The 288358-nt window shown below is 41.3% G+C and overlaps 1 protein-coding gene across 5 annotated transcripts; it reads left to right on the top strand.

Moving 5' to 3' along the window:
* The first annotated feature begins 69485 nt into the window (after positions 1–69485).
* On the top strand, positions 69486–224091 carry LOC126273423 (lipid storage droplets surface-binding protein 1). Of its 5 annotated transcripts, none has more exons than XM_049976978.1 (8): positions 69486–69670; positions 142276–142416; positions 143096–143281; positions 167244–167466; positions 172271–172437; positions 181340–181597; positions 185299–185409; positions 202405–202826. In XM_049976978.1, exons 2-8 carry the CDS (start codon positions 142276–142278, stop codon positions 202759–202761), a joined length of 1443 nt encoding a protein of 480 aa, XP_049832935.1. In that variant the 5' UTR covers positions 69486–69670; the 3' UTR covers positions 202762–202826. The 5 variants fall into 5 exon arrangements, with proteins under 5 accessions (XP_049832935.1, XP_049832965.1, XP_049832958.1 ...); XM_049977008.1 differs by lacking the exon at positions 202405–202826 and adding an exon at positions 222791–224091 and having other exon boundaries at positions 69566–69670; positions 172289–172437; XM_049977001.1 differs by lacking the exon at positions 202405–202826 and adding an exon at positions 222791–224091 and having other exon boundaries at positions 69566–69670.
* The last annotated feature ends 64267 nt before the right edge of the window (positions 224092–288358 follow it).

Here is a 288358-nt window from a genome sequence, read left to right as displayed (position 1 = left end):
GAGAAGTCGGACATCATATTACTTCCCCCCACATACATCTCGCGTATTGACCACTAGGAGAAATTTCGAGAAATTAGAGCCAATACAGAGTCTTACCGACAATCATTCTTCTTACGCACTACTCGCGAGTGGAACAGGGTTGGAGGGATCAGATTGTGGCACCGAAAGTACCCTCAGTCACACACCATTAGGTCGCTTGCGGAGTATGTCGTAGATGTATATGTAGATAAAACGCAATGTGACACCTCTTATCAAGCATTTAGTCGACCCAAAAGAGGTTCTTCTTCCAAACCTTCATATAAAGCTGCGTTTGATGAAAAACATTGTCAAAAATATGTGGGGACTTTGCTTTCCGAACGACTACTTATTGTGTACAATATACGTGTGTAATTACACTCCTGGAAATGGAAAAAAGAACACATTGACACCGGTGTGTCAGACCCACCATACTTGCTCCGGACACTGCGAGAGGGCTGTACAAGCAATGATCACACGCACGGCACAGCGGACACACCACGAACCGCGGTGTCGGCCGTCGAATGGCGCTAGCTGCGCAGCATTTGTGCACCGCCGCCGTCAGTGTCAGCCAGTTTGCCGTGGCATACGGAGCTCCATCGCAGTCTTTAACACTGGTAGCATGCCGCGACAGCGTGGACGTGAACCGTATGTGCAGTTGACGGACTTTCAGCGAGGGCGTATAGTGGGCATACGGGAGGCCGGGTGGACATACCGCCGAATTGCTCAACACGTGGAGCGTGAAGTCTCCACAGTACATCGATGTTGACGCCAGTGGTCGGCGGAAGGTGCACGTGCCCGTCGACCTGGGACCGGACCGCAGCGACGCATGGATGCACGCCAAGACCGTAGGACCCTACGCAGTGCCGTAGGGGACCGCACCGCCACTTCCCAGCAAATAAGGGACACTGTTGCTCCTGGGGTATCGGCGAGGACCATTCGCAACCGTCTCCATGAAGCTGGGCTACGGTCCCGCACACCGTTAGGCCGTCTTCCGCTCACGCCCCAACATCGTGCAGCCCGCCTCCAGTGGTGTCGCGACAGGCGTGAATGGAGGGACGAATGGAGACGTGTCGTCTTCAGCGATGAGAGTCGCTTCTGCGTTGGTGCCAATGATGGTCGTATGCGTGTTTGGCGCCGTGCAGGTGAGCGCCACAATCAGGACTGCATACGACCGAGGCACACAGGGCCAACACCCGGCATCATGGTGTGGGGAGCGATCTCCTACACTGGCCGTACACCTCTGGTGATCGTCGAGGGGACACTGAATAGTGCACGGTACATACAAACCGTCATCGAACCCATCGTTGTACCATTCCTAGACCGGCAAGGGAACTTGCTGTTCCAACAGGACAATGCACGTCCGCATGTATCCCGTGCCACCCATCGTGCTCTAGAAGGTGTAAGTCAACTACCCTGGCCAGCAAGATCTCCGGATCTGTCCCCCATTGAGCATATTTGGGACTGTATGAAGCGTCGTCTCACGCGGTCTGCACGTCCAGCACGAACGCTGGTCCAACTGAGGCGCCAGCTGGAAATGGCATGGCAAGCCGTTCCACAGGACTACATCCAGCATCTCTACGATCGTCTCCATGGGAGAATAGCAGCCTGCATTGCTGCGTAAGTTGGATATACACTGTACTAGTGCCGACATTGTGCATGCTCTGTTGCCTGTGTCTATGTGCCTGTGGTTCTGTCAGTGTGATCATGTGATGTATCTGACGCCAGGAATGTGTCAATAAAGTTTCCCCTTCCTGGGACAATGAATTCACGGTGTTCTTATTTCAATTTCTAGGAGTGTAGTTTTGTCAGACGTATTTTGAGCTTAATGATATCTCTGGAGTATTGCATGAGAATTTAATGTGTTCTTCGCTGTTTGAAAGTTCTCCGCAGTTCTAAGAATAAATATTGTTAATCTTTATCTGCAGCCACAGCGATTATCATTGTTGCCACCCCCTTACCTGGAATACACAAATGTGAATCGTGAAGCTCAGACTTTTTAAACAAATTAAGTCACAAATTTCCTACATTAACTAATCCAAAAGTTAGGGAAGGTATTTTTATTGGGTCATAAATTCCTGCACTTGAACAAATTTTGTAGAGGAAAGAAAAGGAAGCATGGGAAGCCTTTAAGGATTTTTAGGCAACGAAAGATATTAAAACTACACTGAGTGGTGACTATTTCTGCAAAATACCATCACCTCGGACACAACATACAACTTAATACGCATTTTCTCCGCTTGTACTTGCACTTTTTCCTTTTTATCTATGTAGTTGTCAAGGTTGTACACGAAAATATATCCCATCAGGTTTTTCAGTGATGGAACATTTTTTTAACAAGTAAAAATCGTCGATCATGAAGTGGAAGTCGGCAAGAATGTCAAGAGGTGGGTAATAGGTTGGGCTAAAGCCGTTATACGTTTCATTTTGCACTGAGGAGCCAAAGAAACGGGTACACCTGCCTAACATCGTGTACGGCCCCAGCGAGCACGCAGAAGTTCCACAACACGATGTGGCATGGAATTGACTAATTTCTGAAGTAGTGCTAGAGGGAACTGACACCATTAATCCTTCAGGGCTGTCCGTAAATCCGTAAGAATACGAGTGGGTGGAGATCACTTCTAAACAGCACGTTGCAAGGCATCCCAGATATGCTCAACAGTGTTCATGTCTGGAGAGTTTGGTAGCCAGTGGAGGTGTTTAAAATCAGAAGAGAGTTCCTGGAGCCACTCTGTAGCAATTCTGGACGTGTGGGGTGTCATCTGTCGGAATGCACAATGGACATGAACGGATGTAGGTGATCAGACAGGATGCTTACTTACGTGTCACCTGTCAGACTCGTATCTAGACTTTCATAGGTCTCATATCACTTCAGCTGCACACGTCCCACACCATTACAGACCCTCCACCAGCTTGAACAGTCCCCTGCTGACGTGCTTGGTCCATAGATTCGTGAGGTGGTCTCCATACACGTACACGTCCATCCGTTCGATACAATCTGAAACGAGAGTCGGCCGACCAGGCGACAAGTTTCCAGTCATCAACAGTCCAATGTCGGTGTTGACGGTCACAAGCGTGGTTCAAAGAATGGCTCTGAGCACTATGGGACTTAACTTCTGAGGTCATGAGTTTCCTAGAACTTAGAATTACTTAAACCTAACTAACCTAAGGACGTCACACACATCCTTGCCTGAGGCAGGATGCGAACCTGCCACCGTAGCGGTCGCGCAGTTCGATGCTGTAGCACCTAGAACCGCACGGCCACCCGGCCGGCAACAGGCGTGGCGTAAAGCTCTGTGTCGTGCAGTCATCAAGGGTAGAGCACGAGTGGGCCTTCGGCTCCGAAAGCCCAAGTCGATGACGTTTCGTGGAATGGTTCGCACGCTGACACTTGTGGATGGCCCAGCACTGAAATCTGCAGCAATATGCGGAAGCGTTGCACTTCTGCCATGTTGAACGATTCTCTTCAGTCGTCGTTGGTCCCGTTCTTGCAGGATCTTTTTCAGGCCGAAGCGATGCCAAGGATTTGATGTTTTACCGGGTTCCTGTTGTTCACGGTATACAGGGTGTTACAAAAAGCAACGCCCAAACTTTCAGGAAACATTCCTCACACACAAAGAAAGAAAATATGTTATGTGGACATGTATCCGGAAACGCTTACTTTCCATGTTAGAGCTCATTTTATTACTTCCCTTCAAATCACATTAATCATGGAATGGAAACACACAGCAACAGAACGTACCAGTGTGACTTCAAACACTTTGTTACTGGAAATGTTCAAAATGTCCTCCGTCGCATGGAATCCATGATGCGCTGATGCAGCCCTGGAGAATGGCGTATTGTATCACAGCCGTTCACAATACGAGCACGAAGTGTCTCTACATTTGGTACGGGGGTTGCGTAGACAAGAGCTTTCAAATGCCCAAAATGCCATAAATGAAAATCAAGAGGGTTGAGGTCAGGAGAGCGTGGATGCCATGGAATTGGCCCGCCTCTACCAATCCATCGGTCACCGAATCTGTTGTTGAGAAGCGTACGAACACTTCGACTGAAATGTGCAGGAGCTCCATCGTGCATGAACCACATGTTGCGTCGTACTTGTAAAGGCACATGATCTGGCAGCACAGGTAGAGTATCCCGTATGAAATCATGATAACGTGCTCCATTGAGCGTAGGTGGAACAACATGGAGCCCAATCAAGACACACCAACAATGCCTGCCCAAACGTTCACATAAAATCTGTGTTGATGACGTGATTGCACAATTGCGTGCGGATTCTCGTCAGCCCACACATGTTGATTGTGAAAATTTACAATTTGATCACGTTGGAATGAAGCCTCATCCGTAAAGAGAACATTTGCACTGAAATGAGGATTGACACATTGTTGGATGAACCATTCGCAGCAGTGTACCCGTGGAGGCCAATCAGCTGCTGATAGTGCATGGTACGGAAACAACTGGTTCTCCCGTAGCACTCTCCATACAGTGACGTGGTCAATGTTACCTTGTACAGCAGCAACTTCTCTGACGCTGACATTAGGGTTATCGTCAACTGCACGAAGAATTGCCTCGTCCATTGCAGGTGTCCTCGTCGTTCTAGGTCTTCCCCAGTCGCGAGTCATAGGCTGGAATGTTCCTTGCTCCCTAAGACGCCGATCAATTACTTCAAACGTCTTCCTGTCGGGACACATTCGTTCTGGAAATCTGTCTCGATACAAACGTACCGCGCCACGGCTATTGCCGCGTGCTAATCCATACATCAAATGGGCATCTGCCAACTCCGCATTTGTAAACATTGCACTGACTGCAAAACCACGTTCGTGATTAACACTAACCTGTTGATGCTACCTACTGATGTGCTTGATGCTAGTACTGTAGAGCAATGAGTCGCATGTCAACACAAGCACCGAAGTCAACATTACGTTCCTTCAATTGGGCCAACTGGCGGTGAATCGAGGAAGTACAGTACATACTGACGAAACTAAAATGAGCTCTAACATGGAAATTAAGCGTTTCCGGACACATGTCCACATAACATATTTTCTTTATTTGTGTGTGAGGAATGTTTCCTGAAAGTTTGGCCGTACGTTTTGTAACACCCTGTATATGGGAAAATGCCCACTTCATCGCTAACTCGGAGATGCTGGGTCCCATCGCTCGTGCGCCGACTATAGCACCACGTTCAAACTCACTTAAACCTTGATAACTTACCAGTGTAGTAGCAGAAACCGATCTAACAACAGCGCCAGACACTCGTTGCCTTATGTAGCCGTTGCCGACTGCAGCACCGTATTCAGACTATTTACGTATTTCTGTATTTGAATACGCATCCCTTTCTTTGGCGCTTCAGTGTATAATATGTAAAGAATCAGCGAGTGGATCCTATTAGCAGCTCAGAATCCCTACATCAACGAATGACATACATTGTCCGGTCACATTAACGGACCACCGTAAAAAATCTGAATAAACATCTATTGTAGGACAGATCGCTGCGAAACGTGCAGGAAGAGAGTCAGTGAGGTTCTGGAAGGTACCGACAGGAATGTAGTGCAATGCCCTCTCCAGTGTCGCGGGCAGCTGCGCTAAGTTTCTCGGTAGAGGATCCAAGGCGCGAGCAGCCCGTCGACATGTTTCCACAGCCTCTCGATTGCTCTAAATCCGGGGAATTGGATGACCAGGGGAATAAGGTAAGTTGATCCTTGTGCTCTTCGAACCACGCACGCTGTGAGCTGTATGATGTGTTGCATTGTCATCCTGGTAGATGCCATTGTGCCTAGCAAAAACAAACTGTAGGTGGCGGGGGGGGGGGGGGGGGGGGTCATGATTCCCGAGGATAGATGCATACTTGTGTTGATCCATTATGCCTTCCAGAATAACGAGATTATCCAGGTAATGCCAAGAAAACATCCCCCAGACCATAACGCTCCCTCCTTGTTTGCTTTCAGCCTTTTCACTCCTTACACGACAGCAGCCATTAGTCCGATGGTGCATAAAACGTGTTTCACCTGGAAAGTCCACCTGTAGCCACTAAGTAGACGTCCAGTTATGGTATTGGCGTGCAAATCCCAGCCTTCGTCGCGGATGAATGGTAGTCAGCGTGGGTACATAAACAAGGCGCCTGCTGCAGAGGCGTAAGAGCAGTAATGTTCGTTGAACTGTCGTTGAGAAGACACTGTTTGCAGCGCCTTGGTTGATCTGCGCGGCCAGTTGTTCAACAGTTGCACATTCGCCCACACACATATCCGCAGTCGTCTTTCACCCCTGACATCTATGGCCCATGGTGCACCACTGTTGCCTTGACGTTAGTTTTGACTATGCACGGTATGCGAAGGGCACCCAAAAACAAACTGGAATAACACTGCTGTGGGCGAAACTTGTGTAGTATGCCTTTCTGCTACTAAGGCCGGTATTACACTATCGAGTTTCTTTGACAAAGGAATATGATCAAATATTCGTAAAATTTCCTTGAGAGAGATATCTGAGGTGGCGCTTAAATGGGTATTACACCGTCGTTATATATTTCGCCAAATTTCAAGTGGCGGACAGCAACTCATTAGCCGCTGCAGTTGCTAGTACAAAAACTGCATTGTGTGTGTATTTGGAAGAAAAGCGGCGAGAAAAAAGAAAACATACTTGGATGAAGCCATAGCTATTACGTCGAGATAATAAAAACATTCCGCAAAATTTATTACGAGAGCTGCAAGTGGAGGAGGTCAAATCTTATATATGTATTACATACGAATGGATGAGAGTGTATTGCAGTATTTTCTCAGTAAAGTGCCTTCTCATATTACAAAACGGAATACTCTCTTCAGAAATGCTATATGTGCAAAAGACAGGCAAACTGTGACACTGTGATTTCTTGATACAGGAGAGCGCCACTCTAGTTTACAACACAACTCTCGTATATCACATTGCACATTAACCTAAATAACTACAGAAACTGTGAAGCGATTTATAAAGCACTGAAGAGGGAATATGTGAAGGTAAACAAATGTTTCGTGCACTATAATGGCAATAAGAGCTACTTTTAATTTTTGAATACTTAAATTAATGGAATTAGTGTTCCAACAACAACAAAATTAATAACAAGTACGAAACAGATGAAGCGCTTCTTAACTTGTGGCATCCAGAGTTCTAAAATAGGCAAAGTAGAATGGAAAACCAAGAAAGAATTTTTATTTTAGAGTGTGATCACATCGCCTATTCTGGCTTGCTGAAAAGCTGTCTGGATGTTTCCAGATGTTAAAGTGGATGGCTATAGGGATGATTGGTTACATGAAGTCGCCTGCAGCATATTCCACATGCTCATCACCACACAGTTAATATCATGCAATGTCTCCCTTGCTCAACCCCCACCCTAGTCGAGACAAGTTAATATTTTTTTTAAAGAAAAGGGTCGAAGGAACGCATCAACTATGAAGCCATATTTACAAACGCACTACAGAGATGTCAAATAGCTGTAGCGGCGCCAGCGCTCCTGGACGTTAAATTTCACATTACAGTGAACAGAAGACGAACGACTATTATGATAAAATCTATGGCGAGGCTCCAGGTTTGATCGTATTTATTTGACGACAGGCGAGATTTGACAAAGTTCTTTATTATACCATCAAGTTTCATTGCCGTAAATATTTGACATATCAGCTTTCACAAAGAAATAAGATAGTGTAATACCGGCCTAAGTGTATATAGCGCAACTCATTGCCAGTTCAGCGCCGCCTGGCTTGTTCTGCGGTGACTGTTTTTGCTAGCGCCGTTTTGATCTTGTTTCATTTTTTGTGATGGCAAGTTCAAGTGAAGAACGTACAGCTGTGAAATTTTGTTTTCTGCTAGGTAAAAATGCTGTTGAAACTGTTTTAATGTTGAAAACAGCTTACCAAGATTACGCTATGCGAAAAACTCAAATGTACGAGTGGTTTGCTAGATTTGAAAACGGCGACATGTCGATTGATGACAAACCTCGTTATCGACGTCCATCAAATGCACAAATTGACGAAAATATTGAAAAACTTCGAGAGAGGTTGTGCTCACAGACAATTAATCAACTGTCAGAGATTGTGCAACAGTGTTCGTCAAAAGAGACCCAATTTGTGGCAGAGAGGAGACAGGTTCTTCCACCACCTGCACACACAGCCATCTCAGACAGTTTTTGCCTAAAATTGGATGGTTCCGCTGCCACACGCACCTTACTCGCCGGACCTGGCTCCGTGCGAGTCAACAAAAAAACGAGGGAGGAGTTGTCAGCCATTTCTAAAGATGACTACAAGAAATGTTTCGAACGGTGGAAGCACAGGTGGGACAAACGTGTTAGATTTAATGGAGAGTACTTTGAAGGGGACAGTGTTGTTTTGTAAACAATTTGAAAATATATAGCTTTTCAAAAATAATTCCAGTTTTCATTTGACTACCTCCTTGTACTTTAACCACGGCGGCACGCGAACATTTACAGATTTAGTCGCTTCGGAGATGCTTTCATCCAATGATCATGTCTTTTGGATGTCAGATAAATTGCTCCATTTCCACATTACGATAGCGACTGTACTGTTGACTGCGTCCCCATAAAACGCTTTACACTCAGGTGACAAAACTCATAGGATACATCCTAATGTCGTAACGGACCTACTTCTGCCCACCGTAGTGCAGCAACTCGACGTTGCATGGACTCGACAAATCATTGGAAGTCCTCTGCTGAAATTGCCGGTGCAGCATTTTGCGCACGAACTGATCTCTCGATTATGTTCCATAAATGTTCAATGGGATACAAGTCGGGCAATCTGGGTGGCCAAATCATTAGCTCGAACAGCCCAGAATGTTCTTCAAACCGACTGCGAATGAATGTAGCCCGGTGGTGCGGCGCATTATCATCCATAAAAATTCCATCGTTCTTTGGGAACATGAAGTCCTTGAATGGCTGCAAATGGTTTTGCAAGTTGGCGAACATAACCATTTCCAGTTCAATGATCGATTCAGTTGGACCAGAGTACGCCGTCCATTCCATGTAAACATAGCCCACGCCATAACGTTGCCACCAACAGCTTGCACAGTGCCTTATTGACAACTTCGGTCCGCCGGCCGGAGTGGCTCAGAAGTTCTAGGCGCTACAGTCTGGAACCGCGCGACCGCTACGGTCGCAGGTTCGAATCCTGTCTCGGGTATGGATGTGTGTGATGTCCTCAGGATAGTTACGTTTAAGTAGTTCTAAGTTCCAGGGGACTGATGACCACAGAAGGTAAACCCATATTGGTCAGAGCCATTTGAACCATTTTTGAAGAACTTGAATCCACGGTTTCGTGGGGCCTAAGCCACACTCGCGCCCTACCATCAGCTGTTACCAACTGCAATCGGGACTCATTAGATTAGGCCACGGTTTGCCATCGTCTAGGGTCCAACCGATTTGGTCACAAGCCCAGGAGAGGCGCTGCAGGCAATTTCGTATTGTTAACAACGGCACTCACGTTGGTCGTGTGGTGCCATAGTCTATGAACGCCAAAGTTCGCCGCATTGCCCTTACGGATACGTCGGTCGTATGTCACAAATTGATTTCTGGTGTTATTTAACTCAGTGCTGGTTGTGTTTTGCCACTGAGAACTCTACGCAAACGCCGCTGCTCATTGTCGTTAGGTGTATATCGGTGGCAACGGCGTTGGCTATGGTGAGAGTTAATGCATGAAATTTGATATTGTCGGCAAACTCTTGATATTGCGGATCTCGGAATACTGAATTACCTAACGATTTCCGAAATGGTACGTCTCATGTCTGTAGCTCAACTGCTATTCCGCGTTCAAATCTATTAATTCCCGTGGTGCGGACATAATCATGTCGAAAAGCTTTTCACACGAATAACATGAGTACAAATGACAGCTCCGTCAATACCTGTTGTTTTATAAATTGAGTGAGCCATCTGTATATCTGCATATTGCTGTCCCAAGACGTTTGTCACCTCATTGTGTATACCCTCCATGCCTAGTGGTGTCAGCTGCCGTCTGTGTGGTATTGCACTTTGACGTGGTAGTCACATTAGTTTAACTGGACCACGTAACTTCTCCGGAATGCAATCGCTTGAAGCAAAGATATCGCACTCGTACATACACTCCTGGAAATTGAAATAAGAACACCGTGAATTCATTGTCCCAGGAAGGGAAAACTTTATTGACACATTCCTGGGGTCAGATACATCAGATGATCACACTGACAGAACCACAGGCACATAGACACAGGCAACAGAGCATGCACAATGTCGGCACTAGTACAGTGTATATCCACCTTTCGCAGCAATGCAGGCTGCTATCCTCCCATGGAGACGATCATAGAGATGCTGGATGTAGTCCTGTGGAACGGCTTGCCATGCCATTTCCACCTGGCGCCTCAGTTGGACCAGCGTTCGTGCTGGACGTGCAGACCGCGTGAGACGACGCTTCATCCAGTCCCAAACATGCTCAATGGGGGACAGATCCGGAGATCTTGCTGGCCAGGGTAGTTGACTTACACCTTGTAGAGCACGTTGGGTGGCACGGGATACATGCGGACGTGCATTGTCCTGTTGGAACAGCAAGTTCCCTTGCCGGTCTAGGAATGGTAGAACGATGGGTTCGATGACGGTTTGGATGTACCGTGCACTATTCAGTGTCCCCTTGACGATCATCAGAGGTGTACGGCTAGTGTAGGAGATCGCTCCCCACACCATGATGCCGGGTGTTGGCCCTGTGTGCCTCGGTCGTATGCAGTCCTGATTGTGGCGCTCACCTGCACGGCGCCAAACACGCATACGACCATCATTGGCACCAACGCAGAAGCGACTCTCATCGCTGAAGACGACACGTCTCCATTCGTCCCTCCATTCACGCCTGTCGCGACACCACTGGAGGCGGGCTGCACGATGTTGGGGCGTGAGCGGAAGACGGCCTAACGGTGTGCTGGACCGTAGCCCAGCTTCATGGAGACGGTTGCGAATGGTCCTCTCCGATACCCCAGGAGCAACAGTGTCCCTAATTTGCTGGGAAATGGAAGTGCGGTCCCCTACGGCACTGGGTAGGATCCTACGGTCTTGGCGTGCATCCATGCGTCGCTGCGGTCCGGTCCCAGTCGACGGGCACGTGCACCTTCCGCCGACCACTGGCGACAACATCGATGTACTGTGGAGACCTCACGCCCCACGTGTTGAGCAATTCGGCGGTACGTCCACCCGGCCTCCCGCATGCCCACTATACGCCCTCGCTCAAAGTGCGTCAACTGTACATACGGTTCACGTGCACGCTGTCGCGGCATGCTACCAGTGTTAAAGACTGCGATGGAGCTCCGTATGCCACGGCAAACTGACTGACACTGACGGCGGCGGTGCACAAATGCTGCGCAGCTAGCGCCATTCGACGGCCAACACCGCGGTTCCTGGTGTGTCCGCTGTGCCGTGTGTGTGATCATTGCTTGTACAGCCCTCTCGCAGTGTCCGGAGCAAGTATGGTGGGTCTGACACACCGGTGTCAATGTGTTCTTTTTTCCATTTCCAGGAGTGTATTTTAAATACATTTTAAAACAGACAGAACATGACATATTACACGACAACAGATGGAGAAACACAAGAGTGTTAGCACGGCGACTACAGTCCGGCATCCTTTTACAAGTGCGCCAACACTGGTGCGCTCGACAACGTTGATCACACTACCAGCGCCACGTAGTCTTGTCCGACGACTCCTGGTTCTTCGTACGGCATCACAATGCGTATCTATGTGTGGAGGCTCTGAGAAGATGTACGTTTAAAGAACGCATTCGTCACTGTCATACATGTTCAATCCTGACCTAAAGGTATTGGCTGACGTTCGATACACGCAACTGGTTCGCAAAGCCGGTAATTTCGCTGGCATCCGTTAGTTTATGACGTGTTAAGGTCTGTGGTTGTGGTCTATCTTCGATATTTCCGTAGCCTTCAGCAAGATACTGCAGAACTATGTTGGCCGTGTTGACCTGACCTATCTCCATGCAGAGAGTATTCGAGTGCCGCCCTGCCAGAATGTCCTCGAACTCTGTCACCCACGGAAAATACCTGGCAATGGGTTGTCTAGACACTGGCACGCCACCACACCTGACGGACACTCACACTGAACTGAAACAGCATGGAGCCGTACATGTCACCAGGCTTAGTTCGATGTGACGCCCAACCGTGTTAGTGCCATCGCTGCTTCCAGAGGCGGCGGGTCTATGTACTGAATTTCGCAGCCTGTATAGCTCCAAACCACCTACAAATTTATATTAGGTTGGTTTATATCAGATTGTCGTTTTGTAGGTCACTATTACCGTTTCAGTTTACATATTGTCATTTTTTCATTTGGAGATAGTGAGTCGAGCTGTGGACGCTATAAAATGGAGTGCCAAGTGGAGAAATCGGAACATTTCCGACATATTCTTCTGTTTGAATTCAATAGAGTGGTGACAGCAGCGGAAGCAGCGAAAAACATTTGCACTGTGAATGGAGATAAAACTACTGGACAGGGCAGGGTAGGAAAATGTTTTTCTTGTTTTAAGGAAGATTGTTCTGAAATTAGTGACTCTTCACGTTCAGGAAGACCTTTGGGGTTTCATGAAGATCGTTGAAACGTATTAATCCACAATGATCCACATCAGCATACTAGAGAACTGACAAATGTCGTGAACCATTGTGCTACATCTGCATGCAGTGGGGAAGGTTCAAAAATCGGGTGTACGTAAACCGCACGCTCTAAGCCACTATCAGAAATACCAGTGGGTGGCCATATGTGCATCTCTGATTGCTCCTTATGAACTGGTCCGTGACCATTCCTATCCTGTGTCGTTACTGGTGACGAGAAATCGTGTCTTTATGCTAACATAAGGGAAAGAAAGGAATGGTTGAGCTCAAATAAAGCAGCAACTCCCAGCAGAAAGACCTGCGCGCATCCACAAAAGATACTGTTATGCATCTGGTGGAATAGCGACAGTGGGGTGTACTACGAATTGCGTCCCCGATGTCTAACCGTCACAGCTGACATTTATTGTCAACAACTGAGACGTCTTGCGGACGCAATCCAGGGACAACGATCAGGAAGACTGCGTGAAGTGATGCTGGTCCACGATAACATCCGCCCGTGTTCTGATAAAAAACACTACATAGGAGTTGGGTTGGGAAGTCATTCCGCACCCACCTTACTCACCTGCCCTCGCGCCCTCGGATTTTCACCTTTTCCGCTCTCTGTCGAACAACCTTCGAGCAACATCCTTCCGGATGAAAATGCACTCGGAACATGACTCGATCAATTCTTCGCCTCAAAACCATGTGATTTCTAGAGTCGCTGAATCGAAAAGTTGCCCCAGCGATTTGAGACAGTTGTAAATAGTGTAGGAAATATGTTATTGGTGACTAAACTCTCCGTTGTGTGTATCTGTTGTGTATGTATAACTTGTGGAAAAATCTATAACATATTCATCAACCCAATACATGTATTCTCCATACTACACAACACAATAACTAAAATTCGATATTTTCTCTTCAGAGATTAAAAACCTGTAATGCCATCATAATCGAAACACGAGGTCACTCTTATTTGGTATCCTAACTGTGCCCACTCACAAAACAAAAACTTTTGCAAACTCCTTCTCAGTTGCCGCTGTCCGCCTCTGGAACAAACTGCCCCTTACCTTGAGGAAAATTCAATCTCCTGTTGCTTTTAAGGAGAAGTTGAAGCATTTCCTACTATCATCCGCATAAAATTCTCCACAAAATTAATGTGCAAGGCCAATCCTCTCATCTGTCAAATAGCAAAGCTAGCGTCTCCTATCTTGCTGCTGAGATGCCTTCCTCTTCATCTATCTCTATTAGCCACGCAGTCTCCTTTTCCTTTATATTTTCCTTAATTATGTTTCATCATGTCTCTCTATTCTTCTCCTCCCTTCACCATGAGTCTCCCTCATACTCCCTGCTGCCAGCACTCCTATCTTAAATCTTTCTCTTCAATAATGTATTTTTCGAGGTGTACCTTTCTAATTGTTTATCTCACTTTTTGTATTAGATGTAGTTTAACATGCCTACTGAAACATATGACTGTAAAATAAGTAGAATGCCTGGTTAGATGTAAGAGAGGGCCTGATGGCCCTAATCTTGCCAGGTTAAATAAATAAATAAATAAATAAATAAATAAATAATAAATAAATTTTCTCTTCTTCCTAGTGTTGCAATTTTAATGGCAAGTCGTGAATAGTTACGTCCATCTGAGAATGAAGAATGCGTATGAGGGAGCACATCCCTCGAAAAATACCGTTGTGCGACAAGGGATGCTACCGCTTCATGATAAATCACGTTCCAATATCGCAAATGTCGTAACGAAGAAGTTACGGCAGCTCAAGCGGGATACACTAGAGCACCCGTCCTATACTACTGATCTCTCGCCATGCGATTGTCACGCCTTTGGTCCCTTAAAAAGGCCTTGAACGGTCGACGAGTCCTTTCGGACGAGACTGTACAGCAGGTACTTACGGACCTCATCACGCATCAGGACAAAGTGTTTTACCAAACGGGTATCTTCAACCCGGTACGTCGGTGGGATAATTGTTTCAATGCACACGGCGATTTTGTCTGATTGGCCTACCTATTCTGGACTGTACGGCTTTCGAACGGGAAATTTTTGATGACCCCTTATTTACACTACATCTACATCTACATGACTACTCTGCAATTCACATTTAAGTGCTTGGCAGAGAGTTCATCGAACCACAATCATACTATCTCTTTACCATTCCACTCCCGAACAGCGCGCGGGAAAAACGATCACCTAAACCTTTCTGTTCGAGCTCTGATTTCTCTTATTTTATTTTGATGATCATTCCTACCTATGTAGCTTGTGCTCAACAAAATATTTTCGAATTCGGAAGATAAAGTTGATGACTGACATTTCGTAAATAGATCTCTCCGCGACGAAAAACGTCTTTGCTGTAATGACTTCCATCCCAATTCGCGTATCATATCTGCCACACTCTCTCCCCTATTAGGTGATAATACAAAACGAGCTGCCCTTTTGCACCCTTTCGATGTCCTCCGTCAATCCCACCTGGTAAGGATCCCATACCGCGCAGCAATATTCTAACAGAGGACGAACGAGTGTAGTGTAAGCTGTCTCTTTAGTGGACTTGCATCTTCTAACTGTCCTGCCAATGAAACGCAACCTTTGGCTCGCCTTCCCCACAATATTATCTATGTGGTCCTTCCAACTGAAGTTGTTCGTAATTTTACACACAGGTACTTAGTTGAATTGACAGCCTTGAGAATTGTACTATTTATCGAGTAATCGAATTCCAACGGATTTCTTTTGGAACTCATGTGGATCACCTCACACTTTTCGTTATTTAGCGTCAAATGCCACCTACCACACCATACAGCAATCTTTTCAAAATCGCTTTGCAACTGATACTGGTCTTCGGATGACCTTACTAGACGGTAAATTACAGCATCATCTACGAACAACCTAGGAGAACTGCTCAGATTGTCACCCAGGTCATTTATATAGATCAGGAACAGCAGAGGTCCCAGGACGCTTCCCTGGCCATTAAAATTGCTACACCAAGAAGAAATGCAGATGAGAAACGGGTATTCATTGGACAAATATATTATACTAGAACTGACATGTGATTACATTTTCACGCAATTTGGGTGCATAGATTCTGAGAAATCAATACCTAGAACAACCACCTCTGGCCGTAATAACGGCCTTGATAGCCTGGACACTGAGTCGAACAGAGCTTGGATGGCGTGTACAGGTACAACTGCCCATGCAGCTCCAACACGATACCACAGTTCATCAAGAGTAGTGAATGGCGTATTGTGACGAGCCAGTTGCTCGGCCACCATTGACCAGACGTTTTCAATTGGTGAGAGATCTGGAGAATGTGGTGGCCAGGGCAGCAGTCGAACCTTTTCTATATCCAGAAAGGCCAGTACAGGATCTGCAACATGTGGTCGTACATTATCCTGCTGAAATGTAGGGTTCCGCAGGGATCGAATGGAGGGTAGAGCCACGGGTCCTAACACATCTGAAATGTAACGTCCACTGTTCAAAGTGCCGTCAATGCGAACAAGAGGTGACCGAGACATGTAACCAATGGCAGCACCCCATACCATCAAGCCGGGTGATACGCTAGTATGGCGATGACGAATACACAGTTCCAATGTGCTTTCACCGCGATGTTGCCAAACACGGATACGACCATCATGATGCTGTAAACAGAACCTGGATTCATCCGAAAAAATGACGTGTTGCCATTCGTGCACCCAGGTTCGTCGTTGAGTACACCATCGCAGGCTCCCCTGTCTGTGATGCAGCGTCAAGGGTAACCGGAGCCATGGTCTCCGAGGTGATAGTCCATGCTGCTGCAAACGTCGTCGAACTGTTCGTGCAGATGGTTGCTGTCTTGTAAACGTCCCCATCTGCTGACTCAGGGATCGAGACGTGGCTGTACGATCCGTTACAGCCATGCGGATAAGATGCCTGTCATCTCGACTGCTAGTGATACGAGGCCGTTGGGATCCAGCACGGCGTTCCGCATTACCCTCCTGAACCCACCGATTCCATATTCTGCTAACAGTCATTGGATCTCGACCAACGCGAGCAGAAATGTCGCGATACGATAAACCGCAATCGTGATAGGCTACAATCCTATCTTTATCAACGTTGGAAACGTGATGGTATGCATTTCTGCTCCTTACACGTGGCATCATAACAACGTTTCACCAGGCAACGCCGGTCAACTGCTGTTTGTGTATGAGAAATCGGTTGGAAACTTTCCTCATGTCAGCACTTTGTAGGTGTCGCCACCGTCGCGAACCTTGTGTGAATGCTCTGAAAAGCTGATCATTTGAACATCTCAGCGTCTTCTTCCTGTCCGTTAAATTTCGCGTCTTTAGCCCGTCATCTCCGTGGTGTAGCAATTTTAATGGCCAGTAGTGTATTTCCCTTGTATTGAAAATATCGCATATCAATAGATGCTTACTTTTGAGCAATGTTAAAAGACCTGAAACTGTCACCTCAGTAAGAATACTCCTGTCCGTCTTTGTAGCTAATTTGGTAGAGCGTCTTGCAAGCAAGGCTGTACATCTGGAACACTTATTTGCGTCCGCTTTGAGATGAAGGAAATTTCCTTCAGAGTGGGGTATCGGCTAGCGGAATGTAACCTCCTGTCCTGAGTCACCTCAGACTTTGACTGTTTGGGGTCAGCGACAGCTGCGTAACGTGACTGCCCTCTTCTGCCGGACTCCTCTGTTTACTAACACGCTGCTTCGCTGGCGGCAGAAAATAACTGCTTACACCGCTACTTGCCATCATTCATTCCCGGCAACAAAATCAACACAACTGTAAAAGAGGGTTAGCGAAGCTTCTTCCTAGGTTAAAGGCTTACCTTATTGTACATCCATTGTTGTCATTACACAGCCCTACGAAATCTTCGTATTAAAACGGAGAAGCTTATACGGGTGCATACCAAAAAGCAATGGCTTCGACTCTTTTATAAGAAAAAAACGTTATTAACATCCTGCATCTTTATTCTTCATGTCTACATATTAATTTCTCAACATAGTCTCCCTGGCAACGAGCACATTTTTCTCAATGAGAGACCAGTTTATTGATAGCGACACTGTAGACTTTGTTGACGGAACCACAGCCTTACCTCTGCTTGCACCACTTCATCACTATCAAAGTGAAGTCTTCGAAGGTGTTCTTTATGTTTTTGGAACAGACGAAAGTCTGATGAAGCCAAGTCAGGACTGCAAGGAGGATGACCAGTGACAGCGAAGACAAGGCGTCAGGCCGTGGCAGATGTCGCAGCACTCGTGTGTGTGGTCTGCCAGTGTCGCGCTGAAGGAGAGGGTGCACTACGTGTGGAGGAACTATTCGAATTCGAAGCTCGATTACAACACTGTTACTCACACACCGTCGTTACACGCCGCCATGTTACACGTTATTATTCGGATCTCTGTAGCGGCAGATGGCTGCGAATATGTAGTCATGACTAAGAAAGGTGTAGAATGTTACTAACGTTTGTATTCCGAGTCATCACTTTTCAGCACGTCCTGGTAGCATTTAACTGTAAATTTTTTTTCAGTCAGTGCTCACTCAAATACCATATCAAAAACAGTGAGGAACTTGGGTGTAAGATTGGATGAGCATCCCAACTGGGTAGGAAATACTGTCACCTCATGTAGAATGAATTCGGCTTACCTCGCTGCCCTTAAAAGTTTCGGAATATATTTCCACAGGATGTGAAAAGGCCAGCCGGAGTGGCCGAGCGGTTGTAGGCGCTACAGTCTGGAACAGCGCGACAGCTACGGTCGCAGGTTCGAATCCTGCCTCGGGCATAGATGTGTGTGTTGTCCTTAGGTTAGTTAGGTTTAAGTAGGTCTAAGTTTTAGGGGACTTATGACCTCAGTAGTTGAGCCGTTTGAACCATTTTTTTAATGTGAAAAGTAAACTTGTGCAATCGCGCGTTCTACCGAACATCCATTATCGCGATGTAATCGAATACGGCACGGGTAGTGAGAACAATGCATGGATACAACTAACCACGAATTCTTGTATGCGTTACATTTACAACATTCGTATATGTGAGCTTGAGAGTCCTTCATGCGCCCAATTAGGTCGTCGTTATGCGACATTATTTTCGGTACTGACGGAAGCCATTCACACTGATGAAAAGTTGTTCGAATGGTTCAAATGGCTCTGACCACTATGGGACTTAACTTCTGAGGTCATCAGTCCCCTAGAACTTAGAACTACTTAAACCTAACTAACTTAAGGACATCACACATACCCATGCCCGGGGCAGGATTCGAACCTGCGACCGTAGCGGTCGCGCGGTTCCAGACTGTAGCGACTAGAACCGCTCGGCCACCCCGGCCGGCTGAAAAGTTGTGTGAGTATTTGATGGCTGTTGGGTGTGTCTAACTTGCTAGTATTTTTCAGGTGGGGATCACAACATAGAATAGCAGGCGGACGTGCACGGTCAGATTATTGCCATGTTTCGAACTTTGAGAAGGGTCCAATAATCAGCATGAGGGACTTGGAAACATCACACAGATATGAGCTCAGGGCAACACAGCAGCAAGAAGAATAGGTACGTGTCCTTCCAGAAAGACTACACCACGAGGAGTTTGTAGGGTTATCCGAGTGATTCTGATGAACAGATAGATCACTACAACTGAAATCAGGAGAGAGTTTACAGGGAGAGTGTCACAATGGACCGTCAGAAACATATCACTGGAAGCTTGCTTGAGATCGCAATTTGCTACATGTCGTCTCCGGTTGGCAGCACACAGTGTCACAATGGACCTTCAGAAACATATCACTGGAAGCTTGCTTGAGATCTCAATCTGCTACATGTCGTCTCCGGTTGGCAGCACACCACATACAACCGACTCTAGCATGGTGTAGAGACAGGGCCAACTGGCACATTAAGTAGCATCCTGCGGTGTTCAGCGATGAGTTCCGCGTCTGTTCGCAACTGTCAGATCGGTGCCAAATTGCCCGTAGACGGTCTGGTCGTAGCTCAAAGGAAATAGTGATTCTAGAGAATATTCGTCAGAATGTGGAAAGAATTGTAAACTCTGTTGTCATACTCTTCTTGGCCGAAGTATCAAACCGCATATTCCAGCAGGATAACTGCAAGACCCAACTGTGCGGTTGAGACCGTAAACTTCTTAATGAATGCCACAGATTCTCACAGTTTTATCCAATTCTGTGATCTGTAGATCAGTAGATATCCTCGGTGTAACAAAGCAGCTTAAATCACTTAGTAAAGGCAAGGCCTCCGGTCCAGATTGTATACCTGTCAGGTTCCTCTCAGAGTATGCTGATAAAATAGTTCCACATTTAGCAATTATATACAACCACTCGCTCACAGAAAGATCCGTACCTAAAGATGGGAAAATTGCTCAAGTCACACTAATACTCAAAAAGGGAAGTAGGATTAATGTAATGCGCTGAATGACAGCCCCATATCACTAATGTCGATTTGGAATAGGGTTTTAGAACATATACTGTACTCGAACATTATGAAGTACCTCGAAGAAAACGATTCATTGACACATAGTCAGCACGGATTCAGAAAATATCGTTCTTGCGAAACACAACTAGCTCTTTATACTCATGAAGTAGTGAGTGCTATCAAAAGGTGATGTAAAATTGATTCCGCAGTTTTAGATTTCCAGAAGGCTTTTGACACCGTTCCTCACAAGCGTCTTCTATCCAAACTGCGAGCCTACGGAGTATCGCCTCAGTTGTGCGATTGAATTCGTGATTTCCTGTCAGAAAAGTCACAGTTCGTAGTAATAGACGGAAAGTCATTGAGTAAAACAGAAGTAATATCCGGCGTTCCCCAAGGAAGTTCATGATCTATATTAACGACATAGAAGACAATGTGAGTAGCCGTCCTAGATTGTTTGCAGATGATGCTGTCATTTACCGTCTTGTAAAGTCATCAGATGATCAAAACGACTTGCAAAATGATTTAGATAAGATATCTGTATGGTGCGAAAAGTGGCAGTTGACCCTGAATAAAGAAAAGTATGTATTCACATGAGTACTAAAAGAAATCCGCTAAATTTTGAGGTGTGAGGTGCGGGATCCACATCAGGTGGGACTGACGGATGACATCGAAAAAGCACAAAGAAGGGCAGCTCGTTTTGTATTACCACGAAATAAGGGAGATAGTGTCACAGACATGATACGTGAATTGGAGTGGCAATCATTAAAACAAAGGTGTTTTTCGTTGCGACGGGATCTTCCCATGGCATTTCAATCACCAGTTTCTCCTCCGATTGCTAAACCATTCTGTTGGCACCCACCTACATAGGGAGAAATGATCATCACGATAAAATAAAAGAAATCGGGGCTCGCACAGAAAAATTTAAGTTCTCGTTTTTCCCGCGTGTCGTTCTAGAGTGGAACTGTGGAGAGACAGCATGAAGATGGTTCATTGAACCCTCTGCCACGCACTTTATTGTGAATAGCCGAGTAATCACGTAGATGTAGATCTGTTACTTGTAACCGACAGAGCACATCTGCTATGTGACGGGAAAAAGTATACGGACAGGTGCCTTACACCAAAATAAGAAAAAATGTCTAGTAAACATGGGCTCTAAAATGCGTATCATAACAGCTATTAGAATTTGTTTTGTCTTCGAGGCTATGAAATACAACTCTTCTACTGCAAGCTCTGTGCTTTACATCTTTAGAAGGTATGGACCAAACCAAGAAAATAATGTCGCGTAAACTTGGGTATAAAATGCTTACCGTAAGAGCTAAGAGCACTTGCTTGCTAGTGTGAAACACGTCTGTTCTACTGAACAAGTGCTGGTAGCTCTTAAGGTGTACAATTTAGAGCCCATATTTACTGACCACTTTTTTCTTGCTTTGGTCCATACTACCTCCTCCCAAAATATGGGGAGCAAAGAGCTTGCACCGCAGCTCGTGGTCGTGCGGTAGCGTTCTCGCTTCCCGCGCCCGGGTTCCCGGGTTCGATTCCCGGCGGGGTCAGGGATTTTCTCTGCCTCGTGATGGCTTGGTGTTGTGTGCTGTCCTTAGGTTAGTTAGGTTTAAATAGTTCTAAGTTCTAGGGGACTGATGACCATAGATGTTAAGTCCCATAGTGCTTAGAGCCATTTGCAAACAAAGAGCTTGCAATAGAAGAGATGTATTTTACAGTATTGGACATGACCAAGTGTTCACAGCTCTTAAGGTATGCATTTTAGAGCTCATGTTTACCAGACTTTTTTTTGTTTTTGGATAAGAAACCTCTTCCTAAAGCTTATCGATGTTTTTTGGGACACACAGTACTTTTATTTCAGCCTCCAGCCAGCAGTCTTTATGAAGTGACATTCCACGTTTTTCAGGCTATGAAATTTATTGCAAAATGAGACACTCTGAAGCTCTTTTTTACCATGCCATTGCGAATACCAAAGTGTATTCGTTCTAGTGGAGGCCAAACCTCGTACTGATATTGATGAGGGACAGCAGTTCAAAATGGAATGAAAGTTTAATCAATTAATACTAGTTATGTGGTGAACAACTCCACAAAGTTTGATAAATGCCTGACTGGTGTTTCATGGTCTAATACTTTCAGTTTCTGTCAGTGCAGTTTTTATGGTTAATTGGTTATCTGTTGTCTACTCTGTAAGTTCCACGTCGATTATTTTGTCTGTGTTATTTGTGTCCAAGGGAAACAATACGCATCCACCACAACTGAATCTACTTCGTCGATAACACGTTTTGCGTGTTGACAAGTGCCTAGCGCTTGAGAGGACAAGTGAGGGAAGTTGCGATTTGGTTAGCACACTGGACTCGTATTCGGGAGGACGACGGTTCAAATCACCGTCTGGCCATCCAGATTTAGGTCTCCTATCATTTCCCTAAACCGCTTAAACCAAATTTCGGAACAGTTACAGTGAAAGGACAGGCCAAGTACCATCACCACCCTTCCCTAATCCGAGCTTGTGCTCCATCCGTAGTGAACTCGCTGTCGACGGTATGTTAAACGCTAATCTTCTTTCCTTCCGAGAGGACAGACTTAGTGTTCTCTCGGCTGTGGGAGATCGTAGAGTAGCGTGATGTACCTTAAGTCAGTGCGACGACGTCTGAACACCACCGATTGTCAGAATGGCGACAACTGTTGCAGCTTCCCCTGACGCGTCAGCAGGGAGAGGTGCGCCGACTCTTAGCCGGCCAAGGTCAACGCTAGACACAATAGTGGCGCCACGTCGTCTTGTTAGACTAGTCCTGTTTGTGTGTGTAGCATCACAACGGACGTATACATGTGTGATTGTCGCTGTCATACAGACACAGCAGCTGGAGTTACAGTACCGGACGCTTTGTGGACTTTGTTCGAGGTTTCTTTCAACTGCCTTCTTACTTTGGAAATACAGGTTGTCCCGACTAGAGATACACACAGACAAACGCACAACTCATTTTATGTTGGTGGGCAAATACCAAGCGATAGAGATTCTCGTCATTTCATGAACAGCGGTGAATCGTGCGGTGCTTGCGCACAAATGTTTATTGTGCAGCAGGCAGACGTACGCCTGACAGTCAACATGTGGACGCCACAAAGAAAGGTGCAGTGTATGCTGTGGTTAGCATTACACGTGTTCGGAGGGGTGCAGTAAGAGAATGGAACGTGGATCCTCCCACAAGCAAATCCATTTATCAGTGGAACAGAACTCTTCGAGAAACGGGATATTTGATTTCAAGAGTTGCAAAACATCCTAAAACGCAAGTGAAAGAAGAGACCGTGGAACGATTGCGCGAAGCATTCGGTAGAAGCCCAGATAAAACCACTAGAAAAGACAGTAGGGAACTAACCGTCCCCCGTTCGACGGCGCACGAAAGTGTACACAAACGCCTCTGGTTGCGTGCTTACAGACTACCCATTTTGCAGCACATTAAGCCTCAGGATCACGGCAGACGACGTGATTTTGCTTTCGAAATGTTGCATCGTGTAGACGAAAACAACGACTACGTCAGTGGAGTGCTGTTCAGTGATGACTCTACCTTTACGTCTGTGTCAAAACAAACCGACGTAACAGTCGAATTTGGACCGACGCAACTGTCGGATATGGCGACATGAGATTTCAAGAGAACTGACTCAGTACGAAAATGACACACCAATATCTGGTTGGGATTATATAAAAATGGTGTGACTGGTCCACTTTGTATCTTTTATTTATTTTACTTTTTAATGTGGAGTGTACAGTGACAGAGCACACCTATCTCGACACGTTGGCGAACTATGCAGTTCCACAGGTGCCTCCCGACGTCATTTTCCGGCAGAATGGTGCCTCACCCATCATCAGGAAGTTACGACATTCCTGCATGAGACGTTTCCACAGTGTTGGATCGGAAGGTCGGATGACGTCCGACTGTCTGGCTCCCTCGGTCCCCCGATCTGACTCTGATGGTTTTCAATCAATGGAAGCTTATCAAGAACACTGTTTGCAGAACAGAGGTTCGAGATCTGGCAGATTTGGGATATGCTTATGAACATGTGGCAAGAAGTGGAGTATCGTTTCGATATCCGTCGAGCTTCAAACAGTACCCACACTGAGCTATACCAACACATTTAAATTTTTTTGATCTCGTGAGCGTTGGATCGGAGCGGGGGAGGGCATCCAGTTGCCTGGTCCCCTCAGTTTCCCGATCCGACTCTCCTGGATTACATGGTGACTTATCAAGAACATTGTTTACAGAACAAAGGTTCGGAGATCTGGTAGATTTGGGAGAACGGATCTACGCCGCAGTAAACGGATCTACACCATAGTAGAGGCCATAACGCCTCTGATGCTTATCAACATGTGGCAAGAAGTGGAGTATCGTTTCGATATCCGTCGAGCTTCAAACGGTACCCACACTGTACTCTACCAACACACATAAAAATTGTTGATCTCCTGAGCGTTGAATCGGAGCGGAGAAGGGCGTCCAATTGTCTGGTCCCCTGAGTTTCCCGATCCGACTGCTGGATTTCATTACATGGTGACTTATCAAGAACATTGTTTACATAACAAACGTTTGGAGATCTGGTAGATTTGGGAGAACGGATCTACGCCGTAGTAGTGACCATAATACCTCTAATACTTGTGAACATGTGGCGAGCCGGCCGCGGTGGTCTCGCGGTTCTAGGAGCGCAGTCTGGAACCGTGCGACTGCTACGGTCGCAGGTTCGAATCCTGCCTCGGCCATGGGTGTGTGTGATGTCCTTAGGTTAGTTAGGTTTAAGTAGTTCTAAGTTCTAGGGGACTGATGACCACAGCAGTTGAGACCCACAGTGCTCAGAGCCAATTGAACATGTGGCGAGAAGTGGAGTGCCGTTTCGATATCTGTCGAGCATCAAACGGTGTTCACGTTGAACTGTGCTAACATGCATATTAATGTTTGCTCTCCTATGTACAATGTTGGACAATGAAGGTATAAACTTTAATAGGTACTAAAATATAAACAAATGTTTTTGTATACCTGTTGCCTGGTCATCCCGTTCTGTTCTTAACTAACGTTGGGCCTGGTTAATGCATAGTGACCGACTGGCTTGGCTCATGGTCGCGCACGTCGCCGACGTGGCGCCCAAATGAAATACTTGTACCAGGCCTTTGTCATGCGGCATTATTGTTATTAACAAGATAACGCACGACCGTATATTGTCCGTGCTGTCATGATCGACGTCGACATAGCAAATGTTCGACTGTTGCCCTGACCAGCTCTCTCCCCCATTGAAAACATGTGGTCTTAGGTGGCCGAGCGACTGCCGTGCCACCGCTCGCCAGCTACTACGATTGATGAAATCTGATACAGAGCACAAACAGCATGTAATGACGAATCCGCAGCTGTCGCTCAACCTCTCTTCGACTCGATAACCAATCGGGATAAATCCATTGTTGCTGCCTGAGGTGGCGGCTTTCTGTACTGAATTTCACACTTTGCATGGTCCCAAGTCACCACCAAATTAAATCATGTATTTTTCCAACTACACTGAATATCCACAATAAGTAAAATTCCGTTATTCTCTGTTCTTCCTGGTGTTGCAGTTTCAATCGCCATATTTGTAGTTTTTGAATTATTTTAATTTACAAGTCCTCTAATCGGTTGGCATGTATAAATCAGAAGCGGTTAACGTGGCAGTCCTTGCTCATTCCAACGCCGCACGAAAAACACACTTTGCTCAGTTATGGAATGTGCCATTTGTTGCACTTGGGCCCAGCGCGCGATAACCTAGCAGGTTGCACCCTGCAGCTCACACAAATACGGATCCATTGCCATTAAACGTTAAACAACTTTCCTATCGCCGCTTATGTTGATTAAGTAAAAAAACTTAAAAAGCCACATATCTCGCTAGCCTCGTAACTTCCTTAAGCACACGTGACTATTTGGGAGATACTGCAATAAAGAAAGCAGTCCGGGGTTCCTTAGTTTTCTTGTGGGTTAATTAAGCACTTGGATAATCATGTGGAGGTCTTGAGACCAGTCCTCTATCGCTGGTGGGACTTTTTTTCTTTCTGTAAATTACCATGACTCTTCTGTCTGAAAAGTGCAATGTCTCACAGAGGTTCGGCATCCACATTTAATTTCATGCCCAGCACGTAACAGCTCTCGTTATCTGACAAACAGGTTAGTAGAAAGGAAGGGCAGATCATAGCCGAAAGGGTCATGCATAACATGGCACTACATTGTTCAGTCAAACTTTCGGTTCATGACTACTTCGTTTGAAACAAGTTTTATGATACCGACATTACAACGCCGCATTTACACCCATTAAATGAAATAAGCGTTTAGAGCAAGTACGCCGTTAGATTCAGTACTTCTTGGAAACGGGAACTCAGAATACCTTTGTCAGAAGCCAAAGTATCAGGAGGGCCTTCATAAAGGAAGTGTTATAGTACCGTTATTCTCCGTGTTATATATAAATTATCTGGTTAGAGACAGTCCGAATGTTCCCTTTCCGGCTTCAGTTGATCGCATATTTGGACAGAATCCAGAAAAAGTGGTCATAAATAACAAAGAAGTTCGGAGCTACGAATTTTCGTTTAATAGGTTGGCTACAGTAATGTTGGAAAGCTGAATTTCGTTCGATGAAATATTTTTGTTCAGCGAAAGACGAGAGGTAATTTTTTTTAAATGGAGGCTTTTTCTGAAGGCATGACCTAGTTACAAACACTTGTTTCATTATTTAATCAATAATAACAAGTAATTTTTGTTAATAAACTTGTTGCCCGAATACAAGTAATAAAATTGTAAAACTGGAACGAAAAAAGAGATAAGTTTTAGAGCTGATGACATTCCGCCTTATTTCTCTTTCCATCCTTAAGTATGTACTTTTAGTCCAGATATTAGCCGCAACTCCAGCTTTGGGCCATTTTTTTAAAGCGACAGTTGCAAAATGCCATTATTTACACCGAGAAGATAGAACTGAAACTTTTACTAAAATACGGGTATTACACTTAATCATACAATTGTTATTTCTTTAACATTGCTAATAAGCTATTAGAAAATGAAAATATAATTACTAAATATAAAAAAATATTTAAAATATAAAAATTACTATTTAAAATAATTACGTTGTTTCACATCCATCAGCTTTGCCGATACAAATTTAGTTTCGAAAATTATATTTTGCCATTATATATTTCTTATTTGCGAAAACCATCTCTGAAATTTCGTCGTCGGAAGCTGTTGCCCTGTTGGTATTTGCTGCAGAGGATTACTAGGAAACAGATGCTGAGGATCATGAAGAGGATACAGTTGTCGGTGAGGAAGAAAGTAAAGAAGGAAATGAAGAAAAAGAAGCACAAGAGAGAGAAATTTAAGAAGACCTATAAAACTTTCAATTTTTGTTACTAAGATATGCTTTCTGTGATAAAGACGGTAGTGGAAGCAGTTTTGTAGTTACGTTTACCATTAAAATTATACATTTTCACCGAAAACATTTTTTGTCCACTTCATGAATTTTTCCGGATTGTTTTCGCCATATGGGATTCGCTATTTTGAATTTTTCAGTTGTGATGTGAACGTCGTCATCAGAACGGCCAGAAATCCCGTTATCCAATTTTTGCCGAATTGGAGGAGAATTTCGCAATTTGGAACAGGTTTTCAGGGTTCTTGCCCACTGTGAATCGGTAGGTTTATTGCCCATTTTAAGGCTCTTGTAGCGTCTCAAAATATACTTTTATCTAGGTTTACAAAAGGCTAGTCCCAAGCAGCTATCGGACTATCACAAGCATGGCTATTATCAGTAACCAGATGCTGAAATTCATGTAATGTTTCAAAAAAAAGGATTACACAAAAATAATAGCACAAAGAACCCTCTGTGCAGAGGGCAGCCTGCCAGTGAGTTCTTTTATGCCTCACGTTATCTACGCGTTAACATGCCAAGCGTTTCATAAAGACAGCGAAGACGAAAGCTGTTTACGTTCCTGGAGTTGATATGGCACGTCATGTACATTGTGTGAGCTTCTTGGTTACAGCTTTCGCTGTCGTTTTAACAAGGCAATCGTGATAACGTAAATGAATAGCATGTGATATTAAATATCTCCAGCTCTGTCTTATGGTGAGTCATATGTCACATGATGCGTGGACGCCTAGAGTTTCATTTATTGATCTAATCTTCTTATTCATTTATTTTCTACACATGTAGTGTCTGCACTTTCTGACATACGAGTGTAAATACTTAAGGCGAAACGGCCAGTGATCCCTTGAGTGCAGCTTCACACCAGGTTCGATTTCTTACGGGAATCGGCGAAATGCCGCTAGTACTGAGGATAATCGACAGGGGCACTGCATTAGTGGCGTGTGGGTAAGTTGAAAATTCGGCTGTTATGGGAGGCGTGGTAGGATAGACCGTGCGGTTGCGATGACCGCTGTCTCCGGGTGGCTTAGTGGTGCCGGCAGAATATTCCAGAGTGTTCGGTCAAATGGCTGACAACGATGAGCTTGTGCAGATATTATGTGACGTTCGCCCAGGCCAAATGATACGAACAGTAGCGAATAAAATGATAAAAAAGAAAAACCAAAAGTAGTCAGAGCATCTACCTAGTAAGTAGGCACAAATTTGTAACTTACCCCATTCATTTCAATCAATGCCCGCTTGCAGTCAACGTCTGCAAGTCCTTTGTATCTTCATTTATTTTCGCTGCAGTTTAAATGGCTCCGATTCTAGAGATGCTACATCACCTTCAACTTCAAGCTTCGAAAGCAATCTGATAGTTTCACTCACATTCTGCGTAAGTACTTGTTTTTGCCGTTTCCTGACACTGTCACGTATTGTTTGCAAGTTCTATACATTCATTTTAGCCGGCCGGAGTGGCCGTGCGGTTCTAGGCGCTACAGTCTGGAACCGAGAGACCGCTACGGTCGTAGGTTCGAATCCTGCCTCGGGCATGGATGTGTGTGATGTCCTTAGGTTAGTTAAGTTTAATTAGTTCTAAGTTCTAGCCAACTGATGACCTCAGAAGTTAAGTCGCATAGTGCTCAGAGCCATTTGAACATTCATTTTATCTAGCCTCATCTGTAGATGAGGCCGTAAAATTCCGAACTGTAAGTAGCCATGTGAATCCTAGTGGTAAATATTTTTTATCACTAGAATTAGGTCGTTAGAAAGAGCAAAAGTGGAGGATTAGAGTTATGATCGTTATTACACATCGGGCGTCATGAAACTGGGTGGCAAATTATTAAAAAATAAAAGAGTATACGATGAGTCCTGCACACAAATGTGAACAAGTAAAATAAGCAGCCCAAATACAGCATTTTGAGCCATGATGGTAGTATTAAGTACAGCATGAACGAAACTGTGCGTGAACGGAATTTCTTCGTTTCATGAGGCTACAGAAATGTACCGTCACTATGTGTCCTTTACAAGTTATTATCCCAGCGAACTGGGCTGTTCCCACGGGCATCACTATCATTCTTCAGTACCGCCTTACTTTGATTCCTCTTTCTCTGTCTAGCTGTGGTCCAAAGAAGTTCCCGTGACTGTAGTTGTAGTGATTGGGTTTCAGTATGATCTGTTATGTGGACATTTTTAACATCCTTTTTCATAGTGCGCTCAGTATCAATTCAGTCGCTAGAAAGCGACTAGAAGAGAGTAACACGTATATTAGCAGAAGACACTGAAACCAGATATAATTTTTTTAGTAATACATGGGGAGCTACAGAAATCTAAAAGCGACAGTTATTGCTAAGAATGATTATGACTTGTGAGATTTAAATTTTCCCGGCGTACATATTGTTCCACAAAATTTCGGGAGAACTGCCGGATGTTTGTAACTTCGTGCCACCATATTTCGGCGCAGTGTCTTCTGGCCATCTTCAGGTGATACTGGCGAAAACTGCCATTACTCTCAACTGTGAGTAATATTGGAGCAGCAACCTACGACTTAGCAAAGTACTTCGCATTTTTGCTCAAACCAATGGTAGGAAAATGTCCACATCACATAAATAATTCTATTGATTTCATCAGCAGACTTTAGTTATTGCAGCTGCGAAGTAATGACTTGTTGATCACTTTTGATGTGGTTTTACTTTTTACAAATGTACCTCTTGTGGACTCACTACATCCCATTGGCAATAGGTTTGGAGCTGTATGAGTATATCCCCTCCCCTACATATTTTTTATTTAACAACGAGTTTTATGATCAATCAGACGGTGTCGCCATGGGGAGTCCTTTGTCTCCCCTGGTGGCCAATCTTTTCATGGAAGATGTTGATGAACGAGCGCTTATTTCAGTTACTTATAAACCAACCGTTTGTTGGCAATATGTTGATGATACTTTTATAGTTTGGCCTCATGGTTTGGATCGTCTATCAGAGTTCCTACAACATCTGAACTCCATACAAGAAAACATAAAATTTGCTACGGAGTTCGAGAGGAGGATTGTTTGCGGTTTTTAGACGTCTTTGAACGACGTAAGAGCGAAGGCACAAGTGGTCATTCAGTATATAGAAAGCCCCCTCATACAGATCTTTACTAGCAAGCCGCTAGTTGCCACCGCCCGGTAAACGATGGGTGTTCTGAAGACCTTGATTCACCGAGGCCACGTCATCTCTGACGCCGATGGTTTGCAAACAGAACTGGAGCACCTACAGACTGTATTTCTGAAGAATGGATATTCGTCCCAGCAAGTGGAGAGAGCGCTGCAGACCTATAAGCGATAGAGCAAAGAAGAGGAAGAGGCCTTTAAAACGACTGCCTATTTGCCATATATTGGTAATATTTCAGCGCAAATAGGCAGAATATTAAGAAAACATAAAGTAAAAGCAATCTTTCGCCCTCCTGCAAAGATTTCGTCGCTGTTGGACTCTGTCAACAGTGACACAAAAATTGGTGCTCATTTTGGAGTTCTATTGTTAATGAATCCGTGGAAATACGACTCTCTGACAGTGAGTCTCTTATTTATCGAGACGGTGGTTTTAATTGAATTCGGTATGGAATCCAATCGTTGAAAAACTTCGTGTCTTCAGTACCCGGTGTGGTTATGTGATGTAACCGTGGGAAGACAGTCGAATTGATATCGATGTGGCGAGATTTCACCACGGAGGGTGCGCGGCGCAGCAGAATCGAAAGCGCTCAAGGAGCTCACGCGCAACGCCAAGTGAATCCACAACGAATGTGCCGGCGGGGCCTTAAATACCAGAGCTCAGTTCGTTTTCGTCAGTATTACCTGAAGATGGCCAGCAGTCTCTGCATCGAAATACTGTGGCAGGAAGCTACAAACATCCGGCAGTTCTCCCGAAATTTTCAAATGGCTGTACGCACTACGGGACTTAACATCTGAGTTCATCAGTCCCCTAGACTTAGAACTAAACTAAGGACATCACACACATCCATGCCCGAGGTAGGATTCGAACCTGCGACCGTAGAAGCAGTGCGGGTCCAGGCTGAAACGCCAGACATTTTGTGGAACATGGTTGTGACTTGCATTTTGGATATCTAGTGCAGATTAAAAGCATTCGAATAATTTCTATCCCATTCACATTCAGTCTTGCTCACTTTTGATTTAATCTTGAACTAAGTGAAGCTTTTTTCTTTTTGCAGCAATGATAACAAGGGTTCAAGATATGCGTAAAGATGAATAGAATCACACAGAATGTCACAAGAATCGCGGTTTTGAAATATCTCAGTGACTATGTCGAAATAAGGAAAGATTATTCTGAAATCGTTTACTTCGAAGGAATAAGCCGAAGAAAAACGCTGTACAAAGAAATTATCTGGTCGATTCTACAGAGCAGGAATTACTTAACTGCTTGATTCACAAGTTATTCGGATACGTCCGTTTGTACATTCCTTGTTATGCTTATTGTTCTAAATGTTGGATTCGAAATACTTAGTCCAAAAGCTTTACGTGACTCTAAGGTGCGTCATAATTAAACGTGGATTTCCCAATAGATGACCAGAATTTATAGGAACAACAACTGTTAAATTTCAGTTCTTTCTATAGTTTCCTATGTAGTGCAATCCGTCATTCAATGAGGACGTTGAATTCGACGACCACTTAACGCTTAAATCCCTGACTGCGAAAATTCTCTAGACTTAATCATTCGAGGAACGCATTTATGGATATTTTCATTATTAACTGCACTACTGTCTTCGTTCTTGGTTGCTGAAATTCCTCAGTAGCTTCCGTATCACAGATTTTAAAAAATACACAAGTTACGGTGCCATGACGGGCTCAGGGGTCTACTGTCTAGTATCCAAAGAAATTGTCGAAAATATTGCTTGCTTTAAGTTATTTAACACGCAATGAAATCTTGGAATGACAAAATGTCGTACTTGTAGTATTGTTCCAGTTAGTGAGTTATAGTAATTAGTTATTTGGATGTTTCGTGCATTTTGCTACAACTGGAGAGATGTGGTAACTTTCGGAAGTTTCATATCAGCTCACACTCCGCTGCAGAGTGAAAATCTCATTCCGGAAACATCCCCCAGGCTGTGGCTAAGCCATGTCTCCGCAATATCCTTTCTTTCAGGAGTGCTAGTTCTGCAAGGTTCGCAGGAGAGCTTCTGTATAGTTTGGAAGGTAGGAGACGAGGTACTGGCAGAAGTAAAGCTGTGAGTACCGGGCGTGAGTCGTGCTTGTAGCTCAGTTGGTAGAGTACTTGACCGCGAAAGGCAAAGGTCCCGAGTTCGAGTCTCGCTCGGGCACATAGTTTTAATCTGCCAGGAAGTTTCATATCAGCGCACACTCCGCTGCAGAGTGAAAATCTCATTCTGGGAACTTTAGGAAGTTTTACGAATGAGATATATTTTTTTGAGTGTAAACGTGCTGGCAATTTACATAACTGGGTTTTTACTTTAGAATAAAGTTTAATGTGTGTAACCCAACCACATATAGAAATAAAAATATATATATAAAGCTGTGAGTACCGGGCGTGAGTCGTGCTTCGGTAGCTCAGTTGGTAGAGTACTTGCCCGAGAAAGGCAAAGGTCCCGAGTTCGAGTCTCGCTCGGGCACATAGTTTTAATCTGCCAGGAAGTTTCATATCAGCGCACACTCCACTGCAGAGTGAAAATCTCATTCTGGGAACTTTAGGAAGTTTTACGAATGAGATATATTTTTTGAGTGTAAACGTGCTGGCAATTTACATAACTGGGTTTTTACTTTAGAATAAAGTTTAATGTGTGTAACCCAACCACATATAGAAATACTCAATTAATAATTTCCGTATGGAGTAGAAGGTGGTGTCAAACAGCAAATATTTCAGTTTGTTTTTAATACTTTATTATCTGCCACCACTTTTAATTCGTGTGGGAGATGTATATACTGGTATACAAACCTTAAGGACGAAAGTAACTTTCTCATGACATGTCACTGCCAAGTAACTTGGATGACACATAGAAAGAACTGCTGCAGTATAGTACTGAGGGTAATCGAAAGAAATATGCAATGAAACGAACATAAATGACACTTTTATTCAAAGACAATAATTACACTGGGGGGCTCGCCGTGATTCTGCGGACATTACAAGATCTGGGACGATGTTCCTAATGGGTGTGTGATCACCACGGACGGCAGTGCATGCTCTGCAAAAGTGATCCCGTGCTGACCACAAGTTTGGTAAGAAATTATTGTGGTAAGACTTCCTATTCATCCACCAGCGCATTTGAGAACTCTGGATAGCTGTTGGTGCATGTGGATGTGCTGCAGTATGTTTTCTCAACGTTTCCCACACGTGCTCGATGGATTTAAGTTGGAAGAAGTCCGCCTCGTTAGCTGAGTGGTCAGCGCGACGGAATGCCAAGCAACGGGGCCCGGGTTCGATTCCCCGATGGGTTGGAGATTTTCTCCGCTCAGGGAATGGGTGTTGTCTTCATCATCATCGTATTATCTCCATCGACACGTAAGTCACCGAAGTGGCATCAACTCAAAAGACTTGCACCAGGCGACAGGTCTACCCGACGGGAGGCCCTAGCCACACGGCATTTCATTTCAGTTGGGGGAACGCACAGGTCAGTCCATTCACCGAATATCCTCCAGTTCCAAGAACTGCTCCATCTTCACTGTTCGATACTGTCGCGCATTGTCATCCATAAAAATGAAATCAGAGCCGAATGCACCCCAGAAAAGACCCACATGGGGACTAACATGCTTAAAACATTGACCAGTGAGTGTACAGTGTTCAAAGACTTGGAGATCAAAACGTCCTTTCAAAATTGTGCCTGGACAACGAACACGATCACGTAGACAATGCTCTTGTACGAATTACGTGTTCCCACTTCTCGTCATGTGAAGGTACTTCCAGAACCACTACTCAGGCTGAATCTGCTCTCACCGAATGAGGTGGCGCAGTGGTTACCACAATGGACCCGCATTCGGGAGGACAATAGTTTGAATCCGCGTCCGGCCATCTAGATTTAGCTTTTCCGTCATGTCCCTAAACAGATGAAGGAAAATGTCGGGATGGTACCTCTGAAATGACACGGCCGATTGTTTCTCCCATCCTTGACACAATCCGAGCTTGTGCTCCATCTCTAATGACATCGATGTCGACGGGAAGTTAGACCCAACCTTCCTTCCCCCTTCCTTCCTGAATCTGCTCTCCTCTGAGCAGAGCACGCGACACCATTCCTCGGCGGTCCAGTCCTTATGTACTTGGCACCATCGTAAATCTTTGAACACCGCACACTCACTGGTTAGCGTTATTCCGTCTCTGCACTCCTTCCCTATGTGCGTCTGTCCAGGAGTGCATCCAGCCCTGTTGTCACTGTTATGGATGATAATACCCGACCACACAGAACAGCGCAGGTGGAGGCGCTCTTGGAACGAGAGGATTTTCGACGAATGGACTGGACTGCCCGTTCACCCGACTTAAAATCCCATCCAGCGCGTGTGTTATGCTTTGGGGAGACGCCTTGCATCATGTCCACAAGCACCGATGACCATAGAGTAGTTGTCAACCCCGCTGGCGGAGAAACGAAACTCCCTATCACAATAATTTCCTGCCATTGTTCCCAAGCTTCCGCCATAAATCGTTATTTTTATTTCAATGCGTGATGAATCTCGAGCCCTCGGATCTCGACTTCACGTTCTTGATCAGTCTACATCATTTTTTGAAACAGATTACTACCGGTCCTGATGGGAGTGTATAGGTATGTTACGATACTGCACTCCATGACAACAAAATTAAAACAAAAACAAAAATGTTGTTTCCAGTAGAGGTTACGCAGTTTTTAGGTATGGTATTTGTAGCCCTACTCCCACACTCAAACATGCCTTTTTTTTACAGTATATTCTCAACAAAATTCGAACATCATATCATAATGTCGAGATGCTACATTTCCACATATACACAGATGCTGCTATTTCTAAAATGATATATTTATTTGGCCTCCGGCAGCTAATTTCCATTTAGTCAGCTAAGCGATAAATAAGAGACATGTAGAACGATCCATAAACTGATGACATGATAATGATACAAATATGACAATACTAACGATTAACACAAGTTAATATGTAAAACTAAAAAATAGGTCCACTAGAAACACAACTGTTCAGAGGATAAATTAAAATAACTATACATATAAAACACATAATAACATAATTGTTAACATAGTCCCCAGTGATGGGTTACTATTACAAAAATATCTTGGCAGCTTGTAAAAATTTGGAAAGCTATTTGTTATATGCAGGATTATTCAAAGAAAGTAGAATGGCAGCACTCGTAGAAAACTCTGCTTGCAGACGACGTAATTGTTGTAAAAATGATTGTCGTTGTCCCTCCCATTTTACACATGCAAAGGGGATGTGATTGTTGTCACCTTCTATAGTATTAGGGGGTGGAGTGACTCCAGTGTGGTGGAAGTGCATCGGCAAGCTTCTGTGGTTGATTCAAATGGTTCAAATGGCTCTGAGGACTATGAGACTCAACATCTTAGGTCATAAGTCCCCTAGAACTTAGAACTACTTAAACCTAACTAACCTAAGGACATCACACATACCCATGCCCGAGGCAGGATTCGAACCTGTGACCGTAGCAGTCCCGCGGTTCCGGACTGCAGCGCCAGAACCGCACAGCTACCGCGGCCGGCTTCTGTGGTTGAATCTCATACGGTAGACAGTAGATTTCAGTCATCTAGGTAAGTGAACATCGCGAAATCAGGATATACCTGGGATAACAGACTGAACACAGGCGTAATATCTTCCCCTCAATAGTTGAGATACGTTCCAGTCCTCATGACATTGTTGAAAGGTCTTCTTTGTTGCCTGACGGTACAGTCCAGAGGGCAAGAGTTTGAGAGCGATGAAAGTTCCAGAGTTTTTGGGTTCTTTAGTAACATTATCGACTTCTTCATTATGACTTATGCTGCAATGAGATTGGATCCACAGGAATTCTAACGTCAGCCTGTAGATTTCACACTTCAGACATTGCCAAATGATTGAAATCGGGACTTTTGCCTTTCGCGGCCAAGTGCTCTACTAACTGAGCTACCCAAGCACGACTCATTCTACAGCGAAGTGTGCGCTGATATGAAACTTCCCGGCAGATTAAAACTGTGTGCCGGATCGAGACTCGAACTCGGTACCTTTGCCTTTCGGGGGCAAGTGCTCTGCCAACTGAACTATCCCAGCACGACTCACGCCCCGTCCTCAGAGCTTTAATTCCGCCAGTATCTCGTCTCCTACCTACAAGGTTCGCAGGAGAGCTTCTGCGAAGTTTGGAAGGATTATTCAATTCCCTAACGATTTCCGAAATGGAATGTCCCATGCGTCTAGCTCGAACTAGCATTCTGCGTTCAGTCTGTTAATCACCGTCGTGCGGCCATAATCACGTCGGAAACCTTTTCACATGAACCATCTGAGTACAAATGACAGCTCCGCCAACGCACTGCCCTTTTATACCTTGTGTATGCGATACTACCACCATCTGCAAATGTGCATATTACTATCCCATCTTTTGCCACCACACTATATTGATGCGAGGCTCCAACTAAAACGTTCCAGATACGCACCTGAATAATTCTTTCCTAAACACTCAACAGTCTAGTAAGGTTATCAAATAGCTAATCTCATCGTATTAACCACTTCCTCGTATTATGGCGGGTCACACCAGTAAATAACTCGCGTACTGAGCTGTGGCGTTAGGAGTCTGCAAGTTGGAACAAGAATGGGACTTGACTTGCCACTCTCCTGTTTGGAATCTGTGGAAGAGGCTTCTTACTAATTCCAGAAGTCTCACGCTTTTCTAGGTATTATGTAAACGATAGTTTGCTACTCACTTCAGTCGCAGACAGGCTCAACAAAATGCATACTGTACATTTGAGATTCCGGTCAAAAAGCTTTCTTGTAAAGGAGGAAGCAATACTCGCTCACGCAAGCAAAACACACGCACGCACGCACGCACACACAAACACACACACACACACACACACACACACACACATAAGCGAGCGCGCACGCGCACATTACATCTACCTCTGGCCACTGAGGCCAGACTGCGGGCAACTTCTGTAGAAAGCTCAAATTTATAGCAGTCTTTTTGTTGTGCCTGTCTGTCTATCCTTTTGATAATACTGTCGTTATACCATCTTGAATTTCCCATTGTTTGCTTTTCTAGATACGATTGCCCAACGCTCTATAAACTTCCCCACGGAAGCTAGACGGATGCGTTATTGATCGCTACGCTCTTTCTGTGCTCCATGGTCTGATGTTACTTTTAATTAACGTTTACGCCCGTTCTTCTGGACGACAGCACATAGTAAGAACTAAATCGGAGTTTGGGTTGATACTCTATCGACATACAAGTTTGGTACCGATCTGAGTGCTGACATCTGGAGGTTTGGGGGTAAGCTGCAGATTTTGCATAGCCGAATGTATTGGGAAACACTATGGCCTTAGCAAGCACTACTTGAGTTGTTGTTTGGTTGGCAGGCTGTTTACAGTGAACTATACCGTTTCCTTGGAGCGACAACTGTATTGGCGCCATTTTGCGGTCTTGGTGGATGTGAATCTTTACAGAACAGAATATCTTCCTTTTACGTGTTACTTCTTCGCACAGACCTTATCGAAATGTAGAAAGAGACCGTTCCAACACTGAGCACAAAGTAAACATGGCTGCAGCATGCTTGCCCGACATCCGGCATCAATTCCCAAAAAGACACTTCCTTCCTCTGCAACACAACTTAATCACAGCAGCTGTGTGACGTTTGTTTATAGACGAAGAACTCATCTCAAGGCTCACTGAGGCTTTATTTAGTTTTACAGCGGGAGATTGTAATAGACTCTCATGAACACGCATGAGCCACAGTGAAAATGTGTTCGTCTATGGAGCTAAATACGAGGGTTGGAACATAAATAGAGGCAACTATTTACTCAAAACCGATATAAAAGAGTTACAATATTGCACCTGTTAGTGTCCTTCAAAGTAGTCACCAGCATCGTGTAAAACCCGTTGCTAGCGATGTGGAAGGCGTAGTATACCGTTAGCAGGGTCTGTTCTGTTGATGGTGCGAATGGAGCGGTCTAAAGTTATGGTGGTTCTCGTGTACGACTGTGATGGCGTTAACCTAATGCATTACGGTTCTCCACGGCTGACTGTCAATGCATAGTATTACTGTTCGTTCTTGGAGCAACACCTGCAACCAGATTTGCGAAAGAAGCGGCGATACTTTCTGCACAACCCACCAATCATTTTGCACGACATTCCGCAGGCGCATACAGCGCAAGCTGTGGCTGCTCCGTTCTGTCGATGGGACTGGGAAGTACTTGATTTGATTCCGAAGATGACGGAATCACTTCGTGGCATTCGTTTCAGAACTGTTCCAGGGATTCGACAGGCAGTAGACCGCTCCATTCGCACCATCAACAGATCAGGCTCTGCTAACGGTATACTACGCCTTCCACACCGCTAGCAACGGGTTCTACACAACGCTGTGAACTACTTTGAAGGACAGTAACTGGAGCCAACATATAACTCGTTTGTATCGGTTGTCAATAAATAGTTGCCACTATTTAAGTTCCAACCCTCATACATCGATCAGAAAGAACAAATACTATTTTCAGCGCTGGAAAAAGAGGGAAACAAAAATGAAATGTCAAGATCGAAATTATTTCCTCTCCAGAAGCAAGAAACTTTCTTAAACAGCATGGAGTGCAACACATGTCAGGAGTTACGAAATCTGTAGTCTAGTTGGCACGTCTGCGCAGTGTGTTGTCAGAGTGGGGAGCGAAGGTCACACTGGTTCAGCCCTGGGCTGCTAAGAGTTGCTTCTGCCGGTGAGTTTGAGAACTGATGTACATTTCTCGAATTCATCACATCGAATCTGGCTGTGTGCTACACTTTGTCTTACAAACTAAAAAGTGCAACTATCAAGACACGTTTTGTCCGTCTTTCACCATGACAATCACCATAAAGAAAACAGAACACATAAAACGCTATAAATCCATTATCGTGATAAGATGTGAAGCAAAAAGGTGTTGCATAAGGGTTTTTTTAAGTTCACTTCTTGTTTCTCATCTTTGAAAGGAATTAATCATTGGCATTTTTTGCTGCCTAATTTTTTTTTAATTTTCAACATTGTACCTTAGGTGGATCAATTATTTATTATTCTCTTGATTCCTAAGTACAGCCTGACGAAGTGGCCGTGCGGCTCTAGGCGCTGCAGTCTGGAACCGCGAGACCGCTACGGTCGAAGATTCGAATCCTGCCTCGCGCATGGATGTGTGTGAAGTCCTTAGGTTAGTTAGGTTTAACTAGTTCTAAGTTCTAGGGGACTAATGACCTCAGAAGTTGAGTCCCATAGTGCTCAGAGCCATTTGAACCATCCTAAGTACATATTAAAAGTACAAGTGGGCTATATTTGTTCTAACTGCTTTGTGTTAATACTAGTTAACAAGTGACCCTCAAACAAATTTTTGAAATCATAGTTGATTTTTTGTACATGGTATCATATACGATATCTCGGGGCAGTTATAGACACAACTATACATTTTCACGTTATTTTATCACCTAAAAAGGAATCATAAATAATACACATATTGTTCATATTTGCTGTACATTTCATGATACGTCAAACTACAAACTTGGCACCAATACTTTCAAGAACTGTAAGTCGTCAACTAGTTTTAGATAACTTCTCACGAGGTAAAACCTTGAAAAATTGTTTGCAGTTATTGGATACCAAATTTTCCTCTCCCAGCACGTTCTTAGTCGTGGTACACAAAAAAGTGTTGCAACATCATTCATTCTCCAAAACTTGTGCATTTCTTCTACAGCAGAATGAAGTGATTTTCCTATTTTCCAAACAGGCCCAAAAATGTACCAAGAAAGTATTTGGAAAAATATTCAAACGGTTTCTTGAGTTCATCTGTGATCTGTGGTAGCTGAGTTGCTGGCAGCACTGTTAGATTTTAGGTTACTTGAAGTGCTACCCATCTGAAAGCTAAAAAAGGCAAACAAGTTTTGTAAGTAAATTATCTGGTGAAAGACGGTAATTCTTTTAATAACAAACCTATTCTTCCTCATTCGTACGCCTTCAGAACTCGTCTCTTTCTCGAATTTGAGCACGAGGCACAGTTTCTTCTTCTGACGCACTTTCTTCTCTTTCATCTCTTCATCATCAGATTCATGAAACTCTACGTCAGATTAATCTGGATTAGTTCTGTTGACCAACTCAATGATCTCTTGACCGGTCAAGTCTCGCAACCAAGTGTAAAAATATAACCACACTTCAGCTGCTGTAGACAAAGTCGGCATTGAGTTCCGAAGTGGCATATGTGATACCCTAGATTAGATTAGAGATTAGATTAGTTTTTCGCTCCATAGATCCGTGTTGAGGAGATCCTCGTGAATGTGTAACATGTTTAGTTTAAAACTAATAAAACCATTACAACGTTAATTTATAGTTCTCTATTAACTTAGGGACGTCTGTACAGTTTTATTGCAATATTAAAGCATGTGAAAAATACAAGTAATTAAGAGAGATATGTCTTTACCTTTGTTTTGTCGAGACATGTTTTGCAGTTGCACAATCCGAAATTTCCAGTCAGTGCTGCCACCTCATTGCGCCCGGCAGAAGAACGAACAAGTGAGCTGCCGGAAATGCGACGTCCGTCGCATATGACAGCACAGTTTAGAAAAAGATTGGCTGCCTACGCATCTGATAAAAAAAAATAAAACCTAGGTTTATCACGTCTGATAGGTACCTCGGGACTGAATAGAATATTTCAGATTTTAAGCCTCAGTATCGATCTAACATGATGACAACCGAATAAAAATATATTTTGCAAATATATACCAGCTTTATATACGATACATTAGATTTGGTCATATGATGACGTTATTTCGTAGCTTTAATTAAAAAAGGATGCTATCCATACTCGTATTAGTAGTAGAAAAAGATGTACTTTGCATATACAAATGGAACATGCTTATCTTTTAGGTATCAAACAGGTCCTGTCTCAAAATGACGTCATAACTGCGAAACATTTGAGGTGCAGTAAGTTTAATACCCATCCTATCAAATTAAGTTTTTTGAGACTGACACGTTCTCAAGCTTTCCGAATCAGATGCACATAAATGGCAATTCTAGAATCTTCACCTTGTTTGAATAAATTTCTGTGGACGCCCATGGTTGTAAAAATTTGATAATTTTGTCTCTGGTGCCGTTAAATATTTTTCGAATAATTATATAGGAAGGAACATTCATTAATCGGAAAACCGTCTCTGTAGAGAATGGCAAAATGTTTCTACATGATTGGTTTCAGTTATGTCTAGTTCGCTAAAAAGACTATCATTACTACTATCTCCCTATGAACAAAAAGACTATCATTACTACTATCTCCCTATGAACCATGGACCTTGCCGAACTGGAGGTGATTTGCGGGCCTGAGCGATACAGAAAGCCACACCTTCGGTGCAACCACAACGGAGAGGTATCTGTGGAGAAACCAGACTAACCAATGGTTCCTGAAGATGAGCAGCAGCAGCCTTTACAACAGTTGCAGGGCAACCGTCTGTTTAAATGACTGACTGATCAGACCTTGTAAAACTGGCCAACAAGGTCTGCTGTGATGGTGTTCTTAACGACAGAAAGCAATGAAAAACTAGAGCCGTCATTTTTTCTCGCCGAGGTCATGCAGCGGTACTGTATGGCTTAATGTTGTTGGTATCCTCTTGGCTAAAATACTCCAAAGGCAGAATAGTACAGCATTCGGATCTCAGGGCGGGGACTACTCAGGAAGATGGTGTCAACAGGAAAAACAAGAATGTCATTCTTCGAGACGGAGCGTGGCATGTTGGATCCCTTATTCGAGTAGGCAGGTTCTAAAACTGAAAAAGGAAAGTAGATAGGTTGAAGTTAGATATAGTGGAAATTAGTGAAATGTGTTGGCAAGGAGAACAGGACATTTGGTCAGGTCACTACAGGGTCATCAACACAAAGCCAAATAGGCACACAGCAAGAGTAGCCCTAATAATGAATAAGAAAACAGGAATGCGCGTAAATTACAATGGACAGCTTAGTGAACGCATTGTCGTAGTCAAGATAGACACGAAGCCAACACCCACCACCGTAGTACAAGTTTATATGCCAATTGTCTCCGCAGATGCTGAAGAGATGGTGCGATTAGATAGAGGATATTATTCTGATGGTTGAGGGAGACGCAATTTTAATTTTGATGGGTGACTGGAATTTGACTGTAGGAAAAAGCAGAGAGGAAAAAATAACTGGGGAACGTGCAATATGGAAAGGAGCGAAAGAGGTATCCTTCTGTCAGAAGATGCCCAAAGCATAATTCAGTCATCGCTAAAACTGGAAGGTTTCAGATTGATTACATAATAGTAAGACAGAAACGTCAAAAATGAAATCAAATGTGTGTGAAATCTTATGTGACTTAACTGCTAAATTAGCCTAAGGACAAACACACACACACACACACACACACACACACACACACAGACACCATGCCCAAGGGAGGACTGGAACCTCCGCCGGGACCAGCCGCACAGTCTATGACTGCAGCGCCTTTAGACCACTCGGCTAATCCCGCACGGCACAGAAACTTCGAAACCAGGTTTTAAACTATAAAGCATTTCCAAGAGCATATGTGGACTCTGACCATAATTTATTGGTTATTAAATGCATATTAAAACTGAATAAATTGCAAAAACTCAGGAAGTAAGGCGATGAGAACTGGATAAATTGAAGGACCTAGAGGCTGCCGACAAGGGAGACTTAGGTAACGTTTGACCGAAACAGGGGAAAAGGATACAGTAGAAGGCGGTTGGGTGGGTTTGAGAGATGAAATATCGAAGGCAACAGAGAGAACTTCACTAACGAAATGAGAAACTATAAAAATGCTGCAGACGAATGGGAATATAAACGTCTAAATATGAGACTGACAAATAGTGCAAAACTGCTAAGCAGGAATGGCCAATTACATCATGGTAATCGCGTCGATGTGAATGAAAGACTCCTCTGCGTCAGCCACGCGCACGTACGTCACAGGCAAACGCAAGTTTATTTCATCTCACACACACATAATTCGCCACAGTCGCAGAAATTCAGGGATAACTCAGGAGCTAGTGAACTTAACTGACGAAATGAGAAAACATAAAAATGCTGCAGACGAATGGGAATATAAACGTGTAAACATGAGACTGACAGATAGTGCAAAACTGCTAAGCAGGAATGGCTAATTACATCATGGGAATCGCGTCGACGCGAATGACAGACTCCTCTGCGTCAGCCATGCGCACGAGCGTCACAGCCAAACGCAACTTTATTTCATCTCACACACACATATTTCGCCACAGTCCCGCCATCATGCGCGGTTTCACTTTTTTCATTCTGAAGATAATGTTGTTTGTTAAAGATTGTTGCAGAGCTGCTTTTTATGGTTTCATGTTATCTGCTTAGCTCTAATTATATGTTAGCATCATTTTTAATGTACTGTCTGTCCGGTTTCTAATTTATACACGGCGAAGAAAATTTCGCGGACTCGGACTTCCCAGCGCAATTCCTCACATACTGGCAATACAAAAATTTCTCTCACAAAATTTCGTCCTGCGTATATTCGGGTAGTGAATGGGCGTTAAAGAACGGCTGTCTGGCAACACTGTAATCACGTGTACGGAAGTACTCAGGAGATAGCATTTTGGATTGGCATGCACGATGTGGAGGGTTCGTTTCTGGGTTGAAGCATATTTGATTTTATTTGCTAAAAGTAGTCTGCGTGTTACGGTATATGGTGTCTGAATCGTCGTACAGCGATTACAGTGGTCTTCTACAAAACATTTGCGATTACGTACTGAGAACGCAGAAACGTAAGTACAATCGTTTTCATTGATCAGTTTTTAAAGAGGCCTTTTGCGAATTGTTTCGCACCACTGTATCTACCAAATTCCAAACCAGTTTTCTGTGTATCCTCCCCCAATGGTCCCATCGAAATTATTTGCAAAGCAAGTTGCTAGCCCCATTGGTGATGTAAGGCCCTAATTGACCCTCAACGTAGCGGGAATAATAGTTGGTGTTAACCGATGGGACTAGCCTATTGGGGGACGGTACACAGAAACAGGTTTAGAATCTAGTAGCTGCAGTGATGCGAAACAATTCGCGTCCACGACAAGAAAAAGGGTTCTTTAAAAGCTGACCAATGAAAACGATTGTATTTCCATTTCTGTGCTCATAGTACGTAACTGCAAATGTTTTGTCGAAGACCCATTGTAAGCGCTGTAGGGCGATTAAGCCGCCAGATACCGTACCACGCAAACTACGATTAGCAAATAAAACCAAATATGCCCCAACCCAGAATCGAACCTCCTGCATGCTAACCCACAACGCTATCCACAGCACCAACTGCACAGCACTACTGCTATACCCTTACAAGAGGTAGTTACCCATACACGTGATTACAATGCTGCCTGACTGGCGTTCTTTAACGTCCATTTACTGCCCGAATTTCATGAGGGACATTTTTGTATTTCCAGTATGTGCGCTTTGAAATCTGAGTGCACGAATTTTTCGTAACAATTTATAGACAGACCTTCAGCACATTACTTGTAATCGAGTATCACACTTAATGAGATATGCTGTTTCCACAGAAACTGTTATTAAGAAAGCAATTATCACACCGTGTACGACGAGGATGTAATATTTAGGTAGTCCCCTCTCTTGCTGACTCTAGAGAAAATTAGTTTAGCAGTTTTTTGCGTCTACAGATGCGGAACTGCAAAATGTACTACTCACAATCAGCAGTTTTGAAGTTTTATTTTATTGTGATTTATATAGACTATGGACTATTTCCGTCTTTCTCTCAAGAGCGATTCGTTTCTTAAGGACATTGTGTAGGTCTAAAATTCAGCCTCCTACGCGAGGGGAAACGGATTCGAAACCCTCTGCCGTAAACTGTCATTCCGTAAAAGGTCTTTCATTATTGTTCCTACAATTCTTCCAAGCTTCTTTAAGTGAAGTAAGTTGACGTGTCCACAGCAATGATTAGCTGCTGATAACACTTTAATCACTTGCAGGGTGATATAGACTTGACAATTATAGTCTCAAAAACAATTAATTATACCACATGACTTACTTTAAACATAAGTGGTTCAAAGCACTTAATAGTCACGTTCATTTTTCTTAGCACCTTGCTGCAATTTCAAGTATAAGATTTGCTAAATCTTTTGCATCTGATGCTGGTGGTAGCATCATTATACTCAAGAGCACTGTAAATAATAACATAAGCTATCAGGATGATAGGCAGCTTCTCAGATTTCTTTTTAGCGATTCTCTTGAAGTCAAACTTAGCATCCCGAATTCCAGATTCTGTTGTAGCCCCATGAGGAATCATCATAATGTGATATCTTAAACTGTTTCTGTATCCTGTAATAGATTAACTAGTTATCTCCCCCCCCCCCCCTCCCTCACCAAACCATGTCTGTACAGACTCGAATTCTAGTGTATAAAACAGCTTCAAATGTCTGATCACTTCACAAATGAGCTGATGTATTAAATGTTTGACATTAAGAATGTAAACGATAAAAAATTTAGAAGAAGTTCGATGTTATGTTTAAAGTTTGTTGGAAGTCGCTGAGCGCTCTCATTGTCAAACACTGAATGAGTGTAGTCTGGGTAATTTGTGCTCCTTTTTAAGCAAAAGCTAGTTTTTGACGCATCACGAAGTTTATGATGTCATATCTCCTGAGATATGTGTTGTACAATGATATAATTTCGCAGGTACATTAATTACTCTACGTGGATATTGTCTGCAAAATGTGTTGCGATTGGAGTCAGTAGAAAAGAAATAATAAATTAAAACGTCATGCACGAAGCTCAGATGTTACTGTATGGACTGCGAAAATGTAGTAAGCTGTAAACTTTTCTTGCCATCATTTTGTAAGGGGCGTCAGCGAGGGAAGATGTTTCGTAGAATTTTGAAGTTACTTGTATACGTAAAGTTTGCTGGACGGTGAAAAGTGCCCTTATTCTGAAATACCGAATGAATTTAATGTGTGTAATTTGCGCGCCGTGAATTACGCTGCCTCGACATATTTACTCAGTTTCTAACTGTAACAATTTTCTTATTTTAGAATACATATCAATGACCTAGTAGATAGATGCTGTTATATACAAAGAAGTCGCGACGCTAGAAAACTGTAGTGAAATGCAGGGAGACCTGCAGTGGATCGACATTTGGTACGGGGAGTAGCAACTGACTCTCAACTTAAACAAATTTAATTTAATGTCAATTCATGAACAGAAAGACCCTGATTGTATAATTACACAATTGCAGAACAGTCACTGGAAGCATTTACTTCCATTAAATGTCTTGGAGCACGCATACTGATCGATTTGAAGTGGAACGACACATGAAATTAATCGTGAGTAGGGCAGATGCTAGATAGATTCATTTTAAGAAACCCCAGGAAACGTAGTCTATCAACAAAGGAAGTAGCGAAAATCAGACAATGGGAAATCCAGGATGTAATGTAACAATATAGCTGCTACTCACCATAAAGCGGAGATTCTGAGTCGCAGATAGGCCATTAAGGCCTTCGTCAGCAATAGGCGACAGACACACAAAAAACCCCACCCACCCACCCACACGCACGACTGCAGCCTCAGGCAACTGAAACCCCCTAACTGAGATTGCAGTCGTGTGTGTGTGTGTGTGTGTGTGTGTGTGGTATTATATGAAATATTGGAAAAGACATTTTTGTGGCCCCCCGAAACTGTTAGATAGTCAACCTGTGACTGGAATCCTGACCGTGTACCGTGCATCGCATTAGCCAATTAGCAATATACAGGGTGGTCAGAAACAGTATGAAAAGCTTGTAACGGTATTGCAGGGTATATTGCGTAGAGATATAATTATTAAAAAAGAAATTCGACACGTTGTGCCCTTTACGAGTCAATTAGCATTGGAGTTAGCCAAGCAGGTCGTTGCGCCACATACAGTTACTGTCAGTTGTTCTCATAGCGTAGACTGCTCATCTTTTGGCACGGGTTCGATCCTTACTCAGCTCCCATGTTCAGTTTTTGTTTCGCTTTCTTGTTCGCTTTCAGGATTTCAAACGAAGCACAGTTTTGGTGACGCCGTCTCTGGCAGACCGCTTGAATTTGCTCGCGCTGCCGGCTGATTAGGTAACTTCAATTCTAATCAGTCCTGATACAGCGCAAAAAATGTTTCGAATTTCTTTCTTAATATTTATTTATCAGAACAGCCTACCGTGCAACACACTTACAAGCTTTTCACAGAGTTTCTGATCACCCTGCGGATTGACATTGGCCGGAGATAGGGCTGTCGTACGTAAGAGAATCTATAGTGGCATGTAATTTAACACATGGACAAGACACTGGATTTTCAAACTGTTACTATCCAAGCTAATATCTGTTTCACTTTCAAAATTTGGAAGCAAGACTCTAAGAATACAACAGGCATATGTGGCTTCAGTTTAATCTCGTACTCTGACATATTACTATGTGCAAAGAAGGGCTGCTCGTTTCATGTTATCGCGCAATAGGGGTGAGAGTGTCACTGATATGATACGCGAGTTGGGGTGGAGGTCACTGAAACAAAGGCGGTTTTCTTTGCGGCGAGATCTATTTACGAAATTTCAATCACCAACTTTCTCTTCCGAATGCGAAAATATTTTGTTAACACCCACCTACGTAGGGAGAAATGATCATCATAATAAAATAAGAGAGCTCGAACGGAAATATTTAGATGTTCCTTTATCCCACGCGCCATTCGAGAGTGGACTAGTAGAGAAGTAGTATGAAAATGGTTAGATGAACCGTCTTTCATGCACTTAAGTGTGAATTGCAGAGTAACCATTTAGATGTAGATGCCATCGTCTTTCGTTACCCCTCACAGCAAGATAAAGGCCTTTTCGAGATTTCTCCATACGTTACAGTCTTCAGCGATGGGGACCCTGTTTGCTAATGCCATCTAGCCAGTTACGTTTAGGTACTCGTATCAGCCCATTCTTATCTCTAGAAATCAAATAAAGAATTTCATTGTTTCATTTACTATCCATTCTCTTGTCTACATAACCTGCTTACCTTCGTTTCATTACTATTACAGCCACTAGTATGTATTCAGCTGTATTTTCTTGGTTCTAGGCGCTACAGTCTGGAACCGCGCGACCGCTACAGTTGCAGGTTCGAGTCCTGCCTCGGGCATGCATGTGTGTGATGTCTTTAGGTTAGTTAGGTTTAAGTAGTTTTAAGTTATAGGGGACTGATGACATCAGAAGTTAAGTCCCATAGTGCTCAGTGCAATTTTTTTTTTTTGTAGTTTGTTTTTTGACCGACTTACTCATTTTCCTCTTTCTCATTAATTCTGTAATCGTCACTTGGCGGCAACGCTTTTGACCTGCTAGTAACAGATCCGAACATTTAGAATCAGTTAACGTCGAGAAGGGAATTAGTGATCATAAGACTGTGATACTATCGGCGAGTACGAGTGAAAAAAAGGAATACTAAAAAGGTATGAAAATATTTTTTGTTCGCAAGAGTGACAGGAGACAAATTGCAGAGTAGCTAAGTAGTCAATATCAAATATTCAGCTCTGAGGACGACGACGTGGAGCACAAATAGATAAAAACATTGTACAATGTGCCTTAGACAACAATGTGCCGAGAAAGGTTGTGGGGTATGGAATAAAACCACCGTAGTTCAATAGTGCTGTTAAGAGATTGTTGCGAAAGCAAAGAGACTTTCATCCAGGATTTAAAGCGATGTCGAAGCCAAAATCAACATGAAAAGAACTATGTGTGAAGAATTTAGTGAACTTCAAAATAAAATTTTGCCAAGCGATATGATTAAACAACCTAAGAAGGTCTGAACCTAATGTAAAATCTGTATGCAGATCGAAATCTATCAGTCACACAGTGACCATACTGGTACGGAAACAGACGATGAGGCGGACTTAATTCGGTCTTCTGAAATTGTTTCACCGGGGAAGATCGTACAACGGTTCCTCCTTCTAATTACCGCACGAATGCCGAACAGCAGATTTTGAGGTAATTGATTGCGGAATAGAAAATCAGTCAAAGCTGCTGAAAAGAAGAAAGGCAACTGGATTGAATGAGATGTTAGTGTGGATCTACAGACATTATGCTAAGGAAATTGACCTCCTACTAGCAGTAATATATCGTAGAACACTGGGGCAACGAAGGGTACCTAGCAGTTGGGAAGGAGCGCATGTCACTCCCGTTTTTTTAGAAAGGCCGTCGTTCAGATATGTCCATTTATAGGCGTACTAGTTGAGTACCCAGCGTAGCCCGGGTATGTATTTATTCCAGTCCGCTAGTCAGTCTCCTCTTTCCCCTCTCCCTGTTCATTTCCTCGTCTTTCCTTTTCTCTCCATCTCCTCCTCTTCCCTCTTTCTGTTCATCTCCTACCCCCCCCCCCCCTACCCCCAGCCTCTGCCTATCTCTTCCTCTTCCTGTATCTGTCCATCTCCTCCTTTTTCCTTTCTCTGTCCGTTTCCTCCTCTCCCCCCTCTCTGTCCGTTTCCCCCTCCTCACAGCCTCCATCTCGTCTTCCCCCTTCTCTGCAACTGTCTCTTCCTTCCCCCCCCCCCCCCCCCCATTGTCTGTCCGTTCCCTCCGATTTGTCTTTCCACGTTATCACACTCGCCACAACAGGAGGTCGATGGTTCTTGCCCCTACAGTATTTCTTACGAGATTGTACCTAATTGTGCACCGAATCTGGTTGAAATCGTTCCTGGGGTTTAGGATGAGCCTTTTACTCTTGGCATTGCCTACGTATGTACATGTCAAACATATTTAGCATATTTTTAACATATTTCGCAAATGTCTGTGCACATATTTCGTCTTAATGTCTAGCTGATTTGGCTTTACAGTTTTATTTTCACTCTACTCAATGTTTATGACGTTATATCTCATGAACTACGTGTCGTACAATTGAAATAATTTTGCTGGTATACTCAGTGGTATATGTGAACACAGTAGTAAATAAGTAATAAATTTAAACGTCATGCTTCATACGGCAGTTGTACTGCGTGAATAGCGAAAATGTAGTAAACGATATACTTTTTTCCTTTCACTAGTTTGTAGGGATCGAAAGCGAGAAAAAGTTTCATAGAGGCTTGAAATTATTTGTAAAGTTTGTTGTAAGTCTTTACGTCCTCTCATTCTCAAATACCGAAAGACTAAAGTATGGGTATTCGCGCCTCGTGGGTTACACTGCTTTTTCACCTGCACCGCTTTGATAGATAAGCGGTCCTTAACCCCACAGCGATGATTTCCAGGCGTTAAGTGATATGATACAAATTTTGGTGGACATCGATCCAGTGGTTCAGGAGGAGGTGTGGAACATACATACGTACATTCAGTTTTAGGTTTCCATACTTCACTCGATAAAAACGGAACCTTATAGGATTACTTTGTCGTCAGTCTATCTGTCTGTCCGGCTATTAAGAATCCTTTTTCTCAGGAACGGGTAGATGCACAAAGTTTCAATTTATGTCTCATACTAAGGTCTATGTTTCCCTGAGGCTGATGTCAAAAAATTAAGCTTCTTTGTCAACGCAGTCAAAAGATACGGGCATTTATGTCACGTACACTCCTGGAAATGGAAAAAAGAACACATTGACACCGGTGTGTCAGACCCACCATACTTGCTCCGGACACTGCGAGAGGGCTGTACAAGCAATGATCACACGCACGGCACAGCGGACACACCAGGAACCGCGGTGTTGGCCGTCGAATGGCGCTAGCTGCGCAGCATTTGTGCACCGCCGCCGTCAGTGTCAGTCAGTTTGCCGTGGCATACGGAACTCCATCGCAGTCTTTAACACTGGTAGCATGCCGCGACAGCGTGGACGTGAACCGTATGTGCAGTTGACGGACTTTGAGCGAGGGCGTATAGTGGGCATGCGGGAGGCCGGGTGGACGTACCACCGAATTGCTCAACACGTGGGGCGTGAGGTCTCCACAGTACATCGATGTTGTCGCCAGAGGTCGGCGGAAGGTGCACGTGCCCGTCGACCTGGGACCGGACCGCAGCGACGCACGGATGCACGCCAAGACCGTAGGACCCTACGCAGTGCCGTAGAGGACCGCACCGCCACTTCCCAGCAAATTAGGGACACTGTTGCTCCTGGGGTATCGGCGAGGACCATTCGCAACCGTCTCCATGAAGCTGGGCTACGGTCCCGCACACCGTTAGGCCGTCTTCTGCTCACGCCCCAACATCGTGCAGCCCGCCTCCAGTGGTGTCGCGACAGGCGTGAATGGAGGGACGAATGGAGACGTGTCGTCTTCAGCGATGAGAGTCGCTTCTGCCTTGGTGCCAATGATGGTCGTATGCGTGTTTGGCGCCGTGCAGGTGAGCGCCACAATCAGGACTGCATACGACCGAGGCACACAGGGCCAACACCCGGCATCATGGTGTGGGGAGCGATCTCCTACACTGGCCGTACACCTCTGGTGATCGTCGAGGGGACACTGAATAGTGCACGGTACATCCAAACCGTCATCGAACCCATCGTTCTACCATTCCTAGACCGGCAAGGGAACTTGCTGTTCCAACAGGACAATGCACGTCCGCATGTATCCCGTACCACCCAACGTGCTCTAGAAGGTGTAAGTCAACTACCCTGGCCAGCAAGATCTCTGGATCTGTCACCCATTGAACATGTTTGGGACTGGATGAAGCGTCGTCTCACGCGGTCTGCACGTCCAGCACGAACGCTGGTCCAACTGAGGCGCCAGGTGGAAATGGCATGGCAAGCCGTTCCACAGGACTACATCCAGCATCTCTACGATCGTCTCCATGGGAGAATAGCAGCCTGCATTGCTGCGAAAGGTGGATATACACTGTACTAGTGCCGACATTGTGCATGCTCTGTTGCCTGTGTCTATGTGCCTGTGGTTCTGTCAGTGTGATCATGTGATGTATCTGACCCCAGGAATGTGTCAATAAAGTTTCCCCTTCCTGGGACAATGAATTCACGGTGTTCTTATTTCAATTTCCAGGAGTGTATTTTGATTCTTACAAATTCGCTCATCAAGACCTGTAGGGTCCTCCTACTTGACCTAGAATCACAAAATTTGGCAACAAGTAAGTTTTCACAATAAAAGCAAAGGGAAAAAACCGAAAACTGTTAATTTGTAATTATATAAAAAGAAAAAAATTGTCATTTTTTATCGGTCTGCCTGTTCGTCTGTTACCAACCCCCTACTTTTCTGAGAAACTGGTAGAAGTATCAAGTAGAAATTTATGTCACATACCATATGTGCATGGCATCTTGGCGGTGTAAAAGTATTAAGCTTCCAAGTCTATGCAATCAAAAGATACGAAAATTTATGTCACATATTTTGATACTCACAAACTCACTCGTCAAAACCTCTAGAGTGCTTCTCGTTGATCTAGACTTATGAAACTTGGCAAGAAGCTAGGATTTACACTGCAAGTAGGGGGGAAAATCTCAAAATTGTTAATTTGTGGCAAGGACTATAGGACCAAATGGCTGAGGTCATCGGTCCATAGGCTTACGCACTACTTAATCTAATTTAAACTAACTTATTCTAAGAACAACACACACACACACACCCATGCCCGAGGGAGGACTCGAACCTCCGACGGTGAGTAGCCGCGCGATCCGTGACAAGACGCCCTAGACCGCACGGCTACTCCAAGAGGCTTTTTGCTCATCTACAAAAATCAACATGGATTTTACCAACAGAGATCTTGAGAAACTCCATCTTTTCTGTTCGTCCATGATATCCAGAGCAACGTAGGCAAATGCGCTCATTTTGACGCCATGTTACCTGAATTCTGGAAGACATACCATTCAATTTCGCACAATCGTTTAGTGAACAAAATATGGGCTTACCATGTATCGGACCAGATGAACTGAACAAAATAGACAAAGGTAAAGCTTGTTCTTGGAGTACCGCAAGGAAGTGCTGTAGGACCCCTAGTATTTACAACGATCTAGTGGATAAGTTTGGAAACTCCATGAGGCTATTCGCGGACGATACTGTTGTCTAAAGGAAGGTTGTAAAACGAGAAGACTATAGGTGAAGTGCTGGAAGATTTCCGGTAGATAGACGACTGGAGCAGTGACTGCCAAGTGACTTTGGACGTCAACAAATCAAACGGACTGTGCATAAGTAGAGGAAGAGATCCACCAGTTCCAGATTACAATAGAGGCTACACTGGAAACAGAAACTACCGAAAGGTACGCTAAGAGTGACCATCCGGAGCAACATAAAATGGACTCTCTCTTTCCAAGCGGGGTCTGCTGTTATGGTTAACCGGATTTGGCGTGTTAATTTTAAGGGATGGCCGGCTGCCCTTCCTGTTGCCACCCCATACCCCACCCTCCTCAGGACGGAATGTGTGTACACCAACTGTCTGTGTCTAGTGTAATCCATGGAAAAGTGCGAACGTGTTTCAGATGTCTGCGAGCCGTGTAAATGAGGCGGAACATGGGAACCGGCTCGGTATTCACCTAATGGGATGTGGAAAGCCTTCTAAAAACCACATCCAGGCTGCCAGCACAGCGGCCCTCATCGTTAGTCCGCCAGGCAGATTCGATCCGAGGCCGGCGTGCCTACCTGAGTCCAGAAAGCACTGTTTTAGCCCTCTCAGTTACCCTGGCGGATAGCGACATAAAGTTAAATGACAACATAAAACAAATTGTAGGTAAAGTAGAGCCCATATTGAGATTCATTAAGAGAAGGTTAAGGAAATGCAATTCGTCCACGAAAGAAGTGGTTTACAAAACACTTGTTTGACCAATTCTTGAGTTCTGTTCATCAGTCTGAAACTCTTATCAAGCGGAATAGAGAGGAAACAGAGACGGTAGAGCGGGAGAGCGATACGTACATGTTCAACACACTCCAGTGGCACACGCTAAGGATATCTCGCTAAAAGATCACAACGATTAAATTTGAGCTAATACAGAGGCTAATCGACAATCATTCTACCAACGCGCCATTCGCGAATGGAACATGGAAGGGGGGATTAGTCGTACCTGAAGTACTCTCCGCCACACAGTGCAAGGTAGCTTCCGGAGTGCATGGGTAGATGTAATTCTCAACATGCATCTGTCCGTTGATCGCTGAGCAACCATCAGAGTTTAAACACTTTTTTCATCATGAGGGATGCATAAAAAAAGAGCCGGAGGCCTGTAAACAGAAACTTGTACCACTATTTCAGAACTACTGCCCAACACTGTTAAGGCATTTGTCGCGCTGCGACGCAAGGCGGTGAATGGCGGTCTCGCAAAATTACTGGGGTAGCGCTGTGAAGCAGTTCTGAACGTACTGTTTAGCGTCCTCGTACGAGGCGAATCATTTGCCTCTCATTCTTTCTCGCTTCAAACATTGCATATTCATGGGGAGACAGGGCTGTTTGTAAAGTATGGAGTATAGCTGAGGACCTCACGTTTGAATGTTCTTAAGAGGTCATTGACTGCGTTTGCTATTTGGGGCCTTGCATTGTCGCAGCGCAAATTAAACCAGCGGGTGAGTTGCTCTAGTTGTTTGGATTTGTTCGCTTTGTGAAGGGGTGGTCAAGGTATGTGAGGATCACGTTCAAGGTTGTCTCATGCTGCAGTAAGTCGATAAGAAGTGGGCCCTTTTCGTCAGCGTAATCTTTCTCACTCTTCTATGGACGGCCTTGGATTTTTTGAGTGGAGGCGACGATTAACATTTTCACTGGGGACTTTCTCATTTTGTCTGGAATTTGAAGTGATGGCACCATGTCTCGTCTCCTGCGAGCACTCGTGGCAGGAACTTTTATCTTTCTTGGCAGAGCGCTGCAGACGTTCAATAGTGTCCTATTCGACATGCTTCCTGTGGCGGTTGAGGACTCTGAGGCACTCATTGACTGCGCGCTTTACAAAATTCCAGTCTGTCGTTGATGATGGCGTGGACACTTCGGACGCTCAATATGACCACTGCGACAATGGCTGCTATCGTAGCCCGCCTGTCTTAAACAATGAGGGCATCCACCTGCGGGACGCGGCAGCCGTAACGCAGGTTGGCGTTTCAGACCGTGCGTCATGGGCTCTGAGCACTATGGGACTCAACTGCTGTGGTCATTAGTTCCCTAGAACTTAGAACTACTTAAACCTAACTAACCTAAGGACATCACACACATCAATGCCCGAGGCAGGATTCGAACCTGCGACCGTAGCAGTCGCACGGTTCCGGACTGCGCGCCGAGAACCGCGAGACCACCGCGGCCGGCCGTGCGTCATCGGACATCGACATCCGTTCTTCCATAAACCGCTTGTGCCTCGCCTTGACCCTTGCAATGGACATCCAGTGCTCTCCGTACACTTGCGCCATTCTTCGATGAATTGCCATTCCTCGCGTTTCTACTCCCCTTTGCTCTTGTTTTGGACCCAGTATTTCACGGTTTTCAGCACGACTGACAGTCCCGTGTGTCAATGTTGCAAAATAAGTTTCAATTTTTCAAAATTAATTAATGATGATTGTTTGCAAAATTTCAGATTATTACGAAATTCGATTATACGGTTTTCAAGAGCGTTAATTACAAAAAAATGTTCAAATGTGTGTGAAATCTTATGAGACTTAACTGCTAAGGCCATCAGTCCCTAAGCATACACACTACTTAACCTAAATTATCCTAAGGACAAACACACACACCCTTGCCCTAGGGCGGACTCGAACCTTCGCTGGGACCAGCCGTGCAGTCGTTAATTACATATAAACTTTAAAATGAGAAATATTTTTAATATATCATTCTTTTGAAGACATTCCCTTCAAACCTAATAAGCAAAATTACCTTTAGGGGTATGTTTTACCTCTTAAGAATGAAATAGGCGCAAAAAAAAGTATTGATTATTTTCTCCCTTTACCCATCCACCAAGTTTAATGTAGATCGTCTATTGAGACTGCGGAAAGTTCCCTTGTGAGTGCAGTGAACGGTCGCCGTGTGCGCGTGCTCTCTCTGTAGTCATTTAGGTTTGCGCCCGTATCCCTCTAGCGGCGATTGTGGAACCTCTGAGCTCGTAATAGACCTTCGCCTTCTTCCGTAGACAATGACATTTCGATGCTTTCACTAGCCTCTGCTTCTGCTTTACCCCTGTCTTTTTAAAAATGTTTTACATGCCACTTTCAGACTCATCCGTTCATTGTTCAAGCTTACCTGTACTAGAGATGAACAGTATGATGTCATCACAAAACCGAAGGTGATACGCATGTGTTTCATTCATCCTTTTTCCCAGTTGAGAAAACGAAAACTTCATCTACGCTTGTTGACAACAGATGTACTGATATGGAATCTCCTTCTTTGACTGCTCTTGTGATTTGCTCAGTTTCTCATAGACTGTCGACAAAGATTTAATAAAAACCAAGTCAAAAAAGGTTTTTTAACATCTATGAATCTGAGACAAAGTTCTAAATCTTACTCCGTCCGATATCTTCGTTCTCGAGTTTTAAACGGAATGTTTGTAGAATTTTTCTTCTGACGTTAGTAACTTAGCCATCTATCATCTTAACTAAACTAAACAAGTGTGGTGTCTAACCGACATAAGTTGATGTTTTGTTTCCTTCTTATTACTGCTGTATCCTTTTCTAAAGACAGTCTGTTGCTTTCTCTGATTAAAATCTAATGCTTCTTGCGTTTAGCTAGTGATAATTCTATTGTGTACATTACGCACAGGAGTCTGACTGATTTACAGTTCTTTTTTGTGTCTCCTCTGTCTCCTTTCTTGTAAAATGTAGTAATACATTCTGCATATGTTGGGAAATTGTCTCCTTTCACGAACATTCTATAATAAAAATTAGAAATTCCATTTGTATATTGCTCCTCCAACTTAAAGAATTTAAACTGGAACACTCTCCCGAAGCTTTTCTTTTTTTTCATACCTCATACGGCTCAATACACCTCCGATGGCATTACTCTTGGAATGTCATTGCTTTTAATAACCATCTACATTTCTCATTACCCTTTGAACTGTACAATCTATTTTGTTAAAAATTGGTATGTTTGTAGAATTTTCCTTCTGTCGTTAGTGTGACATCTATCATCTTAACTGATAAAATGTGGTGTCTGCCAAACATAAGTTTATGTTTTGTTTTCTTCATATTACTACTGTTTTCAGTTGTTTATCATATAAAATTTTCGCTGTAGCTACTAACATTCTCTCAAAAGCAATTGCGAACAGTTTTGTTTAATTACCCATATTTTAAGGCTATCGCGAAAATGTGGAAGTATGATGATGACAGCCTATGTATAAAGAAAGCATTTGCCGAATTATCCGATGTTGCGCAGGAATCAGTCAAATTGCACTTTCATAAAAACATAAATTGAAAACCGTTTAGGTTGACGTGTATAGGAGAAAATATGTAATTCCGCACTTTTAACATTTTTTTATTCCAGATCTACGTCTGAGAAATGATACTGATCCGTCTCTTCATTGGTTTCATAAGGATAAAGGATGCGTGAAACAGAAATTTGTGTTACTGATAGTCACTTCGAAGTTTCTGAGGGATTTTTCAAGTAAAAAAAAATGTGGTGTTTCGTAAGAAGACTCCTATGTTTACTCCTTACCCTAACTTAGTCGCAGGTTAATTTTCAGCTACTAGTCACAGTATAGTCGAAGAAATTCTGCCTTAGAAGCTTCTGTGTTGTGACAACACAGATTATGTCACCCGGTGTTATCTTTGTAGCCTTCTGCACCAGAGTCCGCAGCTGCTTACTCATACACATTTCTGGCCTTAGCTTATCCTCGTACTCTGATCCAGGACCCTCCATAGCTGCATGTTGTAAATTGTGGAAGAAGAGAATAATTTCCTCTTCAAAAACGTGCGAAATGAATTCCACAGCGCATCACGGGTGCTCCACATTGATTTACATTTTATTCTTTCCCATCAGTTATGGAGCGCCCTTTGAATCATCATCATAGTTGTAAGAATGTACTTTGGTCTAATAGTAGGTTACAGGCCATTTTCCCACATCCTGTCATTACCTGGGCAAGCAGGACGTTTAGCTGACGTACACACTCCCCACAATATGCCATAATTGCGTATGAATAACTGCAGTGTTTGGAGCCTCCTTCCTCAGAAACCACGCTGCCCAACGCTGTGCTTGATGATCACACCCATGTTGTCCGCCGACGTAGTGACAGTATTTAGGAACATTGGGGTGTACTATGCAGGGATTACAGTTCTAGTGATTTCCTGCCACCCACATTTAGGCCGAAGTGCTACTACTTGCAACTGTAATGATGAGTCGAATGGCGCACCATGACTGATTGGAAAATGATAAAGTGTAAATCAGTGTGAACGCCCTCGTATCACATTCACGACTGACAAAAAGGGACACGAATACACTTACTGTCATCGAAAGTACGTGATTTTGCGAAAGAATTATTTATCTGCAGAACCCAGTACGTTAACCCTAGCTGCAAAATGTCCAATTTTTTAGACAATAGCAAATCTGCCTCCCCCCATGAACCATGGACCTTGCCGTTGATGGGGAGGCTTGCGCGCCTCAGCGATACAGATAGCCGTACCGTAGGTGCAACCACAACGGAGGGGTATCTGTTGAGAGGCCAGACAAACGTGTGGTTCCTGAAGAGGGGCAGGAGCCTGTTCAGTAGTTGCAAGGGCAACAGTCTGGATGATTGACTGATCTGGCCTTGTAACAATAACCAAAATGGCCTTGCTGTGCTGGTACTGCGAACGGCTGAAAGCAAGGGGAAACTACGACCGTAATCTTGTCCTACCTTCCAAACTTTACAGAAGCTCTCCTGCGAACCTTGCAGAAATAGCACTCATGAAAGTAAGGACACTGCGGAGACATGGCTTAGCCACAGTCTTGGGGGTTGTTTCCAGAATGAGATTTTCACTCTGCGGCAGGCGAGTTTCTGTAAAGTTTGGAAGGTAGGAGACGAGATACTGGCAGAAGTAAAGCTGTGAGGAGCTGGGCGTGAGTCGTGCTTCGGCAGCTCAGATGGTAGAGCACTTGCCCGCGAAAGGCAAAGGTACCGAGTTCGAGTCTCCGTCGGGCACACAGTTTTAATCTTCCAGGAAGTTTCATACCAGCGCACGCCCCGCTGCAGAGTGAAAATCTCATTCTGGAAACATCCCCCAGGCTGTGGCTAAGCCATGTCTCCGCAGTATCCTTTCTTTCAGGAGTGCTAGTTCTGCAAGGTTCGCAGGAGAGCTTCTGTAAAGTTTGGAAGGTAGGAGGCGAGGTACCGGCAGGAGTGCAGCTGTGAGGACGGGGCGTGAGTCGTGCTTGGCTAGCTCAGTTGGTAGAACACTTGCCCGCGAGAGGCAAAGGTCCCGAGTTCGAGTCTTGGTCGGGCACTGAGTGTTAATTTAAACAAAATAATTTATTTGTTCACCGCATATAACAGACAGATATAATCAAAATAACACAGAACAAATTTGTACATATATATTACATGTACGTGTAACTTACGAGGGGGGACCCAAAAGTTACGGGAATTGGGCTGCAGTGGGGAGGGAGAGTGGGAGAAGCCATTATTCGACCAGGCGTCTGTTACGGTCATGCCACCTGAGTCAGTATACGGAGTTGTGTCGCTGAGAGTGCATCGGTTCGCCGTGAGAGTTTTTTTTAGTAAATCAACTATTACCATTTCGGCGAAAACGTGAGGGCAGACTGTCGAGAGCAACGCGCGGGTGGAAATTTTGTTTCCTGTATGGGAAATCGGCAGCGTAAACTATTGTAATGCTTAAGACTGCTTATGGGGGTGTGCTGCTCTAAGTGAAAGCAGAGCCTACGAGTGGTTTTCACGTTTTAAATGGCTCTGAGCACGATGGGACTCAACATCTTAGGTCATCAGTCCCCTAGAACTTAGAACTACTTAAACCTAACTAACCTAAGGACATCACACACGTACATGCCCGATGCAGGATTCGAACCAGCGACCGTAGCAGTCCCGCGGTTCCGGACTGCAGCGCGTAGAACCGCACGGCCACCGCGGCCCGCGTTCACGTTTTAAAAAAGGAGAAATGTGAATTAAACCCCGTTCAGGATGCCCCTCAACGTCAAGAAGTGACAAAAACGTCGACAAAGTCAATGCCCTCGCTCGTGAAGACCGTCGCCGAACCATTGATCAACTCTGTGCGATGTCTGGAATATCATGGAGTTCAGTTCGGAGGATTTCATCCGAAGATTTGCACATGAGAAGGGTTGGAGCCAAATCACAGACGAGCAAACGAAGCGTCGACATCAGGTACGTTTTGAGCCTCAGAGTCAGCTCAAAAAGGATCCTGATTTTTTTTCCAAGGTGATTACTGGTGATAATCACGGTGCTATGGATACGACCTCGAAACAAAGCAGCAATCAAGCCAGTGGAAGACGAATGGCTCTCCTCGTCCCAAAAAGGCTCGCCAAGTGAAGTCAACCTTCAAGACAATGCTCATTTGTTTCTTCGATTGAAGAGGTGTTGCGCACGTGGAGCTCGTTCCCCCAGATCAAACTGTCAACCAGGAATTTTACTTGGAGGTTTTGAAAAGATTGGGGGAGAGTATCCGGAAGGAAAGGGCAGATCTTTAGCGCACAGACGACTGGTTCTTTCATCATGACAACGCGCCGGCCCACACTGCACTCTCCGTAAAGCAGTTTCGATCAAAAACGACACGACACTGATTGTCTACCTCCCCTCCCCCCCCTCCCTACTCACCGGATCTAGCCCCCTGTGATTTCTCTTTGTTCCCCAGACTCAAAAGGCCACTGTAGAGGACGTGAAACAAAAATCGCGGGAAGGCATAAAGAACATCGCTATAAGTGAATTTAAAAACTGCTTTGAACAATGGAAGGATCGTTTGAAGAACTGCGTTGTGGTCAATGAAGAATACTTTGAACGAAATGAAAATTTGGTGTAAAAATATTAAGAAATGAAGAGGTTATGACGATATGACGAATTTCCGTTTTTTTTAGTCTTCTCTCGTTCAAGAAATTAATTATAAAAGTTGCATAACTCTGAAATTTTTTATCTTTCTGTACAAATTAAAAAAAAACTATTTGCAACTATAATCAAAATTGATTTCAATCAGTTAATCAGTTCTGAGGTGCTGCTGTTTCTCTGATCAGTACATTTAGTGTTTATAACGGAAAAACCACTTTCGAAGCATTGTGAACTGCTATTGAGTTGTGTGAGTCAATTTAGAAATAAATGACGTAACGAGCGTGTTTAAACATCAACGTGTCTATAATCCTCTTACGCGAGTCCTTGTTACTTCCGTGTATTATTCGTACCACAGTTGATTGGTATGAGGCGACCACATACGTGGCTTGTCAGTAGTGACCGACAAACAAGCAAATATCCTCCCTTTCTCGACCCATCTCGCATTTTCTTCAGCCAGAACGTCTTAAGCGCGAACAGAAAACAGACTATACATCGACAATAGAATCGATCATCATACGAAAACTTTTCGAGTTCTATCGTTTATGGAACTTCAATGAACTGCCGATAGTACTTCGCGGTACTAATATTTGCAACAGTGATCACTGACGAAATATACGGGAGAACAGGCGGTCAGTAAGGGAGCTGGGAGAATTGAAAAAATGCTATAATACGAGAGGCCCCGGGAAATACGGGAGAGTCGTTCACCCTAACCGTAACATATCGTACGTGGTTAGTGTCTGCGCGTGTACCACTGGAAAGAACTGGTTATTAAAAAAGTCTGCCAATAAATTTACACGATTGGAACGCAGCGACGTAGGCGGAAATGCTGTTGTTCCCTAACAAATGTCGAACGTGTACCCCCAGAAACATGAGCCTTGCTGCGATACCAACTAACTGCTCTGTGGCGAGAAGTCGACGTGTTGTGCGGCTGGTGGAGGGTGTGATGGAAATAGAGAGGGAGGCGGACACAGGGTGGTGGGAAGCCCCTGGCAGCAACTGAGGCTTACCCATCCCATCAACAGTACAAAACTGCAGCCAGCGTTAAAAGTCCTATACAACACTGACGCGATCAAAACACGAAATATCTGTTTTTCAGATACATTGGTAACAAGCGGAAGAGGGAATATTACAACAAAAATTAGGCGAAACCGTTTCTGCCACTATCCTAGACTAATTGCAAGCAGTCTCTGGTAATTCATGGAGGTCAGTGGGACAGCAGTCGCATATGAAGTACTTTAACAATGAAAATTGAAAACGGCGGCCATATTGTAATTTAAACGTCGTTTATTCAAAACATGCTACCAGTTTCGACGCAAAAAAGCGCCGTTTTCAAGTCGCTGTGCATCGAAACATACTTAGCATCATAGTGAAGTACAATGAGAATACTGACAACGTAAATCACATCATAAAATTATATCATAAAAGTATACTATCGGTACCCATACATATATTGTTATGGTCTGCAGTCCTGAGGCTGGTTTGATGCACCTCTCCATGCTACTCTATTCAGTGCAAGGTTCTTCATCTCCCAGTTCTTACTGCAACCTACATCCTCCTGAATCTGTTTAGTGTATTCATCTCTCGGCGTCCCTCTACGATTTTTACCCTTCACGCTGTCTTCCAATACTAATTGGTGGTCCCTTGATGCCTCAGTTTATGCCCTACCAACCGATCCCTTCTTTTAGTCAGGTAGTGCCACAAATTTCTCGCCGGCCGCGGTAGTCTAGCGGTTCTAGGCGCTCAGTCCGAAACCGCGCGACTGCTACGGTCGCAGGTTCGAATCCTGTCTCGGGCATGGATGTGTGTGATGTCCTTAGGTTAGTTAGCTTTAAGTAGTTCTAAGTTCTAGGGGACTGATGACCACAGATGTTAAGTCCCATACTGCTCAGAGCCATTTGAACCATTTGAACAAATTTCTCTTCTCTCCAATTCTGTTCAATACCTTCTCATTAGTTATGTGATCTACCCATCTAATCTTCAGCATTCTGTAGCACCACATTTCGAAAGTCTCTTCTTGTGTAAACTATATGACGTAATTTACCAACGGGAGTCCACAACCAGAATACCTACGGGGATGTACCAATAACAAAACGAAACAACCTAATAACATAAAACCAAACGGCTGGCGTATACAAATGCAACAAAAATCAAATGAACAAACGTTCACTCGATAACGTAAATTCATGATTTACATTGTTTAAGTACTGGAAATCATTAGAGTGCATGTGATATTATTGGGTTTACATTATCCAATGAACATTTGTTGGTCCGGTTAGGGATATACACGATTTCGGTTGCTTTGCTGATGTGGTTCGTTGTACGTGTGGGCTCCCTTCGGGTACATTACGTCATTGGAGTATATATTAGAAAACAGTTAAGCAATATGAATTAGACGTTGAAGTTTGTGTGGTATGAGTACCGATATTATATTTTTATTATATAATTTTATGATGTGATTTATCCCCGTTTTAGTCACAAAACTGTGATTTTTGTTGTCAGTACTTTCATTATACTTTACTATCATGCTACTTATTTTTCCATGTACAGGGGCCTGAAGATGACGCTTTTTCGCGTCGAAACTGGTAGCACGTTTTGAATAAATGATGTCTGAATTACAATACAGTGCCGGTTTCACTTTTCATTATTCAAGTATTTATTGCAAGCAGATACAAGTACCTTTTTGGAAATGGTGTAAGTTGTTACTGTGTTTCGTTACAATCCGTACTACACTGGCGGAAACAGAAAGGGTTACACTATGAACTTTTGACCGATCATGACCACATTTATACTTCAGTTTTATCACGCCTGTGGTATCGAATAAAATTTCATCCTTGAGAGAGCTTATTCCCAGTATTTACATTATAAAAAAAAAGAGCCGTCTCTACAGATGAAGAATGGTGTGAGCACCTGATGCTGTCTGAGTTTCTAATGTAAATGGAACGTTTCACATGGAGATCACAACAACATAGCATGCTAAGAGGATATGCATAGTCATCTTATCGTAATCGAATGGATTTCGATATAGATCGAATCATTGGCCTGAGCAATAGGAGGGAAATACTGACATACCGCACGGACCGTTGGCTGTAGGGCAATGACTGCAGAACGAGTGGTGACGAGATGGTCTCAGGACGACAGAGTGACAAAAAGAGCAGGCGCGAATCCTCACGGAAGGACTAGACCACCAGGAATCGTAGGGTTGTTCGACTGGCTCTACAGAATAGACTGACAACAGTAGCTGAAATCTGACAAGATGTTACAGGCAGAGTATTAACACAAACCGTCGGGAACTGGAAGATTGGTTGAGGTCTCGAGTTGCCGTCCGTCATCTATCGCTGGCATCATTCCTCAGACAACAATGAATTGTGTGCTATAGAGCCAGTCAACTGGGATATGAGGTGTATTCTGTGGTGTTCAGAGGTAAGTCTCTCTTCTGTTTGTGGCGGTCGGGTAGACACCACTGTGTCCATAAACGTGATTAAACGTTGCAGGAAGCTGCGATTTTAGACTCCAGCCGCTGCCGTCGTCGTGTTAGGAGCTGTGGATATGACGACTGGACTGATCCCGTAATTGTTGAGGGGAAGCAGAATGCTCGCCGGTATGTGTCAAGATGGGAAACACTGTTGTCATATCCTCCATCACCAAGCTACCAAATGGCATGTTCCAGCAGGATAATGCATGACACCATACAGCAGTTAATACTATAGACGCGTTGAGGAATATACACATTCTTGACTGGGCTGCTTGGTTCTCTGACCTGTTATCCATAGATCATGTTTGGAACACCATTGGAAGACGGAAACAGGGTTATTCGCGAGCACTTCTGGGATTCCAGAAGACGATTGTGCAAATACTTGAAGATATATAGACAAATTACACCCATCAGTGGATAGAACAATAGCGCATCTCTACAAATTTCGATTAATTGTAAAGGCTGTGCCGTAGTTGCACTAGGGGACAGGCGTGACATGTAGACAAATCATCTGGTCGTACTGTCGCATTGAATTTGTACGCTCCAACAGACAGACAACCCTATTAACAGATTTCCAAATCCGGTTGCTGCTAAATCTCCTTGGACAATTCGTGTCCACGACTTCAGTGAATTTAATGGACCTAATGACATTTATCACGTCGTACTGAGAAACTGTAATGTGAGTTGTAAACTTGGGGAGGTACTCTGTCGACTGAAATGTGTCTGCTTCCTGCATGTCTTGTACTTTCAGGCAGTAGCCTTTTGACTCCACGGAGGTACTTTGGAAAACCTTGTAGTTGCATTCTATCCTTCAGTCAGCAAGCTTCATAAATTGACACAGAATATGTTTCAGATACGGCAACAAATTTCTCAATATGAGATTCGGTGGCTAACTGCTTCTATCCCACGACGTGTACGAAAGTGTATTCATACTTTTGGGTGTCCCACCTCGTACTGATATTGACGATGGACATCAGTTTAGAATGGAATGAAAGTTTCACCACTTAACACCGTCTTGTGACGGACACCTTCACAAAGTTTAGTGAATATTGGACTGGTTTATTTATAAATCGCGTGACTTACAGAATTTATTTTAAACATACATACAATTAAGTTGATGTAAGGTAAAATGATATGAATCAAAACAAGCAGGTACGTCTGTATCTACGTATGTATAGGTAATAAATAAAGCTGCAGGAGCGGCAGTAGATAAAATAAGCTGAGAGATCCATTTTCCACTATAGCTGGATATCCGAAGACTCAAACCAGTTAACTGCTGTAGGTGTTGGGTCTGGAAGGTCTTTCGTCCCGATGTTCCGCAGCCACATTGGCCGTGATCAGTAATTCCCACCTTGTATAGCGTTGTTTTGGTCACAACATGGCCAATTCTGATACGATTGAGGAAGCTCCATATGTTTCTTGGTTGACTCACACCCGGGACTGGATGGTTGGATCTATGACGCCCAACTTCTGATGACGATGGAGGACGTCCACCGTTTCTTCGTTCATCTCTTAGACTACAGCTTTCTGCGGCTTGTTGGCCAGTGTTCACCCAGATTAGGTCTCTAGATTTTAATCGAGTGTTTGATAAGTTGTTCAGTGTATCACGAATAGGTAAGTCTGTTGATCTATTAAGTTTCATTCATTCATGTGTAACTAATTGTTGTCGTCGGAGGTTTGGAGGGGCAATATTGGCCAGTACAGACAGCCATGGTGTTGGTGTGGTTTTAACAGTTATTGTCACGATCCTCGTCACATCATTTAGACGAATATCCACTTTGCTGGCATGTCTATTTCTCTTCCAGACGACAAAAAAAAAAAAAAAAAAAAAAAAAAAAAAAAAAAAAAAAAAAAAACACCGTCCGAACAGTCCTTGAAGACTCAAAGGTGCTGACCGGCCGCCATGTCATCCTCCCTCAGCCCTTAGGCGTCACCAGATGCGGATACGGAATGGCATGTAGTCAGAACACTGCTCTTCTAGCCGTTGTCTGTTTTCGTGCCCGGTGTCGCTAGTCAAGTAGCTCCTCAATCGCCCTCACAAGGGCTGAATGCATCCCGTTTGCCAACAGCGCTCGGCAGACGGTGACCCGTCCAAGTACTAGCCAAGTCCGATAGCGCTTAACGTCTGTGATCTGACGGGAACCGTTGTTACCACTGCGGCAAGCCGTTGCCTCTGCTCCAAAGAGGAGGAGAGTTTTCGGCGACACGGTATAGAAATGCTTGTGCTGTAGTTCTCAAGGTGTTTGTATTAGATCTCCATCTAGCACCAGCCAGTTTCTTTAGTATGTTATTTCTCGATTTTAGCTTGTGTCCTGTTAGGTGTTTCCTAAATGTCAGAAATCTGTCGAAAGTCACACCCAAACATTTGAGTCGTCGACTATGTCGTAATTTTTTGTTGCGGAAGAATACCTCCAGTTCTCTGTACGCCATTCTATTGGTCTAGTGGAATGAGCTCTATTTTATTAGGATTCGGGCAAAATTTCCACTTTTGATAACGCTAGTCGACCTTTTCTAGTTCAGTAGTAAGTGTTTGTTCACCTTCTTCAAAAGGGATTGCTTTGAGTTGCAATCGCTAGGTCACTGGCGTAGCTAAACTGTACAGAATGAGTAGTGACTACGTCGCTGCTGTACAAGTTAAATAAAATTGGGGCTAGAAAGACCCCTGTGGAAGAGCGTTCTTTGTGGTACTTTGTGGTATATTGGACTGATGTATAGTTCAGGAGATACAGCGTCATAAACGCTGAGCTGCGTGAAAATGAAACTGCAGGGCGAAATTTGCTTGTGATTCCGATAAAAAAATTGTGTTAAGTTCTTACGGGACCAAATTGCTGAAATCGTCGGTCCCTAGGCTTACACACTACTTATTGCAACTTAAACTAACTTACGCTAAGGACAGACAACACACATATCCATGCCCGAGGAATCTAACCTCCGACGGAGGGAGCCGCGCGAACAGTGGCAAGGCGCCTCAAACCACGCAGCGAGATTCCGATTAAAACACGTGTACAAATACGTTTGAAATATGTTAAACACATGTGAAATATATGTGAGTTGCGCGTAAGTGGGCAGCTCCTTAACCCCTGGATAGATTTCATGCAAACTTTGTACACATGTTACTTATTATTTGGAAGGAAGTACTGTTGGAGCGAAAACGTGCAGAGCGAAGGAAAGAGAAGGAGATGGATAGACAGAGGAGGGGAAGGAAGACATGGACACAGATATGAGAGAAGAAGAGAGAAAGCGAGAGAGGCGGGAGGAAAATGTACAGAGAAAGGAAGAGGCGATGGATAGAAGAGAGGGGTGAAGGAGATGGACATAGAGAGAGAGAGAGAGAGAGAGAGAGAGAGAGAGAGAGAGAGTGGGCAGGACGAGATAGACAGAGAGAGTGGGAAGGGTGAAAAAAAATGTTTCAAATGGCTCTGAGCACTATGCGACTTAACTTCTAAGGTCATAAGTCGCCTAGAACTTAGAACTAATTAAACCTAACTAACCTAAGGACATCACACACATCCATGCCCGAGGCAGGATTCGAACCTGCGACCGTAGGACACGCAGTAGGAAATAGATGGAGGGAGGAGGAAGAGGAGATGGACTAATAGTATTGGAATAAATACATACCCAGTTAATGCTGGGTACTTAGATAGTATTCTTATAATATTTGCTATCACGTTAAACATTATCTTGCACGTAGCGGCAATGTTGTACTGCATACTCTGACAATCTAATGCGGAAAATTATGTCTGCAACCGCACCACTTGATCCATGATAGCCACTGACACTGCACAGTTCAAAGATAGCTGCAAATTTGTGAAAGTTTATTTTGAAGAAAATTTTCGTCTGCGAGTCTTATTTTGTTATGATACTCATCACTCAGCTACATGTCACATTGCGAGTCTGTTAGTTCTAACTGTAGCTAAGCATCCTGCACTGATGTATTATAAATTGATACTGTGATGTCTGACCTTTAAAGAGAAAGTCCTAACCCAGCCATAATGCTACTTTTCATCGATTTTAAAGGAGGAACTTTAAGCTTTGCACCATTAAGTACATACTGGTGAGTTTAAAACTACGTTCGATGTAACATGTTGTCACTCCTCTGAAGACAGTTAACACTTCCCCTGCGGTGAATAATGGCGTCTGGCAGCCACATTTTAACGCGAGCGCTCACTGTTCAGGAACTCGTGCTATTCTAGCCGCCTATTGAACATGCCTTCTCTAGACACTCCTGTCTTACAGGAATTGAAGATCTATGTTCACAAGACTGCATGTATGCCTTCCTGTTTATACGAATAGTCAAGGTATCCTATCGCACCTTGACTGGTTTGTTAAATCACACGAACTTATTCCCATAGAAAATCTCTTTGAATATTTGGATCAGCGGATGAAACGTAGCAATGAACATCCCCGCAATATCAACGAGTGGTCTCACCTGAAAATGTGAAGAAACTTGTCGACTCCCTTCCTGTCCGAATTGCATCAAGGCCAGAGGTAGTGTGATGTGTACTAGGCGTGATTTATTGTTGTCCCGTTTCAGAACGTAACCTGACCAGTCATTGAAAGTTAAGTGTTTTGTAGTTAGCCTGATATACCGTTGCGAAAACGTCGATCTGTCAAGTGAGCTTCCGAGTGCGTTGTTCTGGAAGCATGAGGTTAGTGACGCCGCGCTCCTCAGAAGGCACGTCACGTCAAGCAGTGGGCACCACGTGACGTGTGTGTGTGTGTGTGTGTGTGTGTGTGAGTGAGTGTGTGATGGGACGCGCAGCACCGTTCCTTCAGTTCGGCTGTGGCTGCGCCGAGCTGAGGACGTGGTGTGCGCGACTGCTCTCTGCTGGCCGGTAAGCAAAGCTCACCTATCCGCGCTGCGCTTCAAAACTTGCATGCGACCACTCCAACTAATCCGTGGAGCGTTCCACATCTGCATACACAGTGTGCAAACCACAACGGTGTGCACAGCAGAGGGCACTAAGCATTGTGCTACTCGCGGAAACCAAGTTGACACCCGGCGCAGCAGCTGAGAGAAGTCACCCTTAATGGCTTTCTGCATTTACGGCCCCTCCCATCAGTCACCACATTGATTGTCAATTTATTTCGCGCAATCAGCGGTTTCTTCCCATCTAATCGTGATGGAACGTGTGAAGAATCACCGCTTATATGAGAGTACTCGCGCTGTAATTAGTCTGACCTTGTCCTTCGGTCGCTACGGGAGTGATAGCGATGGGCTGAAATGTATTTCTAGATTCTTCACTTAATGCTGGTTAATGAAACTTTCGAAGTAGGGTTTCTCAGGATAACTTTGTGCTTCTTCAGGCGATGCCAATTTAGATTTTCCGGAACTTCTGTGACCTTTTTACGTGAGTCAAACAATCGTTTGACCATTCGTGCTGCCCTAGTTTTAAATACGTTCATTATTCGCTATTGGCCTTGCTTGATACGAGTCCCACACACCTGAGCACCACTCTAGGATGGGATACGCAAGTTTTTTGTATGCATTTTTCCATTATTCTGTTAATGAAATGACGTCTGCTCTCTACTTTACCTGTGACTGAACCCACGTGATCATTCCACTTCACATCCATACCCTACCATCCCTGTATATACACATTCCATCATGAAATTTGTCAGAAAAAAACTGCAAAACTCTTTTAATGAAAACTAGACGGAGGAACGATATGCACTTAGGAGTAATTGAGAAGTTTTTCTCTGTACTATGCACTTATTCATAAACGCTCTCACCATTTTATTGTGTTTTTTACTTCAGTTCTTTTGTCTATAAATTTTGTAATTAGCATTCTGTAAGCTATGTACCTACAAGTTCCACAACAAAATAGCTCTGCCTCGCTCGGTCCCACGGAACCTGTGGATAGATAAACAAACAAATATTTGTATGAGTTGACTGATTCCAACCGCGACTCGTCGATATTGTTCAAATGGTTCAAATGGCTCTGAGCACTATGGGACTCAACGTCTTAGGTCATAAGTCCACTAGAACTTAGAACTACTTAAACCTAACTAACCTAAGGACATCACACACACACATGCCCGAGGCAGGAGTCGAACCGGAGACCGTAGCAGTCCCGCGGTTCCGGACTGCAGCGCCAGAATCGCACGGTCACCGCGGCCGGCTCGTCGATATTGTAGTGACATTACTTTTTGTGTTCTGTGAAGTGCATAAATTTTTCATTTTTGTACGCTTACATAAAGTTGCATCACTTTGAAATCTTGTATGGATCTAAGTGGATATTTCTTTTTTTATAGTTCTTTAGTTTAGATACCTGCATCATGTGGAAAACGTCATTAAGTAACATTCATTGCGACGCTTTCTCTTTCACAAACGTTGTCCAGTCCTAAGGAGGGAGTAGCCTGTAAACGTAAAGAAACAACAGTGCGCAAGCATTACCGGCAGTAACTGTTGACAGCTTGTTCTTTTTTTGATGAAGCTAATACTAACTACACCATACATTTCTATTCATATTTAATGTGTGTTTCAACGCTAAATTGGTTAGCGGATAAATGAATTCAGAGGTTCGGTATTCGAACCCTGGTTGGGCATATGATTTTTCCTGGCCTTTGACATGACGTTTACCTCTAGCACAGTTCTTCCCGTATGAAAAATGTCAAGTTGCTTCTTGGTTCTGATTCCTCCTAAAACTGTAGCTCCTTCTGTTATTGGCTGGTAAGTCTCTTCGTAGGTTAGAGGAATCCTCCAATCCTCCAATAAAACCATTTCTAGTAAAGCACTGTGACACGCAGAGTTGGAAAACTGCTTTACTTTATTTAATAAGTCACAACATTTTTCAAGCAGTAGCTTAGCTCGTCATCAGATGAACATTCTGACATCAACACTTAATTACATTCTGTCAGTAGCCCACATTTCCTGCCATTAACGATGTACAGCGGGCTGCATCTTGTCAGCGATAATGTTGTGCTCTTGGAGCATGTGAGATTTTCTCTACGTCATATTATATCACATAACTTAGTTTGTAAGTATAATGTAGTTCATTCTTGGGTGGCTATCCGACGAGAAACTCATAATGCAAACGAGCTGAAAATGTACATAGTGTAACATAGCACATGTGTTACTGATTGAACCATCACAATCGCATAGTGAATAACCAGTATCAAACGGATTTTTTTTTAAAGGTGATTCATATCCACCTGTTGCCTTCCGCAGACAATTTTTACCAAAGGTGGCATTCTCACTTCGTCATACTACGGATTTTACACTGAAAAACAGATTTTTAAAGTAGCCCTCTTACCGAACTGTAGGAAATTCTGCATTCTGCAGAAGACAGCTGTAGACTGTCTATTTCTTGTCAAATCAGACGACGACTTGTTTATCATTGACATTCTACAGGAATAAAATACATTTACTGAAGCGTGATTCGAAGTATCATTATTCCTTCTCCTATTTAATGATCATCGTGCATCGCAACACATATCACCAGGAATTTTTGTGAGAACTGATGTAATTATATCTACTTTATTTCAAGTACAAGATTCATAAACAGGAGGTGAAATAAAGTTGTGGCAACTTTATACATAGGAAATGAACGTAGCGAAATTCTTAAAAGTAACATTTGAACACTATGTTTTGAAGAATATAAAGACTCTGCAAGTTGATGCGGTCGCGCATTGTCAATCCATAAGGATGGACCGAATGCAGCTTTGAAGGAAAGGGAAGGAGTACAGTGTCACAAAAATTTGACTGGTGAGCGTAATGTGTTCAAACATTCGGTGCTCTATACATTTGTGCAGTATTATGCCTCCTCCCCCTTCCCCCCAAACATAACACCTGGTCCTTCAAAACTATCATGTTCGACAATGTTCCTGGGTGAATTACGTGCTTTACCTCCTGCCGTTCGAGGGTGCATCCAGCACTGTCGAACATGATAGTTTTGGTGATCTAGGTGCTATTATGTTAGGAGGCATAATGATGCATGCGTTTACAGACCTACAGATCTTTGAAGAAGTTGCACTCACTAGTCAACGTTATTGCGGCACTGTACTTCCCTACGTGCATCTTCCCTAGGGTGGATTCGGCCCTGGCTACATTTTCATGGATGACAATGCGCGACCGCATCGAAGAACGCAGGTGGAGCAGTTCCTGGAACTAGAGAATATTCGGTGAATGGACTGGCTTACACGTCCCCCCAACTTAAATCCCATCGAGCACTTATGGGATGCGTTGAGGAGAGGTATAGCACCGCGTCCGAATGCACCAACGACCATCCACAGTTGTCAACGGCGCTGGCGGAAGAATGGAACGCACTGCCACAAGAAATCTTCCACAAATTTGTGGGCAGCATGGAAACACGTTGCGAGCATACATTGCCGTGCGTATTAATCACGTATTCTATTAAGAACCATGTCCCACTGTTTGTAATGCCCTTGGGCCATCATGAGCCGCGGTGACTTCAGTGTAATTATTATTGGAATAAACGTCTCATTTTCGTTCGTCCCATTGCGTCTTCCTTTCAATTACTTTTGTACTATACTGTCGCAGTTCTTTTTATGTTGCTCAAAGTTTCATCGAGCTGTCACTTGGTAGTTATACATGTGAAATTTACTGTCGTCCTTAAGTCTTGCGCACCAGTGTATTAAAGCGCAGCAGAAACGAATGAAGAATCATTCTAGCACCGATACGGCTCGCAAATGGGGAATTCACTGACATAAGCGACTTTGACAAGGGACAGACTGTTATGGCCCCATAGCAGGGGACTAGAATCTCAGAAACAGCGAAGCTGTAACTGTTCGTGAGTACTGTTATGAGCATCTATGGAAAATGATTACAGGACGGCGAATCCACAAGTAGGCGACTAGATGGTGGATGTCCACGCCTCATCACAGAACGTTCAGAACGAAGGCTTACTCGTTCTGTAAAGTAGAATAGACGGCGATCCTTGGGAGATGGGGCGACAGACTACAAAGCTTGTGCAGGCACAAATGTTTCGGAGCACTTCATTCAGCTCACGTTGTTCAACGAGGGGGAACGTAGCAGATGAGCTTTCCGTGTTCCCATGCTTATCCAAAGACACCGGCACTAATGATTGCACTGGGTATTGGATCATGGAGCCTGAACCGCGGATCAGTCGAAACGCATACCCTGATCGAATTAATCACGAATCTTGTCACATCAGGTCAGTGATCGAGTCTGCATACGCCGTCATGCAGTCGAACAGCTGCCCGAACTTGCACCGCGCTACGGACGCTGTTGGTGGTTACAGTATTGTGCTATGCAGGACATTCACCTGGGTCTCCAAGGTACGTGTGAGAGTAATCGAAGCCACCATGGCAGATGTGGACTACGTGAATATTACTGAGGGTCACCTTCTACCTTTTCGTGCATAATGTCTTCTCCGACGCTGACTGTCTCTTCCAAATGGATAACTGGCCGTGTCACGTGGTCAAAATCTTGATACAGTGATTTGTTGAACGCTGTAGTGGACTCAAGTTGTTGTTTTGGCCACCAATGGAACGCATCCGGGATCCTTTTGGCTGCATGCTTCGCGCCCACAAGCAACCGGTCCAGTAATTGTAGGCAATACATGACCTGTGCGTAGATTTCTGTGCAAAAAACTCCCGAAACCTATCAATGACTTGTCGAATCCATGCCACACAGAATAGTTGCTGTATTGCGTTCCAAAGATGGACAAACAAAACGTTAAGTATGTTGCCACAACATTTGGGCTGATTAGTTTATGGTTTGATAATTCAGAGAACTTGAACTGAGCGATTTGAAGAGTCATCAACAGTTTTGAGTTCCTTGTAGTGTTTTATCCTTTTCTTTTTTATATCTGATACACTTGGATGTAAAATGCATGATGTCATCTTTAGATACACTTTCATTAACTTTAACAGGGGTATCGTTTTGTTGGTAACCAGGTAGACAATTTTTAATCTGTTAATGGAGATTATTTCCTTCCGCTTAAAACCTGAACTAAGAAATCATGGGGTATGAGGTGCAGAATGTGTAGCTGGATAGCCCAGACCTACGTTCCTATAAAGTTAGTGACCTCATTACGTATCGACGACCATTCTTCTTTCGCAATAACTGCAAGCTGTCGACAGTAATCACAATGCGAGTCTTTGCACGCGTTTGGTAAGCTGGTCCCCGGATTCTTACGCCGATGTGTATCTGTACCCACTGAAAAAGGGGTTCATTAATGAAAATTTTTGGAACTCTTAAAATGTCTTAAATGTCCTGTGATAGATAGTTCGTAATTTTCCCGTGAGCTGCTCCTTTTAATGGAAAAGCTGAGGGCTGAACAACGAGCGACGGAGCTACGCTGGTTGGGAAATACTAGGAGAGACAGACAGACAGACAGACAAATGACTAATTGTATAGTGGAACTGACTAGAATGGAAGACTTAAAATTAAATGAAGATAGGCAGGAGATGTGTAACCAGGCGAACTGATGCTAGATGGGCTGAGGTTGTTCTTTCCTGCATTTCAAGATTAGGCCCGACATGACGATCTGATGGCAGCTGGTTGCCTGACAAGAAAACGTACAGGGGCAAAGCTGATGGATAAGTCGAAAGGCCCGAATGTACGAAGTAGTGTGGAAGAGAGCAACTGATGTAAAATGGTTCATGACGACAAACCCGGCTTGCCAGGTATTCATTTTGCCAATTCGGTATTAGATACAGGAGGAAATAAATACGATACACAAAAAATGAATTGTGTTTGTAGAGAAATATAGTAAAACTTAGGCGGTGCGGTTCTAGGCGCTCCAGTCTGGAACCGAGCGACCGCTACGGTCGCATGTTCGAATCATGCCTCGGGCATGGATGTGTGTGATGTCCTTAGGTTAGTTAGGTTTAATTAGTTCTAAGTTCTAGGCGACTGATGACCTCAGAAGTTAAGTCGCCTAGTGCTCAGAGCCAATTAACCAACCATAGTAAAACTTACATTTCCATGTGTGTGTGAAAACACCTTTGAAATTTAAACTTCCTGCCAGATTAAAACTGTGTGCCCGACCGAGACTCGAACTCGGGACCTCTGCCCGCGAAAGGCAAAGGTCCCGAGTTCGAGTCTCGGTCGGGCACACAGTTTTAATCTGCCAAGAAGTTTCATATCAGCGCACACTCCGCTGCAGAGTGAAAATCTCATTCTGGACCTTTGAAATTATTAAAATCATATAAAGAAATGTGCATAATCTACAAATGTGTAAGTACAGTATCCCGGAAAGTTTCTCTACGCTGAGCGTAGCTGTTTCGCGTGTCTGCAACGTGTTTTTGTAAACATCTCTATATCAAGGCCTCTTCGTAACTCTATGGACTACTGTTGGTTTCGGCATACGGCCGTTTGCCCTTTGCAACTGAAAGCCGCCAAAAGCGCTGCCAGGTGTCTGGGATTACTTGGTTGTATGATATGGAGGTCGGGACTAAACAGTGGGGTCATCTGTCCCTGTCAGGCGTTTCTGTAAATTGACTCGACTGTAGGTATTAAGACTTCGTGCATGATGCGGCATTTTTTCACTCATTTAATTGTTTGACGTCATATCCCCTGAACTATGGTTTGTGGGTGGTTCTTACTCCCACAGCAATGGTTACCTGACAGTTTGGTTGAAACTGGTCAAGTGATTTAGGAGGAGATGTGCAACATACATTCATACGTGCCGTAAATATATTTATAATATGTATCGATATTGTTCCGTTGATTCCATCGAAAAAGAGGTCCTGCAGCGCAAGGCGTGAGTCCAATAAAGCAACTAAAATTCTAGTACTCATCCACAATGTCACAATACAAAGAAGCAGTCGTTTTTCAGAGGAAATATTTTACTATCTTATCCTAACCTGCCTCTGTTTCTTTTATATACTTAAAAATAAGGAATAAATCGATTTCATGTATTTTCCAAGGCTTACGTTCATGAGCGGTCGCATTAACGTTACCGCTACATTTTATAATATCAGAGAGCAAGCTGGCTTCTATTAGCATGAAAGGGCCAACACCGAGAGAATAGCACTACATTATCTGATGGAATCTAAGCTATGATTATGGAAGAGATAACTGTTTTTTTCTTTAGAATTTACTGTTATAGCCTACTTTTAATGCCATTTCATATTACTGTTAAATAACCTAGTCTTTCACATATCTACTTCACTATATTTAATTAAGGCAACGGTAGAATATATGGTTGACAGAAGAGTTGGAGGTGGTATGTTAGTCTTGATAACTGAACACACTTCTAAAAACACACACACACACACACACACACACACACACACACACACACACACACACACAAGGCACAAAGCGGGCTCTGTTCCTGCTGATATCTGGGCGTTGGCTGTTAGCATTTGAAACGTTTTTCTTTTTCTTTTTTTTAGATGCTGCGTCGAATACTACAGCAATTTGTCTCGACCTTGAAAGTTTTGTACACTTGAAATGATTGACTACTGAACAGAATCGTCAGCTCCTTATCTGTGACTGTAGCTAATTCTTGTCGTTTTGTAAAGTGGTATTTGTTTTCACTGGTGTAGGTAGAGGAAGAGGGCTGGTGTTCGTTCAATTATCAAAAACATCAAAGGCGGAGCAGGAGTTCGTTTCGACAAAGTTGCAAGAAAAAAATAAGCCGTGTGTTTGTTAAATAAACCATCCCGATATCAGCCTGAATTACTCCACGGAATGTAGGGGTACATGAAAGAGGAGGCTGTAGAAGGTACTGAGCCACCAACCCACTTCTGTTCATAACCGGTGCGCTTTTTCGCTTAGCAGAAGCTACTAATTACAGTGGCAGTATTTTAGACTTATCTCAGTCTCTATTACATCTAATAACCATGCTTGTAATAAGTCCTGGTACATCTTCTACGTTCTTCTGTTACATAGTTTATTTCGGTGGCTATTACAATTTTACGAGCAGGTCTTATTACCTATCAGATGCCGGATGCACCAATATAAATTCCGCTGTGTCGTAGGAAATTTACACGACTTTGACCTCTAGAAATGTATATGTGGGGACTGACGACCAGAGCTTAGCTTTAGGATTATTTGTAAAAAGGAATTTCATCTCACGGTACCCAATAATATAATCTGCACAAAAAAAGGGAATAAGTGAGCTGAGGAAGTTGTTGAGACACTGGACTCTTGTAAGTGGCGATCAAAAACTTTCTATTCGAAGGCCGTACAATCCAGAATCGGTATGCCAATCAGGCAAAATCTCCGTGAACATGTGACAAGTTCGCGTTCCTTATTTCTTCGTTTGTTGCCCTCGGTGTCGACTTACTGCGTTGCTACACTGACTGAAAAATGTGTTGTGGAAGTACAACACCGACTACTTTAAATGATGTAGAAAACAGGTGAACATTTGCGTTTCACAGTACTTTACTTTCACTGTTCACAACCCCCCAATAATACAGTTATATATGACCAGGGCACTATTGTTTAAACTTTCCACAAGCCTCATTAATAGTTTGCCGGCAAACCTCTGCATACTGCTACAATAGTTGACTACTTAACATCTGCGAGCAGTAAAAAACATAACAGCAAAGTTCACAGTTCTTGAAGAACAGAAAGGTACGTATGGAGGAGACACTTTCATTTTTTTAACGTATGGCCTAATTGTGTTACACTTATTTCACAGTTAAGTTGAAGCATTGTTGTTGTTCCAACCAACACAGATTTCTCGTCTGAAACTCGGTCATGGATTGACTGTCTCGGGATCAAAAATCGGGCCCTTGTTTATCCTCACAATAATAGGTAATGAAGCTACACATTGTTCAGAGTTAAATTTACAGAAATTACAATTAAAACTTAACTCATTAAATTAACTGAATACATCGATAAATTCCGTCTTTTTAACAGTTTCTTCTACTACAAGAGTTAGGCCGAATTATTTGTTTAAATCATGAACTTAACAAATATAGTTACGCTAACAATACTTTTGACAAAACCGTTGATTATTTGGAATTAATTAAGGGCTGGTTTTGCTAACATGTTTTCGAATAGAGACAAATAAATACTTAGAGTGCTAGTGTTTCGTCTTCCAAACGTTTATAAATATTATAGACTTATATTTGTTTATAAATCAACAATAGAATTTAAGTTACGAAATAATCACTGATTTCACCCCATAATGAAAGTATTAACTAGGAATAGTCGAAATAAATTAGAAATCAATTACATCCATAAAACTAAGGAAAAAAATTACATCTGGTGTTATGTTCTTTAAAACGGAGGGCTAAACTTTCTCTTTTATGGAAATACAAGACTATATTCACGTATGTTAATGGTAATTAGTTAAAAGTGAAGAAACGACTTTAAGGAGGCAGATGGCAAAGCAAGAGGGGAAGTAAAAATGCCCCAGCTTGCTTCGCCACAAACACTGAGGCAATAATCCTACTGACGGACTAGGTTGAAGATACCCGTTTGGCAGGACACCTTATCCTGCTGGGTGAATAAGTCCGCAAATGCCTGCTGCTCATCCTCGTCCGACAGGAACCTTCAGCTCTTCAAGGCTTTTATTAAGTGACCGAAGGCGTGATAATCCGATGGGGAGAGATCAGGGCGACAGGGCACGTGCTCGAGTGTCTCCCGCTTGAGATGGAGTAACTTCTGCGTTTCGGCAGTATGGGGACGTGCGGTATCATGAAACAACACACATTGTTGCAGTTTCCCGGGACGTTTCAAATTAATTGCACGCCTAATTTCTCCAGCGTTGCGCAATACGGTTCCCCAGTAATGGAGACACCTGGTTCCTTGAAATCGGTAAGCAGTAGGCCACGGCAATCAGAGAACAGGGTGAAGATCATCTTTTCAGCACATGGCTGGTTCTTGATCTTCTTGATGGTTTTTGACAGACAAGCTGCTCCACACACATTCTTCATTCTCTGGTGGATGTCTACTGGTATTTGTTTTTCTGGAGCCGAGAAACGGATAACAGGACTTTGGTCATGTTTGGACATTTCCGCATCTACCGCATGCACGTCGGAAAGACACGAATACCACACTGATCCTTTGCCTACATGTCGATGCTTATCTACCCGCATCGGCGGCTCGCTACGTTGCATATACGCTGCATCAACGCTCTCAAACGCATCCTTGTTGATCGCCCTTTATATTAGGAGGGACCAGCGCTAATATCCCTGTCCGCTCTTACTGGTTTAGGAATCCTATAGTTCTGAATATCTTGAAGCGAATGAAGGGATGGCCCATTAAATACGACAGTTGGTAATTTTCTTATCCATCTCTGTTCAATCAACGTTGCACGACCCCAGTCTTCCTTCCGTTTAAACAAAAGCTTACGATATATGTCAATAGGATGTTTCAGACTAACCGGTGCAAGTCAAACCATCCTGAGAAAAAAGTTCACCTATCTCTTACCTTAGCACTTCGAATTAATTTGACTGGCCTAGAACGGCCAGATCTATAAACTTCTGTCCTTTTTCAGAAAGTCTAGTGGCTTTTCAACATCGTACTTATTAACATCCAGAATATCCTTGAAGCCTACTACGAACAGCGAAAATGTTACAAACTATCTGCTGTCGAAGCTATTTATAATCTGAATGCATTCATTCTCAAACGAATAGTTCAGGATTATGATTTGTGTTCAAATGGCTCTGAGCACTATGGGACTTCACATCTGTGGTCATCAGTCCCCTAGAACATAGAACTACTTAAACCTAACTAACCTAAGGACATCACGCACATCCATGCCCGAGGCAGGATTCGAACCTGCGACCGTAGCAGTCGCGCGGTTCCGGACTGAGCGCCTGAACCGCTAGACCACCGCGGCCGGCTATGATTTGTGTGCAAGTTATTAGAATTTCTCGGTAAATTAATTTCATTTCCCTTTTTAAAGACGGTACGTCATAGAAAAACGTGACTGAAATAATCAAGCAAATCAGCCGTCACGCAGAATATAATCATGAAATTGTCCGCCCGGTTAGCCGAGCGGTCTAACGCACGGCTTCCCGGACTGGGAAGGATCGCCTGGTCCCCGGCACGAATCCACCCGGCGGACTTGTTGAGGTCCAGTGAGCCGGCCAGGCTATCGATGGTTTTTAAGCGGTTTTCCACCTGTCTCGGCGGACGCGGGCTGGTTCCCCTTGTTTCGCCTTAGCTACACAATGTAGGCGATTGCTGCGCAAACAAGTTCTCCACGTATGCGTACACCACCATTACTCTACCACGCAAATATAGGGGCTACACTCGTCTGGTGTGAGACGTTCCCTGGGAGGGTCCACCGGGGGCCGAAAGGCACAATAACCCTGAAAGAGTGGTTCAGTGTGGGCCGGCGGAGGGGTGAAGTGGACTGCGGTAGTCGTCGTACCGTTGTGGAGCACTGCTGCTGCTGCTGCGGCGGGGACGGAGCCTCTCCGTCGTTGCTAGGCCCCCAGTTAACATGCAATACAATACAATCATGAAATTGCTAGTGTATACGTTGTTTTTTGACTGGCGGTAAGTGAAGTGGTCCTGCTACTGTGACATAGCCGGCCGCGGTGGAAGAGCGGTTCTAGGCGCTTCAGTTCGGGGCCGCGCGACTGCTACGTCGCAGGTTCGAATCCTGCCTCTGGCATGGATGTGTGTGATGTCCTTAGGTTAGTTAGGTTTAAGTAGTTCTAAGTTCTAGGGACTAATGACCTCAGATGTTAAGTCCCATAGTGCTCAGAGCCATTTTTGAACGTTTGCACGTGTGGCTGGAGTTGAAAGCATATTGATCGTATAGTCTTCAGAACGGAACTTTTGCAGTTACTAAAACTCAGTAAAAATGAATCTGACTGTCCCTACGACTCTTAACGTCGTGGCTAATCGCACCATGTTACTGCAGGTGGAGACTCATATGGCTGTGAAATCAGTCATAGGTTACATCTGCGACTAAGTTCAACTCAGCTGAAAAATTTTGTTAAGTCCCCAACTCATCTGCTTAGAGGCGCCTGACTGCTCAGCTGACGATGTGCAGGGAAGAAGGCTGGCATTGGGGAACCGCGGAGGTGGGGAGCCCCGGGGATGAAGTGATTCTTATGTCTTCTTCCAGAAAGGAATACTCGTATTTTCGTCGTGTTATCTCGAGTGGCTAACCAAGCGTCGACCGGTAAAATGCTTTAAAAGAAGCTGATCCCCTCCCTGACTATGATTTCAGGCAGAGCCAGCAACATGCTCCCTAACACTTGGCGCTGAACATCTCTCTCTCTCTCTCTCTCTCTCTCTCTCTCTCTCTCTCTCTCTCTAACTTCTAATTTATTTGTGTTAGCCAGTCCTTGCAGCTCTTACATTGCGTTAAACGTTCGGTTTTTGTAGGCTCTGAGTTCAGCGGCATCCCGCACCCTCAAAGGTGACTAAACTAAGAATTCTCACTCCACTTTTTTTATATGATCTATGGTGGGCAGTGCATTTCATAGAAAGCCCTGTTTTCTACTTTCTGGTCTTGACAGCTCCCTTCCAGACCTCCGATTCACTAAGGGAAATCATATATGTATAGAACTTCAGTGACCGGTGTCCAACAACGGTTCCTCAAAGAAAGGCCGATTGATTGAGTGGCAGCGATCTGTGCCTTCTGGGGATTCTTCAGGTTTTAGCCTCCCCTGCCTGACAAATGTGAACTGCTGTGAGCCCCTGCGCTTGCAGCTCCCCATAATTTGCTTCCAGAGTGGCCTCTCATTTAAGTGAATCGTGTAATTACGTACAGAAATAGAAACTACGTTAATAGAGCATTGGCAATCACTGGTACTAATGCACACCTCGTTGATCAGTGGGGATTAATTATTCTGATTTAATTAGTCTTTTTAACTCTGATTTATATCAGTTACTGGATAGTTTTTGCAAAAATGTTCACTTAAAAAACGAAATACGATTTTCTGGGACAGCACAATTAAAGCGCTTGCCAAAATAAAAATATCAAAATACCTAATAAACTGGGACAACGACTTAAATTTAAGCAAGGCTTCTTATCCGGCGCTCAGTTTGTCAAGTTCGCGTCGGCCACCTCTCTCATACTGGAAAATGCTTAGATAATGTGTAAATCAAGGAATTACGCAGTGGGATCTGAAAACTAAATAAACAACAAATGAGCATTAAAAGAAGTAGCTGGAGCAGAGGATCGAACACAGCTGTAAATAGCCTCACAGTACCAACAATACGTCACAGGTAGGATGGAATCCAAGAACCGAGTACAGACAGCATAACAACACAGTTCGCACCACCTGAAGAAAATGGTTATCGAAATATCGTCCAGAAAAATGAAATTAACATCGGACACTGAAAAGCATACCGCTAATTAATTATTTCCTTTCCATTGTGCTCAATTACAGCTAATGTCTCAAGTTTTATAAATTACCACTAGCGAAAGAACGATTTTACATGTTATTTTAGATAACTGACAGGAACTTTTTGTGTAATACTGTTTTTGTAAATTGTGATGACTACATTTTATATATTTAAATTGTTATTATCTCAGCCTGCAACGCATTGTTGTAGAACAGTACTATGTCATTCGTATTAATGAGAAAAATTTTACAAATTATGCAAATGCACGTCGTCATGGTTGCTTCGTGGTTACTTCTACAGTCGTGACTTCGCTAAGTGCAAACTTACAGAATAACATGCTTCGGGATTTTGGGACTTGGCTAAAGATCTACAAAGGTCGTAATACTAAGCTATGAATAGTTGTTTTCCAGGTGGAAAAATAATAATTATTATTATTATTTGACCTGTACAATCTGCATAGTTTACAGCAACAGTGAAATGTGAAACCGTTCATCAGAACACCTTCATTGTTTGAACAATTCGTTGTCGTAACTATTAGCCGTGAGTAAAAACTTCGTTGCACGTTTGCTTAACGCTCTAAGACTTCGAAATAGACGTCACTGAACTTATTCTCCTTTGTACAACGTGAATTACGCATGTTTCTCTTTATAGAATACTTGTTGAGAAAAGAAAATATGTTGATATAGCTTGAAATGTTCATGTATGCCACAGAATTAAGTTCTTAATAGGTAGGCCTATGGAGGCACGATATCTTTCATCTGAGAATGAACTTTTGATTGAAATTACAATCGTCAAAAAGAAACAAGGTTCTTTCATCATACTGCATGGGTGAAATAAGGGACTGCTATGCTTCCCTTAACGTGGTCATGATTTTTAATCGATAATAATGAGGTTCTTCAGTGTCACTGTTTGTACTAGCGGCAAACAGAAGGAATTCCTGTGACGTTACTGCAGGAACGATCACAGAATACGTTCTCCTCCATTGCTGAGCAGTGTAGCTGTCACGCGAATTATCTGTGTTCGATTACCGGAACCGCTAACGATATTATTTTCTTTGGTCGGGCATCTCTAAGCGGCTAAGATTCACTGCTACTGGACAACCGAGGAGTTGCGTGAAGGAGTAGCAGCGGCTTCGATTTCGAATACCCGCCATTAACGGCTGGGGGAGCAGTGTCTAAGCATAAGCCCGCCCACGCTGGCCAAGAACGAAAGCGTTGGCTGAGTGTTAGTCTGCAGCACGTACTCTGCAGTGTCTGTACTCAGTTGTCGTGGCATGTGCCTGACATGATCGTGGGGATATTACGAAAGCATAAATCAGAACAGCCACCGGGTTTCGAAACTATCTGCAGCGTATTAATCTTTGCGCCACCCGGCGTCGCGTGTTTGTTTTATGTACTATTTGCTCAGTATATGTGTGGCGCTGTTAGCAACTTCAGACGCTTCGATTTCTGAAACTGCGTGTCTACTAACGTCAGTGAGAGAAGCAGGAATGGACGCAGGATTTAAGAGCGAAGACAAGTTCGTAATGCGATGTGGAAAATCCCTTATCGTCTTTATTCATAAAGATGCGCATACGGCAGCACGCTAGTTGCGATAAGGCAGACGAAGCATGGGTGTGGCGTAATCAGCGATGGACGGCACTTACAGCGATTGATATTACGAGAGTACAACAATGCATTGACTTAATGTTTTAACTACAGAGGAATATAAAAGTAAAGTTACAAAACAATGCGTTTGACGCTGCTAGGAAGAAAAAATTGCAGTTACCCTGCCTGGGAAGATTTTCCAGGGCAGGTCACAGGGTATAGTGTGTTCCCGAAAGAGCGATTAACTAATCTGTCTCTTTGCAAAAACAGATGTCTTATGAGATAACAGCAATCAGTGATTTTATAATGTTACTTAAAATCCGTCTTCTCTGCAATTTCTTTATATAGATATATAAATCGCCCTATGTTTTTTAGATCGTATAAAAATGATAATTTTACTGCTTTTTAATTCTGACAAGTACAGATTTTAACCTTGACATCTACTTTTTTTAATCATATATATATATATATATATATATATATATATATATATATATATATATATATATAAAGATCTACTGAATACAGTATGTGTAAATGGAATGTAACAAATGTACCAGACGCCACCTGTCGGTAATAGTGTTATAATTAATATAAATGGCGTGCACTCTGCCAACCAATTTTATACGACGTAGCATGTGAAAATTGCTGGATTTGGACGGGTTACTCCTGTAACTGAAAAATCAGGTACGTTCTGGTACATTCGATGTTGATTATATAGGATGAAAAAAAATATTTGCTTCCGTGAAATAGTAAATTAGTATCATTGTTTTTACAGATCTTAAGATGGTTCTGAATGAACCGAAACCGGTCACATGAATAAAAAAAAATTGCAATCAAGACTGATTTTAAGTAACATTAATCTGTCTCTCACTACCATAGAGCCAATTGTCCTGTCGTTATAGTTAGCTACAAATGATTCCTCTTATTGGACTCTTAATTATGTGCAAACTAATGATTTGCAGCGACAGTTTCTTTTTCCTTGAGTTGGGGTCATGATTTTGCTGTCGCGAACACAAAAACTCATTGCAATGAACATTATTTCACTGCTTATTTTTCTCAGATATACCATTTGTGATTTTTACTGTTGCAGTCATAATAGTGATGCCAGACTGACTTACACTGCTTGTCGGTGACGCTGCACAAGAATAACTCTTTAAGTAAGTTACATAATGATGTGAAATATTGCATGTTTGGATGAGGCAAACGAGGCTATCATTAGATGTCAACGTCACCCCTGTGGAAGCTGATGAAATTCAACCCGAGACAACCGAAGTTTACAAACGCAAAACGGCAGTTACATAACGGTGTCGGAGTACTTAAGGAAGTCGTAACTCTTGTTTCCTCTTCCATCAGACGACTCCACCTCACATAAATTTCAAAAATACTTACAGAACTTTAACGGTTTTCGTGGTCTCTCCAATGGTAGTAATGTTCTCCCTAAATCCACGTGGCCTCGTCCCGACCCATTTATTTTGATTGGTCATATGTAAATACTTCTCAGCAGGTCCACTATATAAATACTCGACCATTGCATAGTTACACTTGACTACAAGGGCTATATAAATACTCGACCATTGCATAGTTACACTTGACTACAAGGGCGAGCTGAAAAGTAATGCCCCCGAATTTTATAAGTGAAAACTCTTAAAGCTTTTTTAATAAAACAAACGTTATTGACATTCTATAACTTTATACTTCGTGCCTACACATTCGCATCTCTGTTGCAAGAGGACTCCGAAGTGTGGTGTGTAACATGGCAGTCTGTAACGTAACTATGTGGGTGTGAGTTTAAAATTCGAAGAGTTCGTCAACACACAGAGCATCCTCTTCTTCATTATGAGACTGTCAGATCACACACGAGCGCTGCGACATCTGCAGTAGTCCAACGTCTTTGGTTCACTTTCACGCTATACTACCGCCATCAGCATATGCGCATATTGCTATCCGTTGACGTTTGTGTCTGCACTCACCCGTGTAAGGACTAGGTACTTCGAGTTTATACCTTTACTTTACTTTCCCCGGGTATATTTTAGATACTTTCCTTCAGCTTGTTGCTAGCAAGCGTAATAAGACTGCAATAAACGGCTCAGATCCGTGTATAAAAAGCGTTATTCTGCATATTGTCAGCTGTACTTAGGCTACAAGGCGCAGCAACAAAAACCCCGACAACAGTCGAGTAAATACAGCCTCTGCTGTTCTCATTAACATTTTAAATTAGTCTCGTTCGCAGGCGCGGCGACGGTTTTTCGTCTTTATCGAAACTTTGCAGCAGCGACGTGGGTAAGAGGGGGAAGAAAGGGGGCGCTGTATGTGAAGTCCCACATATACATGGCGGAAGCAGGCGGTAGCACTCGAATTATCGATCTGTGTAACGCTTAAACGCTTCGAATTAGTCAGCGAGAATGGCTGTTTTCACGTAATACAATATTTCGACATCTCATTCGCTGCTTAGCGTTAGCACAGGAGTTGTTGCACGATTTCTATAGGACCTGATGTGGTTAAGTTTTCGGGTCTTTAGTTTCGTTTGGTGGGTAATTTGCGCATTACATTTAGTTGTCTTTTGTTTCAACTTCGTTCGTGCCTTACGGATAATAAGTCATTTCGCATAATAATCATCATCTGTACCGCGTAGAACGCAAGCCTTGCGTGTGACTGCGCGCAACAAGCAACAGAGGCTGCATATAAATGGCCTCCGTAAATGTACAGGGCATGCGGTTGAGGGACGCCTGTGTCAATTGGTTAAAGCGCTCCAGAAGATTCGGCTCCTCTCAGCGTTCAGCATCGTCACGCAGTAGCCTTCGGACTATGTTACCTGTCAATACCACAGCTGCCACACCTTCGTAGCGTTTATTAAAAAGTCTTCGCGAGAATATAGAATGAAATTGCCGTTTTACCTTTGTTTTTTTAAAGACGAGTTGACGACAGGGGCTAAAGAGGAATGTGAAAAAGATGTTCAGATATTTTAACGCATACTCATTTTTTGGTGATGTTTCAAGTTTATGTTGCCGCCACTAAGCATTTTTCTTTTTTAATAATTCTGGTTATTGCTACCATCTGTCAGAGATTCTGAAATTTCAAAGAGGGTTCTGTTGAATTACTCGTAGCTAACACTTGATTCAAGAATCATAGAGGAAAGTTTTATACATGGAAGAAGCCTGGAGATACTGACAGGTTTCAGATAGATTATATAATGGTAAGACAGAGATTTAGGAATCATGTTTTAAATTGTAAGACATTTCAAGGGGCAGATGTGGACTCTGACCACAATCTATTGGTTATGAACTGCAGATTAAAACTGAAGAAACTACAAAAAAGGTGGTAATTTAAGGAGATGGGATATGGATAAACTGACTAAAGCAGAGGTTATACAGAGTTTCAGGGAGAGCATAAGGGAACAATTGACAAGGAGGGGGGAAAGAAATACAGTAGAAGAAGAATGGGTAGTTTTGAGGGATGAAGTAGTGAAGGCACCAGAGGATCAAGTAGGTAAAAAGACGAGCGCTAATAGAAATCCTTGGATAACAGAAGAAGTATTGAATTTAATTGATGAAAGGAGAAAATATAAAAATGCAGTAAATGAAGCAGGCAAAAACGAATACAAACGTCTCAAAAATGAGATGAACAGGAAGTGCAAAATGGCAAAGCAGAGAGGGCTAGAGGACAACTGTAAGGATGTAGAGGCTTATCTCACGAGGGTTAAGATAGATACTGCCTACAGGAAAATTAGAGAGACCTTTGGAGAAAAGAGAACCACTTCTATGAATATCAAGAGCTCCGATGGAAACCCAATTCAAAGCAAAGAAGGGAAAGCAGAAAGGTGGAAGGAGTATATAGAGGGTCTATACAAGGGCGATTTACTTGAGGACAATATTATGGAAATGGAAGAGGATGTAGATGAAGATGAATTGGGAGATATGATACTGCGTGAAGAGTTTGACAGAGCACTGAAAGACCTGAGTCGAAACAAGGTCCCGGGAGTAGACTACATTCCATTAGAACTACTGATAGCCTTGGGAGAGCCAGTCCTGGCAAAATTCTACCATCTGCTGAGCAAGATGTATGAGACAGGCGAAATACCCTCAGGCTTCAAGAAGAGTATAATAATTCCAATCACAAAGAAAGCAGGTGTTGACAGATGTGAAAATTACCGAACTATCAGTTTAATAAGTCACGGCTGGAAAATAATAACGCGAATTATTTACAGACGAATGGAAAAACTAGTAGAAGCCGACCTCGGGGAAGATCAGTTTGGATTCCGTAGAAATGTTGGAACACGTGAGGCAATACTGACCCTACGACTTATCTTAGAAGCTAGATTAAGGAAAGGCAAACCTACGTTTCTAGCATTTGTAGACTTAGAGAAAGCGTTTGACAATGTAGACTGGAATACTCTTTCAAATTATGAAGGTAGCAGGGGTAAAATACAGGGAACGAAAAGCTATTTACAATTTGTACAGAAACCATATGGCAGTTATGAGGCGAGGGACATGAAAGGGAAATGGTTGGGAAGGGAGTGAGACAGTGTTGTAGCCTCTCCCCGATGTTATTCAATCTCTATATTGAGCAAGCAGTGAAGGAAACAAAAGAAAAATTCGGAGTAGGTATTAAAATCCATGGAAAAGAAATAAAAACTTAGAGGTTCGCCGATGACATTGTAATTCTGTCAGACAGCAAACGACTTGGAAGAACAGTTAAACGGAATGAACATTGCCTTGAAAGGAGGATATAAGATGAACATCAACATAAGCAAAACGAGGATAATGGAATGTAGTCGAATTAAGTCGGGTGATGTTGAGGTTATTAGATTTGCTATTTGGGGAGCAAAATAACTGATGATGGTCGAAGTAGAGAGGATACAAAATGTAGACTGGCAATGACAAGGAAAACATTTCTGAAGAAGAGAAATTTGTTAACATCGAGTATAGATTTAAGTGTCAGGAAGTCGTTTCTGAAAGTTTTGTATGGAGTGTAGCCATGTATGGAAGTGAAACATGGACGATCAATAGTTTGGACAAGAAGAAAATAGAAGCCGTCGAAATGTACTACAGAAGAATGCTTAATATTAGATGGTTAGATCACATAACTAATGAGGAAGTACTGAACAGGATTGGGGAGAAGTTTTTGGTACAAGTTGACTAGTAGGAGGGATCGGTCGGTAGGAGATGTTCTGAGGCATCAAGGGATCACCAATTTAGTATTGGAGGGCAGCGTGGAGGGTAAAAATCGTAGAAAGAGAGCAAGAGATGAATACACCATACAGATTCAGAAGGATGTAGGTTGCAGTAAGTACTGGGAGATGAAAAAGCTTGCACAGGATAGAGCAGCATGGAGAGCTGCATCAAACCATTCTCATGACTGAAGACCACAACAACAACAACAACAACAACTCGTGTCTTACAAATTTACGCGGCTGATCATTAAAATTGCAACTTCAAGAAGGATAGTAAATAACAAAATTTCACTTCTATTGTAGATAGAATATACTAAGAAGAGTGCATGACTAAAGTTGTAGGTGACTTAAGGCTACAAAGGGTGTATCATTTTGTACACAGGTACCACCTTTGGCAACGACAATTGCTCTAAACTGGCTGGGCACTGGGTCGAACTAAGCTTGGGTGACAGATGTTGGTACACCAACCCATGCTGCTTCTACCCTCTGGCAGAGTTCACGAACGATAGTGGCTGGCCAGTCTCTCAATAACCCATGACAAAATGAGTAAATTTTATCCATAATGGATGCAGGCTGAACTCCGTCACTGTTCCTTTATTTGGTATAGTATAACAACCGCTACCAGTCGCAGCAGTAGGTGATTTTATTTAATACAGTTCCGGTTTCGAGCTTGGGCCCGTCTTCAGACGGTTTACATTCAAATGTGTGTTTCCGTGTTCAGCGTTGGAGATCACTGATTAAACAAAAAACAAATAATGCTATGATGATTAAATAGGCACAATTGAGGCAGTTGGAACCTTCTAAGCGGCATGTCTTGTAAAATTGTAGTACTTACAAACGGCTGGAGTGTCCATATCGTTTTCACATTACTTTACCCACATTACATTAAAACCCCGATGAGCACTATCCTTAAGTATGTTCTTCGTGGAGAACAGAAATCTGTTCTCACATCCCTAATACTTAACGCAGTACACACATGTAAATTGTGATCAAAGACAATAACCTCTGCTTTCCTTTGTATACACGTTGGGTTTTGTGAGTGCTGTTGAGTCAAAGGCGTAATATGGAAGTACCAATAATTACAATGGCGACTAATATACAGTCAACGTGTAAAACAATAAGGATCTTTTGTAAAAAAAATATGGTTAATTTAAAGTGGAAAAGACATGGATACTCCAGCTGTATTTAAGTACCACAACATTTTGCAACACATGTCTCTTATCAACTTCCAACTGTCACAGCTGTGTCTATTTAGCCATCATCAGAGGGAGACCAAGAGATGAATACACTAAGCAGATTCAGAAGGATCTAGGTTTCAGTAAGAACTGGGAGATGAAGCAGCTTTCACAAGATAGAGTAGCATGGAGAGCTGCATCAAACAGGTCTCAGGACTGAAGACCACAACAACACATTTATTTTCAGGATTCTGTACCGCATTCGGTAAAAACGGAACATTTATAGGATGACTTTGTTGTCCGCCTGTCTGTCGACTGTTAAAACCCTTTTTCTCAGGAGCACATGGATGTAACAAGTTGAAATTTGTCACACACTAAGGCTTACAGTCCCTTGGCGGTGTAAAAATTGAAGCTCCTACGCCAATGCAGTTAAACGATACGGTCTTTTATGTCACATTTTTGACACTCGCAGATTCACTCATTAAAACCTGTAGGGTATGTCCCGTTGATCTAAACTGGTGAAATTTGACAGGAAGTAGTGTTTGGCTGTAAGAGTAAAAGGAAAAAATCGAAAATTTTGAATTTGTAATTACATCACACGAAAAACATTTTTTGTCATTTTTTACCTGACTGCCTGTCTATCTGTACGTCCGTCAGTCTGTTGAGCCGCCATTTTCTCAGGAACGGGTAGACGGAACAAGATGATGTTTATGTCAGATACTAAGATCTATAGTCCCTTGTCGGCGTCAAATGTGTGAGCTTCTAAGGTTTCACATGTTTTGATATTCGAAAACTCACTAATGAAAACCTGCATAATACTTCCTGTTGATGTAGACTCATGGAATTTGGCAAGAAGCAAGGTTACACAGTACAAGTAAAGCAAAAATCAGGCTATTATTAATTTGTAATTATACCACACGAAAAAAATTTCTTTTGTCAAGCCTGCACAAAATTTTGAGTGCTCGCGATACACCTGCTGCATTCAGAGCAGTGTGCAGGCTGTGAATATCTCACATATTCACACACTGGAACTATTAGCCCCTTTACTGATGACCACTGAAATTTTATAAAGTACATCTCCCTGTAATAAATCAACATGATGAGACTTCGCGTAGATGCATCCCAGCCTATTGCCAGTCGTCACAAAGGGCAGATAAAATTGGGATAAATGGAAGGAGGCAAGGCAGATGGCTTGTTAACCTTCCATACTAACAGCAATGCAAGACTGCACTTTTCAAATGGTTCAAATGGCTCTGAGCACTATATGACTTAACATCTGTGGTCATCAGTCCCCTAGAACTTAGAACTACTTAAACCTAACTAACCTAAGGACATCACACACATCCATGCCCGAGGCAGGATTCGAACCTGCTACCGTAGCGGTCGCGCGGTTGCAGACTGTAGCGCCTAGAACCGCTCGGCCACCCCGGCCGGCCGTCACAAGGTCATTGTTCACAGAGGCTCATTAATCTGCACCTCTTCAACGAGACAAGCAACACAAAGTTTGAAATAGGTGACTGAAAGCGTGTAGTGTGGTGCGACGAGACGCTATTTCGCTTCTTTTCCGATTGATTCAAGGCGTCGAGTGCACCGACGGCCCAGTGAGGCGTTAGGCTGTTGTGTTTAGAAATTCAGCCATTGTAGTCCGGGTATATAATTCTGATTGGGGAAATGTCACGTATGTGATTCTCCAAAGCTCAGTCTTAGGTCCGCTATTTTTTCTTACGTACAGGGTGTAACAAAAATGTACAGCAAAAATTGTAGAACACATTCCTCAGACATAGACGAAGAAATTATGTTGTATGAACATGGATCTGGAAACGCTTTGTTTTCATGTTATAAATCATTTTCTCCATACATTAATAATGGAAAACACGAACGGAGAGTAAAAGCATACCACATGCAACTCTTTCTCACAGGAGTTGTTCAATAAGCCCTCCGTGGGCATTGATACATGCATCAAACCCTCTGTCGTAGTGAATCTCGAATGCCCTGATGTATCCCTTGAATATTGTGTATGGTTTCACAACCTTCCATAATACGGGCACGAAGAGTCTGAAAATGCTCTACTGGGGTTCCATATACAAGAGCTTTCAAATGCCGCCACAAATAAAAGTGCATTGGTTTTAGGTGAAGGGGAGGCAATTGGTCCATCTCTACCTATCCGTCTGTCACCGAACCTGTTATTTAGAAGCCGGCGGACATTAACACTGAAATGGGGAAGTGCTCTATGATGCTTGAAATACATGTTTTGTCGCATAGCAAAAGATACATCTGCTAACAGAACAGGTACAACATTCTCTACGAATTTATGTTAACTTTATTCGTTGAGCCTAGGTAGATGAAAGTGGGGCTCTACCAAACAAGCAGTGACGTACGAACACTGGCGGTGTGCTACGTAACCAGACGTCACCAAGAGTGCATGCATGCTCTAACGTTTTGTTCTTGTTTGTTTCCCATGACTGATGAGTTGGAGAAAGTGACTTTTAATATGGAAACAAAGCGTTTCCAGCCCCTTGTCGACATAACACAACAGCCTAACGCCTCACTGGGCCGTCGGTGCACTCGACGCCTTGAATCAATCGGAAAAGAAGCGAAATAGCGTCTCGTCGCACCACACTACACGCTTTCAGTCACCTATTTCAAACTTTCGTGTTGCTTGTCTCGTTGAAGAGGTGCAGATTTATGAGCCTCTGTGAACAATGACCTTGTGACGGCCGGCCGGGGTGGCCGAGCGGTTCTAGGCGCTACAGTCTGCAACCGCGCGACCGCTACGGTAGCAGGTTCGAATCCTGCCTTGGCCTTGGATGTGTGTGATGTCCTTAGGTTAGTTAGGTTTAAGTAGTTCTAAGTTCTAGGGGACTGATGACCACAGATGTTAAGTCCCATAGTGCTCAGATCCATTTGAACCATTTTTTTTTTGTTAAAGATCGTTAAGTTTCCTTATAGCATTTGACAGCAGGAAGTGTTCCAGTCCAAGCGGCCCCTTTACTGCTGCCAGTAATCACGGCGGCTAGCCCACGTGATCCACGTTTCGTCGCCACTGCGTGACGCGTGATGGCTGTCTGTTGTTGCGCCATGTGTAGATGTCCACAGGCGACGACTGTTCCTGATAGACTGACGACAGATGTGCATCGGCTCCTATTCCCGGGCACCAGAGTAAGACATATGTGAGATAGTAACTCTGCTGACTGCAGTTAGAGACGAATCTTCTAGAACTGTTTATTTGGAGGAATAAGTAAATTAATGCGGGAAGTCTGACCATTAGATAATGTGATGGCGAAAACGCTGAAAAGTAAGTAAATAAACTAACAAAAAGTCGTTAAGTGGCGAATAACAGTGCGCGGCGCACGCTCGCTGCCCTTCGAAAAAAATATAAGCTGTTACGTAAAACGATTGTGAGGTGAAGATCGTGAATTGGTTGTAATATGTGGCAAGGATGCATGAACTTTTATCTGCCGGCCGCCGTGGTCTCGCGGTTTTAGGCGCTCAGTCCGGAACCGCGTGACTGCTACAGTCGCAGGTTCGAATCCTGCCTCGGGCATGGATGTGTGTGATGTCCTTAGGTTAGTTAGGTTTAAGTAGTTCTAAGTTCTAGGGGACTGATGACCACAGATGTTAAGTCCCATAGTCCTCAGAGCCATTTGAACCATTTTTTGAACTTTTATCTTTAGCGGCTGCTGTCTGCAGCGTGAAGATGATTGGTTAAAGGCTGACCGTGACAGAAATCTGTCTTTCCATCCAGGGTGGTAATGGAAAGTATACCTGATATTAAATGTCCGAGAGGAGGCAAAATCTCTGATATTTGATAACAGATCTTTGAGCACTGCCATATCAAATGCTCAGGATAGAAATATTATCGCAGAACTGAGAGAAATTGCGAGCGAACTCTAAAGCCGATTCGGTTATGAAAAATTTATCACGTAGATTTTGCAACTTACAGTACATCAGTACCACTCTTTTCACAAATATTTTGAGAAATTCCAAACTTCTATGCAATTTTTAGTACCTTGCAAAGAATGAAAGAGAAAATGGTAGTAAAGCAGTAGCTGGTATGTGTCTATAAACTGAGGTGTATTCAACATATTCCTGATAACATCAATTAAACAAATTCGAGATATGAATCTTCCTGTTAGAATGAAATTTAAAATTTCAGTGGAAGAAGAAATCAACGACCCTGTATTTTTAAGAACTTAAGTTTAATTTTCACTTCTGTAAATACTTTGCATATTTGGAAAATGTTAAGTCGATTGTACATAAAATTATAGTCTTCCTAGTAATGGACTAGGTGGGAAGTTTCTTTAAATGGGGATAGGCCAGTCATTGCCTTCTCTAACAGGATTATAAGAAGTAGAGCCTTGTGGTATTCAAACCAATCATCGAGCTGGCGACGTTTTTATTTTTTGTGTTGATGGCGAATACGTATTCTAAATAGTTGCTTGCAGTTGACGTATCATGTGTGGATTTAACGTGGATTCTTGCTTTTAGGCATATAACCACACAACGCAGATCTAAAGCAAAATCCGTTCATGAAGAAAACTGAACTTGAGTTCTACACTGAAATTAAATTTAGCGTAATTCGTACTCGTGGTATAACGGTGCAGTATGGCTATGATAAGACTTTTCAGTTGACATGAAATGAAATTAAATGATCGTATGTCATTGTTGGCTGAATAACTAACATACAGGATGTCACATGAGGAATGGTCACTAATCATGGATATGCTAGGAGCGATCAGTCAAAGCAAAATACTTCAGTAAACATGCACTCTAAAGCGTATACCTTACGAGCTATGAGCACTTTTTCATTCTCGATACTATGAAACAAATCTCTTGCACTGCTACATATTTGCTTCCCAAATTTTGGGAGGAAGTAGTATGGACCAAAACCAGGAAAACAGTCTAGTGAACATGCCTCCAAACTGCATGCGCAAGAGCTTTGAGCATTTGTCCAGTACAAGAGGTGTCTTTCTCAGGACTGAAGATAAAAAAGTGCCCATAGTTCTTAATGTATGCATTTTAGAGCCCATGTTTAGTGAACTTTTTTCCTTAGAATGATCGTTCCTGTCATATCCGTGAATATTTATCATTCCTCCTGGTACACCCTCTATATTAGTTGTTAATATATTCTCATCCATGGTGTATCTCTCTTTCCGAATGTTGGATTAGTATCTCGCTTTTACATTTTAAATAATTTGCTTGTCGGAGCTGGTGAACGCCTCAAGTAAGTTATTAAAGTATCGTTATCGAAGAAAAGTGTATCGTAAAAAGTGGAGAATGTAGAAGCATCTACCAAGTAAACTCTGCAATGTATCTATCAAAGAAAATGAAGAGGATAAAGTGATTTTTTTTTTTTTTTTGTTCGAGGTATCGGACGCGTCACATTCACGACAGCAGGAGTATGACAAGAATAACACGAAGCTGCTGATTTTTAAAATTAATGTTTAAAAGAACTTCCTGCGGTATCTAATGGAAACCATTACGTGGAATATCATATTCTGGTGAAGAACAGAGGCGGAAGTCCGCGTTGGAGAGCGGAGAAGCTTGGTGACGCAGGACCGTGAAAATCTAATTGCAATGCAGGAAATGATTTGCATGACAATAGCAATGATAAACGTATTTCGTAAAAAGAAAATTAGACTGCAGGTTCGACTTGTGAAAAGCATAAATGTAAGTTCTACAGCACACTGATGGCGCACTATGATCACGTCACCAAACGGTCTACTTCCATCGGTTTAATTAACTGGAACATAGAAACACAAACTTCAAATAGTATCAGCAGAAAAAAACAGACTTTGTTAATAAATTAAAACACGGTTAAATTCATTCTTTCTTATTATTCAAATCAAATTGCAGACAGTAAAATATACAGGACTTCAAAGGCTGCGTGCTGGATGCAAAAGGGTAACATGAAGATTTAACTCGTTTCGCTGTCTATCTAACATAGATGTGATTAGTTTCAAAGATGTAAGTTCTGCTACAAACTCAAATCATCCGATCGCTGACATTACGAACATAGTGGTTCGTTATAGCTCCTGGAGAAGCAATTTCGTTACCATAAGAGGTATCTGATAGTACGTTATCGTGTTTCAGTGGTATTTGAGCAGCCTCAACGACAGTATTTTTAATTGCATCTGAGTTGCAGCACTTAATGGCTGCAAGAAACTTGTATTACAAGACGTCTTACACATCTCCCCACATACATAACATTATGTGCTGGGGTGCGACAAAAATTTTCTTCGGTTCCTGTTTCCTTACCTTAGGATTTTTCCTTACCTTAGGATTCAACATTCCTTTCCGTTTTTATGCTGTCATGAAATACAAGGACCCTCGATACTGATCACGGGCTAAACGATCGCTTGCAATTAAGGCGCTTTATGACCTACTTCGTGGAATTCAAACGACACACGATATTTAACCACTAAAACAGACCTCGCTTGTTAATTCTTTTATTGATTTACGTGAATCGTTGTGAACTATGTTCAGAATTCTTCATAAAAATCTCGGAACGTGGTGAATGTATAACATCAAAATGTATCTCTGAAACGATAGAACCGCTTTCTTACCGTGTTTTTTCCCAATACCATTTTCTTTGTAGACGTTAGACATGCATCGCCATCGTTGTCTCCATTGCGAAAGGAAACAAATAAAACTTTGGAAATGTTAGTTTCTTTCTACTTGAGACTGCGGTTTAATCACCACTTGCATACAACAGACTTACATAAAAAAATAATAAAAAAACATTGAGGCATAATTACACGCGCTCCACTCCGAGTATCTAATACGGATCAAAAACTCGTTATTGCAGTAATCCACAAAACGCTAAATACAAGCAACGTGGATTGTCTACGTTAGGGCTGCCCAGCTGCTTTTGGCCTATACTTGCAAACAGACAGTGGCACTATTGAACTACATCTATTGCGTGACTGACTTACCAGTGTGTGCACTGTAGCGTAATTTTTTATTTCTCATTTTTTGACGGTACCGAAACTAAAAAGCTCTCGTTTTGCTGTATGTTAAATGTGTGAGCATTTTTAAAAGATAATACGTTTTGTATGTCTTTCTAACGATATTCACAACGCAATACAATTAAGGTGTGTCTTTTTTGAAACCTCGTAATTGTCTCACGCTGCGAAGTAGCAATTTGAAATTTGGCTCAAAGATGCGTACGAACTTCCACTGTAGTGGCGAAATAGTGTGGTAGCCTGCGACGTCGCCCTCGGGCTCAGCGACGCTTCAGGCAGCAAGGTGTCGATACGTGTGTAAAAAAAGGCCAGAGTTCAGAAGTTCATGTGAGTTGTAAGGTGGGTTAATTATGTGTCATTGGCACCAAATTTCACCACAGTTCTGTGCAACGGCATCACTAATGTTTCACACGATCTTCACATACCTTCTTATCCCTATTTCATCCCTTCGTTTGACGCATCTGCGATGGAGCCCAGAACAACGACGCCCGTCGTTCAAATCACGTCGGTTTATTATTTGTGTTCGTGGAAAACTTTCAAACACTCCGTCGCTCAGAATCGGCACAAAAAGGTCTCAGGGGGTGGCGTAAAGAGCATCAACGATACTACCCCTTCCCCATGGACGTTCATTTTCACACATTTAGCGCTCAAAAACCATAGTTTGCGGTGCCCTGTACAAGAGGACGAAGCCTTGGGGGACTGCAACTCCACTGGACGTGATCTCACAGTTTTGTCTGCAGTGTGGCCGCAAGTTTTGCTTTTGTATACATTACAGGTGGAACCACAAGGGACAGTTCAAAACCATTCGGCGAAATTTGAACGTGATCCGTAGGAGCAAAGAGTGTTTACGTTTTTTCATATCTCCCTTATCACGTCTTCCTTTGGCTGTGTAGGGGGGGATGCAACATTGAAATGCACGTGAACAAAATGGTGAAAGGTCTCTCTAACGACCTCCCTCCCCCCCCCCCCCCCCCAAGTCGGCAACACTATCGTCGCCACCTGCGCACCTACTTGCGTCACTTTAGAAATCTCTCTGTACAGACACATCCATATACTGATCTCTCCATGCCTGTCAGACAGACATCCGTTTACGCAAATCTCTTATTCCGCATGCGGTCAGCAGTGGCTGGTGTGGAGCAGGCTGCTCTCCCGCCTGCACGTAGCGATCGATGAAGTACCTCTGTACAGTGAAAGTTTTGGAGTGCCCAAGAAAGGTGCTTTAGCAGCACCAAGGTGTAACCGAGCAGGGGGGGAAGGGGGGAGAGGTTGTCACCCTTAGCCATTCACGTGTATGTGTCAATATCGCACCTCTCTGTGCACAGCGCGCTAAGGAGAGATGAAAAAGCATAAGCAACCTTTTCAGCTTCAGGTCACGACAAAATTTCATCGAATGGTTTTGAACGGTCCCTAGTGTTTTGAAACTATACACAAAAGCAAAACTTGCAGTACGCTACACTCCAAAGGACTGAGATCACGTTCATTAGAGTTGCAGTCCTTCGGGGGGGGGGGGGGGGGTATCAGCGGTGGAAAAATTTGCCAAAAACGTCGTCCTGTTGTACTGCAAGCTGTCATTATTGAGCGCGAAATGTTAACTAAATGAACGCCTGTAGGCAAAGAGGCGCTCTCACTGACGCATTTTGCGCCACCTCCTGGGGCGCGTTTTTTTTTTTTACTCGACCACTCATAATAAACGCGCGTGACGTAAATGCTGGACGTCACTGTTCTAATCTCCCGCAGAGGCGTCAGACGGAGGAGCGAAATGTCGATACAAGGTGGTGTGACGACCTACCCATCGGGTGACACGACCACGTTGGCGTTTGGCAGAATGGTGGTGACATTTTCTGCCTATGTGACATCATTAACCCACCTTGCAGCTCACACGAGCTTCTGAGCTTTGGTCTTGTTTCGCATGTGTCGACACCTTGCTGTTTGATGCATCGCCGAGCCCGTGGGTGTCGTCAGAAGGGCTCCACGCTTTTGTCACATTATAGAGGAAGTTTGTAGGCACCTTTGAAGCAGATTTCAAACTTCTGTGTCGCAACAGAAGACAATTACGGGGTATCAAAAAAGGGACCCTTTAAGTCTGTTGCATGGTGAAGATGAAAATTAATAACGCCTCCTCGCGGAAGAGTCTCTGTTTTAAATTGTATCGTAAAGTTACAAGAGTTTGTATACTGTTAAGCATCAGTGAACGATACCTAGGCATCAGAATTCATAGCAGTCGGTACGTGAGACGGATCCCCAGCCTGTGAGTGATTTCTCAGGATCTATGGATGTCCAGACAAGAACTGATAAATACGAAAGACGTAATTAACTGTAGTTTCTATAATTTCAAGCAATATTCACCAGCGTTCTTATTGTCAACGTAGGCATAATAAATCATGTGAAAAGTAGCTATGTACATCACATCTCTTTGACTACTAAAGAGCACAAGGAACAGGGGCGACATGCATATGTGCATGCATAAGCCATTTCGTGGAAATATTTTAAGCTTTTGAGAAAACGGAGGTAGGAAACAGTCATCTTAAGAAGACACCATCTGAGGTTTACAGCGTTTTATACTGATTCATTTGTATTTTCACACTTTTATGTTCCTTAAATAACACCACGATGGTCTCCAACGCATATGGAGTGCATGAGGGGCAAGTCCAACGGATATGGAGCGGGTCATACCGCATCTTATTAAAACTATTTTCCTTTTCTTTAGCAAATCGAAATATCTTTACTGGCAAAAGGAGACGTAGTTTGCTGACTTACTTACAGTGTAGAATATACATGCAAGGATGCGCACGTGCTGACATGAAACTGTTTAGAATGTCCGGGTCAGAAATGGCAAATCATCTTCATTAGTGTCCTCTAGGAAAGATTCTTCTAGAAAAAAAACTGTGTAGGGGAAACAGGCATTTAATATAGGAAGCAGATTCCAATGCACATAGGCTAAAGTATTTCTGCAGGCTTGCACAGGATAGACTAGTGCAGAGTGCTCCGTCAAATCAGCCATGGGACTGAAGACCACAACTACAGCACTTGGAAACTAAGCACAGAACAGGTTTAATTAAAAATAGTGTTAACAGAGACGGGAGAAATTTTTAATATGTTTACTGCAGATCGGGTTCAGCTATGGTATAGCTATTTTCAGTGCTTTATATCCAAGTCATCACCACTTATCGTAAATATAATAGCACACGGTATTAATTGACATTACAGATAACAAATCTACAATGTAAAGGGAGTTTCTGAACTGAAATCTCTTGTTTGTTATGCTGCAGCAATATGCTGTTGACTGATGTAAACAAATTATTATTATTACATTAAATATATTAATGGTAATTGAACAACTTATATTTGTTACTAAAACTTTTTACATACTTTATTGTTATTATCAGAATCGATCATATCTGCGGCATTTTAAAAGTGGTGTCACAGCAAGTTATATTTGAGTGGGGGAGACTGAGATAGTAAAAAGCTGTGACATTTTCCTTCCAGAACCGTACCCTGCATCTGCGCCACTGCTTATCACCTATTGGTAGCTTAATATTTCCTTGATAACATTTGTATTTATCAAGCAAGGTATTTACCTAAATATGAAACTAAACAATCCCGTTTATAATACATAACTGCTTGCTATGTAGCTCTTCAATAAGCATTGCTTCTTGCCACGTACGTACCAGAACATTTCTGTTGTTAAATCTTAGATATTAAGATGCTTTGTAGCAGAAGTGACTATTTAGTTATGATATTTAACTTACCTTTGAACTAGTTTGGGATACCAGTTTCTTATTTTATCTTACACTGGACCTTATTTAGGGATTTTGCAACAAAATATGCAATTTCACTCTGAACTGTAGACAGGTTGGCAGAGTCTACACAAAACTGTTTTTATATCTTGTATCGTGGTAATTTAGTTTAGCTTAATTTAGTAGCAGTTGATTTTTATTGTCAGTAACAAAAATCATTAATGAGTATATGTACTGGGGAATCAGTGTCAAGAATTCCAAAGTGCTTAAAAAGGCCTCTACAAGATGTATAGTTATCTAATTCACCCGGTACTGTTACTGCTAACTGCTTCTGAATAGATACTTCAATTACTTTAGGTTCACTGCACCAAGAATGTAATTTAGTAAGACAACAGGTGGTGAAAATAGTTGAATCCAATGGAAGGGGTAAACTGTGCTAACTAACTATCTTGATTGGTTTACCTGTTAGTTGACTCCTTTGTAAATTGTTATCCAACTAAGCCTGAAGGAATTTTATACACAGTATTTTATGTACTGTGTGACCGGTAATGTCTTCTGGTAATAGCAAGCAGGTGCAGATTCAGGAGCTGGTCATGGGGCGAGTGTCACAGTTAGTTACAGTCTTCCCCTCCCCACTTCTAATTTGTCCTTGATGCCTATAGTGATAATAGGAAGGATGGGCAATCACAGAAAGCTGAGTGAAGCAAGTCAGAAAGGAAAAAAAAAAAAAGTCGAATACTTTGAGAGGTGGTAGTAGTCATCGAAATATGAAAAATATGTCCAATAAACAGAGGTCCAGAAATACATACTTTCTGAGACAAGTCCAATAAACAAGAGTCCGGAAATGCATACTTTCTGCTACAAAAAAGTGTTTACAGAAGGTGCTCAGTGTGGCGTCCATTCATGACAATGCACTCCACTGCCTTCGCTTAATGAATGACGCACTCTTCGAAGTATACCCGGTTGTTGTACCTGCTGGCACGCAGCAAAGACGGGGCCCTGTAGCGCCCTCATAACGTTGATTGCCGTGGCGTAGATCGATTTCTTCAAGTGTCCCCATAACCAAAAGTCTAGGGGATTGAGGTCAGGGGATCGAGCAGGCCAAGGTGTGCTCCCCACCCCGGCCATTCCTGGCCTCCTGAAATGTCTGCGCTACATGTCCGCGCACATTGTGACAAAAGTGCGCTGGTGCGTCATCATGCAGGAACCACGTTTGTATTCGTTGTTGCAATGGCACAGCTTCCATCAAGGTAGGCAATACATTAATGAGAGACTCCATTCTGTCATGTGTCATTAGGCCTATTAACAGGTGACATTTAAACAAAAAGTATGTGTTTTTCTTTGCCTATTCTCAAAATTTTTCTCCTTGGAGTCACTCGGTCACCTATCGAAGAACTTTTCGCAGATTTCTTGTGGAGCTACACATCATGATCGTTACACCATCAATGTATGCCACCAGAACTATGAGTGATTGCTTATCTTGTAGCTTTCCGTAGATCAGATCCAACATCAAACACCAGGACCAGGACCACCACCAGGACAACATATCAGCTCATCACACTCAGGAAACGGTTGCCTCTTAACAAGATTATACAGAATACTGCGCACTTAGTAAATTCTGTATGTTAGAAAAGGACACATTCTTTAGTATCAAATGTAACATCTTTATTTGACTTGGTGTGGAAAAATACTATAGCTTTCCAGATCAGCAAGTCTCCTCATTTATGTCACTAAGATCCAGTACTCTGCAACCCACCTTGCTATGTAACACTTCTTCCTGTAGTAATTTCTTGAGTTAAATAATTAACCTTATGAAAAAGAATACCTATTTACAGAGAGAATCCAAGATAACAATAAGAGATTAACCAAACTGAGTTAAGGGCAGAGTCTTTACGGATTTTCGCGAGTTCTCGTAGTTTGATCTTAATTTAGCACCAAATAGTTTCACACTTACGAGGCCTTTTGGCTGTAAGTACATTGACCAACAAAAAAATGTTTTTAATGTTTCCTGTTTTGTAATGTTTCCTGTTTAATGTTGGTGCAGTGCACATAAAGTAAATGAAGCAGCTATTTAGAAGCAGTGAGCAGTAACAATACTGGGTGAATTAGATAACTATACATCTTGTAGAGGCCTTTTAAGCACTTCGGAATTCTTGAGACTGGTTCCCCAGTACATATACTCCTTAATTTTTCATACTGTCAATAAAAATCAACTGCTGCTAAACTAAACCACGAGGACAGAAGATATAAAAATAGTTTTGTGTATACTTTGCCAACCTGTCAACAATTCAGAGTAAAATTGTATAATTTGTTTGCAAAAGCCCTAAATAAGCTCCAGTATGAAAAAAAATAAGAAACTGGTATTCCAAACCAGTTCAAAGGTAAGTTAAATATCATAATTAAATAGTCACTCCTGTTACAAAATATCTTAATATCTAGATTTAACAACAGAAATGTTCTGATACACACGTGGCAAGTAGCAATATTTATTGAAAAGCTACATGGCAACTGATTTTGCATTATAAACGGGATTGTTTATTTTCATATTTTGGTAAATATTGTGTTTTATAAATACGAATGTTATCAAGAAAATATTAAGCTACCAATAGGTGATAAACAGTGGCGCAAATGCAGGCTTCGGTTCTGGGAGGGAAAGGTCACGGTTTTTTACTATTTCAGTCTCTCCCACTTAAATATAACTTGCCGTGACACTACTTTTTTAAAATGCCACAGATATGTTCGATTCTGATAATAACATGTTAGTGTTCTCTCAATGTTTTTAATGTTTTATGTTTTAATGTTTAATGTTTTAATGTCCTGAATTGATGGATGAATACCTCGCAGATGGTTGGGTCTCAAGAGAATCATGTGGTTGCTGCATGAGATCGTCATCTTTTAGCTTGTCTCTTGTAACGGACTTCCAGAGCATCCCTACACAAAGACCAGCAGTAATCCGCAAGCATTGGTTCATTCAAGTGACCCTGATATCTTTGTTTCATAACATAAATGTCCTGATGGAAACTTTCTCCATGTTCACACTAAGAGGGAAAAGGTGTAGGTGGGCGTGAAGAAAATGAATTGTAAGGGACATGTTGCATCTAAGGTTGCTGTATTTCTGCAGGAGCACTGTCACCAACCGAGTGCAGTTATCTTCTGCTTTGCTGCCTAAAAATCCACGAACAGCTCCCTTGAAGGCTTCCCAAGCTTCCTATTTTCCTCCTCCAAAACTTGATCAAATGCAGGATCCATTACCAGTTCTCGAATTTGTGGCTTGATAAAAATACCTTCCCTAACTTAAGCGTCACTTAATTTCGGAAATTTCTCTTATGTACTTAAAGGCCCGTCCTTCTTAGTTCATACCTTTGATAAAATTTGAAGTGTTGGAACAAGAACACCTTTTGGGTCCACGAGAGGCTCGGCACGACATTTTTCTCGCTAGGCTTAAGATTTATTCCAGACCAGTCTGCTTTAATATAATGCGATTTCCTATCCCTACTGTCCCATAAACGTGAAAAAGCAACAATGTTTTGTGTACCTCAGTTGCGTTCCTAAGTGTATGGCAGTGACTTCTAGATCACCATAAGTTTTCCATTTGTGTTCATGGTATTTGATTGAGTCCAAGAGGACTGTCATATTTGCGTATGTCTTCTTCATGTGAACTGCATGATCAACACGAATAGAAGGAAGACAGCTGCCATTGTGAAGTAACACAGCTTTTAGACTAAGCTTGGAGGAATCTATGTATAGCCTCCATTCGGTTGGATCATAGTTCTAATTCAAAGATATCATCAAGCCGATAATGTTGTAGCAATCATCAAGATTATTTTTCTTCTCCAAAAGGGAAGCAGTTCGGTGTGACGTTTTCTGTACTGAGAGACTGTGGCATCACCTTCGAAAAGATTCCATTGCTGTATCGAGACCCAAGAATTTCTGCCTTCTTCTTTGACAGGTCAAGGTCTCTAATGAGATCAGTCAAATCCTCTTTACTCAGTCTGTGCGGCTTGTCATCTGTTCCCTCAAGGGATGTGGAAGGCTTGTTTGGTTCTTCTTCTTCCTGTTCCACACTAGCTGCCGCTGTGGCCGAACGGTTCTAGGCACTTCAGTCTGGAACAGAGGGACCGCTACGGTCTCAGTTTCGAATCCTGCCTAGGGCATGGATGTGTCTGATGTCCTTAGGTTAGTTAGGTTTAAGTAATTCTAAGTTCTAGGGGACTGATGACCTCCTCCGATGTCCCATAGTGCTCAGAGCCATTTGAACCCTTTTATTCCACACTGTCTTCATTTTATACTTGAAACGCACAGTTTCCGGCTGCAGTAGAAACTGGTAAACTACTTGAATGCGGAATGGGTCGATTAGCAGATCGAAGAATCGTATACTGAACTGTTCTTTTCTTCACAGACAATCCTGACTTTATAGATGGAGTGAAGAAATGTATAGGCAAAACAAAAGCCGTAGATCGTTTCTTATTCTTCAGCCATCCTTGCAGTGTACCTGAACATGCGTTGCAACATACATGTGGAGTCCAAGACTTATTCTGATCCCCTACTTTCATACCGAAATAATGCTGATAGGCAGTCTTCACTACAGGCGTCAGATTGCGTTGCTGTAAGGAAAATGCTATTTCACCACAGATGTAACAAAAATTATTGACCTTATTTACACATTTTAGTGGCATTTTTACGAATTTTACACTAAAAGAGCACTCTCAAACCAGAAATTCTGCTTCAATTACAACAGAAACTACATGAAACTCAGTCACAACAACAATATCTATGTTTATGACTTACAGAAAGCTAAAGAGAATTTGTGTTTTGTTATTGGGCAGGTGTGCCAACTCCGAAAAAAAATTCCCCTGGACTGAAAATGTTGACCATAAAAATGAAATGGCACTTTATCTCCAAAGAAAGAGCTAATCTGTCAGTTTATGGTGATTTTTTAATTAATCTAATGGAAACACATAATAATTAACTATCTTTGAGCCCGAACCATTTTCATTGTTGGCCAGTATAGTGTAATTGCCAGAACAACGTATTACCTTAAGTTATACTCCATTTTTGGTTGATTATGACTCTGAGAGCGACATTAATTTGACTCCCAGTGCATCTTCCAACGACTTAGTAAATGACGTCTAAACTGCACAGATAGACATATTAAAAACCAGAAAATTAAATTATCTGCAATGTTGAAAAATACTAAATAGATCGATTTAGATATTAAATTTATTGGTTATTCACGTCGAGCTGTTTAATTGTCCCAGAAGTAGGCCTATAGTTAAAGATAACAGCTGCTCAATACAAGTGTGTGTGTGTGTGTGTGTGTGTGTGTGTGTGTGTGTGTATGGAACCGGGGATCTAGAAACATGCGACATCTTACCAGTTTTTGGTGTGAAGTCAGGGACGTGCACCAGCGATCTCTCTCATCAAATTCCCATCCCTCCCCACCCATATCGAACATCTCATCTCGTACACAATCCGCAAACTAGATTACAATAACTTCATCGTCTCTCCTCTGATCACCATCCTTGGTACGCTGCCGCTCCTTCCCAAACACTTACCTCCTCCCTGTCACAACGCAACTTCTCCCAAACAATAAGATCCGCCCCGACATTTATCCCTCTTACCTACTTCAACCTTTCCCCACCTACACCGCTCCACATCAGGGCTCCTCCCTCATTTTCCATCCCCATTCCTTATCTCTTCTAACCACTACCCTACTCACACACCACACTACTCCTCACCCTGTGTTTCCCACCGTCTGTATTTCCCCTAACCACGTCAAATTCTGCATCTCATCTCCTTAATTTTCCTACCTAACAGCCCCCTATCTTTTTACTCATGCCCCTCAACCCTGTGGAACATAGTCTCTTCTCCCACAATATTTCTCACCCAGTGCGGGTCCTTCATATTTTAAGTGAAAGTGCAGTACTTCAGTGCTTTTTATCAGAAGAATTTCACCAATCTACGATGTGCTTTAAAAAGGTGTATACTTTCCTTTTTTAGCTGTTTGTCTTTGATTTTTAATTTAAAACAGAAAAGTAGCTCTAATGTTTGTTTCTCATTTCATTCTGCAATTTTTGGTTCGCTTGTGTGAAGAGCAAAATATTGTACCGCTAATAGCTCATATCCCTTCTACTTGGGGTGAAGAGCATGAAATAACAATAAACGGGGAAAAAAAGAGCGATCTCTAGTGTAAATTCGCCTGAAGTTGGCAGAATGGCTGTCAACCGAAATATCGTGACAAGCTGTCGAGATCATCCGGCTTCAAGCCCGAAATCTCACGGAATATTGTCCTTGTGAGAATAATTGCCCATCGGAGAGTACCAAAACAACCACTCAGCTATTCAAGAAAATTGATTCCTCTGATACTGGCCCTGTACGCCTCCAATCCTGTGGAACGATAGACTTGTAAACCATACAACGTGAAATAAATAAACAACTAAATAGACACCGCAAGTCGGTAAACGTCTGGACCGGAAAGTTCTTGTCCGACATATTGGAAGGGTTAGCATTGGTCTCTCGGGTGCAGGAACTAAAAAGATGACGCAGATGGTGTTTACCAGGAAGGCTGAAGGTGTTTTTGTTTGTTCTCCCCGCTTATTCCCCAGTCTAGGCAGCGTGACATCCAGTTAATGACTTTCTCACAAGTGGTAACCTGAAAACAAGAATTGAAATTGTTGCTTCGTCGAATTTATGACTCACTTGACTTGTTGTGGCGACTCTTCAGAAGGGCGGAATTGGAGCGCTTTCTTTTAGCTGCAGTGAATCGGACAAATTAAAATGTTTTACATTGCTAAGGCTGGCAAATTCTGTCACGACTGTTAACAAAATAATCTAATTGTCTGTGAACCGAGAAAAAAGCAGTTTGTGTTACGCAACGACAGACTAATGCTATCGATTCGCTGCTGTGCCGGTTATTTGCTGTCACGCCTGTCGCCTGACACCGTGTTAAGAAAACGGACCCTCGTACGTGGTGTAGTTACTTGTCGCATCCCAGTCAACTAGACCTGTTAATGTGTGTATATATGAATGTTTTTGCTTTGAATGTGTAGTACCTTGACACGTCCAAATTCCTTGTAAATGTAATCCATTAGTGAATAAAACTACTGCTACTACTACTACTACTACTACTACTACTACTACGTTGTTGTAGTCTTCAGTCGGGTTCTTTGTGACAATCCGTACATCGTTCAGCAAGACAATTTCATAGAAACAGTTCTGTTCTCCATTGGTCATTGAAACACCGTCATTATATACGAGATGTCTAGCGAGTTTAGTTAAGAACTGAGAAAGAGTCTTTTTGTGACAGTGCGTACATCGTTCCTCAGGACTTTTCCATAGAAACTGTTCTCTTCTTCATTTTTCAGTTGTAACATTTCGTCTGAAACACCGTCATTATATAGGTGTTTACTCGGTTTAGTTAAGAACTGAGGAAGATCCCTACCTAAAAAAATTGGAATAGACATTCGTAAAAATTTTCCACTTTGTTGATTTACGGAGAAGAGGAGAGTCCCATGGATGTTCAGATCGAAACTCCAATCACAGTGCTTGTTTCAGCACTCTGTCGACACAACCAGTGCTGGATTAAGCCAGCGCGGGGCCCGTAGCAAATGCTACGGAGGGGCCGTTAGTTTTCTTTAGGCCTCCAAGTTTGGGATATAAAATAAAACAACACTTTACAAAAAGAATCTCGATTTAACTTGGGAAAATTTAGAGGTAGCACAAGTCAAATCAACATCTCTAAGCAACTGACAATGTTCTTTAAGGTGAGGTCGTTTGGACATCCTTGTCCAATTGTTTTCCTTAATTCATTTTTAGTGCGCTGTCACGTTGAAAGAGATCGTTCCTCACAGCAGTTGGTGATAATCAAAACAAAGTAAATGTGAAAGACTATTTCTATATTCAGAAATCACGATTCTAATGAATTTTCCATTAAAAGTTTATAAAACTGCACTTTCAGGGGCTCTTGCTTTTTACTGTCAATAGCAGCAGCTCCATCTGTTTTTAGCAGCTCAGCAAACTGTACTATTTCGTCACCTATGAAAAAAGGGCTTTCTTCCAAGTCGTCTGGGTAAGCACTGGTGATAATTTTGAGTTCTTTTCAAGATCTCTTCTGCTGTTAAGTATTTAAGATGCTGAAGTATTCTAAGTTCACTAGTGACTTGATGGTGAGCTTCCTTGTTAATGCAGACAGGATATTATCAGTTATGACAATAAACACCAGAGTTTCAAATTGTTGTCCAGATGTTTGATTTTCTCCAATGTCATCTAATGTAATAGAGGTTCAAATGGCTCTGAGGACTATGGGACTTAACATCTGTGGTCATCAGTCCCCTAGAACTTAGAACTACTTAAACCTAAGGATATCACACACATCCATGCCCGAGGCAGGATTCGAACCTGTGACCGTAGCAGTCGCGCGGTTCCGGACTGAGCGCCTAGAACCGCTAGACCACCGCGGCCGGCACTGTTATAGAGCTGCTACAATGGTCGTAATTGGTATTTCGCTTGCATCGACTTGAAGTCTGTTGCTTATAGGCTTCAGAGCCAATCAGCACTTTGACTTCAATATCTCACAATACGGACACCTTGCTTGGACGTACCCATGTAACAATCTATGAAGGACGTATCCCGTGTTTGGATCTTGGTCAGACGACTGTAGCGAAGCGGACTTCGTATCGTATAGATTCAAACAAACAAGCTTACGTAATTCTGGAGTGTTTCTCGTGTTTGTCGGTAAATTCCGCAGTCGATAGATAAAATTATGTTTCACTATCTTAATATCTTCTACACTCCTGGAAATTGAAATAAGAACACCGTGAATTCATTGTCCCAGGAAGGGGAAACTTTATTGACACATTCCTGGGGTCAGATACATCACATGATCACACTGACATACCCACAGGCACATACACAGGCAACAGAGCATGCACAATGTCGGCACTAGTACAGTGTATATCCACCTTCCGCAGCAATGCAGGCTGCTATTCTCCCATGGAGACGATCGTAGAGATGCTGGATGTAGTCCTGTGGAACGGCTTGCCATGCCATTTCCACCTGGCGCCTCAGTTGGACCAGCGTTCGTGCTGGACGTGCAGACCGCGTGAGACGACGCTTCATCCAGTCCCAAACATGCTCAATGGGGGACAGATCCGGAGATCTTGCTGGCCAGGGTAGTTGACTTACACCTTCTAGAGCACGTTGGGTGGCACGGGATACATGCGGACGTGCATTGTCCTGTTGGAACAGCAAGTTCCCTTGCCGGTCTAGGAATGGTAGAACGATGGGTTCGATGGCGGTTTGGATGTACCGTGCACTATTCAGTGTCCCCTCGACGATCACCAGAGGTGTACGGCCAGTGTAGGAGATCGCTCCCCACACCATGATGCCGGGTGTTGGCCCTGTGTGCCTCGGTCGTATGCAGTCCTGATTGTGGCGCTCACCTGCACGGCGCCAAACACGCATACGACCATCATTGGCACCAAGGCAGAAGCGACTCTCATCGCTGAAGACGACACGTCTCCATTCGTCCCTCCATTCACGCCTGTCGCGACACCACTGGAGGCGGACTGCACGATGTTGGGGCGTGAGCGGAAGACGGCATAACGGGTTGCGGGACCGTAGCCCAGCTTCATGGAGACGGTTACGAATGGTCCTCGCCGATACCCCAGGAGCAACAGTGTCTCTAATTTGCTGGGAAGTTGCGGTACGGTCCCCTACGGCACTGCGTAGGATCCTACGGTCTTGGCGTGCATCCTTGCGTCGCTGCGGTCCGGTCCCAGGTCGACGGGCACGTGCAGCTTCCGCCGACCACTGGCGACAACATCGATGTACTGTGGAGACCTCACGCCCCACGTGTTGAGCAATTCGGCGGTACGTTCACCCGGCCTCCCGCATGCCCACTATACGCCCTCGCTCAAAGTCCGTCAACTGCACATATGGTTCACGTCCACGCTGTCGCGGCATGCTACCAGTGTTAAAGACTGCGATGGAGCTCCGTATGCCACGACAAACTGGCTGACACTGACGGCGGCGGTGCACAAATGCTGCGCAGCTAGCGCCATTCGACGGCCAACACCGCGGTTCCTGGTGTGTCCGCTGTGCCGTGTGTGTGATCATTGCTTGTACAGCTCTCTCGCAGTGTCCGGAGCAAGTATGGTAGGTCTGACACACCCGTGTCAATGTGTTCTTTTTTCCATTTCCAGGAGTGTAGATCGTCTATAAATCTTTTGTTGATGAACACTCCCACTAAACGACATAGGCCGTCGATCTCGCCGATCGCTGCGGAAAAACCGTTGTTGTTGGTGAAGGGGACAGTGCATACGTGATCGCAGCTCTAGCAACAACTGCCGTCAGCTTGCTATGGATGTAGCCTATTTCCAATTGAAAAAATATCCAGAAATATGGGACACATCTGACTAGGAGTATCATAATCGAATTAAGAATAGAGCCGCTTCGTTTCCAGTGTGTGAAAAGTTTTGTCACGGTTTTTGCTGCGAAACCGGGTCAGTTGAAAAATGATACAGCGTAGTTAAACTATTTTGTCTTGTGTTCATGTCGCGGTGTTTTCACTCGAATGGGACATTCAAAACTTAGAACAGTGCTAAGCAGCAAATGCTCTGCTCCAGGCGAGAACTCTTTTATGTGAATGCACAAATTTAGTTAACAATAACGGTATAAAATAAAATCTGTTACCTCAGCTGGTTCACTGTAGCCAGTGCTTTATGGTATTTCCATCTACAAAATACACAATTACGCACATTTCAATAGTGATATCAATTAAATAGTTTATTACGTTCACTACGTTGTTATCGACCAGATTTAGATACATTTGCCTTGCCATGTTACTTCTCCATCATCGGCTTATCAGTGAAAAGATATTTTCTTCTACCGTTAAATAAGTGAACTTACTCCTTGGGTTGATGGGATCTGATTGTCCAGATCGCCGCGCGGGGTAGCTGCGCGGTCTATGCCGCCTTGTCACGATTCGCGCGGTTTCCCCCGTCGGAGGTTGGAGTCCTCCCCCGGGCATGGATGTGTGTGTTGTCCTTAGAGTAAGTTAGTTTAAGTTAGATTAAATAGTGTGTAAGCCCACGGACCGATGACCTGAGTACTTTGGTCCCTTAGCAACTTATCATAAATTTCCAAAGTAAAAAAGAAATTGTCCAGATCACGTAGTCTCTGTATACTTCAAATGTCATCAAAGTTAAAATCAGCTCTGCGAAGGACACAGCCTAGGACGTACTCAAAAGGATGGTACAAGGGGGTTCTGACTCCCCCATCACCTAAACGAAATTACACACGACATAGTTGCTAGTTGCTGTGTAGTGAAATTGAAAGGTATTTTGATTTTCAATCATACGGCGTAAAAGAGATACGTAGTATCGATAGCCAGCAAGGCCAACGATAGATTTAAGCTATCTATCGATCCATAGAACTATCGGCTATCGCACATGCCTATTTTACACTAGACCATTTGTTAGTCTTGCCTGAGCTCAGTTGTTGTTTTGTTAGTAAGCTCAGTTCTTACTTGCAGTTGAATGTATGTGCTACCCATTATTGTTTTGCGCTGTGCGCTGCTGTGATGGTTTTTAATAATTATGGATAAATTTGTGACGTGGAAGAAGAGGAAACCCAATTTTGATTCGTCCGCTAGCGTTGTGATTTAGTTAAAAATATGTACGCACTATTACAGCACTCTAATTACCTATCTACAGCAGTTTAATGTTAGCACTGGAGGCTGGTAGAACTTTAGGTTGTAATGTATCAATATTTCACAAGGCAGCGGAGGGGTAAATATTATTACAAATAGCATTAAATTAAAATCAGTGCATAAAAATACGCTTGGATTTATCTGCGTCGCCCAAAAATCACGTTGTTTAAAAGAAATATCGGCTAAACGGTGGTGGTTGCATTTCTTTAAAATATTTGCTGAATATCGTATCATTAGTAGCCAAAATGGCAAAATATATCACACAGTCTGGTCACCCGGGTACTCAGTTTCGAAAACCAGTTCCGACACAAAACGATGGGGAAGAAATTGTGGTGAGCAGAAAGGATATGTGATGACAGCACATTCTATTGTTCGTTCGTTTCTAAAAGATTTTTTCCAGCGGTCTGTTTAAATTCGCCTGAGCGCAGGCTCACCATTCCCCCTCCCGCTTCCGTCCAAGATCTATTTACGCTCTTGTAATACTATGATAAGCCAAGCCAGCAATTCCACGCACAATTAAAATTTAAAAAATGCAACCATTCATGCATTATCAAATAACTAAACATGCACAATTAAAGAAAAAAATGCAGTGTCGGAATTCAGTCTTCCTTTGTTTTAAAACCATGTACAACAACCATTTTTTTATTTTATTTTATTTTATTTTTTTTTTTTAGGAACTCTCCAATGACTTGGTGTAGTTCTTAGTGTTGAGCTGTTGAGCTAGCAATCCCTGGATTCGGGAGGCAAGGTGATTTGGCTCCATCCACTTCCAATATTAAAAATGGTTTTCTGTGGTTTGCCATTTTTAATTTAGGCAATTTCCGGAGTTCGTTCCTTACTATAAACCACTGCCATTTCTTTCTGAATTCCTTTCTTTCCCGACAGAAGAGTGTAAAATCACCCTGAGCCGTTTCACCCATTAGGCAAGACTAGGGCGGCAGAATTTTAGGGGTGGCGAATGAAGGAAAAAATTAATTCAATCAAATTGACAAATGAGGAGAAAAAAATGAGGAGGAGGACAACTTAAAACACCAAACTATTTTCAAAAGAATAGAGTACAGTTATTTAATAAGCCTTTGCTTACTTTGACGAAAGTTAACACTTTGACTGTGCCCTCCTCAAAACTAAAGCAACCACTGCTAACACTTTTAACTTAGTCTTCGTACATCCATAGTTGAAATGGAGGACAGTGGGATGTCAGCTAGTATAAATTTATTTTAAAAATGAAGAAATTCCTCCAGCTGTATTTAAGGTGTCGATTTTATTTTGGCTACTAGTTTGAACGTTGTAACAACGTCATCTTCAGGCCCATACACTAGTTAACGTCAACTGTGTGCGGCTGAACTAGAAGTTAGTGGTGAGATGTGGACGTACTCCGTGTGGAAGGTGGTTTGACTTTGAGTTTAACTAGCAGCGTGAGCAATTCAGTGTGCTATAAACGGTCGCCTATTACTAATTTACGTCCACTGACTCGAGGGAACGAGAGAGCCAGTGCCTTCAGGCCATTGGTTTTCAAACTGTGAGACGCGCCCTTGGGGACGTACAAAATTGGGCGCGGCCGGGGCCAACACATTACGTTATTAAAAAGTACCTATTTAATCAAGACAAATCTCTTAGTACTTACGACGAAATGTCTACTGGGTACTCAGTATTTCTGTGTACTCTGAGATTTATTTTCGTGTTAGATAATCAGCCTGAATGTAAGCGCCGTAACTGACAGTAGCCAATCTGACCGCTGGAATTCGTACCTACGAGTACAGTAGACGTGCGAAAACTTGGCCTATCGTTGCACGTCGGCCTGATTCGGAACACTTCGAGCTAACTGTCTTCTGTATAGAATTTCTCACAGCCTCAACGATATAGCAATTGTTGCCACTAGTGGCTTTGATTCCAAGCGGCGTTGGCGCTCGAGTCTTAGTTGGACTGAGTTGTTCAATCATTATCAATCAATCAAGCAGGTTAGTAGCGTGTAATTTTGATGTGAAAGTGAACTGTAGACTCGTAAAGCTATTTTTTTCTTTACTTCGTCATGAGTTGCTCGATGAAACGCAACTACAGTGATGATTGCATTAGATACGTTGTTGTTGCTGTACAAAACAATGGTGCCGACCAGCCGCAATGTGTTGTTTATTGTGAAGTGTTGAGCAACCATGCCATGAGACCTTGTCTTATCGAACGGCATTTTTGGACTAAACATAGCGCTTTAAAAAGTAAGTCGGTGGACTTTTTTGCTGCAAAATGTTCGAGTATGAAACTTATAGTATTGGATCCATTGCTCAGTCTTCTGAAAACGCGATCCTCCCTTCCTGTAAGTTATCGCTAGTCATCGCAAAGGCTAAGAAAAATCAAATTGTCGCAGAAACACTTGTCAGACCTTGTTTGTTAAAAGCAGCTGATACTGTACTTGGAGCAGAAAGTAAACAAAAACTTTCACAGGTACCGCTTTCTGACAACACTGTGATGTGTCGGGTTGATGTTGTGGCCGAAGGCATAACAAGTCAGATAGTGCAGACCGGGAAAGAATCAGAATTTTTCGTAGTACAGTCAGACGAGAATACAGATGTTCCAGATTGTTGTCAACTGTTAGCTTTCGTTTTATACATACAAAAACGAAACAATTAAAAACGAGATGCTATTTTCTACAGAGCTAACGACTACTTCAGAAGCAATTCGTATAATGACAGCGATATCTCAATTCTTTTGCAAATATCAACTGCGATGGCAGACGCTGATGTGGCTGAAGATATAACAAATCAGGTAGTGCAGGCCTCGAAAGAGTGAGAATTTTTCGCAGTACATTTAGACGAGAGTACAGATGTTGCAAATTATTGTCAACTGTTAGTTTTCATTCGATAGATACAAAACGAAGCAGTTGAAAGCTTATCGGCGTAATGCGCAGACGGCACCCCGTCAATGCTTTGACCTCTCTCGGGATTCGTGCAGATGATCTGAGAAAAGAACCCGAATGCTATTTCAATTCACTATGCAATTCGCCGTCAAGCCTTGGCAGCTAAGACACTTCTAAAGAACTCAACGACGTTTTAAAATTATGCGTTACAATTGTGAATCATGTCGAAAAGAGTGCGTCAAATACTAGTCTTTTTACGGCCTTTTGTGAAGATTTGGGAACAGAACATAAAAATTGCTATTTCATACGGAAGTACGCCGGTTCTCAAAAGGAAATATGAAAGCTAGGTTTTTGGAACTTATTTTAGAGATGAAGTGATTGAGTTTTTGGAAATTCAAAACCAAACTGAATTGTATGTGAGACTACGAAATCAAAGTGTTCAAGTTGTGACATTTTCGAATCGTTGAAGTAACTGAACTTGAAACTGCAAAGAGGAGATTGAAACATAATTTATCATCGGGATGCCATTACAGTATATGCTGATACGCTACTACTTCGGAAACATGAAATTGTAACCTGCAGTTATTCTTGTTTTCTCAAATTATTTGGAATCCTGCGAGAAGCACTCTTTATGGGGGTCCTTAAGCAAACTAATACTACGAACAAAATATCAGATGATCTTCAGTATCTGCCGAATTCAAATGCTACTTCCCTACCTCGTATGATGATAACATTTATGGATTGGCAACAGATCGTTTTCACGTTAACATAGATGTACTGTCGGAAACGCTGCAAGAACAAGCTTTTGAAATTAAAATCGATTCTACAGCCAATTATAACTTCGAGAAGATGGATAAGTCATTATTTTGGGCAAAATATCTGAAAGTTTATCCCAGCATAGCAAAGCGAGCACTGCAACTATACTTACCATTTGCAGCCAATTATTTGTGCGAAATGGCGTTTTCAGGAATTGCAGCAATTAAAACTAACTACAGAAGCAAACTCAATATTGCTTATGTGCACTTTCATCTCTTCAACCATCATCATCCTGTACAGTTCACAGCCTCTAACCGGGTCTGTTTGGAACGTAAGCCTCTCTATCGTCTTCTGTCTTGCCACCATCTCTCCGTCTCTATCTTGGTCCAGTCTTCTCCTTTCTTCTGGACGCATTCCTCCACTCCTTTCACCCATCTGTCACCCGGTCTTCCTCTTGGTCTCTTTCCTTCCAGTTTCATTTCGTGTATCCTCCTGGGTATCTTCGTCTTCTCCATTCGCTTAACATGCCCATACCATCTCAGATTTCATTTCTCTATCTCCTCCTGTAATGGTTCCACTTTCATTAACTCTCTGATTCTCTCATTTCTTGACGTCTCTCTCTTTGTCACTCCAATACTGTTCCTCAAGAATTTCATCTCACTAACTTGTACTTTGCTTTTGTCTCTTCCTTTCATAACCCAGGTTTCGGATGCATATGTCAGGATCGGGTACATCCTTGCTCCGTATCAGGCTTCTGACACTCTCCCGAAATGCTTCTGCTTTTCTCCCTCGCTCGTTTTTTCTCTGTCGTTTTCTCCATCTTCCTGTATCAGGCTTCTTAGGTACTTGAAACTCTCCACTCTCCTCAATCGTTTCCCACCAATTGTTATTCCAGTTGTTCATCTCTCCTTCGTTCTTGTTGTGATAATTGTGACGGACTGCGTGGCTGGTCCCTGCGGTTAGAGTCCTCCCTCGGGCATGGGTGTGTGTGTGTGTGTGTGTTTGTCCTTAGGATAATTTACGTTAAGTAGTAAGCTTAGGTACTGATGACCATAGCAGTTAAGTCCCATAAGATTTCACACACATTTGACCTTTTGTGATCATCATCCCACTCTTACTTACACTAAATTTCATCCCATATTCTTGAACTATTCGTTCCCATACGTCCAGCTGCTCTTGTACTTCCTCCTCATTATTCCACCAAATCATCAGATCATATGCAAAGGCCATGCTTTCATCTTTCCTTCACTAATTACTTGTACTACTGTACTCATTACATCATCCATCACTAAAATGAAGAGTAATGGTGAAAGTGCACTTCCCTGCCTCAAGTCATTCTTCTGTTCAATCCAAGCTGATCTCTCTCCTACCACTTTCACGCAGCCCACATTTCCATGGTACATTTCCCTTATCCTCTAAATAATCTGTTTTGCTACTCCTCTATTCTCCAGGGCTTTCCACACTTTGCTTCTTCGTACACTGTCGTACACTTTTTCAAGGTCCAGGAAGGTAATCAGTAGATCTTTGCCATATTCATAATGCTGTTCCTGCAGTAGTCTTACAGCAAAAATTAGATCCACCTTGGACCTTCCTGTTCTGAAACCATGTCGCTCTTCTCTCATCTTTCCTTCTAATTTAGCCCGAATTCGTGCTTCCAAATTGTTTTCAAAAATCTTTACACAATGACTCTTCAGTGTTATCCCTGATAGTTCTTACTCTCTTTTCCATTTCCTTTCTTAAAGATTGGGACAATTATTCCCTTCTTCCATTCTTCTGGGATCATCTTCTGTCTCCACACAATTTTCATTACTCGTATAGCCATTGTATCCCCACCTCTCCTGCTGCTCTCACCATATCTACACTTAGCTCATCCAGACCTGGTGACTTCCTTCCCAATGCCTCTTCCACTTCTCCCTATGTGAGGTCTTTTTCTATTTGCTGTTCTTCCTCTTTTTTTCCTCCTCGGGTTGTTCCTCCTCATCCAGGTCTCCATTCGGGTTCAGGAGTTCTTCAAAATATTTCTACCACCTATTCTTGAGTTCCTCCTTATTCTCTACATCTTGACCACTTTTGTTCACCATTCCGGCATAATGTGTCGTACCGTTCTTCCTCTTACTTTTAATCATCCCTTTTTCAACCTTCACTATCCTCCTCCATCACTCTGGTCCACTGTTCCATCCACTTTCTTCTCCCCTCTTTCACCACCTTTTTTGCTTCTTTCTTTCTTGCTTCATACTCTTCTCTTTACCTTCTGGAACCATACTCTGAAGGCTCTATTCTTCTTCTGTACTATGTCCTCCGTTTTATCATTCCAGCAGGGTGTTTCTTTCTATTTCTTTTTGTTGCTTGTCCTCCCACATAGCTTCCGCCGCACTTTCATCTCTTCAACTAAGAACTGAAAATCCTTGCAAAAATATGCAAGCCCATCCACCACATTGATTTATTTGGTTTTTTATTATTATTATCGAATGTGTGTGCAGATTGTATACGTTTATAATAAAATATTTAAATTACAATGTTTATGAAATTTTTGTTTTGCTCTTATTACCCCTTTCCGCGCGGATAGTTGCGACAGGCTGTAGATTGGTTGTCCAATATCGCCCATTCGGAGCACTTTGTGTGAGCTGTCTTCTGTTTCAGACTGCTGGCAGCCTCACCGATCAATCAGCAGTCGCCACTTTTCTTCTATTCGTTGTGATGTGTTCCGACAAACTAAATTATTTTCACAATATTTGCTACAAATAAGCGCCGCATTCGAAACTGGATACTCTGTAATAAGCAGAGCCCGAATTTACATGCAAACGGATGTACTGACCATTTTGGGGAATAAATGCATCCATGGAAGAATTTTTATTTAATATCTTTTGTTTATAAATTTATAAGGGGTACAAATAATTTCCCTGGCTTTAAATGAGATGTTGGAGTAACTTGCACAGACATAATAAGTGCTCTCTTTTCTCATATAAATTTTGACCAGATTGAAGATTATGTAAAATTTATGGTCATTTGGTTGAACTAGTTATTATTTTAGAACTGAAAAATTGTGGCAAGTTTTGGAGGGCTTTGTTTCATAGAATTGTTTATAAAATACAATATGCCTAAACCATTTTCTTCACTTGTCTGTATTAAGATGTTAGCCGATAAAGCAAAAGTGTTTCCTCGTCAATCACAAAGGAAAGTGGCCGAGGGAAGTACACTACGCATAAATGTAGTTGTTCTTCCAGTGGCATGTCCTATCAAGTCAGAACATTTCGTATCGATAAACCTTTGTTCCCCAGTGGCACCCTCGTCAAAACGACTGTCGTGGCACGAAAGGTGCAAGGGACTTGGTGCTGTGGTGTATTGTCTGGTGTTGACAATTTGAATAGTAAGATTAATTACTAGTGTTAATAACTGTATGTATATAAAATTATCTGACACGACCAAAAAACCTCAATACGTCTTTGAAATGTCGTTTTTCACTGCTAATTGCTTAGTGCTGCAACACCTTTAAAATAGTTTCATTATCCTTGATACCTGTGAGTAAGGCATTTGAAGATGAGCGTCTATCAGTATAATGCTCAGTCTCAAATCTACATTTCTTCTGTGTTAGGTTTATACCACTGCAGCTTTTTGGTACGATGCACGTGAGCTCGTCGGTTGGCAGCTCCGAACCGGAGACAGAAAAACGTTCCCCCTCTCACGTCACCCTTCACCGCAGCGACAAAGGTACTCCTCGCCCTCGTCTACCTGCACGCCCTTGAGATAAAACACTAACTTTAAATGTTCGTACCGTAACAAATACTCTACCGCTCATAATCCCACGAACGCGTGTACATCAGTATTAATATGTGCAGAACTGAGAAGCGTACTCATCGCACTTCTCAGTATTGTAAGACAAGACCTTGTCCTAAAATAAACTGAAGGAACAATTTTTGAGAACGTACATTTTTGTGGTTGCTGTACGTGCAATTTTAGTTAGACTTACCTCAAAGGCGTGCGTGATGCAGAGGGGCGTTCTTTAGCCCCCATGTTCGTGAGAGGGGGAATGCTGAATTGGCCCCACATAGCAGCTGTCAAGCCACAGGTGCCTGCACTTCCTACGAAACAGAACTAGTGCCCATCGGCCAACTTTTTGGATAAAAGCATGTGGTTCAAATGGCTCTGATCACTATGGGACTTCACATCTGAGATCATCAGTCCCCTAGAACTTAGAACTACTTAAACCTAACTAACCTAAGGACATCACACACATCCATGCCCGAGGCAGGATTCGAACCTGCGAGTGTAGCAGCCGCGTGGTTCCGGACTGAAGCGCCTAGAACCGCTCGTCTACAGCCGCCGGCTGAAAGCATGTGCCAAAGCGAAGTAAATATAAATATAAAATTGAATTTTGATACTGCGTATTTTTATTGTTTTTCGCGTCATTCTGCAGTTGTGGTCTTTTGGCAGTTCATGAATGCGCGCACGTTTAAGGTACGTTAGTGCATGGAAATTAGTGCTCTGACAATGAGTCTTGATGAATTCATGTTGCTTCCGTGCACAGTATTTACAACGTGTTTGCTGATTAGTACAAGGCACATGCTCCACCTTTATGTTGGCAGGGTCGAGAGAGAAATTAATACATTTGCACTTACCCTTTCACGACATCCTCTATTTTCAGGTGCTTGCTGTAGGTAATACTGAACAGTATTGTTATTGTGAAGGGGGCCGCGAAGTACCCATTTTTGACAGTTGAGGCGAGCGACAAAAAAAAAGTTTGGAACCCATGCTTTAGCCAAACACAACATCCATGCCTCATAGGGGTTCGAACCTGGACCCAGCTCGGGCGAATGAACAGAAACCAGTCACTTTGACCAATGCGCGACCGGGCCGGCTAATAAAAGTTGTAGAACTGTCAATCGAAAATTCAAGCAATGCGTCGTTTATTTATTTAACTGCAAGAAAGAGGATGCTGAAAATCGTGAAATTTGTTCCTGATTCTAAAAATATTTCAGTCACAACAGAAACAAAATAACACAACCCAGTTTGATGCCCCCATAGTTATAGCATAATTTCTAAATTCAAGGAAAAATTCATTCGCAACAGAAAATAGCTCCACATCTTTATTAGAGCATTTTCTCGCAGTTAAACAAAATAAGTAATTCTTCCTATTTTGATTATTTTATGAAATTTCAAGAACTGAAGGTAAAAATTAAGGACGTTTATTGTTCTGTCAGTTTTAAAGAAAATGAGTATAAAGAATGAAAATTGAGAACTGTTCCCAAAAATTTCAGTGTACGGCTTTATGACAAAATCATCTATAATGAAGTGCTAATTGAAAGAAGCCGTGTAAATATTCAGTCAGATCGTGATGAGATTTCAAAGTGGTGAAAATATTAGCAACTTGCTTTAAACGTTCAGAAATGTAAAATTGTACACGTCACAAAACGAAAAAACTAGTACTATCCTATGACTGATATAGTGAGTCACTGTTGGAATCCGCCAGCTCATACAAATACCTGGGTGTTAACACTTTGTAGGGATATGAAACGGAATGATCACATAGGCTAAGTCGTGGGGAAAGAAGGTGGCAGACTTCGGTTTATTGGCAGAATACTGGGGAACTGCAATCAGTCTACAAAGGAGATTGCTTACAAACAACTCGTGCGACCGCTTCTAGATTATTGCTTAAGTGTGAGGGACCTATAACAAACAGGACGTATACAGAGGACAGCATGAATCGTGACAGTTTACCTTGATCAGTGGCGAGTGTCACAGAGATACTGAAGAAACTGAACTGGAAGACTCGTGAAGATAGACGTAAACTATCCCGAGAAAGTCTGTTAACAAAGTTTCAAGAACCGGAATGTACTGCAATCGCCTACGTGTCGTTCCCGTTGGATAAGATTAGAATACTACTGAAAGCAGAGAGGCACTCAAACAATCATTTTTCCCGCACTCCGTACGTGAGTTAAACGGGAAGAAACCCTAATAACTGGTACAATGGGACGTACCCTTGCTATGCACTTGACAGTGATTTGCAGAATATAGGTGTAGATGTAGAACTTTAGAACATGATCTAGTTTACATTGTAACGTGAAATATAATAACTGATAATCATTTTCAAGAATGTTTGTAGAAGTCAACCCCGGCTGCTGTTGGTTCTGCTTGTCGGTACTTCATGCGATAAAACCTGGTTTACTTAATTTTCCAACTAACAGGAAACAAGAGTAATAACACGCTGGTCACTTGGCCAGTTTCAGATTATATAAAGCGTAAATTTTATGGTTCTTCCTTATGTGAATGGAGCTGAGTCAACTGTCCAACATTGTGGGTGGATGTAGTGTGTTGAGTACGTTTGTATGTTAGGTTACGGGTAGAAAAGTAAGGTATAGCATTTATTGGTGCTTAAATCAGTGAACTAAACTTTTATTGGACGTCACGTTCACATATTATGTGGAAGTAAAATGTTGCTCTTGCAGTCCAAAGCTCTCCAAGTTAGTGTACTCAGTGCAAGCATCTTCATAGCAGTATAACCAACTAAAATATTAGATTTTTAAAAAAGGGAGTAAATATCGTTGAAATCAGTTCGTCCGTGCTATGGACCCAGCGTGAGCTTAAACCGGCCTGAAAGCAATCAGTACAGTAGTCCATTGTCTAAGAGGAGCAGCCGCCTACAGACCAGCGTGTGAGAGGAAGAGGCTCGCTCTTGAATGGAGCGTCGCGTCTGTGATAAGCTGTGAGAAGGGGACTGTTGCGTCTGTGGCCGAGACCTTTGTGTGAGGTGGCAGCTCAAGGTCAAAGCCGACGCCCTCTACTGCCGCCGATAATGGGGAAGTGACGCACCCGCTCTGTCGGGGCTTCAACGACTTTCAAATTAAACTCGTTGGTAGATTGGCATCCACCAACTACATACGTATATACTTTGCAAGCGACCGTAAAACCGGTCCACCCGCTACGGTTTGTCTACGAATGTGATATAAATGAAGACAAATCGTAGCTCCTGCACCGGGAAACCGCCGCAAACCTGGCGCGCAGTTTGACTTGCGTGTTTGCCCAACATGCTGTTTCCCGTCCTGCAAACACAGTGAAAAATGGCGATATGCTTCACTATCCTAGACCAGAGTCCGTTGCTGAATTTATTGATGTATACTGCTGAAGCTACACGTGTTGTGCAAAAAAGAGTCAAGTAATAGGGGTGAAAGACAACTTATAATTCTTTAATAGAGAAAATGAGAGCACTAGATCATCCGCCAGTCAAGGAGGCGATAATAATAAAATTATTACGGTTTGACTGCCGCAGAACAATAAAATCTATTCCATCTGGTCAACAAACAACGTAGCTCTTAGTATATGAGTATGTAAAAAAATTTGGATAAGTGCGAGTATCATTACCGCACCGAGAGTTCTATATGAACCTGTCTATGTAAGCGTATATGGATAGTTCATCCATCCCGGGAATCAAGAATTTCGATGATTTTTGCGTGTTATCGATATCGATACTGGCAAGACATCGGTTCTAGGAATTCGAAGGCGTTGGAAAATCTCAAAAATATTTTTTTCGCATGATACAGTTACTAATCAACAATTTTCGGATTTTTTTTCCTTTGCTTGTAATGTGAAATCTTGCTTCTTGCCAAATTTCATGATTCTAGGTCAACGGGAAGTATCCTAGAGGTGCTGATGAGTGAGTTTGCGACTGTCAAAACGTGGCATAAATGGCCGTACCTTTTGATTGCATTGACCTAGAAGTTTAATTTTTTTTTTTTTACACCGCCAAGGGACCATAGACCTAATTATGGAACATAAATTTTAAACTGATGCGTCTACCCATTCCTGGAAGAAAAAAAAAGAATTAGCTCTTAACCATAGTATGGTATCGAGTCTGGAAAAATCCATTATATGTCTGGGATCTTTATTGACCCCAAACTGATTCTGGCAACTTTATGGTCATAAAATGTGAAATATTTTCACGGAAATAATTATGATTTATCGAGTGATCCATACGCAATGATCAAATTACAACTCCATAGTGCTTGCTAGAATTAAGTTACGTGTAAGCTGTGTTTGAAATATGAAAAAATAGAATTGTTTAGTTTTTTTAGTCCCAAATATTATTTTAGCACAAAATATTCATATACCACATACTACGCAACAATACTGTAATAATATCACTTTCAAGGAATTGTGTTAAAAATAAACTTTTACTCACACTCCGCATGTTCTTAACAGAAAACGTGTGACGTTTATCACATTGTTTATTCACTTTCCTGTCCTTTTACCTTGGGCAGGCATCACAACTTTTTCGCTTCAGCTTTGGGACATACACATCCTTGTTATTATGCTTCTTGTCCGTTATAAGATCCTTGAAACCTAAAGAAGTTATTGCTGAGCGAATGCGTTGTATTCTGCTCTTGGGGGACAGAATTCATTTTTCAATGTGAGTCAGACTAGTTCTTTTCACAGTTCTGAGAGCAATTCTCTTCTCGCATTTTTACTTCTCATGTCACGCAAAAGCTTACAGTACAGAAGAAATAAAGTATATCAAAAAATACAGTAAGTGGCCACCTTCTTCTTCAACGTTTCTCTGAATATATCTAGCCGTCATATCAACTGCATCAACTCCTAACTTTGTTGAGTTGTAGAACATTATTATTTCAGTTCTTTTGTGTTCTTGCTCAATTATATCAAATGTCTGGTGTAAAGAAGACAACGAAATAACTGATTTGTTTTGGGTAGAGACAAAACAAACTAAAACAGTATTCTGTGTGTTCCCAAAAGTGGCCAGTTAAGGAGTCATTAGTTTATATGATGTGGTTATCACAGAAGGTTAGTCGAGAGATAACACACTTTGATACGAAATACACATTGGTCGTGGTTCGACACTGGGCTCGCATTCGGGAGGACGACGGTTCAATCCCGCGTCCGGCCATCCTGATTTAGGTTTTCCGTGATTTCCCTAAATCGCTCCAGGCAGATGCCGGGATGGTTCCTTTCAAAGGGCACGGCCGACTTCCTTCCCCGTCCTTCCCTAATCCGATGAGACCGATGACCTCGCTGTCTGGTCTCCTTCCCCAAACCAACCAACACATTGGTCACTCGAACACATAACAAATATAGCAGTTGAACATATTACGCCCCGGTAGTGCAGAGCACAGCGGAGGGAAGCCTGACAAGGTGAGCTCGTAGTCTTTGGTGCCAATGCGGCGGTTGTAGGCGGCGGCCAGTACGGGAAGTGGGGGCGGCAGTGTCGGCGGTGCTGCAGCCCGTTGGTTCCAACGGCTGCACGGCAACCACCGGCGGCGACGAGTCAGCCGCAGGCAGGACTACTGCGTCGTTGAGGGACCACGCCGGTTTAAGTCTATTAACTGAGACCGCCCGCGGTCGTCCGTGGAGGTGGATGTCGAACGTGTTGGTAGCGCGGCGTAGCACACTGTGAGGGCCCGAATAGGGCGGCTGAAGGGCTGCCCGCGCAGTGTCATCCCACAACATAACAAAGTCACACGTAGCTAGGTCCTTATGGACGAACACAGGGGGTGGTGTAGGGGAGGAGCACGGGGGTGTGGAGGTGCGCGATGTGTGTGCGGACATGCTCGACCAGGGCGGGGAGATCCTCAGATGCAGCGGAAGGTGAATTCTCGACGAATTTTGCGGGTAGAATTAGAGGCTGGCCATACAGAACCTTGGCGTGCAAGGCATTAGGATCTTCTGTATGAGCCGAGCGAATACTCAGCGGGATGCACGGGAGAGCCTTTGACTAGAGGCCTCCGTGGCACATCAGGGCGGCCTTGAGTGTGCGGTGCCACCTCTCTATGGGGTCATTTGACTGTGGGTGGTATGCTGTGGTATGAAACTTGGTGACACCGTAGAGTTCGCACAGTCGTGCGAAGATCGTTGACCTAAATCAACATACTTGTTGGTCGTGAGATATAGGTGACAGCTGAAGCGAGCAACCCACGCTGAGATGAAGGAATGGGCATTAGTAAGGGGGACCACCTCAACCCAGTGGGTCACACAGTCGATGACCGATAAGATATATCTGTACCCCTTGGATGGGGAAAGGGGACCAATGACGTCGATATGCATGTCCCGGAAACACCCCTTTGAAGTGTCAAACTTGCCCAGAGGTTGTTGCGTGTGCCTGCCAACCTTGCTTGCTCTGGCATGGAACACACACACACAGCTCCAAGTGCGACAGTCGTGCTTCATGCCAGGCCTGACAAATCGCTCCGTAACCAGCCACATCATGGCCCGCATCCCAGGGTGAGCTAAGCCATGCAAGGTGGTATAGACCCTGTGGCAAAGAGCAGTGGGGACCAAGAGGTGTCACAAAGGACAGGGATTGCCAAACCAGGTAGTATATGGGGCTGAACAGAGAGCGATGAGCCGTTGTCTGATTTTATTCGCTGTGTATCACCGTCTTCGGCTTGTACTCGGGAGAACTCCTCCAGATTCAGTGGTGCAGCTTGCACCCAGGATGCAGGAAAGGTAGTCCGCCACAACATTCTGCACGCTGCGGATATAGCATGTGTCCAAAGAGTGCTGACGGATGTAGTCCATGTGGCAGAAATGCCTAGGCTGAAGGCCTTTATCTGGGTTACGATTAGCGTCCATGAGCGGCTTGTGATTGGTATAGATTGTGAAGGGTCACCCCTCGAGGGCACTATGAAAACGTTTAATCGCCTTGTACTCGACGAGTATCTCTCACAAATTCCATACACTTGCACTGCCTCTTAGTCAGTTCCTTGGGAAAGAATCAGAGGTGTTGGATGGAGTCGGTGGTGTGCTGCTGTAAAACGACGTCCACAGCTGGGTCACTGGTATCAGTCGTGATCGAGACACGGGCCTCAGGATCAGGGTAGGCGAGTGCGACGGCTTTGGCAAGGGCAGTTTTAAGGTTACCAAAAGCATCGAACATAGATTGGGTCCACTCCAACTTCCGTTTTCCAGTGGTGTTCTTGTCGGAGACAGTGTCGGTGAGGGCCATTTGGGCCGAGGCAGCTTGAGGAATATGGCGGCAGTAAAAGTTTGCCATACCCAGACAACGACGGAGCTGAGCATAATCTTCGGGAAGAGGTTCGGGAAGAGGTTTGGAAAGAGGAAGTTAAAGTATGATTTCGAAACGAGAACTCGTCGGTCAGAGGCTATCGGCAAAAACGGAATGGCCAAGGAAGGTAACGGATGTGGAACATAGTTGAGCTTTATCATGGTTGATCAGCAACACAATTGCAACGAGGGCCAAACAGACTGAATCGAGGTGAACTTGATGCTCCTCAATGGAGGAAGAAAAGATAGGTGTATCATCTAAGTAAGCATAAGCAAAAGACAGAGAGAGCATAATGGAATCAATGAACCATTGCCATGTCTACACAGCATTTTTCAATCTATAAGGCATGTAACAGTATTCAAATAGGCCAAAGGGTGTGATGATGGACATCTTCAGAATGTCTGGTGGATGAATAGGAATCTGGTGATATGCTTTGCAAAATCTAATACCGAAAAAAAGGTAGAACAATGTAACAACTGTGTGAAACTTGGATATGTGGTATGGGGTAATTATTGATAATGGTGTGGGCATTAAGGGACCTGTAGTCCCCGCACATGCGTAAGATGCCGTCCTTTTTGGGAACAAGATAAATAGGGGAAGACCAGTTGCTATCAGAGGGGCAGAGGACGCCCGAAGCCAACATATCCTGAACGATCTCCTTGGCGCACGGAAGTTTGGAAGCGTGAAGGCGCCTGGCCTTATTAGAAACAGGTAGGCCATTGATGGTGCGAATCTCATGGCAAGAGCCATTGGTGATGGCCAATAATCGCATAGGGAAGTCGACCTGAGGGGTCAAGAAGGTCCCCACAGGCAAAGTTGGTTCACCGACCTTGATGAACCTGGCCAACGTAGGCGGGGCGTCAGCTGCATTCGGTGACTGAAGGCGCAATGTAGCGGTGAAGTGGCGTGAAGAATCAGGAGAGGTGCATGCAGATGTACCTTGGAAATTCGTCAGCGACGATGCGAAAGAAACAGCTGGCAGTGAAGTGCTCGATGCTGGACAGGTTGGTGAGAAGACTCAGCAGGGGTGTGTGCTGCGCTGCATTGCTGCGGGGCTGCAGATAGGTGATTTATGGTATGTCTTGCGTGTGACAATTCAGCGGAGGCAGAGGCAGAGGCGATGCGGGCTCGTAAGTCCTCATTCTGGGTGCGAAGTTTGTCGTTCTGGGAGTGCACGTACGACAGATCAGAGAGCCATGTGGTTATGCTCTCAACTAGGGAAGCACACATAGAAAGCACAGCCAAGGAGGCAGAGAGCGAAGTGGTGCTGAACTCGGGTGTGCACAGAACTGTCGACTCACATATGTGGTGGAGTGCAGCGGCCTGCAGGTCTGGTGAAAGTTCGTAATGGTGTAGAAAATCCAACCCGATCACAGGTTCATCCACATTGGCAGTGTGGAAGGTCCAAGGGAAGGTGTGAACTGGTGATAGGTGAAACGACATCTTGATGCCACTATGGACCAAAATGGGAGAACAGTTGGGGGTGATCAAAGCGAGGGTAGATGGGGATAGCGCATTGACAGTGAGCTTGTTTGGGATGACTCGAACGTTGGCACCAGTGTGTATGAGAGAGCGGATGCTGGTCGAGATATCTGTGGCATAGAGGCGTTGTGTCGCTGAAGTGGGTGGTGCAAGGTGCTGTGAAAGTATGTGGCGCCTAATATGCCCATCAGTCTTGTTTGGGTAGGCGTAGGGCGCGTGGCAGTTGCGGGCGGTGTCCCCATGAGTAGCTTGGAACCAGCACAGTGGGTAGGCCAGTCGGCAGGCCAGTGCGGTGGGGTGGGGGGTTGCGGCTGACTGACTGAGGATGGTGGAGATGTCGTTCATGACAGTTTGTGTCAGTGACGACTGATGACGTAAGCCTGATCAACCATGCGTAGTCGAACCTCGAGTGGGTCAGCAATGTGAGACAGTAGATGCAGCTGCAGATCCGAAGGCATTTTGACCATCCACAATGTCCAAAGCACGTAGATGCCACCAAAGTTGCGGAGGGATGCGGTCATCAAGATGCTCCTTGTGAGTGATGGATCGCTTCTGCCAGAGAGTGGAAAAGACCACAATAAGCAGTGATTTGGCCGGCGAATATATGTGCGAGGTGGGCGGTGAGAGGAGCAAGTCACTGATGAGGTCAATATGTGAGGGGAGATGACACACCAGGCAGACAAAATGGGTGCTGTCATTGGAAATGCTGCGGATGTCCAGGAAGTGGTCCACTAAGGCAAACGAAGTTTTTGGGTTGTCTTAGAGAACCAGACTGGTGTCGCATGTTGAGGCAGCAGTGCAAATGGAGACCAGTGCTGGTAGAGCCTGACGCCTCCAATGCTGAAATGGCAGTAGCGGTGAATGGTGCATCACCCGATGCCTGGGTGGCGTGGTGCCTGCTTGCAACACATGATACAGAGCGAGTGGAGGAGGTGATGGGTGTATAAGCCCGTAAGGTGTGTCCAATCGGCCAACCTGACAAAGAATGCAGTGCAGGTGTAACGATTGGTGCCGTTGCAACTGCGGTCGGGGGGTGGTCATGTTAGAGCCATGGGGCGGTGAACCCGGAAACTGGCACAGGTGGCATGGCCAGAGCCATTACGAAAGCAGGTGGAAGGCAGATGTGATGAAACCGTGAGGTGACGCTTGTGGAAACTGACATGGTCGAGGCGACAGATGTCGCCGAAACGGCGTGCACGGAGGGGGGGTGGAGGTGCTGCAACTCTATGTAAATGGGAATGTGCTACCCCGTGTACAGCAATGTTCAATTCACAGTTCTGGAAATTTGCTGGCATGTCAAGCCATCCTGAATGTGACAATGAACATCAAGGATAAACCACAATGTCTTTAACTGAAAGATCCTCGATGTTGAGCTTAGGTGACAGGCATTGTCCATGTTGCGACTGTTGCTGTGCTGCCATGCTAGGCAGCGGCTATGTTGCACTAGGTAAGGTTAGGTGCCTCCGGCATGGGCAGGCGTAAATGACTGTTCATTTTTAACCAAGTTTGGAGAAGGTGCACTCATCCACTTATGGTCGCAATTGACAGAGCTAATAGAGCCTGTTGCACTTGCACCAAAAGTCACAGGTAGACCCATTGTGGCGTAAAAAATGCAGTCTGGCACACAATGTGAGTGAATGAAGAAAACAAGCACAAATAATGCTGAATGAGACGTCGATGGTGTCGGGGTCACCACTGTGGTTATCATAGAAGATTAGTTGAGAGAGAACACACTTCAATATGAAATACACAGTTATTGATCTCTCATACATATAACAAATATAGCAGTTGAACATGTTATGTGCTGAAAGTTCACACAAGACAAACTAGTTAAATAAGGAAGGTGCCTAAGATAGGGCAGTCTGCGTCAGAGACACCACAATGGGAACGGTTATTTTGCTGTATCCTTTCAGTTGGCCCAATGAGTTCCCACTGTTGTGGTTGGCAGGAGAGCCAACACAGGGTTATTAAAGGTGGCCGAAATGTACGCGTTTTAGCTCACGCAGGCTGGCGTGAGGTCTGAAACATGACAAGGGAATTAAAATTGAGAAGAACAGATGTAGCAGGTGGAATACTTAACTTTAATCCATTAATGACGAATGTTGCTCTTGACGGTACATGATTTACAATATCAATAGAAACTGATCATGGTGCATTGCTAGGTCGTAGCAAATAACGTAGCTGAAGGCTATGCTAACTATCATCTCAGCAAATGAGAGCGTATTTTGTCAGTGAACCATTGCTAGCAAAGTCGGCTGTACAACTGGGGCGAGTGCTAGGAAGTCTCTCTAGACCTGCCGTGTGGCGGCGCTCGGTCTGCACTCACTGATAGTGGCAACACACGGGTCCGGCGTATACTATCGGACCGCGGCTGATTTAAAGGCTACCACCTAGCAAGTGTGGTGTCTGGTGGTGACACCACACCCACAAGTGTCAATTTGTTAGCAAGCCATTACTGTCTGAAATCAGAACTTGTAAAAAGTGATCAACTAAATCATGTAGCACTCATTTCACTTGATATATTTCCCTTTCTTCAGCAAATATCCATATATACGCTTGTATATTTGTGAGATAATTGGTCTCATAATATATGGCAGCCCACAGTTTTATCCCCACCTATGAAAGTATACATGTGCTCATCAATTGTAATATAAGGCTCAGTGACAAAGACAAAATCCATGCTTGAATGAACATTTCAGTCACAGCCAATATAGGTTCAGCTTTCGATCCAGAAATTACTTTTCTTTACTCTCTTGTACGTTTATCATAAAAACAGAGTATCACAAAATCTCGAGAAGGTCACTGTAGCTGGAAAAATTGGCAAGACATACTTTTTTTGACCAAAATTCACTCCAAGTTTTCCCACATGCCTTGTGTAAGCCAGCTACTATTAATAGACTGAAAAATGCCTGCAGTTCTGTAGAGTCAAGTTCAATACAGTGTTCAAGATACAGGTGTACAATTTTACTGTTATCTGCATGGTTATTGGTGTGCATTACTATTACACTTTGCATATGTTAGTGATAAAAGATATGCCCTAGTCAGCAATTGTGATCTCAGATGATGTTGAATACATGCAGTTTCACGCATTACATTCCTTGAAACCTGCTTGAGCACATTAGGTGGTAGTACATCATATGTTATCTGCCCACTTCTAGATACAAGAATAGGCACACTATAGTCGAATCAGTATAAGTTGATCCCTGACAGCTGGCAGCACTATTGCCAATTTTGAACCATGAAGTGGTAATACCTCCAGGCATAAGCAGTAGCCCTCTATAGAGCTCGGGCAACAATGAGGCATTCTCATAGAGATGGTTACAAAATCGCATAACATGACCGACTGCAGTAAGTGCACAAAGCTGCTGTGCCGAGCCCATTGCAACTGTCAGGGATCTTCTTACAGTAACACATCTATAGTTTTTTGAACTCCATTATCATCTTCTTCACATTCATTCACATCCACTTCATGACCATCCTGTATATCTTCCTCCATCATATCAACATCAGCATCAATCTGATCCTCATTTTCAAAAATTCATTCATTATCGCTATCACTCTTCCATAAATCTGCCAAAGCGTGCTCGAGAATGTGGCCCCTTTCAAAAGATATATCATCATTCATGATGAGCAAAACACAACACCACATTTCAACAAAACCCAATTCCTAACTGTGAATTTGTCATAAAAGTGCACATGTATGCACTTTCTGCAATTTATTTGCAACAGTGGACATATAAATAAAATAGAAAGAAACTTCCACATGGGAAAAATATATTAAAAACAAAGATTCTAAGACTTACCAAGCGGGAAAGCGCCGGCAGACAGGCACAATGAACAAAACACACACACACACACACACACACACACACACACACACACACACACACACACACACACAGAATTACTAGCTTTCGCAACCGATGGTTGCTTCTTCAGGAAGGAGAGGGAAAGACGAAAGGATGTGGGTTTTAAGGGAGAGGGTAAGGAGTCATTCCAATCCCGGGAGTGGAAAGACTTCCCTTAGGGGAAAAAAAGGACAGGTGTACACACCACACACACACACACACACACACACACACACACACACACACACACACACACACACACACACACACACACACGCAGACATATTTAAAGGCAAAGAGTAAGGGCAGAGATGTCAGTCGAGGCGGAAGTATAGAGGCAAAGAAGTTGTTGAAAGACAGGTGAGGTATGAGCGGCGGCAACTTGAAATTAGCGGAGGTTGAGGCCTGGCGGATATCGAGAAGAGAGGATATACTGAAGGGCGAGTTCCCATCTCCGGAGTTCGGATAGGTTGGTGTTGGTGGGAAGTATCCAGAAAACCTGGACAGTGTAACACTGTGTCAAGATGTGCTGGCCGTGCACCAAGGCATGCTTAGCCACAGGGTGATCCTCATTACCAACAAACACTGTCTGCCTGTGTCCATTCATGTGAATGGACAGTTTGTTGCTGGTCATTCCCACATAGAAAGCGTCACGGTGCAGGCAGGTCAGTTGGTAAATCACGTGGGTGCTTTCACACGTGGCTCTCCCTTTGATCATGTACACCTTCCGGGTTACAGGACTGGAGTAGGTGGTGGTGGGAGGGTGCATAGGACAGGTTTTACACCGGGGGCGGTTACAAGGGTAGGAGCCAGAGGGTAGGGAAGGTGGTTTGGGGTCTTCATAGGGATGAACCAAGAGGTTACGAAGGTTTGTTGGACGGCGGAAAGACACTCTTGGTGGAGTGGGGAGGATTTCATGAAGGATGGATCTCAATTCGGGGCAGGACTTTAGGAAGTCGTATCCCTGCTGGAGAGCCACATTCAAGGTCTGATCCAGTCCCGGGAAGTATTCTGTCACAAGTGGGACACTTTTGGGGTTCTTCTGTGAGAGGTTCTAGGTTTGAGGGGATGAGGAAGTGGCTCTGGTTATCTGCTTCTGTACCAGGTTGGGAGGGTAGTTGCGGGATGCGAAAGCTGTTTTCAGGTTGTTGGTGTAATGGTCGAGCGATTCAGGACTGGAGCAGATTCGTTTGCCACGAAGGCCTAGGCTGTAGGGAAGGGACCGTTTGATATGGAACGGGTGGCAGCTGTCATAATGGAGGTACTGTTGCTTGTTGGTGGGTTTGATGTGGACGGATGTGTGAAGCTGGCCATTGGACAGATGGAGGTCAACGTCTAGGAAAGTGGCATGGGATTTGGAGTAGGACCAGGTGAATCTGATGGAACCAAAGGAGATGAGGTTGGAGAGGAAATTCTGGAGTTGTTCTTCACTGTGAGTCCAGATCATGAAGATGTCATAAATAAATCTGTACCAAACTTTGGGTTGGCAGGCTTGGGTAACCAAGAAGGCTTCCTCTAAGCGACCCATAAATAGGTTGGCATACGAGGGGGCCATCCTGGTACCCATGGCTGTTCCCTTTAATTGTTGGTATGTCTGGCCTTCAAAAGTGAAGAAGTTGTGGGTCAGGATGAAGCTGGCTAAGGTGACGAGGAAAGAGGTTTTAGGTAGGGTGGAAGGTGATCGGTGTGAAAGGAAGTGCTCCACTGCAGCGAGGCCCTGGACGTGCGGGATATTCGTGTACAGGGAAGTGGCATCAATCATCCTTGCTAGTGCATAAGCCTATGGTTTAGTGTAATTACAATCATTTCTAGAAGTGTAATGAAATTATATAATGAATAAAAATGGTCCAAATTGGGGGAGTGCTCTCTCTTGTGCGCCTGTGCATTCCCCCCCGCCCCCGGCGCACCTCCTTATGGACATCCATGGATTAATGTTACCAAAGTTAGTGTGCAGACAGTCGTGGATGACAAAGGAATTGACACAGGCAGCAAAGCAAAAGTAGAACTGCTAAACTATGTTTTAAAATGCTCCTTTACAAAAACAGATGCAGAAGTATTGTTATAGATTAATGCTTGCGTCCCTAAAACATGAGTGCAATAGATTGTCAGTGGTGTTGAGAGAGAAATGAAATCACTAGGATTAAATAAGGCTCCAGGTCTGATGGAATCTCTATCAGATTCTATACACAATGCAACTCCCATATTACCATTACGTACCATAGATCCCTCAAACAAAAACCTGTCCCCACTGATCGGCGGAAATCACTGATCCCACCAGTCCACTAGAAGGATGGCAGAAGTGATGCACAAAACTACCATCAGTCTCACTGACATCCATCTGTTGTATAATCCTAGAAAATATTCCAAGGTCAAACATAAAGAGGTATCTCAAACAGAACAATCTCCTCCAATCCATACAGCAAACATTCCAAAAATATTGATCAATTTGCCCGTTTCTCACATGATATCCATGCTAGATGAAACTGACTTTGTGAAATTCCTTTGGCTCCACTAGGATAACATGTTGAAATGAAGTAAACACATAGATAAACTAATCATGAAGGTCAGTTTAGCAGAAAAAAATCTGCTTAGGTTGACCTAAAGAGAAGAGTGTTGGCTTTGGCATATTTTAACTCCTTTTGTCTTTTGGAATTATCTTCTGGGGTAATGCAGATGAAGTTAATAAAGAATGTATTCAACAGATATGAGCATTGAGAATATTGGAAAGCGCAAAACTGTGCCTCATGCAGAAGCTTTTTGAGGGTCTTCACTTTCTTACACACATTATTCAGTTTTAACTGAACTATCATTTACACAGTTACAATACAAAACACACAAATTATTTTCATATAGACTTTGCTTCATTGTCTGATGGACAGAATGGAATCATGCCCTGGTGGAAAGACATTTCACAAGCTACTGTCCAGCAGCAGCCAGAAATTGGAAGTATTTACCAGTTCGAAGAAAATTAAAAATACACCTCAAAGACTGTGACTGGTAGTCTGGCTTCAGCTGTCAGTGACTGTGGTCATGTGTGTGTGACTTGCATTTGCGCACGTGTGTGTGTATGGGGGGGGGGGGGGGGGGAGGGAGGGGGTCTATTTTTGACAAAGGCCTTGGACCGAAAGCTTATTTTGTGACAGTTTTTGGTTGTGCCTAACTGTGACTCAGCATCTCCGCTATGTGGTGAGTAGCAGCTATCATTTTCATAATACTGTTACATTCCACCTTGGGTTTTCTATTGTTTAAAAATACACCTCATTAGCTAGTCTTTCCACAAATTATCTGAGTGTCTCGATTCAGTGATTGAGCAATTCTGTTAGTAACATGGGAAGAAGCAGTGTTTATAGTAAAGATGCATAAAGAGTAGTGATGTACTGCAGATAGGACTCAGTATTTTCAAACATAGATACATATTTTCTTTAAAAATACCATTGTAACAAAGTGAATATTAAATTACTGGCTGCAAATAAACGGTGAATCCAAAGCATGACTGAAGAGGCAGCAGATGTTTTTGAACTAATTGCTTTCTTTCCAATGGCATATTGCATGCAAATCTGGTCGGTGTGCTGTTGTTGAGGGGGGAGGGAGGTGGAGGGGGAATGTGTCACTGAGGGGGGGGGGTGGGGGGGGGGGGGGGAATAGGGGCAGAAGGGTGAGGGGATGAATTGGAAGGATCTGTCTCTGAAAGTTAACTGAGTTCCCCTCAGTGTCATTCACATAAACTACTACAGGAGGTGGGAAGTGTGGTAGTCCAACCTACTTTCATTTATTCATTGACTGACGATTGTCCTTGGTGTCATCTTACTGCGTTGCTACACTGGCTGAAAAATGGGTTGTGGATTCTGACACACACTACTGCAAATTATATAACAGACAGGTGCACAGTTGGGTTTCATAGTACTTAATTTCACTGTTCATCCGCCCTCCCCTCCCACCCCAATAATACACAGTTATATGGCCAGTGCACCATTGTTTAACTTGCGATAAGCCTCATTAATAGTTTGCAGGTGAAACTCCGCATACTGCTACAATGGTTTCCTGTTGAACATCTATGAGCAGTAAAACCTAACCACAAAGTTCACAGTTCCTGAAGAATACACGGGTACATATGGAGTACACATTTTCACTGTTTTTACACATGGCCTAATTGCTTAACACTTGTTCCACAGTTAATTTGAAGCATTGTTGTTGTTCTAACCACCACAGGTTACCCATCTAAAACTTGGCCATGGACTGACTGTCTTGTGACCAAAATCGGGCCCTTATATATCATCACAATAATTGGTGCTGAAACTACACATTGTTCAAAGTTTGATTTACAGAAATTACAATTGAAACTTAACTCAGTAAATTAATTGAATACATTGAAAAATTGGTTCTTCTTAGCAGTTTCTTTTACTATGAGGGTTATGCCAAATTATTTGTTTAAATTGTGAAATTTACAAATATAGTTACATAAACAATCCTTTTGACAAAACTGTTAAGTACTTTGGAATTAATGAACGGCTGGTTCGCTAATATGTTTTCGAATAGTGCCAAGTAGATACCTTAACATTAGTAATATTTTGTCATCCAAATGTTTATAATTATTACAGAATTTATATTTGTTTATATGTCAACAATGGAATTCAAGTTATGAAAAATTACTGATTTCACCCCATAACAAAAGATACTAACTAGAAAGAGTTGAAATAAATTAGAAAATCAATTACATACATAAAACTAAGCACAAAATTTGATCTGGTGTTATATCCTTTAAAATGATGGCCAACCTTTCTGCTTTATGAAAATGCAGATTATATTCACGTATGTTAATGGTAAATTGTTAAAAGTGAAAAAAAAAACGAATTTAAGGAGGCAGATGGCAAAACAAGAGGGGAATTAAATTTATCCCTACTTAGTTTGTAGGTACTGCTGTTGTAAAAAAACATCACATGAAAGTACAGGGTGTCCCACATAAAAGCGGTACGTCTTATGCCCTAGATTCAAGTAACAATGAACTAATTAAAAAAGAGTAGATAATAGTAACACAGTAACACTGAAAAATGTGTAGCTACTTGTTTATAAGAGATGCTGGAAGTGTTGGTCATGAACATCCATGCCACTTCAAAAGCAATTCTGCTAGGGGTGATTAACTGGTACGTGAGGTGTACCGATTTTATGTTGGACAACAAGTCTAATCAAATTTCACTTAATGATCATCTCCTGAGTAGAGCAAACTAATAAACTGCTTGTATAATGATCAATGTTTCAGAAAATGAGGAGTCTGTTTTGTGCTTTTTTTTCAATTTTTAATAACTGTTTCAAAAACTGACGTCTCGCTCAGATCAGCCTTTTTGGCTTCAATGAATGTGCAATAAATCACACATTCTCCTATGACCTACTGCTTTGTAAAGTAGCAGCTCCAACAATACTGTATTCAGCTGAACTGGTCATGATGCACTTCATGCCTCAATTGTTGTCCCCGGTACCACTGCTGCAACCTCTGCAGAGCAGTTGCATTACGGAAAAACTTCATTTTCATTGTGACTTCAGAATGGCAGTTTCTATTTCCCTAAACAGCATATAACACTAATGAGCCTCTTTAATATCTCTCTTTTCTTTCTCAGTTTTTCATTGTGCAGCTCGATTTCAGCTCTTCATAGGCGACCCAATAAAATATCAGTTCTGGTAGGAGATGAAATAAATTTCCTAAACTTTAAAAACACTAGAAAGATGGTTTTCAGACTTAATGTGTCTTTTTCACTGTGGTATTTGGATGGTTCAGATGCTCTTATCCTTGTTTGAAAATAGCATACATATCCAAAAGTAAAATTTGTTCACCACATCACAGCCACAAACCAACTCCGCAACATCATACAGTTCTTTACAGAAATGTGTTTTCAAACCACCTCCCACATCTTGCACACACATTGATGCCTTGAGAGCTCAGCATGGTCAGCCACTATCAATCACCTGTTTCCTTTCACTATAAGAATGCAATGGAAAAACTGTTGTTTAATAAGTGAATTACTATGCTTTCACCACCCACATTAAAATTTTAAACTTATGCTCAATTGGGTAAGCAATAATACACTTGTATGGAGCTTGAGAACAACAATCAACACAAAGCTTAGGAAACCGAACCAGTGCCTTGATCAGGTTTAGCAAGCAGAAAGCAATAGGATTGAGAGCACATGTGCTTTTCAAGGAGAGAAGCTGCCGAGACATTGAAAAATGCTCCAGTGCCTTGACGGCTGCCTTGGCAGTAGCAGATGACTCTGGGCAGTGCAGATGACTCTGGGCAGTGCAGATGACTCTGGGCAGTGCAGATGACTCTGGGCAGTGCAGATGACTCTGGGCAGTGCAGATGACTCTGGGCAGTGCAGATGGAGTGGAACAGTGGATTATAATGATAGGAAAACACACTATAATGAAACATTATATTTAAACAAATGAAATAAAGTAATTTATTATATTTCTTTCGATTTTATTTGGGCGTTGACGCACAACTTGTACACCTGGAGAAAATGTCACTGTTTCTAATTTACTCAATTAATTCAGGTGTGAACAGCGTTAAGCAGTGTAATGACAGTTTACATTTGTATAGTATACAGATTACGTTATGTAACTTCCTTGTATCATAGTAATGTAGACCTTGGCTCATTCCACATCCTCAAATTCTCCCCTTTGCGGTGGGATCTGCAAAATACAATGAGTAAAAACTCTGGTTTAAATCAGTCATAAAGGTACTGTATGTATTCCTTGAATCCCAAATATCATTAAAGTCAGTACCACATCAATGCTTATTAATGAAAATATGATCATCCTTGAATTCCAAAAATCATACAAGTCAGTACCATGTCAATGCTTATTAATGAAAATATGATCATGTGGACTGTCAAATTAAATTGCTGGGCTGAGCTGTTCTTGTTATGAAGAACAGAGCACTTTAGCTCAAATAGTATGTCAGTGCTAGAAGTAGAAGTAACTTCAGGCATGGCCCAGAGAAGTGTATTGGGACTCTTACTATTCATACTGTATATTATGAGGGGGTATCAAATGAAAACCTTAGAAGCTTAATTAAAAATCTATATTGGTCTGTAAGTTGGTAGTACTGTTACCAATGACTTTAAGGAATGCTCTGCGGGTGACAGCATACTACAAACAAACAAAACACCATCACAATACCCAGTTCAAAATGGCTGCCCCACTTGTGATGTGCACTGAGGAAGAATAGCATTCTGTCATACATTTTCTGAGCAGTGAAGATAGGAAACCTAGTGAAATCTGTCAGTGAATAAAGTTCCAGTATTTTGATGCATGTATTATCACTACTGCGGGAGTGTGAGTGGAGTAGAGAAAGTTTGAAAATGGCATGACTTTTGCAGCAGACACTCAGTTTTCATATTGGGCACACCACATTGTGACAGCAAAGTCTACTGCAGCAGTTGCAGCCGTTGCAGTGAAAGATGAAGTAGTCATAGATCTGAATGTTAGAAATGGCTTAGCACATCACATCATTCATGAACATTTCCAGTAATAGATTAAAATAACGTAGACTGATAAGTTCAATTCATTCTTACATATGAGACTATACACTTCTGGAATAGTGGCAAGTGACTTAATAAATATGTGAGAAGCGTCTGACTCACGGGCAACCAAAGACCTACCGGGGAACAACATTCTGGTTGTAAGAGGTATACAGTCTCTCATATTGGTATTGGTCTTACCATTTCTTGAATCAGTTTCATTTACAACATATTCAAAATTGTGTCTCTGTATTCTGGTGAAATTCTAGAAAATGTAAGTATTCATAATCAATTCACAAGTTAAATTTTGGGAAGCAATTTGCTTACCAGTACTTAAAAAAATAATGCATTTTTAGTGTGTGATTTCTTTCTCTGTTTGTCTTTCTCTTTGTGGGTTCCAAAAGTAGAGCCATTACGGTACACTGATAATTTTTACTTATGGACCGTCTGAGAGCAACTGAATAAAGTACATTTTATTCAGTTGCTGTCAGACAGTCCATAAGTAAAAATTATCAATATACCGTAATATTAAATGCAAGTGAGGAAGACAGGACTACAAAAGTTGGTGCATGATGAAAAGTAGTGCCTTCAAATTTTTTTGTGTCATTTATGTGCTAGATCTTTATTCTTCATGCTTGCATATTTATTTCTTAACACAGTCATCCTGATGACAACCATATTTGTCCTAATGAGAGATCAGTTTGTTGATATTGTCCCCGTAGAATTTTTTACTTTGTTGATGGAGCTAAAATCTTACCTCTGCTTGCATTGCTTCATGACTATCAAAGTAAACTCCTTAAAGAAGTTCTTTAAGTTCTGGAAACAGATGAAAATTGGATGGGGCCGAGTAAGTGCTGTATGGAGGATTATTGATGGCAGTGAACCCAAGGCACACTGGATTGTTGCAGATGTTGCAGCACTTGCTTATGGTCCGACACAGTCGTGCTGAAGGGGAGGATGCTCCATGTGTGGATGAACTCTTTGAATTCATCAAAACTTGATTACAGGACTTCATTTTTCATTCACTAACATAGTTACCTTATACAACACCATATTACACACTACAATTCAGAGCCCTCTAATGGCATAAGGCTGCAAATATGTAGACAGGAAGAATAAAGATGTAGAATGTTAGTAAAATTTGTTTAGTTTAAAAAGGGTTTTTGCATACAATCCCAGAAGTAGTGTGTTAGTGTGCTTGGGTATCCAGGTGGGCCATAAATGACAATTTGAAAATTAAATAAATTGTTGATCTTATGTAAAATGTAATTTTGCTTAATTAACCAGCAATCTTGCTACTTTGTATATTGGATATCTATAGAATTTCCCATTGAAGATATGCAAACTCTAAAAAAGTACAGGAACTGTGCTTTTAGAAAATGAAATATTTGTGCTGCTATTAAATTACATATCATGTTTTTTCTTTCTTCCAGATGCTTTATAATTTCAAATACAAAACAATGGGTGAACAAAAGGAGGCAGTTGTGCATCTAAAATGTGTAGCACGAATAGCAAACATTCCCCTCATTGAGACTAGCTGGACATATGCATCAGACTTTTACACAAAAGTAAAGGTAACAGACATTGAATTAAATTTCACTCACTCTAAAATGTTCTTGCCCTTATCTAATATTATGCCTAATGTTTAACCATGTATAACAGGGATAATCACTTTTAGTGGCAAAAGAAGATGGGCTATACAAATGAAATGAAGAGGGGCTATAATAACCAATGAGAGAAATGAAAAACTTGTTAGTTTCATAATATTAATTTTAACAGAGCCCCTGTCAGAAAAATTAATTGAAAGATGTGGAATACATTACAAGAATTGGGGCAAAAGTATAATAAATATTAGGCATGCAGTGAAGAGAACATTCTCACACTTTGTAAAGAGTGATGCATGACCATTAATATTCATATGTTAATTTTGATTCATTAGTACACTTAAATTTCATGAAATAAGTATCACACTGTACAAATCATGGTGCATTCACCTACCTTATAAGACACAACAATGAAATGGATTCTGTTTAAATTATTGTGTGATTTTTCTATTTCCTCTATTTGTTGTGTTTTGAAATAACAGGACAGAAACGTAAGTGGCAGTGAAACTTTGAGAGAAAATGTACGAAGGAGGACATTTGGGATTGAATCCCAGAGTAGCACATCTCTCCCTTTCTCCCACTCTCTCTCCTTTCTTAGGTCATGATGTATGCATTTCAGAAAATGTAGCAACTTATGATTTTCTTTCAGGTATCAAATCCTCTCTTCAACTGGGGCTTGTCAACAGCTGAAGCCACAGTCCAAGCTGCTGTGGAACGTACAAAACCAATTGTGTCAAAATTTGAAGTCCCATTAAGTCTTGCAGATTCAATTGTATGCAAGAGCTTAGACCTTGTAGAAAAACAATTGCCTGTTATCACACTTCCTCCTGAACTGGTAAGTCCATTATCACTTTTCTTCTCAGTTATTATTCACTTATATGCAGTGGATAGCAATTAAATCTACCTACTACCCCACTGTACTGGTAAGTGATGAAGTTGAAACACAACAGTATATTTACTTGAGTGTTGCAATGCTTACACCAAAATTCCTTGGTTTGTTTGGTCATTTGGGTGAAGTGTTCAAGATTGCTTGCCTCACTCATGGATTAGATACTCACCCTATGATCTGTGTCATTGTTCTAAATTATAAATGAGTGAAAGGCTTAAATCAGAGTTTCCAAGTCTCTGTGGGTACACAATTCCACTCTACTGACATACACTATCTCCTGGAGACATAGAGGGCCCCCTGAAAGTTTAGATGTTTAATACATCTAGAAAACTACTACACAACTTGCAGAATATATGTACGTGGGTGGTGTGGGTTTTTAGGTTGGAAACATTCTTTTGTGGGCTTGATGAACACTTGTGGTTATTACATCAAGAGAAATGATTGATTGTGGCATACTAATCATGGAGGAGTACATACCTTTAGCAGATAAAAAAAATAATGTAATATTTTTGTAATTGACAGCAGGAGCATTCAGTGAGATGACCCTGAATAACTCTCACTTACTAATTGTAGCAGTGCCCAAAAAAATCATTGAAACATAACGCTGGCTACAGTGACAAACAAATTAGATCAAAATTTTCACTTCCAGTAGAAAATGTATTGGAAAGACTGGCTGTAAGACAATGGTATTGATATATTTATTGCAATAGTAATGAATACAAAAATAATTACAGCTTTTAAATGTGATGTGATTTCAGTTAGAAAAAGAATGAATGAAAAATTGACTAATAATAAAAATTCCTTGTTTCTATTGCCCTTTTGCATCAGTTATTGAAGGCACTGTAAGTTATCAAGAGTGATTGAAAACGCTGTGCTTAATACCCTGATTGTGTTGAGGTAAAAAAGGTGTTTTAATCTGCCAGAATCGATTGGAAAAGACACACATTTATTATGGATGAAAAGAACAGAGATCTGTGTAATACTCTCCCAAATGTCTTTTTCTGAGATCAATCATGGACTGTTTTTACGGAACGAATTTGCACTTTAAGAACATATTACAGCTCCTGACAACAAACATGTCCATACTTTTCATTTCACTTATTGCAAATGAAAGAACAAGAGTTGAATGACCATAAGACTATTAGAGCATAAAAGATTACTGGAGTTGGAATAAATGTTAAAATGGTTGGAAATTACTTCTAACTAGTAAGTGTAATAACGAACCAATTTCTAACTGTACTTGTACAGTTAGCAAGAAATGTAGATCACAAACTTAAGAATACCAACAATATTGGGAAAAGGATAGATTGCTACTCACCACAAAGAGTTGCAGACAGGCACAATGAAAACACTGTTACACATTGTACCTTTCAGCCAGCCAAAGCATTATACAGCAAAGAAAAAAACACACAAACACACACATACACACACACACACACACACACACACACACACACACACACACACACACACACACACACACACACACACACACATATTCACACAAGCAAGCACAATTCATGTACACATGACCATTACCACTGGCAGCTCTGACCAGAATGCACCTGTCATGTGAATAGCAATCTGGAGTTGGCCAAGGAAGGTGGAGGGATAACAGAGTGCAGGTGGGAGGAGAGAAGAACACTGTCTGGCTAGGTATGCAGGGACTAGAGATTGCCAGGTGTAGCATCAGATGGTGAGGTGAGGGAGAAAAACAGGGAGTGGAAAAGGAGAGGAGCAAAGATGGCGAAATAACAGGCACATTCATTGGCAGTGGGCGGCACGCAAAAAGGGTGATAGATTGTGAAAAGGGTGAAGGTGGTAGTACAAGGGGGTGAAAAGTGTTGGGTGGACAGTGTGGGGATAGTAGATTACCGTATATTGAGGCTGGGATAATTTTGGGAGTGAAGAATGTGTTGTAAAGATAACTCCCATCTGCACAGTTCAGAAAAGCTGGTGGTGGAGGGGAGGATTCAAATGGGCTGTGTTGTGCAGCAGCCATTGAAGTCAAGCATATTATGCTCAGCTGCATGTTGTGCCACAGGGCAGTCTTCTTTGCTCTTTGCCACAGTTTGGTGGAGCCCATTCATCCTGCTGGACAGCTGGTTGGTTGTTGTTATTGTTGTTGTTGTTGTTGTTTTTGTTATTGTTGTTGTTGTCTTCAGTCCTGAGACTGGTTTGATACAGCTCTCCATGCTACTCTATCCTGTGTAAGCTTCTTCATCTCCCAGTACCTACTGCAGCATACATTCTTCTGAATCTGCTTAGTGTATTCATCTCGTGGTCTCCCTCTTTGATTTGTGCCCTCCAATACTAAATTGGTGATCCCTTGATGTCCAAGAACATATCCTACCAACCGATCCCTGGTTGGTAATGATACCAATATAAAAACTAATGCAATGGTTGCAGCAGAGCTGCTATATGACATGGCTGCTTTCATTTAAGAATACTGTACACCACATATCAATCAAGTACTGCATCCATTCTTCTCGGGCTAAAGCATTATTAGTAGAGGATTTATCTTCTGTCACATGCCAGTGAAGGCTTATGGAGTACTAATGTAGACACCTATTTTATTTTACATTTCTCTTTTTACATTTTTGCTTGACCTTAACTGAACAACTCTTGTTCTATGCTAAAAATGAAATATTTTTCCATCTCTTTTGAGCTAACACATGAATTCAATATACTGAAACTATCTGCGTGTTAAAGAAGTTATAAAAAATCCTTCTAATACAGTTTTTACATTTATTATCTTAATGACAGTTCACTGACTTAGTGGCAAAGGGTTGGGGGTGGTGTTTACATCAGATATGTAGACAGCTACTGAATTTTGCTGTGTACCGGTACATAACATGTCGTACACTCTACTTCCTATGCATATAGAGAACTATGCTTCACAACAGTACTAGAATGATAGAAGTTGCTCAATTTTAAAACAGTTATTTATCCTACGAAAGAAGTATATCATTCCTAGCTAGTCTCACAGAGTCCCACATCACTCACTCTGTCTAGTCACAGTGAACAAATTCACCATGTAATTTATGTTCAGAAAGATTTAACTGTCTCTCTAGCTCTTTCAGCAAGTTATATAACTTCTTCTGGTCTCCAGTTATGTAAGTGATCACCTTTAAAGTATTCTCATTGCCATGTCCCATCAATATCTGCAACTCACATATTGCTCCATGAACATCTTTTACTACTTCTAACTTTTGATGCTTTGCTTACAAAATAACAAAACATTTTACATATGTACACATTCCTTTCAAAATTCTTTTCGTAATTTCAAAATGATTAATTTTTCCTACAATAACTTATTCCACATCTGGTGTGCAGCCTGATCATCACCTTTGGCCACTTATAACCAACTGATGCCTCTCAAGCTTGTACCAAGTGTACACAGTCTAATACATGACTTTCCAATCATTGGCATGAAACTGCCTCATCTGTAACCTTCTAGAAGGTCAACGATATGAGAGTCACCTGAAATAGGTGGCTCTTATTGATTATTGGTAAGGGTACTATGATAACCTTACAAAGTCTACTTTAATCAGTACAGGTACAGAATGAGAAATACCTGGCTGAAGTTAACTGTCAAAAATGAAAAAAAAATTATTATGATTTTTAAAATTACTAGCTGTATCAGTAACCAATGGCCTTGCCGCAGTGGCGACACTGGTTCCCCGCAGGTCACCGAAGTTATAGGCTGTCCTTGCTAGCACTTGAATGGGTGACCATTTGGTCTGCTGAGCGCTGTTGGCAAGCAGGCCGTGCTCAGCCCCTGTTGAGACAAACTGAGGAGCTTCTTGATAGGGTAGTAGTTGCTCCAGTCTCGTAAACTGACATATGGATGGGAGAGCTGTGTTCTGACCACATGCCCCTCCATATCTGCATCCAGTGAAACCTGTGGGCTGTCGGTACTGTTGGTACCATTGGACCTTCATGACCTGTTTGGGCAATGTTTAGTTTTTCAGCTGTATCAGTGATTCAATGGCAGATCATTTCACGCAATGCCTTACAAGTATGACACACTACTTTTCTTGATTATCCTGTAATAATAGGTAATGATAAAAGTTTACCAGTTATTTACTATGGGAATTACATACTATCTATTGGAAACAGACTTGCACAAGTGGTGTACTGTGATTTATTCATCTTGTAATGGACATGTACTAATCATTTGGTTAGAATACGGGAGACATATAAAAATATGGTTAATACAGTTTCACTGATTTGGAACTATAGTTAATAAGATGGAGTCATATTTAAACAACAATTTAACTTTTTGTGAGATTTTACATTTACATATTCCTGTAACAAAAAAAACTGATAAGCTAGGAACTGTCCCTCCAAAACATTCTTCAGGTTGGAAATCCTTCACGTCTCATTACCTGCTGGCCTGCCCCTCGCTCCTGTCCTTTTGCCTAAACTAATCTCCCTTCCTCACCTTCTGACTGCCACTCATTAAACACAGACACTTTAGTTCAAGGTATAGGTTTATGAATGATCATCCACTCTCTTCTCTCAGTGGTCATACTCTCCCCCTTTTCTGTTCTCCTTTATATTATTATCTCTTGTCCCCAACTATATCCACTTTGTACCAATCTGTTCACACACATATTCCTTCCCCCATCACAATCAGTTTTCTCTTATGTTATTTTCCTGTCCTCTCCTTCTCTTTTTCCGTCTCCCTACCATTCAGCTTAGGGGGTTATCCCTATTTATTCTGTTGTTAGTGATAGAGAATTTATTCCTGTGAGATTTTTGATGAACATAAACAGCATAGATTGTGGAAAAGGACAATCTATCTCCAAAGTTTCAATGGAGCTTACAATGTGCACCATTCTGCCTATAGCTAATTGTCTAGTAGAATGCAAGAGAAAGCTAACCCACAAATAGTTAAAAAATGAATTATTGATATATTTAGATACTATTATTACTTATTTCTTATCTCACAAAATGTTAACAATTATTATCCACTTATACTCTGCCACTTCACAAAAGAGAGGTTTGGGAATGTTTCTGAATTGCAGTTTTGTAGTGCAAGAGGGAGCTAAACCAAGTGGTACCATTACTTCACTTATTGGTAGCAAATAGTGCACAAATGAGGTTGTAGTCACATGTTTTAGTGTTGACAATGTAAAGATTATTCTGTGCCTAGCAGTTCAGAGAAGTGTGAATAAATGAAGATAACTGGAAGAAAGAAACGCAAAAGTACAACGAAACTTGGGACTACCCTACATGAGTGAAACAACTAACTAAAAACGTTAGTGTGGGATTCAAGCCAAATGACTGAATATAATAATAATAATAATAATAATAATAATAATTTCTCCATAATAACTTTACACTGTCATTTTCTCATAAATTTACAACAATGGTACCATGTAATAAACATAATGAATATATACAACAAGTATACACTAGATATTATTACATAAGCATTTAAAACCACTAATATACAGAAATGGGATAATTTATAATGGAGTTCAGAAATCTTTGAAAGAACTTAAACATCTTTAAATTAAAAACTGTTTCAGATTGCCATTATAAAGTATCCACACAATCACTTTATATTATTTGAGAACATGTTATAGGCGTGCAGATCACTAGGTGAGAGGGGCGGCTACAGCTGTAGAAATCCATTTCAGAAATAACCACAACAGCTGCTGTGGGAAGATTTATTGACCTCCTAGTTTCTTGATTTTAAAGTCATATCCTCAGCTGCCAAACAATTGACCTTTCCAGGACATGGAAGCCATCCTTCAGTAAGACATAGATATCCTCTATCCTTATGCTGATCCTAGTGTGAACAATGAAACTGTCCAAAACTTGACAGTGGACCACATGCAAGATGTAACACAAGCAGTGCTGAGATGACACGTGCAGAGCAACCCAGTCCACAGTATAGCATGTACTCATTCCTCCACACAGGCCTTCTCATCACTGCTTGTGTTACATCTCACGAGAACTCCATTGTCAAGTTTTAGATGGTTGTGTTTTTTATGCTATGATGAGCATAAAGATAAAAGATGTCTGTAAACCAACAGAAGATCAATAAATCTTCTCACAGCAGCTGGCAGCTGTTGTGGTTACTTATTTATTCATTGTTATAGAGTGGTCCCCAACTGCAAGTAGACTGTTATCTGTAGATCTTCCATTATTCAGTTCCCTATGATAAGTGCCGGCCAGTGTGGCCGTGCGGTTCTAAGCGCTTCAGTTTGGAACCGCGTGACCGCTACGGTCGCAGGTTTGAATCCTGCCTCTGGCATGGATGTGTGTGATGTCCTTAGGTTAGTTTGGTTTAACTAGTTCTAAGTTCTAGGGGACTAATGACCTCAGAAGTTGAGTCCCATAGTGCGCAGAGCCCTATGATAACCACATCTGGTTCATATGTTATAATTATAAAAGTCTCTATTCATTATGCTTATTTCTTCATTCTCTTTTTTATGCAAATGTAATTGTCTTAAGGACATACAGTGAGTACAACAAAGAAGTCCCTGCAGGACTGGTATTTGCTTTTATCCTCAATTATTGTAACAGCTCTCTTCTGAAGTTTGAATATCCTATTAAAGGCAGGGAGCTATAACATTTGTGAGACATTTCAATAAGTAAATGTTGCAGCTAATATTTTTACAGAAGCTTTTTCCACATAAGATATTATTCTACTGCAACACCTAAAAATTTATATGTATTGGATGTGTCAGCTGTAGACAGTGATTCAGTATGTATATCCACCAGAGATTGGTTATAATTTAACAAGAATTTCATTGAATCAGTTTTTTCCTTATTCGGTGGAAGTTCGTTCATGACTAACAACAATATTTTGAAAAGGATAGATTGTTACCTACCTTATAAAGAAGACAAGAGACTGAAAAGAAAGATCATATAATAGACTGCAAAACTTTGGGAGACTTGAGCACAACAAATAATGCTTTTACTGTGTATATACTAGCTGACAGTCTCGGAAAAAGACTGGCTGAAACACTATATAACTCAGGATGCAGTGTTACTACCGTAATAAAACCCGATGCTCCACTGAAAGACACCATCAACAACTGCGAAAATCTGAGTATCAAGATGAAGAAAAATGATTGCGTTCTAATCCTAGGGGGTGGAGTAGATGTCCGCTGCAATGATGTATTATCAGCAAGATGAGTGCTAAGAGAAATGCTCGAAAAGCTCAAAAATGTACATGTGATGGTAACCAGCATACCATACGATTTTTTTTAAAGAAATCTCGTGTTAACGAAGAAACCAAAAAAACTAACAGACTGCTTCACAAAATAACAAAGTGCGTACCCAAGTTCAACATTTGTCCAGCTAGATTTCAGAAAACAACATTTCATAAACAGTGGAGATCTCCTAAATAGAGCAGGACAACTGTATGTCTGTGCTCAAATCAGCAACGGAAAAATCCCCATGAATGACATGACAATGTTTCTTTATCCAGTAACTGAATCAGAGGTACTAAAAGCTATAAATAAGTTAAAAAATAAAATGTCATGTGGGTGTGATGGGATTCCTGACAGTCATTGAGCAAAGCGCAACAAAATGTAGCCTCACATCTCACTGAAATTATAAATGAAACTTTTAAGACAGGGTTGTTTCCATCAAAACTTAAAATGTCAACTATAAAGCCACTTTACAAGAACGGTAATAAATATGATGTTAGTAACTTTAGGCCTTTATCAGTGTTGTCAGATTTCTCAAAAAGAATAGAAAGGATAATGTATCATAGACTATACAAATTTCTTATTAAGAATATAATATTGGTTAATGCGCAAAATGGTTTCTGTAAAAATAAATCAACTGAAACAGCTATCTTCAATTTTTTACAACTTGTTCTAAATTCCATAAATAGAAAGGAGTTAAATTGTGTATTGTTTTTAGACTTATCAAAGGCCTTTGATGTCATTGACTGTAAGTTACTGCCTAGGAAGTTATGTGCCTATGGGACAGGTGGAATTGCCCACAAATGGTTTGAATCATATCTGTCAGACAGGTATCAGAATGTGGAGATAAAGCCATACAGATAGGACATGCTCATAAAGATTCGGGAGAGTTTTGTATGGAGTAACCCAGTGATCTGTATTAGGGCCATTACTGTTTTTAATATTTATCAATGACCTATCAAGTCAGCTATCTGAAGCAGAGGCAGTACTGTTTGCTGATGATACAAGTTTGTTTGTTAAAGCAAATAGTGAAGCTGACTTACAGGAAAGTCACATTAGCAACAGACGAAGCAGACAGATGGTTTAATGAAAACAGACTCATTGTGAATGCCAAAAGAACAATGTGGATCAACATCATACATTTTACAAATAAAATAAAAACTAATCTTACAGTAGAACTGGGTAAGTGTAAGACTGAACAAAAGAAGGCAGTCAGAATAATAAAAGGTATAGGATATAGAGACTCCTGTAGGCATGCTTTTGAAGAATTACAAATCATGACACTAACATCCTTATACATATATGAAAGCATATGTTTCTTAAAAGAACAAGGGGAATGTTCTACATTAAACAGAGAATTTCACAACTACGAAATGAGGAATAGGAATGATTTCCACAGAGAAATTCATAAAACAGCTATGTATCACAAAAGTGTGCTATGCCAACCCAAAATCCTCTAAGTGCTCTCCTCAAAGAACTAAAAATAATACCAAAACTACACATATTTAAAAGAGAATTAAAAAACATGTTATTGAGCAATTAGAGTATTGAAGAGTTTATGGATCATTGACAACAAAAGTGCAGTTAATATTTCCCTGGCATAATAAATATGTGTAATTGCTCACATTTAAATACTTGCTGTTTCAATGAAAGTGTGAAACAGTGTTAATGTAAGAATGGAAATAATCTTTGATGTGAGAATCACTAGCTTTTTTTTATATGTTGTTATTCTACTTGTATATTTTTATGCTAATGTTCTTACAGTTCTATTGTAATGTCTAAGTGACAAGTAAATTCAATTATAAATTTTCATGTACATGTATTTTAAATTGTAATGTTTATTGATAAGTCCTATGTCGTTTTGATGATGTACTACAAGGACGCTAATAAATTTAAATTGACACTGAATTGCAGGTAGACACAATGAAAAGACTTCTGCACATTTAAGCCTTTGGCCAAAAGGGCTTCTTCTGAAGTGGAAAACTATAACACGTCTTTAACTACTTGTAATAATGGGGTTGTTCGTAGTTACTCATTATCTGCTGCAGTCGTCATCCTAAGTACTTTTACGGTCACTGTAAATTACCTACTGGAGAGTTAATATAGTTTAATCTTGCATTAAGTTTCATAATTTTTATTATACTTTCAAAACAAAAATAAAGTATTATTACAAAGGCAAACAATACTTACAGTACAAAAGTAGCAGCTACATTCTCACTGCTCTAAAACCAATACCAGACTGACTGTCTTTGCCAACAAGTCTGTAACTATTTGTACTTTCTTAACAATCCCGAACAATCCTCGGCATTGTTTAAAATTATTATTTCATTAATTAACAATTAAAATTTATACAAAAAAATGAAAATACATATCTGATTGTTTATTTTCTTCAGAACAACTAGTACACTATGATATTAGTACGTGTCTGTTGTTTCGTTCAAGAATAAATTCTGAAATAAGAAATTACAATAATACATTTACTTGTTTTATTAATTCCTAGAGACTCCCTTCATGGGAATTGTTTGTTTGTTTTAAATGGGTCTTAATAGGCTGTTACATTTCAAAACACACACATGTTCACATAAGTGAAACTCACACATTCATGGCCACTGTCTCTGGCCATGTGGTCACTCTCTCTGTGGTGCATCTGGAGTTCCCTTGGCCTCAGCCTTGGGGCTTCCACAGTTGGGGGTTTGTATGTTGATTTTACTGTTAGGAGCTTAACTTTGTTCTTATAACACACAACATTGTCTTCTATCTTCAAGATGACAACTTCCAAAATTTAGTGTCACTCCTTTTATACCTAATTTTATAATTTGTATAGAGGTACTGTATGATTCACAGAATCAAAGGCCCTAGACTTCATTTAATTTATCCACTCTATTTAGCAGTTCCTGGAAAAAAAATTCTGCTACAGTTATTGTTGCTTCCACGTTTTGGAACCAGTGATGCAAGTATTTGGTATATTGTATTTACAGAAGAACGATTCCATTTGATCCAGAATTACCCTCTCAAGTAACTTTTGAAGACCCAAAGTCAGTGAAATTGGCCTGTAGTTATTTATATCAGTGATTGCTCCCTTTTATAAGGTGGACGTAAGTTTTAAAAGGCTGGGAAAAGCCCCTGGCCAATTTAACTGTTTATTAAATGCATTAATGGTTCTATTAACTGATGTATGCATTCTTTAAGTAATACGATATGCCATACTAGCCAGCAGATATTTTTATTTTGAGTTTGAGATTATTTTAATTCCTCATATTCTGTTACATTCCTTGAGAAAAAATAAATTATTCATTTTAACTAAGTTTTTTTGTGTTGATTTATCAATTTATTCTCTGTATTTCTTAGTTAAATGTTCTATGAAGGCTTCACAGACTGTTTCTGGCTCACACAATAACTTTTACATTTTGTTTTCATGCTATATTTAGTGCTTTGTCCATTCTCAGCAAATGTAGGGGCAGTTACTGAAAAAATTAAGAACCATTGCACACAAGGAATTTTATTTCTTGACTGGTTTCAGGCTTCTAGTGCCCTTCTTCAGAACATTAGAAGCATTATTTGGGCACCAGGTGGCTGAAACTGGTAAAGAAATAAAATTTCTTATGTACAGCAGGTTTCTGATTTTTTTTCCTTTTTTTCAGTTAATGCTATATTACTGTAACGTGAATACACTCTGTTTTCACGTTCTTGGTTTACTATTTATATTAGGGGCTATTTTACTAATATTACCAGATTTGCTTATCTGTTGAGCATAACAGTTTACTTTCAAAATCTTCAAGGATTCTCTGTATGTTTTTTGCTACTTTTGTACTTGGTTATGAAGTATTGGAAATTTGGTGTCGCTGAACAGTTCATGTAGATCTTTCATAATTTACTTTGATTTGTGCATTTCTGTAGGAATTTTTAGATTATTTGAATCTGATTTTCTTACCTTTTTTGCCACTGGACATGCCCAGTTACTTTATTTTTATTTTTTTGGTCATCTGTCTTCTGACTGGTTTGATATGGCCCCCACCACAGTTCCCTCTCTTGCATCAATCTCTTCATCTCAGAGTAGCACTTGGACCTTGTGTCCTCAATTATTTGTTGGATGTATTCCATTCTGTGTCTTCCTCCATAGGTTTTACCCTCTGCAGCTCCTTCTAGTACTATCAAAGTTGTTTCCTGATGTTATAATATGTCCTCTTAACCTGTACCTCCTTCTTGTCAGTGTTTCCCATAAGACCTTTTCTTCACCAAATCTCTGGAGAACTTCCTCATCCCTTGTCCTATTAGTCCAACATCCTTCAATAACACTACATCTCATATGCTTTGATTCTCTTCTTTTCTGTTTTTCCCACAGTCCATGCTTCACAACCATACAATGCTTTGATCCAAACATACATTCTCAGAAATTTCTTCCTCATATTAAGCTAATATTTGATACTATCATACTACTCTTGACCAGGAATACCCTTTTTCCCTGTTCTAATCTGATTTTATCTCCTCCTTGCTTTGTTCCTCATGTGATATTTTCTTTTGAAGACAGCAGAATTACTTGACTTTGTCTACTTCATGGTCCCCAGCTTCGATGTTAAATTTGTCACTAATCTCATTTCTGCTACTCCTAATTACTTTCATTATTCTTTAGTTTACTCTCAATCTGTATTCTGCACTCAGGAGACTACTCCTTCTATTCAACACATTTTCACTGAGGATAACAATATCATCAGCAAATTGCATCATATGTATTCTATCACCTGAACTTTAATCCCATTCATAAAACTTTATTTTATTTCCATCATTACTGCTTTGGCATACAGATTGAAGAATAGAGTAAAAAGACTGCTTCCCTTTTTTAAACTCTTTTTAATTCCAGCACTTCGATTTTGGTCTTGTATTCTCATTGTTCTTCTTGATTGTCTTGCATTTTGTAAATTATCCATCTTTCTCTATAGTTTATTCCTATTTACTCATAATTTTGAACATCTTACACCATTTTATATTGTCAATCATGTTTTCTAGGTCAACAAATTCTGTGAACATTTCTTGATTTTTCTTAAGTCGTGCTTCCATTTTCAATCAGACCAGCACCACTGGCGCCCCTATCTTTCTGAAAGCCAAACCAATCATCATTTAATAGACTCTCATTTTTCTTTTCCACTCTTCTGTTTATCAGCGACTTGGATGCATGAGGCATTAAGGTGTTTATGTGATAGTTCTTGCACTTATCTGGCCTTGCTATCTTTGGGATTGTGTGAATGATATTTTTCCAGAAGTCTGATGGTATGTTTCCAGACTCATAGATTCTACATGCCAACTTGAAAAGTTACTTATTTGCCACTTCCTCCAATGATCTCAGAAATTTCACAGGAATGTTATCTATCCCTTCTGCTTTGTTTGATTGCAAGTCTTCCAAAGTTCTGTTAAACTCTAATAGTGGATGCACTGTCTTCCATATTGACTTCCAATTCTTCCTCAGACATGTCATCAGACAGATCCTCCCCTTGTAGAGGCCCATGTACTTTTTATTTATTTTTATTTTATTTATCCGTCTGTAGACAATAAATATAGTATGGATGTTGTCCAAAAGTATATGTAACTTAATGGGAAACAATTTGTGCAAAATGAACATACAAAATTTTACATTAAGTAATACAAAGAATAATACATACAAAATTGTACAAAAAAGTACAAAGAATAATACTTGGTCATACAAGACAGACTAATGTAACTTTTTATTTATGTACACTAACAATATTTTAACTTTATAGTCTGTTTGCCCTAAGGCTTTACTTTTGTCTTCCCTAAACAGGAAGCCCTTATATTTACTACAATAATTCAGTAAAGATTTTACCACACTCAGCAGCTGTCCATCAGATATACAAAATTAACAGAAACTTTAGGGAGTGAAAGATAATGTTTTCAGTTTTGCCTTAATATAAACATTATCAGAATTATTTATTGGCCTAAATAATCATTTACTAAAAACATAGTCCAAATAGAAATTCTTTAAATTCTACTTTAAATCTATTTTCTTCTTCTAACTTTTTGATGTTAGTTGGCAGTATGTTGTAGAGTTTTGTACTAATATGGCTCACATGCCTTTGTGTGTGTGTGTGTTCTTCTTGTTCACTGAGTATGGAATGCTGTGCTATTTCAAGATTGTAGTTATGCAAGGTGGTATTTGTCTGAAAATCTGCAAGATGAGGCCTAACATATAAAACACATTTGTATATATATTAAGACAGGTACTGTAAATAAAATAGAAAGAAACTTCCACATGGGAAAAATATATAAAAAACAAAGATTCCAAGACTTAATATATTTTAATATATTTTTCCCATGTGGAAGTTTCTTTCTATTTTATTTACATCATCATTAATTTGAACCCAACAATTAAGTTTGTTATCGTCTCTGTTGCATTTCGAAATCTTCTCTATCATCTTACTTTCTCGTTTCGTTTGTACAAGTAGTTTCACTTTGTATTCATCGTCCCTTTTTCCGTAATCTACCATACATTTTATCCTGCCTAATTATACTCCATAATACCTAATTTACTTCCAAACCATAACCTAAAAATTTGTAACGCTTTCAACATAACCGCTGCTATAAAATCCACTGTTCCAAGTTTACAAACATTTCATGTAAACTCGTGAATACTATTTCACAGCTTCAGTTCCTTTCACCCATTGAACAACCATCTCAGTTATTTCCAACAACTTTCGTTTTATTTCCATTCCCGTTTTTCCCACATAACCAATCATTTTTTAGCAGCTACCTACAGGTTTACACGTTATTATTTCTTCATCAAACAACCTTCCAGTACACAACCAGTCCTTTGAATACATTTACACACATATTTTTCGAGATTTTATTCGAAAATTTTTTTCGAATTTTATTTTTTCGGAAATTATTTTTTCGAAACTTCAACCTAAGTTCAGCACAGGATCAACATAGCTCATCTCAAACCAACACTTTTTCGACTTTTTTGATACCTTTATCTCTCCCTATACAAATTTCTATTTACTTTCACTTTAACCTCATATTACCCTTTCCACCTTCTAATACCATGTCAACCTCACAACATCCCTACAACGACCCCATTAAATTCGCTTTCCCGCTTGGTAAGTCTTGGAATCTTTGTTTTTAATATATTAAGGCAGGTGTTGTTAGAACTTTAAGCTTGTTGAATAAGGGTTTGCATTGTGTTTGTGAATGACTGTGTGTTATTATTTGGATAGACCTCTTCTGTAATAGAAATATTTGTTTTAGACAGCAGGTGATGGAACCCCAAAATATTATTCCGTATATTGCAACAGACTGAAAATAGCCAAAATATGCCATCCTGTCACCCTCTGCAGTACAGACATTTGCAATAATTCTAATAGCAAAGAAGCTGAGTTAAGTTTCTGCACAAGTTTCGTTACATGATCGCTAAAATTAAGTTTTTCATCTACATGAAACCCCAGCAATGCTGTTGTCACCCAACAACAGATCAAAATTTACATTTTGACATATTTTCCCAAACTGCATATATTTTTTTTATTTGCATTTAAAGTCAACTGATTTGCATTGAACCAAGTATGGACAGAAAATCCTAAGAAATTTTGGTCTTATGTCAAAGCGGTAGGTGGATCAAAACAAAATGTCCAGACACTCGGTGACCAAAATGGTACTGAAACAGAGGATGACAGACTAAAGGCCGAAATACTAAATGTCTTCTTCCAAAGCTGTTTCACAGAGGAAGACTGCACTGTGCTTCCTTCTCTAGATTGTCGCACAGTTGACAAAATGGTAGATATCAAATTAGATGACAGAGGGATAGAGAAACAATTAAAATCGCTCAAAAGAGGAAAGGCCACTGGTCCTGATGGGACACCAGTTCGATTTTACACAGAGTACGCAAAGGAACTTGCCACCCTTCTTGCAGCTGTGTACCGTAGGTCTCTAGAAGAGCGAAGCATTCCAAAGGATCGGAAAAGGGCACAGGTCATCCCCATTTTCAAGAAGGGACGTCGAACAGATGTGCAGAACTATAGACCTATATCTCTAATGTCGATCAGTTGTAGAATTTTGGAACATGTATTATGTTAGAGTATAATGTCTCTTCTGGAGACTAGAAATCTACTCTGTAGGAATCAACATGGGTTTCGAAAAAGACAGTTGTGTGAAACCCAGCTCGCACTATTCGTCCACGAGACTCAGAAGGCCTTAGACACGGGTTCACAGGTAGATGCCGTGTTTCTTGACTTCCGCAAGGGGTTTGACACAGTTCCCCACAGTCGTTTAATGAACAAAGTAAGAGCATACGGACTATCAGATCAATTGTGTGATTGGATTGAGGAGTTCCTAGATAAGAGAACGCAGCATGTCATTCTCAATGGAGAGAAGTCTTCCGAAGTAAGAGTGATTTCAGGTGTGCCGCAGGGGAGTGTCATAGGACCGTTGCTATTCACAATATACATAAATGACCTGGTGGATGACATCGGAAGTTCACTGAGGCTTGTTGCAGATGATGCTGTGGTGTATCGAGAGGTTGCAACAATGGAAAATTGTACTGAAATGCAGGAGGATCTGCAGCGAATTGACGCATGGTGCACAGAATGGCAATTGAATCTCAATGTAGACAAGTGTAATGTGATGCGAATACATAGAAAGATAGGTCCCTTATCATTTAGCTACAAAATAGCAGGTCAGCAACTGGAAGCAGTTAATTCCATAAATTATCGGGGAATACGCATTAGGAGTGATTTAAAATGGAATGATCATATAAAGTTGATCGTCGGTAAAGCAGATGCCAGATTGAGATTCATTGGAAGAATCCTAAGGAAATGCAATCCGACAACAAAGGAAGTAGGTTACAGTGCGCTTGTTCGCCCACTGCTTGAATACTGCTCAACAGTGTGGGATCCGCATCAGATAGGGTTGATAGAAGAGATAGAGAAGATCCAACAGAGAGCAGCGCGCTTCATTACAGGATCATTTAGTAATTGCGAAAGCGTTACGGTGATGATAGATAAACTCCAGTGGAAGACTCTGCAGGTGAGATGCTCAGTAGCTCGGTACGGGCTTTTGTTAAAATTTCGAGAACATACCTTCACCGAAGAGTCGAGCAGTATATTGCTCCCTCCTACGTATATCTGGCAAAGAGACCATGAGGATAAAATCAGAGAGATTAGAGCCCACACAGAAGCATACTGACAATCCTTCCTTCCACGTACAATACAAGACTGGAATAGAAGGGAGAACTGATAGGTACTCAGGGTACCCTCCGCCACACACCGTCAGGTGGCTTGCAGAGTATGAATGTAGATGTAGATGTAGACATTCTTTATTACTTGAGCAGTAGTTATTTGCAGAATTTGCTTTGGTGCACCTATTATCACACTAGTGTCATCTGCTAATAGTATGGCGTTTGCTGCTACATCTGAGGTGTGAAAGTCATTTATGTGGACAAGGAACAATAAGGAACCTAGACTACTGCCTTGCAGCACTCCTATTTCCACTTTTTTGCATCTGATGCTAAATTTATTTTGTGTTTGGAGTAATCTGACATCAGTCCTACAATCTGTGTTCTGTTTTGCAGGTATGATTCAAACCACTTTTTCCCTGTTCCATGAATACCTAATGATTGCAGTTTTTCTGAAAGAATGCCGTGATTGACAGTGTCCAGTGCTTTGGAGAGATCTAAATTTACTCCCACTACACTGTTGTCTTTTTCAAGATTTTTGATTATTTGTTCAGTGTAGCACATTGGTGCTGTTTCTGTATTTTTACCTGCTTGGAAACCATGCTGATTTGTATTTAATAACTTATGGTCATTTAGGTATTAGTTGATTCTGTGCTTCATTGATTTTTCTATTATTTTGGAAAATGTTGGAAGAAAGGATATTGGCTGATAGTTTTCTACCTTACGTTTGTCGCCATTTTTGAATAATGGCTTCACTTTTGACACTTTCATCCTTCCTGGAAACACTCCTTCACTAAATGTAAGTTGGCTATATATCCCAAGGGCCTTGCAATTTGTGCAGCTGTCAATGTCATGATATAAACAGGCAAGTCATCTACTCCTGCTGACATTTTAGGCTTCAAGCTCATAATTACTTTAAACACTTCATGTTCATCTGTTGGATGCCTCCTCATGCTACAAGGAACTTTGGCAATTAAAGTTTTTCTTGGTTCGTAAATTTTGAGCTTAATGAAGTTTTGTTGCATTTATGAAGAAATTGTTGATACAACTTGGCAAATCTTGTTTTTTAATATTGATATTTTCTGTGTTTTTGAGAATGGTATCCTGGCCTTCACCTCTCTTTCCTGTTTGTCTTCACAATAACCAAATATGGCTTTTGATTTGTTATCAGACTATCTTATTAAGGTGTCATTACTCATAAATTTTGTCTTGGCAATTACTTTTTGATATACTCTCTTGTAATTCTTAATATATTCTATGAACTGTGGATCTGCAGATGTCTTCAATTCTGAATTCAGTCTCTTTAGAGTTCCACAAGAAGTTTTGATGCCCACTGTTATCCAAGAACTTGGCTTTTTATTGTGAACTGATGTGAATCTTGACAGCTTCTTTGAAAGCAAATTTCGAAATATCCCCTGAAAATTGAAGAAAAAGTGTTATATGCATCATTCGTATTTCTTAGGGACAGCACTTCTGCCCAGGACTCACTAGTTAGGATATTTGTGAATTCTACACAGTTTTCAGTGGAAAATGTTCTTTTATATGTGAATTACACTTTTTTCTTGCAGTGTCACTGAAGGAATTTTGAGGACAAGAGCAATATGATCTCATAATCCCAAATCAGTATTTGTTACTTCTACTTCTGTGGAATATGCAATTGAAAATATATTATATATAAGACTGTTTGTATTATATGTTATTCATGTGGGTTCATGTATGTGTGGAAACAGATTGAAACTACATAATAGGCTAAAAAATCAGTTCCTAAATTTATTTTCATTCATAAGATTTATGCTGAAATCCCCACAGACAACTACAGTGGCTCTTTCAGTATAAAGAATATTAAGCAGTGTTTCTAATTGATTAATGAATATGTCTGTATCCCCCGTAAGTGGTCTGTGTATTGCTATGACTATGACTTCTCGCTGTATTTAATACAACTGTATAGCTGCTGTTTCAAAATTATTTTCTACACTTGATGATTCAGCTTCATACCTTCTTTTGTACCTGATACTTGATTTAGTAAAGATACATACACCTCTGTTTTTGGCATTTTTTTTCTACAATACTGACTTGCCAACTTATGTGGATGAATATTAATGATATGTAGTTCAAAACATCTGCATCAATGCTCCATGATGAACATGCAGTCCATGTTTGCACCGTTCATTGCTATCTCACATCCTAAGGCACTGAAGATTTAGGCTTAAAACATGCAGGTGACTAGGGTGAGAACTGATTACAGTTTTATTTACATTTTGTGCTGTCATATTCACTCCCATGTCCTGGTCAGATACCAATAATCCTTGAGAAGGACCTGTTTCCTGCACCTCTCAGGACATACCTGTACACTGAGCTGCAGTGTTCAGTCTATCTGCACACTCCTATGGACTTAACAGTGGAATTTCCATTGCCCTCCTAATGTTTCCATTCTTGCTTTTAATTTCACTGAAGGTTGTTCTGACACTTCTACGTGCTGATTCAATCATTTTGATGACCATTTATTTTACAGTTTCCTAGCATAATTCCTGATACCATCACACATTTGCATCCCTGCACTTTCCACTTATTTCATTCCTAAGTGACTTACATTTCTGAATTCACTGAACAATTTTTTGTTTTGTTTTTCCTTCTTTTCTCAATCAATTGAAATATTTCTTCTGTTACCCAATATTATTTTAATTTATATTCCTTGTGTCTATTTTTATCAGTGTAAATGCTGTGATCACCCTTTCCAGTGAGCTGCCTACTGTGTTATTCATTATCACATTACTTCAGAGCATTAAACACATCTCATCATTCAACATTATTTCAGTGTACCACATCTTTGCACTTAGATTCTTCTTCTTATGCTCCAACCTACTCTTCATCATTACTAAAATTTGGTCCAAGTCCATATATGATCCTGGATATACCTTACATTCCAATACCTGATTTGGAATATCTGTCTGACAATGGTGCAATCCACCTGGAATCTTAACACATCTCCAGGCCTTTTCCAAGTATACCTGCTCTTGTTGCAATTTTTGAGCAGTGTATTCACTACTGCTAGCTGAAATTCATTGCAAACTCCATTAGTCTTTTCTCCTCTCTCATTCTTACTACCAAGCCCATATTCTCCTGTAGCTCTTTCTTTGTTCCTTCCTCTGCTGCCACATTCCAATCCCCAATGATTATTAGATTATCCTTAAATAGTTACCAATGGATATTGATAAATGTTCCATGCTTGGTTAGTCCAGAGAAGGACTGTTCATAGATAAGTTCTCTTGTCTCTTGCTTACTTGTTGCTGTGTAGCAACACTTTCATGGAAGAATTAGGCACTATTAAACCATTGCTCAGACATTACGAGATTGCAGCCACCACAGTCTTTCGGGAGGCTGCTTCCTTGATTCAGAAAGTATCAGCTATTTCAACATGACTTCCTAGTGACATCTATACTGGAACAAAAATCTACCCAAGAAAGCTCATCTGGTTTAAGATCAAGTAAAGAAGGTTGAGGGATTCCAATCCCCACACCAAACCCTGTTGAAGCTGAACTGCATTAGGATGGCTCAAGGGAGATGTGGTTACACTTTGAAGAAGTAGGGTTCCTGTCTGTCTGCTGACAGTGAATCACATTCCTAAGGAGTGCCCAGTCTGAGCACTTGATGGTGAACTGAAAACTCTACACCAAGTGATTCTGAATGCCCTGGTCTGGTTGTCAATAATGTTGAATATTTCTATTTGATTGTAGAGACCATTTTTAGTATACTCATATACCTTCTCTCTCTCTCTCTCTCTCTCTCTTCATCTTCTGCTTATGACATTGGCATGTATGGTTGAACTTTTGTTCGTGGCACTTATTTGCTGTCAATTCTGATGAGAACAACCCTCACTGAACTGTTCACAGAAACTAACTTTCTACCCCACTTTCCTATCATACTGAACCCTATTCCCATTGCGCCTTTTCTGCTGCTGCCGATATTATCCTTTAATCGTCTATCCAGAAAGGGCTAAATCTTTATTCCATTTTATTTCATTGGCCCCTACTATATCTATACTTAGCCATTACATTTCCATTTAGTGATTTTCTACCTTTTCTATTACATTCATGCTTCTGATAGTCCACACTCTGACTCATAGTATGTTATTCTTTCATTAGTTATTCAGTCTCATTCTCATGTTACCTGCCACTTGCAAGTGCTCTCCTTGAGAGCCAGATGGGTGACTAATCCATAATATTTTGCTAATGGAGAACTCAACATAATACATTTTCTGTTACAGTCCATATACCCTGTGGCTACATATTGTGTGCCCTTCTGTGTTCTCATGTTGTTGATCATTGTTGATTCTTCCACCTTTTAAGCACAGTTTCCCACTCCAAGAGCAGGAGATTGCTGTGAAACTCTTGACCACTCCTCTACCCTCTCTGACAAGGCCACTGACAGAACTTTGGTGACTCATTATACCTGAAGTCTTCTGCCATCAGTATTGATGAATTTTATTCAGAATATAGTCTGTGGTTTTGTTGAAACTGGGACCCATGATATTTTAATTAGTAGCCAAAGAAACTACATCTAGACCATAGATCACATGGTTTATTACTTCATAAAAATGGGCCCACTTTTCATTTGTGTCATCGTATTTGGGTAGGTTATGGTGCAATCAAATTGCTGGTAAAATATTTAGCTGTATAGCTCGCAGAGAAGGTCCTATAGCTTTTGTGAATATCTGGCTCTTAAAAGTGTCATTCTAAAGTTGCTGTAAGATGCTGTAGCTGGGAAAGATATGAGATTTGGTTTGGCTTATGTTTGTGTGTACTTCTAACCATGGTGCTGTTGCATTCTGTTGCCCAGGTGCACAAACTTCAATGTTGTCTGCAAGTTATGCCCTGGATTCACACTGAATGTTGTTTACATCATAAATGCCTACATCACCACCTTCGTTGTGTATCTTTTTATGATATACTCCTATGCTCATGAGCTTGTAATTATCTTATTAAAACTATGAATCTCTTCAGTCTTGCACCCAAGTGTATCCATTTTATATGAGGCACCACTTTTTTTCCGAAAGCAGGTTGGTTTTATTTAGAATTCAATAAACCATATTATTTCCCACTCTTTTGGCCACAAAACCTTATTTTTCACCATGATCTCTGTTCAGTGCACTGGCCTAATACCACCTTACTGTGTGCCTGCATGGTACCACTCTACTGGTTGACGTTCGAGTCAACATCTTACTGCATCAGTAACCTCACCATCATACATGTACTGCTTCCTGCAGAGTTTATGCTTCAATTAGAACAAACAGATGGAAGTCAGAAGGTGTGAGATCAGGGTTGTAGGAGGGATGAGGAAGAATAGCCTAATTTAGTTTTGTGAGTACCTCTCCGGTGCATGGAGTTGTGTGGATTTGCATTGTAATAGTGGGAACAGAGCGTTTGCATTTTTGTGGTGGCGAACATGCTGAAGTCATTTCTTCAGTTTCCTGGGTGTAGCACAATACATTGTGGAGTTGATTGTTGCACCTCAGAGCTGATTGTTGTGCTTATGAGGGTGACAGCAAAGAGAATATCCCCTTCAGAGTTCCAGAAGACCATCACCATGACTGTACCAGCTGAGGGTGCTGCAGTCATGGACTGTGCAGCTGATCCTGGTGGACGTTTGAGTCCTCCCTCGGGCATGGGTGTGTATGTTTGTCCTTAGGATAATTTAGGTTAAGTAGTGTGTAAGCTTAGGGACTGATGACCTTAACAGTTAAGTCCCATAAGGTTTCACACACATTTTTGAACATTTGGTGCAGCTTTGAAGTTTTTCTTCAGAGGAGATGTGGTGTGGTGCCACTCTGTGGATTGTCATTTTGTTTGTGGTTTGAAGGGATGAACCCATGTTTCATTGCCTGTGATGATGTCCAACAAATAACTTTTCATGATCATCCTCATATTGCACAAATAATGACATAGATGGTCCTTCAGTGCTCTTTATGGGCTTCTGTTAGGCAGTGAGGAATCCAGTGTGCCCACACCTTTGAGTACTCCAACTGGTGGATGATTATGTCAGCACTACCAATAGCCAATTGTGCAGTGAGGTATTTAATTGTGATCTGTGGATCACCTCTAATGAGCATGTCTGTCCATCCCTGCACTGCAGGAGTTACAACTGTGTATGGTTGGCTGGCATATGGGAGATCGGATAGGTTTGCACTATCTTGTTGCAATGATGACAAACGCCTCAATGAATGACTCACCATGCTCTTGTTCACTGCTAGGTCTGTGTAGGCATTCTGCAAGCATGTGTGAATGTCTGCAATGCTCTGTTTTGCTGCCAAAAGAAACTCAATGAAAGCTCTTTGCTTTGACTGCAGCTCCATTACGAACACCATTTTGAATGCTACATATAGCACCATCACCTGCCGGAACCTCATGAAACTAGATCTGAAGCAGGAATATTCCATGACAATCCACAACAAATTCTGCACTTATTCAACTTAAATTGGCTGAGAGAAAAAAAAATGTTGCATTGCTTCTTGAACACTGCTTGTATAATTTACTTTCTCCTAAGAACTCATAAAATCGTTCTATCTTATTGGTGACATACTAGACATCAGTTATCCTGCTAAAGCCTACTTACAAAGTTTAAAGAATAAGTATTAAGTGAGGAACATAGTACATTCCCTCTCAACACCCCCTTCCCACCCCACCTGCCCCACATCCACCTCCCCCATCCTCTCCTCCGCTGACCCACACCCCAAGAATTGCTACCATAGGGTCACAAAGATAACATTAGACTAATTACATACACACTCACATAGGCATTTGAGCAGTCATTCTTCCTGAACACTATACACAACTAGAATAGAAAGAAACCTTGGTGTATGGTACAATGAGAAGTACCCTCTGCAATGCACCTCACAGTTGTTTGTAGTTGGACACACACACACACACACACACACACACACACACACACACACACACACACAATATGTGTGTGTTGTTGGTTTGTTTGTTGATTTAGGTGATTTTAACAAACCAAGTAGCACTATGCTCTTACACTCATTTTATAAATACATTATGCATTGACAGTGTCTGTGAAATATTAATGCTGAAATCTAAATCTAATAATGCATTAATTGCCTCATTGATTTCAATTTGATTTTTACATTATAAAGTATGGTATTTTTATCAGTGTAAAGTATTAAAAATGACTTAATTAATGGTTAGTTGTTGGAATAGTACTGGTACAGTGTAATAACAGATGTTAAGAATTAAAGAATGTAGCTGATGATTGTTGTTGCAATAGTACAGTTTGATAACAGCTTCATACACAGCAAATGAAAGCAAGAGTTCTTCTCTTGATCAGCACTGTGAAGTATTCCCTCCCGATCCTTGTTCATATAAGTCAGTGCTCCACTTTTGATGATTGCATTAAGGAACTAACAATTTTAACACACAACAAAAAACAAAGAGATACAATAACCTTAATCACACATTATAAATTTGTTGTTGAATGAATAAATTTTATTGTTATACTTTGCCCATAACTCTTGTAATACAAACTTGCATGTGCCATTTGTTTTTAACAGATTTTTGTCAGCACCAAGGATTATGTGAGCTCAACAATTGTGCAACCTGTTCTCAAGAGAGCAGACTCAGTTAAACAATTTGGCAGAGAACAAGCACATACAGTTCTTGAGAGCAAATATACAAACTTTGCAGCCTACAGACTGGACAGTGCACTTGATTTGGCAGATAAATATATCGACCAATATCTTCCACCCACCGAAGGCACACAAGAGGAATCAATTGGTAAAATAAAACTGAATTTTCATTCTTATTACTCTCTGAATTCTTAAAACTGTTATAAAATATTGTGTATTACAAAAATACGAAATATTTTACATATACTTGATGCTCTTCAGCTTGTTAGTATTTTTAAAATACATCTCGCTGTACCCCATTAGCTGTATGTAAAATATTTAATTGTTACACCAATATTCACAAATGCAGATTTTTGTCTGTGACACATATTATGCATACATTACAAATGACTTATATGCCGGCTATGAAATCTTTATTATGTTAAAGTTGTGGAGGATCTCTGCAATGTGCTGGTATTTAGCAATAGCCACACTTCTTGGTCTTATACAGCACTCATGAGACCTGGAAGTGCAAACATAACATGTGTGCATGATGATATGTGTACCACAGAGATCGATATAAATTTTAATGTTATAAAGATTTTATAATTGACATAAACATAATCTGATGTGGAGGTGCACAATATATACTACTGACAATGGGCTGTATTACTGAGAAATGGTCTAGCGATATTATGTTTTACATGCAGCTCGTGGTGTACAGCAAAATGTCATTTAACAATTGAAATATTTTATGTTATTAACATTTTTACTGACCACCACTAAAGGGAAAATTTTTCCCCTGTGTATTAGAACATAATTCATACAGCAGAAAGAGTAAAGGTAACCACTTACCTTATATTTGAGATGTTGGGCAGTGGACAGGTTTTTGAAGAAAACTGAACTTGTACTTAATCTTTGGGCAATATCCTCCTTCAGAGCTAAGAAACACAGTTACACTGTCCTGTTGAAGCTGCATATTTTCTTGCCATAGGATAGGGAGATGGGTGCAGGAGGAGAATAGGGTCTGTCAAGGATATTGTGGTGATTGGGATGGCAATGAAAAGCTATTCTAGGTATGGTGGGCAAAATCTCAGACAGAATGGATCTCATTTCAGGTCAGGGATCAACATTACCAGGATTGGATGTGGCACCAATTTCTCAGAACTCTGCAAATGAGAAGTAGCACTACAACATGTCCTTGGTTTTTACCGCCCACCTGGACTTAATTTACTTTAATTCCTTCTGTTTCAGCATTCTTCACAGTAACTACTTCTTTCTTCACTCCATTTTAGTGTTCTACATCTTTCATTTCCTGGCTTGTCTATTTTTTGCCATTCTCCTCCCACCTCTGTTACGTACAATGAACTTAGCTTTTCCCTCTTATTGACTCATGTACAGTGTTTTAGTAGAAATCTCTGTCTTGCGTAATACTCTGTCTTCCACCTTTAAGCTCTCCGGTTTTCAGATGTCATCTGGTGTAGTCCCCAACATCAGTCTTTCCTTCTCATCCAGTCTGGTAAGTCTCTCCTGACCTTGGGTTCTGGGTGACTTTTCTGAGCTCTACCCCCTTCCCTAAACCTCTCCAGTCCTTTTCCTTTACCTGTCCCTGTCAGAAGAAGGAGCCACTGTCTCCAAAAGCTTGTAAAAGTTAAATCCTTTTGTGTGTATGTGTACCCCTGCCACTGCTTGATGAGTAGATTTTTTAACTATCCATTTACATTATACCTTATATTTAGTTATTTGTTGTAGAGTATTATGCAATACTTACATGTCAGCAGTTCATGCTATATTCTGTAATAAATAACTAAGTATAAGGGCACATTAATAGAATTCTTGTCTTTCTACATTATATTCTATCTTTTATAATCCTTAATGGTTCAGTTGTACTACTGTTGGTTAGTCACCTATAGACCGGTTGGTATTTTTGTATATTGACTAGTAATATTGTTATATTTTTCTGTATTGAAAACAATGTACTGTCTCCAGTTGTACCTTTTTACATAATTCCCTGGCATTTGGTACTTCCTGTTTTTTATTTTTTATTATTTTTTAAACAGATAATATTCAGTTCTCATTTACTACAAATTTACCGATTTGAATATATTTTTGTGCATTTATGTAATGTAAAATTATAAAAAAATTCGCTACATGAACATCTTTTGTTTAAGTCACATCTGTAGTAAATAAGTTGGATGATAGTACAATGTGGCATACAGTTTTTCCATGTAGCCATGATGCTACACCTCAGCCAGTTTGCCGACAGTTGTTACACGTAAACGTCCTTGATCCTGTTACGAATGTTTGAAGTAGTACATTGTTTTCATCTACTCATGTGCAATGCAGCTATCATTGCTCTCAATCATGTGTACAGTTGTGTGGCACTGTGATTAACATTATTGTGAAAAGGATAGTTGCTACTCACCATATGGTGGAGATGATGAGCCACAGATAGGCACAACAAAAAGACTCTCAGAAAGTGAGCTTTTGTTATATTTCATTATGGAATTTCATAGTAATTAGCATTGTCAGACCAATTCTCTCTCTCTCTCTCTCTCTCTCTCTCTCTCTCTCTCTCTCTCTCTCTCTCTCTCTCTCTATCGCTCATCATATATTTATATTTATGTTATGGCTATATGATTTTTCATTTAATTATGGTGACTTATCTCTAAGCATATGACAATGTGAAATGATTGTCACACACTGAGCAGCATTTTAGCTTCGTATGTATTGCATAATGAAAATTCAAATATGGAACATATTTTTTATTGTTCACTTTTTACATGCAGTTTTGTGTATTCTAGATCTGAAGGTGGCTTGCCCATTAGCTGACAACAGTAATTGACAAGGAAATTTTGTGGTTTTTACGTAGGATTTTTATCTGCTCATTTTAAATTAACTGATCTCCCCTCTGATGATGTCAAAAATAACTTGAACTTAACAGTGATCACACAGAACAGTAGTATTAATAACAGTAAAAGATCATGATACCAGGGCCACATTTACCCGCAGGCTACGTAGGATTCATCCTAGAGGTTGACACCACAAAGGCCATAACACTCAAATTAAAAAAGGTCATTGTTTTATACTGTTTTGTAGACCCTCTTATAATCATAAAAGATGTGGGAGTAATTATTCTGTATAGGCTGGTTGCAGTGGACAGCTGATGTGAATGAAGGCAGCATTCACCTATCAAACACCACCTGCTTCATATCTGGTCAAATAACAATGGGCAGAATTGTAATCATTTTTAAAAGAATGGGTAACAGAATATTGTCAGAATGAAGGGAGTTCAATTTCACAGTAAGCTGATTTCTTCCATAACTCATTTCATCCAAAATGGAACCCATAACTGCCGGCCAATGTGGCCGAGCGGTCCTAACCGCTACAGTCTGGAACTGTGCGACCGCTATGGTTGCAGGTTCGAATCCTGCCTTGGGCATGGGTGTGTGTGATGTCCTTAGGTTAGTTAGGTTTAAGTAGTTCTAAGTTCTAGGGGACTGATGACCTCAGAAGTTAAGTCCCATAGTGCTCAGAGCCCCTTGAACCATTTTTTTTAACCCATAACTTTTTTTTATTCTTGTCACAAGATGCAGAATCTGAGCTTCTGAAGCTGGTGAAAACCATTTCCAGATACTTTTAATTGTTAAAGAGATAGTGCATGACACTTAAAAGATGTCTTAAGATGCATAGCATCTGAAAAATTGGTTACTTACTCAAGTCATCGTAAAAATGACAAGAGATTGTCATGAGGGTGTTTTAGGGAAATTCTGCACCCCTCATTACAGAAAGAGATATTTTAAGGCAACTAAGTTAAAAAGATGTTATGAGCAGGTTCATTAGTGCAAAATATAAGCACAGATAAATTAGCAAATACGATTATCTGAAACATCCATTTCAAATCTGGTTGTTTGGAAAAGTATTGTATTTGAATTAAATGTGAATAGACTTTGCTTAATTGCTATACTCATTTTGGTATATTGAAATTAGAGTATGTTATTTTTAGAATGGAAATACCAGTTTTTCCATGGATATAAATCGCATTTCTTTTTTTAAAATGAAATGTAGTTGTTTGTGTAGCTGTTGATAAGTGATGCAAATACCTTAATGATATCAATACTCCTCATTTTTTAAATTCTCATCAGTCAGTTAATTGACAAACTTTATAATCTATTTTTTTACAGTTATTACTCTATCTTAAAGGCTGCTTTATACGTTTTAATTCAAAAATTGCTATAAAATTCTAGTTTTGCGTGTTACCTACCAGAAAATTTCCTTTTTAGTGGTCACACCACAGGTCCAGCCCATGGTTCTGTAGATCCTAAGTATGTTCCTGCATGATACATGAACAATAGATACTTCTTATTAATTCTTCAATATCTTGCCTTCTAAAATACAATATCTTTCATTTGGATAATTTTGCACAGCAATATTCATTATTTATTGGAATAAAAAACTTGCTACTCCAATGTTTCAGAAATTATTTCTACTTGTAAATATTAAAACAAAAGTAATGACTCTGTATTTTAGAACATCACAATTATGAGGATAGGAAGTTAAGCTTCCTTCTCTCATTCAGTGTCATTGCTGGATTACTAGTTAAACTTGAACAGCCTTAGAATCTCCCAGATGATCATACTCACTTGATGTTTACTCAAGTAGATGACTGAGTGAAGTTGGTGATCATTTGCATGTTTATTTTTCTGGACCTTAATTTTTGACTTATACTTATTCTGACCATGTAACATGTGATTATAGAAAGCTGTTATTAGAAGGCAAATAATTAGCACTAATGCCCTTTCCTATGAAAATATCACGCATTGAGTCATACTCTGTAAGCCAGATAACCAGTTCAAGGAGAATGTAATTATTTGAAAATATGGAGTAAATAATTTTATACTTTGTGTTTTGTTGGTCTTAAGCTATAACAATTGCTTCTACCTCAAGAGAGTGAGTTCGTTATACTGTTACAGAAACAAATAATACTACAGGAAGCAAAGCAGTCCAGGCACTTCACAAAGCAGACCGAGTGACAAAAAAACTTCAGAGGCGCTTAACACAGCGTACCCTGGCAGAGGCGAGAGCCCTTAAGAAGCAAAGTGAAGACACATTGCAAACTTTAATGTACTTAGGTGAATTGGTAGGTGAATGATGAAAATCAATTAATGAACAGATTGTGTTATTTAAAATAATAAAATTTAAAATAAATCTTACAAATGTAACAGTAGTTTTCTGCTGCAGCAATTACCATGTGTTATTTAAAGGAAATTCAGTTTTTTATATAGATGTTAATAAGTCAAAAAATGCCTTAATGATTTCAATTCTTTTTTTTAACTCTCATCAGTCAATTAAATGACAAATTGTTTAGTGAAAGAGAGAGGTTAGACGGAGAATAGATAGAAAATGTGAGGGTGGAAGAGAGAGAAGGTGAAGAAAGAATTCAGAATTGTTGTTCAGTACAAAATATTTTACTATTTTGCTAGCTGTAATATAAAATGTGTACGACTAACACCACAAAGACTGACACACAGATTTTGACACAGTTCTCACTCTTTCAGCCAATGAGTACAATCCAAACAGCATTCTCTACAACTCAAATTATTTACTAAGGAGGCTACATGCTGTAGGTTTTAGTGTTTCTCCCATTTGCCGCATTGATTATAATGGGTAATTATGGCAGATATATCGTTTATAGCAATAGATAAGTGAAAACTCTATATCTGTGTAAGAGATAGACATGCAACATCAGACAAAGCTATTCGTGCATATATATATATATATATATCTCTTGGTATAGTGTGAAGCATAGAACACTAACATCATAACTGTAATGCTTAGTATTTGTTGTTGTTGTTGTTGTGGTTGTTGTTGTTGTTGTGGTTGTTGTTGTTGTTGTTGTTGTTTCTCTATGAATCTGAGTTTAGCATATTCCATAAGATTAATACTATGGATCATTCTGGTGATGATGTAGTTAATGTTACCAGTCTTTATGAAGACTCATATGGACTGTGGGCTAATATTTGTTTCAAACATACAAATTCAAATTGTATTGCAAAGTGATTGTATAGTGATGTAACCAGGTAACAGAAATGAATGATATTCAGAATTCATGAAATGAAATGCCGAGTTACAGGGAAAATGTGTTTTTATGGGCACTCAAGTGGCTAGTTAAATCTCATGGGCATTTTCAAACAAGGTATTTCTTAAAAAATTAGATCACAGCTACTGGATATTATTTACACATTCACGTGGAGTATAATTAAATGCTCCATGATGTGAAGATATTAGCCTGCATTGAGGGTACCATTAATATGATGTATCATGCAAATCCCTACAAATGATACCCATCCCCTTGTTTGAGATTGTCCAGTGATTTTTCTTGTGTACGTTAATGACCTCTTATCTGTTACATTGCCAGATGCTAAGTTTGAGATATAAATATAAAAAAAAAATTGCGTACCTTGCTTCCTTTCATTCCATTATGCCATATGGAATCATATTCTGGGGCAACTCATCAAACTGAGCAAAAGTTTTTAGGGTGCAAAAGCTTATTATAGGAATCATTTGTGGTGTAAATTCAAGAACATCTAGTAGAAATCTGTTCAAGGAACTTTGTATTCTAACCACTGCTTCTTGATATATTTATTCCTTAATGAAATTTGTTACAAGTAAGACATCTCTATTTACAACCAATAGCTCAATACATAGTATCAATACTAGGAATAAGAACAATGTACATAAAGACATAAAATCTCTTACCTTGGTACAAAAAGTGGTCCAATATTCAGGGACACACATTTTCAATAAATTGCCAGCAACCATTAAACAGTTAGTTTAAACAGAGTTTGAAAGACTTTTTGATAGACAACTCCTTCTACTCTATAGATGAATATCTTAACAGAGGCTATTAAGCCAGCTTAAGTAAAAATGTCTGTTAGATTTAAGTTTTGAGAGCATTTGGTCACAACAGTCAAGATTAGGTATTTTGTGTATGATAAATTTATTAATAGTGCAAAACAATGTTTCATTCTGACAGTGTGTAAATTCCGTAAATATTAGCTGTTTCAGTTTACCACATTGTATTCATCTATTTCGACAATCTCGTGACAAATGATCAGGGTATTATATTCAAATGTTTTATGTTTTTATATTGTACTTTCTGACATTTTCCACACCCATGAGAATCATCTCATTTTTGGGTCTATGGAACAATTACTGAATCTAATCTAAAGACAAATCTAGATTCTAGAAGGCATATACAAATCTAGAAGTCCAGTTTATGATATTTGAAATACTAGCTCCTAACTGAAAATTAAATTTCTCTAGTCTGGATCTTCATTAGATATGGCTTAATAATGGTGGTATATTTAGTGATCTCTGGAAAGAACGTTTAATTTTTCCAGATTTCTTCATTGGCCATCAAGTGATTACACACAAAACAGGGAAATGATAGCAATCTTGAAGCTGTATCCACCTTAATTTCATGCCCTTCCGTGAAATTTCAAATACCTAGTCATTTTTTTCTCTTCCACTGAAACATGTGACAAATTATAGTGTGGAATGTTCCGTAGTCATGTTGTTGTTGTGTTTTTTTTTTTTTTTTTTTTTTTTTTTTTTTTTTTTTTTTTTTTTTTTTTTTTTTTTTTTTTTTTTTTGCGACTTTTGATCCATTACTTTGCTGCTGGAGGCAGTATATTACTGTAATACACTTCAATATACTTCACACTTCAATAAAGTAAATATCAGCCCTAACAAATCTTGAACTTCTGTCTTTGATGTTATGTCTCTGTATGCCTATGATGAGCTGTCAAGTGTGGCTTGGATATGTCCACATACAATATAAATTTAAAGCCCTTGAGCATCACAATCAATATAACTCAGTTATGCTGTTATCATAATACTCTAATGCATGCAGTTTTCCAAACAAGAAACCAGACACACTGAGCAGCTCCTCATGGCTTCTAATTGTGTTCGTCAATTTTTTGAGGAACCTGTTACATCAGAGGATATAATCCACAATTTAAACTGTTAGCTCAACACACATCCAAAGACCATTATCCATCATGGTTATGAATTCTACATCCCAAAGACTATTTTGTGTTTTAACATTTAAGTTGAGCTTCCAATGATATTTCCTTAAAACCTGTGCTTTAACGAAGATGATATGCATTGATATTTACATGACAATAGAACTGTTAAGATTTTCTCTCTAAGCTACACCAATAGTCAGTATCCACAATAGAATAACAGAAAATTCTGTAAGCTTACTGGCAATCTTTTCCTGAACAACTGTAGGAACCAAAGTATATCCATAAGACAAATTCTGAAAAGGCTTTCAGACCATGAGTCAATAACTGAATAAGTTTAAGCTGTCAAAAATGTCCTTTACGTCTTTCACATTAATTAGTACTAGTAATAATAAATTAAAATTCTTCAATAATTGCATTTACTGACTGGAGCTCTGAGTATCTAGAAAGAAATGTAAATGATAAATTTACCCTGATAACTAATAGGTTCATTTCTCTGCAGTGAGAAACAACCCTCAAGTCATCAAAATTAAACCCTGACATATCAAAGAGATCAGAAATAGTTATATGCATCACTAAGATGACCTGATGAGCCTAAAAGACGAGCACTACAGAAAATTCTGTAAGAACCTTAAAAAATGGGTAAGGGAAAGCACTATCTTCTGAGGCTGTTATTTTGAAATGAAAAGTGCTGCATCCCTGATGTTGCCGTTTTAGTGGTCTGAAGTGTAATGTCTCAAGTTATGATTCTTAATAGCAGAAGCACTCAATTCACGCAATTTAAAATGTGCATATAATATAAAACTGTGATGAAACGGGTATCAACTAATAAATTTATTAAAAAATAGTGATTGTTATCTGTTTCAAAACATATCTTACCATAGAGTCACACTATCAGCAACACATCATCCATCAACAAAATAATGTAATACATATCTATTGCATAGTCATAACTCTGTGTTCAAAAGGCTGACTAATTCCAAATTCTAGACATTCAGTAGCTGACTGGATCAACAATATCCACATCAAAATAAAATAAACCTTCAAACTGTAGGGAAAGACAGATTGCTACTGTAAAGAAGACATGTTAAGTTGCAGACAGGCCAAGGTAAAAGATACTTACATAAATCTTTCACCCACACCTTCATCAGAAAAGGAACACACACACACACACACACACACACACACACACACACACACACACACACACACACACACACACACACACACACAACACTGTCATCTCCGGCAGCTAGGACCAGGGTGCAGCTACCACCTAGAATGGAAGTTCCAATATGGAGGAGGCAGGGAAGGAGAAGGGATAGCAGGATGTGGGTGGGGAGGAAAGAAAAGTGCTGGGGGACTAGAGTGCCAACAGGAGCAGTGTCGGGAGGCTGTAGGGCAGAGAGATGGAGCAGGGAATGGGAGCCAAATAGGAAAGGAACAGGGAAGAGGAAGGATGGATGGTTGTGTTGGCAGAGGGTGGCATGCGAAGAGGTTGGGAAACAAGAACAGGTTGGAGGTGATAGGACAGAAGAGGTGAAAAATGTTGGGTGGAGTGAGATGGGTCAGTAGTTTACCATAGGTTGATGCCAGGATAATTTCAAGAATGGAGAATTTGTTGTGAGGATAACTGCCATCTGTACAGCTCACAAAAGCTGGTCATGGAGGGGAAGATCCAGAAACTTAGCGTAGTTGAGAAGGCACTGAAATCAAGCATGCTATGTTCAACTGCAGGTTGTGCCACAGGGTGGTCTACTTTGCTCTTGGCCAAAGTTTGGCGGCGGCCATTCATACTGATGGACAACTGCTTGGTAGTTATACCCATCTACATCTACACCTACATCATACTCCACAATCCACCTAATGGTGTGTGGCAGAGGGTACTTTTTGTACTACTAACTCAGCCCTCCAGCCCTGTTCTACTTGCGAAAAGTGCATGGGAAGAATGATTGTTGGTAAGCCTTTGTATTGGCTCCAATGTCTTGAATTTTCTCCTCATAGTAATTATCCGAGGCATATGCAGGGGGAAGTAACATGTTGCGTGACTCTTCCCAGAAAGTGCTCTTTTGAAATTTCAATAGAAAATCTCTGTGATGCACAATGCCTCTTTTGTAACGTCTGACAATTGAGTTTGTTGAGCATCTGTGTAACAATCTTGTGCTGACTAAATGATCCTGTGATGAAACATGACACTCTTTGTTGGATTTCCTCTATCTTTTCTATCAGTCCTATCTGACAGGGATCCCAGGTAGATGAACAGTACTCAAGAATGGATCGAACAAGTGCCTCATTAGCAACTTCCTTTGTGGATAAGTGACATTTTCCTAAGATTCTTCCTATGAATCTGAATCTGGCATCTGCTTTTCCCACTATTTGTTTTATGTGGTCATTCCAATTAAGGTCACTCAGGATACTTACTCCTAGATATTTTATGGCAGACACTGTTTCCAGCATATATAAACCTGTGCAATGATTGCAGCAAAGCTGGTAGATGACATACCTGCTTTCATAGGTGGCCAAGCCTCAGATGGGGTAGTATAAGCCTGTTGCAGATCTGAAGTAGGAAGTGGTGGGAGGGTGGACTGGGCAGACCTTGCACCTAGGTCTTCCTCAGGGATATGATCCCTGGGAGAATGGTTGGCACTGGGAGTGGAATAGGGACGGACTAGGATGTTGTGAAGGCCAGGAGGGCAACAGGAAACCAGTTTAGGAGGGGTGGGAAGGATCTTGGGCAGGATGTCCAACATTTCAGTTGTTCCTGTTGAGGATGATACTGAGTGATGAAGGGAACACTACTTTGTAGCTGGATTTTGGTGGTGGTGGTAGGAGCATTGGTGAATTGAGGGGAAACACCACAAGAGATCTGTTTGCAGACTGGTACTGGGGGGATAGTGCCTGTCTGTGAAGGCCTTCATGAGACCCTCAGCATACTGGGCAAGGGAGTCTTTGGTCCTTGTCACTGCAGATAAGACAACCCTGGGTGACTGGGCTATATGGGAGGGATTCTTTAGTGTGGAAAGGATGACAGCTGCTGAAATGCAGGTGATGTTGGTGGATTTGACAGAAACTCACACCAACTTCTCCTTTGAAGGGAAGATATACAAATAAATAAACTCTATCCTAACTCACAACTTCACCTTTGAAGGGAATGTATACAAACAACTCTGTGGCACAGCCATGGGCAAACACATGGCAGCCTCCTATGCCAGTCAGTTTATGGGCTATCTGGAGGAGACTTTCCTAGCCTCTTGAAATACCAAACCCCCAGACTCGTTCAGGTACCTTGATGATATCATCATGATCTGGACTCAGGGCCAAGACAGCATACTTACATTCCATCACAACCTCAACACCTTCTCTCCCAACTTCTTCACCTGGTCCTCCTCAACATAGCATGCCACCTTCTTGGATGTGGAACCCTTCCTCTCTGCTGGCTCCATCCACACTTCTGTCCACATTAAAGACCACCAGCCACCAACAGTACCTGCATTTTGACAGCTATCATCCTTTCCACACCAAAAATTCCCTTCTGTACAGCATGGCCACCTGGGGTTGGTGTATCTGCATTGACAATGACCAAGGACTCCCTTGCCCTACCTAATATCTTTCCCACACCTCCTAAAGCAGTGTTATGTGACCCACCTGACCTCCACATCATCTTAGTCCATCCCTATGCCACTCCCAATCCCAGCCCCTTATCACAGGGATCAGATCACTGTGGAGGAACAGTCCACTCACCCAACAACTCCATTCTCAATCCCAACCCCTAACCACAGGGATCATATCCCTGTCGAAGATGAAGGCGCAAGACCTGAACAATCTTAGCACTTCCTACTCCAGTCGTATCACAGACTTAATCTGCCCCATCAGAGGATGGGCCACCTGTGAAAGCAGCCATGTATTATACTACCTCTGCTCCAATCAGTGCACAGCATTTTATTTTGGTATGCCTACCAAGCAGGTGTCCACCAGACTGAATGGCCACTGCCAAACTGTGGCCAAGAGCAACATAGACTATCCTGTGGCACAACATGCAGCTGAGTATAACAGGCTTGATTTCAATAGATTCTCACTTCGCCTGCCATCTAGATACTCCCCTCCCCCCCACCAGCTTTTCTGAACTGCACAGATGTGAGTTATCCTCACAACACTTCCTCCACAACTGAAGTTATCCTGACCTCAACATACGGTAATCCACTGTCTGCTACCCTCTTTGTGTGCTGCCTTCTGACATTGCAGCCACCCATCTTTCCCCTTGATGTGCAAAGGTTGCAGTCAATGAAGTAAATCAAGTTGTGCTCGCTGCAGTACTCTGCCACTACATAGTCAACCTTAATTTTGGCCATAGATTGGTGGTTGACATTCATCTGAATAGACTGGTAGCTGATGATTGATCCTATAAGAATGTCTGTGCAGAAGTTACAGCAGAACTCCTTTTAGAGCTCTTTCTATGACAGCACTGGTCTATGTAGAGCATGAGACAGGACTTGCTCCTGGAACTTTCACACATGTACAATCTGTATGGCAAGGGATTAGTAATGTGTGGCAGTGGAACAGATTAGGATATGTTTTTGGTGGTGTGGGTGGTAGGATTCTACCTAGGGGAAGAAAATATTCCTCATTTCAGGGTATGAAGAAGAATGTGGTGCATCTGTTTCAGTTTGAGTTGTTATTAGGAAATATAATGGATAATTATCGTACTTTCCAATATTATGAGCCCTTACTATTTCATCCTTCCATCCAAAAATCAGGCCCTGATGAAAAGGAAGAAAAGAACATTAGTGTCTAATGTCCTGTTGAGAGTAAGATCACAATAGACAGAGTGCAGGACTCGGATTGAAGAGGAATGGGGTAAAAATCAGCCACAACTTTTTTCAAATAAACTGTCCCTGTATTTGTCTAAAGCGGTTTAAGAAAATCATGGAAAATCTAAATCTGAATGGCTGGTTGTAGACATGAACCACTGTCCACCCAGATGTGTACTCCCAAAATAATCTTGTCCTTAACCTACTGTAACCTACTCTCCCTGTGCTGTCCACCCAACAGTTTTCATCCCCTCTGTGCTGTTGCCTCCTCCCTATTCTCATCTCTCGTGCCCTTTGTATAAATATTCCTCATTTCAGGGCACAAAGAAGAATGTGGTTCATTCATTCCAGTTTGAGTTATTATTGGGAAATATAGTGGAGAATTATCATACTTTCCAACTTTGAGCCCTTACTATTTCCATATTTCTATGAAAAAATTGAGTCCAACGAAAAGATAAAAAAAAAAAAATATTAGTGTCATAATAAAGAAAATGCAAGGCTCAGATTGGGGAAGAATGGGGGAAAATCAGCCATAACTTTTTCAAATAAACTGCCCCAGTATTTGTCAAAAACATTTATAAGGGAACCATGGAAAATCTAAATCTGAATGCCTGGTTCTAGACTTGAAACATTGTCCACCCAGATGTGTGTCCAGTGTCTTACTTCTCTATCACCCTTCTCAGTATCTCTGATGAAGATTCTATACAGCTCATTGAATCCAAAAATTGGTTCCTGATGAAAATGAAGAAAAGAACATTACTGTTTAATGTACCATTGAGAGTAAGGTCATAATAGACATGCTCAGATTGGGAAGAACAGGGGAAAAATTAATCGCAACCATTTCAAATGAACTAAAGCAGTTTAAGGGAACCTTGGAAAAATTTAAAACTGGATGACTGGTTGTGGATGTGAACCACTGTCCACCCAAATGTTTGTTCAGTGTCTTACCACTGCATGACCTTGCTTAATATCTCCGATGAAGATTCTATATTGCTCTTAGTTGTGGTATGAAATGCTACTTGAATATAAGTGATCCAGTCAAATTAATAATCATCACTGTAGGCTGTTTACAGTAAACAATTTTCAAACAGCTGTAAAAACAATTTACCCAGCCCTACCCTGTCTATTTATCATTAAATAAGTTTAGTGTGTACATGACAGGCCTACTGATCATTTCATTCATCATAAATTTGTTCTTTATTTTCAGCTTGTCAAAGACCCAAAAGCTGTTTTTGAACTAAGCAAGGATCTGTGGGCCCATCTGAGTCAAGATGAACCAGAAAACCAGGCCCCGCCAACAACACTTGAACAACTAATGGTTATGCTTACTCGTGAATCAGCCCGCAGGATAGTCCATCTTTTCAACTACACACGATCTGCTGTTGTAGCTTTGCCACATAATGTTAATGTATCCCTTCACAAAGCTGCTGGATTCTGTTCAGATCTTTCTGATGCTTTAGTTAAGGTAATGAATGTTCTGTATTGAACAATTGCATGTAAATATCTAAGTAAACATTACTGAAAGAAAAGAAGGAAAGAGAATTTTATTCAGTAATAAATGCAATATAGTGTAAGATAAGTTCAGAACTTTCTATTTTGACTTATGAAAAATGTGTTGCTAGTATGCTTTGGTCATATTTATTCATGAGGTTTTAAACCAGAAAGACCAAATTTGATAGCATATCAATTATAAGATTTTTTCATTGTTCATTACATGGAAACTGAAATATTCATACATCAAATATATTATTAAACATAAACTATTGTACCTATTATTAAGTAAGTATATTAGTCATGTTTCTCAATTGATCTTAAGTCATACTTTTGGAATCCCAAATAGACGTAGATACTAAGTGCATGAACATCCAAAAATATGGTTGTGTGTCCAAATTTATGCTTCAGAGATTATTAATGTATTGCTGTCCTTATGTATCTATATTTTTGCTAATTATTGACCATATTTGACTAAACAGATGGCTCCTATTACAATACTTAAAGAGCAGTTCTTATAAATCTCAAGTGAACTTTGCTAAATTTAGGTTTTTAATAATCACAACTGCACTCAGTGTGTGTAAAGCCCTTATAATATGAGCAACATTCTTGTCTCACTTAACTGTTTGCAGCAGCTGAGTCTGCTGCAACACCCCAGTTATCTTTCTTCTGTACTGCATCCTGCTTGCCACAAGTGATCATTTTTGTTTACATGCTGGTACCAAAAATGTGTGTTGTGAGAGCTGTCTGCTGTACGGTTTGCATCTGTATGGTGAAGTGAGGTTATGAGAGAACATCCTTTAGTAACAGATGCAGTGTACCCTCCTTGGAAATTCTCATAGCAATTATTGAGACTGGAGTTTTCACCACTACTGTTGTGGGTTGCTGTGGTGAAATTTGGACTGGGTTGGTGCCAGCTGGACACCCCAAAAGCACCAATGAAACATCACTAACAAATAAACATTTATTGTTGAAACATAGACTGTTGTTTTCATTCATGGCTGCCAGTAGCAATGGCACACAGAAGTGGCCATGCAATGCACTGATGGTTGCTTGTGCTGCACCATCTAAGTCGCAGAAATGGTGGAGGCATGGACTCCGCATCCAGTGGGTCACTAGCCACAACGTGGTCAGTGTCCTGTGCACTTTCTCATGATCTAACAGCTCAGGGATGTGGGTAACCGAAGTGCTCTCATTGGCATCGTAGATGACATGCCAAGAAGCACACGCACTGACACTGTATGGATTGTGCAAAGTAGAGCTGCATCACACTGCACCCTCTGACAGGATAGATGCCCACAGCATCAAAGTACACCCTAAGCAACAGAAGGCAGGTGGAAGCCACGGCACACCCAATTTGATGACGATTGTTGACTGCTTCCTGGACCCACAGGTTAGGCCACCAGAAGGCCTGTTTGCTGATGTCACTCATACCTCCCCATCAGTCTTGACTTGAATGGCAGCACTGTGGCTTTCAGTAGCAATTTCCTTCTGTTCTATCAGAGATTTAAGAGGGTCTTGATCAGCAGAGGATAGACCAACGTAAGACCCTCCTCCACATAAGGTGGCTGCGGACTAGCATACTTTCACTGGAACTGTAGTAATATGTACACAGGGCTGGCCAGTGTGCTTTGCCACTGTGCGGTACCCATGACACCACCTAGCCTGACTTTCTTGTTTGATGAGCTTCTCTGGTTGATATAGTTGCAGCTGAGATGTATCTCAGCTTCACCTTTCAAGAGCAGTGGTGGATGTATTTTGCAGAACTGGTATACTGAATAGTTATTCTTGCATCTGAGTTATGCCTTCTTATTCCTTTCTGCATGGTCAACACAGGTCCCTGTATTTTCAGCTACTGTTAGAAAGAATTAATTAAATTCAGTAACCAGTAACTTGAATTTAATGTCACCTGTCTCACTGCTACTATCACCTGGGAACTAAAAATCATTTGCTTTACCACTCTGATCTGCTTCATGGCAAATAATGCTCCATATTTCCTTTGCTTTGTTTCTGGAATTTTGACATTTTTTGCATAAGGCTTAGTATATAGTTTTTGTCTTTTTGATGATTTAGGAGGAATTTTGCAGTATTGCATGTGGCGTGTGGCATGCCACAGGGGAGTGTTATGAGACCATTGCTTTTCACAATATATATAAATGACTTAGTAGACAGTGACGGAAGTTCCATGCGGCTTTTCGCGGATGATGGTGTAGTATACAGAGAAGTTGCAGCATTAGAAAATTGTAGCGAAATGCAGGAGGATCTGCGGCGGATAGGCGCTTGGTGCAGGGAGTGGCAACTGACCCTTAACATAGATAAATGTAATGTATTGGGAATACATAGAAAGAAGGATCCTTTATTGTATGATTATATGATAATGGAACAAGCACTGGTAGCAGTTACTTCTGTGGAATATCTGGGAGTATGCGTGCAGAAAGATTTGAAGTGGAATGATCACATAAAATTGATTGTTGGTAAGGTGGGTACCAGGTTGACATTCATTGGGAGAGTCCTTAGAAAATGTAGTCCATCGACAAAGGAGGTGGCTTACAAAACTCTCGTTCGACCTATACTTGAGTATTGCTCATCAGTGTGGGATCCATACCAGATCGGGTTGACGGAGGAGATAGAGAAGATCCAAAGAAGAGCAGTGCTTTTCGTCACAGGGTTATCTGGTAACCGTGATAGCGTTACGGAGGTTTAGCAAACTCAAGTGGCAGACTCTGCAAGAGAGGCGCTCTGCATCGCAGTGTAGCTTGCTCCCCAGGTTTCAAGAGGGTGTGTTTCTGGATGAGGTATCGAATATATTGCTTCCCCCTACTTATACCTGCTGAGGAGATCACAAATGTAAAAATAGAGAGATTCAAGCATGCACAGAGGCTTTCAGACAGTTGTTTTTCCCGCGAACCATACGCGACTGGAACAGAAAAGGGAGATAATGACAGTGGCATGCAAAGTGCCCTCCGCCACACACCGTTGGGTGGCTTGCAGAGTATAAATGTAGATGTAGATGTAGATGTACATCTTTAGGTCTCAATTAGAGCTAGTCCTATGCAACAAATAAAAGCTGTCTCTTCATGACACAAGATACTTCTATTAGACATGTTTGCCATCCTTTCTTTTGGTTTCTACTATAATTATCCCTGACCTATAGTAAAGGAAAATGGGATTCATAGTTTGTAAGAATATTTTTAGGAAAAATTCAATTTCCCGTCTACTGTATAGGGTTGGTAAACTTCCTCACTGTCAGTACTCTGTCTAATGAACCTGAGTCAATATTTATGATTCTGTAAAATTTTACTTTTCCCTTCTGAGGCAAATTCGATTGATGGGGAAGCTTTATTGTTGCCATGTGATCATCAAAGCCACAAAACCAATTATTATGGGACTCATATCTGCTTCACGAAAACATTACAATTTAAAAATAAATTTGCAGTCACTGTTGCACTATATCGTCATATTCTTCTTGAGATTCTTACTATGGGAACAAACCAAAGCTCAACATCTGAAATTTTAAGTAGCCTTGAACGGTACTGCCCACGATTAATTTAATATGGAGCTGAGCTGTTGCCTGTTCTCATTTTTCGTTTTTAAATTAATGTTTACATTATCATAATAAAATTAAATAACCATAAAAATAATTCTTAGTTCTTATTTTCAAAATCACCTTTCCAGGCAGCCCATCTGGAAGAAGCAAGAAATAAAGTTATATCAAATGCCAGGCAGAGAATATTATTTATTCAGAAACTGATTTCAGATATCAACTCTTATGCGACTAATCAACTTGTAAGTAAATTTTGCATATTTACTTTTATATATGTCAACAGAAGCTATTAGTCAACAACTACGCATGTTTACGAAAATTCTTAGTATGTAACTTATGATAGTATGTAACATATCATACCAATGATGAGCATACATTAAACATCTGCAACACTTTGCCAAACTAATTGAATTGCCAATTAGTTCCCTGGAGTATTTCAGCTAATAACATAATTTTATGTTCAGTTTTCTTTGGAAAAACAAAAGCTAAGTGAAGTTTTTGGGCAGTAAAATAATAAAGTAATTTACTCTTAAAGCATAAAATTCACATTTCCATGAAACAGTAAATGTAAATAAGTATGACTTGCATATACCGTATGTAAACTATTAAAAAACCAGTTCTTAATACAGATAATTTAATAATTTCAAATATGGATCATATTTTTTTTAACCATTGAAATGCAAAGCAGCAAGAAATTGAGGGGATTTAATGACTGCTAAGTAGCTTTTTCACTGATGTAAAAAAACTACTTCCTAATTACTTACAAAAAATGTTATTGGTTATTAACTACAGATGAAAATAGAAGAAATTGCAGGAAGGTAGAAAATTAAGGAGATGTGACCTGAATAAATGGAAGGAACAAGAAGTTTGTGGACTACAATGAAAGGATGTAGACAGAGCGACAAGTGACAGTTTGGGTAGGTCTGGGGAGTGTGTACAGAAAGCCAAAGTGATTAAGACAACTGCTCACAATGAGCAGGAAATTTAGGCTCAAATGCCAGTCCAGCACAAATTTTCATATCATTATTGGATATCAGAGACCTATACCTAATACAGCTGGTGTTGAAGAATTCACAGGCAGTGAATAAATTTTGGGGAAAAAAAACAGAGGTTTCAAGGGTTTTAGAAGGAGCATTAGGCAATTCTGCACTGGAAGAGGCTAAAGGAATATGATAAAAGACAAATGGGTAACATCCAGAAATGAAATAGGGAAGGCAACAGAGGGTCACATATGTAGAGAGACAAAGCTTACCAGAAACCCCAGATAACACAGGAGAAACCAAATTCAATCGACAAAAGGAGAAAATATAAAAATGCAAAAAATGAAATAGGCAAAATGGAATAAGACTAATAAAAAATGAGATTGACAGAAAGTGAAAAATGTCTAAGATGGAATTGCTAGAGGACAAATGCAAGGCAATAGAAGCAAGTATAACTTGAAAAAAGATAGAGCGGCAATCTATAGGAAAATTAAAGTGACCTTTGGAGAAAAGAGAAATGGCTGTTTGAATATTGAGATCTCAAATGACAATCCAGTATGAAGCAAAGAAGAGAAAGCAGAAAGGTGGAAGGAGTATGCAGAGGGGCTGTATAAGGGAAAAAAACTTGAAGGCAATATTGCAGAAGGAAGCAGGTAAAAATGAGATGGGAATATGTAACTGAGGGAAGAATTTGTCAGTGCATTAAATGGCCTAAGAGGAAACAAGGCACTTGGAGTGGATGACGTTTCCTCATAATTATTGAGATCGTTGACAGAGTCAGCTATGACAGAATTTTTCACCTAGTGTGAAAGATATGTGAGACAGGCAAAATACACTCAGACTTTAGGAAGAATATAATAATTTCAATTTCGGACAAGGCAGATGGTGACAAATGTGTATCCTATCATACCATCAGTACAATAAGTCATGGTTGCAAAATATTGTCATAAATTATTTACAGAATAATTGAAAAAGTAGTAGAAGCATACCATGGGGTAGGGCAGTTCGGGTTCCAGTGAAATGTAGGAACACAAGAGGCAATATTGACCCTACAACTTATCCTAGAAGGTAGACTGAAGAAAGGCAAGCCTATGTTTATAGCATTTGTAGATTTAGAGAAAGTTTTTGACAATGTTGACTGGAATATTGAGTCTTTGGAATATCAAAAGTAGTAGGGATAAAATACAGGGAACAAAAGTTATTTATTAAATGTATATGAACCAAGTGCCAGTTATAAGAGTCAAAGGACATGAAAGTTGAAGCAGTAATTGAGAAAAGAGTGAGATAGGATTGTAACCTATCCAAAATGTTATTGAATCTGTACATTGAGCAAGTTGTGAAGGAAACAAAAAAGAAATTTGGAAAGCGAATTAAGCTTCAGAGAGAATAACTAAAAGCTTTAAGGTTTGCTGCTGATATTCCCATTCTGTCAGAGGTGGCAAAGGACTTGGAAGAGCAGTTAAATGGAGTAGACAGTGTCATGAAAAGAGATTGTAAGATGAACATCAACAAAAGTATAACATGGGTAATGGAATGAAGTTGAATTAAACCAGGTGATGATGAGGGAATTAGATTAGGAAATGAGACACTAAAAAGTAGACAAGTTTTTCTATTTGAGCTGCAAAATTATGGATGGATGCCAAAGTAGAGAGAATATAAAATACAGGCTGGCAGAACAAAAAGAAAAAAAGCGTAATGAAAAAAAAGAGGAATTTGCTGATATATAAATTTCAGTGTTAAGAAATTTTTTCAGATGGTGTTTGTCTGGACATTATCTTTGTAAAGAAGTGAAATGTGGATGATAAACAGCTTGGACAATGTGAGAGTTTTTGAAATGTGATACTATGAAGGAATGGTGAAGTTTAGCTGGACTGATCAAGATAACTAATATCAAGGAACTGGACTGAATGAGACAGAAAATAAATTTATGATACAGCTTGACAAAAAAGGAGGGATCAGTTGACAGGACTCAGCCTGAGGCATCAAGAAATTGTCAATTTGTTAGTGGAAGCAAGTGTAGCAAGTATAAACTGTAGAGGGAGACTGAGGCCTGAGTACAGTAAAGCATTGAAATGGATGTTGGTTGCAATGGCTGTTCAGGAATGAAGAAGCTTGCATAGGGTAGACCAACAAGGAGAGGTGCATCAAACCAGTCTTCAGACTGAGAAACATAAGAAATACAACAATAATAATAACAACAACAACAAAATTCTGTAACACACAAATCCTATCAATAACATGTCTTCTAAGAAAAAAGTATGAAACAATGAAACAGTTCATCCATTAAGTACTTCTCTTTTGTGGGCCATTCTATATTATGGCTATAGCAGTTTTTTCCAAAACCAGCTGAAAGGAGGAGTTTATTATTTGTACGTCATTATGATTGTTACAATTGGAAGACAGCCTCCAGCGGATCAGTTCTGCCATTAGTGTGAATTCAGACACTTTTTCTAAGAAGGATGAAAACAATAAAGAACTTATTGGGTAAGATAAATTGAGGTACAGGTAGCTGAAGTCCTCAACCAGAATACAAACCATAATATGACTAGCCTGGTAGTGTCATTGTTTTGTTGAGCAGAATACATGTACAATCACTTAAATATTTTGTAATGACAGATGTGACACAACACACTATTGTATGAAGACAACAGGTAAAAATTCAATGCCAGCAAATAAATAACAAAAATAAATAAAATGATAGTGAACACAGCTGAGTTTCTGTTCGCATTTGACATATCAGTCTCAAAAGTGAATGGATTTATTTATTGCTCTGTTTAGTACATCACAACAACTGTGGTAGTAGGCTGTGATTGGTGACAGAATAACAAATGTTAGGGGTACCATACATGCAGAGTGTATAGAAGCTGAATGAGCAAGAGTAAGGATAGACTGAAGGGGAAGAAATACCAAGAACATGAGAAGTAGCAATGAAAGAGAAGAACATTGTTAATCATTAATAACATAAAGTAAATGTTGACACAGAGGGCTGTTTTAAAAGCTCTGGTGTGAAACAAAGTTTTCAGAAATAGAGTTAAGATATGTGATTTCAGAAATTTAAGATTAACTTGCTCATGGTTTTCAGTATAGAAGGTACCATAAGAGAACTGTCCTGAATAGGTCAGATATGCTCCGGGAATTAGACACACCCTTCTCTGACCACAAGCACTTTCCTGAAACATGAGTATTGCTTGATTAATTTTTATTTGATTCCATTTTACTATATTATTATGTACATAGTGTGTGCTTGTAATACAGGTTAATTCAAAAGTCATACAACATAGGACAACTCTCTGAAATACATTGTTTTAAATCATGAGCTTAATTGTTGTGACAGGAGCTTCACCATTCAAGTTAATTACTGGGTAATTTACTAGTCTTCTTGAAATAAAAAACTTAACAAAACAAAATGACTTTTGAAATGGCAAACTGAAACAATCCCAAACAAAGCAATGTCCTATCCATATACCATTTACAACATAACAACAGAACTGACAATCACAAAGCAAACTCACGGACTGGAAAACTGAAACCAATCAATGACTTGAACTGCCATGTCCTGCAGCTGAACTGCTTGGACACTACTGGAGGAATTGTTCAAATTGATCACATCTGAAAATGGTTCACATAATTCTTGCATACTTTACATAACAGCAAAGGTGTTATTGCTGCAGAGGATCCTCTGATGTTTTCCTGCAGTTGCTGCAGTGTTTAGGGCCTATTTCTGTATACTGCAGATTTGAAATGGCCCCTGAGGAAAAACAGTCAAGTGGTGTCAAATCTAGTGACCCAGGCAGTCATTCCACTGAACCCCTTCAACCTACCCAATGCTCAGGAAAAACTTCATTCAGAAATTCCTGAGCTATTCATCCAAAAGTGGCAGTGGTCCATCTTGCTGAAAGAAAACCCCCATCAGTTTGCTAGGAGTGTCATCTCAAGATGCTTTCTGTACAAATCACCAGTGAACTTGTTGCTGTGAAATATGATGAGAACATCCTCATGTATACTCTAACACTTTCAGTGACAAGAAGCAATGTGGAGCTGCTTTTCCAACTTCACACCTCTCTCATATCAGTTGACTTACTTCGTATGCACAGCTGATCTTCTTCTCTGGATAGTTGGCCACATCGATCTCCAAAAACTACTTCTCTGAAGAATAAAGCTGGTTAAGGGAATTTGTTAGTCTCTCTCTCTCTCTCTCTCTCTCTCTCTCTCTCTCTCTCTCTCTCTCTCTCTCTCTACTTATGAAATAAGTGGATACTCGCAGAATACTTTTAGTTTAGTCTTGGTATATTTCAACTTCCACAAAGAACAAATTCACCATTTCTCACATAAATATTCGAAACTTTTCAAGTCAACAGATTCATCTTGCAATAGACTTGATTAAATAAATTTATAATAGCATTGGTTTAACAACCACATAATTTGTAAACATGTCTTGCTTCTAGCAAGTCCAACACATGAATTACTTGAAAGTGTAACCTCATTTCTTCATTTGTCCTTGACAATCATCACAGTCACTAAAAGCACAGAATAGTACATAAACACTCCTTGTTCTTCTCTACACATACACTGAAACTCTATGGATCGTACACCAGGTACCTGTCAGTCGCTGTTCAGATGCTGCATGCACAATTTGCTCATGACTGTTTTTAGACCTGCACACACAAACATGCAATGCACAGTAGGTCAGATTCAGCTCTCTCACACTTCTATTTAAAATATCATGTGTTAGAGATGGGAAAGACCAAGAGGTTCTAGAAGTTATGCAGAAATTTTTGAAGCACTACATGTTCCCCCCTCAGATCGAACATGCAATATTTTATATATAACCATTATGTACATTTATATCACATATAATAACAATTAATATTTCAACAGTATACCTTGTTCTTTTCATAACCGTGAATACCATTCTTATTATTATTATTTATCTGTTCCTTATTTTTTCATTTTACTTTAACTATAAAATGTGAACATTTCAATCAGTGTTGGAGTTCATTTTCTTATATCTAGGAATTGTGAGGACCAAACTTTTAGTTTCCAATCCTAAGCTCCCTGTGTTCATGGCACTTGAGTACTTCATTCTTTATTCTAATTCCTTGTACTATTTTTTCCTTAAGTACTAGTATCATTATTTATAGTAGTTTGTAGTCTAGAGGAACTCTGGGCAACTGGAAGTGTTCTTTTCAACACTTGTAAATAATAATGCTAGTGATATATAGAATTGAAATTAAATGTGTGACTTCTGTCATGGTACTATCCTTTTCCCCTAGCATAAATACCTAAACCTTACGTTTGGGTTGACCCTATGAGTGCACTTCCTCCTTCCATTCTGGTAGGTATGCCCCTTTATAAAACATCCCTCTTCATCAGGCCACAGGTCGTCCTGTCTCTATGTAGGTACATGTGCCCCCCCCCCCCCCCCTTATACTTTGAGTAAGCCTCATGGTTCATTGCCCTAGTGTGCATCTTTCTGTACGCTATAATTAAATATTTCCTGGTAAAATAAAAATCTATTTTACACTTCACTCTTACTTCTTAGTACCTCATTTAATTCCCTAGAGCCCTCCGCTACTTTTCAACTTCTATAATCTTAGTAGATACTATGTCAACACATATTATTCAACACACAGTAGATAATATGTCTACCTATTTTGTTAAAGTCCCACAATCCTACTATTCATCAATTTATTGGAGTATTTGCTACACTGACTTTTCTTAAATAAGCATCACAATTAACTACAATCTGGCTTGTGTTCTCCTTCATTACTCATGCTTCCTGATGATGGCTTTTCATGTAAATAGGGAATGTGGAACCATCATAATTAAAGCAGTGTGTGAATCTTTCTAGATGTCCATATATCTCCTCCCCTACAACCCTTGGCGATTCTTACATCCTTCTAATCTGTGACTTCATTGTTCGTGCATTCATATTTCTTTGTGTGTATGAATAAGTGTGTTTGTGTGTTCTGATTCTTTGGCCTTCTTATGTGAAAATAAGTTGTAGGTTATTGGAAACCACAGAGACTAGGAAGGACTTCTGCGATAGAAGTGTACGAATATGGAAAGAGGGAAAAGATAGTTAGGTTCTCAAAAGAGAAGTAAGAAAAGAAAACAAATAGAAAGGGTTGCTAAGATCAAAGAAGAGAAAGAAGACAGCCTCAAAGACAAGAAACTCTTCCCACCTCCCACCTCCCTCCCCCGGGATCCCTACCTTGCCGGAACTTGAGTGAGAAGCCTGAGGTGGTATGGTGTTAAATTGTCTCCTACAGAACGGAGATTTCTACCTTCAACCTTGTGGTCCCCGAAGAAAATCTTAGCAACCCTTTGGAAATGGCAAATAGTGAAGAACCAATCACACTTGTTTGTGAGGGTTTTTATAAAGGTGTGATGTGTGTTCTGTGTTAGCCATGATTTATCTGTTGGTGTAAATAATGCTCTTATTTACAACTACCCACCCCTTTCAAAATGAATGGAAACACTCCTGTCTACATCACCTCTCATAAAAGGTATAAAATATTCTATGCAAAATAGAAAATCCATACACTACAGTATAAAGGTTGCTCAATTAGTTACATGATATTACCTTTTTCCACAAATATAATATACTATTCTGTCACAATCTGTACAGAAACCAGATGGCAGAAATTTGTTAACATCGAGTATAGATTTGTGTCAGCAAGTCATTTCTGAAAGTATTCTTATGGAGTGTAGCCATGTATGGAAGTGAAACGTGGATGATAAATTGTTAAGACAAGATGAGAATAGAAGCTTTCAAAATGTGGTGCTACAGAAGAATGCTGAAGTTTAGATGGGTAGATCACATAACTAATGGGGAGGTATTGAATAGAATTGGAGAGAAGAGGAGTTTGTGGCACAACTTGACAAGAAGAAGGGACCGGTTGGTAGGACATGTTCTGAGGCATCAGGGCATCGCAAATTTAGCATTGGAGGGCAGTGGGGAGGGCAAAAATCGTAGAGTTAGACCAAGAGATGAATACCCTAAGCGGATTCAGAAGGATGTAGGTTGCAGTAAGTACTGGCAGATGAAGCAGCTTGCACAGGATAGAGAAGCATGGAGAGCTGCATCAAACCAGTCTCTGGACTGAAGACCATAACAACAACGTTCTGTTCATTTCATCTAGAGATCACTGTTTATTCATGATTCTCTTAAATTGTTCCTTTTTTTGTTGTCATATCCAGTTTTCTCAGTACTAAAATTATAGGATAGTTTAAGAATTCAAGAATAGATTGCAGAATAGTTTAAGATTTGAAGGGTGTTCGGTGCATGAAACTATTTTGGAACAAACACCGAAAACAACTCAGGATCTGATGGTCGTCACTCCGCCCATTAACACAGAATGTTAACCTCCTTGGGGGTTAGATGACTCCGCTCAGATCCTATGAATCTGATATTATCTTCACTTGAGCAAGTGCAGACCAGTACTTCTCGTTAAATTTTGTGTGAATGTCTCCCCACAGCAAAACAATCACCACTTCACTCAGTAACACAACAGTAGATGAAGTTATTCTATTTTCTACTTTTTTATGGATAAGTTTAAATTCTTTCCACAAGTCATCTATGACCTTTTGGGTATCTGAAAGTTCAGAAGAAACAATAGATGACATGTTTCCGGATGTTATTCTTTCAGTGACTTTTCGATCTATAACTCCTTCAAATTGTTCCTCAAGACTACTTATGTTTACTGTATCAGAGTTAGCTATTCTCTCTTGGAAACTTCTTTCTACATTTTCTACTCATGTATTAATGCCTGCAATTTGTGACTGGAATATTGGTATTAACTTATCCAGCTTTTCAACAATTTCTTTCAAAGTATGCAATCTCTGCTTGACAGCATCAAAAGTAACATTACATACATTTTGAAATGATTCTTACTTCTCACCAGGCTCAGATTCTACATTATTACATTTATCTTCAGTATCAAATTCTAACTTCTTTGTCAAATACTGAAGATGATCATTCTGTCTCTGATTAAAGTCAGTGAACAGTTGATTTACGTGACTGCTTAAATAATTAGTTAGCTCATCTTTCAAATCTGTCTTGAGATTTTCTACTTTAGCAGTTAAATTGTCAAATTGAGTCTTCAAATTTTCCATACCTCCACATAAATTACTAAAGTCTTTACTTTGTGAATCTACCTTAGCACTTAACAATCCTAAAGTTTCATTCTGAACATCCAATTTATTATTTAACTGAGTACTCATTGAATCTAACTTAAGTCTTTGAGCATTTAAGACTGCATGTAGTTTCATTCTTGAAGCCACTAAATCTGCACTTTGTGCTTTGATTAAATTTACTAATTCAGACCAATCTGGCACTTCCTTACTCACTTTCATAGCCATGGCTGGTTCTGAAGTTTCCCCAATTCTCTGTGTGTTATTCATATTCCTATTATTTTTAAATCTAGTCATCGTTTAACAAATTAACTCTAAGTATAATAACTACACCACTAAAAGTCACTCTCCTGCTTGTATCCCTTCTTGCTAAGGTACTAAAGTTCTATTTTGCGGTCACCCGGTGTAGAATTCTCAGAACGTAGGTAAGCTGATGTGACTGAAAGTCAGCACTGGTGAATAGCAAACTGGTGTCATCAGACATTGGTGTTGACGTAGGCATCAGTAGGCAGCTGTGGAAGCAGGTCAGCACCATTGAACGGCAACTGGTGCCAGTGTCATTGGACGTTGTTTCCGCATCGGTGTTGCCGCAATGTGTGTGAGTTGTATACTCCCCCCCAGTGGATCCACTTAGTTGAATTATTCTCATCGTATCTCTTCTTAGTCTAATACATCAAGGTTTTCTTTCCTTTCTTTTAACATTATTACTTCCTTACACATTCCCTTTTGTTTCATCCACAAATTTTTCCATTTAATTTTTGGACTAAATCCAATTACATGAAACAGTTCTCTTATCTGGTTATATCTGGTTGCTATAGCAAGACATCATATCTCCTTCTTCAATTTCTACTCAAAATTCCTGTTGTTTCGAGTCCTTTTCACTAGTCACCATGCCCTAACACTTTTTGATGATAGAACGTGTGAAGTTAATATACAAACTTTATGTTTTCACCAATTAACGATGTATTGGATCATGCAGAATAACATTCTCGCATTTCACATATAAATATCTCCTCCTTCTTGTATTTCAATCATATTTTGAGCTTTAAAAATGCATTAAATTAACATTCATAAGCGAAAATCCAGGATGGAATGTAATAATACCAGAGAAGGAAAATTGCTACTCACCATATAGCGGAGATGCTGAGTCGTGATAGGCACAATAAAAAGATTCACACACTCATAACTTTCGATCATTAAGGCCTTTGTCAGCAGTAGACACATATATACACATACACACATGCGCAAACACAGCACCAGTGCATGATGGGAATGGCGACTGGGTGGGGGTAAGGAGGAGGCTGGGGTAGGGAGAGGGAGGGATAGTATGGTGGGAGTGGCAGACAGTGAAGTGTTGCAGTTTAGATGGAGGGCAGGAGAGAAGGTGTGGAGGGGGGGGGGTGCGGAGGGGGGGGGGGGGGTAAGTAGTGGAAAGGAGAGAAATAAAAATACATTAAGAGACTGGGTGTGGAGGTGAAATGATGATGTGTAGTGCTGGAATGGGAACAGAGAGAGGGGCTGGATGGGTGAGGACAGTGACTAACAAAGGTTGAGGCCAGGAGGGTTACGGGAGCGTAGGATGTATTGTAGGGAAAGTTCCCACCTGTACAATTCAGAAAAACTGGTGTTGGTGGGAAGGATCCATATGGCACAGGCTGTGAAGCAATCATTGAGATGAGAGGTATCATGACTGGCAATGTGTTCAGCAACAGGGTGGTCAACTTGTTTTTTGGCCTCAGTTTGTTGGTGGCTGTTCATGCAGACAGACAGCTTGTTGGTTGTCATGCCTACATAGAATGCAGCACAGTGGTTGCAGCTTAGCCCTCATCAACATACTGTTGCAAAACCATATCATCCAAGCCCAATCCTCCTTGCAGTACCTTCTCTCCATCTGCAAAATTATCCTGCTATGTAATCCCAAATAACACACATTGAAATTCTTGCCCTGCAGGAACTTGAGCAACATGCACGACACCACCTCAAAAAGCTCTCCATCCTGCTCACTTCTTACTACCCCCTCGGAGTACCACTGTCCACCACTTCAACAACAACCTCCAAATCTCCCCCACACCCCCTTGTAGCTGACAAACCCTGTCTCGTAGACCTACTACACTTACCCCACCCTCCAAAACTCCCTCCCACAACCACAGAGAACCCAAAACCTAATCATACCCACAACACATTCATGAACCTTTCCTCCAGAGGCCTTAGTCCCACAGAAATATCAGTCCTTTCCAAAGTCCTCAACTTTTGCCCCACTCCCAAATTCAACCATGCAGGACTAGTCCCTACAGTGGAAACACTTTTTTGCCACAAACCCGACCAATCAGACTCAACCAAAGACCGATATTGAACCTTGCCTAGCTCAGTTCACTCCTCCATCCAACTGTGATCTACCCTCACTGCCTCCAAACCACCCCCTGTTGCCAAAATTTCTTATCCTCGAACCATGCCTCACCATCATTCCCCAATCCCCAAATCCCTCAACATGCATACTAACCTTACATCCACAGAAATAACTGCAGTCCACCATCATAAAACTGATCCCGATCTTATAAACCTACCTGCAGACAAAGGCTCCACCACCGTTGTTTTGAACCACAAGGATTATGTGGCAGAAGGACTCCCTCATCTGTCAGATACTTCCACCTTCATACTATGCCACAGTGATCCCATTCCAGCAATCCAGAAGGATCTCCAGTCACTACTCAAATCTTTAGGCCCATCTCAGAACCTCTCCTCAGAGTCCATCTCTCTACTTAACCCCTACCACTCCCTGCACTCCCACCTTCTACATGCTTCCTAAAGTCTGTAAACCCAACCACCCAGGACGCCCCATTGTGGCGGGTTACTGTGCCCCCAGTGAGAGAATCTCTACTCTCATAGACCAATAACGCCTTTAACCTATTACCCGGAACCTATCCTCCTATATAAAAGATACTAACCATTTCCTCGACTGACTCTCCACATCTCCTTTCCCTTTACCACACAGTGCCCTGCTCGTCACTATTGATGCCACCTCCCTGTACACTAACATTCCTAATGCCCATGTCCTTACTGCTGTTGAACACTACCTTTCCAGATGCCCTGTGGATTCCAAACCAACAACCTCCTTCCTAGTCTCCATGACCAACTATATCCTCACCCACAATTACTTCTCCTTCTTACTTACAAACAAATCTGCAGTATGGCTATGGGCACCCACATGGCACCGTCCTATGCCAACCTATTCATTGTCCATCTAGAGGAATCCTTCCTAAAAACCCACAATCCTAAACCTCTCACCTGCTTCAGATTCATTGATGACATCTTTGCTATCTGGATTGAAGGTGAGGACACCTTATTCACATTCCTCCAGAACCTCAACTACTTCTCCCCCATTTGCTTCACCTGGTCATACTCAACCCAACAAGCCACCTTCCTAGATGTTGACCTTCACCTCAGAGATAACTACATCAGTACCTTCGTCCATATCAAACTTACTAACCACCAGCAACACCTCCACTTAGACAGCTGCCACCCATTCCATACCAAGAAGTCCTTTCCGTATAGCCTAGCCACCTATGGTCATCGCATCTGCAGTGACGAGCAGTACTTCTCTAAATATACCGAGGGTCTCACTGAAGCCTTCACTGACCGTAATTATCCTCCCATCCTTGTACAAAAACAAATCTCCCATGCCTTATCTTTCCAGCCTCCTACCATCTCTCAAAGTCCCACATGGTACTCATAACTGAGTACCATGCGGGACTGGAGCAACTGAATTACATTCTCCGACATGGTTCCGATTATCTCTCGTCATGCCCTGAAATGAGAAATGTCCTACCCACTATCTCCTTCCCACTCCTCCTACTGTGGTATTCCACCATCCACCGAAACCTACACAATATACTCATCCATCCTCACACAACCCCTGCTCCCAATCCCTTACCTCATGACTCATACCCCTGTAATAGACCTAGATGCAAGACCTGTCCCATACATCCTCCTATCACCACCTACTCCAGTCCAGTCACTAACATGACCTACCCCATCAAAGGCAGGGCTACCTGTGAAGCCATTCATGTGATTTACAAGCCAAGCTGCAACCACTGTGCTGCATTCTATGTGGGCATGACAACCAAGAAGCTGTCTGTCCGCATGAACGGCCACCAACAAACTGAGGCCAAAAAAACAAGTGGTTCACCCTGTTGCTGAACATGTTGCCAAACATGATACCCTTCATCTCAATGACTACTTCACAGCCTGTGCCATGTGGGTCCTTCCCACCAACACCAGCTTTTCTGAATTGTGCAGGTGGGAACTTTTCCTGCAATACATCCTATGTTCCCATAATCCTCCTCAACCTTCGTTAGTCACTGCCCTCACCCCTCCAGCCCCCTCCCTGTTCCCATTCCAACACAGCAATCATTTCACCACCACACCCAGTCTTTTATTTTTATTTTTATTTTTATTTCTCTCCCTTCCGCTACTTACCCCCTCACCCCTCCACACCTTCTCTCCTGCCCTCCGTCTTCACTGTCCACCATTCCCACCATACTATCCCTCCCTCTCCCCGCCCCAGCTTCCTCCTTTCCCCCACCCAATTGCCACTCCTATCAGTGTAGTTTCAGCTCTCTAAGATTGCAGATGTGTGTGCAAGTTGCGTTTGTACGTGTGTGCATGTGTGTATGTATGTCTACTGCTGGCAAAGACCTTAATTGCCGAAAGCTATGAGTGTGTGAATCTTTTTATTGAGCCTATCGCAACTCAGCTGCTCTGCTATATGGTGAGTAGTGGCTTTCCTTCTCTGGTATTGTTACATTCATAAGCATGCTGGTTTAGGAACCACTTGTAATTTATGAACATGCCTTGCTTCTAGCAAGTCCAAGATATGAATTACTTGAAAGTCTAATCTCATTCCTTCATTTGTCCTTAACAATCACCACAGTCACTAAAAGCACAGAGTAATACATAAACACTCCTTGTTCTTCTCTACACACACACTGAAACTTTATGGATCATACGGCAGGTACTTCTCGGCTGCCACGTCCACAGTTTTCTCATGACTGTTTTTAGATCTGCACACACAAACATGCAATGCACTGTATGTCAGATTCATTTCTCTCACACTTCTATTTAAAGTATCACGTGTTCGAGATGGAAGAAGACCAAGTGGTTCTAGAATTTATGCAGAAATTCTCGAAGCACTAAAATACCATACCAGACATTTAACCTTGGGTCCGGCTGATGATGAGCATCTACAGCAGTGTAGTTCTTTGTTGCCCAGTAAACAGCGTTATGTCTATTTATTGTTCAATTCACATGGAAAGAGGACTCATAATTGAAAATAATATCAGCTTCAAGGTGTGGGTGGTGCATTCACCTTTCTGTAAACCACAGCACTATACCCATCTGTGTGTGTCATTTCCATGCCTGAACAAAATGCACATGATATGGATGTAAATTGTTTCTTTATAATATTCTGGACACAAATGCTTGACTGATTCCACATTCTCGAGCCACTTTTCTTATTGACCATGTTAGACTAACTGTCAGCTTAGTTAGTACACCACTTGAGGTTACTGATCTGTACGTGGCCGTGCAGACTGTTGTTTGTCATGGATACTGCCTGTTGTCTGGAACCACTCTGGTAAATCACCTATGGTTGCGTGAGATGGGGCAGTTGACCTGCATGCCATCTGTGATTTTGACCCGCAACTTCCAATAGACTTATGCCTGTAACATGTATAACAACCATTCCCACTCTTAGGACATTTAAACATAGTTTCCAACAATTTTGTTGTTGAATACATAACAAAATGAAACAAATACATATTCAGCATCAAGCTAATGATTTAAAAAGTATGTTCAACAATTTTTCCCTAATCATTTTTACAGTATCTACACAAATAACAGAACTGTTTTGTGTTGTATGACTTTTGAAGCACCCTGTATAGTTTTGAATTAATTATTGACAAGAATACAAATCCTTGCAGATCAAAGTGAAAGAGAGAAATAAATGTAAATTTGATACTAATTTACAGTTGAAGCATGCAGTGTTAGCTAAAACATTACCCACAATTTTATTTAGGAATAAAGAGATGATTCACTGAAAGGTAGGAGCAGCATGTCATCAACAGACTCACAACAGAAGGTACAGAGCTTTGCTATGCTACCTTTTGGAATGAAATTCCTTTCTCAAATGGTAGGAGAAACACACACACACAAACACACACACACACACACACACACACGTGCACACGTATATCCTATAAATTGAGAAAGGAATTTCATTCCGAAAGTTAGCAAAGCAAAACTCTGTACCTTTTGTTTGTGTGACTATCGACAACACAGCACTTTTGCTCTTAGTGTCATTTCTTTATTCCTAAATAATTTGTTATTTTCAACCAGAACTTCCCAACATTTTTATAGTAGAAATGATAACACGATAACTGGAGTGAGAAGTTGGTTGCAAACAGAAATAACTAACAGTGAAGCCATAATTTGATTAAAGTATATCTTAGAGAGGTTACTAAATACCAATGATGATGCCCTATTTATCAGTATAGATAATTCAGTCTTGAGTAACTGGATAAATAACAATCTAGAAATTAAACTTTTCTGGGTGAAGCTAAGGTGGGCCATATATAACTTGTTTGCTTATATCAGCCTTCAGCATAATATTGATGAAAAAGTATGAAAATTGTAATTAATAAATTTTCCTATTTTCATAGCAGGATAGGAAGCTTCCAGTCTGTCAATAATATAGTATGGGAGACACAGATATTCAGGACAGATGCTAGAGATAAAAGTTTGTGTGACACGGTGGCAAATATTTTATTTGTTTGTACATAATTTGTATTCAGTTAGAACCATGCACCAAATTATTGACAGAAAACAAAACAGATAATAAAACATGGAGCTATGAAACATCAGGATGAAAACAACACCAATAATAATGTGGATATAATACAAGAATTTAGCTCATATTACAAATATTCATTATGAGCAAGAAAAAGAGAAGGTATTGGACATGACCTATCAGTATGAACCATCTGATCATTCCCCAAGAAGCATACAAAATTCAAAACAAGGAAGCTTTATCAGGCAAAGCATTTATGTTATTTATATGAGCAGCCCAATAATGACAACAAATAGACCCTCACTTTCAAAACAGTGAACATTATGAAAGAAATCCTTATGGTCATATGGATGCTATGACATCACCAATTACTTGTGCCTAAACAGAGACAGGAATGTAATCCTGGTTGAAAATAGGTGATCTTCTAAAATCCAAATTGTAATTAAGTAAACTTTACAAAAAATTTATTTCCATCCATTCTCTACTCAAACTGATTCCAAAATCTGAAGAATACACAAAATAGCTAAAACTCCCTAAATAAAATTTGAGATATACAAGGCTTATGCTGAGGCATAGTGACAGTCGTTACTCTTGGATAGCACCTAGGAATAGAATGGGAAGGAGTTAATATTACATATTCCATCATACACTACACAGTTGCAGTAGCTGTCTATTGACGGAGAAAATGGCTATAGTTTTAAATAAACCCTCAATCATTGTTGTCATAAATGTATACAAATCATTGAACCATTTTATTCCTTCAGATTCTTAACATCTTAAATGGGTTGTCTTATAAGCCGCATAATGAGATAATTTTCAGTAACATGAGTTTATTGTTCTATCTGATGCCACAACATTTCTTTGTCCCCCTTAACATGTTTTCCTTTTTTAACATTCTGCAAGAAAAGGGTATATAATTTCCTAGCATTGATAATGGTGATACAGGCTGTTGCTATCACAGACTGAATCATGTTAGTGTTACCTTCCATGATCCAATCATCTTCACTTTTCATATTGGTTTACAGTTGTGTATTATGCTTACACATTTGAACCTAATAAACATACCAATTCATAATTTTGTTTCAATAGAAACTTGTAGCAAAGTGCAACACACTTACTGAGGAATGCAGACAGTCTATGGGGAGAATGTTCTGTTCATGCACTATTTATGAGTAACATACACATTTTATACATGATATTTAAAGTATTAAGAGTAATATACCCCTGGGAGGCCCACTGAATTGTATTTTTTCTTTTTGTTTTTTTGCAATCATAAGGGAATTGTGCATCATTATTGCACTACATCAGCACAGACACTCTACAAGATGTGCTACTGTCAGATTTTGCAGCGTTTGAGGAGAGCAGATTGCCACAAAATGGTGGCTATGCATGAGAACAGTGACCAGCAACTCAGCCATGGCAACGCATCTGCCCATGCAACACAACATGGGCAGAAATTTCCCCCTAAGAACCACTTTCCAGAGTTCCAGCAGCCAATTTTTCTGCCAGACCCTGCATCCAGTGATCTTTTCCTCTCCCTGAGAAACAACAACCATTGGGAAAGAGAAAGATATCAAGAGATACACCAGAATCTGCTGAGGGAGCTGTCCCCTATTTCCGAAGATGACTTCTAAAAATGCTTCGTGCAGTAGAAACACCAATGGGCTAAATGTGTGGCTTCAGAATGGGACTGCTTTGCAGGTGATTACCTTACAGATCTGTACTTTTCTAATTTTTTATAAATCCAATCCAGAATTATTTTTCATACATCTTACTGTTGTAATATCCCAACTGAATACCACATTTAGTAAACTCATATACTCTATGACTCATAAAATAATCTGCCCTTCTCATTTCTTGAAATAATTGTTTCACCAAACAATCTATAACAGTGATATCTTTATTGTGATTTGACTTTTCCTCATCTGGCATAGAATGGTTAATACTTGTATTATATTGTAAAATATTTGGTTGTAGTCTCTTCCTGACACTTTATTTTACAGTACACTTACTGTTCTGTCATCATGAATTTTATTCCTATGATTCCTTGATCATTCCTTTTTCCCTCTCTTTCCCAAAAAATGAAAAGTTCAGGATGGAATAACAACATAATGGAAAGTATAGCTTGCTGCTCACCTTGTAGAGTAGGCATTAAATCACAGATGAGCACAATGAAAATAGCTCCTAAAATATTTAAGCTTTCGGACAAAGTCCTTCTTCCGAATAGAAAAACACACACACACACACACACACACACACACACACACACACACACACACACACACACACACACACACACACACACACACACACATTCTTACAAGCACAACTCACACACACATAGCCACTGACTCTGGGTGCTGGGTTCCCAGTGCTTGGAGACAATGGCCATGTGTGCCGTTTGTGTGTGAACTGTGCAATTTACGAAGAAGGACTTTATCTGAAAGCTTAAATATTTTAGTAGTTTTTCTCATTCTGACATCTGTAGCACAACACCCCATCTATGTGGTGAGCAGCAATCTATTCTTTCCACACTGTTGTCACTTCTTTTCCAGATGGAGACGGCATTTCTCAGCTTGTGATTGCCTACTGTCTTCCTGCATAACCAGCCAAAAAATATCAATAATAGGCATGTTTTGAATTGAGGTATATTGTATCTCTTGGGATTAAAATTCTTTTTGATGCAGCATACACATAAAGAAATCTTGTTGGTACACGAGTAAAAAGAGGATAAACTTTTATGCACAGTGTCAGATTTACATGAGAGAAACATGGACTAAACGATGAGAATATGTACATAATTCAGAGAATAAATGGCAAAAATCCCATACACAGTTGAAGGTAGGAAAATGAGAAGCTGGTGACCACAATAAATTAATGCTGGCTATGAAGTCTTTCATGACAGAGCCCTTGGATAAAAAAAAATCTCAATTTATTTGCATGTACACTTAGGTTAAAATACTAAGCTCTCAATGACTGCCTGCATCATCCTCATTGGGGACTAATTCTGATTGTTATGAAATTGACAAGGCTCCCACTTTTATACCCATCATTGCATATCATAGATTATGACATGATATCAAGGAAATGGCTGATACTGAGATGACACTCTCTATGTCCATATATCATGTTTTTGCTCTGTGTTCAGCATTGTTTGCAGTGCTATCACTCACATTGCATGGTAAACTATGTACTCTGTCTTAATGAAGTGGGTGGTGGAAGCTATGACCACTGAGATGCAAGTCTATATGTATCAGTTTTTGATTCATAGAATAGCTTAGTCATCCATCTGCTTACTGTTCAACCAGGATATCTAAGAAAGGCAACATCCCGTCCTTCCCCATATTCACCATAATTCTTATATTTGGATGCATACCATTCTTACCAGACTTCACAAAGCCTCTCTTTCCAGTGAGTGTTCCCCCTTCAACTCTAGTCATACATACTGTCCCAACCCTCACAAAGCCTTCCTGGTCAATTGCAGGGACGACTGTCAGTCATTGTGGATCATGAGCTCTGCCTAGGCTCTACATGTAAATGTCATAAGATATAAACTACTAGAACCTTCATTTTTTATTAAGTTGCTCATCTCAAACTCTTGTACTTACATTAATGAGACATTTAAATACTGAGACTAGTTTAATTTGTTTGGTCTTGACAAGTTCTCCAATATTCATTTCAGTATGGATTGTAGCAGAATGAAGCTTATGTTCAAATGACTCATTGGTCACTGAATTCTATGAGCAGATTTAATGTACTTCATTGAAGAAAAGGTATCCACAAATGTGTGTTAAACTAAAAAAACGATTTTATTTAACAGCTGATTCTGTGAGTTTTGGGTAGCGACCCTGTGGTGTGACTTCAAAAATTGCAGCATCTCTTTTCCATTCTGAATAGCATGAATAGATCATTTTGTAAACTGCACCCATCTTTTTGCAGACCAGTTCCAACACTTCCATAGCTTATATTCATTGGATGATTAAGGGAAAATGATATCCAGCTCGAGAGACTTAAAAACATTAACACAGCTGCAAAACTCACTGCTGACTTCATCAGTATTAGATTTTACTTTCTTGTATTGCTGTTTCAATTTGCAGAAACTCAGGAAATGACACTTGTCTATACACAAAGAATAATATTGACAGTTGCAATTAAATTTAGTTTCCTTTTTATGCTGTATCTCATATCAAGAATTCAATTTTTAATAATAAAGGAGCTATTTTAAAATATTCAGCAGCATAATTATAACCAAGAACTTTAGCTATTTCTGTAGGACATACATCATGAGTATGCCATTGCTGAAGCATTTCTGAGCTTTTGCTAATTACAAGCATAGTGCATACGATGCAGTTAAACTCTTCTTTAATACTTGATGATTCAGGCAACTCTTGACCTATTATTTTAAGTTATCCATTGAAAAGCATCATTTACTCTGAGAGTAACACCTACATGCTACTTCAAGGAGTAAAATTTCGAGCAAGATTACTAGCTTTGTTTTAACTTAAACATTTTTTACATGTTAAACACTGAAGGCCATCAAAAACTTTTCACTGGGGTATTTCATCAGAATTATGTTTGGATTAGTTCTTAATCTCCTGCCCCTCATATAGTTTTCAGTATTCTTTCTTTGTGACTTACAAGAATCATACTAGGAAAATAGCCACTGTAATCAGCATAATCAAAACCAGAATAATAACCATAGAAATAACCAAAATGACAATCTGACCAACAGCACAATAATAAGGAGAGTAAATCTGAACAAAATGCAGAGAGCAAGTGGACTACCAAAACAGCAATGCCTCCTTGAAGTCGAACAATGAGTGAAGGTGTGAGAGTGTGTGTATTGAGGAAATAGTTGAAGAGATGCTGCAGGAATACCTGTTCTAATAATACCTGTTCCAATTTTCTTGATGACATCCCCAAAAATTTGAGAATTTTTAATATAATGTCTACAGTAGCCAATTATGAATTTTCTGAATGGTACACCCTCTTTGTGTGTTTTAGGCAGACCATACAACCTGTATGACCTAGATTCTCTTGGCCTCAAATTATTTACAAGTTCATCAGAGAGGCACAAATTTTTAATAACTTACCATTTTTCAGCTCAGTGTTGATTTGATATCTCGTTCGAGAATTTGGTAAATGCTGTCCTCTGATACTAGACACATGTTGTTCTGATAATCAATTGCATTAGTAACCATGGAATTCCAGTTTTCAGCTGAAACAATAACCAGTTATTCATTGTTATCCAGTAATTTCAGTCCGTGTCTCTGTTCTCTTCTATTATTGGACTTATGAGGCTTGTCATTCACTAAAATCTGTGTGGCGTTAAGCCTTTTCTCATCTGCTGCCTCCTGAGGAAGATGCTGCACTGCTAGTTCACTCCACTGATAATCTCAACAACTGGCGGTGTTCATGGAGTTGGAGCAAAATACAGGACTTTACAAAAGCACTGAGATGATGGCTTCATCAAGTTCCTTGTCAGAGAAGTTGATGACAGTGCAGTGAATGCTGCTGGACCCAGCAGTTTCTTGTTCACAGTTAGGGCACTAAACTTCATTGGAGCATTTTCCCACTGCCTTGCTTAAATTAGCTCACCAATATGCAGCTAAAGTCATGTTTATCCAGTCTCAGTTCTATGTTGAGTCAGCTGCTGACAGAAACAGATGGCAGCTGTACAAGGAGAGAGCACTGGCCTCAAGTTCATACCTCATATGACACATCCTTTTCTGGATGAGAGCATGTTTCATCATCCATAAAGTTCTGTTCAGTAGCAGTTCTTCTGTAGTGTTTGACCACACAGACTTCAGTATGACATCCTTGTCATGACACCATTGTAAGAAAGCGAGAGAATGATGCAGCTGTGACTGTTTCAGGTACAGCTTCTCGAGATGATGGAAGCTGCATGCTACATCCTCCCCATAGAGGAAATTAATATGGCTATGAAGTCTTTCACACTGGAGTCTTTAGATAAAACTTTCTCAGTTTACTTTCCATATCATATCCTGATAAAGTCCAAAGTTTTTAATGACTGATTCCATCATCATCATTAGGGGCAAAGTCTGATTGTTATGAAAATGGCACTGACTTTTATACCCAAAGAGTGGCATCTGATTACACACATTGCTAAGTGCCTAGGTGGTCTAACACTGGCTGTGTACTTAGGAATACAATAAAGTGTACACTTAATAAAGAAAGAGAACCAAGGAAAACTTCTCATTGTTTACTGCCCAGTGCATTTGATGGCACTGCTAACAACAGCAGATAGTGTGCAAACATAATCTGCAGATGTAGAGGGTGCAGCCTTAGTACATTTTTTTTTAATTTATTTATTTGGTCCTGTTGATTACATATTATACAACCAGTGTACAAGTAATATAGGACAAGTCAATTGATACAATACAGTAGTACATGAACATTTATACATCACATTGCACAGTTTGTATATTTTCCAAGAACAATCACTTGCATGCAGTGTTAAAGCCTGCCTTATGCCAAAAACAGTTTAAGTGACTGTTTAAAATAGTAGAATAAGTGATAGTGCATATTTTTATTCTGCTGACATATATAAACAGGTAAATTTGCTTCATGGTCATGGTTTGTATTGAATACAAATTTTAACTGGATTCCTTAAGAAGACGTTTAAGTGAATTCTCAAGAATGTGGATACATGGGAGTTCACATTTTCTCATAAAGACATATAGATAGATTTACATTTTATCAACATAATTTCAGTTAAATTACAAGTAACAGCATCACATTTATCTTTAAGGGAGTGCTTTTTTAGGCAGTTTCCCCCACTCTTATACCTTATAACTCTAAGTATTCATTCATTTTATAGAAAGTTTGTTTGATGATGAATAATTTTAGTTTTCTTTTGAAAACCTGTACTTTATTTATTTCCTTTTTTTATATTGATAGGGAGCTTATTGAAGACCTTTATACCTGACTCAGTAACTCCCCTATGTACTTTAGTGAGAGTTGTAGAGCCTTGGTGGAAAATTTTTCATCTCTCTTGTGTCATGGTTGTGGATGTCACAATTTTTCTGAAACAATTCCCTACTATTAGCTACAAATAATAATCAGTGAGTATATACACTGACCTGTGATGGTAAGTATCCTGAGAGATTTGAAGTGACCTCTGCAAGATGCCTCATTAGGGACCCCACATATTGGTCTCACTCTCGTTTTTGTGTTCTGAAGACTTTTGTCAACACCTGCAGCATTTCCCCAGAAGATTATGCCATAGGAGAGAACAGAATGAAAATATGCAAAATATGACAAAAACATTATTTCACTGTCCTCTAACTGATGGAGAGCTATTAGTGCAAAGCACAATGAGCTAAGTTTCTTGATCAGCTGATCAATTTGTTCTTTCCATCTTAGATGACTTTCCATCTTAGATGACTGTCTATCTGGATATCAAGGAATTTTGTATGTGTGGTTTCATTAATTTTGTGATTGTTAACATGTATTTCAGGAACTTTATCTTTTTATTTTTTGTCAGAAACTGTATCATATTGGTTTTTGAAAGATTTAAGGTTAGGCTATCTGCAGTGAACCATTTGTGTACTTGAGTAGAGACTGTCATGGCTGTACCCTGCATTGTGGAGTTGGGCCCTTTTACGAGGATACTTGTATCGTAGGCAAACATTACTATTTTTGCTCTGTTATCAATTGTGATTGGTAGATCATTAATGTAGATACGGAAAATTTGTGGCCCAAGAATTGACTTTCATGATGTAAACAAGTCAATTAGATTTTATCAAGTTTCACTCAGCAAGTAAACTGAGAACCTTTTATTTTAGTACTTCATTGTGAAACACTTCATAGTTATAACAGTTCCCTGTGCATGCCTATTTGGATATAGTGCACAGCACTGATAGCTGGAGAAGCTACATATAAAACAGTCACAGCTGGTTAGTAACCTGGCTTTTCCACAACACTGTCAAGACATGGGGATTGAAGTGTGCAGTGGTCAAACATCACATAAGAACTGCTGAAGTGAAAAGAATTTTATGGAAGATGAGCCATGCTGTAATAAGGAAAAGAATACGTCATACAAGAGACCATCTTGTGCCAATACTCACCCCTTGTATAACTGCTATCTATTTTTGTTGGTAGCTCTCTCACCAAGGTATCGGCAGTGGGTAGCTATGACTTAAGCTGCACATCAATGAGCTAATTTAAGCATGGCAATGGGGAAACAGTCCAATAAATTTGAGTGCCTTAATCAAGAGGCAGGAAGTACTGGGTCTAGTGGCATTCACCAAACTGCCATCAACTACTCTGACGTGAAAATTGATGAAGTCACCAACTTGCTGCAGAATGAAAGCCTGAATTTTGCTTCATCTCCACAAATGCTACCAGTTGCCAACACTGTCAGTGTAATGGACAAGTGCAGCGTGAAATCATCAGGATTCACAAGATGAGATAAGGGTTGCTACTAACTGGGTTTTAGTGTCAGCCAAGCTCCCATTCAATATTAGCAGGGTGGAGAGATAAGGACTGAAATTGTTGGAGGAAGATGAAGAATTACATTGGCCAACATGGGGAATACAGCAGTTGTCTTCAATGCTACTGATTACCGGAACAAAGTGTGTCTGTTGTTGGAGGATTGCAATTACCAGATTCTTTAATGAGATATGACATTGGCACTAAACAAGGGGACAGGGGAGTTCTTAAAAACTCTTGCCTCTCTGATGAACTTGTCAAGAATTTTGTGCAAGATCACCTGACCACACTAGTTATGTGATCTGTCTGAAATACTCAAAAGAGGATGTACCACTTAGACCAATCATCATTACTATTGGCCCTTATTCATAAATGGTGGCAAAGTCTTTATCTAAACTATTGGTGTCTATAGTTGGTCACTGCAGACACCACATTAGAAATTGTCAGATTTTTGTAGATGTCATCAAGCAGAAGAGGATAGGTCCAAGTGAAATCATGGTCAGTCTCAACTTCATATCCCTGTTTATTAAAGTACTGGTAGGAGAAGCAGTAAGACTATTTTCTGTCATATTCTCTCCTGATTTCTAAAAATTATTTTGGCTCACCTTGATGACCATGTATTTTTTTGTGCAGTGGAAATTACTATCAAATGAATGATGGGTTTGCCACTGTAACCAGCCATAGATAATTCTTTCATGGAGGATTTTGAAGAATAAGCATTCAATAGTGTCCCATTTCTGCCCATCCTGCTTCTTGATACATATTGATACATTTTTAATTTGGCCATATGACAGCGATGCACTGCATAGATTTATTGACAATTAGGTTGCAGTAGTACTGGGAGATGGTGAAGCTTGCACAGGATAGAGTAGCATGGAGAGCTGCATCAAACCAGTCTCAGGACTGAAGACCACAACAACAACAGAATGGTGTGCATCTGAACATAATATTTCTGAATGAGAAGGGGAAGGATGACAAGTTGCCTTACTTAAATATGGTATTCAGACAGAAATAAGATGGATGACTTGACAATTTCATGTATCAAATCCACCACTCAGCTCAAAATAGAACTATGCTTAATACTCTAACACACAGAGCCAGGACTATTTTTGGACAAGAAACACCTTGGTTTCAAGATGAAGCTCTAACAATGGTGTTAAGAAGAAATTGGTTATCAGTCTGTGATATTTGGCCAATGGCATCAATCAAATGAAGACATGACATTGTTCAACGAAACCAGGAGGACCAACACATAGTGCAACTTCCATTCTGCTGTGCAACAAGTAGTAAGAGAAATGGAGCCTTAAACAAGCAATGAATCAATATGGTCTTCTGCCCACAAGGAAAATTAAGGAAATGTTGTAACTCATTGAAGATAATCTCAGCATGAAAGTATCAAGAATTTATAATATTCCTGGTGTGGTAGCAATCATGTGGGCGACCTATATGATCTATTATTGATCACTTTGTTGAACATCACTACCACACTGAATTTCGAAAAATCAGCAATGGCTGAGCACAGCCTATTAAATAAACACAAGATTATGTTCGAAGGTATGAGAAGTCTGGTGTACACTTCAGACAATGGGACTCCGTGATTAGAGAAGTAGTGGAAATCAGACTGTGCAATAAAAACTTCAATAGAGACACTGGCTACGTACTTAGCAATGCGTGGAAGCATTCACTTGATAAAGAAATAGTATAGTGGAGATTTATCTTAGTTCAGTGCCCAGTATGAGCAGTGGTGTTGCAGAAATGTTGGGTAGGGAGTGCAAACATAATCTACGAATGTAGAGCTATCACCATGGTACATGCCATTTCTTTGATGTTATGACTTAGTCCAGCCAATCAGATGCCATTCTTTAGACATCATAAAAGGGGAGCCTTGCCAGTTTCACAGCAGTCAGACTTTGTCCCTGATGACAATAATGGAGCCAGTCATCAAAACCTTAAATTTTATCTGAATTTGACACAGTAGTAAACTAAGAACTTTTATCCAAATAAATTACTGCTTTTTGAAAAAAATAAATTAGGTAGAAAATATTGCACCAATTATGACTACACAAAGCAAAACTAAGAATTTTGCAGCAAGTATATTCTGATTGTATGTGACAAGTTAAATGCACATCTCACTGGTCTACTTGATGCTTCTACTTGCCACAGGCTCCTGTAGATCCAGAAGATACTCAGTACATGGCTAAAGAATTAATGCTTAGCTACAACACTGTTATTGCAGATGAGCCAAACTCACCATAACATCCTCTCTTCAGAAATTGCTACTCTCACAGAACTGTGAGAGGGCTTTTGCAGAGTTTGGAGGGATAGGAGGCAAACTGGTGAAAGTTGAAGATCTGAGTCAGCCTGTGAGGCATTCTCAGATGGTTTAAATGGTAGCAAACTGCAAAGTTCACCCAGCAAAAATAAAAATTTTAAGTGACAGAATTGCTGGCCTCTTTCCTTCAGGAAGTAAAATATTTAGCACTGCTGATTAAAGTACACACACTGTCTTAACTAATAGCTCTTTGCTTAGGGATATATTGGAGAAGGTTAAAAGGAAGGGCAGCTCACTCAGACCCCAGAATGAGAGAGACCCACCCATTGTGAGGACCAGGATAGGTGAGATGATTCTAGCAACAGTCAGCAAGAGTACTGTGTGACACTTCGTGATGTGGAGAATTGATTGGAAAGGGTGGATTGAACAGAGGAATAAGGAGACTGGAAAAAAGGGCGTGAGTACAGGATGGGTAATGGAGTAGGTATGGATGTGAGTTTAAAGAAAGAATTTGTGGAGATTGAGGCCAGGAGGATTATGGTACTGAATGATATGTTGTAAGACAATTACCATCTACATAATTCTGAGGTACTGGTTTTTTGGGAGGAGACTCCAGATAGAAATTGCTTTACAGCAGTCACTGAAACTGATTCCATGCATTCGCTACCTCTTCCTTGCAACCATCTGCTGCTGTTCCCTAGACCTCTCTCTCACTACCTACCATCTTTCTCCCCTTGTCTATTCCACTGCCGTATGTGTATTGCTTTCACACTCATCTGAAGAAACTGCCATCCAGTACACCAAGTGAAAGTACCATTTAAATTGTTCTGTATTTCTTACAATCTTTTGTCAGCAAACGAGACTTCTGATCCCATGTAATAAACTGTGTGTGCCTGTTGAGCACATTAGTAAATCTATTATGCTCCCTTATGCCACACTAGCTGCTGTTAGCAGTTTCATTGAATATTTGCTGCCCAGTATAATGAACTGGGTTTTCTACATCAAAAATTCCTCTAGTCATCATCTATGGAATACATAGTGCAGTACATGCTTGGTTTGGTTCTTATTTGAGAAACAGAATGCAGAAAGTTACCCCATACTGTAATACAAAGAAGGACCCTAAATCACATGTTCGAGGAGAAATTAAAATGGGGACTCGCACAGGGTTCCATCATTGACCCACTGTCGTTCCTGCAGTACGTTAATGATCTAAAATTTTATTTGAAGCAGGAGGCATAGATAGTTCTGTTTACGTATGAAACAAGCATTGTTATGAAACTGAGCTGTAAAGTATCAATAGATAAAATAGTGAAGGATTATTTTGTAAAGGTTACTGGGTGATTTTGCACAAATGGGCTAGCTTCAAACTTTGAAAAAACACAGCTCATACAATTTTATACTCTCAAAAATATGACACGTCCTATTATCCTAGTTAACTGAAGAGAAATAATGAACAAGGTAGGAAGTTCTAACTTTTTAGCAATGCATGTGAACGAAAACTAGAATAACCATGTAATAGGCCTGGTGAAGTCTTTAGGATGGCTATTTTTTCATTGAGAATAATTGTCAACTTTTGGGACATAGAAGTCTATGAATTAACATATTTTGTGTACTTTCATTCAGCAATGTCTCACAGTAACACCCCATGTTGGCAAAAAGTATTCGTTGCACAAAGAAAGTTAGTAAAGTTATGATCAGGGTTCACACACGTACATCTTGCAGGCATCTCTGTAAGCAGGTGGGAATATCAATCACAGCCTCACATTTATTCACTTATAAAATTTGCTATCAACAATCCATCTGAGCTGAACAATGACAGATATATTAACAAGTAAAACAATGGAAGAAAAAATGATGTGCATTACCATTTTAGAAATCTGGCTTGGTTCAGAAAGGGATGAAATATGCATCTATATAAGTCTTAAACTTTCTAACCATGGAGATAAAATGTTAGACAGACAGCAAAAGTGTTTTCAAATGTTGATTAATGATGTTTCTCTTTAACAACTCCTTCTGGACCATAAAGGAATTCTTGAATAGAAATAATTAATTAGTCGTGTGTACAAAATGGACAGAATATAGCCATATACATATTTTTCTCATTTTTTCTATGTATTGTTAAATATATGTTATATGTTTCTTCTGCATCATGCTTATCATGAGTTTGTATTATGGAACATGTAACTATTAACTAAAACTAACTACAGTCGTCATTTATGGGCCATTGAGAATTCCCACACTACAGTTCTGAAGGTCTAGCAACAAAACTTTGCAGTCAGCTTGATACTGGCCCTAGTCAGTGACTGGTTAATAGGTCCACTTGTAAATTTTCTGACTTGATGGAACTAGAACCCCATTAGGATTCCTTGTCTTCCAAAAACCTAATTGTTGATTGCTGGGAGCTTTAGCAAATTTTAAATTACTTTACACAACACCATTAAAATAGATTTTAATTTTATATTTATTTTCCAAGGAATCACCGTACTTATACAATCATTCATTCATTCATTCATTCATTCATTCATACATACATACATACATAAACAAACATAACACAATAGGTCAGTAACAACATAAACTTTTACGTGTTGAACATAATTCAAAAAGTTTCAATAATGTTCGATAAATGTTTCTTGATACTAAGTTTTACAGCACGTTAAACAATGACAGCACCACAAAGTCAGTTTGCATATTCTATAATAAATATGCAGCTCATACTAACCAATTGTATACTTTTGACTGCTCTTGAGGATAGCTTGCCGAGGACTGACAGTATCTCTGTGTACAGTGCCTGTTTAAAGACATATGCAATATGCTTTTTACAAAAATTGTCACATTTTTAGTACTAACATAAAAACAGAAACGATAGTTAACAGGTATAGATGTTAGAGAGAGAATGCATTTTGTTTAATTCTGCACTGCATAAACTTCAGATTACCTAAATTACAGGTTTTATTTTATGTAGTTAAATTTTGAGGGTGAAGTTTTTTTTCCTAGGATTTAAAAAAGCCCTCCAAGACATTTTTGGAATGTTAAACTTCCTAATTAAGACATTTAATTAAATAAAAATTGTTTTTTTAGTGAAAGTATTTATTTTTGGAAATGGAAGAATAAGGGCTATAGGATAGTGCCCCTGCATTTTTGAAAGGATTGCATACTAGAATTAGAATATTCTGAAAATAAACAATTTTTAATTAAGGCAACTTTTTAATTGAAACGTTTTCATAAAAGAAAATATGATCTTTAGAAAGAAGAAGAGTGGGGCTTTCTTATAAGGTACATCAATTGTGAAACAAACAGTTATTAACAGTGTTGAATTTACAAGTGCACATGGATTACTTGAATCTAAATTTTTGAACATTTCTGTAAATAAAATGTTCCCCCTAGAACTCAGTAGTGTGTAAATTATACTGTGAATAATAAAGTTCAGAAAAATACAGGTGGGAAAAGAATTCTGATATTTCACACATACATAGTTTATATATTACATATGGAACAGAGGGCAGAGAAAAAAAATAGTATTTGTATTAGGAGTGGTATTACACCTTGATATGGTTCAGTCTGCTTCCTCCCTGTTTAAATATGCCAGTGTATATTATGTTTCTGAGAAGCATATTCTCCACATTTTGGAAGATGTCCTACTTGATCTTTTTGGAAAAATGTAGAGCCCAAAGCTCACTTTGAACACCTTTCACATAAACACCAGTGTCAGATGTCCTGTGAAAGGAAGATAAGAAGAAGAGGTCCTGTTTTGTGGTCGGCTCATTTACTTGTTCTGGAATGAACTGACTTCGTATTGTGGGGTCATTTTGAATGTGTACGCAATGGCAGTTTATATAAAAGATGATCTCCAAACTAGAGATCCCACTGCCTGTGTCATTGTTTGATCAAGGGGGCATGACAACTTGTGTAACAATGTCACACATACACAGAAACTAGAAGATGTCTGTTTGAACAACAGTCATAAATGAAGCGCATTGTGCCAATAAATAAAATTAACATAATAAAGTGTCTACCTGAATTTGCATATCATTGTCAGTCTAACTGCGTATTGTAGATATTATAGCTTCTGAATCAGTTATTTTTGGCCTTGGTTCACTATCTTAAATTGGCACATTTATCCTTCTCCAACATCCCTGTAATTTTTTTATCATCACAGAGACACTCTGTACATACCGCAAAGTAGATGGCAGGAGCAACTAATAACATGTTTTTAATTTTTAGTAGGATCAGCTAATAACATGTGTGTTTAATTTTCTGTTGTATTTAAAAGGATTTTTGGTTTCCTGCTTTATGTAGACCATTGAGTAGTCTGAAGAACCTTTGCATCAGATTACAAACTCTGCTGAACTACAAATGCAGAGCCAGAGTTTACATGAAAATTATTTTTCTGTCTTCCATTATTGATGTGGAATTTATATAACTAAAGAGTAAACATGTTTAAAGGTAATGTAAGAACTTATAGATCTTTTACGAACCATGACTTGCTTATCCACGAATTAGACAAATATGGAATTAAGGGCAATGCTCTGAATCGGTTCACATCATACTTGCACAACAGAAGACAAAAGGTAACTATCACTTCAGATGCAGTGGAATATAGTATCCCAAGGTGTACCTCAAGGCCCCATTTTGGGGCCAATCCTCTTCCTATTCTACACAGATGCTTTATCATAAATATAAATGCCCCATCAGTTCTGTTTGCATATGACACTTCTGTTTGCATATGACACTTCTGTTTGCATATGACACTTCTGTTTGCATATGACACTTCTGTTTGCATATGACACTTCTGTTTGCATATGACACTTCTGTTTGCATATGACACTTCTGTTTGCATATGACACTTCTGTTTGCATATGACACTTCTGTTTGCATATGACACTTCTGTTTGCATATGACACTTCTGTTTGCATATGACACTTCTGTTTGCATATGACACTTCTGTTTGCATATGACACTTCTGTTTGCATATGACACTTCTGTTTGCATATGACACTTCTGTTTGCATATGACACTTCTGTTTGCATATGACACTTCTGTTTGCATATGACACTTCTGTTTGCATATGACACTTCTGTTTGCATATGACACTTCTGTTTGCATATGACACTTCTGTTTTAATAGAAAATGACAGTGCAGAAATATTCTGGGCTCTGTCATAAGCACACTAGATACCCTAGAAAACTTGCTCAAATTAATTTCAATTTCAAAACCCATATGGTACATTTCAAAACTAAGTATTCAAAATGTGTCAAAATTAAAATATAACATAACAATTGACAATTCCTAGCATTAAATGTGAATGAAAACTGAAGATGGAATGCACATACTTACTTCCTATCAAATAAACTAAGCAGTTTTGCAGTTGCAGTGCAAATACACTCCTGGAAATTGAAATAAGAACACCGTGAATTCATTGTCCCAGGAAGGGGAAACTTTATTGACACATTCCTGGGGTCAGATACATCACGTGATCACACTGACAGAACCACAGGCACATAGACACAGGCAACAGAGCATGCACAATGTCGGCACTAGTACAGTGTATATCCACCTTTCGCAGCAATGCAGGCTGCTATTCTCCCATGGAGACGATCGTAGAGATGCTGGATGTAGTCCTGTGGAACGGCTTGCCATGCCATTTCCACCTGGCGCCTCAGTTGGACCAGCGTTCGTGCTGGACGTGCAGACCGCGTGAGACGACGCTTCATCCAGTCCCAAACATGCTCAATGGGGGACAGATCCGGAGATCTTGCTGGCCAGGGTAGTTGACTTACACCTTCTAGAGCACGTTGGGTGGCACGGGATACATGCGGACGTGCATTGTCCTGTTGGAACAGCAAGTTCCCTTGCTGGTCTAGGAATGGTAGAACGATGGGTTCGATGACGGTTTGGATGTACCGTGCACTATTCAGTGTCCCCTCGACGATCACCAGAGGTGTACGGCCAGTGTAGGAGATCGCTCCCCACACCATGATGCCGGGTGTTGGCCCTGTGTGCCTCGGTCGTATGCAGTCATGATTGTGGCGCTCACCTGCACGGCGCCAAACACGCATACGACCATCACTGGCACCAAGGCAGAAGCGACTCTCATCGCTGAAGACGCCACGTCTCCATTCGTCCCTCCATTCACGCCTGTCGCGACACCACTGGAGGCGGGCTGCACGATGTTGGGGCGTGAGCGGAAGACGGCCTAACGGTGTGCGGGACCGTAGCCCAGCTTCATGGAGACGGTTGCGAATGGTCCTCGCCGATACCCCAGGAGCAACAGTGTCCCTAATTCGCTGGGAAGTGGCGGTGCGGTCCCCTACGGCACTGCGTAGGATCCTACGGTCTTGGCGTGCATCCGTGCGTCGCTGCGGTCCGGTCCCAGGTCGACGGGCACGTGCACCTTCCGCCGACCACTGGCGACAACATCGATGTACTGTGGAGACCTCACGCCCCACGTGTTGAGCAATTCGGCGGTACGTCCACCCGGCCTCCCGCATGCCCACTATACGCCCTCGCTCAGAGACCGTCAACTGCACATACGGTTCACGTCCACGCTGTTGCGGCATGCTACCAGTGTTAAAGACTGCGATGGAGCTCCGTATGCCACGGCAAACTGGCTGACACTGACGGCGGCGGTGCACAAATGCTGCGCAGCTAGCGCCATTCGGCGGCCAACACCTCGGTTCCTGGTGTGTCCGCTGTGCCGTGCGTGTGATCATTGCTTGTACAGCCCTCTCGCAGTGTCCGGAGCAAGTATGGTGGGTCTGACACACCGGTGTCAATGTGTTCTTTTTTCCATTTCCAGGAGTGTATTAACAAAGTCCAGTGATTTGAGTACATTAAAAACAGCATGTCATAGTTATTTTCAATCTGGCATTTGATTTGTTATAATTTTCTGGGGAAATTCAAATAGTGCATCTCGAATACTGACACTGCAGAAGAAAATTACCAGATACATGTGTACTGCACAGTAAACAGTATCCTGTTGCTCATTGTTTCAGAAACTACAAATCCTAACTATTCCCTTCATATACATATATGAAATTCTAATAATCCTACACAGCAGACAAACATTGTCAGCAACATCAGGGCACCTACATATTTTTTGGCCAAATACCTGACGGGAATATTAAGTCCTTATGCGGGTAAATGCCCTCATCACATCCGTTATTTTGTTAAAGGCCTTGATAGCTTCAGGTTGGATGAGTCAGATATCATGGTGAGTTTTGACGTCGTTTCCTTGTTTACGAGGGTACCCCTGCGAGAGTCGCTAGAATTGATTAGTCAGAAGTTTGACGAGAATACTACTGAACTTTTTAGGCATGTCTTGACTTCCATGTATTTTCTTTTTAATGGAGAACACTACGAACACACGGAGGAAGTCGCCATGGGTAGCCCACTCTCACCGGTGGTAGCGAATTTGTACATGGAGAACTTTGAGGAGGAAGCCCGTCGTCATCCGAATGGAAACCTACTTGCTTTTTCCGTTACGTGGACGACACGTTAGTCATCTGGCCACATGGTATGGATAAACTCCTTGACTTCCTTACACATCTAAACTCCATACACCCCAACATCAAATTCACTATGGAGACTGAAACGGAGGGTAAATTACCTTTCCTTGACGTCTTGGTCAGGAGAAGGGCTGACAGCACCCTAGGTCATGGGGTGTATCGGAAGACAACACACACTGATCTGTATTTGCACGCAGACAGCTGCCACCACCCTTCACAGAGGAATGGGGTACTTAAAACTCTAGTACATAGGGCGCGCCCTATCTCTGACGCAGAGAGTCTACCCCAGGAATTGGAACATTTGAGAACTGTATTTCGAAAAAAGGGTACTCAGAGTGGCAGATCCAACGTGCTCTCCGCCCAACCACTGCAGCACAATCTGTTGAGATGGATGAAGTCACGAGGGAGGAAGTAGGTACTGCATTTATTCCATACACAGGCGCACTCTCGGGGAAAATCGCCCGCATTCTGAAGAAACACCGGGTCGGAACTGTGTTTTGTCCTCCAAATAAAACTCCTGCACTGGTGGGGAGCGCCAAAGATGACCTCGGTTTGAGGAAGGCCGGCGTGTACCAGATTCCGTGTCAATGTGGCAAGTCGTATATTGGTCAGACGATGCAGACCGTCGAGGATCGATGCCGTGAACACCAGAGGCTCACTCGACTGATGTATCCGAGCAAGTCGGCGGTCGCTGAATTTGTGTGTTGGAAAATCACGCTATGGAGTATGACCGCACGAGGATTCTGGTACAGACATCGAGATACTGGGACAACGTTGTTAGAGAGGCCATCGAAATTCGCATCAATGACGACCTCATAAACTGTGACTGTGGCTATAATCTTAGCAAGACTTGGGAACCAGCGATTGGGTTAATCAAGAGTAAATCGAGCAAACATATAGTTGTGATGACCACGACGGATGGAGCCATCACACCGACGTCATCTCAGACGCCGTCGCAATCTGTTCCACCGCACTATCGTGGCGCTGGCGCGGGGCGCGGACAGCGGAGGGAGCGCACCGCAGGTGGAGGGTATGTAAATCGGCCGCCACTGCGACCGAACCCAGTTCCCCCTGAGCAGCCATAGCGCACGGATCTCCGTGCCGGCACGTTCACAGGAGCTCAGTCCGTCAGTTCACCTGATGATGGCGACATGTTTGATCGCCGAAATATTGTGCCCGTTGGACACTATAGACCGGCAGTACACCCATGGATATTTTGATTAGATTATGTATGTTGTGAGACTAATGAACCATAATTCACAATTTAGACTTTTGTCAGATCTCCAGAAATCTTCTTTGCACAGTACTATTACTGTTTGCTGTTATAAATACTTTTACTTTGACAGTATGGTCCCAGAAAATTATCCTGTATCGTAACGGAATAAAAATGTGGAAAACAAGCCAGCACACTACCCTTTGAGTTAAAAGAATGACAGATATTTCTAAATTTTAAAGATATTGGACTGAGTTGCTTGATTTTTTTTATCTCTGTGTTACCTCCATTTTAGCTTGTTGCTCTGTTAGGCCGCAAAGTATTTAACACATTTTATATCTTTTAGCATGTAACTATTAATGTAGATTCTGTGAGTTCTGTGTGAATTCTCTGGTTACATTAATAACAAATTGCTATTAATAGCAGGCAACTTTTTATGGCTTTTTAGTTCCACTAATCAACTGTTGGCTATCTGTTATATCAGACTTCACAGTTTGTGAATTGATACTATTAAATAATAACAGTTATATTATAGACATATTATTAAATGGAGGCTGGAATAGCTATTGTTTTCTACAGCTGTAATGGAGCCATGTGTGAGATGATCCATGTCATATGTTGGTTAACATACAACTAATATTCAGGCTTCATATCATCATAATTATGAGTAAAATACCAGTCAGATCTACATTCTCTGTTTATCTCTCACATATCAGCACCACTTTCTATCACCTCCTAATTCGTTATATCCTCAAATCTTTTCTGTTAAAAGAATTTTGTTGCTAATTTCCCTATCTTTCAGTGTTGCATGTCTGTCTTGGCCTAGGGCACAGTAACATTCCTGTTACATCTCAGAATGATTAATTTCCTTCAATTTTTTCCTGTTATTTTTCAGAGGAAGCAGTCCATGGCAAAAAGTTATGTTTTGTACACATGTTTGTTTATGGGAGTATCTGTGTATAATAATTAATAGTGAAAACTGGAACTGATCACATAAGTGAAAATGTTCCAGTAAACATGGGACCACAAACAAGCCATTTTTGAGACAGCTGTGAATGTGTGGTTAAGGGCAATGAAATATTGGCCTAGTTAGTGCAAATGTATTTGAAATATAAACTTTAGATTAAGTCCCCATCAAGCTGGGTTCAAATGTCACCATAACCTACCTTTGCAAAGAAATACATACTACTTCAGCATGTTGCATGTTGCAATTTCCTATACACTTATAGTTATTTAAGGAAGTGTGACATGTGTTGTCCTTGCTTTTGGATGCAATATTGCACTTGTCTATGCTGTTAGTTAGGAATTCCTTCAAATATCCTAGATCATCTCAAGAATTTTGACAAGACTGTACAACCTGCTTTTCCTGTTCTGCAACTGTTTCAACATGAGTACTGTACACTTTGCTTTTGATGTGACCTTAGACAGCCAAGGTACATGCCCTGCTCATCTTACCCACCTTGGATCATATTTGGCTTTTGATGTCATCACACATCAGCACCAAAATATGCTGATTCCTTATCATGGATGTACCACATTCTAAAATCATGGGCCATGGGGGAAATTTGAATTCAATTACATATGGTTTTAATCAAAATGTTTACATTTCAAATAGAATTGTACTAACTGGATTATCATTTCATATCAAAGACAATGATATCTCATGACCACACATTTGTTATCTTGCAAATGACTCATTTGCAGACCTCTATTTACTGGAATGTGTTTGCTTCTATTGTCAAAGACTTTATCCTGTGTCAGTGGTTGCTGTTACCGGTAACTAAGATGCACACTGTGCTTACTTTTTGTATAGTTTGTTTTGAAATAACATTGTCATATCATCAATAACTAATAATTAGCTTTAATATTTTATGCAGCTGATAAAGTATATCAACCATTTTAAAGATAATTACACATCTTTAAGTTCCCATCCCAAAGCATTGTAATTAATAATAAATTGAACTTTTCGTGTCTTTCGAGACTCTTTCAAGGAGTATGAACACGGTGTTCATTATGTTATAAATACTTTAGCCCACCACAACAAAGTTAATAATTTCTTTGAAAAGCATAATGTTAACATCACCAAGGTAACACTTTTCAAATCAATTTACACATTACTGTGATATTATGTTTGCAAGTTTTACAAACTTAATGTACTCATCCAACTCAATAAATAGAATACTGATCACACTTTCAACTTACTTTTTTAATTGCAGGAGACGCTGACAAAGTCAAGTTCCAAAAAGGGAGAGAGCAAGAAAGCACCATCTTCTAGAAATGGAGAAGTGCAACCTACTGAAAACAAATCTGCTGTGACCAAAAATCGACGTTAATGTAACATATGTCATGCTTATGTTCGAGAAAAAATTCATTGATTTATTTGATGGAGAATTTTTTGGGCATTGTGCAACGATACAATGATGGAACTGAAGCATGTAAAAATGTGTTCCCAAAAATCATCACAGCTATATTCTAAATTCTTTAAAAGGATGTTTCCATATTCCACACAATAGTTAGTTATTGCATCTGAAAGGAATGTACTGAAACACAAAATATACACTATAAATTCAATTAAATTTTGGAGATCCATTTGGGGATAAATACAGTAAGAAGTATTGAGTATTTTCATAAACAGGTTTTAGAATATTTTTTGAAACAAGCTTTGTTTGTAACTTTTTTGCATATTCCAGATGGGCAATATGACCTGGCAATTTGCTTCATTAAGGATTTTTGTCATGTCATTATGCAGTGAAGAAAATTATTCTCTGAAAGTCTAGGCTAAACAATGTCTTTAACCTGTGTTATCAGTCAGTAAAAACATTGTCTGTTGATGTACTCTTAAATATTATAAATCATTCAAAATACATCTGACATTATTTGTTTCTTAGGTGAAAAAAGATGAAAATATGTAATTTTTAATGTATGGTGTGTGCATGGCTAAAAGGTACTGAACAAAACTGAATTTTCATAATTTCTCAGCCGCTACATTGTTAATGTAACATGAACCACAACTTTTATTAGTGAAATTTCCTTCATTGAATAACCATTAATGAACCTCAACTGAACAAAGATTCTTTGTTTGATTTTTGTATCTAACTTCATTCACATTTTCCATGTTATATACCATATACTTCTCACCAACAAGAACAACTTATTTCCACTAGGACCCATGCAACAAATGATGCCTTGGAGATAACCAAAAGTATCACATATCAAACACTGCTGTAAATTTTAACTTATACTCATAGCATTTGAGACAAGTGTACAAAGATTCTTACATAACTATATTGGCTAGAGCACTTTTTGAACAACTTATTGTTGCACAAAATTGGAAGGTACCTATTTTCAGAAGTCATAAATGTATATTTTAGCTCCCAACACTATAACCTAATGTTGATAATGTAGGTGATAGAAATCAGAATTGTTACAAATACTTTTTTTTTTACAAAACTAACACTATTATGTATTTGTTTGACAATGTAAAAGACTGATAAGTAAATAAATTTTTAGTTATTTATATGAAAAGATAATTTTATCTGCAGTGATAGAAAACATATAATATTTGTTCCCTATGACTAACTTACACGTTTTGGCTGTTAGGTGTTTGTAAGAAACACACTCTCTCTCTCTCTCTCTCTCTCTCTCTCTCTCTCTCTCTCTCTCTCTCAGGACAATGAATTATTTGTGTGTTGGTTGGACTTGTGTTAAACTCATCATCATTTCCTTCGGGCCTTTCTCCCACTTCTAGGCAGGGTCGGTCGTGTGACTATGGATTTGGCAATGTTAGTAGCAGAGGGTGGTCGGATGCCCTTCCTGCTGTCACCCCGAACCCCCCAGGATGGAATTAGTGTACCCCAGCTGTCTGCATCCAGTGTAAGCCTCGAAACAGTGTGAACATTTTCAAATGCTTGTGAGTCATGTCACCGAGGTGTAACATGGGGACCAGCCCCATATTCACCTAGCGGGCTGTGGGAAACTGCCTAAAAACCACATCCAGGCTGGTCAGCATACCAGCCCTGTTGTTAAGCCACCGGGTGGATTCGATCTGGGGCCAGCACGCCTACTTGAGTCCAGAAAGCAGCACATCTAACACTCTTTGCTACCTCTGCAGGTTGTGTTAAACTATTGTATTGTAAAAATATTGGAAAGAAGAAATAATGGTAAAAGAAGGGAACAGTACACTGTCGGTCAAACTGAAGCTGAGTACCTGGATCAGTAGGAAGTCCAATGTTATAGAACACACCTCAAAATGCTGTAATTATTACAACCTACAATGTATTGGTTATTCAACAGAGACTTTTTGATTCAAATGAACCCTATATGTATTGGTCTGGAACAATGAGCACAGCACATGATGATTGTGGAAAGCCTAGTGGAGACTTTATATGACAGATCTTCCATCACTCAGTATACCTCAACTGTTATTCAGGGTGGTCTGAAAAGTTTGAAAGGCTGTTGCAGGGGACATTGTGTTGAGAAATAATTGATAAGAAAAAAAATGTGATACATTGCACTATTTCTGACTTATTTAGCATCAAAATTAAGCCATCAAGTCATCATGTCTGCAAATTCAAACAACCTGCCACAAACAGTGTTGTATGTTTTGTTTCCTCATAACAAATAAATGTACCTTTACCTCTCCTAGCTTAAATTTATCACTTACTTAAAAGACACATTTTAACTGGTATAGAGGATTTGAACAAGTGGTAACTCATAGATGTTAAAGTAAATAAATCAGAACTGTTTCCTCTCCTTTCCTACGGTGGTGCTTGGTTCTGTGTTGTGAATTTTTTTGCTCCTAAGAGTTTCTTTTATTTTCCATGCTTTTACTCTATGAAGTTTTTGTTGCTCCTATGAGTCATCTCTTAGACATTAAAGGAATAAGATCACTATTCCTAAATGTGTTGTGCTCTTGTTATAAAATTATATCCTAAGTTCAACCACAACAGGTTATGGGCCCAGATTTGAATGCTTCAGGTTCTGAGCATTATAGTATTTGTTTGCCAGACTATTTTTCCATTTTCCCAGGATATTCATGAGAATGCAAAATTTTTGGAATAGCAAACACAGCACTTCAGCTGGGTGATGATATTAGTCGTACAAACATGCGCGAACTGTCAAGTGAAGACCAGTGGGAAACATGGCAGATTCAACTTGTTTTGAAGGAACATTCTCTTCGTTTGATTATAGATGGTACACATCAGTGTCCGTCATTAGCGGAAGGTGATGAATCGTCCGACGGAATTCGGCGCTGGCAACAGGACAATGCTCAGGCAGCTCATATCATTCAAACATCGCTTGATGAGGAACCTAGTGATTATTGAATAATGGGATACAGCCAATCGGTTTTGACATCATAAGTTACCAGAGATGGTGTATTGCACAGATTTAACGCCAAAGACGAATGTTGAGGAACAAAAGAATGCAGGACAGAGGAAACGGATAGTAGACATTTCTCACATAAATTCAAATTTCGAACATAATGTTAACTATATCGCTGCTTTGAGTCCTTTACGTCAGTTGACCTGTATAGCTCAACTGAAGAATGGGGTATACCTCAGTTGACACGTATGAGTTGTTTCCCGAACTTCAGTTGATCTGTATAGGTAATTGGTTAAGGAATACAAATTTATCGTATGTCGACTTTATCACCTTTGCTAGCACTTCGGTTGACCTATGTAGGTCAACTAAAGTGTGGGATACAAATTTTACAAGTGTTCCGTTTTTTGTTTCCGCTACTACTAGTATCCTATTCTTCAACTGATGCTAGGACTAGTGAAAATGAAAAGCGCGGCATACGTAAATTTTGTATCCCATACTTCAGCTGACCTATATTGGTCAACAGAAGAATAAGATACTAATGCTAAAGTGGGCGTCATTTATGTTGGCGGCCGAGTTTAGGTTCGTTCTGCGCATCTGACGTCACAAAACACAGCCAATTAACAGAGAACGACGTTGCCACATCTCGACTGCAGAGCAGAGCACGGACGAGTGTCTTCAGTTTTAGAAATGTTCAGTCATAAATAAAGTAATAGAACAAAAGCAATGTCTTGATAGCACACTTTCTTTTATAGAAAGTTTGGAAAAAGCATTCTTTATACAAATTGCTTCATACTCTATTAATTAAACCAACCAAACAAGCAACAAGACTCCTAATTCAGGCTATAGCAAGGAAAGGTGTTTGTATCAATCTCACGAACCGCTTTTTCGCAATAAAGAACAGCGGTAATTGTTTATTTCCTGTTGTACTTCGACGAAGTGTGAGTAATTCATAGTCATACCAACAGTGTTTGTCAGTATTTTGCGTGATGTGTTAGACTCCTCGTGGAGCTGCATTGTAGGATGAGCTGCGGTAGCGTAGCGGTTAATGCATTGGAATAGAAAGTGAGAAGTTCAATCCTTGTGAAGTACCTATTATTTTCTTTATTTAAAAACAATATCAAAGTTTCTTACCTTACCAATTTTATTCGTTTGAATGCATTTTTTTTTTTTTTTTTAAATTTCTACTACTTTGTCTCTTCATTAACCCTTTCGCTGCTGCAGTCACGTGCTCCCCTCATTCCGCACTGTACGCGATTTTGTCATCACTGCACTGCTCGCCTGTGCAGACACGAGGTGTTCCCACTGCTTTGACACACTTATTCGATTTCACTAAAACTATTTGGCCCAAAAATTAGATTTTTACACATCTTCTTGGCTGATACCTTCCCCCCATAAATGACTTAGTTTTGTTTCGATGTTCAACCCAGTTTTTGTGCAGCATTAAATGTAGTAAACCATTGAAGAGTTTGCAGAGGTAAAAGTCCATAGCGTATACTTTTCGTATGGTCGATTTTAGTTGCCACATTGTTGAGAATGAGAATTTAGTGGATAACAATATCTCATTTAAGTACTACATAGGTGTCGTATGTAATACTGAAAAATAGTCCGTCTTTCGCGACTGTAATAAAAGTTTTATTTACTCCAGGCGCGTTTGGCTTTATTTTAAAGCACTTCAATCAATCAAATTTTATATGAAATTTAGGTATCTTGTCCACATTTCATTCTCAACATTGTGGCAACTAAAATCGACCATACGGAAAGTACACTATATGGACTTTTACCTCTGCAAACTCTTCAAAATTTCGTGCAATGGTTTACTATATTTAATGCTCCATAATAACCGCGTTGAACATCGAAACATAATTAAGTCATTTATGGGGGGAAGGTATCAACCAAGAAAAGTGTAAAAATCTAATTTATGGGCCAAATAGTTTTTGTGGAATCGAATGATAAATGTGTCAAAGCAGTCGGAACACCATGTGTCAGCACAGGCGAGCAGTGCAGCCACAAAATCGCGCACAGCGCGGAATGCGGGGAGCACGTCTCTTTAGCGGCGAAAGGGTTAATGCGGCCGTGGTGGCTTTACTTCTTGAAACTGCGCGCTCCCCCCTAAACGTAAGCTTGCGAACTATACTATGGCACTGCTTCTCTTGGCGCGTGCGTCGTGTGCAACTGGCAACGGAGCTATCTCCAGCGTCTGGGCGGGCATGTGCGAGCCGCCAAGATAAGAGAATTGAACTATAGTGAAGATGGGACACATTTTTTGTCTTCGACACTAATAGTATCACTGAACGTTATCGCTGTAGTGCTAGCGACGATGAAGAAACCTACAACAGTAAAATTTGTATCCCATACTTCGGTTGACCCATGTAGGTCAGCTGAAGAATAGGATACTAGTGTTAATGAAGGCGAAAAACTCGACATGCGTAAAATTTGTATGCCATACTTCAAATTGAACTGTACAGGTCAATTGAAGAATAGGATACTAGTATTAGCGCAGACGAAAAATAGCAACATCCATAAGATTTGTATCCCGTGCTTCAGTTCAGCTATATAGCTCGACTGAAGAACAGGATACTAGCTCCGTATTTCAACTGAGGTACAGGATGCCAGTGTTACGTACAGTATGTAGATTTTTTCGTCTTTGCTTGTACCAGTATCCGGTATTTCAGTTGACCTATATAGGTAAACTGAAGTGTGGGCTACAATATGTCAGTCGTTTCGATGGTGCTCATATCGATTGAGAAATACTGAAATGAATAATAAGTGGGCTAGTGAGGGCGAAAAACAGCAACAACTGTAAAATTTGTTTTCCGTGCTGTTGACGAATCCTGCTTCAAGTGTTCCATATTCATAGGAATAGATAAATCTTTACCGACAAACGAAAATCAAAAAGGACAAATTGTACAGCACAAAAAACTCTTCTACCAAAATATCTGACTCACTAAGAACGAAAATAAGTACTGAATGAACTGAAATGAACAAATGAAATTTACAATGATGACGCCTCGCCACAGAAGATAATACACTCCTGGAAATTGAAATAAGAACACCGTGAATTCATTGTCCCAGGAAGGGGAAACTTTATTGACACATTCCTGGGGTCAAATACATCACATTATCACACTGACAGAACCACAGGCACATAGACACAGGCAACAGAGCATGCACAATGTCGGCACTAGTACAGTGTATATCCACCTTTCGCAGCAATGCAGGCTGCTATTCTCCCATGGAGACGATCGTAGAGATGCTGGATGTAGTCCTGTGGAACGGCTTGCCATGCCATTTCCACCTGGCACCTCAGTTGGACCAGCGTTCGTGCTAGACGTGCAGACCGCGTGAGACGACGCTTCATCCAGTCCCAAACATGCTCAATGGGGGACAGATCCGGAGATCTTGCTGGCCAGGGTAGTTGACTTACATCTTCTAGAGCACTTTGGGTGGCACGGGATACATGCGGACGTCCATTGTCCTGTTGGAACAGCAAGTTCCCTTGCCGGTTTAGGAATGGTAGAACGATGGGTTCGATGGCGGTTTGTATGTACCGTGCACTATTCAGTGTCCCCTCGACGATCACCAGAGGTGTACGGCCAGTGTAGGAGATCGCTCCCCACACCATGATGCCGGGTGTTGGCACTGTGTGCCTCGGTAGTATGCAGTCCTGACTGTGGCGCTCACCTGCACGGCGCCAAACACGCATACGACCATCATTGGCAGTAAGGCAGAAGCGACTCTCATCGCTCAAGACGACACGTCTCCATTCGTCCCTCTATTCACGCCTGTCGCGACACCACTGGAGGCGGGCTGCACGATGTTGGGGCGTGAGCGGAAGACGGCCTAACGGTGTGCGGGACCGTAGCCCAGCTTCATGGAGACGGTTGCGAATGGTCCTCGCCGATACCCCAGGAGCAACAGTGTCCCTAATTTGCTGGGAAATGGCGGTGCGGTCCCCTACGGCACTGCGTAGGATCCTACGGTCTTGGCGTGCATCCGTGCGTCGCTGCGGTCCGGTCCCAGGTCGACGGGCACGTGCACCTTCCGCCGACCACTGGCGACAACATCGATGTACTGTGGAGACCTCACGCCCCACGTGTTGAGCAACTCGGCGGTACGTCCACCCGGCCTCCCGCATGCCCACTATATGCCCTTGCTCAAAGTCCGTCAACTGCACATACGGTTCACGTCCACGCTGTCGCGGCATGCTACCAGTGTTAAAGACTGCGATGGAACTCCATATGCCACGGCAAACTGGCTGACACTGACGGCGGCGGTGCACAAATGCTGTGCAGCTAGCGCCATTCGACGGCCAACACCGCGGTTCCTGGTGTGTCCGCTGTGCCGTGCGTGTGATCGTAGCTTGTACAGCCCTCTCGCAGTGTCTGGAGCTAGTATGGTGGGTCTGACACACCGGTGTCAATGTGTTCTTTTTTCCATTTTCAGGAGTGTATTTATTATCTATGGCTCCAAAATAAAGACATTAATATCTACGAATAAACTACGTTATTGTTCAAAGCTGACTGGTTGTACCCCGTTCTTTCAATTGACTGCAAAAATTTGGAATGGCAGAGACAGCATTTCAGTTGAGTGATGATGTTAGTCGTACAAACATCAGCAAACTATCAAGTGAAGATCAGTGGGAAACACGGAAATGGCAGTTTCAACTTTGTTTAAAAGAACATTCTGTTTATTCGATTATAGATGGTGCCCATCATTAGCGGAAGGTGGCGAACCATCCGACATATACCGACGGTGGCAACGGCACAATGCTCGGGCAGGTCGTATCATTGGAATGGCACTTGATAAGGAACCTGCTATTAATGTAAGAAAGAAGACTAACGCAAAAGAAATTTGGGATACCCTTACGTCAGTATATGAACAATCTTCATTGCAGCGACTATATACGTTGTCATCTTTTGACATTTCAAAGAAACAATCGAACGTCACATCTATAACATAACGCATGTCGCTACTGGTGAATATTTTCCATGACTTGTGTTGTGAACTAAACAAAATCAATCCAAATGTAACTTTGCTCCTTTCGCTGCTCCACCATCGTATTTTCAAAACATTAGGAACCGAATATCAGTTTTGCAGCTCGACCTGGTATCATGTTCCTGAACCTGAGCAGACGACACAGCTTCTAATTGAGAATTTGCGTTCGATCGAGAATTCGCTAGCTACACAGGCAGCTGGTGCTTTCTACGCAAAATCAAAATCGAATGAGCAACATCAAGAAGAGAAGAAATTTACAACAGGGGGGAGTAAGTCAAAGAGAAAGGAAGTCGTACATGTCTATATTGCAAGAAAACTGGACATTCTATCGCAAACTGCCGAAAGCACATGGCCGCAGAAGAAACAAAAGCGACAGCTAACAACAATAATAATTCGAGTTACAGTTTAAGAGTGAGCAACAAATCAAATACAGGGTGTCCCACTCAAACCTCCCTGATTTCACAGACCCAAGAGAGATAAAACACAGTAGATACGACAGTGAAAAATGCACCACATTGTAGAGTATCTCAAGGAAATTATATTCCCACATCAGAAGTGTCAAGTATTGTCAGCAGAGTGCATCATGATCGCATTAAATGAAAATGGTGACCCCACAGCAGCCCATGCAAGCAGTCATGTGGTTTGAAGCAACAAAATCGCCGATTACTGTGCAAAGAAATTATCGTCGTGTGTATGAATGTGATCCACCTGATGTGGAAACAATTGAGGAATGGTATATGAAGTTTCTGGCAACAGCGAGTGCTCTGAAACATTCTGGTAGTGCACGTTACAGAGTTTCAGAAGTGACAGTGGATGACATCAGACATTTCTCAGAAGCCCACGTAAGTCAATTCATCAACCATCTAGGCAACTTTATGTGTCTCGATCAACATTGCATCGTGTAGTTCACCAGTGTCTTCGTATGTGTGCTTACAAAGTGCAAATTCTGCGACATCTAACGCTGAACGACAAACCACACCGATAACAATTGGCTGTGGATATGCTGCAGCGTAATGATATGGATGCTAGCTTCCTGGAAAGATGTTTATTCTCAGAGGAGGCAACCTTTCATCTATCAGGAAGGGTTAATAGGCATAATGTTCGGATTTGGGGTTCACAAAATCCGCATATTGTCATTGAACATGTTCGTGACAGCCCTTCTATGCGGAACAAACAATGAATGGATCAGTGTATTTGAACATGTTGGAGCAGTTTGTGTACCCTCAGATACAAGACTTGCAACCCAACATCATTTTTCAACAAGATGGAGCTGCACCGCATTGGTTAATGGTTGTTCGCCAGTTCCTGGATAGAAAATTTCCCAACATTGGATCGGACACGGAGGACCCATTGCCTGGCCGCGACGTTCACCTGACATTATGCCACTTGATTTCTCCATGTGGCGATTTGTGAAGGACCACATGTATGTGACCAAAGTGGACAATATTCCTGCATTGTAACATCTTATCACTAATGCAATTGCAACAATAACACAGGAAATGCTACAAAGAACTTGGTAAGAAATTGAATATAGACTCTATATTCTTCTTGCTGCAATTGGTTCACAATCAGAGGTGTATTCATGATAAATAAATAAATTCTTTGAGGCTCTACAATTTGGTGTGTTTTTCATTGTCGTATCTACTGTGGTTTTTTCTACCTGGGTTTTTGAAATAAGGGAGGTTTGAGTGGGGCACCCTGTACATTTCTAGCCACTAGCTTGTTGTCTCATGTTAATTTTGATAGTGCAGATTATTGGATTTCGGACTCTGGCACGACACACCATATTTCACCAAATACACGGCATTTCGCTACATTCGAAAAGTTTCCGATTCCACAAAATGTACAGACAGCTGGCGAAGAAGTTATTTTTGCACTTTAGACTGGCAGTATTCAAATATTCATAAACAAAGGGTGAAGACCTGCTTTACTTGAAAATGTCTGGTATGTACCTGTTGTCAGACAATAAGTTTTCTCTGTCCATCAAGTTACACAACGTGGATATAATGTGACTTCTGATAACAAAGGTGTTACCATTGGGCGACGTGGTGAAATAGTCGCGACAGGTAGACTAGTTGGTTCAGTATATAATATGAACATGCGAGTTTGTCCTCAGGATTCACAAATAATTATTAACTTAGCCACTTCAGAAGAACAACTACAATGTTGGCATAAGAGACTCAGTCATCAAGAGAAACGTACGAGATGTGTTCTCTCGTTTTGGTATGTCTGTTAAGTGTCCTGATACCACATCGTTTTGTGATAGATATGTTCTCGGCAAATCCCACCGTGAACCATTGAGCCATTGCAGAGATCGTCCACAAGCTGTCGATGAGTTGATCAATGCAGACGTTAATGGACCCATGTCTGTTGATTCTATAAATGGTTTTCGTTACTATGTGATTTTCAAATATTATTATCCTCGTTTCATTCGGATATATTTCATGTGATATAAATTTTTAGCGGCTAACAATTTGAAAACATTTTTGAAGGAGTGTGACGCTCTTGGCCATAAGTAAAAGTATTTCGGTTTGACGGTGGAGGAGAGTTTAATTGTAACATGGTAGCAGCTGTGCTATGAGACAGTGGTATTGAGTTTCGCTCAATGTTAACGTCTAGCAAGGTACCTAAATCATTTTGGGTTCATGCACGTGACAACCGTTTTTCTGCCCAATCGTACTGGGAAGGTAAGTGGTCAAGGTAAAACACCTTTCGGTTTGTGAAATGACAAAGTTTTTAACAATTTTAGTTAATTACGAATTTTTGAATCAAAATTTTCCCTAGAAATTTCGGTCTAAGTTCTATGATGAGGCTATTACCTGGCCATTTCATTGGTTACCTGAATGACAAAGATGGTTACAAAGTGTGGGTTCCATCAAAACATCGTGTGATGAAATCACGCAAAGTTGATTTTCAAACAGAAAAGCTATGTACAACTGGAAATTCGATTGAATTTGAATTTAATTCCGTACCTGAAGAAACAGGAGCGAAGAGTGAATCTACTGTTGACGAGATTGAAACTAGTGACCAAGAATATTCGAATGAGTTACCAAATCGACGTCCAGTTCGTGAATTACGTCCCACAGTAAAATTTAGCGACTACGAATTAGAATAACAGCCTCACCATTCTCAAGAAGCAAATGCATTAGTTGCCTGACAAAAGCAATCCATGAAGAGCTTGCACCAACAAACTTTAACGAAGCTATGGAAAGTAGTAGTTCCAGTAAGTGATTAAATGCGATAAAAGAAGAAATGAAAGCATTTGAAGAAAATGGTACCTGGGACTTGGCAGAACCACAGTCTAGACTGTGGTAGAACTGCCTAAAGGAAAACGTGTTATTAATAATCGATGGGTACTTCGTATTAAATATAAACGTGATGGATCGATTGATCGATACCGTGTTCGTTTGGTTGTGCGCGGTATATTTCAACGTGCCGGACTTGGTTATGATGAAACTTTTAGTCCAGTTGCTTGGTATGACACTATTCGTGCTGTAGCAGCGATTGCAGCAGAAGAATATTTGAAACTTTGTCAATTCCATATTAAAACTGCATTTTTATATGGTGACTTGGCATGGTTCAGCCAGAAGATCCGATGACAGGTCAGGTCGTCTTTGTCGCCTCAAGTAATCATTATAGGGACTGAAGCAATCACCTCGTTGGTGGACTAATAAGTTTAATTCAGTCATGACGAATAACGGGGTTTATTAGTTCGACAGCAGATCCTTCGATTTACATTCGACAAAGCAAAACAGAAAAGGTGCTGATTGCTATTTATGTCGATGATGGACTTACCGCAGGAACAACTAAAAGTGCCGTGAATTCATTTTTAGATGTGTTAAAGTCTGAATTCAAAATAGCAGTCGGATCCTAAGATTCCTTTTTAGGTGTGCAAACGAAACAACGAGAGTCTGGCTTGTTTCACAGCGAGCATACACAGAGGGAATTCTACAACGTTTTAATATGGCTGATTCAAAACTATTAAAAACTCCATGTGATAATGTACAATTAGACAGTGACTATAACAATACTCTTGACAACAACGTGCCTTACTGTTCGGTTGCGGGATCAGTAATGTACTTGGCGTGCTCTACTCGCAAAGATATCTCTTATGCTGTTTCAAAAGTTGCTCGATCTATGGCTAAACCCACTTCTTCTGATTGAACCACTGTCAAACGTAATTTCAGATAACTCAGTGGTACTTCAGACTTAGGTCTCTTCAATACTTCACTGGGCGTTAAACTTTGTGCCTATGCTGATGTTGACTTTGCTGTCAACACTAAAATAAGACGATCAACAAATGCTTTTGTTTCAATGATTGGTATTTCAGACGAAGTTACTCTTCTAATCTCTAAGGGATCACAAGAAAATGAATGTAATGGTGAAAATTCCTGATACCATGTATTGTGCATGTTGTCGAAAATCTCTTCTCGAGGTTCTTTCATAGAAAATCTACATTGACTTACTCTAAGAAGTGAAAAAAAAGTCAATATTAGCTTTGCAAAAATCATAAACACTAGATGCAGTTGTTATTTGTACACATCTACTAGTGAAGACTAGCTCTTTTCAATATACATTTTATATTTCTTCCCAAACCATTGCACACAGATTTACCATGGCTAGTAGCAGAAAAGGATTGCTCAGCATCAATAAAAAATAGTTTTTGTGCTCACACAAATTTTTAAAGCTTCTTCTATTCTTATATTGAGTAGCACATTGATCAGTAAAATAATGCTCTTTCTACACTTGTGGGCAATGCTCTGCCAGCCACTTAAACATTTCTTTCTGACAACATTTACAAATCCTACATCATGCTTCATATCATCACTTATAAAGCAGTGGTTCACTATTACCAATTTACTTTCTTCATTTACCACATAAACACACAGGATGGATTGTACATCTCCTTCTTGTCCAGTGATAACTCTGAATTTCATTCTGAATTACATAACTGTAGTTCTCAGCAAAGTCCATTAATATGAGGGTTGGAACTTAAATAGTGGCAACTATTTATTTACAGTTCGTACAAAATAGATACGTGTTTCAAAGTTTTACTGACCTTCAGAGTAGTCACCAGCATTGTGTATAACCTGTTGCCAGCGACGTGGAAGACGTAGGATACTCTTTGCAGTGCCCGTTGTGCTGACAGTTCGATCGGTGCGGCCTATTGCCCGACGAATTTGTAGCACAGTACGTGCTTGAACACTGTCCTGCAAAATGATGGTCAGATCCTGCAGAAAGTGTCATCACTTCTGTCTCTATGCTGTTCGTTTTTGGAACACAACCTACGATCAGCTTAGAGTCATATGTGAGGACACTTTCTGCAGGACCTGAGTACCATTTTGCAGGACAATGCTTAAGCATATAGTGCAAGATGTTACTGATTTGTTCGACTGATCGGGCGGCTAAGTGCTATACTACCTACTGTACTCCCCTGACTTAAGCCCTCGAGACTTCAACTCGATTTCTAAACTGAAGCAAACACTTGAAGGCATTCGCTTCGGAACTGCTACGAATTTGTTGACAATAGACCGCACCGCTCGAACTGTCAACATAACTGGCACTGCTAAGAGTATCCTACGACTTCCTCATCACTGGCAAAGGTTATATACAATGCTGATGACTACATTGAAGGTCAGTAAAACTTTGAAACACGTATCTATTTTGTACAAACTGTATATAAACAGTTGCCACTATTTAAGTTCCAACCCTCATATTAATGGACTTTGCTGAGAACTACAGTTATGTAATTCAGGATGAAATTCAGAGTTATCACTCGACAAGAAGCAGATGTACAATCCATCCTGTGTGTTGATGTGGTAAATGAAGAAAGGAAATTGGTAACTCAATTTCGTCATCAGCATCTTTATAAGCTAATTTCTGTTTCAATAATTCTGACAGTTGGTCATCACTGGGACAATTGTCACAGTGATTAAGCATGCTGCCATACTTTTCAGGGTCATGTACAAGAAGTTCTTTGTATGTTTCTTCAGTGCCTTCTGCATCCAAAAACAGTTGTGCATTTTGGTTGATACCAGACACACATTAAATGAGTGCTGGCAACATGAGCTAAAATACACCACTTCGGTTTTAGGAAACAAAATTTAGAAACACCAATGTTAATGTTTGGATTCACTCAGTTAAAACAAGAGTACAGTTAGATTAACTTGCAAAAGATGAGTCTTTTTTGCATCTACACTTTCTTCTGAATGATAACTTTGTGCTTTGCTCCTAGTAACATCGAGTACATTCATCATTTTGATAGAAATTGGTGACAAACTTTACCACTTCATCAACAATAACTTTCCCCCTTTATGGTTTAGTAATTGGCAAAATACCCATTTCTGTGTTCAGTTTCCTAGCTTGTTGAACCAAACACTCACAAACCTTGAATTCTGACATAATGTTTTCTTTTGGCCAAGAGGGTGGAGCTAAAGTTAAAATTTTAAATTTTTTCAGTTACTCTTATACTAGGCACTTTCTCTTTCATTAACAATATCTTGCTATCAAAATCTTTCGCTTTTTTGACTATTCCATCATCAAATTTTTCTTCTCTACAGTCAGAATCCTCAATACTACAATCTAAAATCTGGTACACTTTTCTTTCCATAATATGCTTCATTTTTTCTGGCTTCTTTTTGCCATATGAAGGCTTGCTGTGAATTGGAATGGAGTGAAGTTTTATGGGAGAGCACCCCAAATCATTTAAGGTTTTATTTGCATCCTCAACACTTTGACTTTGCAGTACTCATTCGAGAAATGTCACCGGATCATCTGCATCACATTCATTTCCATCACTGATGTAGCTTTTCTGTTCACAAATCTTATGCCATGTTCTCAATTTTTGGAATGGTATTACACAGATTCTTTTATCACTTAATGTTTTAGACAAAGACAAGCAAATTAACCTTAAAGATTTTTTAACTGTTAGTCTGTGTTTTTTGAAAGGATTGCAACTGGTTATTTGATGGCTTTCATAAAGTTTTAAGGAATAGTATATGTGATGTTCACATATGATAGCACTTTCTTTATCTTGTGGAAAGCTTATATTAGATCACAGCGCTTTCAATACTTGTTGGTCTTCTCTCAGCTCTTCTATTTTTTGTGTACAGGAATAAGTTGTCAAATGACATGACGTTTTTAGTAATTTTCCAACTGTGCATGAATTCACCTTTTCCATTGCAATTAACTGAGCACTAATTCACTTACAACATGCTTTATACAAGTGGAATGATAGGGCCCATCACAAACAGATGGGTCTTGTCTCATAGAAAGACAAAGAGCGACTGAGGCCAAATGTTGCATGCCATTTATTCTCAACAAAGTATTTCAGCAATTGTTGCACTGTTTTCATGCCTATAAAGGTTTCAAACAACGTACTGCTGTCTAAGATCACTTTTTTATCCCTGTGAGCACGTGACTGGCTGAACACACAAATCATATATATTACAGGCTTTAAAAAATTACTTAAATGAAAGGAAATAAATTTTCACACTTACAGTTAACTTACCTGCCAAAGTGAGTTATACATAAATATGCTAACTTCTTGGAGTGCACAGTAACTGCAAGAGTAATTTACAATGGCTGTTTTCACTCACTCATTGAATACAGCATATTTTTTGGGCAACTAACCATTAGCAAGGAAAGTGCTCATTGCTCAAAAGCGAGCTTTAAGAGTTATATGTGGATTGTGCCCAAGAGACTCATGTACAAATAGCTTTTGGAAACTTAAAATATACACAACAATATGCCAATATATTTTTTGTCTCATGTGTTTTGTCTATAAAAATATAGAGATGTTTCAACCAAACACAGAGGAAGAAATCTGAGCTTGGTGCAAAAGGGTGCCCACTATACTGAAACAAAACTCTTCAATTCTTTTCCTCCTGAAATGAAGGCAGAGATTCATAACAAGAGTAAGTTTAAGAAATAATTAAACATATTTCTGTTAGAAATAAATTTTTACAGTATAGATGAATTTTTAATAAATAAATTGTAAAATTTTTATATTATATAATACAAATTGACATAATGCCACTAAGAATGTTATTTAACTTGACCTCTGTACCCGTTTGTGCTCTGTATCTGTTTTTCTGTAGTGCTTTAATGAGTCTAAGAGTATATGTATCTTCTTTCTTCTGTATTGCTACTCAACGAAATTATGCATACATTTTTATATAATTATGTACTCAAATGTCTGTGTATGCTATAAGATTATCATATGGTATTTGTTAAAAACTGTCTCGTTCCACATCCTTGTGACCCAAACACAGTTGGACCTATGGAACAAGAAAACAAATCAGATCAAATCAAACAGATTTGAAAAAACTTTTTGCTCAATTACTGTGGTATCTACCTTCAACAACGAGATGATCTTCATTGTGTCCTACTCGAAATTTTATTTGGGTGTCCCAGACGTTATTCTGCTTTGTCACCATTTCCATTATAAATTTTAAAAATGCTTTTAATGTCACGACCAACTTTTTTTTTTCACGAATCGGTTACTTCACTTCGTTTTTCATTTAATTATGTGTCTTCCTCACAGAATAGATAGTTTATTTTAAGGCAAAATTTCTGAATTGACGATCGATAAATGGGGGACTCTTTTTCAATCATACCCTTTCTAGCACAATGATACTTCCAGTAAGAATTCCTACACCTTACATGAACAACACCAGCATTTCTCATTTTAATCCTCTCAATAAGCATTTGTATCTCTTTTTCTTTCACTGTGACGGATCTGCCCCGTTCCTACCATTTTCACCACAAGTAAAACATTCAGACATCACGCTTAGTTCCATTAAATAAACAACGGTAGGTTGACTGCTGATGCCTGCTCTACTGTCAGATTTAACAGTTGTCAGTACAGGACCCAGCAAAAAGCACACGTTTTCGACAGCTGAGAAATTAAATAGAGAAAAAGATTGTACCGAAAAAAACACCAAGAACGAACATTGGAAAAAAATAATGAACGAAAAGTAACAAATTATTGGTCATTAACACCACGATGTTCATAAACTTGATAACGACGATATTTGCTACCCAGTTAGGCTTTACGCCACTTTCTTTGACTTTTCGAAAACACATTTTAATGCACTGCGATTATTCACCTAGAATTTTTTTCGTCGAATTAGCCAGTACTCAGATATTGCACGTTTTATAGCGACTGAATAGGTGTTTACCGAAAAGTGACAAACTAGCGTTTTCTGGTGTGCCGTGAAGCGGGTGGAGATAAAAAAATTTCTTGATTACGTTCACATTCAAATGTGGTGTTTATTTGTAGTAATGAGGATACAATTTGATTAGTTCTGTCCCAACACTTACAATCATTTCAGTTGACTGCTAAGATACAAACGGCACGAGGATTTCCAGTTTTCCACCGACAAATATCGTCAGAAAAGGTGGGGAAATCGCGAGAAAGCTTTTTCAAGCTATAATTGTAACCAGTAGACCTAATGTACCGACAAAAGTCGGTAAACCTCGTGGAGTCGCTGGCTATTGCCAAGCTTCATTTAATTTCATATACATTACTGTCAATAAGAACCACATTTAAACGCAAACGTTACAATTTACGCTTTCACGAAGGCTTGCAATTTTAACCTGACATTTCTACCAAAGCTCAGAACGCGCTGGTATATATCCTAATGCACTGTTAACCCCAGAGCCAACTATCCAGATTTGCGTTCTGTTTCCCAGTTCATTCTAGGCGAGCGCCGGCATGGTTCCTCGGAAAGGCTGCGCCGCTTCCTTCCCCTCCAAATGCTCAGCCTCCAATGATCTTACCTGTCAACGAGACATAAAAACTGAACTTACTTCCTTGCTTCTGGCATAGAAGACGATTGATGCGTGTATGAAGTGGAAACCGCGCGTGTGAATGATGGAAACTGTATTTCTCCTTTCTTCTCGGCGCCCAGCCTGTTGGTTCTCCCACTCAGTAACTCGTTATTGTTTGAAACTACACCGTGTGTTAGAAAGACGATGATTGCCGACAAGTACGCCAAATATTCATTGCCATCTCTAGACAACGTTTACTGCCATACAAACATCATCTCGACAAAATAATTTTACGGACTGATTTATGCTTATTGATGAATGTTATAATTTATTACCTAAATGACCCACAATAACTTAAATTGTATATATAAATACAATGCAAGTAGAATTTATATGAAGTCCATTTGCTTAAACCTCATCAGGACACTTTGAGATGGTTGCGTAGGAATGAAGCAAACAATTTAAATTACTTTTTATTTAGATGCCTGTTTCTTCTGCATGGGCTGCTACTAGAAAAAGTCTGGTATTTTGTCAAATGATGGAACTAGATCTAGAAAGAACTTGCATCATCGATACAGGATACGCAACATCCCACACCATCTGTGAGATGACCTTGTCAACATAAACTTATTGACACAAGTAAAACTAACTGAAGCTGCAAATAGATGCTGCACTAACAGATGGCTATACTTCAGTACTTGATCCAAGCTCGTAATAGTATTTTGCAAAATTGCGACAAAATTGGATCATGTCAGGACAAGAAGGTCATAACAGTGATGGTCCTAATATATGGGGATGGATGGCATCCCTATTTATAACTCCTCCCCACCCCCTTTACAAATCAAATCATGGCTATGCCTATGATAGAAAATTCTCGTACATTGTAGTACATGCAGAAAATGGTGGTCCAAGAACATTTACTACATTAGGGAATATAAGAAAAATCTGTTAATAATTCTCCATTTCCATTTAGACTTGTTTAAAAGTTATGATTACATTTATCTCAGTGTGATGGTCTCAATATTATGCATCAGGAAACAGAAAGGATATTTATAGAGTTTGAAACTAATGGAATGACTATCCATTAGCTAAAGTGGTTTACTTGAAGTTATGTATGCAAATTCTGCTAGAACATGGCAAAGAGTTTCAGTGTATACCCTAGAGGATATGGGATGTCTTAGCAGTAAAAGAAAGTTAAAATTAAAGTTTCAGAATGTTGTCAGCTAAAAGAAGGGTTCTGAAGAAGACTCATGTATGACACAAGCACTGTGTCAGGTGATGTGTAGATTCTACTACCAGAGAGACAGGCTCTGATTAACATATGCAATATGGCCTGATCATTGGACTCTGGCAAGTGATGGTGACGGTGGTAAGATCAGTAGTAGGATTAGTAGTAATAGTAGTTGTTGTAATAGTTTTATCCACTGGCATATTACTTTCACTAAGGTATTGTTCGTGCCTAGGTATTACAACTTAAGAACAAGAAAAACTGTCATATGTGCTTACAGGTCCAGTTTGACAAAGACGAGACAGGTAGTTGGCTGAGCCCTTATTCAAAAAACCATGGAATACCTAAATTGGAATGGCCAGATGAAGACTGAAAACTTCACCCTCGTGAATACAGGACCAGTCAGTTTAAACTGTGCTACCTTATTCAGTTTATCACTAGAGTACAATACTGTTTTACAAAGATGTTATTTAATAACATAGAAGGCTAGTGCTACACTGTTGATTCATTTTTCACTCTGACTCACTGTACACACTACATACTGTACACAACATTGTTTCATAATGTATATTTACACAGTTGATATCAGGACAATAGCAATGTCGTTTAGGTTCCCTTTTGTGTATTACAACTTCCCATTCGCTTGTCTGAAAAACTGTGTCAGCATCCCTCTACAACGACTGCGATGTTGAGCTCAGAAAGAATGTAAGTGTTAATATTATACATTGCATAGCTTTGGCAGTAAGTTTTTCCACAAAAGGAAAAAGAAGGAAAGAATGCAGTGTGAAAGTATTGTGTGAAACTATATATATTTTATCACTATGATTATTTATAAGTATAACATTTTTTACCATGTTCTAACTCTGTTTTATGTATAGAAATTATCACTTAACAGGTACTGGTACCTTTTAACTGCCTTTTAAAATAAGTTCATTTCAGTAATCTATTTTCTCGCCTTGGCGAATTTATTATACAGTTTTATAACTTCATAAAAATGCTGTTTTCAGTTTTATGTTTGTTCTTTCTTGGTAAATATAAGTTCAGTATAGCTCTTGTTCCATGATCATGAATGGTGTGGTTTGTGTAGTAATTATCAATACTATTAATGATATGTACAACGGATAGGTAAATGTACTCATATGGTCTATTTAAAATTCCCAGAGCTCTGAACAATTCTGTACAACGAGATGGACCACTATTTTGGCCCTTTTTTGTAGTTTAAAAACTGTGTCCATATTTTGTGCATTTGTTTCCTTAAAAGAGAATTCCATAGCTAAGAACCGAGTGTACATATGAATAGTACCAACCAGTACCTGAAAGACAATGGCTATTATACACTGATGGCAGCACTCATCAGGTTATAACATGCTGATGACATTCTGTTTGCAAGTAAATTTACATTTTCATACCACTTCCGTTGTGTATCATTATTATTTCCTGGGTTTGGGATGACTTCTTAATTCCTATTTTTGAGAGACATTGTTACTGATGTGGACACTTTTGGAAACGTCTTTTCAAAGTTAAATTTAAATAATGTTGATAATTTTAAAAAATTCACATTTACATTACTTTCTACATATGATTCATCCCAATTTTTGTTTGTTAAGTCGGAAAAAGAACATGTGTTTTTGATTTCTGAAAAGCGTCTTGTGCAGGCCTGCAGATTAGGGATTTTTCTCATACCCAATTACACTGCCGTTATTTCGCTGGAGTTGACTTATATTCAGAGACCTTTTACAGCTACAGCACTGTTATTCCAGTCCATATTTGTGGCCACATGGCAATTACTGATGCAGTCACAGTAGCAATCCTTCTTGCACTATTCACCAACATGATCATGCCAAACTCTTAAAGATATAGATGCAGAAGCTAGTTGTTTCATTTATGATATTTATGTTTATGTCTCTACACATAACTTTTTTACTTGGGACTTCAGTTTCAAAGTCTAATAATGGATTGAAAAAAGTGTCCACATTACAGCTGGGTAATTGATATACACACAAAATGATTAATTTCTTGGTGACGTCAAGCACTGGTAATTCAATAGCTGAAATTTCGAAGTGTTTGTCTTCACTTACTGTACTGTGGTCATGTCCTAATTTAAACTGTGTTCGTTTCCTTATATAAATGCAGGATCCCTCACCCTTTGAAACAATCCAACAATAAGAGTCTGTCATTTGATACAGTGATAATATTACATAATGGATTTCTGTATCTCTACATCAGTGCTCAGTGACATAAATTACTATGTAGTTAAAAGATTCCAGCTCAACTACAAATTGCTGTACTTTATTTTTTATCAATTGCATGTTTTGACAAAAGATTCTTAAGTCTGTTAATTGTTCCATTTTCCTTTTTGCAGCAGTTTGTCTATCTTTATCATGTGCAATAATGTGTCATTTGACGTGTTAAAATCTATCTTGTAACTGATTATTTCAGAATTTTTCGACTGTAGGGGATCTTCTTAGACTGAGAACCCTGCTGCGTGGATTTATCCTAAAAAAGACCAACACCCTCTACCCATTCCAACAGATATTATCTCTGGCAATGACAGATGTCTGTTATTTGTGTTCATAATGAAACTATCAGATTGTGTTCCCTTTCTTCCTGTCCTCCTACTTTCTGCCAGTTCCCAGTAACCCTCTTCCCCTCTATCTCCCTTGATCTTGATCAACTACTACCTGCTTCTCAATCAAAAATCCCTGCTACACACTCAGAGTTCCAGGAGAGAGACCCATCATTTTTCCCACTGTTCTCCCTACTACACTATCCACTTCCTACCCCCCCCCCCCCCTTCCCCATCCTTCTCAACCCCCCTGTGAAAATATTTCCTACACATTGGCAACACATTCCCTAATTACTACTCAATAATGGCCCTTACATATATCTCACCCATGGTCAATTGAAAAAGAAAAATTGAGTTTAACTTTTTAAAAATGTATTAAGTTGGTCAAAGACGTATGTTTGGTTGTATGTAAACAGGAATGATATTAAAGTGTTTTGTGCTGTTGTCACTGTTTTTGTACTGTGTAGATGTAATGAGAGAAGAATGAATTACGAGGGTTAGTCAATTATTATCCGCAATTTATTTATATTTTTTTATTTTGGGTGAACTGCCGTTTAAAGTTAATGACGCATGCTTTGCTTATTTGTTGTTATATCTTCGCAATTTACAAGCTGCTAGGTTAATTTCGTTATCGCTGTCATGCTGTTAATCATGGCTGCTCCGCTGTGTATTTGCACAAAAGAAGAGCAACGTTCAGTAGTCCGTTTTTTTGGTCGGAAGGCGTATCAGGGCCTGAAATTCATTGAAGACTTTCGGTACAGTACGGGAACAGTGTTTTGCCACAACGGAGTGTCTACGAATGGACTGAGAAATTCCGCACAGCTGTTACGCACGATGAAGGAGCCGGACAGCGATTTACCTCCACAAATGAAGAAACCATTGAGCCTCATGTGAAATGCTTCTCTTAGACAGACGATTAACTATTGACAAAATGGCATATCGTCTGCAAATTATTCACGGTTCTGCCTAGGAAGTCATCCACAATAGACTTGGGATTCATACTGTTTGTGCAAGATTGGTCCCAAAACAACACACACAGCTGCATAAACAAACACACTTGGACATCTGCAAAAAACTTTTGGACCGCTGTGGTAACGAAGGGGACAACTTCTTAGACGGGATTATTACTGGTGGCGAAACATTGATCCAACATTACGAGCTGGAGAGTTAACGGCAAAGTATGGAATGGTAACATACAAATCCGCCATGTAAGAAAAAGTTCAAGACCCAACCATCCACAGGAAAACTGATACTTACGTTTTCTGGAACGCACAAGGTCCAGTAATTGAACATTATGGGGAAAGGGGCACAACAATGAGCAGTATACGTTACAGTGAGAAGCTTACTGTCAAACTAAAGCCTGGAATTAGAAGCAAACGCTGAGGATTGCTGTCAAAAGGTATTGTGTTGTTGCACGACAATGCCCGTCGGCATACTGCTGCCCACACTGCTGAAACCCTCCAGACACTCAAATTTGAAGTATTGTATCATCCTCCATATAGCCCCAATGTTGCTCCTTCTGACTATCACTTGTTTGGCACAAACAACTCGTCGATTTGCCTCGTACAAAGCAGTGAAAGAAACGGAGCATACTTGGCTGCTCAACCGAGAACCTTCTTTTATGAGGGCATCAGGGAGCTTGTACAACGATGGACCACGTGCGTTGAAACGCAAGGAGACTATGTCGAAAAACGATGTTTTGGTAAGTTTCCTATATGATTACAATAACATTTTATAACTACTTTGCGGATAATAATTGACTTACCCTCGTAGTAGTTGCTTTGTTTTTAGAAAAAAATTTGGGTTGGGTTGTTTGGGGGAAGAGACCAAACAGCGAGGTCATCGGTCTCATCGGATTAGGGAAGGACGGGGAAGGAAGTCGGCCGTGCCCTTTCAAAGGAACCATCCCGGCATTTGCCTGGAGCGATTTAGGGGAATCACGGAAAACCTAAATCAGGATGGCCGGACGAGGGATTGAACCGTATCCCTCCCGAATGCGAGTCCAGTGTGCTATTCACTGCGCCACCTCGCTCGGTAGAAAAATTGTGTTAGCGAGATTATTTGTTTAGTATTTTAAACGTTTATAGCTCAGAAAATTTAGGCCTTGATCCAACTAGCAAATAATACGAAATGCGTTCGGAAACACGATTTAGAAACGTTTAATTAAACTTTTATGGCGCGATTAGACACTGTAAAAACTAGTAGCTGATGTATGAATTTTAGCCAACTAAGATGAGTTTTTGACAAATAATACGCAGAATTTAGGGGTGGAAATAACACTGTGGCACTTAATTTGAGGGTCCATTGTATCTTGCATCAACTGGACACAAAGATCGAACTACAGTCACGTGTGATACATAGAAGGAACTACAAGAACAAGATGTCGGCTCTGAGATACATACTGATTATCTGCTTCATTTTTTCTAGTGGTAAAACACTGGTTGTGGCTGGGAGAGCAAAATATGTTAGTATTGGCTTATAAGCTCTCTGATTGGCATATTTTCAAGAAAGTGGCATAGTTTAGGTGATCAGAGGGAGGGGAGTTCAAGGTCATACTTCATCTGAATACCCGTTGTGTACCTACTTTTGTCCTCCACCTTTGCTCATATAGAGCACATTTCTAAGGAAGAATGTGCTGAAGATAAATATTTGTCAAATACTGAAAGTGGCACCCTACAACCATTTTCACATGAAGGGTAGCAGTTGTGTGGTTCGAGTCGTCCCTAATACAAAATTTTGTTCTTTATTTAATACGCTTTACATGCTTGTGAGAAAGTATCATTTCATCATTTTTCAGTACCGGTAAGTAATGAGTGTATGTTAAATGGAGCAAAAAAACGGCTACAACTATCATCATTATTCCGCTAAATGCCTATTTTCCTTAAATTATGAACCAGAACTATATTCCCTGCTGGCTTTAAAACATTCTAACTGGTTTATGAAACATATGCTTACTTGCCCAGTTTACCAAACACGTTGATGATACTTCACATGTTCGTGATAATCCTTTATGTAATATTTTTTATATTGTAGACGCTGGTTTACTGATAGAAAACTAGGGAAGTGCAATGAGTCTACAAAGGCGATTTCTTGCAAATCACTCGTCCGACCCATTCTAGAATGTTGCTCAAGTGCATGGGATCTGTAACAGATAGAACTACCAAGGGCTTTTGACCGTATAGAGAGAAGGGCAGCATGAACGATTACAGAACCATGAGAGAGTGTCACAGAGGCGCTGAAGAAACTGAACTGGGAGACTTTGTAGATAGGCGTAAATCATCCTGAGAATGTCTACTAACAAAGTTTCAGGAACCGGTTTTAAATGATGACTCTAGGAAAGAACTAGAATCCCCTACATATCCCTCACAGAGGCACCGTGAGAACAAGATTAGAATACTTGTAGCATACAGAGAGGTATTCAAACAATCATTCTTTCCACGTTCCATACATGGATGGAAAGCGAAGAAATCTTAATAACTGGTACAGTGGAACGTACCATGTGCTGTGCACTGGGCTACGGAAAAACGAGAGGGTTTCTATTAGACTGAATTTCAGCCAATCGCTGTTTATGTCTAAACAGAGCAAATCTTTATAAAGTTCATAGGAGTGCCTTTATCATGTGAGGGTTTTTTCCGTTCAGTTGTTGGTTAATGTGTGGAACAAAGGGACACTTAGTACGTTCCTGTTACAGTCTGCTCTCATCTGTAAGTGCAAATACTGCAGTGTTTGCTATTTATTTTCGAGTGGACATGGAGATGTAGATAACATAGAAGTGTAATTGTAGAGAATTTGGATGAAGGGAATTCACAGAAAATTCACGAGAGAGCCAGTAGAGCATAGGTTATTAAAGGAAGAGCGAACACCACCATGTCTCTCAATGAGATATTCACTGGGAAGATCTCTCAGAGGGGCGGCATTAATTACTAGCTACATGATTCTGCGTATCTCAACTGTCGCGACATGAAAGCGACTCATATTGTTGATGGATACTCACTTAAGGTAGCATCATGCAGTGCAGCTGATTAAAACTTCTCTCGCCTTAACTGAGAGCTTACCCTGAATTTTACCCTGAAATTTCTTTTGACTGGGATTCCATCAGGCCAGTGAGCAGGTGTCATTGTTCGAAAGCGGTAGCCGATCAGACGCACGCAATTCTCACAATAAAATTTTACGTACAGCAAGGGAAATGGCTGGAAATGGGTTCTGAATTTCTGTTGTAAAGCAGTTCACAAAAGAACACGAAAAATGTTTGATTGTCTCCCTCTGCTGCAATCTTCTCTTAACATTTTTTTTTCAAGCACATTTAAAAGATACAATGTAAATTGATTAAACGAGGTAGAGACAGGATGGTTGTCCTTGTGAAATAATTAACATGATTAATTATGGAAAAATAGATCATTATTAAGCAATCAAAATTACACTCCACCCAACTTACATCTGTTCTTTTCAAGGTACCATCAATGAAAAGACACACTGACAATGCAAAGAAAAGTGAATTATCTCTATCTTTTATACTCAGCGACATGTCAGAAAGAACAGACACCATATCCATATAAGTATATAGTTCTGGCAACACCGGCCATGACCTTCTGTGCGCATGCACACACATTCCCCGAACTCTAACGGAACTTGGCAAGAATTTCTTCCACGAGTAATGAGTGTGTTGGGGTGGAACACTACGTATGTAGAGTGTGGAAATAAAATATGAGAATGTGGTCCCGCGGGAGGCGTGCACAAGATATTCCCTGCAGTCGCACTATCCTCTGTGTCCTCGGTGGCTCAGTTGGCTGCCGGCACGGTAGCTCGGCGTATTCGGGCAGAGACCTGGTTGGCCTCTGTAATGAAAAAAACTGAGTGGAAGGATCAACAAACGAACTGGATCAGATGTCACGTGACATCCGCTAAGACCAAATACAACAATTAACAACAGAAAAAATGAAAAAATGAAAAAAAGATAGATAGAGCGTCTGCCATGTAAGCAGGAGATCCTGGGTTCGAGTCCCGGTTGGGGCACACATTTTCACTTGCCCCCCCCCCCCCCCCGCCCCAATATGTTTAGTGGTACCTTACCCATCTTTTAAAATAGATCAATTAGATAAAGAGAAGATAATAAAAATATAGGGAACCACTTCACATGTAAGAGTTCTGATGCCACACCTGAGCGACATAATGGACAGACAAACAGAGGATAGGGAGCATGTGTTTCAAAAATGCTCAAATATGTGTGAATTCCTAAGGGACCAAACTGTTGAGGTCATCGGTTCCTAGTCTTACACACTACTTAAACTAACTGATGCTAAGAACAACACACACACCCATACCCTAGGGAGGACTTGAACTTCCGGCAGGAGGAGCATGTTTTTCAGACCTCGAGGCTAGGGTATTGGTTGGTACTACCCGTAAAAGTGAAACTTACTCTGATGTGCAAAACTTAAGAATGAAAGTTACTTTCACCTGATGTGCACTGCCAAGTAACAAAGGTCAATGAAAACTGGGTCATACATGAAAAAAATTGCCATAGTATACTACAGAAGGTAACTGAAACAAATACGCAATGAGACGATCGGAAATGACTCTTTTATTCAAAGATTATAACTACACTAAAGTCGTCGTGACTTGTGGCGGTCCCCTGGACATTAAAAGAAGAAGGACACGGTTCTTAATAGCTTGCTCTGCTACCTAACCTTCTACCATGCTCGCTTAAAGGTTGGAAAACAGTTCTTATAGTAAAACGTTCCATTATCTCTCCGCCGCTGTCGACAACTGTTGGATGGTCATTAGCAGGAAGGTCAGCGTTGGCCGTAATATGGATGTTTTATTGATAGCAGAATCGATTTTCGATCACACAGTGATCATCTTCAGTGAGGTACAAATTAAACTCAGACACTGGTATCAAGTGATCAATAACCAACACTGAGAAGCGATCACAATAATGGTCGTTGGTGCATGCGGAAGTGCTGCAGTCCATCTCCCCAACACATTTCACACACGTTCGTTGAGACTGAAGTTGGGAAATTGGTAAGCCAGTGCATTCGCCGGATATTCTCTCACTCCAAGAACCAATCCACCTGCGCTGTTAGATGTGGTCAAGGTTTGGCATCCATAAAAATGAAGTCAGGACCCAATGCTCCGCTGAGCAGATGTACGTGGGGTAGAAGCACAGTGTCAGAATAACATTTGTTGTGAGTGCACCGTGTTCAAGATTTAGAGGTCAGTACTCCTAGGCAACATCATGCCTCCCCATACTATGACATCTGGACTACCAAAACAATAACGTTCGAGAATGTTCCTGGATGGTTTGTGTGTTCCCGCTTCTCGCTGTACGAGAGATGTGCAGATACGCTACTCAGGCTTAATGAGATCTCATCCCAGGAGAGCACGCGACCCCACACCTCACTGATCCAGTCCCTATGTTGTCGGCACCATCAGAAACAATACCACCAGTGTGTGTCTATCAACGAAACACAACGTATTGATTGTTGGGCATAGCCGACTACAGTGGGCGAGCGGTTCTAGGCGCTTCTGTCCGGAACCGCGCGACTGCTATGGTCGCAGGTTCGAATCCTGTCTTGGTCATGGATGTGTGTTATGTACTTTGGTTATTTAGGTTTAGGTAGTTCTAAGTTCTAGGGGACTGATGACCTCAGATGTTAAGTCCCATAGTGCTCAGAGCCATTTGAAACATTTGTCGGGCAAAGAGATCACCACGTGCAGTCGTTGTGCCATTGTGGAGCGTGAGACAGAGTTTCTTGCTGACCTGTTCAAGTGTGCTTACAATAATTGCATTCGCTGGATAACGGGGGTGCTTTGTTGTTTGCTGCACAATGTAGCGGTCGTCTGGTGTTCTAGTTGATCGTGGTCAACCACTTCCTCTCCTTCTGGCAGAAGTGCCTTTGGTTCAGAAAATCGGAACACTACCCGTCACGTGAAACAATGCTGTGAGCAATAAGAATATGCTGGATACATTAGTCACGCTTCGTCGTTCTTCCAGTTTCCTGACCTTCACAGTGCAGAGTCATTTAGTTGCCGTCTCTGAGCCATGATGTAGTGAAGAACACCAGCACCATAACTACTCGCTGATTGACAATCATTGTCTTTTCCCATTGCTCCAACGGCCTCGTGGCAGTTCGTTCTCGCGCTATAGTCACGCTGATCTCAGGCCATGTGAGTCCATAGTCCTGTGCACGACTTCGAGACCTCTGGCAACAGCTCCCGCACTTCCATCCAGTTCCACGGAATAACTGAAATGTTACAGTATTTTATTCAACTCGTCCTTAAGTTTTACAGAGCAGTGTATTTTGGAGGCGATCTCAACAGAAAATGGTTCAATTGGCTCTGAGCACTATGGGACTGAACTGCTGAGGTCATCAGTCCCCTAGAACTTAGAACTACTTAAACCTAACCAACCTAAGGTCATCACACACATCCATGCCCGAGGCAGGATTCGAATCTGCGACCGTAGCAGCAGTGTGGTTCGGTACTGAAGTGCCTAGAACCGCTCGGCCGCGGTCGGGCCATTTTAGTAGAAAACTAAGCCACGTAGAGCAACAGCGTAGGTGTTGCTGCGTACAGCATTCGGTACGCAGTCATGCAAGCACAAGACACCCATTGCACACAATGCAAAAATGAAATGAAATGATCGTATGGCACTGTTGGCTGGGAGCCCCCATACGGGGAAGTTCGCCCGCCGTATCGCAAGTCCTTTTTAGTTGATGCCACTTCGCTGACTTGCGCGTCAATGATTATGAAGGACACACAACACCCAGTCATCACGAGGCAGAGAAAACCTGAGCCCGCCGGGAATCGAACCTTGGAGCCCGTGCGCAGAAAGCGAGAATGCTACCGCTAAGACCACGAGCTGCGGACAAGGCAAAAATGACATCCCACTATAGTCGCTCACCGCCTGTACACTGCAGCTTTTTAGATCATCTTATAAGAATGTTAGTATCGCCCCATGAATCAAAAAATCCCAGAGTAATACTTAGTAAAATCCAAACAGAACTCATCCAACTGACAGGTCTACTTATGACAACTAGCCTTGTGGTTTCTTTCTCACAATATTCTGTTTTGTGAAAATAGATGCTTGGTTCACCTACTAGTTCTACTTAATATTCGCTGTTAAACATCTAATCAGGTTCAGTTTACATCGAAATAAATTGCTGAAATTTGAAGAGTAAACATTGAACAATCTTCTTCCTTAGAACTCTCGTTTCCAAATAACTATTGGCGCCTGTGTCATTGGTGCAGTTTCAATCCCGAGCTACGACCTTTCGGAGTCAGAGACACATCTGATTTGAATCACGCTTAACAAACACAGTGCAATTTAGTTGTGCTGAATAACTCAAACAATGTTCGAAGGAGAGAAAATTTTAGCTATCAGGAAGAAATCAAAAGGGAGTCCAACGGCGTTCAAGTGTGCGTCTACTCGTATTCCTTGTCTACCTGATTGATCCTCCATTTTACACTCCTCAAACAGAATTGGTATTTTTTGCACATTATACTAGTGCTATAATAAAACCCATTCTAGAGAAATCTTGAAGAAGAGGTTGTTAATAATGTTTTTCAAAGAAATATTAAATGGTTTTCTGAATATGGAATCTCCCTAAATTTTGAGAAAACACACTATATCCATTTCTATACAACAAATTAGAGTCTTACCAACAACAGATGTAGCACATGAGTAGGAATGAGTAAGCAGGGAAGAATGCTCCTGATCTTAGGGCATAGATTTGAGTAAAGACTTGAAATGGAAAAAGTTACGTTCAGTTACTTTCGCTTTTCGTGTACAGTAATTGCTAGCCTTAGAAACAAACGAATTATCCTTCTCATATATTTTGGGTATTTCCACTCAGTAACGTCTTACAGAATATTAAAATCGTGAATACACAGTATTAATGTTCCACAATAATATGTATTTAATACTTCGGTGTGAACCGGCTTTCAGCTTCTTAGGTCATCATCAGATAACTTACCTGTTATCTGACGCTGGCCTACGAAGCTGAAAGCCGATTCATAACCAAACTGTTAAATAAATATTATTGTGGAACATTAGTACTGTGTGTTCAAGTATTTAATATGTCTAAGTTCCTCCAAGAATAACATTTTTTTTTCAAAAGATCTTGTGGAACGATTTCCTGACGTAACTCTTCACTTAGAAAGAAAATATTGATTCCACGAAAAGCTTCGTTAGCTGTCGGACTTCAGGCCTGGAGTGATTCCTTCAAATTGAATCACATGTATTCGTAATTGCGAATACAATTACACTTCTGTTGCTCAGTGGATTAGTGACAGTGAAAATTTGTTCCGGACCTGGACTCGAACTCCGATTTCCCACGCATCACGGGCGGTCGCCTTAACAACTTTGTCTATCCGAGCACGCCTTTAGGACCTACTCAAACTTCCTGTTATTGTTTGTCTACGTTCTGCACTTGCTCAGCTACTGTGTTTCCCGAGAAGGGATAGGCTTTCATTATTATTGTCGTGGCCTTGTCTAGGTGTGAAAAAAATGGTTTAAATGGCTCTGAACACTATGGGACTTAACATCTGAGGTCACCAGTCCCCTAGAACTTAGAACTACTTAAACCTAACTAACCTAAGGACATCACATACATCCGTGCCCGAGGCAGGATTTGAACCTGCGACTGTGGCGGTCGCGCGCGGTTCCAGACTGAAGCGCCTAGAACCGCTCGGCCACACCGGCCGGTTGCCTAGGTGTGAAATAATATTTGCAGTGTACGAGTTGCATGTGTTTCTGAAGGACATCGGGTAACACAGAAATTGCAAATACTACTCCTTCAAAGCGGGCTCGAGAGATGTATTGTCCCATCGTTCTGAGCTTGTGGTACGACTGGAATTAAATCTAGGTCGACGGGACGTAAAGCTTTATCCAACGGTGCTCCTTTCAGTGACACTTCGGAGCTTCGTAGGCTCATGGTGGTGCGCATTTGGACAAAATATCATAACGTTATGCAAGTGCGCCATGTGTTTGCCGGCTACCGGGGCTACGGTTAACACTGGCCGCTCTGTTGCCTTTATCAGCCGACGAGCTGTTGGCAACTCCGCTCGTCTGGCTTGGCATGGCTTGTAAGCCCATTGAGGGAGCGAGATGCTGAGGCCCTCGCCTCCGAAGCCTCTTGCCCGACAAACACGCGGGACTTGTGACACTTTTAAACTGGGGCCGGCCCGTCGACGTTAAAGTGCACACGCACAGTAGATTTTTCCGCTAGAGTTGCTCTAGCTACGCCCTCTTTACACCGGAAAGCGAACACAAGCGAATGCGCACAGGCAGACAATTCGCCTCTCTTTACTGAAATTAGCTTGTATCGGTGAACAAGCGTTTACACTAGCGGAACGGAAGAGAACACGAGATAACAAACCTAGTCGATGAATGCTGCGTTATTGTTTTTTGGTGCTAATAACGACGATGTAATACTCTGATATTCGGAGAGGATTATTTTGCCCGACGAGAGTAGTGTTTTTGACGAAGTATGATAAATGGCCTAGGAAAGGAAGAAAGTATGTGTCACAGTCTGTACGTGAATATGAAACGTATGGAGGTAGTGCACTTAACACTGAATTGCAGCTCCAGCATTCCTTAGCATCAGTCCAAAACCTTGCACATTCGTAGATTTATGCATTTCGCTGATTTTCATTGCAGTTAAGGAGGAAATTTCAAAGCAGGACACAAATTACCGACGACCGACATAATCTGAAGAAACACTGGTTATTAGCAACCGGAGACATTCACGTTGGCGTCTGTTTCGCATTCCAGCAGCTGCTATATATCCACGGATGTATAACATACCTCTGTAGTGACGTATTGCTGGCATTTCGCAGATGTCAATAAAATATTGTTGTGAAAATGTGAAATGCATGGTGGTCAGAAACAATCTGAAAAATTGTTAGAGTATTGTAGGATAGATTATCCTGAGAAGTAATTGTTATGAAGTTAGCCAATTAGGCTATCGCGCGTAATTTCATGTCGCCCGCCAGATGTAATTAGTGTAAGTTGTTCTCACAGAGCAGATGATAGCGCACGAGAGCGCTCAGTCTTCGACTCGGTTTCGATCCCTACTACCTTTCTACGTCCAATTTCTGTATCGCTCTCTTGTAACGTTTTAGGAAACCATATGAAAAACACATTTGGCGACAGTGTCCTGCAGGCTGCTTGCGTGAAAAGGCCTGGTTGGATAATTCCAGTGCTAGTTAACATGGAAATGGAGGAACGTATCGAATTATTTTTCTTAATTCTTATTTCTCAGCACAACCTACCCATACACCATTACAACAAGTTTTACCACAAAAAAGAAAAAAAAGGTTCCAAAATGTGTTAAATCTTACGGGACTTAACTGCTAAGGTCATCAGTCCCTAAGCTTACACACTACTTAACCTAAATTATCCTAAGGACCAACTCACACCCCCATGCCCGAGGGAGGACTCGAACCTTCTCCGGGACCAGCCGCACAGTCCATGACTGCAGTGCCTTAAGCCGGGTTCACACACGCACGAAAGTATCGCCACAAGTCAAGTCATTCTGGAGTGGCGCTGTGCGCTACCGTTCACACAGGACGCCACAAGTTCTTCGTAATTGTGCAGTTTGCAAAATGGCGTCACCTGTCTCAGCTGATTAAACGGCTGTACATATTACTAAATAAGATGTTTTGGAAACATAATAAATGTAAAGTATTACTTACCAAAGTTTTTCTCGTCTCTCTTGTCTCGACTACATGTTTTAAGAACCGGTCTGCAGCTTCAAACCAAGCAAGTCTTGGTTATAAATACCATCTGTAAACGAATCACTCTTAAGTGATTTCAGTACTTTTTTATGTTCATTCATGTAAGCATTTCGAATGCTTCGAATTTTTAATTTTGTTGTAGCTACATCAATTCCAGGTACATATTCACTAATACTGTTTACTATTTCAATTAGTGCAGCATCTCTCAAATTTCTGTCTTTGTATGATTCGCTTTTGTGGTTCCAACGGCATTCTCGTTCTTGATATACTCCAAGAATCTCATAATTGTCGCTGTTGACCACTTTTTAGACATATTAATAGCAAACGCACAAACAAAAGCACTATCTGCGAACGAATACGCACTAGAAAGATTTGATTCCAGCCGCGAGGTAGCAATCGAATGACGTTATTCGATTGTGGAGAAGGCAAAATAGCGCAACAAAGTAGAACCAATTTCAACTTTTTGTGGCGTGACAAAAGTTGCGCTTCTTAAATGGCGCCATCGAAATCTAGGAGTTCACACATGCAACTACAAAGCAAGTGCAGTTCGCCATTAGCAGTGGCGATACTTTTGTTGCCTGTGTGAACCCGGCTTTAGACTGCTCCGCTAATCCCACGCACCCAAGCTTTGCAGACTGTTCGTGAACACTACATCTGTGAAGGTATAATATACCTCCATGTACATTCCAGATAGGTGAGCAGTGACGTCTACATTGCCGTATGCGAAGCGATTCAAGGACTGTATTCATGTACGTATAAGTAACATGATGTTAATAACATTCGATTAATGCAATGTGAAATATACATACGACCTGTCACATAGGCTACTTGATAAAATCTCCTATGGTATGCAGTTCTTTAGAGGGCAGGTAGCGTGTTGCTAAGCAAACCATTTTCATTTATCATTAAAAATCTCTAACGTGACTGTGACATGTCAATCGTGGAATTACATACCATGACCGTAAATAACGAGAATGATCAGGTGTTTGGTGTATTTTTAATTTTAATCAGTACAGTAGATAAATGTTCGCCTTCGCTTACTTATTGTGCTTTTCCATTTTAATAAAAAGCTTGTGTTAATACACTTCTTTCCCGCCTGATGCAAGCATCTAATGAATTTATCGTCTTTCTCATGTCCTCTGTAGGATGTTTCAGTGCTTTGGCAATTTTCTGCCAATCACATTTCTTTTTCTTCGATATTTGTGCTGTGGATATCTTGGATCCCAGAAGTACGTATTACCGAGCGAGGTGGCGCAATGGTTAGACACTGGACTCGCATTCGGGAGGATGACGGTTCAATCCCGCGTCCGGCCATCCTGATTTAGGTTTTCCGTGATCTCCCTAAATCACTCCAGGCAAATACCGGGATGGTTCCTCTTAAAGGGCACGGCCGACTTCCTTCCCCATCTTTCCCTAATCCGATGAGACCGATGACCACGCTGTCTGGTCTCCTTCCCCAAACAACCAACTAACCAACCAGAAGTACGTATTATATCTATATTCTTGTATCAGCAACATTACCTCCCCTTCAGACACTCACTTCATCACTCAAACACCTCACGTCAACAGCAAAAGCGGGCAAGACGGCAGAGGAAAGCTTTCTGTTCTGTTAGCCCCGAAGCGGAGACGACGCGATCTTCTTTTGAGGATCCACTAGAAACCAACAACCAGCAGAACATAAGCGAATGCGAACCGAACAAGACCGAATGTCGATTTCCACCTAGCGTTTACACAGAGAGAATTCTCGTTCGTTGTTGCACGTTCGATCGTATTCTTTTCGGTGCGTAGCGGGCTGAAGAAGTCTGTAACTAAGTCTCCCTCAGATGTACTGTACTGGTCGCAGGGATAACTAGATGTACATTCTTTAACACGTGTCTACCATTGTTCTAGTGAGAGGAAATTTCTCTAAGGTGTACGCCATGGGCGTCCAAAGAATACTTTCCAATCGGGGCAAAATTCTAAAATTGCCAGTTTTGATATAACTTAGCCGGTGAGTTTGAAAACATGTCGTACCACAATAACTGAACCTGACAAGCAGAACACAAGACTTTTATTCCTTGAAACGACAGACCGGTATCCACTCGGTGTTTTAGGGTAGATTGCTTTGATTCATAAATGGTAACATGTCACAATAGTATATGCAAAGTGCATCTTTTTATGTTACTAAAATGAATAAGGATGTCACCTTCATGATACCATACGTTTACATCCAGGGTGACAACTGAGTTACGAAATAAACCTACAAAGTATTCATTAAAATTTTATTAAAATTCACATAACATGAGAAAGGTGAAAAGGATTGAACAAATTTTGTTGGATAGCAACAAAAATGTATTCATATTATCGAAGTGTGTGTGTGTGTGTGTGTGTGTGTGTGTGTGTGTGTGTGTGTGTGTGTGTGTGTGTGTGTGGTGTTCCACATATCAGAGGCTCAAACGATTCTGCGGTGAGCTGGGGTGCAAATTTCTCGACCTCCGCTATCGGGTGGAGAAATGTAGGGTCCCCCTGAATAGGTCAGGCGTGCACTACACGCCGGAAGCGGCTACGAGGGTAGCGGAGTACGTGTGGAGTGCACATGGGTTTTTTTTAGGTTAGAGAATTCCCTCCCTAGGCCCAACAAGACGCCTCCTGAGACGCGGCAAGGCAGGAGTAGGCAAAATGCAACAGGGAATAACAATATTAATGTGCTAATAGTAAACTGCAGGAGCGTCTATAGAAAGGTCCCAGAACTGCTCTCATTAATAAGCGGTCACAACACCCATATAGTACTAGGGACAGAAAGTCGGCTGAAACCACATGTAAACAGTAATGAAATCCTAAACTCAGATTGGAATGTATACCGCAGAGACAGGCTGGACAGTGAAGGGGGAGGCGTGTTTATAGCAATAAGAAGTGCAATAGTATCGAAGGAAATTGACGGAGATTCGAATTGTGAAATGATTTGGGTGAAGGTCGCTGTTCAGGCAGGCTCAGACATGGTAATTGGATGTCTCTATAGGCCCCCGGGCTCAGCAGCTGTTGTGGCTCAGCACCTGAAGAATAATTTGGAAAATATTTCGAGTAGATTTCCCCACCATATTATAGTTCTGGGTGGAGATTTTAATTTGCCGGATATAGACTGGGAGACTCAAACGTTCATAACGGATGGCAGGGACAAAGAATCCAGTTAAATATTTTTAAGTGCTTTATCTGAAAACTACCTTGAGCAGTTAAACAGAGAACCGACTCGTGGCGATAACATATTAGACCTTCTGGTGACAAACAGACCCGAACTATTTGAATCAGTTAATGCAGAACAGGGAATCAGCGATCATAAAGCGGTTACTGCATCGATGATTTCAGCCGTAAATAGAAATATTAAAAAAGGTAGGAAGATTTTTCTGTTTAGCAAAAGTGACAAAAAGCACATTACAGAGTACCTGACGGCTCAACACAAAAGTTTTGTCTCAAGTACCGATAGTGTTGAGGATCAGTGGACGAAGTTCAAAACCATCGTACAATATGCATAGATGAGTATGTGCCAAGCAAGATCGTAAGAGATGGGAAAGAGCCACCGTGGTACAACAACCGAGTTAGAAAACTGCTGCGGAAGCAAAGGGAACTTCACAGCAAACATAAACATAGCCAAAGCCTTGCAGACAAACAAAAATTACGCGAAGCGAAATGTAGTGTGAGGAGGGCTATGCGAGAGGCTTTCAATGAATTCGAAAGTAAAGTTCTACGTACTGACTTGGCAGAAAATCCTAAAAAATTTTGGTCCTATGTCAAAGCGGTAGGTGGATCAAAACAAAATGTCCAGATACTCTGTGACCAAAGTGGTACTGAAACAGAGGATGACAGACTAAAGGCCGAAATACTAAATGTCTTCTTCCAAAGCTGTTTCACAGAGGAAGACTGCACTGTGCTTCCTTCTCTAGATTGTCGGACAGTTGACAAAATGGTAGATATCGAAATAGACGACAGAGGGATAGAGAAACAATTAAAATCGCTCAAAAGAGGAAAGGCCGCTGGTCCTGATGGGATACCAGTTCGATTTTACACAGAGTACGCGAAGGAACTTGCCCCCCTTCTTGCAGCGGTGTACCGTAGGTCTCTAGAAGAGCGAAGCGTTCCAAAGGATTGAAAAAGGGCACAGGTCATCCCCGTTTTCAAGAAGGGACGTCGAACAGATGTGCAGAACTATAGACCTATATCTCTAACGTCGATCAGTTGTAGAATTTTGGAACACGTATTATGTTCGAGTATAATGTCTTTTCAGGAGACTAGAAATCTACTCTGTAGGAATCAGCATGGGTTTCGAAAAAGAAGGTCGTGTGAAACCCAGCTCGCGCTATTCGTCCACGAGACTCAGAGGGCCTTAGACACGGGTTCACAGGTAGATGCCGTGTTTCTTGACTTCCGCAAGGCGTCTGACACAGTTCCCCACAGTCGTTTAATGAACAAAGTAAGGGAATACGGACTATCAGATCAATTGTGTGATTGGATTGAGGAGTTCCTAGATAAGAGAACGCAGCATGTCATTCTCAATGGAGAGAAGTCTTCCGAAGTAAGAGTGATTTCAGGTGTGCCGCAGGGGAGTGTCATAGGACCGTTGCTATTCACAATATACATAAATGACCTGGTGGATGACATCGGAAGTTCACTGAGGCTTTTTGCAGATGATGCTGTGGTGTATCAAGAGGTTGCAACAATGGAAAATTGTACTGAAATGCAGGAGGATCTGCAGCGAATTGACGCATGGTGCAGGGAATGGCAACTGAATCTCAATGTAGACAAGTGTAATGTGATGCGAATACATAGAAAGATAGGTCCCTTATCATTTAGCTACAAAATGGCAGGTCAGCAACAGGAAGCAGTTAATTCCATAAATTATCTGGGAGTACGCATTAGGAGTGATTTAAAATGGAATGATCATATAAAGTTGATCGTCGGTAAAGCAGATGCCAGACTGAGATTCATTGGAAGAATCCTAAGAAAATGCAATCCGACAACAAAGGAAGTAGGTTACAGTACGCTTGTTCGCCCACTGCTTGAATACTGCTCAGCAGTGTGGGATCCGCACCAGATAGGGTTGATAGAAGAGATAGAGAAGATCCGGCGGAGGGCAGCGCGCTTCTTTACGGGATCATTTAGTAATCGGAGATGATAGATAGACTCCAGTGGAAGACTCTGCAGGAGAGACGCTCAGTAGCCCGGTACGGGCTTTTGTTAAAGTTTCGAGAACATACCTTCACCGAAGAGTCAAGCAGTATATTGCTCCCTCCTACGTATATCTCGCGAAGAGACCATGAGGATAAAATCAGAGAGATTAGAGCCCACACAGAAGCATACCGACAATCCTTCTTTCCACGTATAATACGAGACTGGAATAGAAGGGAGAACCGATAGAGGTACTCAGGGTACCCTCCGCCACACACCGTCAGGTGGCTTGCGGAGTATGGATGTAGATGTAGATGTAGATATCCTCCTAAACCACTGAACCAATTTCAACCAAGCTTGGTAAACGTGTCCCTCACGGTCAGGCAACAATCACTGTAGGGGTGAGAACCATCTACCTATTATAGCTCAGGAGATATGACATCATAAGCAATGAGATGCATGAAAAACTTCCGCACTGTGCATGACGTTTTAATTTATTACTTCTTTTCTACCAACTCTATTTGCAACACATCTTGCAAATAGTATCCAAACATACCGCTGAATGTACCTATGTAAATACATCATTGTACGACACATAGTTCAAGAGGTATGACGTCATAAACACTGAGATATGTGAGAAATGTCGCATCATGCATGAAGTTATATACATTTATTCTTTGCTACTAAGACAATACTATAGTCAAGTTAAGGAAATCCCTGAAAACTGACAGCGCTTTGACAGCTTTTAACTGCGAAACGCAAACGGCTGTAGGCGAGGAAGATAGCCAGCCAGTCGTCTATAGGACTGAAGAGGTGTTGCCATAGAGACGTTTACAAAATCGCTTTGTAGGAACGCAAAGCAGCTGCTCCCAGCGTACAGAAACTGTCTGGGATCATGTTTCTTGATTTGGATACAATGCTTATACATTTGTACATTATGCATATCTCTTTTTACGACTGATTCACAGTTTCAGATGTTTTTCATTAATGCACGGAAATGAAACATTATCGGTACTTAACGAGAAACACTGTTCATTTTTCATTGTCGTTTCTAATACAAAACTGCCAAAATCAATACCCGAACAGTGCCGGGCTTGTCAGCCAGTAACGGATAAATATGGAAAAATAATTCTCTTCGAGGTGGAGAAAGAGGGAATAAACTTTATACTAGGCTCATTCAACTTCGATGGCATCTGCAGTATTTTGTTTGTATACAAATGTTTACAACTCACCAAGTTGGATTTATTCCGCTACTTTCATCCCTCTGTTTTTTATGTTAACTGGCGTAGCTAAAGTTGAATAAAATATCTTCTGAAAGGTTTGTTTTTTGGGCTGGTCAGGTTAAGTGCAGCCTAGGGAAAGTATACTACTGGATGAACGCAGCCATTACAAAAAAAAAAAAAAAAAAAAAAAAAAAAAAAAAAAAAACAGAATTCGTCGACTGCACGTGGCACTAGATGAGTCCAACGGAGCTTAAGGTCTCAATTCATGGAGAAAACAAACGGTTCTGCAACCTGTAGTTTAGCAGAGCAACAAATAAACATCGCCGGCCAGAGTGGCCGAGCGGTTCTAGACGCTACAGTCTGGAACCGCGCGACCGCTACGGTCGCAGGTTCGAATCCTGCTTCGGGCGTGGATGTGTGTAATGTCCTTAGGTTAATTAGGTTTAAGTAGTTCTAAGTGCTACGGGAGTGATGACCTCAGAAGTTAAGTCCCATAGTGTTCAGAGCCATTTGAACCATTTGAAGTCGATAGAAATTCATGAAGTAACTGTAATAAATAAAAAGCCTGTATACAGATTCCAGGAAGGGGCAAGTGCCCATTCTTGCTCCTCTCCGCCATCCCCGTCCTGCGTGTGCCTGTGGTGTGCAGATCCAGCGTTTTCCTTGTACCTGTCACTGGTTTCCCATTTGCAACCTTTGTACTCGTACGTTGCGTGTCCAGGCCTGTTTATAGCGCCTCACCGACACCTTCTGCTCCAGTTTAAGTCTGCGCGGTTGTGTGTGATAACCGCGTGACTCGTGAAAGGTGACATGAGATGTGTGTATTGAAGTTCCTGTTCATATATGGGAACATGCGAAGTAGCCCGGTAGTAAGAAAACTGAACTACTCTCTTCCTCCTTGTGTATATTGCGATTGCACCTGCTGTATGCCAAGATGAGAGCGCCAGTGTACTTCCGTTTCATTTGTGTTCTGATAAACCTAGCGCACTGTAGCGGAGAACACAAGAGAGACACTTTCGCAGTTTCTCTCGGAATGGTGGATCCTCTTCCTTGCTGAATATGTCCTTACTGCACCAGCTGCATGCCCAGATGAGAGCTTCAATGCTCTACTGTTCCAATTTTGTTCTGATCCACTTAGTGCTCTGTAAGGGAGAATACTTGTCACATTCGCATTTTCTTTCGAGGTTGTGGCTCCTCTTCCTGTTTGAGTATATTCTGATTGCGCCCTTTGTATGTCACTATGAGAGCTTCAATGCACTTCTGTTACAGTTTTGTCCTGACTTACATAGCGCCCTGTAGCGGAGAACACTACACACACACACATTCGCAGTTTTTCTCGAGACGATGGTTGGCTCCGCAGATCGTCGATTTTACCATCCTGTTTTTACAAAGCGCCTTGGTGCAGGGATACTGACATTCTGGGATATTCAGCTCCGTTTGATGAATAGGCAAAACGGCTACAGATTGTCGGAAGCAGCATACAAGTTTTAGTTTAAATAATGGCATGCTACAAGCGGTAAAAGTCCAGGAAACATCACTCCTTTGAAAACAAGATTTTCATGAACAGAAATAACTTTTAAAAGATGCCACAGACTGTGACGCGTGATGCCTAAAAAGTCTTTCTCGATGGAGTCCGTGGATAAAAAAAGTCTCGGTTAATTTGCCACCTCCAATTCGGATGAAATCCCAAGCTTTCGAAGACTGCCTGCATCATTTACGTCAAGGGAAAATTCTGGTTGTCATGAAGCTGGCGAGGTTCCCACTTCAATGCCCAGAATCAGTGGGCGCCACCTTGTGCTATCTCCGTGGTACCATCATGGCGTAATTTAGACAATCAGCTGCCGACCTCTGGGTGTAAAAGCAGGAGCTTCGACAGTTTCATGATCCGTTTGGCGATTGACGACGATGATGCCGATAGCCATCGAAAGCTTACGATTTTATCTGAATTTGATGCGGCATGTTAACGGAGAACCCGTTTTGGTATTCTGATTCTTTTAAATGGGTTCATGTCCGGTCGGTCATGTGTAAATGGTATTTACTTACTGGAACAACAAACAGAAACATGTATTGAAAGTGAACTAACAATCCATTTAACATTCGTAGCCTTAGAAAGATTATAAGACACGATGTCACTGAATAAGTTGTGGCTGAGTATGAAGAATATTGGTGCCTTAATACAGAACATTAATGCACTTAAAAGACATATATGGTAGAAGCGCCAGCTCAGTGCAAGTGGGTAATGTGTTATCAGTGGAATTCCAAATTAGCAAAGGGCTTCAGTAAAGGTTGGCCAGTGGCTCATCTGTTTGTTAAGATTTATCCGGATAAAGTATTAAAGACATTGAGAGGTTAATATAGCCCCACAGGAACGGCTATGGGAGTTGATAAACTATGTGCTCTGTTACGGTCTTCAGCGGAAGACTGATTTGTCGCATTTCTTTGAGCTAGTCTATCCTATTCACCTCTGCGTTACTACTGCATCCTACGTCCATTTGAAGATGGTTGCTGAATTCCAGCCTACGTTTCCCTCTACCATCCCCGCCCCCGTACCCATGCTCCTGCACAAACTTCCTTTCATTACCAAACTGGCGATTCCTTGATGCCACAGAGTGCATTCCATCAACATATACCTTCTTTTAGTCATATAATGCAATAAAATTCTATTTTTCCGAATTTGATTCAGTACCTCTTCATTAGTTAATATTCAGTTCGTTATTCGTGTAATAAGGCTGCAGGTACATGTGTGGAAATTGTTTGAAGAATATGACAAGTGAAGTTAAAAATAAACACAAAGGAAGCTGTTTATATGATAGTAGATGGTGATGAATAGCATGATTAAATTCTGGGACTTTTAATATTAAGTGTTCTTCTTTTAAATGCGTCGGTGTAACTTTATCGCATGCTTACCTAAATTACGTGCTTCACCTGCTAGCTTATTGTACTTTTATCCACGCTATCGATTTAAACTCGGCCTGTAATTCTCCCGCAGTTCTTCAAAGAACTGAAATCCTTTGTATACAAGAGCTTAAAGTGTCTGATTACTTTACATATGAGTTAACGTGTTAAATATTTGATATTAAGCATGTAAAACATTCATGGTTGAGGACCCAAAACGCTGGTTATGTTGGTTGTATCAGTTTTGGATTACTCACCCATAGGTATCTTCAGTGTTATGTCAAACACTGGATGAGTATAGTCTTGGTAATTTGTGCTCCGTTTTAAGAAAAGCTAGATTTTCACGCATCTCAGTATTAATGATGTCACACCTCCTGAACCTTGTTTTGTAAAATGACATAATTTTGCAGGTAGTTCCAGTGGTGTAAGTGGATACTGTCTGCACATATGTTGTGAATAGAATTGACGGTAAAGCAGTAACAAATTAAAACGTCATGTCTCACCCTGAAGTTCTACAGCATGAAAAGCAAAAATATAATAAGCTCTAATCTTTTTCCTTTCATCATTTTGGAATGATATCAGCGAGAAAAAGATTCAAAATGGTTTGAAATTACGCGTACAGTTTGTTGGACGCCGGTAAGTGCTCTCATTTTCAAACACTGGATGAATACAGTCTGGGTAAATTGCGGGCCATAAACTACATTGTCTCAAGACATACACACAGTTTCTGAGTTTATGTATGATTTATAACGTTAAAGCCTTAACATAGGTTGTACTTTTTAATGAGTAGATTATGGCACCATTTTAAAATTTTACATTCGGTCAGTAATTATATGAAATACTGAAAACAGAATTATTGTTTAGCCTGGAAGCTGCCAGATAGGCAACCTTTAACTCGCGACAGGTTAGCATTGTAGTCATTCAGTAATACAGATTTGGAATAATTTCCAGTTGTATTAAATATTTGTACCAAGGACAGCAAAGTAAATGTTTCTGGAGCACCTGTGATTTTATCAATAAACTTCAACATAAACTCTTCGAACACATGGAAACGACTCGTAGTTGAGTCGAAACTGGCTGTGCAAATAAAACTAGCCTGTGCACTAGAACTAAAACACCATTTTTTCGCAACCCTGTTGTTGTCTTCCATTGCAACGCATAAGTTTTAAACTTGGCTCAAAAGTGCCTAAAACCTTCCTCTGCAATGCTGCAAAAGCATGGCATATTGCATCACTCTCGGGCTCTAAGACATTGCATACAGCAAGGTATCGACAGAAGCGAAGAAAGGCCAGGACTCATAATTTTATGTGAGCTGTAAAGTGGGTTAATGATGTTACATTGGCAGAAAATTTCACCACAATTCTACCCAACGCCACCGTGAATTTGTCGCACGATGGGAAAGTCTTCACAGTCCTTCATACCCCTTCTTTTGAAGCCTCTAGGATAGAGATGAGAACCGCGAAGTCCAGCCTTGAAATCACGTGGTTTTCTTATGAGAGGCCGAGGAAACCAGTCCAGACACACCATCGCTCAGAATCGACACGAAGAGGATGGCATAATGGGCGTCAAGGAAACCATTCTTGAAATGTTTCTTCCCACACATTTTGCGGTCGAGACCGACCGAGAGTTTGTAGTAAGATGAGAAAAGGGAAGGCTTTCTGGATAATCTTTGGCGGCCGCGGTGGCCGAGCGGTTCTAGGCGCTTCAGTACGGAACCGCGCCCTTGCTACGGCCGCAGGTTCGAATCCTGCCTCAGGCATGGATGTGTGTGGTGTCCTTAGGTTAGTTAGGTTTAAGTAGTTCTTAGTTCTAGGGGACTGATGACCTTCGATGTTAAGTCCCATAGTGCTCAGAGCCATTTGCACCATTTGATAATCTTTGAGACTGGTGACGTCTCCCTGACCCTTCACCCTTCTCTAAGGTCATCGTGGCCTAGCAACCACCCTGAATGTGAACCCACCCCTTTGGAGTGCAGTACAAGTCCAATTTTTGCTCTGGGGTTCTGGTTGGAACCACTAGGGACCGTTCAAAACCATTCGACGAAATCTGACTGATGTGAAGGAACAAAGGGTCCTTAAGCTTTTGCAGTGCTACTGTTTCACGCCGCCCTGTGGCTTGATCATGGAGCAACATTGGCACCCGTGTGAATACAGCGGCAGAGGGTCCCCCTAAAACCCGCTATTTTGGCAATAACCTCGGTGGCACCCGAGAATTTTAAAAATATGCCTTTACACAGAAACCTCTGAAGTAGCCCTAGGCACGTGCACGGAGACAACCATTTGACAAAGCTCCGACGACAGTTGTCTGTCTGCAGACACCTAGGACTAGTTCGCAGATTTTCTCTGTAAAGGTACATTTTTAAAGTTTTCAATAAATGTCGACAGGTGGCACCAAGGGTACTGCTGAACTGGGTGAGTGACGCTTTGTCATTGTATTCACGCAAGTGCCAATGTCGCACCTTTCTGTGATCACGTCACAGGAGGGCGCGAAACAGGAACACTGAAAAAGCATAAGGACCCTTTCTATTTTGGATTACGTTCAGATTTAATAGAATGGCTTTGAACGTTCTCTAGTGGTTCCACCCTGTACACTAGAGCAAAAATCACGGTCGCCCTCCAAAGGCATGAGGTCATGTTCAACATGACTGCGAACCCACGAGGTCCTTAGAGAAAGATTAAAGCGTCAGGGAGATGTCAGCAATATCAAAGACTGCCAGCAACGTCTTTCTGTTGCTCATCGCACTGCAAACTGTCGTTTTCTACCGCGAAATGTTTGGGGATCAGCGTCCCAACGAAACGGGTGGTTTCACTGACGTCTTTTATGTCACCGCCTGAGGCCTTTTCGTGTCAATTCCGAGCCGCGATGTGGCTGATATGTTTTCCTTGGCCAACCGCTTGATTTCAACGCTGGGCGTCGTTGTTTTGACATCCATCTCAGAGGCTCAAAAGAAGGGGTTAAAGTCTACATCTACATCTACATCTACATCCGTACTCCGCAAGCCACCTGACGGTGTGTGGCGGAGGGTACCCTGAGTACCTCTATCGGTTCTCCCTTCTATTCCAGTCTCGTATTGTACGTGGAAAGAAGGATTGTCGGTATGCTTCTGTGTGGGCTCTAATCTCTCTGATTTTATCCTCATGGTCTCTTCGCGAGATATACGTAGGAGGGAGCAATATACTGCTTGACTCTTCGGTGAAGGTATGTTCTCGAAACTTCACCAAAAGCCCGTACCGAGCTACTGAGCGTCTCTCCTGCAGAGTCTTCCACTGGAGTTTATCCATCATCTCCGTAACGCTTTCGCAATTACTAAATGATCCTGTAACGAAGCGCGCTGCTCTCCGTTGGATCTTCTCTATCTCTTCTATCAACCCTACCTGGTGCGGATCCCACACTGCTGAGCAGTATTCAAGCATTGGGCGAACAAGCGTACTGTAACCTACTTCCTTTGTTGTCGGATTGCATTTCCTTAGGATTCTTCCAATGAATCTCAGTCTGGCATCTGCTTTACCGACGATCAACTTTATATGATCATTCCATTTTAAATCACTCCTAATGCGTACTCCCAGATAATTTATGGAATTAACTGCTTCCAGTTGCTGACCTGCTATTTTGTAGCTAAATGATAAGGGACCTATCTTTCTATGTATTCGCATCACATTACACTTCGCTACATTGAGATTCAATTGCCATTCCGTGCACCATGCGTCAATTCGCTGCAGATCCTCCTGCATTTCAGTACAATTTTCCATTGTTGCAACCTCTCGATACACCACAGCATCATCTGCAAAAAGCCTCAGTGAACTTCCGATGTCATCCACCAGGTCATTTATGTATATTGTGAATAGCAACGGTCCTATGACACTCCCCTGCGGCACACCTGAAATCACTCTTACTTCGGAAGACTTCTCTCCATTGAGAATGACGTGCTGCGATCTGTTATCTAGGAACTCCTCAATCCAATCACACAATTGATCTGATAGTCCGTATGCTCTTACTTTGTTCATTAAACGACTATGGGGAACTGTGTCAAACGCCTTGCGGAAGTCAAGAAACACGGCATCTACCTGTGAACCCGTGTCTAAGGCCCTCTGAGTCTCGTGGACGAATAGCGCGAGCTGGGTTTCACACGATCGTCTTTTTCGAAACCCATGCTGATTCCTACAGAGTAGATTTCTAGTCTCCAGAAAAGACATTATACTCGAACATAATACGTGTTCCAAAATTCTACAACTGATCGACGTTAGAGATATAGGTCTATAGTTCTGCACATCTGTTCGACGTCCCTTCTTGAGAACGGGGATGACCTGTGCCCTTTTCCAATCCTTTGGAACGCTTCGCTCTTCTAGAGACCTACGGTACACCGCTGCAAGAAGGGGGGCAAGTTCCTTCGCGTACTCTGTGTAAAATCGAACTGGTATCCCATCAGGACCAGCGGCCTTTCCTCTTTTGAGCGATTTTAATTGTTTCTCTATCCCTCTGTCGTCTACTTCGATATCTACCATTTTGTCAACTGTGCGACAATCTAGAGAAGGAAGCACAGTGCAGTCTTCCTCTGTGAAACAGCTTTGGAAGAAGACATTTAGTAATTCGGCCTTTAGTCTGTCATCCTCTGTTTCAGTACCATTTTGGTCACAGAGTGTCTGGACATTTTGTTTTGATCCACCTACCGCTTTGACATAGGACCAAAATTTCTTAGGATTTTCTGCCAAGTCAGTACATAGAACGTTACTTTCGAATTCATTGAAAGCCTCTCGCATAGCCCTCCTCACACTACATTTCGCTTCGCGTAATTTTTGTTTGTCTGCAAGGCTTTGGCTATGTTTATGTTTGCTGTGAAGTTCCCTTTGCTTCCGCAGCAGTTTTCTAACTCGGTTGTTGTACCACGGTGGCTCTTTCCCATCTCTTACGATCTTGCTTGGCACATACTCATCTAACGCATATTGTACCATGGTTTTGAACTTTGTCCACTGATCCTCAACACTATCTGTACTTGAGACAAAACTTTTGTGTTGAGCCGTCAGGTACTCTGTAATCTGCTTTTTGTCACTTTTGCTAAACAGAAAAATCTTCCTACCTTTTTTAATATTTCTATTTACGGCTGAAATCATCGACGCAGTAACCGCTTTATGATCGCTGATTCCCTGTTCTGCATTAACTGATTCAAATAGTTCGGGTCTGTTTGTCACCAGAAGGTCTAATATATTATCGCCACGAGTCGGTTTTCTGTTTAACTGCTCAAGGTAGTTTTCAGATAAAGCACTTAAAAATATTTCGCTGGATTCTTTGTCCCTGCCACCCGTTATGAACGTTTGAGTCTCCCAGTCTATATCCGGCAAATTAAAATCTCCACCCAGAACTATAACATGGTGGGGAAATCTACTCGAAATATTTTCCAAATTATTCTTCAGGTGCTGAGCCACAACAGCTGCTGAGCCCGGGGGCCTATAGAGACATACAATTACCATGTCTGAGCCTGCTTTAACCGTGACCTTCACCCAAATCATTTCACAATTCGAATCTCCGTCAATTTCCTTCGATACTATTGCACTTCTTATCGCTATAAACACGCCTCCCCCTTCACTGTCCAGCCTATCTCTGCGGTATACATTCCAATCAGAGTTTAGGATTTCATTACTGTTTACGTCTGGTTTCAGCCAACTTTCTGTTCCTAGTACTATATGGGCGTTGTGACCGTTTATTAATGAGAGCAGTTCTGGGACCTTTCTATAGACGCTTCTGCAGTTTACTATTAGCACATTAATATTGTTATTCCTTGTTGCATTTTGCCTACTCCTGCCTTGCCGCGTCTCAGGAGGCGTCTTGTCGGGCCTAGGGAGGGAATTCTCTAACCTAAAAAAACCCCATGTGCACTCCACACGTACTCCGCTACCCTCGTAGCCGCTTCCGGCGTGTAGTGCACGCCTGACCTATTCAGGGGGACCCTACATTTCTCCACCCGATAGCGGAGGTCGAGAAATTTGCACCCCAGCTCACCGCAGAATCGTCTGAGCCTCTGGTTTAAGCCTTCCACTCGGCTCCAAACCAGAGGACCGCGATCGGTTCTCGGAACGATACTACAAATAGTTAGCTCTGATTCCACCCCGCGAGCGAGGCTTTCCACCTTCACCAACTCCGCCAACCGCCTGTACGAACTGAGGATGACCTCTGAACCCAGACGGCAAGAGTCATTGGTGCCGACATGAGCAACAATTTGCAGTCGGGTGCACCCAGTGCTCTCTATCGCCGCCGGTAGGGCCTCCTCCACATTTCGGATGAGACCCCCCGGCAAGCAGACAGAGTGAACACTGGCCTTCTTCCCCGACCTTTCCGCTATTTTCCTAAGGGGCTCCATCACCCGCCTAACGTTGGAGCTCCCAATAACTAATAAACCCCTCCCCCCGTGTGCCTGCTCGGACCTTGCTGAAGGAGCAGCCACATGTCCACTCACAGGCAGAGCGGGCGATGCCACACGGCCAGCCTCCACATTGACCCTCCGCCTCGTGCGCCGCGAACGCCGCTGAACCCGCCACTCCCCTTGGGGAGAGGGTGGCCCAACCGCGCCCGGTACCCGCGAAGATGTCTCGACAGCAGGGACAGTGGGTGAAGCATCTAACACCTGGGGTGCACCATGCGACGCACCAGACTCCCCACTGCCGCTACACTCCGAGGCAGCAGCCTGAAGACGGCTGACCGCAGCCATCAACACGCTCAGCTGTTCGCGAAGAGTGGCCAGCTCCTCCTGCGTCCGTACACAGCAGCCACACATCCTAGCCATCCTAAGAAATCAATTTACTATAGAGTGTTAATCAGCTTTTAACTAGACTGCTAATTCACTAAAGGCGGTTGATTATTGACTAAACTGTGATTGCTAACCACTTCTTGTAGAAACAACAAAGTCGGGTAAAAGGGACTTTGACGACGTTCACATCGTGTATGAAGACGTCCACGGCGGCGTTTAGCAGAAATGTGCTCAAATTTGGTTCCAAAGTGACATCATTAACCCACTTTAGGCGTTACATGAACTTCTGAGCTATGGCTTTTTCCCCGCATGTGACGACACCTTCCCGTCTGCAGCGTCTTCGAGCACTAGAGTGACGTCGCGGGCCGCCACGCTTTGCATCATTACAGAGAAGGATTGTAGGCACCTTTGAACCAAATTTCAAACTTACCTTTCGCAGTGGTAGACAATAACGGGGTTTCAAAAAAGCGATCGTTTAATTCTATTGTGCAGGGTTGAACATAACTGCAATTGGAACGTTTCATTTCTGTAGTCTGATAAAAGTTAACGTATACAACATTGTCATACGTTTCTCAGTAGTGTCGGAAATGGTGAAATACGCTCACTGTTTTTGTTGATAAAATTTTGTTTCAATCCTGCGGGGTTGTGAGGTCACAAAACGTGAAATGTCGCTCAGCAAAAAAGCCTACGTTAGTGAAGCAGAAACCAAACTACGATAGAAAACTCTATGTATAATACACATTTACTAGTGTTATTCACGGTGATGTCTAATTCTTTTTTAATGTTCATTGAAAACTGATTATCTTTCTCAGTTATCTGGTGTGACATGCAAGAACAAATTATTCACCTTCATTTAGGAAATCTTCACGGATCACCGTGTTACCAACAAAAAATTGTAGATTGCTACGTTCTGGACCTGCCTACACGACAATTTCTTGAAGAATAAAAATGATGGATGCACTCTAAAAGCTTTCAAAAACCGCAGAAGTATTTTATTTTTTCTGTAACTGGCAAACGTTTTCGTGTGTGCTGGTAACGCAAATCTTGATGAAAATACAGATTAGCTCTCCTTTTGATAACTTTACGTTACTGCTTCTAAAAGCTTATGGCTGTCTTTGCCTTGGTGTTACCCCTCGCAGGAAGATCATCGAAAGTGTAACCAATATGCGTTTGTAGTTTTCTGCTGGTGATTCCCTGATTACTGTCCAGCAGTGATCGGCTAACACTGATGCACTCCACTTTCACTGGTATCTCATTTGCATTTCTGAAATTTGCTGGTGGAAGCGTTCTCCGTGCTCGTCGGTTACAGCACCACAGTTGTGAGGAAAGAAGGCCAAGTGGGAATCTAGGAAATGCAACTTTAATGTAATGTTGCACCGCAGTCTACTGTAGCAGTGCAAAAGATTTATTATAAGATCCTTCTATTTTTCTGCCTTCTTATTTCCTAGAAAGTTTGTTGACACTTGAACAAAGGCATCCCAAGGTAACTTTTCATGACCTGTCAGGATGGTCTTGAAATGCTCATCTCTGTAGAGTTTTCTTATCTTGGGGCCCACTAAAATCCCCTCTTTTTTTTCGCCTTACTAAGACTTGGAACTTTCTCGCGCAAACAAATGCTTCCGCTGTTTTGTCCTTGGCCTTAACGAAGTTTCCCATTAGGCCCAACTTTATATGCAGTGCTGGGATAATTATGCTCTTGGATTCGAGTTGTGCCTCGTGCATAACATTGTGAGTTCCTGCTCCAAATGAGTGACGCTTAGGCCAAACTTTCTTTTTACAAAGAAGTGCTTTGGCGCGGCTATCCCAGAGGCATAGGAAGCAGAAGACTTTGGTGTAGCCACATTGTATCCGAGGTACATGCCCATGTTTTTCAGAGCCCCGGAAATCTGCCATTTTAACTTTCACTCCTCATGGTCAATGGTTTTCTCATTAACATCATTCTTACAAACAAAATATCCTACCAGCTGTCTATCCTGCGGCAAGAGTTTAAAAATGATAGTCACAAACTTGATGCCTGACAGTTAGAAATAATACCTGGCATAAAACTATAACTTAAAAAACTAAAACTAATGACAACATTGAAAATGAGAATTTCATCAGAAAATAATTATTTAGATATGTATAACAGAACATTTCACATCCTACTACCAACTTATCACAATAACACTACCGTCACTACACACATGTGTTGACATTTCTTAAGCTTTGGGTGCGTGGTGCAGATGGTGCTTGCAAAAATCCACTTCGGCTAAGTTCCTACCCATTCATAATGACCCGCAAGCGTCGGAACATATACTAGACACGTAGTAACTCATCTGGGTATTGATATTACCCTGGAACTACGTGTTTCTGGCACTTATATTTTACGAAAACTACAGAACCAACGCTGTTGAAATCAGGATCAAATCAACACATGTTGTCAAATGATTATTAAATACAGCTCAACATGGAAAAAACGCCTTTACCACCCATGTAAGAAATTCATAACCGCACAAAAAATCAACACACTTCATTGCTTTCACACGCCAACAAATTCATGTGTCTCGAATCTTCTGACACTGCAGAAAACTGGGCGCTAATCAGGTCACTGACACTATCGTAACTGTACGTCAGTCATTCTGATTGGTCGTGCGCACGTGTTACGAGAGAGATAAACGTGATGTTTCTCACGTATCGACCTTAATTTACTGCGGGAACGTTGCCTAAGCATTGACAAATAGGCACTAGAACTAAGATAATTGTCACATCTTCTCCTAGTATTCGTCTTCCAGCCAGAGGTAGCAGGCACAAGCTTTCGAGAGCCTGACATTTGGAACTTCCAGGAAAAAGGATCAACGTGAAGTTCTGCTTGAGAGAACTAGAATGTCTTTCAAGTGCCTCAATGAGAGAACGCTTTTGCAGCATAAGTTTAAAGTATGGCAGTATCTGTAAGTTCTCAGAGCTTAGTGGTTTCGCCTTAATCAGCACTACGGTCCGCAAAGTAATCCTCTCCTTCGCTCCATTAGGAACAGTACTGTTCAAGTGAAGACACACAGTTGGAAATTGAAATCGATTAACGATAATGAAACTAAATAAAAAAAAGTAAATGATACGTATTATATGCACGAAGAAGCAAATCAAAGTGCGTTTACACTACACGACAGCCGAGCGCAACAGTATGGTGAAGCAAGCCTCAGCATGTGTAAACGTGGCCCCGACCGCGAAACGTGTAGCGCGACGCTGTTCTCTGGCAGGGTAGCCGCATATTTTTTGGTGTGCATCACAATGCTTCGCTTCTCTCGTTTCGTATAGTTTTCGTGCTACTTATTGTGCATGAGACTACGAGCCAGCAAGAAACAATCGCCTGAGATCTCTAGCCTTCAACGTTATGAGTCTGGAACGTCCTATGAGCCGCGAGGTTGTCCGCCTCAATCTTTCAGCACTCGTCACAGCCCCCAGAATAATTTGTATGAGATGATAGGCAGCAACTACAAGACATCCAGCACACACAAGGCTATAGGATATCTTCCTCCTTCATAGTCTTACTTGTAAACCTCCCAATATTTAAAGAATCAAACTTCGATGCGTAAAAAAGCTTCAAACGTCTCATTACAAACGAATTAATGCGTTAACATTTGTTTTAAGCAAGTGGGCGAGAAAATTTTTAGGAAAGGTCTGAAGCTATGCTTCAAGTTTGTTAGAAGCCGCTAAGTACACTCATCATGAATCAATGGACGAATATAAACTGGATACTTTACGCTACATTTTAAGCAATAGCTAGTTTATCACGCGTGACAGCGTTTATGACTTCATGCTACTGAACTATGAGTCGTACAATGATACAATTTTGTCGGCGTATTCGGTGGTATATGTTGACGCTGTAAACTAAGTATGTTGCGAATAGAGTTAGTAGCAAAGACGCAATAAAGTTAAACAGCAGTCCTCATATTGTAGTTTTACTGCGCGCCATTTACGGTAAAAACCTGTTTTTCACGCACCTGAAAGCTTATGACGTCATGTCTCCTCAACTGTGTGTCTTAACAATTATATAATTTTGTAGGTGCGTTCAGTGATGTATGGAGATACTATACAGAAATTGTGTTTACAATAGAGTTAATAGTGAAGAAGGAATAAATTAAAACGTCATCCTTGTTGTTGAAGTTTAAATGCGCGCCATTTTAAGCAAACGCCAGCTTTTCACTCATCTAAACGTTTGTGACTTCATACAACGTCTCGATGCTGCTTCGCGAATGGAGTTAGTAGTAACGAAGTAATAAATTGAAACATCATGGCTGATGCTACTGTTTTACATCATCAACAGTGGAAAGGTATTAAGCAAACACTTTCTTCCTTTCATCACTTTTTTTGTGAGGGGGGGGGGGGGGGGGGGGTGTCAAAGAGAAAAAAATTTGTAAAGGTTAAAAACGTTCGTTGGAAGTCACATTCTCAAATGTCGGATGAATGAAGTCTGGGCATTTGTGCATCGTGAGTTACATTGACTCGAGACGAGCACACAGTTTCCAACTGTAATATTTGTGTTAGTGTTTTAAGCTTTTAGCGTAGATAGTGACAGCATATCAAATTTTTAAATTCGGTTAATAATCACAGGAATCACTGGAAATAAAATTTTTGTTGCCCCTGGAAGGCGTTAAATAAGCATCCTGCAAATCAGTCCGTATTCCGCGACAGTCTTTGAGTGAAATACGAGGGCGTGTAACGTCTCCGAATTTTTTATGTGAAAACTCTTAAAGATTTTAAAATAAAGCAAACGTTATTAACATTCTACATCTTTGTTCTTCATGTCTACATATTCTTTCCCCCAACGAGAGACCAGCTTGTTGACACTGTCGGTTTAAAATGTTTGACTCTGTTGACGGAGCCACAACCCCTCCTCTGCTTGCACCGGTTCATCACTAACAAAAGTGAAGTTCTCGAAGGCGCTCTTTACGTTTTGGAAACAGATGAAAATAGGATAGTGCCAAGTCGGGACTGTAGAGGATGATCAGTGACAGTGAACCCAAGGCGTCGGATTGTTGCAGATGTCGCAGCGCTCGTTCGTAATCTGGAATTGTCATGATGAAGCAGAGGGTGCTCAGTGTGTGGATAGACTCTTCGACTTCGAAACTCGATAACAGCGTGCTGTTTACCACGCACAACTTAGTTACGTCACAAACCGCCACGTTATACGTTACAATTCGGAGCCCTCTAGCGGCAAAGGATTGCAAATGTGTAGACACGAAGATCAAAGATATAGAATGTTAATAACATTTATTTCATTTAAAAATATTTAACAGCCTTTCCGTCGGCAGAGTTCAAGCATTACATTGGTGGGTCCAGAGCACACTTAAACATGTGACTTTTAAGTGTTAGAAACCTATCTCTCATACAAAATCGATCATGCCTATAAGTAAAATAAAATTAGGAACATAGCAGCCATGAGTAAAAAGGTAACGGCGTCATCAACCCACAATGCTTTACTTACACACGGTGGTAGGCTCTTATCTTCGAACGCACTTACCCAGCCACGAGACCTACACTCGTGGAAATTGAAATAAGAACACCGTGAATTCATTGTCCCAGGAAGGGGAAACTTTATTGACACATTCCTGGGGTCAGATACATCACATGATCACACTGACAGAACCACAGGCACATAGACACAGGCAACAGAGCATGCACAATGTCGGCACTAGTACAGTGTATATCCACCTTTCGCAGCAATGCAGGCTGCTATTCTCCCATGGAGACGATCGTAGAGATGCTGGATGTAGTCCTGTGGAACGGCTTGCCATGCCATTTCAACCTGGCGCCTCAGTTGGACCAGCGTTCGTGCTGGACGTGCAGACCGCGTGAGACGACGCTTCATCCAGTCCCAAACATGCTCAATGGGGGACAGATCCGGAGATCTTGCTGGCCCGTGTAGTTGACTTACACCTTCTAGAGCACGTTGGGTGGCACGGGATACATGCGGACGTGCATTGTCCTGTTGGAACAGCAAGTTCCCTTGCCGGTCAAGGAATGGTAGAACGATGGGTTCGATGACCGTTTGGATGTACCGTGCACTATTCAGTGTCCCCTCGACGATCACCAGAGGTGTACGGCCAGTGTAGGAGATCGCTCCCCACACCATGATGCCGGGTGTTGGCACTGTGTGCCTCGGTCTTATGCAGTCCTGATTGTGGCGCTCACCTGCACGGCGCCAAACACGCATACGACCATCATTGGCACCAAGGCAGAAGCGACTCTCATCGCTCAAGACGACACGTCTCCATTCGTCCCTCCATTCACGCCTGTCGCGACACCACTGGAGGCGGGCTGTACGATGTTGGGGCGTGAGCGGAAGACGGCTTAACGGTGTGCGGGACCGTAGCCCAGCTTCATGGAGACGGTTGCGAATGGTCCTCGCCAATACCCCAGGAGCAACAGTGTCCCTAATTTGCTGGGAAGTGGCGGTGCGGTCCCCTACGGCACTTCGTAGGATCCTACGGTCTTGGCGTGCATCTGTGCGTCGCTGCGGTCCGGTCCCAGGTCGACGGGCACGTGCACCTTCCGTCGACCACTGGCGACAACATCGATGTATTGTGAAGACCTCACGCACCACGGGTTGAGCAATTCGGCGGTACGTCCACCCGGTCTCCCGCATGCCCACTATACGCCCTCGATCAAAGTCCGTCAACTGCACATACGGTTCACGTCCACGCTGTCGCGGCATGCTACCAGTGTTAAAGACTGCGATGGCGCTCCGTATGCCACGGCAAACTGGCTGACACTGACGGCGGCGGTGCACAAATGCTGCGCAGCTAGCGCCATTCGACGGCCAACCCCGCGGTTCCTGGTGTGTCCGCTGTGCCGTGCGTGTGATCATTGCTTGTACAGCCCTCTCGCAGTGTCCGGAGCAAGAATAGTGGGTCTGACACACCGGTGTCAATGTGTTCTTTTTTCCATTTCCAGGAGTGTACATTATAACGTGAATTGTGAGTCACTGTGCAGCTCGGCATTTTTCACATCAACAAGCATTGTCAGAGGTGAAAGATAAAAATCCTGGGACTGACAGATAAAAATCCTGGGACTGAGAGAGGATCCAAACTCGAAATCTTATGATCGGTAATCTTGGAAATCAATAATTGTCTTACAGATAGATAGATCGAGTCAAGAGCCGTTCGGTACGTGACTATCTGTCATGGTCCATTACAATTATGTATCGTTGTATCCAAAGCAACTGCTCACACAACTGAAGAATACAAAAACAAGTTCTTCCACATCAATTGTACATGTCAGATAGGATCCATGGGATTCTTTTTCACCTCCTCACAAGTAAATAGAAACACCAAAACGTTACAACCACAAACATAGCTATAGCTGCAACTAGAATCGATAGTTACATTGCAGCAGTGTTTTGATTATTACAGTTTCTTGTATGGCCGCTACTCAGCAACTCAGCAGTTATTTTATAGCTGTCAAATTGTCAGTCGGCAGCCTGTAATCTAATTTATACTTTCCCTCCCCCTTCAAAAATAAGTGGTCTTCACCAGAATACCACAATGATTCTACCACAAAATCTGGATTGAAATGTAATGTATTATGCAATTCTGACTGTTAAGTAGGGAAAAATTCCGTAACTAGAAGAAACTGGTTTTCGATGAGAGAGCGTGAAACATAAACGATAAGGAAGCAGACAAAGAGAAAATATTCTGATAAGTATAGGCGTCCTACAAAAGGAAGCCACTCGGATCCTTATCTTTTGTGGGAAATCACGCCAGAGATATGGTAGAAGCTCAGGTTGAGGAAATTATGAGACAGAAGATAAATTTAAGCAGCCTGAAATCAGAAGGTCGACTGAAACAGTTCAAAAGCCGAACTGTGAACGAGTGTAACCGGTACCTGAGGGGGACAGACAACTTAATAAGGGTTACGAAACAGAGTATAATTTGGCATTTTGCACACACGCAGGGCTATTCGTAATTGTGTGGCTCGCACATATAGAGCTGTGGACATAATTTGATCTCATGGATGAGTCTCGAGTTTTGAGTTATTATTTGAGAACAACCATTCAGATTTATTCGAATTGCTTAAGACAAAGAGAGAGGTTAATAATCAGAAGCCTGGAGAAGTCTCTTTACTGAGCATAAGGTGAAGAGAACAAATGTACTCAAGGGTTAACAGTTGTGGATAAAGCAGCATAAATCTAGCACGGCGCCACGCTTTCCCGGCCTGATCTCGCACTCCAGTCTTTCAAAGATATTCATACTACTGCTGCGCGATCAAAGTCATCGGCAGACGACGTTTTGCACAGCGCTGTCTTCTTACAGGCACTAAAGCTCTGACAATGGGAGTGCACAAATTAAAAAGTTTAGTTACATTCTCTATGGGAGTGTTTCGCGACTTGCAGCGGTGGACAATAGGCCTGGCATACAGATAACTATAAATTAATGAAAATACACAAGTCAGAATGTTGTTGTTGTTGTTGTGGTCTTCAGTCCTGAGACTGGTTTGATGCAGCTCTTCATGATACTCTATCGTGTGCAAGCTTCTTCATCTCCCAGTACCTACTGCAGCCTACATCCTTCTGAATCTGCTTAGTGTATTCATCTCTTGGTCTCCCTCTACGATTTTTACCCTCCATGCTGTCTTCCAGTACTAAATTGGTGATTCCTTGATGCATCAGAACATGTCCTACCAACCGGTCCCTTCTTCTAGTCAAGTTGTGCCACAAACTCCTCTTCTCCCCAATTCTATTCAATACCTCCTCATTAGTTATGTGATCTACCCGTCTAATCTTCAGCATTCTTCTGTAGCACCACATTTCGAAAGCTTCTATCCTCTTCCTGTCCAAACTATTTATCGTCCACGTTTCACTTCCATACATGGCTACACTCCATACAAATACATTCAGAAACGACTTCCTGACACCTAAATCTATACTCGATGTTACTGAAGCGAATGCAATGTTCTGCCAAGGTAAAGACAGTTTTACAGCAAAACGATAATAGAAAGAACGCGCAAAGATAATATTAAATCCATTTTTTGAAGTTCGTAACAGTTTACATCACAAAGGTAATTAATCGTAGAGTGTCTTCATTTAGTTTCCACTTTGTTTTCATCTGGCGTTCATTATTAGACAGTGTTCATGAAATTTCAGTTCTGCTAATCACTCAGCGGTGCTGTGCTCATTGTACTTGCGAGCTAGAGAGTACTCTGGAAGATTCAAGTGCACTCCAACAACTCACACGTAAAAGGCGTCAAAAATTTTCCAGCAAAATCCGCAGCTTTTCTGACAGCATTTACACTCTATTTCCTAATTTATTTGTTGGATATATTTCAGTCTCTGTCATCTTCTACAATTACAGCACTCTACGACTCCATCTACAACCAAAGAATTAATTTTCTGACTGTCTTAACGAATGGTGTATCGTCCTGTCCCTTCTTCTTGCTAGACTTTTTCATATATTCCATTCCCCACTGATTTTATGGAAAATTTCCTCATTCTTTATCTTATCAGCATTCTTAATTTTCACCGTCTTGATTCTTTTCTCCCGGTTTTCCCAACAGTCCATGATCCACTTACATACAATTCTGCGCCGGCCGCGGTGGTCTCGCGGTTCTAGGCGCGCAGTCCGGAACCGTGCGAGTGCTACGGTCGCAGGTTCGAATCCTGCCTCGGGCGTGGTTGTGTGTGATGTCCTTAGGTTAGTTATGTTTAAGTAGTTCTAAGTTCTAGGGGATTAATGACCACAGCTGTTAAGTCCCATAGTGCTCAGAGCCATTTTACAATTCTGCGCTACCGGCATATATTGTCAAAATTATCTACCTTAAGTTAGATCTTCTCAGTCAACATTTTGACATTAGAGCGCTTCCGTAATGAATCCCAGTATGGGACATGATAATGCGAAGCAAAATTGAGTATGCCTCGTTAGATAAATTGAAACTGAAGAACTTGAGGAGTTCTCAACATCAAAGAAAGTTTTGCATCTCCCTGGTTCCCAGAACTCCTGAAGATAGACGTTGACTGTGGATATTGTATCAAGACACAGTCCCTTTGACTGTTCAGAGATATCACTAAACCCGCCCAAAGGTGTAAACAACCATGCATGAGCAACACCTATGAGACGGAGGGGGTCCGACAGCCAATCAGTCTCAGTCATTCCACCAGGAAGAAGGTACACAGCTCGTATTGTCTGTAGTTCAGCCATGCTTAGACAGTCAATACCGTGGCTGGATCGAGTCCGCCAGGAAGGGCTCTCAACAAGAGAAGTGTCCAGGCGTCTCGGGTGAACCAAAGCGATGTTGTTCGGACATGGAGGAGATGCAGAGACAGGAACTGTCGATGTCATGCCTCGCTCAGGCCGCCCAAGGGCTACTACTGCGGTAGATGAACGCTGCCTACAGATTACGGCTCGGAGGAACACTGACAGCAACGCCACCAAGTTGAATAATGCTTTTCGTGCAGCCACAGGACGTCGTGTTACGGCTCAAACTGTGCTTAGTAGGATGCATGATACGCCACTTCACACCCGACGTCCATCGCGAGGTCCATCTTTGCAAACACGACACCATGTAGTGCGGTACAGATGGCCCCAATAACATGCCGAATGGACCGCTCAGGATTGGCATGACATTCTCTTCACCGATGAGTGTCGCAAATGCCTTCAACCGGACAATCGTCGGAGACGTGTTTGGAGGCAGCCCAGTCAGTCAGAACGCCTTAGACACACTGTCCAGCGAGTGCAGCTACGTGGAGGTTCCCTGCTGTTTATGGGGTGGCATTATGTGTAGCCGACTTAAGCCGCTGGTGGATGGCGCCGTAACGGCTGCCTCCGATCGATAGTGCAACCATATCGGCAGCGTATTGGTGAGGCATTCGTCTTCATGGACGGCAATTCGCCCTGCCATCGTGCAAGTCTTGTGAATGACTTCCTTCAGGATAACGACATCGTTCGACTAGAGTGGCCAGCATGTTCTCCAGAAACGAACCCTATCGAACATGTCTGGGATAGATTGAAAAGGGCTGTTTGTGGACGACGTGACCCACCACCCACTCTGAGGGTGAGAGATCTACGCTGAATCGCCGTTGAGGAGTGGGACAATGTGGACCAACAGTACCTTGATGAACTTGTGGATAATATGCCACGAAGAATACGGGCACGCATCAATCCAAGAGGACGTGCTACAGGATATTAGAGGTGCTGATGTGTACAGCAGTCTGGACCACCACCTCTGAAGGTCTCGCTATATGGTGGTACAACATGCAATGTGTGGTTTTCATTAGCAATAAAAAGAGCCGAAATGATGTTTACGTTAATCTCTATTCCAGTTTTCTGTACAGGTTCCGGAACTCTCGTAACCGAGGAGATGCAAAACTTTTTTGATGTGTGTATTACGGTGGCATTAGTAAAGGGCAAGTACTATCATTTTTTAGCACAATCCGATGCCTGTATCACTGTAGGACAATCTTTCTGCAACCTTCAATGAGTGAAGGGCTGGATGAAATACGCTGTGGGATTTGAAAGAGTAACTTCTGACCACAGTCGAAGCTTTTTACTCCACGTGGTGCGTTCAGGAGCGATATTCATACAGAGTGGTGGCTTCCACGCCCACAGTAAGGATGTGAATAGTCTTCAGTGGCGTGGTCGCTCACATTTCGTAGTTGGCCAACAAGGAAGTGAGAGGTGCTCTAGTGTGCAGCAGCCATGTACCCACAATAGGGTCTATAACTGATGGTGATCTCTGTTAACAGCAGGCTGTTGACCATGACATCAGGCGCCGACAGCAGAAATTTTAGCCTAATCGAGATATTCGATGTTTCTCCATCCGCTTGTGCGTAGAATGATTCATTAATCTGGCCTCTACAATTTTTTCCATCCCTAATCATCAACATCCTTGAGAGAGCCAGACACGACAAAACTATTCTACCTAGTCTTCAAGATATACTAGAAAGGCTACATACGAGTACCATCAGACGTCAAAAAGAATCTAACAATTCCAATTTTAAAGAGACAGGTGCTGGTGTGTGCGAATATTACTGAACGACCAATTAATAAGTCATGGTTAAGAAAACAACTGACGCCATATACATACGAAAGATTGTAAAGACTCGTAGAAGCTAGTCCTCGGAAGGTCAGTTTGAGTTCCGGAGGGATCGAGGAACATGCGAAGCAATACTGACCACACAACTAATCTTAGGGAAACCAAATCTACGTTTATAAAATTTGTGAAGATTAGAATACAGCATGAAGGTAGCGGGAACAAAGAACAGGGAACGAGGAGGTAACTTCAACTTGAACGAAACCCAGACTACTTTTATAAGAGGCGAAAGGCATGTTAGGAGAGCGAAGCAGTAGTTGAGGCATGTTTGCTGTCCACCCCGATGTCATTCAATGCGTACAATGGGCAAACGATAAAGGAAACCAAGCAGAAATTTGGAATGCCAATTGAATTTCAGGGAGAACAAATAAAAACTTGGTTTTTTACCGTTGAGACCGTAAATCTGCCAGCCACGTAAAGGAGTTAAATAATAACTGTCGTGTGACTAGGGCCTCCCGTCTGGTAGACCGTTCGCCAGGTGCAAATGTTTCGATTTGACGCCACTTCGGCGACTTTTGCGTCGATGGGGATGAAATGATGATGAATAGGATAACACAACACCGAGTCCCTGACCGGTGAAGATCTCCGACCCAGCGGGGAATTGACATCTTGTCGCGCTGACCACTCAGCTACCGGGGGTGGGCACGTAAAGGGGTTGAAAAAGTAGTTGAGGGAGATATGTAGTGTCTTGAAAATACGCTATAAGGAAAACAAGGATAATGAAATGTACTCGAATTAAATTAGGTGCTGCTGAGTCACTGTACGTGTGGTTCATGATCCTTACAAATGTAAAATTTTGTAATTAAGTTTTTATATTTTCTGTATGTCATTAGTTATTATTTATTTCCAATTTCGTCATTAAATTCGAATTACAATTTAAACTTCTAAAAAACGGAACTTTGTGGTTTCCACCATTCAGGCGTAGTAACTTCTTATTGTTATATACAGAGGATGCATTAAAATATGGAAACATAGAAAACATAACACATTACCATACCTAATGCGGTGTAGCAAAACCGTTGGCATTCAAAACAGCTTGCAGTCGTGTCGGAATGGATAAATACAGGTCCAGTATGGTTTTCAAAGGAATCTTATACCATTCTTTCTGCAAAATAGCGCCAAATTCAGGTAGTGATGATAGGGGTGGATAGCGATCTCTCATCCTCCTATTCAAAGTAGATCACAAAGACTCAATTATATTGAGAATTTGTTTTAATCTTGGAACTCTTCAATTTTGGTCCGTGTTTGCATAGGAAAACAGTAATGTCAGAAATTGAGTCAGCCTTGATGGAAAACACCTTGTTATTCGTTATTTCTTTATTATCCCAAACTAGTTTCGGCGACAAATATCACCATGATCAGTGGGGTTTTTAAATCTAAAACATGCAGAAAATAGCACGGTTATACAAACACAGTAAAACATTACTACATTTTTACTATTCATCTTTTGAAATATAGTTTTCTATGGATATTTTCATACTACCTTATTTTATTGCATGTTACATATGTTTTAAGAAATTTTTGGCGCTGTTTGCGACATGTTTTCTGTGCTCTTTTTTTTGTTGCCGTTTTTTACTTAACGAAAATCATGTCATCTGCAACCATGTGAGGGGTTGTTAGTAAACAAAATACTAAAAGGTGAACTTCGTATGTCAGCAATATGTACTTGGGGTTGTGGTAGTGTTGTGGAAACCAGTTATTTGGTGTGTACTGAGCTGTTACTTAGCTATACCTGTACTCACGTTCGTTGGATGGTATCTGGCTGCTTTTATACGCAGAAAAATAAAACTTTCGCACTTTCTTTCTGAGCTAAAATGTTACGCCATCTTGCTATTCGCGCGTGTCACGGGAAGTGTATCGCATGTGGCGAGAAGGGCTATGAAAACCGTAGAGCGAATTACGACGCCGGCCGCGGTGGCCGAGCGGTTCTAGGCGCTTCAGTCCGGAACTGCGCAACTACACTCCTGGAAATTGAAATAAGAACACCGTGAATTCATTGTCCCAGGAAGGGGAAACTTTATTAACACATTCCTAGGGTCAGATACATCACATGATGACACTGACAGAACCACAGGCACATAGACACAGGCAACAGAGCATGCACAATGTCGACACTAGTACAGTGTATATCCACCTTTCGCAGCAATGCAGGCTGCTATTCTCCCATGGAGACGATCGTAGAGATGCTGGATGTAGTCCTGTGGAACGGCTTGCCATGCCATTTCCACCTGGCGCCTCAGTTGGACCAGCGTTCGTGCTGGACGTGCAGACCGCGTGAGACGACGCTTCATCCAGTCCCAAACATGCTCAATGGGGGACAGATCCGGAGATCTTGCTGGCCAGGGTGGTTGACTTACACCTTCTAGAGCACATTGGGTGGCACGGGATACATGCGGACGTGCATTGTCCTGTTGGAATAGCAAGTTCCCTTGCCGGTCAAGGAATGGTAGAACGATGGGTTCGATGACCGTTTGGATGTACCGTGCACTATTCAGTGTCCCCTCGACGATCACCAGAGGTGTACGGCCAGTGTAGGAGATCGCTCCCCACACCATGATGCCGGGTGTTGGCACTGTGTGCCTCGGTCGTATGCAGTCCTGATTGTGGCGCTCACCTGCACGGCGCCAAACACGCATACGACCATCATTGGCACCAAGGCAGAAGCGACTCTCATCGCTCAAGACGACACGTCTCCATTCGTCCCTCCATTCACGCCTGTCGCGACACCACTGGAGGCGGGCTACACGATGTTGGGGCGTGAGCGGAAGACGGCTTAACGGTGTGCGGGACCGTAGCCCAGCTTCATGGAGACGGTTGCGAATGGTCCTCGCCGATACCCCAGGAGCAACAGTGTCCCTAATTTGCTGGGAAGTGGCGGTGCGGTCCCCTACGGCACTGCGTGGAATCCTACGGTCTTGGAGTGCATCCGTGCGTCGCTGCGGTCCGGTCCCAGGTCGACGGGCACGTGCACCTTCCGCCGACCACTGGCGACAACATCGATGTACTGTGGAGACCTCACGCCCCACGTGTTGAGCAATTCGGCGGTACGTCCACCCGGCCTCCCGCATGCCCACTATACGCCCTCGCTCAAAGTCCGTCAACTGCACATACGGTTCACGTCCACGCTGTCGCGGCATGCTACCAGTGTTAAAGACTGCGATGGAGCTCCGTATGCCACGGCAAAGTGGCTGACACTGACGGTGGCGGTGCACAAATGCTGCGCAGCTAGCGCCATTCGACGGCCAACGCAGCGGTTCCTGGTGTGTCCGCTGTGCCGTGCGTGTGATCATTGCTTGTACAGCCCTCTCGCAGGGTCCGGAGCAAGTATGGTGGGTCTGACACACCGGTGTCAATGTGTTCTTTTTTCCATTTCCAGGAGTGTATTTTTTGCTTATACGTTACACTCTCATGCGCCTAAATAATTTACAGAGATAACATAAAATACAAAACAAGAGATCCTAAAGGATATTTAAGTTCTGTTCTTCCAGAATTTGAGTCCAATGTCTTAAAGGCATTAAAACGGGCGTGAAATACTGGCACATGTGTATGTGTGGGGCGAGGGGGTCTATCGTGAGTCACGTCTGGATGTTCAGCGGGCAAGATAATCAACTGCACAGCAAATTTTCAGGTTTCGCTCACTGTCCAGCACTTGATTCCGCCAGGAACTTCCATGCTTTTTAAAATCCAATTCCTTAGAATTTCCCAGCGATTTTGTGACATCTCGTCGAATCAGGTGTACTGCCGGTGGTCTGCGTTTTTCTAACACACTGAAGGAGTGGCGATGGATAGACCCTTATCTCTGGTAGTGACAAATCTGTTTATGGAGAGATTCGAAGATGAGGGACTTACAACCGCTGGCTACAAGCCGACCTGTTTCTTTAGGTATGTTGATGACACATTTGTCATCTGGCTATATGATAGGGGAAAACTGCACGAGTTTCTTGACCATATGAACTCGAGACACACCAGCATTAAGTTCACAATGGAACTAGAGAATAATGGTCAACTACCTTTCCTGATGTCCTGGTGAAAAGGAAGACAGACAGCACATTAAGCCATAGTGTGTATAGAAAACCTACACACAGCGAGTTTTACATATAGGCTGAC

The sequence above is a fragment of the Schistocerca gregaria genome, chromosome 1, assembly GCF_023897955.1.
Source record: "Schistocerca gregaria isolate iqSchGreg1 chromosome 1, iqSchGreg1.2, whole genome shotgun sequence".
In the NCBI taxonomy this organism is placed as follows: domain Eukaryota; kingdom Metazoa; phylum Arthropoda; class Insecta; order Orthoptera; family Acrididae; genus Schistocerca; species Schistocerca gregaria.
Note: the sequence above shows the minus strand (reverse complement) of the source record. Positions and strands in the feature narration are given on the sequence as shown.

Bases quoted from the DNA above. Each gene is read 5' to 3' on its own strand.
- LOC126273423 (XM_049976978.1), top strand. From the start codon at position 142,276: ATGCTTTATAATTTCAAATACAAAACAATGGGTGAACAAAAGGAGGCA. The intron at 142,417-143,095 runs GTAACAGACATT...ATTTTCTTTCAG, and splicing joins ACTTTTACACAAAAGTAAAG to GTATCAAATCCTCTCTTCAA. The intron at 181,598-185,298 runs GTAATGAATGTT...TCACCTTTCCAG, and splicing joins TTTCTGATGCTTTAGTTAAG to GCAGCCCATCTGGAAGAAGC.